This window comes from Lagenorhynchus albirostris, chromosome 2 (assembly GCF_949774975.1).
Source record: "Lagenorhynchus albirostris chromosome 2, mLagAlb1.1, whole genome shotgun sequence".
NCBI lineage: Eukaryota > Metazoa > Chordata > Mammalia > Artiodactyla > Delphinidae > Lagenorhynchus > Lagenorhynchus albirostris.
This window is the reverse complement of record NC_083096.1, coordinates 112,148,743-112,427,093: the sequence shown is the minus strand read 5'-3', so window position 1 is coordinate 112,427,093 and position 278,351 is coordinate 112,148,743. Positions and strand designations below refer to the sequence as shown.

Below are 278,351 nucleotides of genomic sequence, written 5' to 3'. Positions count from 1 at the left end.
ACCAGATAGTGTATTCAGAGAAGGACAAGGAGAGGGCCAAAGAGTGGGGATTCACTCTTGATCACACCTCACCTGGCTGGAAATGTAGTGCACAAAGAATTGTTTTGATTCCTGAGGCCCTTTTGGACACTGTGCTGCAGCACACTCCTAATAGTACCCATTATGGGAGCGAAGCCACCCTACAATGGATTCAGAAATACATAATGGGACCTAACCTACAAAGGACCATCCAGCAAAACACGCAAAATTGTATGATTTGTGCTGAAAATAACCCAAAGACTGCTCTCAGAACTCCCTAGACGGGGACCCAACACAGAGGAACCTGCCCCACCGAGGACTGGCAAACAGACTTTATTCAAATGCTTCGAGCCACAGGAAATTTCAGATATCTGCTAGTATTTGTGGACACTTTTTCAGGATGGATGGAGGCATATCCTACCAGAACAGAAAAAGCCTCCAAAGTGGTAAAAGTCCTCCTTAAGAAAATTATCCCCCAATTTGGAATGCCTAACTCCCTTCAAAGTGATAACGGGCCTGCTTTTGTCTCTAGCATAACCCAACAAGTGTCTAAAGCACTGCAAATTAATTGGAAGCTACATTCATCGTGGAGACCACAATCAATAGGAAAAACTGAGAACATGAATTATACATTTCAAAGGAGCATTGCTAAAATATGTCAAGAGACTAATTTTACTTGGGATAAGGCCTTGCCAGTTGCCCTGCTATGGATCAGAGTGGCTCCCAAAAGCAGGCTTAAATTAAGCCCCTTTGAAATATTGTATGGTAGGCCACTCCAGGTGTCTGCCCCAGCAGGAGAATCTATAAATGCTCTGAAAGATCCAGCAGTTGCCAATTACGTTAAAACTCTGGGCACAATACTAACCTCTGTTCATGAGTTTGCTTCCAGCAGGTCTGCCTATCCAGCTGAGGTAGCCTTACATCCTTTCTGGCCTGGAGACCGAGTCCTCCTTAAAATCTGAAGAGAACAAGGGCCTGAGCACCAGTTGAGTGCAAGGTGGACAGGACCACGTGTGGTATTACTCACCACACATTCATCTGTCAAGTTAGCTGGAGTAAAGCCATGGATTCATCACACTTGGGTTAACGTAGCCCCACTGTCATCAAAAAATGACTAGAGGCCTGAGAGGCCTAGAGAGCAATGGGTTTGTGAACCTTTAGAAGGGTTAAGGCTGCTCTTCAAAAATAATAAGTATTGAAATTAAAATTTCATTGTAGAAGGAATTTCATTAGGTTCAAATAGTTGTAGATAAAGAAAGAGAATTGTATTGCTTACTAAAAATTTTAAGCAATGTTCCCGACTCAAAACTGATCAATTCCATTTCACGATCACACCCTCATTGCCCCTGTTCAGTGGGAAGTAGCCAGAAAGATCATCATCCCTTTTCCCACAAGACTGTGGAATGGACATTGACAGTGGGGAATTGTAATAGGGATGGGGCAGGCATGAGCTATAGCAGCCCCATTCAGCCATTGGTCGGTGCCAAAGTGGGCCCCTCCCCAAAGCGAGCAACTGTCAATGAGCAACCGTTAGTGGTCCTGCTAAGCCATTGGTAACACAGTGGGCCCCTCCCCCTCCTCTGCATAAAAGGAGCCAGAATTTAGACTGGGACAAGATGGGGCTCTTTTTTTGAGACGCCAGTCTGCCATCTTCTCGGTCTGCTAGCTTTCCAATTAAAGTCGTTCTTCCTTGCCCCAACAACTTGTCTCCTGATTTATTGGCCTGTTGTGCAGCCAGAAGAGTGAGCTTGGGCTCAGAAACAAAAACTTGATCCAATAGTATAACGAGGAATGAATGGGAAGGAAAAAGAGAAAGACAACGTGAAGAAATTCTATTGAACTAAACATACACAATAGGTATGAGCTTACTCCCAAAAGTATTGATAAACCAAGACCTTCTAGAAAAGTTGTTTCATCCCAAGCTCAACAGAACAATCTGAAGGAGAAGAGAATTAAAATCAGAATCCATAGAATAAAGAGTATAGGAATGTGACAGAGAAAGGAAAAGAAGATACTGGTCTGCTGGAAATGCATGTAAAGATGTGTTTTGCATTGAAGGAGAGAGAGGAAGTGGCTAGACCTCCCTTGAGGAAGGAAAAAAATGCCATAATTGAACAGTCCTGGTAGTTCGAGAATATCAAATACTGACCCTGGGATGAAGGAATGTATCTTGGTGTTGGTAGTTCCCTGTGGTGGAGCTTAGAGGCAGCTACAATAAACCAAAGGACAGCTAGTATTGCTATCTTTCTCAAGCATATGCCCAGCATTGCTACCCAGTCATTCTGACTCCCGTAAAGACAATGGGGACATATCTTTAGGGTAATAACATCCTTGGAAGGAAACTGAAATATTTGAGAATATAGGGGACATTTTAATTGATTCTCGTTGGGAGAAAGAGGAAAATATGGGTGATATCAACAGATGAAATTTAAGTCCTAAACCATGATTTAAAACACTGAAATTAAAGAACCATGTCTAAGATGGGAATGTATCTTTCAAAGAAGTGTAAGACTGTGTTTGTCTATAAACTACTTAATGTAATTGTGAAAAGAAATTAGAAACAGAAATAAACCTATGGCAATAATAATTAGAGTGGAGGATGGCAGTTCTAACATGGAAACTCCAAGCCATTTTTCTGCTGTGCCTTCACGCTCCCTCCTAGAAAACCTATTTTCCCCAGTTTGTGGTATCAAGAGACCCTTTCTTCTCTAGCTCCAAATGGCAGGACTGAGTGAGTTTGTGATACCAAAGAACATAAGTCAAAGGCCGTTCCAAGGCAATTAGATAGAGAGAGTTTACAGTAGGGGTACCAAGACAGAGTTTTGGGGGTTGGACACTTGATCTGGAGGGTCATGTCCACTGGAGATAGCTTCACCATTTTGCTGCCTTGTACACACTGAAGCAGAGAATGCTGGGCTGCAGAAGCTGGAGAATGGTGCAAATGAACCTCAAAATCAAAGAGGCACAGAGCGGTATCAATTCCTAAGTGTCCAGATGTCAGCTGAGTTCCTTGTGGAGCCAGCTATTCTCCATAGTCACATATCCTATGACATACCCTTACATTCTGTCATTAACTCCCCTATTATTAGTTTAGGTTAGTCTGAATAGGTACTAATTCTTGCAAGCAAACAATTCTTATCTAAATTATGTAGAAAAAAGCATGACAGTGTGAGTGTGGTGTCAAATCATTTCAACAAAAATAATAGAGAAATGTGTCCTAAACAAGTCTCACAGTCTCATAATCTCAGGTGTTTTATATACTAACACAGAATATGGGTTATAAAGGAGAGAAATTTGATATTGTAGCATGGTATGGTAAATAGGCTTTCACAGGGAGCAATAGAAAGCACTTGATGGGATGGAATAAGAAAGAGTTATGGTCTAGCTTCAAATATTCAGACATTTACTAAGGGTCTCATCCAGCTAAAATAATTCTTGATTAACTTTCAGCTTAATACACAGACAATTACATCGCCCAAAAAGTAGAGAAATGTCTAGAGGAATTTCAACTCTGAACCTAAGACTTGCCAGAAAGAAGGAGTTTGCTGGTGAAATGAAAGTAATGGTGTCCCAGGAGAAAAACATCCCTGGGAAAGTTTTCATTTTCTTTTCATCAGGGAAAGAAAAGTTGAATATACTCCAAGGTTAGAAAGTCTGAGATTGAGGTACAGAAGAAAATATGATTCCATGGCAGAAGATTCTTAAAGGGAATATAGCTCAAGAGGTTAAGAAGTTATCAAAAGTGAAATTCTGACTATGTGATTTCTCTATGAAGAAGAAAGGGAAAAAGCAATGTAATTACACAGTCAGTTTTCTCATGAGCTTATATATAACAGTTGCATACAAAGCATAAAAGAAAAAGGCCAGGGACTTCCCTGGTGGTGCAGTGGTTGAGAGTCCGCCTGCCAATGCAGGGGACACAAGTTTAATACATGGACCGGGAAGATCCCACATGCCGCGGAGCAACTAAGCCCGTGCACCACAACTACTGAGCCTGTGCTCTAGTGCCCGCGAGCCACAACTACTGAAGCCCACGTGCCACAACTACTGAATCCTGCGCACCTAGAGCCTGTGCTCCACAACAAGAGAAGCCACTGCAGTGAGAAGCCCGCGCACTGCAATGAAGAGTAACCCCCGTTCACCGCAACTAGAGAAAGCCTGCGCAGCAATGAAAACCCAACACAGCCAAAAATAAATAAATTTATTTAAAAAGAAAAGAAAAGAAAAAGGCCAATGAACAAAGAAGAATAAAAGAATGGCACCAATCTGTATACAGAATTACATGAAACAGCAAAGGCTACTTGTTGCAAAAAATGTTAAGGTTAACAAAAAATGTTTTATAGTTATATTTGATCAGGATTACATTGGAAAAAATAGTAGTTTGTGAATGCCAAAAAAAAAACTTTGTCTCTTTTATTTCTGTCTTTTCAGTAAAGATGAGTGGTATTCAAACTGAGAAGGCAGGGAAAAAATGGTCAGGGATAACTAAATCAAGACTTCTGCAAAGCAATTTTAAGAGCACACACGGCTCCCTACAATGAGTTCATGTTTCCAGGCCCAAAGAATGATAGCGAAAACTATTGAAAGATCAGAGATCGTTGAGGAAACATGGAAGACAGACAAATAACATCTTACTTTCCAAAACTGAATGCAAGGTGTGGTCTGAAATGTAATCCCCAGAATGATCCTGTAGTGGATCTTTAAAGGGCCATATTGTAAGCACTTAGAAAATGATCAACTAGACAATCTGCAGTTGTCAGCCTGAACCAGGTTCTCTACAAGACAGGCATCTCTGACTACCTCATTTCCATTTAGACAAGAGTTACAAGACTTGTGGATCAAGAAATTGCAGTAGGTAGGGAATCCTTGAGCAGCAACAAAACAAAGGTCTCTCTTGATATCCTGTGGTCAAGATGATAACATTGGGTGAATGTAAATATAGTCCAATGAATTTATACGTTATTCAAAGAGTAGTCAAGGTGGATTTGTGTCAATTTGAAAGGAGGTTCTTGATGTCATACCAAAGAGCATGAGCACTTTTTCCAATTTAATCCATCAAACATAGTCTGTACTAGACACTGTGATGAGCAAAAGGAACAACAATGAACAAGACAGACAGTCTCTGCCCTTAAAGATCTTATACTTGAGTTCTGTCCTTAGCCCTATTCCATAAACATTTTTAGATGACTTTGATGAGTAACCACAAAATATGTTTATTAAATTTGTGTATGACAAACAGGTAAAAAAATAGCAGATCCAGCAAATGATGAAATTTATTCCCAAGGAATCTTGAAAGGCTGGTGTGATAGATTAAATAATAATAAACATGATAAAGATAAATGTAAGTCTCTTCCCTTGAATCCAAAATCGACAACAAAAACCCACAATGAGGGCTTCCCTGGTGGAGCAGCAGTGGTTGGGAGTCTGCCTGCCAATGCAGGGGACACGGGTTCGTGCCCCAGTCCGGGAAGATCTCACATGCCGCGGAGCAGCTGGCCCTGTGAGCCATGGCCGCGGAGCCTGTGCTCCGCAACGGGAGAGGCCACAACAGTGAGAGGCCCACATACCACAAAAAAAAAAAAAAAAAAAAAAAAAACCCACAATGACCATGACAGAGATACAGGTTGAAGAAAAATATAATTTAACAGCAGATGATGTAGAAAATGATTCAGAGGTTTTGGCAGAAAACTCAATATGACTAAACAGTGTGATTGGCTATAAAAAGAAAGAAAAAAGAAGATACTATAATATTGAGATGTATGGATAGAACATTGTAAAGAGTAAGGAAATAGGCATACTCTATCCTATGTTAGTGGCCCAGGTATCATTTTTACGAGGAATATAGAAAGAGTGAAGGATGCATAGAAGAAATTGGCCAGAATAAATATAGCTTCTGTGATAGAAGAGGGAACAGTAGAAAGAAATGGAAATGTCTATCCCCAAAAAGGTTCACTGGGGACAGGATACATATCTTCAAATATATAAAAGACTATTCTGTGGAGGAAGTTCTACACTTGCTCTATATGACATCTAGAGGCTGAGGTAGGATAAAGGAATAGAAAATAGAGTGAACCACATTCAGCTCAAATTAAGTACAAACCATGTTGTCTAAATATTTTGCCATAGCTAATGAGCTCTACAGGATCTACCACGGACTTCCTTTCTGGCCACTGTCCCACAGCTCTCCCATCCACTCATTACACTTCATCTACTGCTATTCTTCTTATTCCTCAAACTCACCAACGCCACCTCAAAGTCATGCAACTGCTAGTCCTGCTGACTGAAAAACTTTTCTCCCAGATGTGTACATGGTTGGCCTCTTAGCATTAAGGGCCTCTGCATTAAGGTAATTTCTTATGAGAGGCCTTTTCTGATCATGCAATCTAAGTTAGCATCTCCAGCACTTTCCAATGCAACACTCTATTTTATTTTAGCATTTATCACTATATGATATTATCTTCATGATGGTACATGGATTTTTCCATCCTGTTCACTGTCGAATCCCCAGTCCCTGTGCAATTCCTGGAACATTGAATGCTCGGTGAATATTAGTTGAATGTATGAATGAATGAATGTAAAGTTGGCAAGATCTGCCAAGATATGTGTTTGAGTGAAGAGCAAAACTCATTGGGAAAGCTGTGGTAGGGGAGATTTGCACATAGACTGAGAAGTATAACTGGATGACCTTAAAGTCATTTTCAATCCTGAAGTTCTATAATTAAACACTAATTTATGGGAGGCATTATAATTTCACTATTGGTTCAGAGAGAGATGACAAATGAAGACTGGAACAGCCAAGAAGGCTTCATTGAAGATGTAGAGATAGGTGGAATTTAGACAGTTGGAATGGGAGAAAAGATGTCTGAGGAGAAAGAAATAGCATGAGCAAAGTCTCAGAGGCAGACCTAAGTACCATATGAGGAGGAGACAACTGTTAAGAAGTTATGCTCATCCAAAGGAGAGGATGTGCTTTGGGAACTTGAGAAAAATGAGACAACAGGTAAAATAGGGCCACAATGCATGGTTGAACTTTAAAGCCAAACTATGAATTGAACTCAATAGGAAATCCCTGAGTATCCTGAGAAGATAGATGAACACCATGATAAAGGCAATGATTTAAGAGAAGGTAATCTCTGGTAGAATCTAAGCCTTGTAACTGATTTAAACTAAATTATATCCCTTAAACTATAAAACAACCTATTCTTTTCTATTCTATGCCATTTTAGGAGGCTCTGACAATAATTCTGATGTGAGATATGAAGTCCTGAACTAAGATAGTAACAAGTGAAACAGGAAAAGATAAATATGAGAGACTTAAAAAAAAATAGACAAATGAAAATGCAGAGGGCTATGTACCAGATGAAGGAACAAGATAAAGCTCCAGAAAAACAACTAAATAAAGTGGAGATAGGCAACCTTCCAGAAAAAGAATTCAGAATAATGATAGTGAAGATGATCCAGGACCTCAGAAAAAGAATGGAGGCAAAGATGGAGAAGATGCAAGAAACGTTCAACAAAGACCTAGAAGAATTAAAGAATAAACAAACAGAGATGAACAATACAATAACTGAAATGAAAAATACACTGGAAGGAACCAATAGCAGAATAACTGAGGCAGAAGAACTGATAAGTGACCTGGAAGACACAATGGTGGAATTCACATTCATGGAACAGAATAAAGAAAAAAGAATGAAGACAGCCTAAGAGACCTCTGGGACAACATTAAACGCAACAACATTTGCATTGTAGGGGTCCCAGAAGGAGAAGAGAGAGAGAAAGGACCCAAGAAAGTATTTGAAGAGATTATAGTCAAAACCTTTGCTAACATGGGAAAGGAAATAGCCACCCAAGTACAGGAAGTGCAGAGAGTCCCATACAGGAAAAACCCAAGGAGAAACACACCAAGACACATTGTAATGAAAATAGCCAAAATTAAAGACAAAGAAAAATTATTGAAAGCAGCAATGGAAGAATGACTGATAACATACAGGGAAACTCCCATAAGGTTAACAGCTGATTTTTCAGCAGAAGCTCTACAAGCCAGAAGGGAGTTTTATGACATATTTAAAGGGATGAAAGGGAAGAACCTACAACCAGCATTACTCTACCCGGCAAGGATCTCATTCAGATTCAATGGAGAAATCAAAAGCTTTACAGACAAGCAAAAGCTAAAAGAATTCAGCACCACCAAATCAGCTCTACAACAAATGCTAAAGGAACTTCTCTAAGTGGGAAACACAAGAGAAGAAAAGGACCTACAAAAACAAACATAAAACAATTAAGAAAATGGTAATAGGAGCATACATATCGATAATTACCTTAAACATGATTGAAATAAATGCTCCAACCAAAAGACACAGGCTTGCTGAATGGATACAAAAACAAGACCCATATATATGCTGTCTACAAGAGACCCACTTCAGACCTAGAGACACATACAAACTGAAAGTGAAGGGATGGATAAAGATATTCCATGCCACTGGAAATCAAAAGAAAGCTGGAGTAGCAATACTCATATCACACAAAATAGACTTTAAAATAAAGACTATTACAAGAGACAAAGAAGGACACTATATAATGATCAAAGGATCAATCCAAGAAGAAGATATAACAATTATAAATATGTATGCACTCAACATAGAAGCACGTCAATACATAAGGCAACTGCTAACACCTATAAAAGAGGAAATTGACAGTAACACAATAATAGTGGGGAATTTTAACACCTCACTTACACCAACAGACAGATCATCCAAACAGAAAATTAATAAGGAAACACAAGCTTTAAATGACACAATAGACCAGATAGATTTAATTGATATTTATAGGACATTCCAACTAAAAACAGCAGATTATACTTTCTTCTCAAGTGCACACAGAACATTCTCCAGGATAGATCATATCTTGGGTCACAAATCAAGCCTCAGTAAATTTGAGAAAATTGAAATCATATCAAGCATTATTTTCTGACCACAACGCTATGAGATTAGAAATCAATTACAGGGAAAAAACTGTAAAAAACACAAACACATGGAGGCTAAACAATACATTACTAAATAACCAAGACATCATTGAAGAAAACAAACAGGAAATCAAAAAATATCCAGAGGCAAATGACAATGAAAACACGATGATCCAAAACCTATGGGACGAAGCAAAAGCAGTTCTAAGAGGGAAGTTTATAGCTATAGAAGCCTACCTCAGAAAACAAGAAAAATCTCAAATAATCTAACCTTACACCTAAAGGGACTAGAGAAAAAAGAACAAACAAAACCCAAAGTTAGTACAAGGAAAGAAATCACAAAGATCAGAGCAGAAATAAATGAAACAGAAACAAAGAAGACAATAGCACAGACAAATAAAACTAAAAGCTGGTTGTTTGAGAGGACAAACAAAATTGATAAACCATTAGCCAGACTCATCAAGAAAAAGAGGGAGAGGACTCAATTCAATAAAACTAGAAATGAAAAAGGAGAGGTTACAACAGACACCGCAGAAATACAAAGTATCCTAAGAGACTACTACAAGCAACTCTATGCCAACAAAATGGACAACCTGGAAGAAATGGACAAATTCTTAGAAAGGTATAACCTTCCAAGACTGAGCCAGGAAGAAATAGAAAATATGAACAGACCAATCACAAGTAATGAACTTGAAACTGTGATTAAAAATCTTCCAACAAACAAAAGTCCAGGACCAGATGGCTTCACAGGTGAATTCTATCAAACATTTGGAAACAAGCCAACACCCATCCTTCTCAAACTCTTCCAAAAAGTTGCAGAGGAAGGAACACTCCCGAACTCATTCTATGAGGCCACCATCACCCTGATACCAAAACCAGACAAAGGTACTACAAGAAAAGAAAATTAGAGACCAATATCACTGATGAATATAGATGCAAAAATCCTCAACAAAATACTAGCAAACAGAATCCAACAGCACATTAAAAGGATCATACACCATGATCAAGTAGGATTTATCCCAGGGACGCAAGGATTCTTCAATATATGCAAATCAATCAATGTGATACACCATATTAACAAACTGAAGAATAAAAACCATATGATCATCTCAATAGATGCAGAAAAAGCTTTTGACAAAATTCAACACTCATTTATGATAAAAACTCTCCTGAAAGTGGGCATAGAGGGAACCTCCCTCAACATAATAAAGGCCATATAAGACAAACCCACAGCAAACATCATTCTCAATAGTGAAAAACTGAAAGCATTTCCTCTAAGATCAGGAACAAGACAAGGATGTCCAGTCTGGCCACTATTATTCAACAAAGCTTTGGAAGTCCTAGCCACGGCAATCAGAGAAGAAAAAGAAATAAAAGGAATACAGACTGGAAGAGAAGAAGTAAAACTGTCACTGTTTGTAGATGACATGATACTATACATAGAGAATCCTAAAGATGCCACCAGAAAACTACTAGAGCTAATCAATGAATTTAGTAATGTAGCAGGATACAAAATTAATGCACAGAAATCTCTTGCATTCCTATACACTAATGATGAAATAACTGAAAGAGAAATTAAGGAAACACTCCCATTTACCATTGCAAAAAAAGAATAAAATACATAGTAATAAACGTACCTAAGGAGACAAAAGTCCTGTATGCAGAAAACTATAAGACACTGATGAAAGAAATTAAAGATGATACCAACTGATGGAGAGACATACCATGTTCTTGGATTGGAAGAATCAATATTGTGAAAATGACTATACTACCCAAAGCAATCTACAGAGTCAATGCAACCCTTATCAAATTACCAATGGCATTTTTTACAGAACTAGAACAAAAAATCTTAAAATTTGTATGGAGACACAAAAGACCCCGAATAGCCAAAGCAGTCTTGAGGGGAAAAAAATGGCGCTGCAGGCATCAGACTCCCTGACTTCAGACTATACTACAAAGTTACAGTAATCAAGACAATATGGTACTGGCATAAAAACTGAAATATAGATCAACGGAACAAGATAGAAAGCCCAGAGAAAAACCCACACACCTATGGTCAACTAATCTATGCCAAAGGAGGCAAGGATATATAATGGAGAAAAGACAGTCTCTTCAATAAGTGGTGCTGGGAAAACTGGACAGCTACATGTAAAAGAATGAAATTAGAACACTCTCTGACACCACCCACAAAAATAAACTCAAAATGGATTAGAGACCTAAATGTAAGACTTGGCACTATAAAACTCTTAGAGGAAAACACAGGAAGAACACTCTTTGACATAAATCACAGCAAAATATTTTTTGATCCATCTCCTAGAGTAATGGAAATAAAAACAAAAATAAACAAATGGAACCTAATGAAACTTAAAGCTTTTGCACAGCAAAGGAAACCATAAGCAAGATGAAAAGATAACCCTCAGAATGGGAGAAAATATTTGCAAACAAATCAACAGACAAAAGATTAATTTCCAAAATATATAAACAGCTCATGCAGCTCAATATTAAAAAAAACAAACAACCCAATCCAAAAATGGGCCAAAGATCTAAATAGACATTTCTCCAAAGAAGACATACAGATGGCCAAGAGGCACATGAAAAGCTGTTCAACATCACTAATTATTAGAGAAATGGAAATCAAAACGACAATGTGTTATCACCTCACACCAGTTGGAATGGGTATCATCAGAAAATTTACAAACAACAAATGCTGGGGAGGGTGTGGCAAAAAGGGAACCCTCTTGCACTGTTGGTGGGAATGTAAATTGATACAACCACTGTGGAGAACAGTATGGAGGTTCCTTAAAAAACTAAAAATAGAATTACCATATGACCCAACAATCCCACTACTGGGCGTATACCCATAGAAAACCATAATTCAAAAAGACACATGCATCCTAATGTTCATTGCAGCACTATTTACAATAGCCAGGTCATGGAAGCAACCTAAATGCCCATCGACAGACGAATGGATAAAGAAGATGTGGTACATATATACAATGGAATATTACTCAGCCATAAAAAGAAACGAAATTGGGTCATTTGTAGAGATGTGGTTGCATCTAGAGACTGTCATACAGAGTGAAGTAAGTCAGAAAGAGAAAAACAAATATCATATATTAACGCACATATGTGGAACCTAGAAAATGGTACAGATGAACTGGTTTGCAGAGCAGAAATTGAGACACAGTAGTAGACAAAAAAATATGGACACCAAGGGGGGAAAGCGGTGGGGGGTGGGGGTGGGGGTGTGATGAATTGGGCGATTGGGCTTGACATGTATATACTGATGGGTATAAAATAAAACGGATGACTAATAAGAACCTGCTGTATAAAAAAATAAATAAAATTAAATTTTAAAAAAGCTATTCGGATTTCATGTCCAAATTAAAAATAACTGTAGTTATTTCCATAATGGGAACACAAATTATAGTAGATGCTCAGTAAATATTTGCTTTTGTACCATAAAAAGATTCTATTACTGAACATTTGCAAGATATCTAGAAGTCTTTGTGTAACAATGGCATTGAATTTGCACATATTCTCTAGCTCAGAATCCGTTGTCACCAGCATCCTGCAGGTGGCTGGGTGAGCATGGTCAGGTGAAAAAGATGTCTTCTACTGTAGACAGTCCCTATGACTTATTATATGACTATTATTATATGACACATTATTATATGACTGTGACCTTATTAGAACCATGCTCTATTCAGACCAGTTGTTATAACTTTATGTTAACAGGCCTCTGTGAGGCAGCACCATAAAGGGATTAAAATGATTTCTTATCCATCTTGCCAGTACTTATACATTCAAATGAATATAGTCCTTTCCAATTAATCACTTTAAAAGACCATCCCTTTAATCTCATTCTTCCCACCCTTTCTGACACTTCTCTTTACAAAAGAAGAAGCCACACACCAGCCAAACAATTAAAATAACTCATTACTCTATAGGCATTGGCTCATGCCATGTAACTTTCTGCCTAATATCCTTTAAAGCATCGACACAACTCCTTGCCTTAGGCAGTGCTGGTTAGAGATCAAGATCCCCGTTGTCCCTAATCCCATTTTACTCCCTCTCCCTTGTTAACAGGCCCCTCTTTTCTTCTGTTTCCATTTGACTCATTTATTTCTAATATTGCTTGAATTTTTGTTGTTTTTTCCCCCCCACATTTTTTTTGCAATGCTCTTTGAAGGAAATGTCAAATGTATTCGTGTTACGTGAATGAATCCAGTATGCCATCCTATGAGAGCCCAGCTGAATTTGGGAAGAGGCACAGGACAGTGTAACAGCTCTGGAATCACACAGCCTGCATTTGAAACCTGGCTCTGTTGATCTTGAGCAATCACCAGCTGTATGACCTTCAACAAATTATTTAACCTTTCTAAGCCACTTTCTAAACTGAAAAACAAGAATGTTAATAATAGAAATAAGATAATCTTTGTAAAACACTTGGCGCTTAGCGCATAAAAAAATTTCCCCACCTTCCATTTAAAACTATCAGAACAAAAATAAAGATTTACTATATTAATTAATCTTATTAATTCAGAGGTTGAAGGAAAAACAATTGTTCTGTCTATACCACATTCTAATAACTACTCAATCCTGTGAAGAAATCAGTCTAACAGATTGGTGTAAATAAAGTAAAGGAACTGAGAATGCCATTTATTTGAATTGTTCCCTTTCTCCATGGTGATAGCGTTTTCTCAATAACAAATAGACAAATAAATAAAAGTCAGTCATTTTTTACTTTATCTCACACTTGAGGAATCACAATGAAATGAATATAAGAAATATTCTCAGAGAAGAGGAAGGTGCAGGCATAAGCCTTACAAACATCCATGAGAATTCTTTGCAAATGCTTTCAATACAAGGTTAATAAGTAGACTAAAGGGCGCTGCTGTCATTATTTGCAGAGCAAACAGGCATGAGTCCCTTCATGAGAGCAGGGCTTTGGAGGTTTAAATTTCAGTTCTGCTGCTTTCCATGCAGCCTCAAACAATTCATTTAAGCCTTCAAAGCCTTGATTTCCTCATCTGTGAAATGGAGAAAATTAAGAAAAATAATATATGTAAAATTCTTATACAAGATAAGCATCAGTGTTTACTGTATCCCTACCCGCTTAGGGCAATGTAAGCTAAATAAAATCGTTTGTTCTGATCAAGGTTACTAGGCTGTATCACTTGAAGTATACATGGTACAAAGGAGAATTTTGTATCTGGATACTAGGCAGGCAGGTAGTCAATAAATATTTGATCTTTTTTTTTTGGTTTTAATGGAAGTACTTTGTGTACCCAATACCTAATCTTGGATCTTCTTCATAACCTTTGCAGGTAGAGAAGCCACCAGCTTCCTAGGTCTGGAGCATCCTTACCTAATCCCAAGATCCTGTCTATTTCATTCACCACTGTTTCTTCATTTCCTGTAGTCTCACAATGTTTCCAGTGGTTTGGCAGTAGAGCTATCCATGGAAGGCAATCTTTTTTACATACCTAGAGTGTGTTAAGCTTCCGCTATGTTTAATTATCATTCTATGGTTGGGAGGTATTTCAAAGAGAATTGAAGGAAAATAAGTAATTTAAATGATTGTCCCATGCAATAAATTATATCAATGTCATATATCTACAACCTTCTGAAAAAGGAGCTATCTCCCTTTTTACCATTTTGGGTGAGAAGTCTGTTAGAACCCCTAGAGGTTACTGAATCATGAAAGGGGTGGGGCAGGGTTGGGCTGAGTGACTCTGGGTCAGCTAAATGACTGGACTGTGGGTGGGTGTGTGGATGCGGGACGTCCTTTAGAGTCAGGGGGCAAAGAAGGACAATGAAAATCCTACCCTTTGGTGCATATGTTATATGGGAGAAGTATAAAAATCACTTTGGAAATAACTTTATCTCATAGATTAAGTTTTTGCATTTCTTTCCTGTTTTTTAACATAGTTTCTAAATTGTTTTTAAATTTTAAAATAGCTTTTTTTTTTCTTTATTAAAAAAAGAGATGTTCACTGAAGGATATTATACAGATAAGCAAAAGGAAGAAAATTCAAAGTCCTTCTGCAAAGAAAGCAGATCAGTGGTGGCCTGGGCCTGGAGGGTGGGGGAGGTAGAAGTGATTAAAAGGGACATAGATAAACTTTTTGCGGTGATAGTGATTACACATGCGTATACATTGTCAGAATACATCGAACTGTATACTCGACATGGGTATATTTTTTATATGCAAATTATACCTCTATAAAGCCAATTAATACTTTTCAAAGTACTTCCACCATTACCCATACAAAACTACTGTTAATATTCTTATGTACGTTTTTTCAAATGATTTTTCTATGTATCTATAAATACACACGTCTATTGGTTTACACAAAAAGGTGTCTTTTTGATCAAATGTAACTGTTTTTTATCAATTTCAATTTTTTATTCTCTTACTTGGGAGTAGATTTTACCACCGTAACAAACTGCTCCCACAAATCTTATTACATAACACCAAAGGGGAAAAAATTGCTTTGGAGCAAGAGAAGCAGGAAGCTATTTTGACTTTTACGGCCTCCAGGATCTCATTATTGATGATTCAATAATCATTGCGCACCTAATAGGTGCTATATAAGTGCTGGATAGCGACATTTGCCATTGGTAATGTCATGGCAAGTGACTGCTGAGAAACCCATTGACAGCCCCTGCGAATACCACTGACTACGTCACATCTGCCTCTGAAAATGTGAGTCCACTTGTATGTTGATGCCTGATGTACAGCTATACAACCCTCTGCTTCTAGAGATTTACTAGACATTCTAAAGGAGAGGACAACAGAAAATTCTGACCACTTCTTCCAGAGGCAAAGCTATAATTTTCCAGAAGTAACTAAGGGAAGCAAAACTTTACCCTGTTAGAGTTTCCAGCCAGGTCTAAGAATTAAACTGACATAAGACGGATTTAACAGGAGAAAATCATACAAGTTTTATTTAATATAAGTTTTACGTGACATGGGGGTCTTCATAAGGAAATGAAGACCCGAAGAAGTGGTGAAACCTAAATGCTTTTACACGAGGTTGAACAGCCAGAGGCAACTGTAGAAAAGTAACTCAAAAATGTGGGAGGTTAAGAAAGAAAAGAGTCATTTTAACATGGTCTGTTTGTACAGAATTCTCTCAGCCTCAACTCCCCACTTCAAGGTCTGTTTGTACAGAATTCTCTCAGCCTCAACTCCCCACTTCGGGTGATAAGAATGTTTCTTTCCTCCTGGTAGAGGGAGGACATCTTTCACATGGAAGCTTTATCTCCTGCTTTTAGGAAGAAAAGGGGAGGTCAGAGCACCCTTCTTGTACTTGCTGTTTTTTCAAGTGCTACTTGCTGTTTTTTCAAGTGCCTTTGGCTTAAAATAATCCTTCTGCCAAAGTGGTATATTTTGGAGTAACGTTCTGGTTTCCTTCATAACTCTGAACCCCCAGGGGCCAACTCCCTCTTATCTATGCAAGACCTTAGGAATGGGGAAGGAACCGGAAGAATTAGTCAAAACCATCCAGGCAGTTAATATGGATGTCAGTGTACAGGCCCGACTGCAGGGAAGGAGCAGCAGTTACCACCTGGTTTCTGCCTCTGCTTTTGTGGATACCTGTGTGTGTAGAGGGCCTACTCAGTCAAAGAGAGAGAGAGGTATATCTCCTACCAGGGATATTAGACAAAGATTCTAACTATCGGGTAATCTGTCTCTGGAGTAGATGTTTCCTAAAGAATAGGAAAGGAAGCTATTAAAATCCAGCCACTTTTACCAGGGCCAAAATAATTTGACCTCACTGACAGAAAAACAAAAACAAAACACTGGTCAGGTTTTGTGACTCATTTACAGCAGTACCATATGCAAATGAGGGTTTAATCAGAGCCTCCTGATGACTCAGGTGTACACACCTCCAGGAGAAGGAAGAGTGCCTGGTGACCAAGGACAGGCTGGGCCCAGCTGGAGGGCTTGCCAGTTGTGTCTCTATCCAAGAAGTCAGACTTGCTGTGCCCTCAGCTCCCAACTGAAGCTTCCTCTGGAGACCTGGAGGCAGGAAGGCCCGAGTCCCTTTGGGCCAGGACTCCGCATAAAGGCACCCGAGTGGCTGAACAAGCTGTCCCCACGTCTGTGTCTGCTCTCTGGGGATGGCCGGAGCCACTCTCGGGCCCTCACTCAGCAGGTGTGTACATAGTGAGGCAACATATGAGAAGCCCTCAGTGAGTCAGGACACACTGAGAACAGCAGAGAAGTGACAAATGACAGGGTGAGAAGACAGAAGAACTGTAAATGCACAGCTGTCTGGAGCCATTTAGCATTGGGCTAAGAGCCGTGAGGACCTCAAATGTTCCTGAGGGCACGGCAGTATTATAGCATTGGACAATGATTGATGTTCAGAGCGAGTCATCAAGCAAAGGTCAAATTATGTTCGGAACATTTTGTTTAAGAAGGCAAAGTAAAGCATTTTGGAAAATCACTCTCCAAAATAAAGTTTTAAAGGTGGCATTTAAGTTTGGGTTATATCATGTTGGCTGCTAATAGCACCTCCACTTAAAATATTATATACATTTTATATATTCCATATATAAAATATATTCCATATCATTATATTAAAAATCCCATCCAGAGAATTGATTTTTACCTATATAGTCTTATTGATATATAAGTATATACATATAGACATTATATACCTATCTTTAAACCAAATCCCATATCTTCCTATTTCTTCCGGGAACTGACGCCATTATTTACCTTCTCCCACATTTTCAGCCCCTTGCTCCCTACTAGATCTTTGTCTTCAGCATATAAGCATGTTCAAGTCTCTCCCAGCTTGAAAACAAAACAAACCAAAAAACCTGCCTAGGTCCTACAGTACCCCACGCTCTCCCAGCACTGACCTATGTATGCCTTTCCTTTCCTTCATAATCAAACTTTTAGGAATAGCCCTGAATCTTGTGGCCACTTCTCCAAGAAATTCCTTGCTATTTTCCAATGCTTTCTTTTTTTTTAAGTTTTAATCTTACTTTTTTCATATTTGCATTTGCACAGTTGACTGTGCCCCATTTCTTAAGTCATGCTTTCCTCCAGGCTCCTATGATACTTTTTGCTTTATTTTCTTGCTACCTCTGTCCTACCCGGGTCCTTTTGAAGTTTACCTTTCCCATCTGAACCCTCAAATGTCAATATTTCTTAGGGTTCTATCTCTGGCTATCATCTCATTTGAAACATTCTCCACTAATTCTTTGATGACACCTATATCTATATTTCTGACAAAGTTCTTACTTGTGTTTATTTATGTGCATGTGAGTCTGTAAACCAATGTGAGTGAACATCTCCACCTGGATGGTACTTAAAATGTCCCATATTCAAGTCTTGTTCTTCAGACCTCTTCCTCCTTGGTTTTTCCCTGTCTAGGAACCACTCATCAATAACCCAACTTTGGAGACACCATAGATTCTTCCCTTTCCTTCACTCACTCATCCAAACAACCACCATCTCTTCTTGATTCTGCTTCCTTAATATCTCTCAAATATATGCCCTCCAGCCTGCCTCCTGTGTGCTGCTTTGTTGGACAGGGTAAGTCTTCAGTCCTCATCTTCACACATCAGTTACTGATTCCTGAACTTTTTGCTTGTACTCCTTGGATCTTCTTTGGAATTTTGTATTTGGTGATCTGGATTTATTCTCACTCACAATTCAGGTCATGAGGCCCTGGTCCTGTTGTACAGTCCAAAGATCATTCTTCCCTTTATCTTACCAGCACCCTCCACGAAACGGAGAGAAATAGGATAATTTCTCTTGAGTGAGGACATTCCCCCACAAACCATAGATCAATCATAAGTGATTGTTACTCTGTATTGAAATTGTTGGTGCCTTTGTTGGCCTCCTCTTTATGCTCTTAATTATTTTATAGTTCTTGACTGCTGATTTTGATATCTAGATCATCAATGGGCCTACTTCTATTATCTGCATTTTCTCTTGATTATTAGTCACATTTTATTGCCTTATCAAATGTCCACTAATTTTATATTATATACCAGACATTAGGCATAAAAATATCATGAAGATTCCAAATGTTACCTTCTACCAAAGAGGGCCTCACCTTTCCTCTGTTAGGCAGAGAGAGTAAGGAGTTGGTCACTTTCATTATATTGAGAAATTGAGGTGCATTGAGCCTGAATTGTAGTTTTACTAAGACTTGCTTTACCTCTGATCTGCCATCCTAGCATATGGCTCTCCTGGGTTTGTGATTGTAAACCTAAGGATCTTCAACTCCTCAGCCCTGAAAGACTACAAGAGATCCAGCTCTGCCCTTCAGAAATTCCAGCCCAGCTCATCAGACTTCTGTCCTGCACAGCTTAAATATCTGGTAAATGTCTTGAGGAGATACTGGAGGCAAAGTCTTCCTCAGAGGGCCTTTGTTTCCTAAGCATTTCAAGACTAAAGGAGGTAGATATCACTCTGCCTTTTGAAGCTTTTGCCCTAGCTCTGTAGCCTCCTGTGCAGTACCAGAATTCAGCAAATATGTTATGGGGGAAATATGCCATGTGTTTGAGTCTTCTCCTTCCTATTTGTCCCATCATCCTATTATACTTGCTAAGAACTTTACTGCTTTTTCTTTGCCCCAGCAGAGGTTCTCTGCCTAAACAAACCTCTCATCCCACACTCAGAATCAGCAAACACCTTTGGGAACAAATATCACACAGAGTCAACTCACTTTAGAAAGGACTCTACTCTCTCTGAAATTTTAGTTCATCTAATCCTTATTGCTTCCATAGCAACTTGATGCCTTTAAAATATATTTTTTGTCATTTATCCAGATTACCCTAGTTGTTGTACTGGGAGGAGTGTTGGCCTGCCATGGCGTACTATATCTTACCCAGAAGAGAAAGTCTCATTCGAGACTTTTTGACCCCTATCCAAGTATTTTGTGCATAGTACACAATAACTTGCCAAATGAACTTTTAATTCATGAACAAAGAAATCATTTAACTTTTCTTAGCATCATTTCCTTCTAGTGAGATAGATTTTACATGAATTTAATGCTTAATGGTATATAAAATATTTTCAGTTCCAGAAAGAATTCATTTAATTCTTACAATATCTCTTTGATAGGAGCTATAATAATGATGAGGTGGATAAAGATGGCTATTATTTACCAAGTACTTACTCTGTGCCAAGTCTTATGCTTAGTACTTTACATATATTATCTTATTTAATCCCTTCAATAAGCTGGGAGATAGGTATTTCTCTCCCTTCTTCCATGAGAAAATTGAGAATGGAAAATGCTAAGTGACTTGTCTAAGTGCTCAAAAGTGGTAAATAGAAGAGTTGGGATTCAAATACAGTATGTCCAGTACCCAGTTCAGGATATTTTTCACTGCATTTCAGCTTTTTGTCTGAGATGATATCAGTTTTCCTAAAGGGTTCAAGTAAAATACCTGGAATTCTTCAACCTATAACCTTTCCTAAGCACTACATAAATATGAAATATAGTTGTGAATGAACTGTCCCAAAATGACACTGAAAACACTTAGAAGTAGGGTAAAGGACTTTAGTTGGTTACCTCTTATTGATGAAGATAGTTTTGCCTTATATAGATGACATCTCATTGTCTGGTCTCAGTTCTGGAGGGCAATAATTATTTGTAGCATGAATGACTAGTTAGGATTAGGAATGTGTGTGTCTGTGACCACAGTAATGCATAAACCTAAACCACATAGGAATTAAATTTATTACTTTGACTTCATTAGCACCTCACTTTGAACCACTGAGTTAACTAGTCACAGATCAAATTAGATCCAACTGAATTTAAAATGGAGGAATATATTGGTAAAAATGAAAGCTATTCCATTTGTTTCTCTAAAATACACTACTTTAAAAAGCAACAATTCTAATGTCACATATTAAATTATTTTTTGTCATTTGGAAAAAGAGAAACATTTATTGAAAAAAAATCAGCCATTTTAGAAACTAAGTGAAGGACTTCCCTGGTGGCGCAGTGGTTAAGAATCCGCCTGCCAATGCAGGGGACACAGGTTCGAGCCCTGATCCAGGAAAATTCCACATGCCGCGGGGCAACTAAGCCCGTACGCCACAACTACTGAGCCTGTGCTCTAGAGCCCACGAGCCCCAACTACTGAGCCCATGCACCACAACTGCTGAAGCCTGCGTGCCTAAAGCCCATGTTCTGCAACAAGAGAAGCCACCGCAATAAGAAGCCCACGCACCACAACAAAGAGTAGCCCCTCTCGCCCCAACTAGAGAAAGCCGGCGCAGCAACGAACACCGAACGCAGCCAAAAATATAAATAAATAAATACATTTATATTTTAAAAAAAAGAAACTAAGTGAATAAGGTGCACACTTTTCATCATACTGAACTAGATTTCTCTTTATTAGGAATCATGTATATTTTTAAATCATTTATTTCTCTCAAAATGCTTACTTACAAAAATATTTTGATGCCATGCTTCTATTCAGGGTACAAATGAGACAAGGGAAAAGTTAACTGGCAAAGTGTCTAATCACGTATATTATCAGATAAGGGTGGGTATATATTATAAGCTTTAGTTAAAGCATCATCTCTAATTTTTTCCTTATAAAATGTGCATGGGAAATAAGACATACAAACTTCTCCTCACCAAATAAGAATTTTAAGAAGCAAATGATTATCTACAGAGTCCTGGATTCTTTATTATTTCTACCTGTAAGCTATTATTATTCTGAGTGAGTGGAATGATTATTATAAACAGTACAATACTTTCAGAAAGAATTGTCCTTACCTCTTTACCTCCTATGTGTATAGATTTCATATTTGTGTATACACATATATACACAAATCTATACACATATATTTACTTGTGTATATATACATTTCATATATATACATATATATCTTATATAGATATATCTATTTAGCTATATATGTATATATATAAACAAATACATACTTATATGCACATAGGGTATATATGCACTATGTATGCACCTATAGCCTATGTGCATACACGTATATATGTGTCAAACTAGATCTCTGTGTAAATTACTACGTAGATATTTCCTGATCTTTCAAGGTATTTTCAAATATATTGTGTCATTTCCTCTTCATAAAGTGTGTGAAGTTAATAAAAGAAGAAATCATGGTACAAAGAGTTAATTTAAATGTTTTGTCCACGATCACAGAGCAGAATCCAGATGAGAGCCTGGTCTCCTGACTCTTTTTTCACAACGCTGCCACGCTTTCTTGATAGGCTTCACTCCAGCTGAGTCTGAGAAGGACACTATGTCCCCATTTCAATATCCTTGAATCAATTTGCTTAAACAAAAGGTCATTTTTAGACAGAAATCTGGTTTGACCGATTTCTTTCACTGTATTGACCAGTTTAAATAAAATGAGCGTCAGTGTCTTTGTTTCTGTGTCACATAGACACAGCCTAAATACTCACTAGGTGCTGTTACACTAGCCTCCACGACCCATTTTAAACCCTGTCTCCTGGATTAAATAAACACATCTCTCTCTAATTAGAATGTGACTGAAAGGCAGGACAGAGAAGATGAAAAGACAGCAGATGACACCTTCCTAAGCAAACACTATTGAATTACAAAGGCAGAAAAAGCTATTTTTAAAAATTGCAACCACAAGGGAGCAAATTTATCTATCATATCATTGTTTTTTTCCTCCTCGTTGCTAGGATGTGATCTATATTAAAGATAGTCGTTGCCTTGGTGAAAAGCTTCCCAGAGCAAAGCAGTAGTGCTCCCCCTGCTGACCGAGATGCCCAGGTTAGTTTTTGTTCTTTCATTTTAAAACAAAAAAAAAATAAGGCAATTGGACGTAGCTAGTAAATAGCTTTAGACATTACCTGCAAAATTGTATTCCAAGGATATTAGAAACTTATTTAAACGACACTGGAAATTTCCTTTCCTGCTGCACATGACGAGACATAAGGCAAATCCTGACTAAGTGCCAGGTTTCTCACTTCTTAGGGCCATTTCTTTGTTTTGTTTCTTCAACTCAGGTGAACCTGGTGATTGACTTTTCCCGCCTTGATAATTTAAATTCTGGGTGCAATTTGAATTTTTGAAAAGTCCCGGAGTAGGAAATTGCTTATAATATTAACTAGTAACTTTTGCTAATCACTAGTTACTTGTAATGGTGGAGAGGGAGACAGAAAGAGAATTCTACAAAGATCTTAGTTTATTTCACCATGGAAATTACTGAAAGCATCTAACATTAAAACTGAGAAGTGGTAGGGATGGGGTGATCAGATTAAGGAGGGGCAGGTAAGCTCCACTGAATTTGAAGGGCCTACAACTTATCCACTTAGCTATTATCACAAAGAGTAGAGTTTAGGAGAGGGATTTAGAAATGGAGTCACAGATTTAAAAATCACCAGCCTACATATCAGAGTTAAAATCATAGGTATGGGTGAGATCATCCAAAGAGAAAATAAAGAAAATGAAGAGAAGAGGGCTGAAAATGGAAACTTGGGGAACATCACCAAAATTTAAAGAATGGTCAGAAAAGGAACCATTAGTGGAAACTGAGACAGAATCCTCTAATATTTTGAAGGAAAACTAAAAGAAATTATTATCAGATTGACCAAAGTAGGAGAAAATTTCAAGAAGAAGTCAACAGTGTCAAAAACCAAAGAGAAGTCAAGAAGGATGATAACTTAAAGAAACCATTGGTTTTGCTATTTAGAAGATCCCTGGTGACCCCAAGGGAGTATAGTGGTGAAGGCCAAACTCAATTTTAGTGACAGTTTAAATGATAGATAAAAAAGTAAAAGTGATGAGGATAAACAACACTATTGAGAAATCTGGCATTGAAGTAGAAGAGAGAAACAGGGTGGTGCCCAGAGGAGAGAGTGAGGCAGGAGAAACTTTCCTAAGACTGGCTGACTTGAACATGTTTGAAGGTTAATGAGGAAGAACTAATGAAGAGGGAGAGACAGATGAGAGAAGAAGTGATTGGTTCAGACAGGCTCAAGAGAAGTTGGGAGGGGAAAGAATCAAGAGCACATGCTGAGTCTTAGAAAAGAGTAAAAATACATGTTCTTCTTGGACAGCTGGACAGTTAAGAAAGGAAGTACAAATGACTTTCGGATGGTGATGGGGGTGGTGTTTTCAGGAGGACAGCATTGAAATGAGGGTTTAAGGAGAACAGTAAAGGTTTTATGCTGGAGTAGTTCTGTAGGAGGAAAGGAAAGTCAAACCAACCAAAGGTTTGCAAAAGAATCCCTGGGCAGTATTGAGAGGACAGTAAGACTGGAAATATAAACTGAAGGAGATGAGTGGCGGCATGGTTGAATGCTTTTCTCCAGCAGCAACGGGTAAACCAAAGGTATGAGAAGAAAAAAAAACAAGTAATTGGGCTGATTAAGAGTGATAGATTGCCACGGCCAATGCAATGAGTAATGTCCTGGTGAGACTGTGGCAGTGAATGTTTGGCTGTGGTGTGCAGGAGGAACATGAAAGGAAATGAAGCTGGCGGAGAGAAGGGATGGGGTGGAGTGCGGAAGGCTGACAGTTTGGGAAGTTGAGATGAGATCCAGAGACCAGAGATGTCAAAGGAACTGAAAACCCCATTTAGTGGGACAGTGAACTTGGAGAGAGGTTGAAGGACAGAAGCTGGAGTATGGATGGGGCTTTGAGAATTCAGCATCTCTGGGATGCCATTGTTGGCCTATGAATTGCTGACTGAGGCAGAATGAAATTTAGAGCCAGATGTCAAAACCCTCAGAGAATTCCTCATAGAATGTGGGAAGATGAACCTAAATATCAGGTTATAATGACTATAAAGATGGGAATCTATAATGGGCTTCCATTTTTTGAAGCCCCTAGTCTGTGCCAGGCACTCTGGGGAGGTAATTTGCACATGTTATCTCATATAATTATTTGGTTGTTGCTACTCTGTGAAGAGCTACTATTACTCCCATTTCACAAAAGATGAAACTGAAGCTCAGAGACTTTAAGTGATTTGACAAAGATCGCTCAGTTAGTAAATGGCAAAGATGGAATGGGAATCCTCCCCAGGCCTTACACACCGTACTGTGTAATTTAGTGTTGTGACCCCAGGAGCTGACAACACCAAGCACATTTTAGGAGCCTAAAAGTATTGTCAAGAGAAGAAAGAGGGACTTCCCTGGTGGTGCAGCGGTTAAGAATCCACCTGCCAATGCAGGGGACACGGGTTCGATCCCTGGTCCGGGAAGATCCCACATGCCGCAGAGCAACTAAGCCCGTGCTCTAGAGACTGTGAGCCACAACTACTGAGCCCACGCGCCTAGAGCCCGTGCTCCACAACAAAAGAAGCCACCGCACACCGCAACGAAGAGTAGCCCCCACTGGCCATGCACAGCAACAAAGACCCAACACAGCCAAAAATAAATAAAATAAATAAATTAGAAAGAGAGAGAAGAAATAAAGAAGGGGGGGAGCATAGATCAATGACAAAAAAAAAAAATAATGAAGGACATGAAATCTCCTGAACTTTCCTCTATACCCCATTGCCTCCCCAGAAGGGTGTGGTCTGATATGATGGCAAAATCTAATTACCAGCAATAAAAAAGAAAGGGGCCTTCTATTTGCTCCCCTCCTCTTCCCTCAGCACTAAACATGGGGTTTTATTTCTAAATCAGAAGCCTAAACGAAATTAAGTTGCCTACGTCAAGCTTCCTGATTATCTTCTATCTGTCCCAAATTGTCCTGTAGGTCAAGTAAATAAAACAATGTGTTCTCAAACATGGACTTTTCCAAAATATGATCACCACTATCAGCCTCGTGTTAGTCCTCCCTCCACTTCCATTAAAGTAATGAAAATGGGCTTAGATTCCTCCAGGGACAGAGACTATTGATATGAATGGAAATTCAGCTGGATTTTGCTGGTCAAAAGCTGAAGTGAGAATGAGAAATGTTTTGTGTCTTTGCAAACTCACGGGGAAGTACTTTCTCATCACAGTCACTGGAAAGGAGAACATTTTCACGTCTTTATTCTTGTTAAATATTTTTAAGAGTGTAATGTTGTAATAAGAGAAAACTTAGCACTTGTATGCAGGCTCTTGGAATAGTTTCCAGGACCCTCATCCATCAAGTACAGCCTCATGACACTCCCCACCATGGCGAAGTGTTGTTAAGACTGTGACTGCCAGGGGGCTGGCACCTCACCCTCCAAGCAGGTTGGGGACAGGTAAATAACAGCCTAAAGTTTATGAGAATAGAGATCAGACCTCCAAGAGGCAGGAGGGAGTATACAAAATGAAGCTCTTGGGCAATCCTCATCTAGCAAATCAGGCGGTTTTCAGAGGTCTCTATGGGAGAGTGTTTCTACGGTGTCTCTGGGGTGCTCTGGGGATGTGGAGAGTGAGAAGCTGGTGGATGTGGGAACCCATTACTCCTCCATCTAGCGCAGTTCTACTCTTACTTGTTTTATATGCTGGATTTCCAAATAAGGTTTCTTTTAAGCAAAGATCATGATTATTAAAAAACAAACAAACAAAACCAGAAAAGTGCTAAGTTTCTTTCTAGTTCTAAAAATATGCTACGGTTATAAATCTACAGAGCAGCTACCCCAAAGGTGGAATGCTGTGATTTACTGTGGTTTGAGGAGATCCACGAGGATTTGTTTGCTTAAAAGTTTATCCTATAAAATTCTAGACAAAAGATTGAAGAAGGAAAGGCAGCTAGGAGAGGTTCAGATTGCTCTGGGGAGGAAGGAGACCTATCAAATGATCCTGAGAGGCCACCAAGAGCCTTCGGGACATCACAGGGCCCCTGAAGGCCTGCAGTAGAGAAGGGTCTTGAACAAGGCTATGAGCACCTAGTAAATTCCATGCTTTAGCAAGACTGGCCCTAAACACAGCTTAGGCAAAGAGCTTGAATTTTTTTCTGGTATCCAGGGAAACATAATTGAGGGAACAGAGGTGGTAATCCATCCTAGAATTGACAGGGAAATTCCTCAAAGGCTTGAATACTGGGTTTGTGTCAAATAAGCTTGGCTAATCAGAGGGAATCAGCAACTGTGATCAGACAAGATGAAATAAATGTTTAAGAACTTTGGGCATGGGTGGGAAGTGGAAGGATAAGGGACAATAGATCCTTCTCTATTCTAAGTCTGAGGAGAAAAGACAGTGATTCTCAAATCCAGGGTCAATACAGAATATGTAACGTTCTGTATTTGTATGTTTTATGTGATTAAGATTCATTTTCAGTTTACGAATAGTAATGCCTAAGGACAGGGTAAAGTTGTTCTTAGTAGGAAACTATAAGTTGAAGATAATGCATACATTTACAAGGCTATTACTTTTGATTCTTGAATATCTGTATCCTCCCACATCAACTTGCACATAGTAGGTGTCCAGTAAATATATGTCAAATGAACAAATAATGAAAGATTTTTGTATTAAGTCATGGGATCATTGAAGGCTTTTCTTACCTCAGACCACTGATAGAGTCTTTTAGGGGGCATGAGGTGTGTCCTTGAGAGTTGCCACATCAGTGTTAGCTGAACATCATCAACACTATTAAAGACTTTATTGCTCAAATTAATGATTCCTGAGTGGAAGCGTTATTTATATAAGGGATCTCTGCAAATCTAAAAATGTGTTAAGCCCTTACTAACAGTGTATACAGAAACCACGGTTTGCTTTCAGGGACTAGCTTTCGGGTAATAATGTTAAAGTTTTCCAAACATTAATTTTTTAAAAAGTGAATTGAGTACAATGGTGATGCAGTGCATTTAAAGTAATTCTGGGAAAAAAGAAACAGTTGCAATGTAAACAAAGACTGCTGGGAAGTAGAATTGGTGTGACGGCTGAGTGCCTGTATACAAAAGAAAAGAGAGCAAGTTTTTATTCCGTTTCTCGTCAAAAGATCTTCGTAGCTGAAATTTTTAGACTAGATTAACACGTTCAGGAAAGGGTTGCTCTTTTAGAAGATGAACTATTCCTAAGTGCCCTAAGTTTCTTCCTACATAAGGCACAATTTTATTAAATGGGGTAGGTTTCTACAAACACAGAGAATATTAATTAGAATCATATTTGCATGTCTATTCCCAAATCTAATCATTTGCTTGTTTAAACAAAAATCTCCTTGTTGATTACTGTTGAGAATTCTAAAAATTATTCCCTACTCAGTATTCAACTTTATTATATGGTAACTTGTTATTAATAACAAACCCTTGATCATGAGAAGTATCCTGTATATTACTAACGAATTATTGGTTCATGAAGGTATGCATGTTCCAGAATAAATGATGGAATGATTACAAAATCAAAATCCAGTCTTCTAACCTTCCACTCTACTTTCACTCTTACCTGTTTTCATTCTATTCTATTAAAAAATAAGTCAAAATATCTCACTCCTCTGCTCAAAACCCCACAATGGCCTAAAACCCCAAACCCTTACAAAGGCTATAAGATTCTGTCTGGTCTCATCTTCTATGACTCTACTGCTTATTCACTCAGCTCCAGCCATGCTGGCCTTCTTGTTGTCACTCAGATAAGGCAGGCACACATTCCCTTCTCAGGACCTTTGCACTTGCTGTTACCTGTGCATAGAACAGTCTTCTCCCAAATATCCTCATGGTGTGGTTTGCTCTTTCTGCTCTTCTCCTCACTTCATTCTAATATCACTTCCTCAGTAAGGCCTTCCCTGTCGCCCTAGCTAACACTGAAGGTCACTTCTCACTCTGGACCTTCACTACCCCCTTTCTCTGTTTTATTTTTTCTCCTTAGCACTTATCACCATCTAAAATAAAAGATTGTTGGCCCTTGAAAAATGAGCAGGTTAGGGACGCCAACCCTCTGTGCAGTCAAAAATCAGTGTGTAACACATAATTCCTCTGTATCCACAGATTCAACCAACCACGGATCCTGTAGTATGATAGTACTCACTACTGAAAAAAATCCGAATAAAAGTGGATCCATGCAGCTCAAACCCATGTGGTTCAAGGGTCAACTATATATTTTACTTTAGTATCTTTCTTATCTGTTCCCCCACTGGAGATAAGTTCTATGAGGGCAGGATTTTTCTGTTTTATTCTCCACAGAATCTCCAGCATCTAAAAGAGAGCCTGGTACCTAACAGATGCACATAGATATTTGTTGAATGAATTGCATGGAGCCAAATAGCACCAATCCCCTGAAACAAGAATAAGTAGGAAAAGGTGAGAAAATATATAACTTAAATGCATCAGGCTTTACTACTTTGGATCAACTGCTTTTGATAAAGTTAGAATACCTGTATAATTTGAATCTTCTAATTAGTGGATTGTTTCACTTATCCAAAGGTTTCTATCTTCTTTCCAATAAAAACTTCCAAAGATAATGTAATGAGTAGCAAAAATATTGCTTTGTATTTCATCTACTCTCTCTATTGCTTTCTACCAGTTTAAAGTCATAATGAGAGGGATTAGGAGTAAGAGCAAAAAATATAGATAATATCAAATTGGGCAAACAGTCCCTGGAAACAAGACAGTTGGTCTTATCAATGGAAATTATCAAATGTGGGTACAAAGAGATTTTCTTCAGTGAGGCACCCTATCTGGTTTGGGTTGTTTAAACATCTAAATTCAAATGGAAATACATTTTTTTAATTATATAGATTAATGGACTAGAAGGTAATTCTCATTACACAAGGAGGCAGTGTTGCTCTGAAAAACTAAAGATTCCACTTCACTAGCTAAGTCATGGCCATGAATCATCATCATACACCCAAAACCACTATGGAAAGAGCCAGAATAATTTTCCATTTGACTACTGGTCCAACTTCTCTAAAATTCATTACCTTCAAACCGAAGTTGCAAGAAACCCAACACAAATGCATTTATAAAACTCCACTGGAAGGTGCTCTGTTTGAATATTCACTCAATACAACCTTGTTTCAGATCAGGATTTTGCCTTCCATAGGAAGATTTTCTTTCAAGAGTGCTTTTAAAAAGGTAACTTTAAATGAAAAAGATAGCCATTTAAATTCTACAGCTTTTGAATTCTACAACTTGTTTCAGTTGGAATTGAAATCTTACTTCATTTAAATTAAGTCTGCAGGTATCCACGGCTTTGTTGGCAGTGCCAGTGTTGAGGATTGCGCATTTCCCTTCTCCTGCTCTATCAGTATCTTATTAATTCACTCTTAGAGATAAAGGTATTGACTCAGTATGCCATGGAGATCAGAGTCACAGCAGAACTAAATCACAAATCAACTAGAGTAATGGGTTTTGCTTGTAAAACTAACTCTCAATTATCCCCTATGTGGATTACTATTTGGTAGATTTTCCACATGGAATATTAATATCAAGAGGACTTTCTCCTGCTATTAGCATTCTCTCAAACCCACTCTGCCTATCCCCAGCTGGTGAGTGTAAAGTCCTTTTAAATGCCACTCACCTAAAGCAAATCATAGCTCGCGTGCCACAACTACTGAAACCCGCACACCTAGAGCCCATGCTCCACAACAAGAGGAGCCACTGCAATGAGAAGCCCACACGTCACAAGGAAGAGTAGCCCCTACTCGCCGCAACTAGAGAAAGCCCACGTGCAGCAACGAAGACCCAATGCAGCCAAAAATAAATAAATTTTAAAGAAGTAAAGCAAATCATAAATGGGAAATGCAATGCATCCCAAGGACAAATAAGCTACCCACTCAAAGTTTTGAATAATTAGCACCACAGTCCTGCTTCCTATAATACAGAAAAACTGGTTGCTAGTAGAACTGTACCTTTCTTGAAGACAGATGATATTTTGGAAGCATACTTCTAAAAGTCTAATCTAGGACCCTGGGTGACCCAATACTTGCATTTTCACAAGTGGATTCTGGAGAAGAACAGGGCATGTTTAGGGCCCTCACTGTATTCTGAGAAGTAAATCCAAGGAGCATTCTTCCAAGTGTTGCTTATCTTCTCCTTTTCAGTTTTCCCTCTATTCCAAACCAAAGTTGTGTAAAAGGAAAATCAAGATGGTGTTGGTATTGCTAATAGAGCTCTCTAAAATAGACCTGGGAGGCCATTGAGGAAGTGTGACTTAATGTATGTCTCAGCCCAGATGAAATCTGAACTTTGACCTCTTATTGTCAACACAGGCATCCAGAACATCTTCCCTATGTTCCAGAAACTCAAAATACTTATTGGACCCTTACCCTAAAATAACTCATGACAGCTTATCCCTTAAAGATAATATTTCCTTTCTTGTGTCATAGTCGATCATAATTCCTGCCAGACAGTTTTAACAACCTTGTGGCTTTTGCCTTTGTAAGCCCCTGACTCTTTCTCTTTCCTGGAACACTCTTTTGGTTCTACCAAATCTGTGCCTCCTGAACTGCAATCCTTGAGACCCCAAATAAAGCTCTTTGTTCTTTGCAGCCTTGATGCTGATTACTGTTGGACATTTGACACATGTCTTAACTTAATGGAAAGTAGTAAATTTTCCCAATCTCAGGATAATCTGGGCATGGCTTACTATTAAAAAGCAGGATTTTTAAAGAAATTTGAACAGTCAAGGGACTTCCCTGGTGGTCCAGTGGTTAGGACTTTGCCTTCCAATGCAGGGGGTGCGGGTTTGATCCCTGGTCAGGGAGCTAAGATCCCACATACCTCACGGCCAAAAAACCAAAACATAAAACAGAAGCAGTATTGCAACAAATTCAATAAAGACTTTAAAAATGGGCCACATCAAAAAAAATATTAAAAAATAAATAAATAAAATTTAAAAATTGAACACTCAAAATACTACAAAATCCATTGAGGCCAGATATGTATTTTTTTCTATTATGCATGAGTTAAGAGATCTTAAACATGCACTCTTGACTAACAACAAAGACAAGGATACTGGGGCAGTGGGGAGGCGAAATGAGGGGGAAGTTTACAAGGAGATCTAATGCTTTGCTTCAACATATAAATCGCTGAAATTCAAGAAATGAGCCATTGAATACAGGAATATCCTAGTGACTATTATGTGAGTTTAGGTTGAATGCTTTTGTTAGAGAATATTACTGTTGCCCTTTGTGCCATTGACCATTAATGAGTGTGTATCTGACCATAGCTGCAACATTATTTGCACTCCAGGTTCTTCCCAGAAGTATAATTTTGCAAGTGCTGCTGCCAAATTCACATTGGCAGCTCACTGACCAGAAATAATATTGAATAAGAGTTGCCCCCCAAAATATGCCGACCATTTATTTCCCTTGATTAGTGATTTTTCACTTTTTAAAGGCAAAGATCTTTCTTCAAAACAAATCTTATTTAGAATCCCAATTTTTAAATAGATAAAATAAGGCTACCCTGGTTGAAATGAGAGTGGAGGCTCAGAGCCACTTTTACACCCACCACTTCCCAGCCCTCAGACCCCAGAAGAACGTCTGTGCAACCCTAGGCTTCTGCAAGCAGTGGTTTGAATCCATTGCTCAAGATACTCTCAATTTTATTACTGGATTAAACCAATGTTCAGAGAGATACATATTCGAAAAGTGATTTGGGCCTTTGTAGAATTGTCTAAAAGTACGGAATTAAATTTATTCAAATTGCATCGTTACCTTATTGTTTAATTAAATTAGATTTACTTAAAAAGTAATCCAAGGACCAAGAGTCATATTTAGTATAGTGGCCAAAAGTGTAGACTTTGGAACTAGACTGACCAGTTTTCAAATCCAGGCACTCACATTTACTAATTGCATGATCTCATGCAAGTTACTTGACTTCCCGTTGCCTTTGCTTCCTCATCTGTAAAAAGGAGATGAGGACAATAATAGTATCCACCTCAGAAAATGCTGTATTATAATAATGCTGTATATAAATGAGGAATAAATGAATTCGAGTATGTAAAGAAATCAGAAGAATGCTATAAAGTGAAATAAAGTGAACAGCCATGGAAAATTCTTTTCTTTAGCCCTCAGTATTAAGAAAATTTAACTTTCACTGTAAGCTGTATATTTATATTATGAAAACATTGTGATTCTTATAAATGACTATGACTTCTTCTTTATTGTGGCAAAATACAAGGATGTCTCTACTTCTCCCTTCAGGGCCCATGGGAGACAAAACTAGATGACTTCTCACTGAAACCATATTAAGCCTCAGAGTATTTTACAAGTAATCCATGTAACCACTACTAAGTCAAAGCTGGCATGTAAGTAAAACCTACTACTCTCCCTGGGTTACAAGTGCTCTTTCCATTAAACTACCCTGCATTCTAGGTGGAAGGAACAGCAAGAGCAAAGAAATAAAAACAAATGGTGAAAAACTGAAACCACTAAGATCAGGAACAAGACAAGGTTGTCCACTCTCACCACTATTATTCAACATAGTTTTGGAATTGTTAGCCACACCAATCAGAGAAGAAAAAGAAAAAAAAAAGAATCCAAATCAGAAAAGAAGAAATAAAGCTGTCAGTGTTTGCAGATGACATGATACTATACATAGAGAATCCTAAAGATGCTACCAGAAAACTACTAGAGCTAATCAATGAATTTGGTAAAGTTTCAGGATACAAAATTAATGCACAGAAATCCTTGCATTCCTATACACTAATGATGAAAAATCTGAAAGTGAAATTAAGAAAACACTCCCATTTACCACTGCAACAAAAATAATAAAATATCTAGGAATAAACCTACCTAAGGAGACAAAAGACCTGTATGCAGAAAATTATAAGACACTGATGAAAGAAATCAAAGATGATACAAATAGATAGAGAGATATACCATGTTTTTGGATTGGAAGAATCAACAATAAAAACAAAAATAAACAAATGGGACCTAATGAAACTTCAAAGCTTTTGCACAGCAAAGGAAACCATAAACAAGACAAAAAGACGACCCTCAGAATGGGAGAAAATATTTGCAAATGAAGCAACTGACAAAGGATTAATCTCCAAAATTTACAAGAAGCTTATGCAGCTCAATATCAAAAAAACAAACAACCCAGTCCAAAAATGGGCAGAAGACCTAAACAGACATTTCTCCAAAGAAGATATACAGATTGCCAACAAACACATGAAACAATGCTCAACATCACTAATCATTAGAGAAATGCAAATCAAAACTACAATGAGATATCATCTCACACCAGTCAGAATGGCCATCATCAAAATATCTACAAACAATAAATGCTGGAGAGGGTGTGGAGAAAAGGGAACCCTCTTGCACTGTTGGTGGGAATGTAAATTGATACAGCCACTATGGAGAACAGTATGGAGGTTCCTTAGAAAACTAAAAATAGAACTACCATACAACCCAGCAATCCCACTACTGGGCATATACCCTGAGAAAACCATAATTCAGAAAGAGTCATGTACCACAATGTTCATTGCAGCTGTATTTACAATAGCCAGGACATGGAAGCAACCTAAGTGTCCATCATCAGATGAATGGAAAAAGAAGATGTGGCACATATATACAATGGAATATTACTCAGCCATAAAAAGAAATGAAATTGAGTTATTTGTCATAAGGTGGATGGACCTAGAGTCTGTCATACAGGGTTAAGTAAGTCAGAAAGAGAAAAACAAATATCATATGCTAACACATATATATGGAATCTAAGGGAAAAAAAACATGAAGAACCTAGGGGCAAGACGGGAATAAAGACACAGACCTATGAGAGAATGGACTTGAGGATATGGGGAGGGGGAAGGGTAAGCTGGGACAAAGTGAGAGAGTGGCATGGACATATATACACTACCAAACGTAAAATAGATAGCTAGTGGGAAGCAGCCACATAGCACAGGGAGATCAGCTCGGTGCTTTGTGACCACCTGGAGGGGTGGGATAGGGAGGGTAAGAAGGAGGGAGATGCAAGAGGGAAGAGATATGGGGATATATGTATATGTATAGCTGGTTCACTTTGTTATAAAGCAGAAACTAACACACCATTGGAAAGCAATTATATTCCAATAAAGATGTTTAAAAAATAAATAAATAAGTAAACTTATCAAAGGCAAAAAAAAAGAGAAAGGAATACAGAGCATGTTTATAAAATAGTAAATAAAAGACAGCATAGGTTTTTATTTATCAAAAATTAATATTAGGGCTTCCCTGGTGGCGCAGTGGTTGAGAGTCCGCCTGCCGATGCAGGGGACACGGGTTCGTGCCCTGGTCCGGGAAGATCTCACATGCCGCAGAGCAGCTGGGCCCATGAGCCATGGCCGCTGAGCCTGCGCATCCGGAGCCTGTGCTCCGCAACAGGAGAGGCCACAACAGTGAGAGGCCCACATACCACAAAAAAAATAAAAATAAAAATAAAAAAATAATATTAACTTGTGCACCAGTACTTGAAAATATTAACTATTAATATTAAATAATATAAACTTCATAATAACCCTTTGAGGTAGATTCTATTATCCCTATTTCACAGGTAAGGAAACTGAGGCAGAGAGAAGTTAGTAAACATGCTCAAGAGCACAGAGCTAGTAAATGGTTACTCAGGCAATCGAGCTGCAGATGAGGCCTCTCTTCGGGAGTAAGGAAGAGAGAATGTCAGGGCCGGGCTTTAAGAGGATTAATCTGCTAGCAGGAAGTAGGATGGACATGGAGGGGTAAACAGTAATAATTACTATTGTGTGTTGAATACCTCTATGCTAGGCACTCTACTGAGTATTTTATATACATTCTGTCATTTAATTTTCACAACAAATCTTTGGGGCCAATAAAATTATGATTCCCATTTTACAGATAAGGTAACTGACAGTCAGGGAGCTTAAGCAATGACACATAGGTACTAAGTGGCAGAGCTAGGACTCAAACCAGTTTCGCCTGACTCCAAACCTGTGTTCTTAACTGCTCACAAAATACGACTTTATGGGACATATATGAAAAACAGGAATGAAGAAGGAACACTGATGTAAGATATATTGCAAAGAAGGAATCCATGGAGTTTAGCAACTGCTCCAATGTATCAGAGAAGTGTGGGGAGGGAAGTCAAAGATGCCTCAAGTTTGAAGTGTGTGTAACATAGAGAATAGGGACAGTGTTCAAAGAGGGCAAAAAGTCAGGAAGAGCCGGCCTCTGACAGCATGATGAGTTCATACTTAGACAACACTGCTTCCAGAGCAGGAAAACAGTGTGTAGAGCACAGTGTTATTATTTTCACATTAGTTTATGTTACTCATCCATGAGATTTTCCAAAAACCCATGCAGAGGCAGGACTGGAACTCCTGCTTCTTGACTGAACAGATTTTTCTAACCTCCTTTACCATTTGAACAATAAGCATGATTTTAAAAGTGGTCAGAAGGAAAAGAAATTAAAGAAAGGTGTTAGTTTCTTAAGGAACAGGGTAGCCTTTTTCTCGAGGAGCCTCTAGTCTGTGTTCAATCCTAAAGCAACTAACACATGCTTCTGCACAACAGCTACCAATAGTTTGGCAAGAGATATGCAGGGAATATCAAAATGGGCAGTGCCACCTCAGCAGAAATAGAAGTTCCACTTTTTTGTGAAAACTTCTGTTTCTTCTACACCCACCAACACCACGACCACCATCACCAGCACCACCACCACAAGATAATGAGGGGAATTTTTCTGAGGAAAAAATTCATGATTGATAAAATTGTCAGGTTTCTGCTCTTAATTAGTTGTTGATCTAGGCAAGTAACTTGACTTTTCTGTGCTCACCTAGTTCCCTCCTCTATAGACTAGGTAGGTTGTCTAGATTCTATTTAGCTCAGACTTAACTTTTACTGAACTGATGCTACAGTTCTTTCCAATGCTTTATATTCCGTTATTCAAAAAAGGTAGAAAGGAGGGACCAGAGGTCTTGAGCCTAAATAGAACATTAAAGCTCAAAGTACTGCTACTGTTCATTTCATGCAATTCCCTCAGTTTATAAACCAAAAAAATGAGACACAGGGTCTTGATTCAGCTGGTCAGCAACAAAGTCCACTCTAGAAATGAGATCCTGATTCGCAATCTTGTGCTTTTCCCACTACACCACCGTGTCTTTTCTAACCGGCTGGTTTAGAAATATTTGCCTTGGATGAACTCAGAGTAAGTTACTGGGAAAAAAACAAACAACAAACAAAAAACACAAAGCCTCACTGACCAGAGAGAGATTTATGTGTAGGACTTAAAGTTCTTATAAAATGAAATCTCTTAACACTTCGACTGAGACATAAAAGTATTAGACTGTGTTATGCAAGGTTTTTTGGTGGAGTAAAATGGCAAAGGCCTCAGACAGAACTCCTGGTCTCACCGCTGCAGGCATTGCATAACCTCGGAAAAGTTGCACTGAAGTCTCAGCTCCTGTGACTACAAAAGGAAAGAGATGGTACCTCTCTACCTGGGAGTGCCCACAGCCAAATGTGCAGTTGGTTCCCACTTTGACTTTGCTGCTGGAAAAGCAAACGGAGAAAAAAAAGATGTTCTGAGCTAGGCAGACAGGAAAGAAAGTGGGTGACAGAGGGTGCCAGCCAAGTCCTCCACCAGGGCCCCATCTTCAATTCCCTCTTTCTTTACTGCTGACCCTAAGAAGCATACAGAAACAGAGGAACAGTAAATAGAAAATTCAAAAATGGAAACTCTAGTGAGAGTCAGCTGGCACTGGCTAAGGAGCTGTCTGCAGAAGTACATGCTGCCTGCCCCAAGGGCTAGCTCTGCTCACAACCTCTGTGCTGAGCTGTGAGGCTTAATACAACCATCTGGTGGACACCTTGGAATTCCTTTGAGATAGGCACTAAATGAACACAGAAAAAAACTAATAAAACTAATTCATTTTTTTTATAGATGAGAGCCTTTTTATTTTCTAAACAAGAGTGAAGATGAAATTAACTACATATCTCCTTTGAGGTAAAAACGATCTGGAACATCAAACAGCTGCCCACTCTGAACATAAAGGAATATCCCTCCTCTGGCACTTGGGTGCTTCAAGTCTTCCAAGGGGTCCTTTTCTTAATGATGGTCTTTATGCTGTTCACAATCCCAGATCCAATATACTCAGTATATCTCTTACCCTAAAATGATTTTTTTCAAAAAAAATCACACTAGTATTCATTTATTCATTCACCAACAAATATTTATGAGTGCCTCCAATGTGCCAGGCACTGTTTTGGGTGCTAGGGATATAGCAGTGAACGAAACAGACTAAAATCCTGCAGTCATGGAGCTTATATTCTGGTTGAAATCTCTCCCACTTTATTTTCAAAGTGCCCAATTTGATAGATGTTTGTTGAATAAATGAATGATAAATAGTATTGGGGATAACCTGTGAGAATTAGATGAATTACAGTATAAAGATGGGCTGTGAGCTATATAAACCTAAGATAAAATATATACATAAAAAAAGAACTAAGGAACACCAAAGCACATAACATTTGCTAGCATAAATAATGCTACCTTCATCTCATGGTAGCCTCTCCTTAGAAGGCAAACCTATAGTAAAAGGAATGAACTAGGCTTTCTTTGCCATGACTCTTGAACAAAATACCATTTATATTACTATTGGCTACATTCATATCCAAGAAAAGAGCTAAAGCCAAACAAAAGTTTTCAAATAATATCAAGGAGATGCAGGTAAAAAAAATCCTAATAAAACAAAATATAAATATGAACAAGACTAGAAAATGACTTTACGAGGTCCAGAGTACAAGCTACCTCCATCCTGAGGAGAGTAGTAAGAGGTGGGTTCAAATCCTGACTCCCTCCTTGGGTCATCCCCTCAGGCAGTCCCTCGCAAGAAGGATAACTTCACTACCAGTAATGATATAGCAGCTAGAAGCAGTTCTTGTTTAATTAGAGGATCCCAAGTACTGATGAGCAATAGACCTAATATATATATTTAAAGAACATGTACAAAACCATCATTACTTTTGTGAAAGGTTCTGTGTCCACTAAAATGTACTGTATCAGAAAGGCTTGGGGAGGGGGAGAAAGATGGGGAAGGAGGGCAAATGTAAAAGGAGGAGAGGAGGCATAAGTGACACTGGTAAAATTTTTTGTTGACGAACTCTAATCTTTTGCTTTTTAAAACTTTCGAAATATTTTAAGTATTGGTTCTCTTCTTCTTCTCTTTCAAGTTTTCTTTCTTCTCTCCAGCTTTCCTTATTGTCTTTTTTTCCTTTTGGTGCCTTTTCCTTCTACTTTGTCTCCATCTTCTACATATTGCAAAGCTCCAAGTTTCTGTGGCTAAGAAAGGAATGATATGAGAAGAGAGACTGAGAGGGTGACCAGGATTAGAGGCTGAACCATTTAGCGCCCTTGAGCCTTGCTTCTATGAGAATGTCTATATAACCTGGTAAAAAATATCACAGAATGTGGCAGAGATAGAGACTTAGGAAAGAAAGTCCACCATTATAAAGACCAGTCATGAAAAATGTTACAACACTCACAGTCATTTGTTGCACCTCCATACGTTCCACCATCTGGATTTGATATTACAGAAAAGCATACAGGAAGCTTTGAATGCCAGAAGGTGTGCATGAAGGATATGACTAAGAACAACACCTTGCCAAAAGCCAATATTTAAGATGGACAGGCTGGGCCCCATACATTCTGACAGGAAGTGTGGCTTACCAGAGCTCTTTCTGATGATTTGCAAAATGCATGAATATTGTTCATCTTGTGACACAGACATAATCATTGCTGGCAGTACAGTGACTAAAAACAGTCACTATGTACCCAGGAAAACAACCCGATACACCTAGTAATAAATCTACAATCTCCATCCATGAATAAAATATAAAATGAAGCAAAATACACAAACAGAAAAAACAATAAAGAATAATGAAGCTATCTTGAAAGGTACCATTATTTTTATTGTGAAACTACTGGAATATTTCAAAGTGTTAATTTCTTTTCTTTTCTTCCTTCCTTTTCTTTTCCTCCTTTGTGTCTTTTCATTTTTCTTTTACCTTCAACCTGCTTCCCAATTCAGGCACGTAGAAAATGATGCATTTATTGCCTCCTAGTAGCTTTGGGACAAGATGGAAAGCAGAAGAGGTCTGCAAATCTTTTTCATTATTCTTTCAGGATCTTAAGAGAGCACAATGGCTTTGTGAAGGGGATGAATGTTTCTGTGCTAAACACAGAAAACATGTCTTGGCCAGAAATAAAAAGGGAAGAAGACTGTCATAGACAGAAATTCCCTCTGTTCTAGGTTGGTGGCTGAGGGGAGAAGAGAGAGAGAGGGAGGTCTGCAGGTATTGAGAGCAAAGCAAACCTGAGCCCACGTCCTGCCAGCACACTAATGCAGCAGCGAGACCCAGAGAGAAAAGGGCTGCCTGCTGTGTCTAGGCTGGGAAGAGCACAACAACCTAAGTACAAAATTTCCAGCTAATGTCAGCAGGTAAAGGTAAAGCAGATCATCTCTGCAGGTGATGTATAAACTAAGGTTTTTAGCTTGGAAGACAACTGCACCTGGTTTGAGCAAGAAAAGAATGTATTATCTCAAAAGTGGAATTTACTGGAAGGTTATAGGGAAGTTTAAGGAACCAAAAGCAATCTGGGAAGATCTAGCTTCAGAAAGAGGAAGATTGCAGTGATTTTGATGACCTAACAGGAAGTACGGGCTTCCTTCAGGGTGCTGACACCAATTACAACAGCTACAATCTTTTCCCATCCTTGAGTCACTCCTCACAAAATTTAAATTCCTGGAGGAGTTGGAGGAAACTTACTCAGATCCCTTGCTCAACTTTCAGCTAAGGAAGGTAGAATAACTTGTCTGATAATTGCAGGCAGTGGTAGGCATTGGAAGGGTTAACCGCTGAAAGGAGAATCAAATGCTATTACAGAAAATGACAGAAAGAAAGAACGGATGCTGGGCAGGTATAAACAATATTTGCCAACTACGGACGGCCACTTTATATATATATATATAAATCCCATATACATGATTACTTTTTAAGACATTGTTCATGTGTGACAATCAGCTGGAAGAAGTTGAAGTTCAATTTGTCTGAGTACTAACTTCATCATGTCACTCCCCTGCTTACAACTATTCATTGACTCTTCATTCTCTCCAAGAAAGCTCTAAATTCCTTTATATTTCTCTAGTCCTTGCTTATCCCTCCACCTTCAATTCCTTTCCTTCAGGGCACCATACGTTCCCATAACACTGCAAGGAACTTGCAGTTCCTTGAATACATTATCTTATTCATATCCACGAGTCTTTACACGTGCCACTCCCTGTGTTTGGAAAGGCCTTCTCTATCCCTTGTCTGTCTGCAGAGCCCATTCACCCAATTTGAAAACTTTCTCTTTAGGGGTACCTTCGTCTCCCTATCATCCTTTCCCCACCACTTCTCTTCTTCATCTTGGTATCCCCAGATAACTTTATTTTACTGTTGTAATTATTTGTTTATATGTTTGACTCCCCTAAAGATACATGAGCTTTTGGCGGGGGTAGATTCTGAATAAATGGTCATTGAATGAACTAATGAACTTCCCAATCAGACACCAAAATTCACCCAGGGCCCACTCTGTTTGTAGTCATATACGGGAGGTGTAGTAGGGAGTCACACAGAATGTTTACTACCACATTAATTCTCCATTAGGGGTATGCAGACTACCAGTGGGGAAGGAAAAATGTTCTAGGTAGGACACAGGTTTTCACTAGAATCTCTGAATATTCACTCTTCCTTAATCCCCATATCCACTTGCAAGCACAATGCACCATTTTCTGCCTACTTTACTTGCTGATATTACTTCTGCAAATTTTATTTGTCTTCATTTCATTTCTGTAGTGGTAAAGTTCAGAGTTCAAATTATTTATATATTTTTAATTACTAGTGAAACATTGGTTTTATATGGTGGATCATTTTATAGCATTGTCCCTAAGAATGTGGGTACAGGAGCCAGATTGCCTGGGTGTGGATCCTGGTCCTGGTCAGGTGACTCTGGGCAAGAATATTTTAACTTCTCTGTGCCTCAGACACCTAATCTATACAAGTGAGGTCCATAATAGTACCTGACACATTGAATAGTTGAGAGGATAAATGGGTCACAGATGTAAAGTACTTAGAACACTGCTTAGCACGTAAAAAGTGCTAAATAAATGTTAGTTACCATTCTCTTTCTTTTTAACATCTTTATCGGAGTATAATTGCTTTACAATGGTGTGTTAGTTTCTGTTTTATAACAAAGTGAATCAGTTATACATATACATATGTCCCCATATCTCTTCCCTCTTGCATCTCCCTCTCACCCTCCCTATCCCACTCCTCTAGGTGGTCACAAACCACCGAGCTGATCTCCCTGTGCTATGCGATTAGCCACCATTCTTATTGCAATAAAATGTACACCCTAACATATAACCACAATTTTTTTGGCCATTAAAATAATACAGTAAATGAGAAGTATAATAAAAAGTGCATGAAAACATGAGTTTGTTTCTATGATAGTAGGATTCAGATTCTTTGGTGAAGTAATCATCAGGACATAAGAAACAACTGAAAACCACTGCAACACAGAATGACCCTTAAGGAACTGATAAACGAATGGGGGAAATAGGGTAAACACAAATCCAAATCCACCCAGGGACACTTGAACATACTTTCTCACGCAAGAGCTTAGTGACTGGGAAATAACCAAATATGAGTCCAATGAGGTTATTTAATTTGAAGTGGCTGAGAGAGGAAGGGCATTGCCTTTCAGTTTGGGAAAAAGGCAGTTTAAAAAATCTTGAACTTTGTGAAAAATAATTTTGCCCAATTTAGCATAGGGAACTAGAACTAATTAATGAATCTACTTACTTCATGAGTCAGTATTTATATTTTCAGTCAGTCTTGTTTCCTAGATCAGAGCTACAAAGTTTACTAACCTGTAGTCATGTATCAGAGAATCCCAACTCATTTACTCTGAAGCTGACTTTTGTTAAAGGAAATTTAAATAACTTATCCACTCACTGTAAGAACAGTTGAAATGAAGTTGAAAGCCATATAAAACTGGCTTTCCTGGTTTTCTAAGCATTTTGGTCACTCAGTAAAAGTTATATAATAAAATACGCTGTAACTTTGTTCAGGAGTTTCCAAATTGTCACTCTGTTTATATGGGAAGATGCTTGGAAATCCAAACTTATTTCTGTAGTTTGTGCTTATTACAAGTTGACTAAGGACATTGTATGTTTTGGTAGTTATGAAAATAAGCATTGCCCCTAAAGTCCAGGGTCAAAGCCTATTGATTTTAATGATAATCAAGACTACTGAAATCCTAAAATATTACCTTTCCTCCTCCCTAATCTCTTATGGTTTAGCTTTTGATGGGATGTGTATTAATGAGTAAAATCAGATTACTGGCTAGGGAAAAATAACTGTGCTGTTTCAGCATGTTTGGAACAATATGTGAGGATGCCTTGGCAGGTGAGAGAGATATGTTACCTTGGAAAATGTCTTAAGTCAAATGGAATTTGGAACCTAAGGGCTTCTACAGATGATGGTAAAGCAATAATAATGAATACTCTTGTTTTCAGTTTAGCTAAAATCTCCTCTTACGACCTTACTTCTACTACTCAAAAGGGTCAAAAACTCCCTCAATTTTCCCAAACTGAAGCCTACACATCTACATAAAATTATACCAATCCTTTCTTACTTTCTTTTTTCCTAAGGCCATTGCTCTTCCTGCGCTCTGGATCCCACCTGAAATGCCTTTTCTCTTGTATGTTCATTTCCTAACGCCCCTGTGTACTCGATCTTTTCCATCAGCTTTCAAATACTCAGTCTCTTTACCTCTAAAAAATCCTCCCTCAATCCCACCTCCTCTACTCTATACCACCCTATCACTGTCTTGCCCCCCACAGACTGATAAAAGATTTGTCTACTCTCTGTCTTCCTTTTGTCACTACACACTCCTTTTTAAACTTCTATGACCTAACTTCCATTTTCACTCCCCTGAAATGCCAGTCACTAAGGTCACCAATGTTCTCTAGGTTGTTAAATCCAATGGACATTTTAGTCCTCAGTGTACCTGATCTCTCAGAAGCATTCAACACGTTGATGACTCTCTCCTCTATGAAACATTCTCTTCTCTTGGATTCTATTCCACCACATAATCCTTGTTTGGTTTTTTTTTTTGGAATTTTAAATTTTATTTATTTTTTTATACAGCAGGTTCTTATTAGTCATCCATTTTATACACATCAGTGTATACATGTCAATCCCAACCTCCCAATTCATCACACCACCACCACCCCCATTGCCACTTTCCCCACTTTGTGCCCATATGTTTGTTCTCTACATCTGTCTCTCTACTTCTACCCTGCAAACCGGTTCATCTGTACCATTTTTCTAGGTTCCACATATATGCGTTAATATACGATATTTGTTTTTTTCTTTCTGACTTACTTCACTCTGTATGACAGTCTCTAGATCCATCCACGTCTCTACAAATGACCCAATATCGCTCCTTCTTATGGCTGAGTAATACTCCATTGTATATATGTACCACATCTTCTTTATCCATTCATCTGTCGATGGGCATTTAGGTTGCTTCCATGACCTGGCTATTGTAAATAGTGCTGCAATGAACATTGGGGTGCATGTGTCTTTTTGAATTATGGTTTTCTATGGGTATATACCCAGTAGTGGGATTGCTGGGTTGTATGGCAGTTCTATTTTTAGTTTTTAAAGAACCTCCATAGTGGCTGTGTCAGTTTACATTCCCACCAACAGTGCAAGAGGGTTCCCTTTTCTCCACATCCTCTCCAGCATTTGTTGTTTGTAGATTTTCTGATGATGCCCATTCTAACAGTGTGAGGTGATACCTCATTGTTGTTTTGATTTGCATTTCTCTAATAATTAGTAATGTTGAGAAGCTTTTCATGTACTTCTTGGTCATCTGTATGTCTTCTTTGGAGAAATGTCTATTTAGGTCTTCTGCCTTTTTTGGATTAGATTATTTGTTTTTTTAATATTGCACTGCATGAGCTGTTTATATATTTTGGAGATCAATCCTTTGTCCATTGATTCATCTGCAAAATTTTTTTCCCATTCTGAGGTTTGTTTTTTCGTTTTGTTTATGGTTTCCTTTGCTGTGCAAAAGCTTTTAAGTTTCATTAGGTACCATTTGTTTATTTTGTTTTTATTTCCATTACTCTAGGAGGTGGATCAAAAAAGATCTTGCTGTGATTTATGTCAAAGAGTGTTCTTCCTATGTTTTCCTCTAAGATTTTTATAGTGTCCAGTCTTACATTTAGATCTCTAATACATTTTGAGTTTATTTTTGTGTATGGTGTTAGGGAGTGTTCTAATTTCATTCTTTTACATGTAGGTGTCCAGTTTGCCCAACAGCATTTACTGAAGAGACTGTCTTTTCTCCATTGTAAATCCTTGCCTCCTTTGTCACAGACTAGTTGACCACAGGTGTGTGGGTTTATCTCTGGGCTTTATATGTTCCATTGATCTATATTTCTGTTTTTGTGCCAGTACCATATTGTCTTGATGACTGTAGCTTTGTAGTATAGTCTGAAGTCAGGGAGTCTGATTCCTCCAACTCCGCTTTTTTCCCTAAAGACTGCTTTGGCTATTTGGGGTCTTTTGTGTCTCCATACAAATTTTTTATTCTAGTTGTGTAAAAAATGCCATTAGTAACTGGACAGGGATTGCACTGAATCTGTAGATTGCTTTGGGTAGTATAGTCATTTTCACAATATTGATTCTTCCAACCCAAGAACATGGTATATCTCTCCATCTGTTTGTATCATCTTTAATTTCTTTCATCAGTGTCTTATAGTTTTCTGCTACAGGTCTTTTGTCTCCTTAGGTAGGTGTATTCCTAGGTATTTTATTTGTTTTGTTGCAATGGTAAATGGGAGTGTTTCCTTAATTTCTCTTTCAGATTTTTCATCATTAGTGTATAGGAATGCAAGAGATTTCTGTGCCTTAATTTTGTATCTTGCAAATTTACCAAATTCATTGATTAGCTCTAGTAGTTTTCTGGTGGCATTTTTAGGATTCTCTATGTATAGTATCATGTTATCTGCAAACAGTGACAGTTTTACTTCTTCTTTTCCAATCTGTATTCCTTTTATTTCTTTTTCTTCTCTGATGGCCAGTGCTGGAACTTCCAAAACTATGTTGAATAATAGTGGTGAGAGAGGACATCCTTGTCTTGTTCCTGATCTTAGAGGAAATGCTTTCAGTTTTTCACCATTGAGAATGCTGTTTGCTGTGGTTTTGTTGTATATGGCCTTTATTATGTTGAGGGAGGTTCCCTCTATGCCCACTTTCAGGAGAGTTTTTATCATAAATGGGTGTTGCATTTTGTCAAAAGCTTTTTCTGCATCTATTGAGATGATCATATCGTTTTTATCCTTCAATTAGTTAATATGGTGTATCACATTGATTGATTTGCATATATTGAAAAATCCTTGCATCCCTAGGATAAATCCCACTTGATCATTGTGTATGATCCTTTTAATATGTTGTTGGATGCTGTTTCCTAGTATTTTGTTGAGGATTTTTGCATCTATATTCATCAGTGATATTGGTCTGTAATTTTCTTTTTTTGTAGTATCTTTGTCTCATTTTGGTATCAGGGTGATGGTGGCCTCATAGAATGTGTTTAGGAGTGTTCCTTCCTCTGCAGTTTTTTGGAAGAGTTTGAGAAGGATGGGTGTCAGCTCTTCTCTAAATGTTTGATAGAATTCACGTGTGAAGCCATCTGGTCCTGCACTTTTGTTTGTTGGAAGATTTTTAATCACAGTTTCAATTTCATTACTTGTGATTGGTCTGTTCATATTTTCTATCTTACTGGTTCAGTCTTGGAAGGTTATACCTTTCTAAGAATTTGTCCATTTCTTCCAGGTTGTCCATTTTATTGGCATAGATTTGCTTGTAGTAGTCTCTTAGGATGCTTTGTATTTCTGCAGTGTCTTTTGTAACTTCTCCTTTTTCATTTCTAATTTTATTGAATTGAGTCCTCTCCCTCTTTTTCTTGATGAGTCTGGCTAATGGTTTATCAATTTTGTTTGTCCTCTCAAACAACCAGCTTTTAGTTTTATTTGTCTGTGCTATTGTCTACTTTTTTTCTATTTCATTTATTACTGCTCTGATCTTTATGATTTCTTTCCTTGTACTAACTTTGTGTTTTGTTTATTCTTTTTTCTCTAGTCCCTTTAGGTGTAAGGTTAAATTGTTCATTTGAGATCTTCCTTGTTTCTTGAAGTAGCCTTGTATAGCTGTAAACTTACCTCTCAGAATTGCTTTTGCTGCATCCCATAGGTTTTGGATCGTCATGTTTTCATTGTCATTTGTCTCTAGGTGTTTCTTGATTTCCTTTTTGATTTCTTCAGTGATCTCTTGGTTATTTAGTAATGTATTGTTCAGCCTCCATGTGTTTGTGTTTTTTACGTTTTTTTCCCTGTAATTCATTTCTAATCTCATAGCGTTGTGGTCAGAAAAGATGCTTGATATGATTTCAACTTCCTCAAATTCAACAAGGCTTGATTTGTGACCCAAGATGTGATCTACCCTGGAGAATGTTCTGTGCTCACTTGAGAAGAAAGTGTTATCTACTGTTTTGGGATGGAATGTCCTATAAATATCAATTAAACCTATCTGGTCTATTGTGTCATTTAAAGCTTTTGTTTCCTTATTAATTTTCTGTTTGGATGATCTGTCGATTGGTGCAAGTGAGGTGTTAATGTCCCCCACTATTATTGTGTTACTGTCGATTTCCTCTTTTATAGCTGTTAGCAGTTGCCTTATGTATTGAGGTGTCCTACATTGGGTGCATATATATTTATAATTGTTATATCTTCTTCTTGGATTTATCCCTTGATCATTATGTAGTGTCCTTCCTTGTCTCTTGTAACATTCTTTATTTTAAAGTCTATTTTGTATGATATGAGTATTGCTACTCCAGCGTTCTTTTGATTTCCATTTGCATGGAATATCTTTTTCCATCCCCTCACTTTCAGTCGGAATGTGTCCATAGGTCTGAAGTCGGTTTCTTGTAGACAGCATATATATGGGTCTTCTTTTTGTATCCATTCAGCAAGTCTGTGTCTTTTGGTTGGAGCATTTAATCCATTTACATTTAAGGTAATTATTGATATGTATCTTCCTATTACCATTTTCTTAATTGTTTTGTGTTTGTTTTTGTAGGTCCTTTTCTTCTCTTGTGTTTCCCACTTAGAGAAGTTCCTTTACCATTTGTTGTAGAGCTGGTTTGTTGGTGCTGAATTCTCTTAGCTTTTGCTTGTCTGGAAAGCTTTTGATTTCTCCATGAATCTGAATGAGATCCTTGCTGGGTAGAGTAATCTTGGTTGTAGGTTCTTCCCTTTCATCAGTTTAACTATATCATGCCACTCCCTTTTGGCTTGTAGAGATTCTGCTGAGAAGTCAGCTGTTAACTTTATGGGAGTTCCCTTGTATGTTATTTGCCGATTTTCCCTTGCTGCTTTCAATATTATTTATTTGTCTTTAATTTTGGCTATTTTCATTACTATGTGTCTTGGCGTGTTTCTCCTTGGGTTTATCCTGTATGGGACTCTCTGCGCTTCCTGGACTTGGGTGGCTATTTCCTTTCTCATGTTAGGAAAGTTTTTGACTATAATCTCTTCAAATATTTTCTCGGGTCCTTGCTCTCTCTCTTCTCCTTCTGGGACCCCTATAATGCGAATAGTTTTGCATTTAATGTTGTCCCAGAGATCTCTTAGGCTGTCTTCATTTCTTTTCATTCTTTTTTCTTTATTCTGTTCCATGACAGTGAATTCTACCATTCTGTCTCCCAGTCACTTATCCGTTCTTCTGCCTCAGTTATTCTGCTATTGATTCCTTCTAGTGTATTTTTCATTTCAGTTATTGTATTGTTCATCTCTGTTTGTTTGTTCTTTAATTCTTCTAGGTCTTTGTTGAACATTTCTTGCATCTTCATTTCTTGCCTCCATTCTTTTTCCGAGGTCCTGGATCATCTTCACTATCATTATTCTGAATTCTTTTTCTGGAAGGTTGCCTCTCTCCACTTTATTTAGTTGTTTTTCTGGAGTTTTATCTTGTTCCTTCATCTGGTACATAGCCCTCTGCCTTTTCATTTTGTGTATCTTTCTGTGAGTGTGGTTTTTGTTCCACAGGCTGCTGGACTGTAATTCTTCTTGCTTCTGCTGTCTGCCCTCTCGTGGATGAGGCTGTCTACGAGGCTTGTGCAAGTTTCCTGATGGGAGGGACTGGTGCTGGGTAGAGCTGGCTGTTGCTCTGGTGGGCAGAGCTCAGTAAAACTTTAATCCACTTGACTGCTGATGGGTGGGGCTGGGTTCCCTCCCTGTTGATTGTTTGGCCTGAGGCGACCCAACACTGGAGCCTAACTGGGTTCTTTGGTGGGGCTAATGGCTGACTCTGGGAGGGCTCACGCCAGGAGTACTTCCCAAAACTTCTGCTGCCAGTGTCCTTGTCCTCATGGTGAGCGAGAGCCACCCCCTGCATCTGCCGGAGACCTTCCAACACTAGCAGGTAAGTCTGGTTCAGTCTCCTATGGGGTCACCGCTCCTTCCCCTGGGTCCCGATGCGCACACTACTTTGTGTGTGCCCTCCAAGAATAGAGTCTCTGTTTCCCCCAGTCCTGTCAATATCCTGCAATCAAATCCTTCTAGCCTTCAAAGTCTGATTCTCTTGGAATTCCTCCTCCCGTTGCCTGACCCCCAGGTTGGGAAGCCTGACATGTGGCTCAGAACCTTCACTCCAGTGGGTGAACTTCTGTGGTATAAGTGTTCTCCAGTTTTTGAGTCACCCACCCAACAGTTATGGGATTTGATTTTATTGTGATTGTGCCCCTCTTACCTTCTCATTGTGGCTTCTCCTTTGTCTTTGGATGTGGGGTATCTTTTTTGGTGAGTTCCAGTGTCTTCCTGTCGATGACTGTTCAGCAGTTAGTTGTGATTCTGGTGTTCTTGCAGGAGGGAGTGAGAGCACATCTTTCTACTCCACTATCTTGAACCAATCTACAGTCGCGTACTCCTTGTTTTTCTTCTACTATTATTTCTCAGTCCCTTTTGCTAAACTTTCTTTTTTTTTTTTTGTCCTCCTCTATTCACCCTTTACTGTTGGTGTTCCTCAAAATCAATCTTAGACCTACCATTCTTCTTACGCTATAACCTCCCTATTTGTTTACATGCATATGAATGCTTTCAGTTATTATGTTTACACAAATGACTCCCAAATTTACACCTCCAGCTCAGACTTCTGAGGTCCAGGCCATATGTCTAACTGCCTACTTGAAAACTCCAGTTAGATGTTCAAAAGGCACCTCACACTTGAAATGTGCAAAATCAAACTCAGGGCCTGCCCTCTACCCTGACTACTTGGTCTTTTTTTTGCTTTAACCTTTCCCTGTCTTGCCATCCATCCATTTTCTAGGTCAGAAATGGGGAATCATCCTTGACTCTTTTCCCTCTCACTTCCCATATCCAATATTTCAGGCTGGTAAATTGTTCTCTCCCTGTGTTCTCCGAATTGCCACCAAAGCTCTAAAGCTAACAACAACAGGCTCCAAGGAACCCCTATCATCTAAAGAGTGGCTTAATGAGAAGCAGCAGAACTAGCTTTGCAAATGCAAGCATCAGTCTCCCCCACCCTCCCTTTGCATTTTATACACACACACACACTAGAGTAACATAAAGAGAGTCCCTGGGGATAAATGATGTGTCTCTTTCCCTCCCCATATGCCGAGGTAATAAAACCAATCAAATTTCTTGTAAAGACAAGAAACGTGTGGAAGAAGGAAATACAAGCATCTCCTTGCTGGGTTGGACATCTACTTAGGCAGTGGACTTGTTAATTTGCTCTCAGCACCACCCTGAGCAGCAGAAAAACAGAACTTGAGAATAAAGGAAAGTGACATCAGTTCGAGTGGCACAGTGGTTGGATTTCCCAGAAGACACTGAAGAAGAAAGCCACACTTGAAGGGAATTGCTGGTAGGTGTCCAAGAGGGCCAGAGCCCAAGTGAGGGTGCCACAACACCAAGAGGCTGTGGTGTACATTGCTAAAGTAGGGTGTCAAAAGAGGTGGCCCCTCCCACATCAGAGAACTATGCAGAGGACCTTGCATGACCCTGTGAAGAATGCCTCATCAGACAGAGGCAGCATTTGATGCCTACCAAACAGAGTATATCATCAGCAGCTCCAGTTAAGTGGGAGACATTTGTAACCTTTCCCCAGCTCTACACTCAGGCCCCATAGGCCACGGAACAGAGAAAAAGGTAAGAAAACAGACCACATGGCAACCCAACTTCCAGAGACATCTTTCAGTCCTTGGGTTATAACTGAACTGAGTGGGGGTGGGTGGAGAAAGGTTTAAATTGGGTATAAGATTGGACTATGCCAGACAGGACTTTTTAATAACAGTAAATGATCTGCAAACTATGATAATCTGCTAGAGATGTCATTAAGGAATTTGAAAGGAAATGGGATCAGCACATGTGAAGACAGTGGTTAGCAACAAAAGTAGAATCTTTTCATGTTTATATCCCACTGAATTAAGTCTCTTCAACCACCTGGTACACAATCGATCATAGAGACTCCTCTCTGCTTCCAGCACTCTTGGCCCTCTCCACACAGCAGCCACAGTGCTCTCCTAAAACACAGATCTGGTCACATAACACTCCTGGTTAAACTCTTTAGTGGCTTATCATTAACACACCTGGGATAAAGATCTAACTCCTTAACACTGCCCACAAAGCCCTGATTCCAGTCTCACCTGCCCCACCTCCCTGCTCTGTACTCCACCCACTCTGGTCTGTCCAGGCCCCAGGTACACCAAGATCAGCCTTCACATATGCTGTTCCTCTGGCCAAAACACCCTTCCCCACCCCTCCTTTCCCACTTCCCACTCGTCTAGAGTTCCATTCATACGTCACTTCCTCAGGAAACTATTCCTTAAACTAGGCAAGTATTCCCTTGTTACACACTCTCAGAGCACAGTATACATCTTCATAACACTTATTATAATAATTACATATATTTATGTATTTGTTCAATGAAAAAAGAGACTGAGTAGTTTTATTTACCTTTGTACTCCTGACACTTAGCACAATAGCTAGCAATGAGAAGGCACACAAGAAATATTTGATGAATAAATGAATGAATGAGTGAATGAATGAATGAATTTCCATGCATTTACCAATGTCATTGAGTACATCTCCAACTAGGCATCACTGAACATATTTTATCCTCAGTAATAGCAACAAATGAGATACGGTTTACCCTCAACACAAACATTGAGCAAGTCCACCTTAGCTCTTGTCCTCTCTGGGAAATCTTCCCTGATTACAATAATAGACTACTAGTAGTAATATGAGGTACTTAGTGAGAGCACACTGAGTGCCAGACAGATTGTGCTAAAAAGTTTCTTTATCAATCTTATTTAATCATCACAACAATACCACGGGCTAGGTGCTTTTATTATCCACTTTTTTTAAAAAAAGAGAAGGAAACAGAGGCTTAGAGAAGTTAAGGGACTTGCCGAAAACCACACAGCAAATGTGCATTAAGATGGGACTGGAACCCAGATATGGCTGACTCTAAGACCTATGTTCCTCAATAGTCAAGATATGGAAACAATCCAAATGCCCACCAATAGATGAATGGATAAAAAAAGATGCGGGAAGAGCTTCAAGATGGCAGAACAGCAAGGCTTGGAGATCACCTTCCACCCAACAAATACATCAGAAACACAACTACATGTGGAACAACTCCTACAGAACACCTACTGAACACTGGCAGAAGACCTCACACCTCCCAAAAGGCAAGAAACTCCCCACGTACCTGGGTAGGGCAAAAGAAAAAAGAAAAAACAGGGGCTTCCCTGGTGGCGCAGTGGTTGAGAGTCCTGCCGATTCAGGGGACACAGATTCGTGCCCCGGTCCGGGAGGATCCCACATGCCGCGGAGCAGCTGGGCCCGTGAGCCGTGGCCACTGAGCCTGCGAAGAAAAAACAGCGACAAAAGAATAGGGATGAGACCTGCACCACTGGGAGGGAGCTGTGAAGGAGAAAAGTTGTCCACACACTAGGAAGCCCCTTCGTGGGCGGAGACTGCGGATGGTGGAGGGGGGAAGCTTCGGAGCCACGGAGGAGAGCGCAGCCACAGGGGTGCTGAGGGCAAAGCGGAGAGATTCCCGCACAGAGGATTGGTGCCAACCGGCACTCACTAACCCGAGGGGCTTGTCTGCTCACCCGCTGGGGCGGGCGGGGGCTGGGAGCTGAGGCTCCGGCTTCGGCTTCGGTAGGATTCCAGGGAGAGAACTGGGCTTGGCTGTGTGAACACAGCCTGAAGGGGGCTAGTGCGCCACAGCTAGCCGGGAGGGAGTCCGGGAGAAAGTCTGGAGCTGCCGAAGATGCAAGAGACTTTTTCTTGCCCCTTTGTTTTGCGTTGCGCGAGGAGGGGTGATTAAGAGCGCCACTTAAAGGAGCTCCAGAGACGGGCACGAGCCGCGGCTAACAGCGTGGATCCCAGAGACGGACACGAGACACTAAGGCTGCTGCTGCAGCCACCAAGAGGCCTGTGTGCAAGCACAGGTCACTCTCCACACCTCCCCTCCCGGGAGCCTGTGCAGCCCGGCACTGCCAGGGTCCCAGGATCCAGGGACAACTTCCCCGGGAGAACGGGAGAACGCACGGCGCGCCTCAGGCTGCTGCAACGTCACGCCGGCCTCTGACGCCGCAGGCTCGCCCTGCATTCCGTACCCCTCCCTCCCCCAGGCCTGAGTGACCCAGAGCCCCTGAATCAGCTGCTCCTTTAACCCTGTCCTGTCTGAGCAAAGAACAGACGCCCTCAGGCGACCTACATGCAGAGGCGGGGCCAAATCTGAACCCCAGGAGCTGTGCGAACAAAGAAGAGAAAGGGAAATCTCTCCCAGCAGCCTCAGGAGCAGCGGATTAAATCTCCACAATCAACTTGATGTACCCTGCATCTGTGGAATACATGAATACACAACGAATCATCCCAAATTGAGGAGGTGGACATTGAGAGCAACGATATATATTTTTTTCCCCTTTTTGTTTTTTTGTGATTGTGTATGTGTATGTTCCTGTGTGTGATTTTGTCTGTATAGCTTTGCTTTTGCCATTTGTCCTAGGGTTCGATCTGTCCGTTTTTTTCTTTTTCTTTTTTTTTAGTATAGTTTCTAGCACTTGTTATCATTGGTGGATTTGTTTTTTGGTTTGGTTGCTCTCTTCCCTTCTTTTTTTTTATTACTTAAAAAAATTTTTTAATAATTATTATTTATTTTAAATTATTTAATTTAATTTTATTTTCTTCTATCTCTTTCTTTCTTTCTTTTTCTCTCCCTTTTATTCTGAGCCGTGTGGATGACAGGCTCTTGGTGCTCTGGCCAGGCATCAGGGCAGTGCCTCTGAGGTGGGAGAGCCAAGTTCAGGAAATTGGTCCAACAGAGATCTCCCAGCTCCACGTAATATCAAACAGCAAAAATCTCCCAAAGATATCCATCTCAATGCCAAGACCCAGCTCCACTCAGTGACTAGCAAGCTACACCCTATGCCAAACAACTGGCAAGACAGGAACACAACCCCACCCATTAGCAGAGAGGCTGCCCAAAATCATAATAAGTCTACAGACACCCCAAAACACACCACCAGACGTGGACCTGCCCACCAGAAAGACAAGATGCAGCCTCATCCACCAGAACACAGGCACCAGTCCCCTCCACCAGGAAGCCTATGCAAACCACTGAATGAACCTTAGCCACTGGGGAGAGACACCACAAACAACGGGAACTACGAACCGGCAGCCTGCAAAAAGGAGACCCCAAACACAGTAAGTTAAGCAAAATGAGAAGACAGAGAAACACACAGCAGATGAAGGAGCAAGGTAAAACCCCACCAGACCTAACAAATGAAGAGGAAATAGGCAGTCTACCTGAAAAAGATTTCAAAATAATGATACTAAAGATGATCCAAGATCTTGGAAATAGAATGGAGAACATACAAGTAACGTTTAACAAGGACCTAAAAGAACTAAAGAGCAAACAAACAATGATGAGCAACACAATAAATGAAATTAAAAATTCTCTAGAAGGGATCAATAGCAGAATAACTCAGGCAGAAAAATGGATAAGTGACCTGGAAGATAAAATAGTGGAAATAACTACTGCAAAGCAGAATAAAGAAAAAACAATGAAAAGAATTGAGGACAGTCTTGGAGACCTCTGGGACAACATTACACAGACCAACATTCGAATTATAGGGGTCCCAGAAGAAGAAGAGAAAAAAAACAAGGGACTGAGAAAATATTTGAAGAGATTATAGTTGAAAACTTCCCTAATATGGGAAAGGAAACAGTTAATCAAGTCCAGGAAGCACAGAGAATCCCATACAGGATAAATCCAAGGAGAAACACCCCAAGACACATATTAAACAAACTATCAAAAATTAAATACAAAGAAAAAATATTAAAAGCAGCAAGGCAAAAACAACACATAACATACAAGGGAATCCCCATAAGGTTAACAACTGACCTTTCAGCAGAAACTCTGCAAGCCAGAAGGGAGTGGCAGGACATATTTAAAGTGATGAAAGGGAAAAACCTACAAACAAGATTACTCTACCCAGCAAGGATCTCATTCAGATTTGACAGAGAAATTAAAACCTTTACAGACAAGCAAAATCTAAGAGAATTCAGCACCACCAAACCAGCTTTACAACAAATTCTAAAGGCAATTCTCTAGGCAGGAAACACAAGAGAAGGAAAAGACCTCTAATAACAAACCCAAAACAATTAAGAAAATGGGAATAGGAACATACATATCGATAATTACCTTAAATGTAAATGCATTAAAGACTCCAAACAAAAGACATAGACTGGCTGAATGGATACAAAAACAAGACCCATATATATGCTATCTACAAGAGACTCATTTCAGATGTAGGGACACATACAGACTGAAAGTGAGGGGATGGAAAAAGATATTCTGTGCAAATGGAAATCAAAAGAAAGCTGGGGTAGCAATTCTCATATCAGACAAAATAGACTTTAAAATAAAGAATGTTACAAAGGGACAAAGAAGGACACTACATAATGATCAAGGGATCAATCCAAGAAGAAAATATAACAATGGTAAATATTTATGCACCCAACACAGGAGCACCTACTGCGTAAGGCAAATACTAACAGCCATAAAAGGGGAAATCAACAGTAACACAATCATAGTAGGGGACTTTAACACCCCACTTTCACCAACGGACAGATCATCCAAGATGAAAATAATAAGGAAACACAAGCTTTAATTGATACATTAAACAAGATGGACTTAATTGATATTTATAGGACATTCCATCCAAAAACTACAGAATAAACTTTCTTCTCAAGTGCTCATGGAACATTCTCCAGGATAGATCATATCTTGGGTCACAAATCAAGCCTTGGAAAATTTAAGAAAATTGAAATCACTATCAAGTATCTTTTCTGGCCACAACGCTATGAGACTAGATATCAATTACAGGAAAATATCTGTAAAAAATACAAACACATGGATGCTAAACAATACAATACTTAATAACCAAGAGATCACTGAAAAATTCAAAGAGGAAATGAAAAAATACCTAGGAACAAATGATAATGAAAATACGATGACTCAAAACCTATGGGATGCAGCAAAAGCAGTTTTAAGATGGAAGTTTATAGCAATACAATCCTACCTTAAGAAACAAGAAACATCTCAAATAAACAACCTAACCTTACAGCTAAAGCAATTAGAGAAAGAAGAATAAAAAACGCCCAAGGTTAGCAGAAGGAAAGAAATCATAAAGATCATATCAGAAATAAATGAAAAAGAAATGAAGGAAATGATAGCAAAGATCAGTAAACTAAAAGCTGGTTCTTTGAGAAGATAAACAAAATTGATAAACCATTAGCCAGGCTCATCAAGGAAAAAAGGGAGAAGACTCAAATCAATAGATTTAGAACTGAAAAATGAGAAGTAACAACTGACGCTGCAGAAATACAAAGGATCATGAGAGATTACTACAAGCAACTCTATGCCAATAAAATGGACAACCTGGAAGAGATGGACAAATTCTTAGAAATGCACAACCTTCTGAAACTGAACCAGGAAGAAATAGAAAATATGAACAGACCAATCACAAGCACTGAAATTGAAACTGTGATTAAAAATCTTCCAACAGGGCTTCCCTGGTGGTGCAGTGGTTGAGAGTCTGCCTGCCGATTCAGGGGACACGGGTTCGTGCCCTGGTCCGGGAGGATCCCACATGCTGCGGAGTGGCTGGGCCCGTGAGCCATGGCTACTGAGCCTGCGCGTCTGGAGCCTGTGCTCTGCAACGGGAGAGGCCAGAACAGTGAGAGGCCTGCGTACCGCAAAAAAAAAAAAAAAAAAATCTTCCAACAAACAAAAGCCCAGGACCAGATGGCTTCACAGGCGACTTCTATCAAACATTTAGAGAAGAGCCAACATCTACCCTTCTCAAACTCTTCCAAAATATAGCAGAGGGAGGAACACTCCCAAACTCATTCTATAAGGCCACCATCACCCTGGCTACCAAACAGACAAAAATGTCACAAAGAAAGAAAGCTACAGGACTACATCACTGATGAATATAGACGCAAAAATCCTCAACAAAATACTAGCAAACAGAATCCAACAACACATTAAAAGAATCATGCACCATGATCAAGTGGGGTTTATCCCAGGATTGCAAGGATTCTTCAATATACACAAATCAATCAACGTGATACATCATATTAACAAATTGAAGGAGAAAAACCATATTATCATCTCAACAGATGCAGAGAAAGCTTTTGACAAAATTCAACACCTATTTATGATAAAAACCCGCCAGAAAGTAGGCATAGAGGGAACTTACCTCAACATAATAAAGGCCATATATGACAAACCCACAGCTATCATTGTCCTCAGTGGTGAAAAACTGAAACAATTTCCACTAAGACCAGGAACAAGACAAGGTTGTCCACTCTCCCCACTATTATTCAACATAGTTCTGGAAGTTTTAGCCACAGCCATCAAAGAAGAAAAAGAAATAAAAGGAATCCAAATTGGAAAAGAAGAAGTAAAGCTGTCACTGTTTGCAGATGACATGATACTATACATAGAGAATCCTAACGATGCTACCAGAAAACTAGTAGAACTAATCAATGAATTTGGTAAAGTAACAGGATACAAAATTAATGCACAGAAATCTCTTGCATTCCTACACACTAATGATGAAAAATCTGAAAGTGAAATTAAGGAAACACTCCCATTTACCATTGCAACAAAAAGAATAAAATACCTAGGAATAAACCGACCTAAGGAGACAAAATACCTGTATGCAGAAAATTATGAGACACTGATGAAAGAAATGATACAAATAGATGGAGAGATATACCATGTTCTTGGTTTGGAAGAATTGACATTGGGAAAATGACTCTACTACCCAAAGCAATCTACAGATTCAATGCAATCCCTATCAAACTACCACTGGCATTTTTCACAGAACTAGAACAAAAAATTTCACAATATGTATGGAAACACAAATGACCCTGAATAGCCAAAGCAATCTTGAGAAAGAAAAAATGGAGCCGGAGGAATCAGGTTCCCTAACTTCAGACTATACTACAAAGCTACGGTAATCAAGACAGTATTGTACTGGCACAAAATCAGAAATATAGATCAATGGAACAGGATAGAAAGCCCAGAGATAAACCCACGCACATATGGTCACCTTATCTTTGATAAAGGAGGCAAGAATATACAGTGGACAAAAGACAGGCTCTTCAATAAGTGGTGCTGGGAAAACCAGAAGCTACATGTTAAAGAATGAAATTAGAACACTCCCTAACACCATACACAAAAATAAACTCAAATTGGATTAAAGACCTAAATGTAAGGCCAGACACTATCAAACTCTTAGAGGTAAACATAGGCAGAGCATTCTATGACATACATCACAGCAAGATCCTTTTTGACTCACCTCCTAGAGAAATGGAAACAAAAACAAAAATAAACAAATGGGACGTAATGAAACTTAAAAGCTTTTGCACAGCAAAGCAAACCACAAACAAGATGAAAAGACGACCCTCAGAATGGGAGAAAATATTTGTAAATGAAACAACTGACAAAAGATTAATCTCCAAAATTTACAAGCATCTCATGCAGCTCAGTATCAGAAAAACAAACAACCCAATCCAAAATGGGCAGAGGAATAAATAGACATTTCTCCAAAGAAGATATACAAATTGCCAACAAACACATGAAAGAATGCTCAACATCATGAATCATTAGAGAAATGCAAATCAAAACTACAATGAGATATAATCTCACACCAGTCAGAATGGCCATCATCAAAAACTCTGTAAACAATAAGTGCTGGAGAGGGCGTGGAGAAAAGGGAACCCTCTTGCACTTTGGTGGGAATGTAAATTGATACATCCACTATGGAGAAGAGTATGGAGATTTGTTAAAAAACTAAAAATAGAACTACCATATGACCCAGCAATCCCACTACTGGGCATAAACCCTGAGAAAACCATAATTCAAAAAGAGTCATGTACCACAATGTTCATTGCAGCTGTATTTATAATAGCCAGGACATGGAAGCAACTTAAGTGTCCATCAACAGGTGAATGGATAAAGAAGATGTGGTACATATATACAATGGAATATTACTCAGCCATAAAAAGAAACGAAATTGAGTTATGTATAGTGAGGTGGATGGACCTATAGTCTGTTATACAGAGTGAAGTAAGTCAGAAAGAGAAAAACAAATACCGTATGCTAACACATATATATGGAATCTAAAAAAAAAAAAAGAAAAAAGGGTCATGAAGAACCTAGGGGCATGATGGGAATAAAGACACAGACATACTAGAGAATGAACTTGAGGATATGGGAAGGGGGAAGAGTAAGCTGGGAGAAAGTGAGAGAGTGGCATGGACATATATACACTGCCAAACGTAAAATAGATAACTAGTGGGAAGCAGCCGCATAGCACAGGGAGATCAGCTCAGTGCTTTGTGACCACCTAGAGGGGTGGGATAGGGAGGGTGGGAGGGAGGGAGATGCAAGAGGGAAGAGATATGGGGATATATGTATATGTATAGCTGATTCACTTTGTTATAAAGCAGAAACTAACACACCATTGTAAAGCAATTATACTCTAATAAAGATGTTTAAAAAATGTGGTACATATACACAATGGAATATTATTCAGCCGGGAGAAAGGAGGATATCCTCCCATTTATGACAACATGGATAGACCTTGAGCACATTATGCTAAGGGAGATAAGTCAGAAAGAAAGACAAGTACTGTATGGTACCACTTGTTTGTGGAATCTAAAAAAGTTACACCTATCAAAAACAAAGAGTAAAATGGTGGTTACCAGGGCATGGGGGGAGGAGGTGCTGTTAAGAGAGATGGTGTCCAAGGGTACAAACTTACAATGAGTAGTGAATAAGCCTCAGAGATCTAAGCACAGTAGAATGATTTTAGGTAATAATGTTGTCCAAAAAAATTTTTTTAGAAACCTATGTTCCTAACCATTATAATACATTGTTTCCAAAACACAGGGCTTTCCCCTCATTTAATATTTAAGATTGTATCTGGAGATATAATCTTCTAATCCTTACAGTACTGTTCTTTTCCAGTGCTATTTAACACCTGGATTAAGATATAAGACTTCATGTTTGTATGTTTTGATTTTTCATTAAATTTTAAGTTACTGGCAGAGAGGGGCCTTTTATTGTGTTTTGCTTCTCTGGCTTCCTCACATGGCCCATGCTTGGTTGTGAGGGCTGAGAAATATTTATATAGAATGAATGAATAAATGAGCACTGGAAGTACCTTACTTAATAGTTTATGTGGACTAAATGTGCTATGTTCATTAAACACAATTCCAAGTTTAGGGAGACATATTTTTAATAAAGATGCCTATGGATCAATGCCATGACTCCTACTTAAGTGTTTGATATGACAATATAATGTTCCTCTGGAAAAGTTAACACACCGTATTTTCTTATCTAGAACATCAAAACCTGACCACTTTGTTAGATGTTAGTTTCAAAACAATTGCCGAAATGTTTATGTTCATTTGAGATAAAATATTAAATAGAAAATACCTTTTATCAGCTATGTAAAGTATATTAGGTTCATCTTCATTTTGTATAAGGCTAGAAGGCACCATTCAGATAGTAAACCTCCATTTACCTGCTCAAATATTAAATCTCCCCATGAATGGTGTGAATGTAAAATCTTATTCAGGTATTTGAAAACTATTTTGTTACTGAGAAAGAAACCTGGAAGAGAAATCAATAATTCTCCTGGCTTCTGACCAACAGTTTTGTAATTGTGTCAACCAAATAATTTTCAATTTATTACCTCACGTCAGGAAATCATAAAGATAATTCTTTCCCACTTACTACAACTGGGAACCCCTGAGGTAAATCTCCCTAGTTAGTCATAGATATAGGAAACAATACATCAAATATATACATTTTTGCTTAAATTCATTTTGCCAAAATTGTATGAAGCTTTATCATCTCCACAATAGAAAACATGGGTTGAAATAATTAAATGAAAAACAAATACTGCTCTCACATTCACTGCTTCCAACTTCATGCATCTGCCTCTTTAAAGGATCCAAGGCTTACTTCATCAAGTGCTTTGCTCCTGAACATTCACTGCAGAGTCAAGAAAAGAAAATGAGTTATATGCAGCTATATGAGGTTGTGTTCACTTAATCATTTACTCTAAGTAATATGGACCTAAGGACATGACACATTGTAAGTTAAAACAGCAATGGCCTAAGAATTACAATTTGTAGTTTAATCTGGATGCTGTTTTAAATCTCTTTGAATTTCCGTTTTCCCACTGGAAAAATGGTGAAATTCCTGACTTGCATCTACTTATAGGAATTTTAGGAGGACCGAGATGATATATCAGAAACACTTTGAGACTATCTAAGGTTAGCTGTATCATAATTCTTGGTATTTTTAAGTAGCTTTGGCTTTATTTTACATAGATACTACTGAGGAAGACTGGAGAGATAAATGGTTCCTTCTATTACAAGCCTTTTTCAGAATTTCTCAACTCATATCAACAACCAGAGCAAAATAATATTTGTGATCCTTGATTACTTTAAAATACAATTTTTAAAAAGCACGAAAGAAGTAAGACTGGTAACTTTCTATTCAGCTCAAATTTATTTTAGAAATGTTAACTTCACCATGAACTATTCACCTTCAGTCTTAACTGTATTTCATAGGGATGATTTAAATTTCTGATATTCTGGTTTCCACTGATGAATTCTGCATTTTGACAAGTTTTGATGAAGTCTATTCACTCTAGACAATTAATACAAACCTAACTTGAATAGTTGATTTTGACTTTATCCCCTTGAGTTCCTAGAACTGCCTTGATTAAATTTTAAAATATAATTACAGGTAGCACATTGATTCAGTCAGTTAGTCAGAGAAATCTGAGCTCTGAATGCCGACTTCCTGCAGCACACTGCATTAAGTGCTCTGGAGGAGGGTGGCGGTAGATGGGAACAGTCATCATGAAATGATTTAAGGATTATTATTAACACAACATATCACCAAGTACAAAATATTCAAGTGGAAACTGTATACACAAAAGTTCAAGAAATGGAGAATAAAGGAAGCACCTTTTCTGCTTTAACTGCCTGTCCTATACATTTAGTAAATGTGTTTTGTGACTGCTAGTAGCTTTGCTGGCATCCCAAGAAAACAAATTAAACAATGTTGGTCGACTTACAAATGGGCAGCCTGGGTTGGTGCAGAGCAGTTCTTTAATTTGTTTTACCTGGTAATACTGCAACAGTTTTGTTAAGTGAAGGGTCAGGGAGAGATGTTTTTAAGAAACTTTTTGTTTTGGAATAATTTTAGATTTACAGAAATGTTGCAAAAATAATACAGGGTTCCTATATACCCTTACCCAGTTTCCCCTAATGTTAATATTTTGCATTGCCATAGTACATTTTTCAAAACTTAGAACCAACATTGGTATATTACTATTGATTAAACTTTGGAATTTATTCTAATTTCATTCATTTTCCACTAATGTCTTTTTCTGTTTCAGGATTCACTCCATATATCACATTGCATTTAGCAGGAGTGGCTAACGTCTTGTTGCTGCTATTTAAAAAATCAGTCGTTTCTGGACAATGAGGCTAATCAGTCAAAATATTAATGTGAGCAGTAATAAAAATGAATTGAGTGTCCAAGGGCCACCTGGGCACACCATAGTATCAGATTCTTAACTAACTTTGGAAAAAGTTAAATACGGTTTTGTAGGCAGTCATTAATCTTTTATTTTTTTATTTTATTTTTTTTTTTGCGGTACACGGGCCTCTCACTGTTGTGGCCTCTCCCGTTGCGGAGCAACAGGCCCCGGATGCGCAGGCTCAGTGGCCATGGCTCACGGGTGCAGCCCCTCCGCTGCATGTGGGATCTTCCCGGACCGGGGCACAAACCTGTGTTCCCTGATCGGCAGGCGGACTCTCAACCACTGCGCCACCAGGGAAGCCCAATCTCTTTTATTTACCTAAAGGTGACGATTGTATCAATACAAGCTCTATCATCATTTCTAGAGGGTTTTTTTTTGTTTGTTTTTTGATCTGGGGACTTTTTTTTTTTTTTTTTTTAGTATATCCATGAGAACATTTTGATGTGATCATTCTTTTGGTATCACCTAGTGTAGGCACCTAGATTTTCCAAACGAAGACATGGGAAGAGGCTGATTTGGTTCCCAGTTAAGGAAGCTTACCTTAGACACTAGAGAAAAAAAAAACCCTTAGATGGTCGGCTTATATGTATCAGAAGATAATTATGGATCAAGACCAGTGGGTCTCCAGTTTGGGCATGCACCAGGATCACCTAGAGGGCTTATTAAAATACAGATTTCTGAGTTCCATCCCCAGAGCCTGACTCAGAGGGTCTTGGCTAGCCCAGGCATTTGCACTTCTAACAAGTTCCCAGGTGATGTGATGCTGCTGCTCCTGGTACTAAACTTTGGGAATCACTTTTGTTGATAGTTGCATGAAAGAAAAATAAAGCTATTTTGTTCTGACAAGGTATAATCATAGGTCCCTGGATTTATCTGTTGCCTACCAGTCAGATAAGGGGTCTGTTAAATCTCATTTCATGTCTGTGCAATGACTAAGTTAGAAAAATAAAACAAATATATTAGCTTTCTGCAGTAGTTCCACCAGTCTGTCTTCCCTTCAAGCAATGTAATGATTTAAAAAATAATATTGTTTTTAACAATAATATTATAAACCAACAATAAATTTTTGGCCTGAAACAAGGCCTCTGACTGATCAGTGGAAATTAATATGGGTGGGGGATGTAACGCACATCTTCAGCAGTGTTTCTCAGACTTTAATGTGTTTACGGATCACCTGGGGATCTCTCGGTTGGCCTGGGTATGGACCCCGAGATTCTGCATTTCTGTCAAGCTTCCAGATGATGCCACTGCTGCTGGGCCATGGATCATACTTCAAGTTAGCTCTATTATGCCTTCTGAAGGTTTTAGCAAATACAAGATGTTCTAGCATCTAGTGCTCCCTGGAGAACCCTGGAACTTCCTAGCATGTCTCTGTCATAGGAATAGTGCCTTGGACTAAGGCAAATTTTGGAATATACTAATCTGCCTCTGAACTCTAGACTTTAGAATAAAGAAGGGATAATTGTAGGGAAACTAAATCAACAAAATCTTCCTGGAGGGTACTGGTACATGGTGGAAACTTTTGGAACCTGGTCACTTACTGAGGGGTCCTTTATCTCTAATCTCCACTTTTTTACCCTAGTTAATCTAGTAAGTAGGAGTGACCTAGAGAAAAAATAGAGAAGAGTATAATCCAGTTCTGCAGTTTCTGTCCACATCACTGCTGTGAATGCTGATCTCATGAACATGTCTTCAGTTCCTCAGACTGTTCTTCCATCTCCTTACCTCTCTGTCCCAGAGGTCCTACTGGCTCGTATGATGGAAATTCCAGGAAAGCTACCGACTTTTGTTATTTCCCCTAAATGAAGCTTAGCTTTCTTTCAATTTTTGTGGAGCCAAAGGCCAACATTATGTAAGACCTTATCATCCCTATTAGAGTGTAAAGGGATAAAGGATAAGGAGTCTTTTATCTCTATTTCGACTGGTTGCTATAAGAAAAAAAAAAGGAAACTTCAGAAAAATTGAAAAGGTTTGTTGATTGCCTCAAGAAGAAGAGTGGCTATGAGAATGCATTCTCTTCCATCGTGGGTTGGAAAAGAAGAAAAACCTTAGTCAGAAACAGCTAATAGTATAAACTTTGGCTCTCCCAAGATGCTGCCTAATGATCCATCATAGGGTGGGATGGTGATGTGTATCTTGCACAAATGAACAGGGTAGAAGGACCCCCACAAAGCACCCCTCAGACTATCTCTATCGGTAGACTCCCAAAATATTTTCAAGTTAATGATAAGGTGGCTCTAGCTAACTAATGGTGGCGATGGAAAAGTCAGGCAATTTTCAGGGGTCCATAGATGAAAAAGGTAACAGTGAGATGGCCTAGCCTGAGAAATAGCCATTGGAAGTATATATCAACAAGAGGCCCTCACCACTCACAAATCTCCTAATTCCCTGCTTCCATCCCCTGCATTGCATTATAGGTACTACCATCAGTGACCTGGAGCCAAAGGAAGCCCCTATTCAAGAAAATCAGAATTTCAGAAAACCTCTATCCCCCATTGTAAGCTTGGCAGCCTACTAGTACCTGAAGACTTTTCTGATGAGACTAGTAGTGATTTTAACAAACGTGATTTTTTGATATTGTAAAATATAGTGTGTCAACTTTTAGAAGAAATGCATAACTCAGTGAACCAATATTTTCCAGATGACCAGTGAATGCATGATATTACAAAATCATTCATGGGTAAAAGATCCATTAAAAATGAAAAATGGACTATTAGATTTTAATGTAACAGAGCATAAAGAGCTGATTAATATGATTTCAGATTGTACATTGCAACTAATCTTTAAAAAACTTACAACTAGTCAAATTTTAATGTAATATCAAAGACGAACCTCCATGGCTATCTGAAGAAGTTCTTAAATACTCCTCTTTTCCAACCACATACCTGTTTGAGGCCAGGTTTTTCTTTATATACTTCAACCAAAATGGTATGTCACAACAGGTTAAACACAGAAGTAGATATAAATCCAGCTACCTCCTATTAAGCCAGACATAAAAGAGATTTGCAAAGCATGTAAAATAATGGCACTCTACTCATTAGCTTTTTTGTTTGGAAAAATACAGTCATTTTCATAACGTGTGTATGTTATCACATAATGGGTTTATTGTTATTATTTTTAAGTAAAATATATTTTTTCTCAGTTTTAATTTCTACATGGTAAATATTGATAGATAGAAACCACATAAATGAAAGTTCTTTGGGGTCCCCAATAATTTTTAAGGACAAAAAGTTCTAAAACAAAAAGTTTGAAAACTGCTAGCCTAATCTAAGGACTATGCTTCATTAGCTTTCATTTTTAATATTATGTCTCTGATAATTGTATAGAATGTTTGCTATATTTTATGTTCATGAAATGATACGGTAGAGAATATTTTATTTCACATAGTAATTCTTTCTATGATTATGGAAAATTAAGACAAATATGGGGAAAATAAACAGCATCGGTTGAAAACAAATAAATGAATGAGTATCTGTGTCTCTGGTCTGAGTGATCTAATCACTACATGCAGGTTAATATCGATGGGAAATACATCCTGAGCTACCAACAAGGGACTTACAAACACACCTAATCTGGCTCTTTGAAGAAGACATGAGAAGAAACTTGGCCTTCATTATAGAACAAGGTAGTGGTTATAGAACCTCTCATACTTTTGGGATTTGCTTTCTTACTTGGGCTCTCCCCACTGGAGTTCGTTGAAGGCAGGGAGATAGGTTTGTTTGTTTTATAATTCTATAGCCAGAGGATCCGGCATAAAGTATGACTTAATAAATATTTGTTTAATGAATGAATCAAAACAACACTAGATACTTAGATATACAAAAGCCATTCCAGGCTGATATTTAAATTATATTTATGGTTGCTCCATAGTCAGAAACACCACTCAGAGGCACAGTATACCTTACAAAGAAATAAATAAAAGTTTCTTTGATGAACTCAAACAATAAGAAATCACTTTAAGAGATGATATTTTAGTGAAACTGCATTTTTTAAAAAATGTATTTTTTATTTGGTTGCACTGGGTCTTAGTTGCAGCAGGCGGGCTCCTTAGTTGTGGCATGCAAACTCTTAGCTGTGGCATGCATGTGGGATCTAGTTACCTGACCAGGGATCGACCCTGGGACCCCTGCATTGGGAGCACAGAGTCTTATCCACTGCGCCACCACGCAAGTCCCTGAAACTGCATTTTAATTGTGGTGCTGCTTTCCCTGGTCAGGTAAGGATCAGAAATATGTATCACCATTTCTGATATGGTGGACCTCTACGTGCTCTGGAAATATTAACAGGCAGAAAAAAACCCTGTTTATTCAAACATCTCACCTTATTGCTAAGGATCAAGCTACTTGGAAAATAAAGAGCACTGTCCTTGCATCCTACACCATCATGGCCAAGTTTAGAGTCTACCGAAAAAAAGTTAAAGGTCTCAAGGAAATGATCCGAAATTATTCCAAAGATACAATCTAAAGACTTATTTCTGGAGGAAAACTTTTGGTTTCCTAATATATTTTTGGTTTCTGGAAAGGCCAGGAAATGCATTGTCTATTTCACAGTGTGGAGTATATAGGGATGATAGTATTCACCACACAATTACTCTCCAGGTTTTCAGTATCTGAGAAGTCCCTGTATTTGAGTCATTCTAATTCAGTTTTAGATAGGAGAGGGTGTGGTTCTAATATCTCCTCACAAAATTGTATTCATTCTACTCGTGTGGACTTTAATTTCTTTCAAAGGAGAGCTGACATTGTGAGAGTCCTATCGACACTTGGAATCCTTGTAATAACTTCTCAACCAACTTCCTGTGTCAGTACAGTCTGGGAAACAAACCTCATTAGTCACTAAGGTAACTTAAGGTATAGAACACCGTAAACGAAAAAGAGAACTCTCAAACTTCCATTAGATAAGTAGTTTAAGTGCCCAAAACAGGTCTTGGGTACCAAGGAAACATTCACAGATGAGACGCTAGCTTTGTAATAGTTCTATTGTTCTGTCAAAAGAAAATTTGGAGAGCTTTACTTGATATAAACATTTTATCAAGCAAGAAACACTACTCACAAACAGGGCGATTTGAGCTGAAAGGTGGATAGAAGCTCAGCATTCAGCAGTTACAGCTGAATTTATAAAGCATGGATGAGGGAGTACATTTTCTTTTTTTTTGTGATTGGTTACTAGAAACTTAACGTCTTTTTATGGGAGTAGCACTGTGTACACTGACCAGAAGAAAGCTTTTGTGTTTTAGGTCAGAGGCAGTACTTTGGGGAAATCAGGATTGTTTTAGGTCAGAGTCAGTACTTTGGGGAAATCAGGATAGTTTAAGTTTTGGTTATTTAACTATGAGTGTTTGGTCAAAAAGTATATTCAAAATGTGGCCTCTGTTTTGGTTTTTCTTTTAACAATTCTGAACAACAAACTGAATGGCATAATTCAAGCTCAGAAAGCGTTAATTTATTTCTTTGTGTTTGTCCAAGGGTTATACCACATTGCACATAAAAAATCTTCCATCCCTAAAACTGATATTCCTTTTTCTCATGCAATGGATTAATATTTTGAACTTTTGGAATGGTTTCTGTGATATAAAGAGCTTAAGTCATATTGTAAAATACAGATCAAATTTTCTCAACAGAATCTTAGGTCATATATTTATTTAGATCACTGAACTCATCTGGTGTCCAAGTGTTGTATTCCATGGTCTCCCAAATGTCAGAACTAAAACAAGTAAAAGATATTTATTAAATATCAAAAATAAGTGTTTTATTTTAAAATAATGTATACTCTATTAGAAGTGGGCCCTGAAAATAATGAACAATGAAGCAGTTACTGAGAAAAAACAAATGGAAGAAATGGACCTCATATTAAGCAGCACTCTACACTGACCACTACTGAATACTTACACTAGAATTGTGTTTTATCTTCTTCTGAACTGTAAGGTACTTGAGGGCAAACATGATGTCTTTCTTTCTCAACAATGTTTAGCTTAGTCTCTAGATCTAGACATAATAAAAATAGCTAGTTAGCATTTATTGGGTGTGTGTATTTCTTTAATGTACATTATCTCAACAACCTATGTGGTAATATAATTAGCTGAGTTTACAGATGAAGAAAATGAGGCTCACAGAGATTATGTGATTTAACTGAGATTTTATAGCATCTGAGTCAAAATCTGAACACAGATCTGAATATAGAGCCCACTGTTTCCATCATACTTACTCACCCTATTCATTTATTGAGTAGCATTAAATACACATTTGCTGAATTGATCAATGCTTTTATGATTTCTTCCGGATAAGAATTTTATTCTGATCATAGAAATCGTCTTATTCAATCCACACAACTATTATTACCAGTAAGTCATGAAGGCAGTCTCTATAAGCAGCCTTTTTTTTTTTTTTTTTTTTTTTTTTTTTGCTGTACGCGGGCCTCTCACTGTTGTGGCCTCTCCTGTTGCCGAGCACAGGCTCCGGACGCGCAGGCTCAGCGGCCATGGCTCACGGGCCCAGCCGCTCCGCGGCACGTGGGATCTGACCGGGGCACGAACCCATGTCCTCTGCATTGGCAGGCGGACTCTCAACCACTGCGCCACCAGGGAAGCCCATAAACAGCTTTTGGTCTCATTTGTAGGGCACCACTGAATAAATTAAGGACAGTTATCTAGTTCAGGATTATTTTGTATTCTTATAAGGAAAGAATGTATTATATGTAGGGAGATAAAATATTAAGGCTAGAAGAGACTTCCAAAATATTTTTTTCAGTCTATGTTTTTTATATAAAGGTTGGTTTGTCTCCTCCTGCTGCCCCTTCTCCTCCTCCTCCTCCTCCTCCTCCTCCAACTCCTTGCTTTTGATCTGATTTTTCCTCTTTAAATAAACTGCATAATATTTTATAAATTATTGCAGCCAAACCTGTATGTCAGTGATTTTTTAGCTCAACACTATTTGTTCCTTTCTATTGTATTGTACAATTCAAATCCAGTTTTGGATCTAAACATGATAGGTTTGTCTTCTAATCACAATTTTGCAGTTGTGGCTTGGTAGTAAGTTTTGGTGGGACTCTTATTCTAAAAGACAGTTTTGATGTTTTTAATGTCCTGTTTAAAAGAACTTAAAAAGGTGAAAAACGCAGTATAGACACCAAAATGTTGGATTATCAAAACACCCAATGTCAATATTGAAATATATAACTTTAAATTAAGACAATTTCTGGAAAATCAAGTGCTGACTCTAAACCAAAAGGAATTCTGTTTGGAGGGCATTTTCATAAAAAATTAAAATGAGAAATACAGCAAAATTTAACCACTGGGGAAACACTTTCTTCACTTGGCTTCCATGACACTCTACTCTCTTGTTTTTCCCTTCTCATTCTCCTTTACTAGGTCCTCCTTTTCTCTACAGCTCTTCATATGGGACTGCTCCAGGATTCAGTCCTTCATCCTCTTCTATTTTTCAGTTCTTTATCTACACTCATTATAATGGTTTGAAATACTATCCGTTTGCTGATGACTCCCTGGTTCTGCTCTCTAGCCCACAGCTCTCTCTCCTGCTGCAGAATCACACATCCCAACTGACTACCTGACAACATGATGACGAGTAAGCATCTCAAGCTTAACATTCCGTTACTGAAGTCTTGATCTTACCCTTCAAACTTGCTCCACATGAAGTCTCTCCCATGTCAATTGATGGTAACTCCATCCTTCCAGTCACTCGGTTAAAAGATCTTGGAGTCATCCAAGATTCTTCTCTTTCTCTCATGCCTTTTATTCAATCGTAGGAAGAATCTGATCACTTCTTACCACCTCCACTAGAACCACCCTGGTTCATGACATTCATTTCGCCCCTCCTGTCACTTTCCCTCCCCTACAGTCCTTTCTCAAGAGAAGAGTCTGAGTGATGCTTTTAAAATGTGTCAGGTCACGCCATTCCTTTTCTCAAAATCCTCCAAGAAATCTTCACGTCACATAAAAGCCAAAGTCCTTACAAAACCCTACACAATCTGGCACCCTAACCCCCACCCCACTCCCGCCAGCACTTACTCTCCTCCTTTCTCATTTGACTCCTGGCTTCCACAGTGTTTCCTGAACAAGCTTGGCTTGCTACTGACTAGGAGCCTTGGAGCTGTAAGTTTCCTTTGCCTGGACAGCTTTTCTCAGATTATCAGATCTTCCCCCAGTTAACTGCATAGTATGCCCCATTACCGCCTTCAAATCTCTGCTCAATAATGAAGCCCACTCTGAGAATCCTATTTAAGAGTTGTAATCTGCCCCTCTATCCCCTCATCTTCTTTTATACTGTTCTATTCTTTCCACACCGTGCACTACTTAATATTAATAGCTTACCACACTAATTATTTGGGAGCTCATTTTTGTCTCTAGTAGAATGTAAACTCTCTCTCTATATAAGATTGTTTTGTTCTTAGGTTTTAGGGGGTCGGCACACGCAAAACGCTCAATAACGGATTCCACCAACTCATCATTTCATTGTTCACACGGCTGGGCAAGCTCCCTAAACTCTCCTTAAGCCTAAATTTCAGCACCTTCTTAAACCGCTAGATCTCACAAAACTATACATTTTCCTTTAAGAACTTTCCGACCCCGGAAGTAATAGCTTAAAGACGGGGGTCGGAGGAGAAAGCTACTTCCGTTTCCGTACAGACCACAAGGAGCAAAAATACCATGGCGAAGGCCGGGGAAAAGAGCGGCGGCAGCGGAAACAAAGGCTTGAAACGCAAAGCTGCTACTGAAGAACCTCAGGAGGCTGCAGTCGCTGAGGATGGGACGACGGAAAGTGGGGTCCAACCCTCGAAGGCGGCTGCCTTTCCTCCAGGCTTCAGCGTTTCGGAGATTAAGAACAAACAGCGGCGACACTTAATGTTCACGCGGTGGAAACAGCAGCAGCGGAAGGTATGAGGCGCGGAGGCGCCAGAGCGCGTGCGCGATGTCCCTTTCGCTCCCCTGGGGTGGAAGTTGGGGGATGGAGGGGATGTAGAAGGGGCATCTAACCCATTCTGGTGTGCACGTATGGGGGAAGGGTGTCCTAGAAGACTTATTGGGACTGTAATTTCTAATCCGAGATCTGATGGATTGAGGGTCTACAGGCGCTGGGGGAAAAAAAAACCCTATTTTATATTGTGTGTCAGGCATTCTGTTCAGAAGTCGACAGAAGTTACAGATTTACGGTACATCTTGCCGGTTTTTGATCATTTTAAAAGCATGTTTTGTTTATAAAATATTTGAGTAACTAGTGATGGTTTTATTGGAAACAACCTGAAAACTCCTCTCTCATTACCGTTTATTTTTAGTACTTTTCAAGACAAGCAACCAGCATAGCCACGGTTTTCTTTAGGATGCAACTTGCAAAGGAATGCAAAACAAAACAACAAAAACTATTTAACTTGTTTAGATGTACATTTTGCACTTTCACTTAATTTGAGGTTTTATAGTAAAAGATAAAGCTAGTGAAATTTTAAACATTTAAACTTGTCAATTTAGATTAGTGTTTTGAAGGAGCAGAATCTTTGAGAAATCTTATTGATTGGCTAGCTCATTTGGTTTACAATACAGCTATGAAAATCTAAGTCAGGATGTTTCTTTTAATACAGTTATAAGATTGCTCAGTTTAAATATTCATAGCATTAGTAATTTGTAACTTCAGTATGTGTTTGTGATATAACTGGTGGTTTCTCAATATTGTTCTTTTCTTTTTCAAATCCTTTAGGAAAAGTTGGCAGCTAAGAAAAAACTTAAAAAAGAGAGAGAGGCTCTTGGTGATAAGGTAAATGAAACTTTTAGTCCTCTGCTTTCTGTCTGGTATTAAGGAGTGCTCCCTGATACTTACATTGAATCATTTTCTTTTAAAATTTATTATGAAATATTTTGGATATATAAAATGATATAAAAATAAGGCAGCATACCCCTTTCTATCCTTTACTCAGCATAAGAAATTTTGCATTAGTAGATAGTGTTCAAGTTCTTGTGTACTTTTTTCTGATTGCTTTCCCCTCCAAAGAAACACTCATTGGGACTTCCCTGGTGGTCCAGTGGTTAAGAGGGTTAAGACACCGCGCTTCCACTGCAGGGGGCACCGGTTTCAAACTTAGATCCCTCTTGACATGTAGCATGGCCAAAAACAAAAAAAAGATAAGCGCTCATGAAATTGCTCTTTATTGTTCCCATGCACTTCCTTTATTACCTTTACTATGTTTGTGTCCCTAAACAGTAAACCCAGTAGTGGTGTTTTGCATGTTTTCAAAATTTCAAAATGGTGTGTCTACTTCAACTTGCTTACTTTACTTAACTTTATGTGTTTGAGAGGCAGAGACACATCTCCCTGACTGGGAATGGGGAAGATCCCCGTTTTAGGCCTGTAACTGGAGCTCTTCTGACTTGATGCACTTTGTTATGCAAGGCTGGGGAATGGCTGGGCACAGCCTCTTCTGTTGTAGGGTTGGGGCGTGTAAGAATGAGAGCTGACTCTGAGGTTAGGAACCTGTGAAGAGTGAGAATGGGGAGTGGGAGGAAGGTGAGATACCTGAGTGGATTATGGCAAAGAAGAGAGAAGAGATAATGCATCAAGAAAGGATTTGGCTATTTTTGTGATATTAACAAAAAGTGAAATCTTTCTATTGAAAAATTTTAAAAGAACTACTAAATACTTCTGCATTATTGCACAGCTAAGTTATTTTCATTTTAGTTTCATTTTATTTATAGTTAGTTCAAGGTTACAATTTATACTTGCAAAATTTAAAAAATGTTCGACTTTTCCCCCCTCCCATCTCTTAAGATGAGGGACCAAGAAATGATAAGCATTTTTGAGAAAGTGAAAAATAATAGACTATATATATGTATATATATATACACACAAACTAAACGCTTCTTCTTCATGAATTCTATTTATAGTATTAGGTTAAATCACAGGAAGTTGCCAATGTTAGACTGTTTTGACCTGCGAAATCCTATCAAGCAATGTTAGTCTTTTTTAAACTCTCAATAATCAGTCAGTTATAGCAAATTAATATGCTGATCACCATTTGAAAACATCACCTTTCTTGTTTTTGGATTGAAAGATGACTTCCTAGACCTGCCTCTTTTAAAAAAATTGCTTCAAATTTAATATTCATTTCATAGAATAATAAAAAAATCCTAGTTTGTCAGTTCATATTCATCTCTGTTAGTGTACATATATTTTGGATTAGTTTTAGTCAGTATATGGTTACAGTTCTGTGTTCTTGCTCCTTAAAATTTCATTTACACAATATTTTGGTCTAAGCAAACAATATTGTGCATGATTACTGATTCTCATGGTATTCCATTATGCTGGAAATGCTGTAGTCATTATCCTGTTGTTGGACATCTGCCCTATTTACTGTTCATTTCTACTAACCATAGCGATAATACATATTTCTTTGTATAAATTGCTCCCCCGTTTCATTCCTTACCATAAATCCCCCAAACTAGAATTACTAGTTCAGTAGATGGAAACAGATTTATAGCTTTTCTTATATATTTCTGAATAGCTTTCTGAAAGTATTGAAACAAAGCTATATATATATGTACCTTTGTAATTTTTTCCCATTTGATATTTTTCTTTTTCATGAATAATTATTTTGATTCCAGTTTCTTCTCTCTGCTACTTCTGCCTGGTTTTAAGCCATTTTATTTAGTGTCAGCAGTTCTTCCAGTATGTGCATGTGTCTGCTCAGAGAATTAAAAAGCCTCTTACTCAATATTGTTATTAGGATTGATGTAGCAGTGGGTTGAAATGAGGAACAGATTGAGTTTTTGTATTATTTGCAGATTTCTGTTATTCTTCCCCAATCATAATGCAAAATTATTAATGTAAAATGCTCCTAAGACTTAACCCTTTTTCTTTTATTTAGGCTCCACCAAAGCCTATACCGAAGACCATTGACAACCAGCGAGTGTATGATGAAACCACAGTAGACCCTAATGATGAAGAGGTAATGTTAGAAGTCTTAAATGAATTTGGATGACCACACTTGATAAATTGTCTATTCGTATGTCAATGTTTAAATTAAAGTACTAACTGGTGAAGATGTGTAATGGACTGATTCAACTGTAATGTTGGCATATTATCATTATTTATTGTAGATTATTTTATAATTGAGTTTCCCAACAATGCTGTAGAAAAAGGGAGTAATTATTTATTTTCTAGAAAGATATTGTATTTTATGCCTAGGTAAACTTATTTGTCATTTAATCTCTATAATAGTTCCAGTGTTTTTTAATGTCATTTGAAAAGCATTCCTCATACTATAGATTTTTGTAGTATTTGTTATACATTTTGACACCTAAGGATAACATTTGATGGTATTTTTGTGTCCTCATAAAACTCTTGGTTTCAAGATAACCTTCCACTTTTCACATTTTCCCTTTAAATAGTTTGCAACAGTACAGTGAGAGAATCAAGGTTTTAAAACTTTGTATATATATGTATTCTTTGATTTGTGTACGGGAAACTTGTTTTTGTTATATTTATTTGCTTTCAAACAATGCTGTTACCAACATTCTTTCACATATTTCCTGGTATAGCCATTCAGTTTGTCAGTCAGTTTTCCAGCAAATGCTTCTTGATTGCCTGCTATGTATGGAGATCTGTTTTAGGGACATGGGATTCATCAGTGCACAAAATACACATATACACACAAAATTTCTGCCCACCCAGAGCTTACTTTCTAGGAAGAGAGACAAACAATGAACATAATAAAATAAATTACCATAGGTTAGCAGATGGTAGGTTACTAAAATTAAATAGGGTAAAGGAGATTCAGGACAACTTGGTGTAGAGCGAGTTTGCAATTTTACAAAAAGGGGGGGTGCATGAGAGAGAGTATCTGTGTGTGTGTGTGTGCCTGCATTTTATTTATTGCGGCATAATTTCAGACTTAATAGAAAAGTAAGAATTCATGTATACACTTCACCTGGATTTCCTAAATGTTAAATTGTATCACACTTCATTTTCATTTATGTTCTCTCTGAAATGCTTGAGAGTAAGTGGCAGATATAAGCCCCTTTACTCATACATGCTTAGTGTGTTTTACCTATAAACTTTTTTTAATAAGCACAGTGTACAGTTTCCATAATTAGATAATTAACATTGATATACATTATTATCTGATCTGTACAGCTTACTCAGATGTCACAATGATGTCATTTTTCATAAAAGAAAAATCCCAGTTCTTGCATTTCATCCCATTACAATGACTCTAACCTCCTTTAGTTTGGAACAGTTCCGCAGAATTTGCTTTTAATGACATTGACATTTTTGAAGAGTACAGACCAGGTATACTTGTAGAATGCCACTTAATATGAGTTTGGTGTTTGCTCATGATTATATTCAGCTTATGTACTTTTGACAGGAGTACCACAGTTGTGACATTATGTTCTTTTCAGTGCTCTTAGCAGGAGTCACATATTGTTGATTTTCCCATTACTGGTTATATTAACTTTCATCACATGATTAAAGTGGTGTCTGTCAGGTTTCTCCACTATAAGTACTATTTTCCCCTTTGAATTTAATAAATATTTTGGGAGGGAGATACTTTGAGATTATATAAATAAATATATGTTACTCTTTAAACTCTCACTCAAGATTTTGCAATTACAAATAATTTTTTCCAGTCTGATAGGTGAGAAATTGTATTTCCATGTAGTTTTAATTTGCTGTTCTTTTGTTATGAATGAGGTTGGACATCGTTTCACGTTTTCTTCCTTTCTTTCTAATCAATTGTTTGTTCATGTCTCTTGCCCATTTTTCTGTTGGTTAGGGTTACAATTTTTATACAATGGTTAGGGTAGGCTTCATTGAGGAGATGACCTTTTAGCAAAGACTTGAAGGATGTGAAGAAATCAGCCATCTTTGGGCAGAAGATAATCCAGGATAAGGGGACATGGCCAGCGCAAAAGCTCTAAGGCAGGAACATGCTTAGTTTATTTTTGAGAATCAGTAAGGAAGCCAGTATGCTGAAATTAAGTGAGCAAGAGGGAGGGTGGTAGAAGAGGTGCCAGGAAAATACGGGGAAGGGAAGAGGCCAGATCAGTGACTTTGCTGGCCATTGTGAGGACTTTGGCTTTTATACTTAGTGAAATGAGGAGCCATTGGATGATTTTGAACAGGGGAATGATGTGATTGTATTTAATTTTTTTAAGTAATTGGTTGCTTTACTGAGATAGCAGTCAGAGAGGTAAACAGACTAGTTCGGAAGCTAATCCAGGAAAGAGATGATGATAATGATGGTGGTGGTGGTGATGATGATGATTGGGACCACAGTGGTTACAGTGAATGTTGAGAATCAGTCTGATTCTGAGGTTTGAGTTTTTGGCCTTGGTGTATTTTGATATTAGAGCCACTAAGAATTTCTTGATATGAGGTGTTAGAGAAAGAGGATTCAAAGATGGCATTGAGGTTTTTAGCCTGAGCAATTAGAAGTATAGAATGATGGAATTATCATTGACAAGGTATGGAACAGGCCTTGGCTGGAGATAAATTGGGGATCAAAAACATGTAATGTAAAAGTTTCCCTAAATATTTACATAGGGGAGAATTTGTTAGGTCATGGGGTGTATAAATGTTCAACTTTACATGAAAGTGCCAAAATGTTTTCCAAAGTAGTGGTTGTATCATTTTGCACTCCCATGGTGTAAGAGCAATATTCCTGGTCATCCACGTTCTGACCATTGCTTGGTATATTCAGGTTAGTGATAAAGGGCTATCTCATTGTGGCTTGAGTTTGCTCTTCCCTGATTCCTAACGTGGTTGAGCATCTTTTTGTGCATGTACTGTGGTTTTGGTAGAGATATGCCAGCTCATGTCTTTTGCCCTATTTTCTATCCTGTAGTGTATTTTACTGATTTGTAGAATTTCTCTAATTTCTACTAATCCTTTACATGTATTACAAGTATCTTCCAGTTTGTGGATTCTCTTTTTACTTTCTTCTTTGGTGTCTTCTGATGAACAAAAGTCCTTAATATAGTTGGGTTTAATTTTTTTTGTTTTTGTGGTGAATGCTGTTTTGTCATCTTTAAGAAATCTGTCTCTATCCTGTAATCATATGATATCATATTTTTTTCCCTAAAAGAACTGGAGAGCTACTTTTCATATTTATGTACTTAATTATCAGGAATGAATTTCTCTGTTTGGTGTGAGAAAGGAAACCAGCTTCTCTCTTCCACTGCTCCCTCCTTCCCCCTCATATGTAACCAGTTTCCCCAGCACCATTTTTGGAGCAGTACAACCTTTTCCCATAGTAAATTGTAATGCTGTGTCATATATTAGGTATCCGTATATGCTTAGTCTTTTTCTGGGCTGTTTTTTTGGTAGTTTGTTGCTGGATCAGTTCTTTACTTTCTTAATTATTTAGCTTCATGATAAGTTTTGATACCTGTTAGGGCAAGATGCCCCTCCCCATTACCATTCTCAAATCCCTCTGTTCAGGAGTGTTCTCTTCCTGGACCTTTGGTCTTCCATATAAAATTATAAATTGTACTAAATCAGATCAGTTTGAGGATATATATATATATTGCTTAATTAGGTCTTATTTAAATACTGAAAATGTATTTCAGTGAATTTCATTGTTTTCTTAATACAGGTTGTACACGTGAATCTTGTTAGAGCTATTCCTGGGTATCTTACATTTTTTCTTATTAGTGTAAAGCACATCTCTTTGAAAACTGTTTAAATTGCTGATTTACAAAAATGCAGTTGATTTTTTTAATACATTTTTTAAAACATCTATCTATCTATATTTGGCTCCGTTGGGTCTTCGTTGCTGCGTATGGGCTTTCTCTAGTTGCTGCGCATGGGCTTTCTCTAGTTGCTGCAAGCAGAGGCTACTCTTCGTTGTGGTGCACAGGCTTCTCATCGCGGTGGCTTCTCTTTCTGCGGAGCACAGGTTCTAGGCCTGCAGGCTTCAGTAGTTGTGGCACGCAGGCTCAGTAGTTGTGGCTTGTAGGCTCCAGAGTGCAGGCTCAGTAGTTGTGGTGCACGAGTTTAGTTGCTCCACGGCATGCGGGATCTTCCTGGACCAGGGATCGAACCTATGTCCCCTGCATTGGCAGGCGGATTCTTAACCACTGCGCCCAGGGAAGTCCCTGCAATTGATTTTTGGATCATGATCTTCTAACAAGTAGTTTACCTAAATTCATTTCTAATAATTTGTCTGAATGTTGTTTTCATTTCATGTTTAATCCTTTCTGCAAATAAGTTTTTGTTAATTACTTTCAATCCATTAACAGTTTCTTTCGTTCTTACTTAGAACCTCCAGCATGTCAAATAAATAGAAAAAGCAATATTAGCATCTGTGCCATGTTACTGATTTTAAAGAGAATACTTCGTGTATCATTATTAATGTTTGTGTCATTAATGGTAGATTCTCCTTATGAGTTATGGAAATTCCATTCTTTTTTTGCTGGATTTTTTTTTAATGAAGGAATGTAGAAAGTTAGATGCTTTTCCTGCAAATATTAAGATAATTTATGCACTTTTTCTGCAGATATTGAGATGAATGTGCAGTTTTCTCCTTTATTGCACTAATGTAGTAAACGAAATAGATTTTCTAATCTTAAACCTCTTGTATTCATGGGATAAATACAATTTAGTTAAGATGACACAGGCCTACTAGAGAATGGACTTGAGGATACGGGGAGGGGGAAGGGTAAGCTGGGACAAAGTGAGAGAGTGGCATGGACATGTATACACAACCAAACATAAAATAGATAGCTAGTGGGAAGCAGCCGCATAGCACAGGGAGATCAGCTCGGTGCTTTGTGACCACCTAGAGGAGTGGGATAGGGAGGGTGGGAGGGAGGGAGATGCAAGAGGGAAGAGATATGGGGACATATGTATATGTATAACTGATTCACTTTGTTATAAAGCAGAAACTAACACACCATTGTGAAGCAATTATACTCCAATAAAGATGTTTAAAAAAAAAAGATGTTTTATCTTAACATATTGTTTTGGTTTTTTAATACTTTGTTTAGAACATGTACATGTGTGTTCATGAGTGAGACTACAGTAATGTCCTATTTTCATTCCTAATTTTATTTATTTGGGCTTTTCACCAGAGGTGTATCTGTTTTGTTTTTCTTTTCAAACTACTGTTTTCTTTAATCTTCTCTATTGAATCTTTGTTTTCTAATTCATTTATATCTCCTCATACCTTTATTTCTTTTACACTTTGAGTTTATTGTTTTTATTTTTTTGATTAGCGTATTTTCATCTTTTTTATTATGAGCAACTAAGGTGATAAAATTCACTTTTGCTATAGCCCCCAAGTTTTAAGATGCATTTCTTTCATTATTGTTTAAATCTGAGTACCTCTTTTAATGAAAGATGATTTCTTCTTGTTTGCTATATTTTTTTATTTCATTAGTTTTCCCCGATCCTTGTTATTTCTTTCCTTCTGCTTACCTGGAAGAGCAAATGAAAGCTCTTCCATTTGCTCTTCTTTTTCTAGCTTCCTAAGATGGAAGCTTAGATTATTGATTTTATACTTTTTTCCTAGTATAAGCATATAAAGCTCTGGTTTTCCCCTAAGCACTGCTTTAGCCACATCCCATACATTTTGGTATGCTTGTTGTGTTTTCATTTTCATTCTGTTCAAGATATTTTCTAATTTCTCTTGTGATTTCTTCTTTGGCTTATGATTTTCAAAAAGTGTCCTGTTTAATTTCCAAATATTTGAGGATTTCCCAGATTCCTTTCTGCTGTTGATTTCTAATTCAATTTTATTGTGGTTTGGGACATATTTTGTTTGATTTCAGTCCTTTGCAATTAAAGAAATGTCCTAGCATTTATGTCCTAGCATAAATAAGATCTATTCTGAAGAATGATTTATCACAATCTACTTCAAATAAATACTGACACGATTCTGGTAAAATACAGCAAGTTTGCACCAGTATAGCTTCATGACCCTCCACTCTTACTCATGCTATTATTGTCAGCACACGTTGTTATATATTACATCTGTCTATGTTATAAACCCAGTGTTGTAATTACTGCTTTAAACATCCTGTTTTTTTTAAAGAAATTAAGAGCATACACACACAACACACCCACAGAGTCTTTTATGTTTACCTTCATCATTACCTATTTACAGTGCTCTTCTTTCCTGCTTGTGGATCAGTTACCATCTGGTATCATTCTCTTTCAGCTTCTAGGACTTTCTTAAGCCTTTGTTTTTATAGCAGGTCTGATAGCTAATTATCTCAGCTTTTGTTTATCTGAAAGTGTGCTTATTTTGCCTTCATTTTTGAAAGAATTTTGTGGGATATAGAATCCTTGGTTGACTTTTTTTTTCTTCTGGTACTTTGAACTTGTTCCATTGCATTTTGACCTTCATTATTTCTCTTGAGAAAGCAGCCATTAATAATCATTGTTCCCATGTATGTGATTTATTTTTTTCTTCTTTCAAAATTTTCATTTTTTGGCTTTTACCAGTTTGACACTGATGTGTTTAGGTGTTGTTCTTTCTTTTTATTCTACTTAAGGTTTTCTGAGTTTGGACCTTAAGTTAGAGTTTTTCATCCTTTATTTCTTTGAAAATTTTTTTCTGCCCTCATCTCTCCTTCGGGGACTTCCTTTTCACACACACTGTTGAAATGGTTATGAGTGTTCTAAAAGTTTCTGCAGCTTTGCTCCTTTTGCTATGATTGTGTTCTCCATTCTTCGGATTGGATACTTATTAATCTATTTTCAAGTTTATTGATTATTCTGTATCTTAGATCTGCTATTAAGCCTGTATTTTTCCTTAATTCCTTGAATATATCTGTTACAGCTGCTTTGAAATTTTCACTAAATTCAACATCTGGGCCCACTCAGTTTTTATTGACTTCTCTTTTCCTGATTATAAGTCATACTTTTCTGTTTCTTTGTATATCTAATATTTTGGTTGAAAATTGGACATTTTAGAAAACATTGCAATAACTGGATTGTTTTTGTTTTTTTAAGGGTTATTGATTCTTTTTGTTTTAGTAACTTGTCTGGACTTAAATTGGAATCTGTCTGACAGTAGCATTATGTTACTACTCAGTTTGTTATTTTTAACATGCCTCCCTAGGGACTGTCCCAGTGTTTGCGTGGATTAATGGTCAGCCAGTGATTTGGGTAGAGGTTGTGGTGCGACACCATGAACCCCTAAGACATACATACCCTCTGCCAGCTGAGCTGTGTGTGGATTGAGGAATGCATTCAGAGTTGCAGCCATTTTTCAAGTCTCCCTTGCCTTTTAGGTGCACTGGATTCTCAGGTCTCTCTCATGTGTAGTTTAGCTGTCAGTCAGGGATTTTGGGAGAGATTATGCCAGTCCCTCTATGATTTTTACTTCCAGAGCTCTCATTAAATTTTTGGCTGGCCCACATCTACCCTGAACTGGGCCTGTAACCTTGGATTGGCAAAGCTAGCGTCTTCACACCTGCCCCTCCTTGAATCTGGTCCGCCACCTCTGGATTCAGGATTGCTGGTTGTCGCCTACTATCAGTCCTGAAGTTGGTAAAGTTACTGTTTTCACCAACAAGGTTGATAGAGGAAATGGAATAGCTCTAGGCAAGATTCTTGATGTTCTTGCCCACAGATGTATCCATTTTTCAAGAATAAACGCATCTCAGTGTGTGTCTTGAAATTGTTTTTGACAGTTTTTTTTTTCCAGTTTTATATTAGTATTCTTCAGATAGAAAATTACCCAACCTCTTCACGTTGCCATTAACCTAAGTCCCTCCTGGGCCCTCTTTAAATCACCAGTCAGCTAGGTAGTCAGTGTTATAGAATCCCTACTGTAACTACTTTTAAAATGCTGGCCCAGTAGAATGTTTGATGTAAAATTATCTCTCTTTCTGTTTTCAGGTTGCTTATGATGAAGCTACGGATGAATTTGCTTCTTACTTCAACAGACAAACTTCTCCCAAGATTCTCATCACTACATCAGATAGACCTCATGGGGTAAACATATCAATTAGTATAGCTCTTGAATTCTTAATTTTCTTGCATTACTTAGATTATTTAAGAGAGCTCTGTTCAGAAGAGTTAAATTATTAGTAATTGCCTTAGATTATGCCTGTAAATAAGCTAAATAAAATGTAATGCTGATGTGATATAGGCTCACTAAGCATGATTCTTCAGGATAGGCTTTCTCAGCCTCAGCACTGTTAGTATTTTAGGCTGGATAATTTTTTTATTGTGCAGATTGTCCTGTTCATTATAGGATGTTTAGCAGCATCTCTGGCCTCTATGCACTAGATATCCGTAGCAGCCAAACCCCATACTACCACCAGTCATAACCACCAGAAATGCTTCCAGATGTTGCCAAACATCTCTTGATGGCAAAATTGTCCCTAGTTGAGAACCACTGCTTTAGGCTGATCAGCCTTTGATGGATGAAACATTGTTTAGGTTTCACTCTTTCCCTAGCCTTGCTCTCTTTTAATAACACTATCTTATAATAATTACTTCTTTGCTTATATATATGTGCTATACAGATTTGTATTCTTTTTTCACTTTTGAGGATTTTTGTTATTTTGTTTTATAGAGAACAGTACGACTCTGTGAACAGCTCTCCACAGTTATACCAAACTCACATGTTTATTACAGAAGAGGACTGGCTCTGAAAAAAATTATTCCACAGTGCATCTCAAGAGATTTCACAGACCTGATTGTTATTAATGAAGATCGTAAAATACCAAGTATCCTTTGTTTTTTTACGGAAGTTTTCCTGTCTAAACAAGAGACAGCTTCAGGGAATTCATAATCTAGTAGGAGAAAAGAAACATGTAAACAAACAAAAATATAGTGTGGATAGTACAATTAAGAGAGAAATACAGGATACAGTGCAAACTCTGGTAAAAATCTGCCCTGGGGATATCAGGGAGGAAGTACTTGATAGAAAAAAGTGCTTAAACCCCATCTAGGTGGATATGGGTGAATGAGGTAAGGAAGAGGAAGAGTACCCACTGCAGAAATAACCATTTGGAAAGATAGAGGCGTGAAGGTGCTGACGCAGTTGGGCATCTGCAACTGTCATTTGATATGACTAGATTTTATGGTGCCAGAGGTGGTTTCACAGGATTGCCTTTTTAAAGTAGGTATTTGGGCCCATATTATGTATTAACTAGTATATCAGATGCCAAGAATAATCTATCCTTTTACCATGAATCACAGATCTGAGGTGAATGTGTTCCCTAAACCCTAGGTGTTTCTTCCTGTTGTGAGGTAAGAGATCATATAAAGGATGCCTAGATTTTTTGTCATTGCTGTTGTTTTACTTACTCATCTCCTGGCGGCCTGTGAACTCAGTAACTTTAAAGATGGCCAGTTGAATGAGTCAAAATTAAGGAGTTAAACAATAGGGACAGTACTTCTCTGCTGCCAGGTTAACATTTTTTTTCTTAAATCAATGAACACTTTAAAAAATAATGGTTTACAAGCTGTTTTTTTTAATCTAAATAATTTTTATGGCTTTTATTGTTTTCAATGTAAGTTAAAGACTTTACCCACTTGTACAGGTTGCTTTTCAGAGACTTTTAAGACTAAAACTAGCTTTGTATTGTGGTATATTGTTGGTCATTTTATAATTTGGCCGGATCGGGAGTTACTGTAACAAAGTAACAAAAATCTCTTGAATACTTAACTATTCCAGAAGAGATTTGTTTTAAGGTAGTTGTTGCCTTTTTAAAACTACCCTCCCAAAATAAGGTGGCAAGGTCTGTGTTCCTCTATTTTTGGCAGTTAAAAACCCATCATCATTTCATTACTAGCAAGCCTGCTAGTAACTCTTTGCTAAGAAGCAAGCATTTATCAATTCAATAAACATTCTATCCATCTCTTGCCTTTAGAAAGCTTATATTCTCTTTACTTTATAATACTGTGTTGTCTTTTTACCCAAAATGTATTAATATTTTTCTGTTTACCATATTGGACACCCTAGAGGGTAAGTTAACCGTCAGGTAATTAAGGTACCATCAGTACACAGACCTGATTTAAGGAAATAATTAGGCTACTTAAGTAATCCAAATGTGAAACTGCTTACTCCTATTCATATAAACATATATATATATATATATATATATATATATATACAGTCTGCCCTCCCTGTCCACGGGTTCTGCATCTGCGGATTCAACCAACTGTATTGAAAGTTGGAGGGCTTACTCTACTATGCCAATTTATATAAGGGACTTGAGCATCTTTGGATCTGCCCTCCATGGTGGGTCCCAGAACCAGTCCCCCACAGATACTGAGGGAAAATTACCCAAGACTTAATTTTTGGATACAGAATCATGCAGCAGTTTCTAAAAGTCCTCATGATTGGAAGTTTTATAAGTATAATCCTGCCTGGATGTTAATTTTTATAATTTCAAAGATGTTTCATTTTCTTTTCTGATTAACATCTAGTAATGCAGCTGATGTCAGAGTATCAGTGAAAGACACTAGGAAAACAAATCTCTTGATTTGCTTGATCACATAGAATGATCTTCAGACTAATGCACGTTGGTAAGCCGGACTGGAAGTCCATCTTGGATAAGAGATTGTAAGATAAGGCAAAGAGTATCTGCAGAAACTTGTAAATGAGACTGTTGCTCTAAGGAAGATATGAGACAGGTAAATGGAGGAAGGACAGTGGCTAATCTTTGCCATGATCCCCCCCCCCAAAATGTAGAATTAAAGGGAGAATAATTTGTAAGCACCTAATAGAAATGGTGATTCCTAGAGACTTGATGTGGGCTCACAAATAACAAATCATGACTCCTAATGATGGCACTTGGAGAAAAGTTGAAAGAATTGAAGATATCTAGCCTGGAAATAAGAAAGTGGGAACATGACAGCTGTCTAAAGATATATTGACAGTAGGAAGGGCTACTGTGTGCCATATGGTGGAAATTTATAGTGGTATACATTTTTGACTTATTCTAGAAAAGAACTTTGTTATCCTACCAGTAGCCTTGTGGCTTTGGGTCAGGCAGATGTGATATCAAATTCAGAGTTCACTACTTGCTATTTTTGTGAATTTAGTCAAGTTTCTTAGTTTCCTCATATTTTAAATGTAGGAAATAATACCTATCTTTGGGGTTCCCACAAGGACCACATTAAATGTATTATGTTTCAGAGGCATAGTGCCTGGCCTGTACTAGGCATTTTATTAATTGTGGTGCAGTGGGAAGCATGAAGGCTTTTTCTGGAGAGAGACAGACTTCCTCTATTCATTATTTCTAAATGGAAATTTGAGGTAGGATAAGTCTTTCTGCTTTTGGCAGCTTATAGGGTGTTTTACATTCCTAGCCTTTGTATCAATCGTAACAAAATGCCTCTATACATTTCTAAATGGAAATTACCAGTCAAGAGTTTGGGCTCAGGTGTAACCCCACCCCAGTTGTGATCTACTGCCATGTAGCACTGAAACTTGGGTCGAATCTACCTGACCCTTCTCAGACTCTTCCTCATTGCTAAAATCAGTATGACTCCTATTTTACATGGTTTGGGTTAGAGATTAGCAATAACATAAAGCCTTTTGTACAATGCAGGTACTTAGGAATTGATACGTCTGGATTCTGTAGTTTCTTTTGACACAAACCACAATTTAGTGGGAATGTTCTGGAAAGGATTCAAGCCTTGATTTAGGTTGAAACTAATGACTTCTACCTCTCTTTACCCCCTCAAGATTTTATGATTTTTTCAATGTGCAAATGATACAGAAATACTTTTGCCTGTACCTCATGAGGTTGAACTTTTGGTGAGTCCTTGAAGGGAAGGAAAGAATTCAGACATTTACTGATAATCTGCTATGTAGTAGGCACTAGTATCTGTCAGAAATTAGTTAATAGATTTGTTGGGAAGAAAGGCATTTTACATGACTGTAACTCAAATGACAAGTGCTGTAGTAAGTTAACAGTGAGATCGAGACTATTTAGAGCTTAATTTTGACTGTAAAGAGGTGGCATTTGAAGTGGGTCTTAATGGATGAGTAAAATATTGTAGATATTTGAAATACAATGAGCAAAAATCACATGATAGGATTAATGTGTGTGGTGTGTGAGAGAGTGTGTCAGTGTCTACCAGCTTGGAAGCAATATGGGGAGACAACAGGTTAGAAAGGTAGTTTGGAGCCACAGTATGACTGCTATGACGATGTCTTAAATCTATAGATGAGTCTGTGGTGAGAGTAGTTTGAAATTAGCTACAGCTGTCAAACTCTCACAGTATCCAGTTTTTCACATAGCACACGAGGAGCTATGGTACAGATACAGTGACAAAGCCGAGTCCCATAGCTTTAGTAACTGTAGAACCAAGGCCTGAATCCAACTTGATTTATTCTATATTAGAAGATGTACTTGAAATGGTGAGAGAGGTCAAACCAAGCAAAATACTGTTTTCCTAATCTGGGTGGAAAATCTCAAGGACCTCAATTAAGACAGTAACAATTGGGGTAAAGAGGAAGCTATAGAAGTGAGGAATTTAGGAAGGTAAAAGCAGTAGATAGGATTTGATGGGAGGAGGAGGGTGATGATAATAACCACCATAGTTTTTCAGTAGATGAATGGGAGAATGTTGATGGCTTTTTTTTTTAATCTTGAATTTTTATTTTTTTATACAGCAGGTTCTTATTAGTCATCCATTTTATACACATCAGTGTATACATGTCAGTCCCAGTCTCCCAATTCATCATGTTGATGGCTTTTAAATACGGCAACATCTGTTTTATAAAACTCATATTGTGTGCAGAAAAACAGTTGAATTCTGACCTCCTTTTAAGGTTAAGTATTTGAAAGAATCAAGTTGTGCTACAAAGACTTCGGGTATGTTGTGTAGTTTAGCCGCATTCCAAACTTTTAAAGCCCTTGGGCTGCTAATCCTGCTGATTGTAGGTAGTTGTCTTATACTTCATGTGTAGTTTAGAGTGTCTAGCCTAATTCTGTTTGTGGTAGGGTAAGTGTTTAATTAATAGGTTGATTTTAAATTGTGGTACAGTAATCCCAAGAATTAAGACCATGTCTCTTGAGAACACTAATAACCTTGATTTCCAGAAGAGAGTTTGTCTCTGGTCTTGTAGGATGATATTCAAAACTGCATATCCTGACCTTAACAAATGTGTAAGACATACATATATATGTATGAGAGTGTGCCTTTTAAGGGTTATAAAGCCTCTGAACATAGAGGTAAACTTATATTCCATTTGCAATGCTACAATTATGCTAGAATCTCATCCTTTTAGAGTATTATAGTAGTGGATTTTAGCTCTTTTCACCTACTTCAGTTGAATGCTGAACATACCCTATAGCTATTTACCATACTGTGAAGAGAAAAAGTAGGACTGCTATAGGTTAGTTTATTTTTCTGAAAGATTTAGGTTGACTTCTCTGTCTTGAGTTTTGGGTATGGTAAGAAAATCTGTTAAGCCAGAGGAATACATGCACCCACCTATTTACCTAGCTACAGATTTTAGGAGGCTTTGGGCATACAAAGAACTAGTTATTTAAACAATTTAAAACTTAGATTACAGAATGTAATCTAAATGTGTTCTTAGCTTTGTGAACAGATGGATTAATTCTGAGTCACTTGCCAAATGGCCCAACTGCTCATTTTAAAATGAGCAGTGTTCGTCTGCGTAAAGAAATTAAGGTAAGTTTTATGCATTCCTTGATTGGCATTGGTCTTCTCACAGTATTTGATCAGTAAATACTATAACCTATATAGATCTAACTGATTTTAATAATGATATTTGCTCTTCTGGTTAAAGGGATACTTTTGTGTACTGACCGTTTTCTTGTGAGATTATAATTGAGTTATGGCAGACAAGCAATAGCCTTCGTTACTATGAAACATGTCACTTTTTAGTAGAACTTTCTTTTGGTGCATTCACTGCATATTAAATAATTTTAGATAAATCTTATTTCATGGGTTTGATTAAGCCATTAAGATAACTAAAATGTTTCAATGTCATGTAAATTCGAAAACCTGAAATTGCAGTGAGATCGTTATTGTGACTTTTCATCATTTTTCTAGAGAAGAGGCAAGGACCCCACAGAACACATACCTGAAATAATTTTAAACAATTTTACAACACGGCTGGGTCATTCTGTTGGACGTATGTTTGCATCTCTCTTTCCCCATAATCCTCAATTCATTGGAAGGCAGGTTGCCACATTCCACAATCAACGGGATTATATCTTCTTCAGATTTCACAGGTGAGAAACTCCTTGGACTTCAATGATGAAATACATTTTACACACAAACCTGTTTTCTAATGTATTCTGACAAGTATTGTAGATGAGAAATTATCTTTCAAACTGTCATATTAAAGAAATAACAGTTTGGGTTCATTCACACTAATTTCCTTAACTCTATTTTATCTTTGAAGATACATATTCAAGAGTGAAAAGAAAGTGGGAATTCAGGAACTTGGACCACGTTTTACCTTAAAATTAAGATCTCTTCAGAAAGGAACCTTTGATTCTAAATATGGAGAATATGAATGGGTACATAAGGTATGTGCTTACTCTATGAAAAGCCATTTAGATAATTTTAAAAGGATGGAATGAGAATAAAACGACATACTTTAAGCTTTGGGTGTTTATACCTTAAGTTAGGCTTCTGAATTTCTTCCCAGGAGCTAGCAATAATCAATCTCTGATACAGTGTTCTGGTCTAGAGATTAACTCTGGTTCATCTGAAATATCCCTAAAGATCAGTGGTTCCCAAAGTGGGACCAGTAGCATCACCTAAGAACCTGTTACGAAGGCAGACTGTTGGGCTACAGACCTGCTGAATCAGTAACTTAGGGAGTGGGCCAGCAGTCTGTTTATGAGCCTGTGTTATAATGATTCTGCAGCATGCTTGAAAATTATTTTATAAAAGTTATATAGAAGTTACATTAAAGTTAAAATTATTTTATAGAAGGTTTTATAGAGGTTTGGAGATCATTTTAAATTATAAATGAAAACTTTAATACTTTAAAACATAATTTTTCAACCTAATAAGAAATATTTCACCTAAGTATGACTAAAATTTTATATTATACACACACATATTGGAGCAGTAATTTCCAATACTTTTTATATTAGAGCTAAAGACTTAAACTGTCTCAGAGACAAACCTAGAGGTCCTTTTTTTATAGCACTGTTACAGATTGTTTACTTTTGTTGTTGTTGTTTTTTCTAATTTTCAGCCCCGGGAAATGGATACAAGTAGAAGAAAATTCCATTTATAAAGTACTGAGGGGATAGTATTGGATTGTGCTGAACAGGCCTATCTTGAATTTATGAAAGAAGAACCTTTTCAAAATGGCATTTACTGATTTCATAAGCCTTCTGTCATGTCTGGATAAAGTACCAAGTGCCATGAATTGCCACTCACTATTTATGTAGCAAATAAAAGGTCATTTTGGTAAGAGTTTATAAATTCAAGTTTCCTAAAGCTTAATTCTCTTATTTTTAGGTAATTGTTAATAGTTGAAATTGGGATCAGTAGTCAAACTAACATTCCTGTTTGTACTTTCATGGAACATGTGGGCTGGAGAGGAATACAGTGCTTGGTAAATACTGTGTAGCCCACTGTTTTCTATCAGACTGATCTTCATAGTTTTAATTCTGTTTCCCGAAAATACATATATTTGGGGGTGAGGTTTCTAGGCTGTTTTAACATTTCCTTAAGCCTTTCAAGAAGGGTAGAAATTTTTAAAGCAAAGTGTTTTGCCAAGGACTAAAAGCAAAAGTTGCAAATTATTGATGCTAATCTTTGGTTCCCTTTTCCTTGGTACTTCTTTACCTCATTACATTGTACTGTAGTGTACCTCGGGCTCTGAAATTTTTCTCTTCCATCTTGTAATGGAATTCTTATATACCTAGTCTTTACTATCCTTACTAGGAGAGCCATGTGTTATGAAGTAAATAACTTCTAGGTGTAATGGTAATACCCCACAAAGTAGTTCATTAGAAAACAAAGTTAACCCTGTAAATAACTAATCAATAGAAACTAGTAGTATTAGCAGCCTCCTCCTGACCTTAAAAGAACAAATTTGCAACTTACCTTTAATTCTCTAACAGTCTTGCAAATGTATGGCATAAAGTTATGTGAGATGAGCTGCTGGAACAAACACTAAAAATTTTAACCCCTTAAAGATGATGGGGAAATTGTCATTTTGTTCTTAGGTGTTCAAAACAAATTAATATTATACATAGTATATTTAATACCAGTAATTAATCCAAAAACTTTTATACTAAGTATTTTATTGTATGCTGCCACCAGTGTATATAAAATAATTACCCTTGTGAAACAGAAATTCATGAATATTCAGAGAGGTAGACTGACAAAAGTAGAAGTTTGTATAGTATGGCACATATTATAGAGACAGGCTTTTGTACAGGCTTCAGATTTAGCTTTCCTTTGAATATTCACCGGTTTATGAAAAGTGTTTTAAAAACCTGAAATGAAAAAACAAAAAAACCCAGTGAATTAGGGTAAAGTATCATAAGAACAATAGCTTTTTTTCTGAATAGCAGTACATCTTACATTACATTTAAGGTATTCATCTGAATGTCAGGTTATAAAATGCTTTCAATTAAACTAAGCCTGTTTAAAAAAGAAAAAAAAAAGCAAACAGACATCACAGGTTTCTAGGGAAAAAAATGAGAAACAGGATAGAAAATGCCTGTGGTGTAAAATGTAACTTTCTCTTAACCACTCTCAAGTATATATATATAACTTATGATTTATAACCACTCTCAAGTATATGTAACTTAGGGTTTAGAAATAAACAGACTTAAAGTTTGACTTGCCAATATCATTGCCAAAATACACTCTGGATCCGAATTTTTAAAGAGGTTAATATAAAAATCTCTGAAGTTGAGAAATATCTGAACACCTCTAGGAAATGAGCAATAGTATCGAGGAGAGCAAGATGCAATCCCTTCTATTTACCCACATAAACCTATATACAAAGAGAAATGTGTACATGGATATTGACTATAGTAATGGTTTAACAGCAGAGGACTGGAAGTAGCCTAAATGCAACCCAATAAGCCAATGGATAAATAAACTAAGGTTCATACACATGACAGAATACTATACAGCAATTAAAACGACAAAACAATCTATGGATTAACACAAATCTCAAAAGTAATGCAGTAATAGCTGTTCCTTAAAAATAATACCTATGTTTTAAAACTATAAAACAATAAATATATATAAAAAGTAAAAACAGGGGCGTAACAACTTCAGGTTTAGTCATCTATATGGAAAGGTAGGAAAAGTATCTTTTATTTCTTGAAAGTTGGGAACCCTGGCAGTCCAGTGGTTAGGACTTGGGGCTTTCACTGCCAAGGGCCAGGGTTCAATCCCTGATCTGGGAACTGAGATCCCACAAGCCACACAAAGCAACCAAAAAAAAAAAAAAGGTAAACCATTTAATTCAGGAGAGTAGACACCTGGTTTTTTATACTTAGTTAAAAATTTCTGTTACTTCATTACAAAAATGTTCAAGAAGCATAAACAAAATCAGTGTTGAAAAAAACAATGTGTAGCCTCAGTTAATCAATGCAAATTACAAAAATGAGATAGGCAGAAGAAAGTAGCAAAGAATCTGAGATCTGTTTGGCAAGGGCTCAGCAAAAAAGTACTCTTAAGCTCCAGGTGGAATAGCAAAGTTTAATTTGGCAGTTTTCAAGGTTATTACATTTTAAATGTCATTCCTTATTGTTACTTCTGGGAATTTATCTTAAAGAAATGGGTAAAGTATACAATGGGTACCAAGATCTTCACCTCAGTGTATCCTCAGATTTGGAAACCTCAATATTCGATGAAGTATAATTTAACTTATAGTACAACCACATTTACAAGGACTATTAAATGAGAGCACCAAATCCTAACCTCTAGACCACCAGGGAACTTACAAAGACTATTAAATGAAATAAGAAAATTCAAGTGTAGAAAAAAACTGTGCATACTATGATCACTATTTTTCAATGATTGTTTTTTTCTCTTAAAAGGAAGTATCTGTTAACAGTGGTTATTTCTAGGTATGTGGATCATGATAACTTCTATTTTAATACCTTGTACTATCTGTTGCTAAATTATCTATGCTTTTAAAAAAGTTATATAAATATATAGACTTAAATATAAGACTTAAATACAGACTCTTTGCATCCATGCCACTCAGTGTGCCTAGGACAACCAACATCAGCATAACATCCCAGACCTACTTTCAAGTTTGAGAAGAAATGCTTTTACATCCAAATATTCTTTTCCTAGCCAAAAGTGTTTCAAATCATAATATCCACAAAGCTAAGGGCTTATTATACTGCCAAAATTAACAGCCATTATTTTACTTTGAAATCTAGATTCTTATCCCAACCATATTTTAACCTTGAGCAACTCATTAAACACTTATCTGCAGACTCCTATGAAATGAAACTATTAACAGCCAATTAAGAAGCCAGGCTTAACAGTATTTTAAATGAAAATAAACACTTTGTGAAGAGAATACAAGAGGAACCGTAAAAATATGAAATTTCCCAAAACTGCCATGAAGAATTAATACTGCCAGGAGCAAACGACTTTTAACCTGTTAAATATGAAGGTGCTAGACTTAAAAAGAATTACTTCCCTTAAACTCAAAGGCGGGGTTTTTTTTTTTTCCCTGTGTTTCGAAAATCTTAACCAATTCAACCAATCATTGTATTTACTGGAAACATGTACTTATACAAACTTCCTGGACACTCCCAAGTCTACAAAGTTTAATTAGGGAGGGCACAACTGTGTAACATGGTATTTTAGGAAGCAGCTTCCTGCACTTGGAGGAGTCAGAATGTCTGTAGATGGTGTGTGCCATACAGTCTTTTTTTTTTGAAGCACTATTTAAGTTTGCTTCTCGTAGGTCAATATGAGTAAATGCTCTGACAAAAGTCCTATGGATTTATGAAGGTAGTACCCTTGGATTACATTTTCAATTATCCACATCATGTTTTCTTGTCACATCTCTTTTGGATTGATATATGTTTTTGCATACACTGACATTTGTTCTGTAAGTTACACGTTAACATATAAAAGTATGCTTTAAACCAGCCCAAAATTTAGTTTCTTAATCCTCTGAAAACCAATCCACTGTCTGCCACCATGAACATATATACTTCATTTCTCTCATTTTATCTTTACCTAACAACAATAAAATTAAAACCTGTTGTTCCCCAGTCCAAATGCCAACACCATGTCAGCTTATTCGGCTATCTCTTCAGTTTCTCTTGCATTCACAACTCCCAATTATTTGCTATGCTGTTCTATTAGATAATCATTAATCCAAATCAGTTGATAGTACTTCAAAAGCCACCACCATGAACACTGCAGATTTTTTTTTAATGTCTAATTTTTTTTTTTAAATAATGTGCTGTTATTTACTGATTTATCCTTTTTTTTTTTTGGCCGCACAGCATGTGGGATCTTAGTTTCCAGACCAGGGATCAAACCCGTGCATTGGAAGCACGGAGTCTTAACCACTGGACCAGCCAGGGTAGTCCAATGTCTAAATATTTGCTAGATACACAAAAATCAAACTAAACTAGTATTTGGGGGCACCAGAATACACCATTAGGCCAATGCTATAAAAGGTAACATGACTTGTCACAGCAGTGAAATTTTCTAGTAACTCCTATATCCTCTTTATGGTTATTAAATCCTCTACTTAATCCTTTATGGTAAAATAGAAACAATTAGTCTTTATGACTACTAAATCAGCAAATTTCATCAATCCTCACAAAACAAAGACTGGAAACTCTAAGTGCCAAACAAAAGTGTATGGGATGATTTTGCTCAACTTATAAGTGCTGCAAAGAAAGAGACCTGACTAGTTATCCCTACTGTGTGGGGCTTTGTTGTTTTAATTTAAGGAAACTTACCTTGCAAAGATTCATTTTACTACAAAAAGGAACAGACTTTCTGAGGTCTGAAGGGATTTGTACTTGAAGATACTCCAGTCAGCAGGGGGTCATGTTGAGCATTCTGCAGACAGAATTGTTTCAAATCTGCAGCTGCCTGCGAAACCTGTATATAACAAAGGGTGGGGGAAGTGGGTGGAAGGTGTTGACAATGTTTTAATGAAGTTTTTCTCAAATCTCCAAAAATACCTGCCAATAAACACTTCTCTTAACTCAAAAAAGAAATATACTAATTGAAGCTCAACAGTCATATACTGAGCTTTTATACTTAAAACACTGCATGTAAATAAGTACGAACAGTACAATTCTGTTTATTTGTAAAGCACAGCACATCCTGCTAGTTTATTAATAAATAGGTTGTTCTAGTGTAACCTTGAGGGTACTCAACATCTTGTCTTTTATTAAAAGCAGTACACAGGATATTATAGGTTAAAAAGTGTTAAAATGCTAGTAAACTATCACTCTGTCTTGAAAGCAGTATGGGAAATGGGAAAATGCTACTCTGAGTGAAGATCATGTTCAAAATCTGAACCATTCAGTTTATTGTTTTGGTATATGTACCATCAGCTGTTTAATGCTACAAAACTGGACAGTGACAGTTTCTGCTCAGGGTCATGTGACTGAAAGGCTGATTAGCAAACTTCAGTTTATTTTAACAACTTTACCAAGCAGCCTGCCTTTATGAAACTGTGTATGCCTTAAATGTGATTTAATAATTTTCATATATGTATGCAAAGCCATTTAAACAGGACTTAGGAACTTCTGTGGCTTCATAGTTAAAATAACTTTATATCATGTATCACTTAAACATCTACTATTTGTATATATTCTGGTAAGGTGTGATACAGGACACCAAAACAATAAACTGAATAGTTCAGATATATAACATGAATGACTAAAGGATGCCTCAAATACATACAATATCCTAACTCTTGAATTGAGGTTTAAGAAGATGGAGAAGATAATCATTTATTTTATTGTTTTAACTTCCCTTAAGGAGGGTGAGAACAGGTGTCCAGTCTGGCTGGGTAATATTTAGCCTTTGAAAGGGAGCTTAGGGCATCACAAATGCTCTCTACAAAGAACTTCTGCACATGACAGCTGTACCCCAGACATTAACCTGATAAAAGGATCCATCATCATGAGATGAATCTAAACTCTTCTTGGAATCTAATTTATATGTTTGGCTTATATACCAATCCAGGGTAATGAGTTCCATGAATTTATTTAGCAACTGTGTGAGTAAACAGTTTATAAATTCCTGGTACCAAGTACTATAACAAATGGGTACCCTGCTCCCCTAAAAGGTGTAGCTACAGTGGGGGAATGGTGGTATAATTTTTCACTGTTGTATAACATGGTTTCATTCATTCACATTAACCAGCAGTAAAGAATGTGTTAATTATCTGCCTAAAGTGTAGGTAGGCGCCAGCTTAACTCCCTTTCACAAACTTCTCATCACCTCTATGTGCCAAATATAATTTTAGGGACTGAGAATATGTAAGAACAGCCAGATCCCTGCTGTTATGGAGCTAACAGTTCAGATGAAAAGAGGCAAGGTGCTCTGCAGAAAAACAAGTGTTTTTTTAGATCAGGACCTAAGAGAAAGTGTCTGTGAGGAGGTGACATTTAAATTGAGATCTCAGTGACAAGAGATCAGCCAAGTGACCATCAGTGAGAAAATGATCAGTGACAATTCCAATCAGTGGGAAAATGGACACAAAGGCTTAAAACTCTAACAAGCTTCTAGCCCCTATGGCACTGTAATAATCACCATCCAGGAGGCTGAAACCCTATAATCCTGGCATAATAATCAGTGCCCTCTTTCAAAAGTGCCCTGGGTTAAGTGTATGGTAACCCAACAGTGGGAGAGTCTGTCAAGCATTTGTGATAGTTTCTATCAACTACTCAAACATAAAGGTTTAAAAAGTAAAGCTGTGGTAATTCGAAAGTAAAATATCACTACAAAAGCATCTAGCATAGAGTCATGGGTAAAACAGAAGCAAAAATGAAATTGAACTAACCACATTTTGCAACATGTCTAATGAAAAGCTCATTTAAAGTCCCATGGTGTAATGCCTCCTCTCCTTGCTACACACAGCCCTGGCATCAGACAAACAGATTTCTAAATAAAACCAAATCACTTGTGGTGCCTTTAATGATTCCGACGAAAACCCTCCTAAGAATAGGAGGAAGGCATCATGCTGGGGAGTTATTGGAGGGGCTAGAGTTTTCATGGTAAAGCGTGAGCCTGAGGACTTCAACTCATTTTCTTTGGAGATTAGGGCTAAATACCCCTACTTAACACTTTCTGCTTTCAACCAGCATTTTTCCCCTCCCCCCATTTTTTTCTTTCCCGGGCCACTCCAATCTATGATAAAGACACGCCTGAAATAAGATAGTGATTTCAAAGTTAAATCCAGCCAAGACTAACCATAAATCACTGGAATGAGTTAAGTATCTGGAGATTAGAGAAATGGATTCGAGACAGCAATGGAGTTTACAACACTTAAAGGACAGGAAGAGAGGAGAATCCCACCCCAAGACTGATGGGAATTTCCCTTCCCTCCCGAGATGACCACAACTGAGTAAACTAGGTCCCTGACATTTCTACTTAAGGAAATGGGTAAATAGGAGACCATCTTACTCCACAAAACATTTCAGGGGGAAGTAAAAACTAGCCTAATGAGTACAGAATCAGATCATCTTGGAAACTGGCTTTTTCTTTCAACAGAGTGCATGCTTTATACTCTTCTGTTTCTTTTTTAATTACAACTGTTTCACACGTAAACTGACCCGCACCAGAAAGAAGCCAATCCACGCAGGATTTAAAAAATCAGGAAACTCGAAATAGCACTTGAACATCAGGTTGTCATATCACCAGACACAAAAGGCTTTTTCCCCAAAGTAAATACCCCAGGACAAGATCAATGCTAAACAGATGCCAAAATAAATAAAACTGGTCCACCCTAATTACTTTTTCGGGTACGCGCGGACCAGTAGATATACCCAAAGTCACAACACAGCAAACGGTGCCAAACAGATACGAAATGCACGCTTTGTACGAGGCTGTACAGGGCACCAGTGGTAACCTTAGACATTGCGAACGTTTCCAAAACAGGCTTCTTTAAAGTTACGCAAGAATTCGTTTTCAAGTGTGTGTTCGGTGAATGAGAGGAGGTGGAAGTAAGACTCTACTACTAAAGGGAGTGGATTTGGGAAAGTTCTGAAATGCAAAGAAAAAATACTTCTAAATCAAAAGTCGGATAAAACCCCGTCGGGTGACAAAAAACAGAGGAGCTGGTCGAGAGGGCCGGGAAGGGTGCGGACTGCGCGCGGAGGAACAGCTGTTGGCGAGCACGGCCGCGGAGTCACTACGGAGGGAGGGAGACGGAGAGGAGGGCCGGAATGCGGAAAGCCGCTGTTCAAGCCAGGGCCAGCTCGCCTTGGAAAGTCTTGGGGCGGAAGGGCACACTAACCTGCCCCCCAAACCACAGCGCCGACCCGCGCCGCTACTTTTCTAAAGCTGGCCGCCGAGATCGCCGCCGCCGAGAGCGCGTCCTCCCTAGGGGTGGCGAGAGCCGGACGCGAGCCTCGCCCGCCGCGCCAGCTCGCCTGCCGGATTCCCCCCGCCCTCCCCTCCCCCTCAGCCGCCCGCCCCCGCTCACCTTCACGCGGTTGAGCCCGGCCTCCAGCCGGAGTTGTTGAACCACTTTCTTCATAGCGGCGACGCTGGAGGAACCAGACATGGCGCACGCGATAGCTGGGCAGATCGGCAATCCGTCGGTGGATCGGTGATGGGTCCGCAGGGCCAGACGGCGGGACGGCGGGGCGGCGGGTCTGCTGAGCGGGGGGCGGGGCTCGGAACTTTGTCTCTAAGTTTCCGGTTCTTTGCCCCGTGGCTCCACCCGCGGCACGCATGCGCGCCCTTCTCCGCCTTCTGTTTCGGCTCCTCACTCGGACGGGAGCCCGAGCCTCAGGGGGGTGAGGGGAGAGCTGGGAGCGAGAAGGGGCGGAGCGGATGGTGGGCGCGGCAGCTGCGGGATGCTAACGCGACCAGACACCCATCCTCTCCGCTCTCCCTCTCTGGAGAGGATGATTTGGGAGAGGTAAGGAAAGAGCTTGTCGTTATCCTCCAAGACCCGAGGGGACCGGTGAGAGAAGTCAGATATTGAGGGACTTTGTAAAAGGCCTGGTGGCGGGACGACGAGGCGGTTCCTGTTTTCCTGACGGAGTTGGCGGCAGAGGTTGAGGGAAGGGAAGGGGAGAGCCTTACCGAGGCGTAAGAGCTAGAAATACGGGCTTGAGTCACTGGCACCCTGTCCCCTTAGAGACGCATCCCTGAGTGACCCAAGTTTGTCCAACGGGCGGCCCATCCGCAGCCCGCTTCCCCATCGTCGGACCCCAATAGGAGTAGATGCAAGGTTAGGGACCTCAACAGAAAAAAAAAAAAATGACTCTTCTCTTTAGTGCTTAGCTATAAACATGAATTACCTATGTATCTCCTCAGCCGGCATCTCACTACTGGTTCAATCAGTCATTCTCTCTAGTCTTTATCTCTTTTTCTGTTGTGGTTTACAAATAATTACAGCTTTCTCATGACATGGGCTTGCTTCATGGATATGATACTACTTCATGACTTCCCTTTATACATTCATTTTGCTTCAGTATCTACTAACTACATACTTGAATCTTGAGTTCTTCTCCCAATTTTAATTCCTAAGGGCTCATCTATACATGCCAGGCCACTTTGTCTCTGGCCAGCCAGGATTTGGTCTTTAGTATTGATACAGTCAGTAATAACAAAGGGAATTGTAGCTCAAAACACGGCTTGTTTGCTGTTCCTTTAGAAGGAATACTATAGGGGGGCAGTTTAATTTAGGATAATAGTAAAGCAGGTCTTGATTGCTCTATCTTGAGTTCACTTAATGAAAAATTTGTTCTGAGTTAGAATATTAAGTTTTTAATGCATCCAGAAAAATTGAAAGTTGCAGTCTCCCAGTTGGCATACTAGTTAATGAATGCCAGTATGCTGTATTTAATATAAATTATTACCATTAATTCTTATCTAATAAAGAAGTTGAGTTGTGCTTTGTTAGGTTCATAATTGAGACTAATAGTAGTACAATGTCAGAAAGAGCCTTTGGATAGATACAGAAATAGAAATATTTAATGTTTCCTTAAAGTACTAATGTATTTAAAATAGCGTTTGAGATGGTTAAAATGACAAATCACATTTTGTTTTAATTGTTGTAAAAAATTTATATAGGAAGTAATATGTGGAAATAATTTGATTTGAAAGATTGTGTGTCCCAGAATATAACTTTTAATTTTGATACCATTAGAACAATTAGTGGAGTCTGATAGGATTTCATAGAGACGTAATCAGTACTAGATCACAGGAATTTTAAGTTCTGTCAGATTTAAATCACTATCTTAACATAAAGCAAAGCTTTGGAATTTTTTTTTTTTTTTTAAGAGAAAGAAGCACACTCCATAGACAGTGTGGGCCATCTCAGAAGGTGAAAGGCACCAGGGTATGGGGGTTGTCAGTTTTTATAGGGGTGGGTAATTTCGTAGGCTAATGAGTGGGAGGAGTATTCTAGCTGTTTTGGGGGAGGGGTGAGGATTTCCAGGAATTGAGCCATGGCCCACTTTTTTTTTTTTTTTTTTGCGGTACGCGGGCCTCTCACTGTTGTGGCCTCTCCCATTGTGGAGCACAGGCTCCGGATGCACAGGCTCAGTGGCCATGGCGCACGGGCCCAGCCACTCCGCGGCATGTGGGATCTTCCCGGACTGGGGCACGAACCCGTGTCCCCTGCATCGGCAGGCGGACTCTCAACCACTGCACCACCAGGGAAGCCCTGGCCCACTTTTTGACCTTTATGGTCAGCCTAGGAACTGTCATGGCGCCTGTGGGTGTGTCATTTAGCTTCCTGATGTGTTACAGTGGAAGTCAACTCATCCACCATCTTGGAGCTATTTGGTTCTAATGAGTTTATGTTGTATCCTCCAGCTATGTCATTCTTTTTAAACGTTGTGCCCTGCCCCCTTCCTGTCTCATTCCCCGCTCAGAGATTTCACTCCCATAATCTTATGGGAAGCAGAGGGGTGATGGTCTTTCTGTAACTGCTTCAGGGCTGAGTAGAGGTGTCAACCCTGCCTGTCAGGGAGTAAAAATCTCTGGATGCCTGATCTAGAGACCCCAGGGGGCAGGACAGCTTCTTGTTTTGAGTTGGTGTGGACTGGAATCCTTGCATAGTCATCTTATGTGGGACTATTGTAACTACTTCTGTAGCCTTCCTGTGAATTTTCTTTTGTTTTTGAATTGTATTTTATTTTTTCATACAGCAGGTTCTTATTAGTCATCCATTTTATACACATCAGTGTATATATGTCAATCCCAATCTCCCAATTCATCACACCCCCGCACCCTCTGCCGCTTTCCCCCTTTGGTGTCCATACGTTTGTTCTCTACATCTGTGTTTCAATTTCTGCCCTGCAAACCAGTTCCTCTGTACCGTTTTTCTAGGTTCCACATATATGCGTTAATACACAGTATTTGTTTTTCTCTTTCTGACTTACTTCACTCTGTATGACAGTCTCTAGATTCATCCACGTCTCTACAAATGACCCAATCTTCTTCTTTTTTTTTTTTTTTCTTTTTTTTTTGCGGTACGCGGGCCTCTCACTGTTGTGGCCTCTCCCGTTGCGGAGCACAGGCTCTGGACATGCAAGCTCAGCGGCCATGGCTCATGGGCCCAGCCGCTCCGCAGCATGTGGGATCTTCCCGGACCGGGGCGCAAACCTGTGTCCCCTGCATTGGCAGGTGGACTCTCAACCACTGCGCCACCAGGGAAGCCCGACCCAATCTTCTTGAAGAGGAAGCACTTTTGTAACAGCATCAGAGTACAAGGATAACTGTCTATAAATGACAAGACTTAAAAGGCATGGTTAAACATCTTATTACAGTGTAATCCATAAAGAAGTGACAGACAACATTTTAAGATGACAGCTAGAACTATAGCATTAGACCAGGACATATCCAAATTCCAGAAACTATATAATTTTTAGAATGTCTGTGTTAATATCATTCATCTATACAGTATATCTTAAGTAGGTTAATCACTCGTGTGATAATGCTCTCTATGTAATTTAACATACCAAATAATACTGGTTAAATATTTCTCTCTGAGATGCCTCAGGGGCCCTCCAAAACATCCCAAAGTTAGCTGAAAGTCAAAAGAACTTTGATTAAAATTTGGGAAGTTTCTCAAAAAGTTTCAACACTTGATCAAATAAGGTCATTGGTCACTGTGAGACAATACTTATTTGTTAACCAAACTTACAAGAGATCTCAAAAGCAAATACAGATCACTTAAAGGCAAAGAAACTCACATAATATGTTATCAGAAACGGCATTCCAGGGACTTCCCTGGTGGCACAGTGGTTAAGAATCCGTCTGCCAATGCAGGGGACACGAATTTGAGCCCTGGTCTGGGAAGATCCCACATGCCGCGGAGCAACTAAGCTCATGCACCACAACTACTGAGCCTGTGCTCTAGAGCCCACGAGCCACAACTACTGAGTCCACACACCACAACTACTAAAGCCCACGTGCCCAGAGCCCGTGCTCCGCAACAAGAGAAGCCACCGCAATGAGAAGCCCGCGCACCGCAACAAAGACTAGACCCTGCTCGCTGCAACTAGAGAAAGCCCGCAGGCAGCAACGAAGACCTGATGCAGCCGAAAATAAGTACATAAAATAAATAAGTTTATTAAAAGAAACAGTATTCCAAGAAAACCTTGTTCTTGGGACTTCCCTGGTGGCTCAGTGGTTGAGAATCCTCCTGCCAACGCAGGGGACATGGGTCTAATTCCCTGGTCTGGGAAGATCCCATGTGCCACGGAGCAACTAAGCCACAACTACTGAGCCTGTGTACCTAGAGCCCATGCTCTGCAGCAAGCGAAGCCTGTGCACCACAACAAAAAGTAGCCGCGGCTCAATGCAACTAGAGAAAGCCCACGTGCAGCAATGAAGACCCAATGCAACCCAAAATAAATAAATAAATAACTTTTTTTTTTTAAAAAAAAGGAAAACCTTGTTCTCTTAACGGAAAGAGAAACCAAATCCAAGACTTAGCTTACTCCCAACAAAATCCATTTACCCACCTAAATTCAATCCAATCTTAGAAAATCCTGATCATGCGTAACTCTTCAGTATTTTTTCATCCTCACGCCTTCTTTTTTTTTTTAATTTATTTTATTTATTTTTGCTGTGTTGGGTCTTCGTTTCTGTGCGAGGGCTTTCTCTAGTTGTGGCAAGCGGGGGCCACTCTTCACCGCGGTGTGCGGGCCTCTCACTATCGCGGCCTCTCTTGTTGCGGAGCACAGGCTCCAGACGCGCAGGCTCATTAGTTGTGGCTCTCGGGCCTAGTTGCTCTGCGGCATGTGGGATCCTCCCAGACCAGGGCTCGAACCCGTGTCCCCTGCATTAGCAGGCAGATTCTCAACCACTGTGCCACCAGGGAAGCCCCCTCACGCCTTCTTTTACTGAAGACACATATCTAACTTTGCTTAAAAATCTTTCCACATTGGGTTACTTTTCTTACTGACAAATTTGCAATAGATATAATAAAGTCTAGTAAACCTAAGTACAACAGAAATATTGTACAATATTATACTTAACATTGATGACTCTAAAGAGGTGTCTATATTAATGAAGCCAACAAGCTTAAGCCACCTTCAATACCAGATATCAGTTTAGTACTGAATATTTTCCAGTACTACTGGGGCTACTCTTTGTTGCAGTGCGTGGGCTTCTCATTGCGGTGGCTTTTCTTGTTGCAGAGCATGGGCTTTAGGCACGCGGGCTTCAGTAGTTGAGGCACGCGGGCTTCAGTAGTTGAGGCGCACGGGCTTAGTTGCTCCTCGGCATGTAGGATCTTCACAGACCAGGGCTCAAACTTGTGTTCCCTGCATTGGCTGACGGATTCATAACCACTGCGCCACCAGGTAAAATTCATTCTGGCCAGATTATTTTCTATTTCTGCGCTAATTTCCTTTAAGTCAGTGAAATGGAGCTCTTTTACTAATTACTTTTTGGCAATACCATACATCTAAGACACACATAGATACGTACGAACACACAAGCACAGAGACCTCATTGTTGCCATTCCAGAATTTCAGCCATGAGCCAGGTACAGCAATGTAAAACCCATCAGTCTGCAAAAGAGGTTGGATTAAAATTGGGTTTCTGGCAGATGTAATAAATCAAGCTCACTTGTCTAGATGGCTAAACCCTTGTTAATAATATTTGTGGAAAAGATGCTTAAGATTTTTATTTGTCCTTGACAAGTTCCAATTTACCCCCTTTTTCAAAATCTGCATTTTAAAAAGATGGCAGAGATTAGGGTTCCTGGAGAAAACCAGGTCAGATATTTGCATCTCAAAGGCACAGGCAAGTTCCTCCTAGGATGACTGTTTCCCCTTTAATACTTACAAGTCTCTTAAGATAAATAGGGAAGCTTTTGGGAGTGATAAAAGGATTGGTGGGCTTTGGATTATTTTTGGAGCCATACCTCTGATTCTGTAGAGACCAGATTTGTAAAACAAGGATAGTTTTGTGTTTTTTTTTTCTTTTTTTAAATAATTGGGTGGCTACCTCAATGATACTGAAAGACCGATATACCTATTAACCTATGTTGGAATGTTTTACTTTCCTCATTTAGCTTAGGGGAGAACGCCTCCCCCAAAATTTCTGTGAGGTACGGTTAGCTTAGACCAGTGGCTTCCCATTTTGGTACGCTAGTTACAACACTTTTGGGAATCCTCCCTAGGTTTAAGAATTTTTTTAATTATAGCCCTCAGTCAGGCCTTTGATCGGAGGAGGCTTGCCTACAGCCTCATGTGATCTCATATTTAAAGGTAGCCACACAATTTTCTTTTTTTTCTCCATTCCATTCCTATCCTGCAGCCACCCTCAGCTTGAATTTTAAGTTTTGTCAGATTTAAATCACTATCTTAATATAAAGCAAAGCTTTGGAATCTTGAAAAAACTTCTCCACTATTGGTATTATAGTATATCCCTAAGGATTGTCCCACTTTGATAATTCTTTTTTAGAGTAATAATTCTGCTACCTTATTTTTTAACTTTTATTATATATTTATATACTTTAAATTTTGTTGTGTATTCTTGTAAACTGTCATACATTTTCTGAGGGAAAACACAAGAAATAATACACAAACATAGGTACACAAACCTGATATACTTAAAGACTGATATTTTCATCTGGAATAATTGTTCGCATTTATTATTATTGAGGTATCCAAGGCCAGGAAGAAATGTAAAGGGTAAAACAATTTTCATCATTTTACAGCATTTGTATAAGTTTAATCTTTCTACTTCCAAAAGTATATTTCTACTTTGTGTAAAACACTATATGTATTTAACCTTAATTTTTGACCAAGAGAAAATGAATTGTTTAGAATAGTAAAAAATGTTCTAGTCACAAGTCTATTATAATTTACCACTTTACTTAGTTGTACGGGATATATGTTCATTTCATTGCAGTTACCAGCCCTACTTACTAGTAGTATATCTTTTTGAATTATTATAATAAGATTGTATACTTATCAAGTTTTCATTTTGAGTCTAAAGCCTTTTGTGTTTTTCTGTTTATTTTTTGAATGAATCAGAGACAGAAATGAGTGGAATGCTATCTTAAACAAGCCAAAAATCTGTTATAACCTTTATTAAATACTACTTCAATGAAGAAAGATTAAAAAAACCCTACAAAATTCCAACTGATAATTACCCCATTCAGACGTTGGTGAATATGTCCCTCAGTCCAAGTCGACCTTCCTCATCAGAGGTAAGAAAATCTTTTTTACACTAAAATATAAGAAAAACCTGCTTATCATTGGTTTTGAAAAGTTTTGATAAAGCAAAAATATGGATTATATAAAGTATTAGATACCAACACCACTGTGAACCCAACTTTGTGTATCCCAGTACTTGATTACAGTTCTTGTATCTCTAAGGACCCCAATTATACTGGGACCTCCAATGCATTGATCCTATCACCTTTTTTTGTTTGTTTGTTTATTCCTCTTCTCAGGATGCCTTCCATGGCTGGCTTAAATATCACGGAGCACTCTTTTGGGGTTTTTTTGGAATTTTTGAATTTTATTTTATTTTTTTATACAGCAGGTTCTTATTAGTTATCTATTTTATACATATTAGTGTATACATGTCAATCCCAATCTCCCAGTTCATCCCACCCCCACCTCCACCCCCTGCCACTTTCCCCCTTTGGTGTCCATACGTTTGTTCTCTACATCTTTGTCTCTATTTCTGCCCTGCAAATTCATGGAGCATTCTTGATCACTCTCTTGCACATACTTTTGACTCCTTGCCCTCTCTCATTTCACTGTAGTTCTTGACAAAACAAAAACCCTGCTTAATCTTCTTCACCTATTCTTCATATATACCTACAGTGGAACATGGCTGGAGGAAAATATACCAGCATAGGACTATTCTCATTTTAAATTAATGACCATGAATCTCAAGTGGAACTTTTTGCTAGTAGGCAATAAGACTATCTCCCACTCACTCATTCACTCTTCCACTATTCTAGATAACTATTTCATACCTTCTCAAACCCCCAATACCTTCTTCTCATTTTCACTTTAAATCAACTCCAGTCAAGCTTTCACTCTACTATTCCACCAAAACTGCTGTTAAATTCACCTTTACATTACTAAATCTATTGCTTAATTCTTATTCCATATATGCTTGATCTGTGTGTGCACAGTAGTTGACACTGTTGATCACTCTGTCTTCCTTGACATAATTCCTTCACTTAGCTTTTAGCATACACATTATCTTGGTTTTTCTTCTACATTCCTTGTTATTCATTTTCAGTCTTCTTTTTTGTGTCTTTATCTTCTTCCTGTTCTCTTGATATTGGGGAATTTCAGGGGTCAGCTCTTTGCTCTCTTCTCTGTTTGCACTCATTGTGATCTCATCCAGTCTAGTAGCTTTTTTTTTGGGGGGGGGATTATTTCACTTTATTGTACCTTTAGTTCTTTTTTTTTTTTCATTTTAACATCTTTATTGGAGTATAATTGCTTTACAATGGTATGTTAGTTTCAGCTTCACAACAAAATGAGTCAGTTATATATATACATATGTTCCCATATCTCTTCCCACTTGCGTCTCCCTCCCTCCCACCCTCCCTATCCCACCCCTCCGGGCGGTCACAAAGCACCGAGCTGATCTCCCTGTGCTATGCGGCTGCTTCCCACTAGCTATCTACCTTACATTTGGTAGTGTATATATGTCCATGCCTCTCTCTCGCTTTGTCACAGTTTACTCTACCCCCTCCCCATATCCTCAAGTCCATTCTCTAGAAGGTCTGTGTCTTTATTCCTGTTTCACCCCTAGGTTCTTCATGACATTTTTTTTCTTAAATTCCATATATATGTGTTAGCATACGGTATTTGTCTCTCTCTTTCTGACTTACTTCACTCTGTATGACAGACTCAAGGTCTATCCACCTCATTACAAATAGCTCAATTTCGTTTCTTTTTATGGCTGAGTAATATTCCATTGTATATATGTGCCACATCTTCTTTATCTGTTCATCCGATGATGGACACTCAGGTTGTTTCCATCTCCGGGCTATTGTAAATAGAGCTGCAATGAACATTTTGGTACATGACTCTTTTTGAATTATGGTTTTCTCAGGGTATAGGGCCAGTAGTGGGATTGCTGGGTCATATGGTAGTTCTATTTGTAGTTTTTTAAGGAACCTCCATACTCTTCTCCACAGTGGCTGTATCAATTTACATTCCCATCAACAGTGTAAGAGGGTTCCCTTTTCTCCACACCCTCTCCAGCATTTATTGTTTGTAGATTTTTTGATGATGGCCATTCTGACTGGTGTGAGATGATATCTCATTGTAGTTTTGATTTGCATTTCTCTAATGATTCATGATGTTGAGCATTCTTTCATGTGTTTGTTGGCAGTCTGTATATCTTCTTTGGAGAAATGGCTATTTAGGTCTTCTGCCCATTTTTGGATTGGGTTGTTTGTTTTTTTGTTATTAAGCTGCATGAGCTGCTTATAAATTTTGGAGATTAATCCTTTGTCAGTTGCTTCATTTGCAAATATTTTCTCCCATTCTGAGGGTTGTCTTTTGGTCTTGTTTATGGTTTCCTTTTCTGCGCAAAAGCTTTGAAATTTCATTAGGTCCCATTTGTTTATTTTTGTTTTTATTTCCATTTCTCTAGGAGGTGGGTCAAAAAGGACTTTGCTGTGATTTATGTCATAGAGTGTCCTGCCTATGTTTTCCTCTAAGAGTTTGATAGTTTCTGGCCTTACATTTAGGTCTTTAATCCACCTTGAGCTTATCTTTGTGCATGGTGTTAGGGAGTGATCCAATCTCATACTTCTACATGTAGCTGTCCAGTTTTCCCAGCACCACTTATTGAAGAAGCTGTCCTTTCTCCACTGTACATTCCTGCCTCCTTTATCAAAGATAAGGGGACCATGTGTGTGTGGGTTTATCTCTGGGCTTTCTATCCTGTTCCATTGAGCTATATTTCTGTTTTTGTGCCAGTACCATACTGTCTTGATTACTGTAGCTTTGTAGTATAGTCTGAAGTCAGGAAGCCTGATTCCTCCAGCTCTGTTTTTCGTTCTCAAGATTGCTTTGGCTATTCGGGGTCTTTTGTGTTTCCATACAAATGTGAAATTTTTTGTTCTAGTTCTGTGAAAAATGCCAGTGGTAGTTTGATAGGGATTGCATTGAATCTGTAGATTGCTTTGGGTAGTAGAGTCATTTTCACAATGTTGATCCTTCCAATCCAAGAACATGGTATATCTCTCCATCTATTTGTATCATCTTTAATTTCTTTCATCTGTGTCTTATAATTTTCTGCATACAGGTCTTTTGTCTCTTTAGGTAGGTTTATTCCTAGATATTTTTTTCTTTTTGTTGCAATGATAAATGGGACTGTTTTCTTGATTTCACTTTCAGATTTTTCATCCTTAGTGTATCAGAATGCCAGATATTTCTGTGCATTAATTTTGTATCCTGCTACTTTACCAAATTCATTGATTAGCTCTAGTAGTTTTCTGGTAGCATCTTTAGGATTCTCTATGTATAGTATCATGTCATCTGCAAATAGTGACAGCTTTACTTTGTCTTTTCTGATTTGGATTCCTTTTATTTCCTTTTCTTCTCTGATTGCTGTGGCTAAAACTTCCAAAACTATGTTGAATAAGAGTGGTGAGAGTGGGCAACCTTGTCTTGTTCCTGATCTTAGAGGAAATGCTTTCAGTTTTTCACCATTGAGGACGATGTTGGCTGTGGGTTTGTCATATATGGCCTTTATTATGTTGAGGAAAGTTCCCTCTATGCCTACTTTCTGCAGGGTTTTTATCATAAATGGGTGTTGAATTTTGTCGAAAGCTTTCTCTGCATCTATTGAGATGATCATATGGTGTATCTCCTTCAATTTGTTAATATGGTGATTGATTTGCGTATTTTGAAGAATCCTTGCATTCCTGGAATAAACCCCACTTGATCATGGTGTATGATCCGTTTAATGTGCTGTTGGATTCTGTTTGCTAGTATTTTGTTGAGGACTTTTGCATCTATGTTCATCAGTGATATTGGCCTGTAGTTTTCTTTCTTTGTGACATCCTTGTCTGGTTTTGGTATCAGGGTGATGGTGGCCTCGTAGAATGAGTTGGGGAGTGTTCCTCCCTCTGCTATATTTTGGAAGAGTTTGAGAAGGATAGGTCATAGCTCTTCTCTAAATGTTTGACAGAATTCGCCTGTGAAGACATCTGGTCCTGGGCTTTTGTTTGTTGGAAGATTTTTAATCACAGTTTCAATTTCAGTGCGATTGGTCTGTTCATATTTTCTATTTCTTCCTGTTTCAGTCTTGGCAGGTTGTGCCTTTCTAAGAATTTGTCCATTTCTTCCAGGTTGTCCATTTTATTGGCATAGAGTTGCTTGTAGTAATCTCTCATGATCTTTTGTATTTCTGCAGTGTCAGTTGTTACTTCTCCTTTTTCATTTCTAATTCTATTGATTTCAGTCATCTCCCTTTTTTTCTTGATGAGTCTGGCTAATGGTTTATCAATTTTGTTTATCCTTTCAAAATACCAGCTTTTAGTTTTATTGATCTTTGCTATCGTTTCCTTCACTTCTTTTTCATTTATTTCTGATCTGATTTTTATGATTTCTTTCCTTCTGCTCACTTTGGGGTTTTTTTGTTCTTCTTTCTCTAATTGCTTTAGGTGCAAGGTTAGGTTGCTTATTAGAGATGTTTCCTGTTTCTTAAGGTAGGATTGTATTGCTATAAACTTCCCTCTTAGAACTGCTTTTGCTGCATCCCATAGATTTTGAGTTGTCGTGTCTCCATTGTCATTTGTTTCTAGGTATTTTTTGATTTCCTCTTTGCTTTCTTCAGTGATCACTTCGTTATTAAGTAGTGTATTGTTTAGCCTCCATGTGTTTGTATTTTTTACAGATCTTTTCCTGTAATTGATATCTAGTCTCATGGCGTTGTGGTCAGAAAAGATACTTGATACAATTTCAGTTTTCTTAAATTTACCAAGGCTTGATTTGTGACCCAAGATATGACCTATACTGGAGAATGTTCCATGAGCACTTGAGAAAAATGTGTATTCTGTTGTTTTTGGATAGAATGTCCTATAAATATTAATTAAGTCCATCTTGTTTAATGTATCATTTAAAGCTTGTGTTTCCCTATTTATTTTCATTTTGGATGATCTGTCCATTGGTGAAAGTGGGGTGTTAAAGTACCCTACTATGAATGTGTTACTGTCGATTTCCCCTTTTATGGCTGTTAGTATTTGCCTTATGTATTGAGGTGCTCCTATGTTGGGTGCATAAATATTTACAATTGTTATATCTTCTTGGATCGATCCCTTGATCATTATGTAGTGTCCTTCTTTGTCTCTTCTAATAGTCTTTATTTTCAAGTCTATTTTGTCTGATACGAGAATTACTACTCCAGCTTTCTTTTGGCTTCCATTTGCATGAAATACCTTTTTCCATCCCCTTACTTTCAGTCTGTATGTGTCTCTAGGTCTGAAGTGGGTCTCTTGTAGACAGCAAATATATGCATCTTGTTTTTGTATCCATTCAGCCAATCTGTGTCTTTTGGTTGGAGCATTTAGTCCATTTACATTTAAGGTAATTATCGATATGTATGTTCCCATTCCCATTTTCTTAATTGTTTTGGGTTCGTTATTGTAGGTCTTTTCCTTCTCTTGTGTTTCTTGCCTAGAGAAGTTCCTTTAGCATTTGTTGTAGAGCTGGTTGGTGGTGCTGAACTCTCTCAGCTTTTGCTTGTCTGTAAAGGTTTTAATTTCTCCATCAAATCTGAATGAGATCCTTGCTGGGTAGAGTAATCTTGGTTGCAGGTTTTTCTCCTTCATCACTTTCAATATGTCCTGCCACTCCCTTCTGGCTTGCAGAGTTTCTGCTGAAAGATCAGCTGTTAACCTTATGGGGATTCCCTTGTGTGTTATTTGTTGTTTTTCCCTTGCTGCTTTTAATATGTTTTCTTTGTATTTAATTTTTGACAGTTTGATTAATATGTGTCTTGGCGTATTTCTCTTTGGATTTATCCTGTATGGCACTCTCTGTGCTTCCTGGACTTGATTAACTATTTCCTTTCCCATATTAGGGAAGTTTTCAACTATAATCTCTTCAAATATTTTCTCAGTCCCTTTCTTTTTCTCTTCTTCTTCTGGAACCCCTATAATTCGAATGTTGGTGCATTTAATGTTGTCCCAGAGGTCTCTGAGACTGTCCTCAGTTCTTTTCATTCTTTTTTCTTTATTCTGCTCTGCAGTAGTTATTTCCACTATTTTATCTTCCAGGACACTTATCTGTTCTTCTGCCTCAGTTATTCTGCTATTGATCCCATCTAGAGTATTTTTAATTTCATTTATTGTGTTGTTCATCATTGTTTGTTTCACCTTTAGTTCTTCTAGTTCCTTGTTAAATGTTTCTTGCATTTTGTCTATTCTATTTCCAAGATTTTGGATCATCTTTACTATCATTATTCTGAATTCTTTTTCAGGTAGACTGGGTATTTCCTCTTCATTTGTTAGGCTGGTGGGTTTTTATCTTGCTCCTTCATCTGCTGTGTGTTTTTCTGTCTTTTCATTTTGCTTATCTTACTGTGTTTGGGGTCTCCTTTTTGCGGGCTGAAGGTTCGTAGTTCCTGTTGTTTTTGGTGTCTGTCCCCATTGCCTCTGGTTGGTTCAGTGGGTTGTGCAGGCTTCCTGGTGGAGGGGACTAGTGCCTGTGTTCTGGTGGATGAGGCTGGATCTTGTCTTTCTGGTGGGCAGGTCCACGTCTGGTGGTGTGTTTTGGGGTGTCTGTAGACTTATTATGATTTTGGGCAGCCTCTCTGCTAATGGGTGGGGTTGTGTTCCTGTCTTGCTAGTTGTTTGGCATAGGATGTCCAGCACTGTAGCTTGCTGGTCGTTGAGTGAAGCTGGGTGCTAGCGTTGAGATGGAGACCTCTGGGAGATTTTCGCCATTTGATATTATGTGCAGCTGGGAGGCCTCTTGTGGACCAGTGTCCTGAAGTTGGCTCTCCCACCTCAGAGGCACTGCACTAACTCCTGGCTGCAGCACCAAGAGCCTTTCATCCACACGGCTCAGAAGAAAAAGTAGAAAGAAAGAATTAGTAGAAGTAGAAAGAAAGAAAGAAAGGAGGGAGCAAGAAGGAAGGAGGGAAAGAAGGAAAACAAGAAAGAAGACAAAGTAAAATAAAATAAAGTAAGATAAAATATAACGAAGTTATTAAAATAAAAAAATAATTATTAAGAGGAAAAAAAACCAAAAACAACGGATGCATAGAACCCAGAACAAATGGTGGAAGCAAAGCTATACAGACAAAATCTCACACAGAAGCATAAACATACACACAAAAAAAGGAAAAGGGGAAAGAATAATAAATCTTGCTCTCAAAGACCACCTCCTTAATTTGGGATTATTCGTTGCCTATTCATGTATTCCACAGATGCAGGGTACATCAAGTTGATTGTGGAGCTTTAATCCGCTGTGGGGAGGGAGGGGCACGGAGTGCGGGGCGGGCCTGCGGCGGCAGAGGCCAGCATGACGTTGCGCCAGCCCGAGGCACGCCTTGCGTTTTCCCGGGGGAGTTGTCCCTGGATTCCGGGACCCTGGCAGTGGCGGGCTGCACAGGCTCCCCGGAAGGGGGCGTGGATAGTGACCTGTGTTCACACACAGGCTTCTTGGTGGTGGTAGCAGCGGCCTTAGCGTCTCATGTCTGTCTCTGGGGTCCGCACTTTTAGGTGCGGCTCGCACCCGTCTCTGGAGCTCCTTCAAGCAGTGTTCTTAATCCCCTCTCGTCGCGCACCAGGAAATAAAGAGGGAAGAAAAAGTCTCTTGCCTCTTCGGCAGGTCCAGACTTTTCCCCGGCAGGTCCAGACTTTTCCCCAGACTCCTTCCCGGCTAGCCGCAGCGCACTAACGCCCTGCAGGCTGTGTTCAGGCTGCCAACCCCAGTCCTCCCCCGGTGCTCCGACTGAAGCCCGAGCCTCAGCTCCGCCCCGGCAGGTGAGCAGACAAGCCTCTCGGCTGGTGAGTGCCGGTCGGCCCTGATCCTCTGTGTTGGAATCTCTCCGCTTTGCCTGCTGCACCCCTGTTGCTGTGCTCTCCTCCGCGGCCCCGAAGCTACCCCGCTCCGCCACCCGCAGTCTCCGCCCGCGAAGGGGCTTCCTAGTGTGTGGTAACGTTTCCTCCTTCACAGCTCCCTCCCACTGGTGCAGGACCCGTCCCTATCCTTCCGTCTCTGTTTATTCTTTTTTCTTTTGCCCTACCCAGTTACGTGGGGGGTTTCTTGCCTTTTGGGAGGTCTGAGGTCTTCTGCCAGCGTTCAGTAGGTGTTCTGTAGGAGTTGTTCCACGTGTAGATGTATTTCTGGTGTATCTGTGGGGAGGAAGGTGATCTCCGCGTCTTCGTACCTTTAGTTCTAGTTTCTCTCACTAGAATAGAGAACTACTCTTCTATTCCCCGAGTGTTATCCTCTCTAATCTCCAGTCTAGTAGCTTTAAATACCAACTTTATGCTAAGTATTCTCAAATTTATATCCCATCCCAGCCCTCTTTCCCAAACTCCAGATTGATATTTTCAGCTGCCTACTTGAAATCTGCGCTTGGATAACCAATAGACAGCTGAAACTCAGTATGTCTGAAACTGAACTACAGTTCTCCCCCCAGCCCAAACCTGTACTAACCATGACCTTACCCATCTCAGTTGATGGCAAATCCATCCTTTCGATATCTGAAGCCAAACACCTTGGAGTCATACATCACACCTTACTCAAACTTCACTTCTTGGACTCTAGCTTCAAATTATATACAAAATCTGACCACTTCCCATCACCTATATTGCTAGCATGTTAGTCTGAGCCACTATCACCTCACACTTTAATTATTGAAATAACTCTATAACAGGTTCCATTTTCTTGTCCCTTATAGTCTGTTCTATTATCCCTTTAATAATTATTAAATATACAAATATTTGGGAGTAGAGCATTATGTATGCCCAAATGTGAAGTAATATGTAATACAGGGTATTATGAAGTGTTCTTACCCCAGTTGATTAACACATGTCAATTGAGGGCTATAAAGTCAACTGTTTACAGGAGAGAGAAGGATTGGAGAAATAAGTTAAATGACACCTTAGGAGTTAATAAGGTAAATTCAGAATGCAGAACAGCCTGTTAAACAATTGGTCCAGTCTCTTTAAAAAGTGCCATGAAGAGAAAAAAAAAAAGCAGGTCTGGAAAACTCTTCCAAATTAAGCTTTTTAAAAGTTGTGACAAAGGGGAGAAGGAGAGAGGGAAGGACAAATTAGGAGTACGGGATTAATAGATACACACTAGTATACATAAGATAAATAAGCAACAAGGATTACTGTATAGCACAGGGAATTATATTCAATGTCTTATAATAAACTATAATGGAATATAATCTGAAAGAAAATAACTGAATCATTTTGCTGTATACCTGAAACTAACAAATTGTAAATCAACTATACTTCAATTAAAAAAAAGAAAAGACGTAACAACCAAATGCAATATGTTATCCTTGATTGAATTCTAGATTGAAAAAACATTCTGAGGACAGTTGGACAGTTGGCGAAATTTGTATATGGACTAGATATTAGTTGACATTAAGCAATTGTTAATTTTCTTAGATTTGTATCTGGACTATTCTATTTAAAACTGAAAACTACTCCCTCTTTTATCTTCCCAATTTCCTTGCCCTGCTCTACTTATTCTCTTTTCCCAGTACTGCCCACTTTCTGATTTGCTATATCACTTACCAGTGTTTTATATTTAATGTTTATTGTCTATGTCCCTCACAGGACTGAGACTAGTCTGAGGAAAATGAGTCACTTGCCTTTGGTGCAAAACTTAAGCAGGCATCAAAAAATTAAGTAATTAAGATAAATATTTTAATAAAAGATTTTTAAAATGAAAAACTAATGCAAAAACCTGTGACAAACAAGATATCAACATTTTAAGTAGAAACAGGATCTAATAATGCTATGCCTAGCCATTTTGGAGCCTGAGGCAAAAGGCAAAATATGTGCCCATCTGTATACCTTTTAAGGTATTTTTATTATTTATTGTAAAATAGTTATTTTTATTTTTACTTATTTAAAAAAATTTTTTTAATCAAAGCATAGTTAATTTAAAATATCATGTAAGTTTCAGGTATACAGCACAGCAATTCAGATATATATATATATGAATATATATATATATTCTTTTTCAGATTCTTTTCTCTTATAGGTTATTGCATAATATTGACTATAGTTCCCTGTCCTATTTAATGTATTTTTAAAATAATAGTTTTAATAAGTATATTATTGATGGATTTACTTCCATTAAAGCCAGGATAAAGTTGGGTTTTGATATAAATAGAATGTTTAACCTTAAAATGATGTTGTGAGTTTTAATACAGGCTTTCAAAATTTTCAGTATTTTTTCAACTATGTTGTTCTGGAAAAAGTTAACCATTAAGAAATGTATTTTTTAAAAAAACATGTATATAGCAGTTCATATTTTTCCTTTCTACTCAGGCTCTAATAGTACCATTCTGTCTTTAAATTTATGATATTTTATTCATCATGAATTTTTTGCATTGAATAGATTTATTTATTTATTTTATTTTTGGCTGTGTTGGGTCTTCGTTGCTGCGCATGGGCCCTCCCCAGTTGCGGTGAGCAGGAGCTACTCTGCTACTCTCCTTTGTGGTGTGCGGGCTTCTTATTGCACTGGCCCCTCCCTCTGTGGAGCACAGGCTCCAGGCATGCGGGCTTCAGCAGTCGCAGCTCACGAGCTCAGTAGTTGTGGCTTGCGGGCTCCAGAGCGCAGACTTAGTAGTCGTGGCACGCGGGCCCATCTGCTCCATGGCATGTGGGATCTTCCCGGGCCAGGACTCGAACCCGTGTCCCCAGTGTTAGCAGGCAGATTCCCAGCTGCTGTGCCACCAGGGAAGTCCCTGAATAGATTTTTTAAAATATTATTTATCTTGATTACTGAGGTTTTGGTACCCCTTTAAATTTTGTACCTGAGGTGAGTGCTTCACTTCCCTCACCCTTCTTCTTGTCCTGATACCTCATTAGAATCTCAGCTGCATGCAGGCAAGGATCTTTGTTTTATTCACTACATATTTATAGTACCTAGAACAGTGCTGGCACATAGTAGGCATATTTGTTGAATGAATGAATAAATCCAAATTCCCAATAAATTAATTTACTTCACAAAATGTTTCAAAGGTCAGGAAATGTTTTGTCAACTATATTTTCTTTGTATTGCTTCCTCTTTCAATTATAGAATGAAAGTCTATATACTTTGAATTATAATTCATGAATTGTTATAAAATATATAGAAGTAATTACTTCATCTATGAAAGCAGAGTAAAACGTTTAGTTAAAGAAATATTTTTTTCTCCTGTAAAATATTAATACATTTATATAATGGGCAAGGCCATATTTACTTCAGATTTCTGAAGGTTTTATAAATATTTAATAGTATAGCTTTAATATTTAATATTATAGTATTAATATATAGTATAGCTTTAGCTGTTAATAGGATGGTATAGTTAGAGAATAATCTTTTAAATGCCCTGATATTCAAAATACAGCATATAGGAAACTTCACTATTCCATCTATCTATTCAAACATCTTAAACTGTTGGTTAATATTCTGACATCAGAACTGTACAAGTAATCTGCTTGGTCTATAAAAACAACTCGAGCAAAATACTCAGTTCAAGAGCCATTGTCGGGCTTCTCTGGTGGGGCAGTGGTTGAGAGTCCGCCTGCCGATGCAGTGGACACGGGTTCGTGCCCCAGTCTGGGAAGATCCCACGTGCCGCGGAGCGGCTGGGCTCGTGAGCCATGGCCGCTGAGCCTGCGCGTCCAAAGCCTGTGCTCCACAACGGGAGAGACCACAACAGTGAGAGGTCCACGTACTGCAAAAAAATAAATAAATAAATAAAAAGATGTTAAGAGCCATTTTCATTTCCTATAAAAATTACTAATATTAATATAAGGTCATATTTACTTAAAATTTAAAAAATGTTTCTCACTTAATATCATAGAGTATAATCATTTCAATGCTTTGACTTTTAATATACATGAATAGCAAACTTTCATTAGACTAAAAGATAAGCCTTTATTTGCTGTAATTGTTCTGTTGTAGTAATCTAAATATTCTTCCCCATAGATAAATTTAATTGAGGTAATAAAACACTAATAGGAAAAAAGATAGTACATATAAGCACAGACAAGCTAAGCTTACAGACATGCCCTATGTGAAAACAACCATTCCTTTCCCCATCACTGGTCAGGAATATGTTCTTCCTTGAATTCTGGGAAACAGAGATATTCCCCAAGCCCTAGTATTCACACTTTAGCAGGTGCTGAGAACTAGCACTCATCACAGCTGTGTTAGGGAGACAATATGTAAAGGATAAGGATTCTACAAGGTAACACCAATGAAACTGTGTAGGTGGAGGTCAGGGAAGGTGGAAAGGTTGGTTATAAGAAAACTGATCTTGGCAGTCTGGTATCCTTACTGCAAGCCACAAAACAAGCATTGTATGTCGGTATGTTAAGGAACTCTAGGACCACAGCTCTGACATTGTTTCCAAGGGAAAATGTGCTCCAAGTGCCAAGTAGCCAACCTAACAAATTTTTGGCTCTTCATTTTGTTTTTTTGTGTTTGTTCAGAGGATACATGTATTCCATGTTTATTTCAATTATGTTTTTTAAACTTAAAATTCTAGAGGACATCAGTTGATTTTTTTCACTTTAAAAATATTTTAACTGATTTTATTCTCAATTTATTCACTTGGTGGAACTTCATGTTTTTTATGTCCCTGAAGGATCTTGGAACTATCAGTTAAATACCATTTCAATAGAAGTTGTTAACAAATTAATTTTAGCTGGATTTATAAGGCAAGTATTTTGTAGTCATGTTACAATGTGCCTGAAAAAGCAATCTTTTTTTTTTCTGCAGAGAAAAATGCTTTCTGGAAATTCAAAAATTCTAAGTGAAAAATATTTTATTCATGTGATGGATCCAGTCCCTGACTTAATGAATACTATCAATAGGTAGTGCTATATAACAGTTAAAAAGTACTATAGGAACAGATGTCACTTAGCCATAGTACTGCCACCTAGAAAACAGAGTATAACCTGTGTATTACTATGGCTATACCCAAAGAGAATTAAAAGAGAAATTATCTGAAATTAGAAACCTGTTGAAGAGCTGTGAATAGCGATTAAACCAGTATATCTACAATTACTTTTTAAAAATAGAAACTATTTAAAAATAGAAACAGAATACACACACACACACACACACACACACACACACACGTGTATATATACACATATATGCTCACTTCTGGTTTCTCGTATTTATATAAGGTTTCTTTCTTTAATCAAGATTTTTCATATTTAAACCCTTTAAAATGCAGTATATTCCTATTCTATGCTAATTAACGTATCATTATTATGTATTTGCTTATGCGATTATTTGTTTAACATAACTGCCATTAGACTGTAGCTCCCTGTGAGCAGGGACTTATTCACTACTGTATTTACAACCAGTGCCTAACAAGGTGTTTAGCACTTAGAGGCATTTAAATGTTTATTGAAAAAATTAAATAATGAATGATAATGGGAAAAAAAAATTTTCCCCTGAAGTAAAACTATAAAGAAATTTTCTATGTGGAATTCTTGGGCTCAGTAGGTAGATTTAAAGTTTTTGTCATTAGAGTTCTGTTTAGTATAGCAGAATATTAATTTACTGATCATTAAGTTAGTTTTCCTTAATCAGGGAAGGAAAGGAACAACCCTCATAACTTTTTGTTCTTTTTCATGATAAGTAAAATTGCAAAATACCAATCACAGAATTCTAGATTGGAAGGAACCTAATGGCAATTTAAGCCAACTTCTAAAATGCTTCTAATATCAATATTTTATTATAATATTTTCAACAAATATTTATTGATGTTTTTCTGTATACAAAATGAGAAAAAAGAATTGACTATGGATCCTGCTCTTAAAGAATATTCAGTGTAGTGGTGAAGATAAAATACATAAGTAATTAAAATAGCATATTCTGTATATTTAGAAGAAAAGGAGACTGCTTCCAGCAGGACAAGAGGGGAGATGAAGAACTTTAAGGAAAAAGTGATCATCAGTTTAGATTTTGACAGAAAAATATTTGATCTTGCAAAGATGTTGAGTGGGAGAAGCTTTCTGAGCAGAGAAAATAGAAAGAGCACAGAAGTGGCAAAGGAGGCAACTCTAGGGAAAAGTGAGTGGTTTGGTTTTTACTAGAGCATTGACTGTGTGAAAGGGAATAGTAGACAACAAGTTGTAAAAGTTGTTTATTGAAGGTCTTGAATGCCAGATTAATGAATTTGGATTTTTTTTTTTCCTGAAGCTTTGGAGTTTTTGAGCAAAAGATGATATGATGAGAGCCTTAAGAAACTAGAGACAGGAATTGTAACCAGGAGACTTTTGCAGTGGTTAGGCAAGAGATAAGGAGAGTCTCAGGAACAGGCTGCCTCTCAGATTTGATCTACTACTATTTTCTCCTTAGTTCTACACTTTAGCCACAAAAATCTTCCTTTGGTCCTCACATACAGCAAACTCATTTCTATTTTATCATCTTTGTACTTGCCTGGAAATCACTTCCCCCGATTTTCAAATAGCTTGCTTCTTGTTTTCATAATTCAGTTCTCAGCTCAATTATTATCTTTCAAAAATGGCCTTCTCTGACCACCTAGTTTTCAGATATTCTTTCTCTGAATTCCTCTCTATTACATCACTCTGTTTTATTTTCATAAATCACATATCACTATCTTAAATCACATTTATTTAACATCTGCTCTCCCAAGTGGAATATAAGCTACATGAGGGCAGGGACTTTGCATTGTTTACAGTTGTATCCCCACCACGTAGAACACTACCTAACACATAGTATACCTCAATATTTGTTGAGAGAATGAACGAATAACAAATTAACTCTATGGGATGAATATTTAGGAAATAAAGTTTACAAAGTTGGATTCTAGAACCAGATTACCTGGTTTTGAATCCCAACTTGAAAACTTCCTATTTATAAAATCTTGGACAAGATGCTTAACCTCTCTTTGCCTCATTCTTGTCTGTGAACTACAGACAATATGTGTGCCTATCACATGGAATTGTGAGGATTAACTGAGCTTTATATGTAAAGCATTTAGAATAATGCCTGGCACATAGTAAGTCCATGCAAGTGATAGCCATAATTATTATTATTAAATGACATAGAATTTCTATCATGTTTAGTCCAGTGAATAGAAATAAGATTATATTCTACGTTTTCTAGAATATAGCCTTAGTTACTAGCTTTCTGATTTGATTTTTATGTCACAGAAATATGCCGTCTGCAAAAAAGTGAGGGTAAAAGTAATTGAAAAACGTTACAGAAGCTTTAATTATTTCCTCATTTATTTCCAGGTGAAGGCAAAGCAAGAATCAGAACTGAAACTCAAATCATTTGCTCCTCCATATGTATGTAATGTGACACTTTAAACTTAAACTAATTTTTTAACTTATTTTTTAAAGTGTAAACTAATTTTTTTTAATTTCCTCTATGTTTTAGGCTCTTCAATCAGAATTATATTTGCTTCCTATAATGTATCATTTAGGAAATATTTATTCAGCATCATCAGCAGTTTCTTTAGATGTGCAGCAGACTAATAATGGTGTTGCTGAGGCTGACGGAATAATACACAGACCACTTAGTGTAACTTTGTCAAAGGAAGAACCTGGAACAGATCCCAGTTGTTTAGAAAACACTTTGAAAAAGCTTCTTAACAAGAATCAGGAAGAAGGTGATTTCAACTGGAATGGGAAAGACAAAGAGGTTGTTATAGTACATTTTAACAGTCAGGTCTGGGCAAATTCTGGGCAAATCTAGCCTTACGAATATAGGCAGTATAAAAGGAAAGCTACAATTCAATATGGGAATTTTAAAAACTAGTTTCACCAGTTGGGAGGAAAAAAAGACAATTTAAGTACTGTTCGAAAATAAAAATAAAATCAGGGCTTCCCTGGTGGCACAGTGGTTAAGAATCTGCTTGCCAATGCAGGGGACATGGGTTCAAGCCCTGTTCTGGGAAGATCCCACATGCCGCGGAGCAACTAAGCCCATGTGCCACAACTACTGACCCTGTGCTCTAGAGCCTGCAAAAAAAAATAAATAAAATTTAAAAATCAAATAAAGTCAAAATACTTACAGCACTTACGTAAAGTCTACCACCTTTTATAATAGTTTCAGATAAAGTTAAGGCTAAAGGAGAAAAGAAGTTATTGTTTCATAAAATCTTGATATTATTATTATAGTTCAGAAATATCTTAGCCAGGAAAACAGTATCAAACCAAAGCAAAACAACTTTAATGTTGGGAGACATTTGTATTTCAAAGACTTTAAAATTTTTTATATGGTTACACCCACCAATTTACTGATAATTCAGTTCTTAAAAAGTGGTAGGTAATTAAAGAAATCAAAATTAAACTTATAAACATATAAATAAAGCTGGAACTACACTCTAAGAATCGATTGAAAAAAAGTCAGTTGAATTTTTTTACTTACTGCATACAGCAAATAAATTGTGATGGAAAAGCAAATATACTAAACATTTATGAATTAAATGAATTCTCCCCCAAAATAAGACACTCCTTTTTCTGTGAATCTATAACATTTTATATGTACATCTACTCTAGCTCTCAAAACACTATATTTTTTCAAAAGTAAATAGACCTGCTTTCTTATTAAGTTGCATAGGTATTGAATGGTGCATTGCATCATTCTCTAAACAGTTATTAGGAATAAGAGATACATGTCATATATTCCTATCAAAATGTCACTCAGAATCTACTGAGTTTTCCATTGTTGTTTGTTTTGGGGGGCAGGTGGGGGGGAGTGGTATTTTACTATCAGTTTTAAACAGCTGATATATCTATTTTTTGTTCCTTTGCCTTGAATATATCTTTTTAGAAAATCCCTATTTGTTTTCTTTAAATGACTAAGTCCAGTGCCAGATAGGAAATAAGTGGTAGCAACCTGACTAAAACTAAACCAATATGGGCTTCAGGTTGCAAAATACTGTGGCAACTCTTGTAAAATGACTTTTCAAACACTAATATGACTCCAATTTTTTCTAAATTAAAAAAAATTGATTTCCCCAAGGGAAAAAAATCTGTATTAACACTACCAGGTTCACAGATCTCTTGTTCATGTAGATCATGTGGAACATTAGTGCTAATGTTTTAAAGACATTGTGTGGTTTTCTTATATGGAGAAATTCTGTTAAAATGAAGAGAGATTTTATAAATGAAAATATATGTGAAATAACAAATGGCATTATATGCTCTGTATTTATACCCAGCACTTTCCAGAGAAGGATCCTCAGAATACTCTTTTAAAAGATGCTTTTGGCAAAAGCTTTTTGAAGACAGCAAAGTTTGAATAAAACCCAACTTACCCCCTCTTGCAGATTCATATTGTACATAAAAACAGAGAAATCCTGCCATAGGGGTGTGTGGGGGGGGTGGATTTGTGTTCTCTTAGGATTGCTTAATCCAATTTTTCCCAAACTGAATTTACCAAAGAATTCTCCTTTTGCATAAACTAAAGTTTCATGAAATTCAGTTTGGGAGAGTAAAGTTCATAGAGATTCTGAAACATGGGACAAGAGTATATAGTATGTACATAAAAAACCAAAATTTTATTTTAGTATTTTCTTAATATTATGAACTTTCTTTGCTATGAATGGGCATCATCATCAGCTGGGGGAAAAGCCACTCCAAATGAAAATCAGAATGGAAATAATCAAATTGGAAATTCTGAATTGCCAGGATCACAGGAAGATTCAGATAATGATTATTTTAGCGGCAAAAAGAGGTAATTAATATGGATGTTGATTCTATATGTCATAATCTAGACTATAAGAAAAAGAGTGAGATATCCAGGGTACTGGTATAAAGACTTCTAATTAGAACAAAGATATGAGTGAAGTTAGTGACATTTTTAATTAAAATTACCTTGATTCTGATGTTTACTGTTAGATACTAATATTCCCTTCCAACATAATGAGGGATAATTTATTGCTTAAATTTATTCTGTTGTAATCCTTTTGTCATCAGGGGCAACCTAATGACAGAAAAATTTCTGTCTTCATTTGCCTTTCTTAGAATTAATTTTTCTGCCTCTTTTATATTCCTGGTTTTGAGTAAACTAATCATGTTTGAGTTTCACATTGGTATCATTTCATTCAAAATTATAGTACTTAGACAACAGTTTTGCATATAGTCTTCTGAAATTAAGATAAGGAATTTTATAAACAATTATTCACAAAAGAACTATAAGCAAAGTATGTTTACAAAATTTCCAGTTATTTTACCTTGCTATAGACATTGGACTATGATTTGAATTTAGCTATAATATAATGAAATATTATTGTATAACTCATGCTAAATGTAGTTTATATTGATAATTAATGAGTTTGAAAGATAATATAATGGTTTCAAGCAGACTTTAAAATTTTTTAATGTTATATTTGTGTTTATAGAATATTAAATAAAAAACATGAAAAGTTAATATTCATGGAATCATTTTTTAATATGACTTACAAATCTGTCATTCCCCTTTAAGTCAGTTTCTTTGGAAAAATGAAGATGATAGAACTAATATCTTTAGAAGAGAGGACAATCAGGTATGATTTTTAAATTTAAAAAAAATTTATTTATTTTTTTATACAGCAGGTTCTTATTAGTTAGCTATTTTATACATATTAGTGTATATATGTCAATCCCAATCTCCCAATTCATCCCACCACCACCACTACCCCCCGCCACTTTCCCCCCTTTGTGTCCATACATTTGTTCTCTACATCTGTGTCTCTATTTCTGCCTTACAAACCAGTTCATCTGTACCATTTTTCTAGATTCCACATATATGCATTAATATACGATATTTGTTTTTCTCTTTCTGACTTACTTCGCTTTGTATGACAGTATCTAGCTCCATCCACATCTCTACAAATGACCCAATTTTCATTCCTTTTTATGGCTGAGTAATATTCCATTGTATACATGTACCACATCTTCTTTATCCATTCCTGTGTTGATGGGCATTTAGGTTGCTTCCATGACCTGGCTATTGTAAATAGTGCTGCATTTTTTTAGATGTGGTATTGCACCATAATATTTATACTGAAATTGAAATGGAACTGCAGATTAAAATGTCTTATATTTTCTAACCTTAAATGTTAGAGAAGGGGAGATAAACCTCAAAATTCAGGAGCCTGCCAATTCAGTGAAATTTCTGGGAGTTTCATGATCTGGGACATGTTGATGTATGCCCTTTAAAGTAAAAACCAGGTTTTTGTATCTTGCCCCAGCTACCATGAAGAATGAGTCACTTGATGGACCTGTTTGGAATTTGGAGATATACTGCATTCGGATGCATGGCTCCAATCTTTTTCTTTTTTTTTTTTAATCAAGTAATCTAAAAGACTGCCAACTTTGAGTGGGCCCAGAGCAAGAGAAGGCTCACAAGGTGATCCAAGAGGCACAGCAAGCAGTGCTGCCAGTTGTGTGCTAATATCCATCTGGTCCAGTGATGCTTGATATGTTAGAATACATATGTTGGTTGTTGGTTGTTGGTTATATATGATATGTTGGTTGGAATGCTGAATGGAGTCTGAGACAAGTCCTGAGAGGAGAATCACAGCTCAGAGCCTTTGGGTTTTGGAGCAGAGGCATGCCATATTCAGCAAATAATTGTTTTATTGTTGCTAGATATTAATAAAATATGCTGTCTTCACACTTTAAAATTTTTCCAGCTGGTGGGTGCTTAATGCTATTTCACTGTGGTTTGAATTTTCATTTCCCAGATTACCCATACAGTTGATCATATTTTTATATTTTATAGACTCCATTTTGATAACTTTTTTGGAGAACTACCTTTTCAAGTATTTCTATTGTGTTGTCTGCCATATATTTCTGATTAGTAGGAATTTTTAATATACTTTGGAGGGTAGTCCTTTGATGCTTATGTGCATTGCAAATATCTTCCCCTACTCTGTGCCTTGTCTATAATCTACATTGTTTAATATGTTGTTTAAGTGTTCCATATCCTTTTTTTTTCCTACATTTTTCTTTCTATGTCTTGGACTGAGAATAGATATATTAGAATCTTCTGTTATTAGTATTTTACTGTTTATCCTTACATCTCCTGTGGTTTTTGATTTATTTAGATTTCTATGTATTATTTGGCACAAAGTTGTTCTCATGCAAATAGTAATATCATCACTTTTGCGTTATGAAGTGCCCTTCTTTGACTCATTAAATGCTTTTTTGACCTGAATTCTCCCTTACTGCATATCAAGATACTAACCTCTCCTTTCTTTTTGTTTACATTTATTTGGTATACCCCTATATTCCTCCCCTACTTTTTTCCCCAACTTTTCTGAATTTTTAGGTATGTTTTAGGTATGTCTTTAACAGACACGCTAGAGTTGGGTTTCCCTTTGTAAGCCAGTCTGAAAGTCATTTTCATTTAGTAGATGAGTTATGTCCATTTATGTTTTTGATAGGACTGATATATTTGACCTCAGATTTCTCATTTTACTTTATGTTATAGTTACTATGTGTTACTATGTGGTTTATTTGCACTCCCCCCCACTCCTGGTATTTAGGAAATCTGAATCTCATTCTAGTGTTTACCTTTATACTGATACAAATTTGTGCTAGTATTCCTAACCCTCCTTTTTCCTTTTCTTAAAATTTATGCTTCTGATTTTGATTTGTTACCTCTAAAATTATCCTCTGACTCCTATCTTTAAATTCAAGGCAATTAAAAAGTCATCTTTCCCCCTCCTTTCTCCTCTCATGTACTTTTAGTTGTGTTATTTCTACTTTGTAAAAGAACAGAACATTTATGGGCTGTGCTTCTTGTCTTATCCTCCTCACCTTTGTTTTAGTCTTAGAGCTGTAATTAAATGTGTTCAACACTTACTGCCAGTTCTTTTACACAAGATTTTTCAATCATTTCTTCATTGGGTAAAGCTCTACTTATTAAAAAAAAAACTCCCAGGTACGATATTCCCTTACTTCTTACATATTTAAAATTTTGTCTAGAGGAGGAATAGGCAGACAAGGCCCACAGCTTGTTTTGTGAAGCATGGGACCTAAAAATGTTTTTTACATTTTTAAAAAGTTGAAAAAAATAAGAATTTTGACAAATACCATATGTGGCCCACAAAACCTAAATTATTTACTCTGAGGCCTTTTACAGAAGAAGTTTGCTCGTCCCTGCTTTAGAGCCTTGGTACTTGAAGGATAGCTTGATTGGCTGTAACATCCTTGGCTTACACAATTTTTCCTTGAGTTTATTAAAATGTTGCTCTACTGATGTTTTATATGTTACTGTTAAGAAGTATGATGCCAAACTGATTTTCTTTTCTTTGTAAATTGGCTTGGTTATTTTTGTCTGGAAGGCCAGAGGATCCCTTCAATGTGTAGTAGTTTTATCAGGCTATATTTCAGTTGAGAGTTCTAGGTCTGGTTTTTATGGGTACCCAGTGGGCCCTTTCAGTATGAAAATCAGGACTTCTTTTATTTCAAGAAATTATAACTCTAGAAAACAATATAAATAGCAGATCCATTCCATGGTTTTTTGGGTTTTTTTGTTTTTTTTTTCAGAGACCTCAGTTGGTCTTATCCTAGTTCTTCTTTACCTTTTATCTCTACTACTTTCTCTATGATCTAGTTTACTATTTTCTTTATGTTTAATTTTCTTTATTCCTTTTATTTCTGTTCTCTATTATGCTTACTGTATTTTTGGTCATATCTGTTCCTTTTTGGATACCTGTTATTCATTTCTGAGACAGTTTTGTTTTTTCTTTAATTTCTTTCTTCAGTTTGGTCAATTTCCATTTTACATCTTCCTGTTATTTTTCCATTTTTATTCTGAGTTTCTAAATATGTGATTTGTGGTGTTCATTAATACCTAAAATGATTTGATTTAATTTAATTTAATCTATGTTGGGAATATTGTTAATTTTTTCTCTGCTTCCTGGCTGCTGGTTTTGTTTTGTTTTAGTTCTCAGTTTTGAGGGTTTTCAAAAAGTAACTTTGTATGGATGCTATATTATGTTGTAGATTTTGTCTATGTTTATTTGTGTTGGATTTTTCTGAATCAGTAACAGGTGTTCTTATAGAGAAACAGGTGTTCTGGTGGTTTATTTTAGCTTGTATCAATAGATTAGGAAAGCTCTCTCCTGTTGTTTTAGTGAAATGCAGTTATTTATTTATTTATGTATTTTTAAATAAATGGGGCCTTAAGGGAAGTGGTCTTTTTTCTTTGTATTCTTTCCTGCTAATTTAATTCAGCAGAACTCTTAACTTGACTACCTTCTTTTCTCTTACCACCTAGCCCTGATGAACATCTCTTGCTTCCAAAGAATTTTCCTCTCACCCAGTAGCTGTGTTTTCCCATAATTACCACCTCTGGCCACATACATTTTAAAAGCCCCTTTCTTTTAGATTCCTCATAGAAAGAGCTTTGATTTACCATTTGGTACCCTTACTCAGTATTCTTCCACCACATGCAGGACCTTCTCCTTTAAGACTAAATTGTGGTTGATGTTTACTGTGTTATCTGTGTATTGTGCTCTTTAATGCATAGTTCCCATCAGACTCTGCTCAGGTGTGAGCTCCTAAGCACACTCTGCTGGTCTAGGGTGTTTATTTCCCCACTTACATGTAAATTAAAGTATATGTAAATTAGAGGATTCTGTGTCCTAGTTATTCTACAGTTATAAATTATGGGTGATTGTATTTGCTTTCTTTTTATAGTAGTTGAGAGCATGCGTGGAGAGATTTTAGTGGCTGCCATTATCCTGTGGGAACCTGACCGTGTAAGTTAAGGTCAATGCAATAAAATAGAAAAAGAATAATAAAACAAACAAAGTAGGGGTAAGGGATTAATGAAGATAAAAGTAGAAGCTAATAAGTTACAAAAGTTAAAAGCCTGGCAGAATTGAAAACAACTCAAGGTCTATAAAGTGGTAGTGGCAGAAACATTAACATTGGTAAGGCTTGAGGTAGTTTATCAAAAAAAGAGTAGAAACACAAAAATTAGGTGAGATGAAGGCAATATAACACAAATACAGAGGTGATAAAATTTATGAGAATAAAATGTATGCTAAAATTTGAAAATGTGCTAGGATCTCGAATTTTCTAAGCAAATATACATGATCAAAATTGGCTCAAAATGAAAAAAATTCAATAGCCATCTTAGAAACATTTAAAAGTTGCCATAACAAGTAACTGAAATCAGAACTCTTGGAAGGAAATCATGTTTAGAAAGGAATATGTATTCTTTTTTTTTCTTCTTTTTGAATTTTAAGTTTGAAGCTCCTGTGGTATAATGTCCAAGTAATGTCCTGTTGAATGGAGAAGCTAGAGCACAAGAGAGGGTCTATAGTTATAAAGACAGATTTGGGAGTTCATCACCATACAAGTAAAAAAATGCATTACTGTTGTGCATTACCAGATGTTTACAAATAGGTGAAAAACAATGTGTAACCCTACCAGATCTTACTGATTATCATGTTTGCTTACAGCTAGGTAAAAAAGAGTGCATCAGCCTACCAGATTTTCCTTCAGTTCCTTGTCAACCTGCTCTTTCTCCAGGAATAACTGATATATCATTATTACAGATTGAGAGTAAGTATGATGATACCATAAGTACAGATGTAAGTACAGATGATTCTGTGAGGTAAAGTTAAATAATGTTAATGAGGAGTTAATTGTTTAATGCATACACAGTTTCAGTTTGAGAAGATAAAGTTTTGGTGATAAAGGGGTGGTGGTTGTTGTGGAACATTATGAATGCATGCAGTGCCATTGAACTGTACATTTAAATATGGTTAAAATGGTCAATTATATATGTTTTACTACAAGAAGTTAAAGTATTTTAAAGTCTGTGACTTATGTTGACTACTGCATAGGTGTGTCACTAATATTATTTCTGCTTTTTAAATATGTACTTTAAAATATACATTTTTCCATGTAAGATTTAAGTACAATAACTTCGGTCCCAGGATAAATTTACTTAAAGAATTAAAACAAGAGGTATAACTACATGAGTTTTGCCTAGTTTCCATACATGTATATAAATGCAGAAGAGACATACTGTATTATTTATATATATATAAATCCCCTATAGATACTGAAATGACTCCTCAGTGTTTTCCATCGTGGCACATGCTGTACTGCAGCCAGAAAACCAGAGTTTGGGGTAAAATTCATACTTGCTGTTGTAAGCATTTTTTAGTTTTATACTCTATATTTTAGGATATGAGCCGTCTTTTAGCTTTTGGACATTGATGAGTATGGGTTATAATCTTCTAGGAGAGAATATTATCGAAAGAAATGAAACAAGTAAAGGAAGAAAGAAGATATCTGGAAAGAATTAAAGAAGAACTAATAAAAAAAAGTTGAAAGGCTATTGGAACAAGGCAAATTAAAGCAATATCATGGTAAAGTTTATTACATATCTTTTATCACTATAAAGGAAACTCAAGTTTTACAGAATTTATGCCTTTGGAATAAATGATAAAATGATAATATTTACTATTTTACTGTTGTAGTTTAGGTGGTACGCTAATATAAATTCACTATAGGAAAGATGAAATCATTGTTCAACTCTATATAATAAATGCAACATGCCTTTTATTAAAATTCAATTATTTTTTAAAATGGACATTTGTTTATTCATTTCAGCATTCATTTATTAAATAAGTATTTATTAAGGGCCTACTGAACTTAGTCACTGTTCCAGGGGCTGAGGTGATACTAATAGGCCAACATAATCTTGTCCCTGCCTTCAAAATGCTTATGGTGCAGTGGGGAAATGATGATCAAGTTAAGTAGTAGTGATACATACTGATGACTGCTATGATAAAGAAATTACAAATTCTATGCATAGGAGTACAGAGGAAGAACACCTAAATTAGATGGAAGAGGTCAAGAAAGGCTTGCAGGAAAAGTGGTAGATGTACTAGAATTTGAAGTGTGCCTCCTCTTGGCTGTAGGCCTTCAGGCATTCTTTCCCCTCTGCCACCTAAATCTTCTTTTCCTATCTTCTCCTTCTACCCACTTCTTCCCAGTTCCTGGTTATTTCCTACCAGTCATTCAATCTCAGCTAAGATACCACTCTCGAAGCCTTCTTTGAGTCCCTTAGTGTCCCCTAGGTGCTCAATTTTGTTGGTATGTGTGTGTGTCTGCTTTGCTAAACTGACTGGATGAGTGAATAAATGAGAGAAATGAGGTAGGAAAAATAGTTTCCTTGCAATAGAATTAGAAACAATGTTGTTAGAACTGGTAGAAATGGAAAAATGAGCCAGGGTGGAGAAAGTATAGGATAATGGTTTGAGAGATGTTAAATAATTTGAGAGGCCTGCATTTTGCGTTGTATTTGAGGATAAAAAGGGTAAAAGGTATATATGGAATTAACTGCCTTTAGGATTCTCAATTTACAGCAAAATTATTGCTTCAGTACTAGATCTGACTAGAGGTTATAGACAATGTCAGGAGGTATTTCTTAATGTTCTACCTCATAATATTAAAGTGTGTCCCAGAAGTGCTGGCAGTGATTTGGCCTTGTTGTGCTGTTAAAAGAGCAATTTTATCAGACAGTATTGAGCAATGGATTAGAAATCACAGGACAGTGATTCTAATACTAGAATAATCTTATACTTAGGCAAGTTATTTCTGCTCTTTGTGCCACACTCCTTCTATTTATAAAATGAGAATCATTGGTCACTTTCTATTTCAACAGGAATGTTTCAAGATAAAAGGTATGTATCAGCCATCAAATATTTATTGAGCCTACTATATACCTCAGTTCTCAGCATTGTTTTAAATGCTGAGGATACAGCAGTAAACAAGACAAACATAGCCCTGCCATTAAGGAGCTTGCCTCTAATGGGAAGAGACCGACAATAAATAAGTAAGACAATGTCAGCTACTGATTAGAGCTGAAAAGTCAATTAAAAGAGTGCAGTAAAGAATGGTGGGGCAGGAGAGATGATTTAGCTAGGGCTTTCAAGGAAGGCTTCTTTGAGCAGATATAACTAAGATTTGATTAATAAAATGGTAAGCATGTGAAGAGACAGGGTAAAAAGAGTCCAAACAGGAGGAACACTAAAAATCAAGGTACAGAGATAGAAATAAGCTTGCAGAATTAAGGACCTGAACTAAGACCAGTACAGCTGGAGTGTGATAAATAAGGAGAAATGTAGAGGGAGAAAATCAAAAGATCAGCAAGGAACAGATAGGCCAATTCAAGGAGTTTGGATTTTATTATCAATACAAGTAATATGAGAAGACATAAGAGGATTTTTAAGCTAAGGATTTATGTGATTTTTAAAATATCTTAAAAAGATCAGGATGACTGTGGTATGGAATAGCCTGTAGAGGGGCAAGTATGGAAGCAGAGAGACTGTTAGAAAAATAATACAGCTTTCAAAAGATGATAGTGGATTGCCTAGGAATGTAGCATTGAAGAAGGGATAACGTGCCAGATGCTCGAAGTATTTTGGCAGTGGTACCAGTAAAACTTGCAGAGGGATTGGATATAGGGCTGAGGAAAATAGTTAAAATCTTGAGTTAAAAGTTCCATATAGTTATATATATATATATATATATTTATTTATTTATATTTGCGATACGAGGGCCTCTCACTGTTGTGGCCTCTCCCGTTGTGGAGCACAGGCTCCGGACGCGCAGGCTCAGCGGCCATGGCTCACGGGCCCAGCTGCTCCATGGCATGTGGGATCTTCCCGGACTGGGGCACGAACCTGTGTCCCCTGCCTCAGCAGGCAGACTCTCAACCACTGCGCCACCAGGGAAGCCCCATAGTTTTATATTTTTAATTAAATCAATTTATAATATAGAATTTTTAAATTTGGTGTTTTCGTTTCTTTGATAATCTGAAAAACAGAAACATAAGCATTTTCTGGTATACTAGCATGCAGTTTGTGTTCCAATTAAGTTTATATTTAGAATCTCATTGGTGTCAAAGTGATTCCCTAAACTGGCAGAGTTTAATTTCTAATTTTCTAAACCAGAAGTCTCAGGTTTAAGAAATTCTGCCCTACAGAAGTTTGGGGATATACCTGGAATAATGTTGATAAATGATGAATCAGAATCAGCTGATTACACAAAACAAGTCATTTTGGGGCTGAAAAATAAGGAAAATCTGAAAAAATATATTTTGCCTTTTCTTTCATAGCTTTAATTATATAAATAGTGAATTCAAATCAGATTATAGATAAAAGTAATTGAAATAAAAAGTATACACTTCTTGCGCTTCCCTGGTGGCTCAGTGGTTGAGAGTCTACCTGCCGATGCAGGGGACATGGGTTTGTGCCCCGGTCTGGGAAGATCCCACATGCCGCAGAGCGGCTGGGCCCGTGAGCCATGGCCACTGAGCCTGCGCGTCCGGAGCCTGTGTTCCCAAATGGGAGAGGCCACAACAGTAAGAGTCCTGTGTACCGCAAAAAAATAAAAATAAAAAAGTATACACTTCTTGCTATAGGTAGTATTTTGAAGAAAGATTTTCTAAACAAATTACAAGCTTAAAGAAGAACTTGATTTTGGTTCCTGGATTTATCAGTATTTTACTATATTTATAAGCAAGTCCTTTTATTATCCAATAAACATTTTACTCTTAACTCTAATTTCCTCAGAATATAAGAGAGGAAGGAGAGGAGAGAGGAATGGTTTAAATTAACTTTGCAGGTTGAAAAGTTTAAACAAACTATAGCCTTTGCTTTTTTTTTTTTTTAAATAGCCTATGATGTTTGGAAGAAAAAGTACTTTGAAACAAAGAAAGTTACAGCATCATTGGAGGAGATTTTAACAAAACTTCGAGAAGATTTGGAACTTTACTATAAAAAATTGCTCATTCAGCTTGAAGCCAGGGTGATCAAGATGAGACCAAAGAATCTGGCAACCATCACAGACTCTAAGGTACTAGTAAATATGTTCACATTCTGTTAGAGAAGTTCTATTTAAAATACATGCTTTGAGGGCTTCCCTGGTGGCGCAGTGGTTGAGGGTCCGCCTGCCAATGCAGGGGATGCGGGTTCGTGCCCCGGTCCAGGAGGATCCCACATGCCGCAGAGCGGCTGGGCCCGTGAGCCATGGCCTCTGAGCCTGCGCGTTCGGAAAAATTAAAAAAAAAAAATACATGCTTTGTAATGTATTTAATGTATTTAATGTACATACTAGCAATGTAATGTGCTAGTATGATCATATCTAGGATGTTTTGGGCTACAGGTAACAAAACCTTGGCTTAAACTGGCTTAGACAATAAGTAAATTCATGATCTCGTGTAATGCGTGCTGAGGAGATAAAATCAGCTGCTTAATGATGTCTTTAAGGGCCTAGGTACTTCTGATATTTCCTCCCTATTATTTTTGGTGTTGGCTTCATTCTAAGACTGCTTTTCCTCAGGGTAGCAACAGAGTTACCAATGGCAAGTAGAGATATATGCCTCCTAAACAAGAGACAACCTCTTCTAGACGCATGGACTATATAAAACTTTCCCTTTGGCCTGACTGGGGATCAAGCAAGCCTACCCTGGATTGATCATAGTTACCAGCGAATGCTATATCCTGACTTAGCCTAATTAGGATCTACCTCTGTACCGGGGAAAGGGTCAAGATTCTATGGGTAAGAGAGAAATACCTAATGAAGTATGGCAAGGGAGTAATAGTGAGTTATACATTTCTTTTCTTTCAGTTGGGGGTGGGAAGCACAGTTTGATAACCACAGAATCTATAGGTAGTGATATTCTAAATAAATTATAAATTATATTAAATTTTGATCAATTCATTTTCTTGAGATAGTCTTCAATCTTGACAGATGAGAGACATGAAGTTTATTTTTTAGTTGAGTAATTCTACCATATAATTAAACAACAAATTCCAGAGGCCATTTATCAGTTTAATTTTTGTTTGTTGATACCACTTATCCAAAAAAGATTTTATAATATGTTAATTATGATTGAGTATAGATTTAATTTTAGACATGATGAAATATTAAGTTTACTTTTTTCCCAGTTTTATTGAGATATAGTTGATATATAACATTGTATTAGTTTAAAGTAGAAACATAATGTTAAGACATATGTTTATGTTGTAAAATGGAAACCACAATAAGTTTAGTTAACATCCATCACCTCACATAGTTATTTTTGTGTGTGATCAGAACTTTTAAGATCTACTCTCTTAGCAACTTTCAAATATACAGTACAGCATTGTTAACTATAATTGCCATGCTGTATATTATATCCCTAGAACTTACTTATCTTGTATCTACAAGTTTATGCATTTGACCACCATCACCCATTTCCCCTAATCCCCACCTCCTGCTTCTGCCAGAGCCACCAACCTCTTCTGTTTCTATGAGTAAAAGTTTACTATTTTAGATCTATTTAATATAAAATCCAAATAAGTTCAAGTAAAAGTTTCTTCTTATTAGCTGATACTTTTTTTAAGCATTATTGAAACTTTTTATCTTACTGTTTTCTCAAGTTCAATATATGATAATTTTTTTCACAAAAGCAGCTTAAATAATTTCTTTGTTGACTATTACAGCTCATAAACTTTTCTGAACAAAAGTACCCAAAAGGCTTCTAGAATAGGTTTTCTCACATTAAACAGATTTTCTTATAAAATACAGTATTTCATTATTAAATATTTTTAAGTAATTCTAATATGATTCCACTGATAAACCATTATGCCAATTTCTAAAGCCTTGCTAAGTATCTTAATCTAATGTATTCCTCTTATAGTAATAGTTGTTGGTTTTCATGGTGCTAATTTAATGGTAACTTTTACAAATACGTATTTATTTTTATAATACATGAAAATGGTAGTAAAACAGAAAGGAAAGTGGTCCCTAAAACATAAGAAATCAACAGTTCAATAGTAATTTACTCCAAAGCAAAAAGTTTATTTTATGGAATGGGTTATTTTCATATTTTCCTTTATTGATATTTGATCACACTTTGTAGTTTGTATTGGCAGGCAATTAAAATTAAAAATGAATAGATGTTATACTAAACAAAGATGTCTTTATATATCTCATACAGAATTACCTTATTATTCAGATCACTGAAGTACAGCATGCTATTGACCAACTTAGAAAATTGGATACTGACAAAATGAAACGGATAACAGAAATTAAGGTATTTTGCATTTCCCCTAATCAGATTATAACATTTATCTTGAAATAAAATATTTTGGTGTTTTAACTTTGGCTGTCAGTAGCATAAGGGTAGTAAGGACTGACTGTCTTAAAATTGTTACCTTAACAAAAACAAGAGCATGAATGGAAGATGGGTTCAAGATGGTGGAGTAGAAGGACGTACTCTCATTCCCCTTTGCAAGAGCATGAGAATCACAACTAACTGCTGAACAGTCATTGACAGGAAGACACTGTAACTCACCAAAAAAGATACCTCACATCCAGAGACAAAGGAGAAGCCACAATGAGAAGGTAGGAGGGGCGCAATCATAATAAAATCAAATCCCATAACTGCTGGGTGCATGACTCACAAACTGGAGAACACTTATACCACAGAAGTCCACCCACTGGAGTGAAGGTTCTGAGCCCCACGTCAGGCTTCCCAACTTGGGGTTCCGGCAACAGGAGGAGGAATTCCTAGAGAAACAGACTTTGAAGGCTAGAGGGATTTCATTGCAGGATTTCAACAGGACTGGGAGAAACAGAAACTGCACTCTTGGAGGGCACACACAAAGAGGTGTGCACATCAGGACCCAGGGGAAGGAGCGGTGACCCCATAGGAGACTGAACCAGACCTATCTGCTAGTGTCTGTGTCTCACCATGAGGACAAGGACACTGGAAGCAGAAGTTCTGGGAAGTACTCCTTGGCGTGAGCCCTTCCAGAGTCCGCCATTAACCCCGCCACAGAACCTGGGTAAGCTCCAGTGTTGGGTCCCCTCAGGCCATACAACCAACAGGGAAGGAACCCAGCCCCACCCATCAGCAGACAAGTAGATTAAAGTTTTACTGAGCTCTGCCCACCAGAGCAACAGCCAGCTCTACCCACCACCAGTCCCTCCCATCAGGAAACTTGCACAAGCCTCTTAGATAACCTTATCCACCAGAGGGCAGAAAGCAGAAGGAAGAAGAACTACAGTCCTGCAGCCTGTGGAACAAAAACCACATCCGTAGAAAGATAGACAAGATGAAAAGGCAAAGAGCTATGTACCAGATGAAGGAACAAGATAAAACCCCAGAAAAACAACTAAATGAAGTGGAGATAGGCAACCTTCCAGAAAAAGAATTCAGAATAATGATAGTGAAGATGATCCAGGACCTCAGAAAAAGAATGGAGGCAAAGATCAAGAGGATGCAAGAAATGTTTAACAGAGACGTAGAAGAATTAAAGAACAAACAAACAGAGATGAACAATACAATAACTGAAATGAAAAATACACTAGAAGGAATCAATAGCAGAATAACTGAGGCAGAAGAACGGATAAGTGACCTGGAAGATAGAATGGTGGAATTCACTGTCATAAAACAGAATAAAGAAAAAAGAATGTAAAGAAATGAAGACAGCCTAAGAGACCTCTGGGACAACATTAAATGTATTAACATTCGCATTACAGGGGTCCCGGAAGGAGAAGAGAGACAGCAAGGACCCAAGAAAATATTTGAGTAGATTATAGTTGAAAACTTCCCTAGCATGGGAAAGGAAATAGCCACCCAAGTCCAGAAAGCACAGAGAGTCCTATGCAGGATAAATCCAAGGAGAAACATGCCGAGACACCTAGTAATCAAATTGGCAAAAATTAAAGACAAAGAAAAAATATTGAAAGCAGCAAGGGAAAAACGACAAATAACATACAAGGGAATTCCCATAAGGTTAACAGCTGATTTCTCAGCAGAAACTCTACAAGCCAGAAGTGAGTGGCATGACATATTTAAAGTGATGAAAGGGAAGAAACTACAACCAAGATTACTCTAGCCGGCAAGGATCTCATTCAGATTCAATGGAGAAATCAAAAGCTTTCCAGACAAGCAAAAGCTAAGAGAATTCAGCACCACCGAACCAGCTCTACAACAAATGCTAAAGGAACTTCTCTAAGTGGGAAACACAAGAGAAGAAAAGGACCTACAAAAACAAACACAAAACAATTAAGAAAATGGTAATAGGAGCATACATATGGATAATTACCTTAAACGTGAATGGAATAAATGCTCCAACCAAAAGACACAGGCTTGCTGAATGGATACAAAAACAACCCATATATATGCTGTCTACAAGAGACCCACTTCAGACCTAGGGACACATACAGACTGAAAGTGAGGGGATGGATAAAGATATTCCATGTAACTGGAAATCAAAAGAAAGCTGGAGTAGCAATACTCATATCACACAAAACAGACTTCAAAATAAAGACTATTACAAGAGACAAAGAAGGACACTATATAATGATCAAAGGATCAATCCAAGAAGAAGATATAACAATTATAAATATGTATGCACCCAACATAGAAGCACATCAATACATAAGACAACTGCTAACACCTGTAAAAGAGGAAATCGACAGTAACACAATAATAGTGGGGAATTTTAACACCTCACTTACACCAACAGACAGATCATCCAAACAGAAAATTAATAAGGAAACACAAGCTTTAAATGACACAATAGACCAGATAGATTTAATTGATATTTATAGGACATTCCAACCAAAAACAGCAGATTATACTTTCTTCTCAAGTGCACACGGAACATTCTCCAGGATAGATCATATCTTGAGTCACAAATCTAGCCTCAGTAAATTTGAGAAAATTGAAATGATATCAAGCATTTTTTCTGACCACAACGCTATGAGATTAGAAATCAATTACAGGGAAAAAATTGTAAAAAACACAAACACATGGAGGCTAAACAATACATTATTAAATAACCAAGACATCACTGAAGAAAACAAAGAGGAAATAAAAAAATATCTAGAGACAAATGACAATGAAAACACGATGATCCAAAACCTATGGGATGAAGCAAAAGCAGTTCTAAGAGGGAAGTTTATAGCTATACAAGTCTACCTCAGGAAACAAGAAAAATCTCAAATAAACAATCTAATCTTACACCTAAGGGAACTTAGAGAAAGAAGAACAAACAAAACCCAAAGTTAGTACAAGGAAAGAAATCATAAAGATCAGAACAGAAATAAATGAAATAGAAACAAAGAAAACAATGGCAAAGACCAATAAAACTAAAAGCTGGTTGTTTGAGAGGACAAAGAAAATTGATAAACCATTAGCCAGACTCATCAAGGAAAAGAGGGAGAGGACTCAATTCAATAAAACTAGAAATGAAAAAGGAGAAGTTACAACAGACACCGCAGAAATACAAAGCATCCTAAGAGACTACTACAAGCAACTGTATGCCAACAAAATGGACAACCTGGAAGAAATGGACAAATTCCTGGAAAGGTATAACTTTCCAAGACTGAACCAGGAAGAAATAGAAAATATGAACAGACCAATCACAAGTAATGAACTTGAAACTGTGATTAAAAATCTTCCAACAGGCAAAAGTCCAGGACCAGATGGCTTCACAGGTGAATTCTATTAAACATTTGGAGACAAGCCAACACCCATCCTTCTCAAACTCTTCCAAAAAGTTGCAGAGGAAGGAACACTCCCGAACTCATTCTATGAGGCCACCATCACCCTGATACCAAAACCAGACAAAGGTACTACAAAAAAAGAAAATTACAGACCAATATCACTGATGAATATAGATGCAAAAATCCTCAACAAAGTACTAGCAAACAGAATCCAACAGCACATTAAAAGGATCATACACCATGATCAAGTAGGATTTATCCCAGGGACGCAAGGATTCTTCAATATACGCAAATCAATCAATGTGATACACCATATTAACAAATTGAAGAAGAAAAAATATATGATCCTCTCAGTAGATGCAGAAAAAGCTTTTGACAAAATTCAGCACCCAATTTTGATTAAAAAGCACTCCAGAAAGTGGGCACAGAGGGAACCTTCCTCAACATAATAAAGGCCATATATGACAAACACACAGCAAACATCATCCTCAATGGTGAAAAACTGAGTGCATTTCCTCTAAGATCAGGAAGAAGACAAGGATGTCCAGTCTGGCCACTATTATTCAACATAGTTTTGGAAGTCCTACCACGGCAATCAAAGAAGAAAAAGAAATAAAAGGAATACAGACTGGAAGAGAAGAAGTAAAACTGTCACTGTTTGTAGATGACATGATACTATACATAGAGAATCCTAAAGATGCCACCAGAAAACTACTAGAGCTAATCAATGAATTTGGTAAATCTGCAGCATACAAAATTAATGCACAGAAATTTCTTGCATTCCTCTACACTAATGATGAAAAATCTGAAAGAGAAATTAAGGAAACACTCCCATTTACTATTGCAACGAAAAGAATAAAATACCTAGGAATAAACCTACCCAGGGAGACAAAAGACCTTTATGCAGAAAACTATAAGACAGTAATGAAAGAAATTAAAAATGATACAAACAGGTGGAGAGATATACCATGTTCTTGGATTGGAAGAATCAATATTGTAAAAATGACTATACTACCCAAAGCAATCTACAGATTCAGTGCAATCCCAATCAAGTCACCAATGGCATTTTTTACAGAACTAGAACAAAAAAATCTTAAAATTTGTATGGAGACACAAAAGACCCCAAATAGCCAAAGCATTTTTGAGGGATAAAAAACGGAGCTGGAGGAATCAGACTCCCTGACTTCAGACTATACTACGAAGCTACAGTAATCAAGACAATATGGTACTGGCACAAAAACAGAAATATAGATCAATGGAATAGGATAGAAAGCCCAGAGGGAAACCTACGCACCTGTGGTCACCTTATTTTTGACAAAGGAGGCAAGAATATACAATAGAGAAAAGACAGCCTCTTCAATAAGTGGTGCTGGGATAACTGGACAGCTACATGTAAAAGAATGAAATTAGAATACTCCCCAACAGCATATACAAAAATAAACTCAAAATGGATTAAAGGGCTTGATGTAATGCCAGACACTATAAAACTCTTAGAGGAAAAGATAAGTAGAACACTCTATGACATAAATCACAGCAAGATCCTGTTTGACCCACCTCCTAGGGAAATGGAAATAAAAATAAATAAATGGGACCTAATGAAACTTCAAAGTTTTGCTCAGCAAAGGAAACCATAAGCAAGACGAAAAGACAACCCTCAGAATGGGAGAAAATATTTGGAAATGAAGCAACTGACAAAGGATTAATCTCCAAAATTTACAAGCAGCTCAATATCGAAAAAACAAAGAACCCAATCCAGAAATGGGCAGAAGACCTAAATAGACATTTCTCCAAAGAAGACATACAGAAGGCCAAGAAGCACATGAAAAGCAGCTCAACATCACTAATTATTAGAGAAATGCAAATCAAAACTACAATGAGGTATCACCTCACACCAGTTAGAATGGGCATCATCAGAAAACCTACAAACAGCAAATGCTGCAGAGGGTGTGGAGAAAAGGGAACCCTCTTGCACTGTTGGTGGGAATGTAAATTGATACAGCCACTATGGAGAACAGTATGGAGGTTCCTTAAAAAACTAAAAATAGAATTACCATATGACCCAGCAATCCCACTACTGGACAAATACCCAGAGAAAACCATAATTCAGAAAGACACATGCACCCCAATGTTCATTGCAGCCCTATTTACAATAGTCAGGACATGGAAGCAACCTAAATGCCATCGAGAGATGAATGGGTAAAGAAGATGTGGTACATGTATACAATTGAATATTACTCAGCCATGAAAAGGAATAAAATTGGGTCATTTGTAGAGACGTTGGTGGATCTAGAGACTGTCTTACAGAGTGAGGTAAGTCAGAAAGAGAAAAACAGATATCGTATATGAACGCATATATGTGCAACCTAGAAAAATGGTACAGATGAACTGGTTTGCAGCGCAGAAATTGAGACACAGGTGTAGAGAACAAACGTATGGACATCAAGGGGGAAGTGGTGGTGGGGGTTGGTGGGATGAATTGGGAGATTGGTATTGTCATATATATACTAATATGTATAAAATGGATAACTAATAAGAACCTGCTCTATAAAAATTTTTTAATAAAATTCAAAAAAAATAAAAATTAAAAAATAGAAAGCATGAATGAAAAAAATACAATAATAAATTCTGTGAAAAGATTCCTAACAAGGCCAAAGTAAAATTGAATAAAATTTCACTAAGAAATAAAGTAAGAGAACCTTGTGAATCAGTATAGAGTCTCCGTAAAATATTTTGAAAGAAGTAATATTCCTACATTAGAGTTGTTCATAAATAAGTCTGACAAACCACTGAGCTCTCTGAGCTTCCATTTAATTTTATTTTTTTGTTCTCTCTTGGGTAATTATCTCATTCTCTCTGGTTATTTTCATATATATATATATATATATAAAATGTTATATGAATGCTCTCGATTCACCTCTTTATCAGAAGTAGCTTTATGACCCAGAATAATGACCCCTATGTAGAATTAGCACTGTCCAATACAACTCTCTGTGATGGTGGAAATGTTTCATACCTGCACTGTCTGATAAGGTAGCCACTAGCCACATAAGGATGTAGATTGTTGTGTGCCTGAGGAATTTAATTTTAGATTTAATTTTAGTTAATTTCAATTTAAATAGTTACATGTGGCAAGTTGATACTCTACTGGACAGCGCACTTCTAGATTATTTTCACTAGCCTCATACTCAAGGCTAAATCCTGGCTCAGCGCTGAGAAGCTTAAAACTTAAACTACAGAAAAGGAAAAAGGCCAAGGACAATTTTAAACCAAAAAAAGGAGTTATTTAAAATTCTTATACAGTCTGCACTCAAAAAAATAGTTCGTTCAGTGAATTAAAACTCCTGTGCATTCAAAAAAAAGGAGAGAAATCAAATGTGGAAACTTGTCCCCTTAAGGATAGTTGGATGGGTAGAAGGGAGTAATAAAAATACCTCCAGTGCCTTCATTCATGACTCTCTCAATGCTCTTTTCTTCTGGAAAGCATACAAATTAGTTCTTACCATTTTTGTATATTTTAATTTTATAAATATTACATATAAATGTTTTGAACCCAAATTAGAATTATTAGTGAAAAAACAGGAAACACAAATGGAAAAAAAGAAATCCAAGTTTTCAGCTTATGCACTGGGGGAAAAAAATCCTACATTTAACCATAGTGCCTAATTGTCACATAGTAAACATTGTAAGAATTTTTTATTGATTTCCGAATGATTTACCCCAAACTACCCATAAGATACAGAACTAAGGGGCAGAAAACCTAGCTTGACTGTTGCAACCATGTTCAAGATAATATAGCACTATCAGTGCTTCTCAAAGTTCAATGTAATGTCACCTGGGGATCCTGTTAAAATTAGCAGGATCTGACTCAGTAGGTCTGAGGGGAGGCCTGAAAGTCTTCAGTACTAACAAACTCCCAGGTGATGCTTATGCTGCTGGTCCACAGACAATACTTGGAATAGCCAAGAGCTCTGGTACCAGATGGTTTAAGTTTGAATCCTGGCTGTGCCACTTACTAGTTTTATGCCTTGAGCAAGTTACTTAACTTCTAGGCATCTCAATTTCCTCAACTGTAAAATGGGGAGAAATAACAGTATCTGCTTCAATTAAAAATTTGAAAGTATCATAGTACACTTAGAAGAGCACTTGCCACACTTATATTTCTTAAGTACTTATTCAGTTTCTAAGGGGCTGGGAATTAAGGTTTTTGGGAATTTTTTTTAGGAGGCAGAGGTTTTTTGTTTTTACTACTTTCTTTGCACAATGAGAACAGATTTTGAAATAAGCAAAAGATAAAATTCTTTCTCACTCTAGTTTTTTAGAACCGTTTAATTTTATCATGCCTATATACTAATAAATGAAATTATTTGGTAGCATATCTAGCATGCGTATTCAAAGGGACTTATGAACTACACATTTACCATAGTAATCCAGTGCAAGTGAAGGCATTGAAGGCAAATGAGAGAAGACATGAAAGCTGTCATAAAAACCCTTATTTAGGGCTTCCCTGGTGGCGCAGTGGTTGAGAGTCCGCCTGCCGATGCAGGGGACACGGGTTTGTGCCCCGGTCCGGGAGGATCCCACATGCCGCGGAGCGGCTGGGCCCATGAGCCATGGCCGCTGAGCCTGCGCGTCCGGAGCCTGTGCTCCGCAACGGGAGAGGCCGCAACAGTGAGAGGCCCGCGTACCAAAAAAAAAAAAAAAAAAAAAACCCTTATTTATATGACGATTATATAATTTTAGAAAGGTAAGATGAAAGTTCATTTTTGAAAGTCAATTGTTCTTTTATAGATGAGAAAACAAGCAGTTTCAGAATTACGCACGTTGAAAGCTGAACTGGCACAGAAGAAATTTATTACATCTTTTCAATCTCAATAAGGTATGTTAACTTAAAATTTTTGTTTGTTAAAAAACTTACTTGAACAGATTTGTTTAACAGTTGTTCTCCTTGTTTTCATATAAATTATAAGTTTTACATCTTTTCCTTTTTCATGTGCTTATTATACAGTGTTTCAGGAAATATTAGATGTAAAAAAGCAAAATGGTGTCTGTTTGACTGTTTTTGAAGGTTTCAGATGTGTAACATATTATTTTACAGTACTATATTTCATTATTTTCCTTTTTTAATAGTCTTAAAATGTAATACCTAGAATGACTGTAATATGAAAAATCATATATTTTAATAAATATGAATCTGACTTGCATCTACAGCTATGTAGAGATTAGTACTAAGAATTTAAATTTTTTAAATTTATTTTAAAAATACAGAGACAGCAGTAATTCAGCAAGTACTATGGAAAATGGTTGGTTTTACTTTGCCGTAAATAATTGTGCAAGTAGGAAATGAAATATTCTCATAACAGATGACTGAATTGTCATTTATTCAAATTTGGAGAGGGAAAAATGTACAGGGAAGGCAGGATTTATGTAAATCCAGAGTTTAAGGATGCAGATTTCTAATCTAAGTATTTATAGGAACTAATATAAGTTCTACACAATATTCTTCTTAATTGCCTTGAGAAAGGAAACTGAGACCTCTGTACATTTCTTTGCACAAAATGTCTCTTTTAGAAAGAAAAAAACAGTTGAGAAACCAATGTCTTTAGATAATTAAAAGTAAAATGCAGATATAGAAAATGAAAAAAATTTAACCATGGAAACAAAACTAACCAAGAAATATATTATAGATGTCCATAAATGAAGGAATATTAATAATTGGAAGGGTAAATGCCAATGAATAGAATCGGGTTCAACACCAGGTTTTTCATAAACATTTCAGATATAACCTCAAAAAAATAATTTAGTTGGAAAATATTAGGTGGCTCTAACCTACTAATTCAAAATATTAGTACTAAGTTATCTTCTTGTATTTTCTAAGTATTTTGATCCTTTATATTCATTATTCCCCGCCCTCTGGAGGCATAAGTGAGTTTAATTCAGGTGACTCAGAGAACATGAGTGCTGTATGGAATCAGGAAGGAGAAAAATGATTTGCATCAAATGAACCTAAAGACACAAAATTGCAGGTTTTAAATTTAGATTTATTGAATAAAAAATATAGAGCAAACTGATTCCCAAAGACTAAATTTTTAAAAATATATTTCTAAGCAAAAAATTTCTACTTCAAATTATACATATTTTAGAAATTAGCATTGATTGGTAAGCATATATTTTAATATGGAGGAAATTTTAGCATAATAAAATTGTGAAAGCAGTTGTTCCCAACTATAATATTAAACATCATACAGAGGAATATTTGATATGGTAGGTTGACTTGTATCTTACCTTTATGTTGTTGTACACTGAAGATATAAATAGGTATGTATTTTTCAAATTCAAACAATCAAAGCATTTCTTTATTCTTTATCTGTTTTTGAGTACACTAATAACTAAAATATGTAGCAATCTGAAAAAAGGTATATATTTTTTAATCTCTTCAAGAAACTAGATCTGTTTAAACAGATCATTTTTCTAAACCTTAATAGTTTTTACAAAAGATGTTCATCTCTGTCACAGCTTTGGTTTTAAAGCTTTCCACGTTTCTTCAGTTTGCTGTTTGTCTATAGCATCTCCAGAGTAGTCAAGACAGTTTGCATGCCACATGCCAATGCCGAGTAAGCCACGGTTTTGTACATATGCTGCCTTTAGAGACATGCTCTGAGGGTCATCATACCACACTTGATGAAAATGGCCAGCCTGATCCTATACAAATAAATTAAAATGTAACTTTAAAGTATTCAGTGCAATAAGAGGGAAAGGTGTTTCTTAAATCCAATGATTCAAGAAGGAGTCAATGAAATAATAAAAATTTTAGGGCATACATAATACTTTCCATGGTTCTATATGTAATACTTTCTAGATATCATTGCTTATGGCACTTTTACAACAATAGAGATTACACAAATGAGCCTCCCAGTATATCCTATTTAAAATCCTTCTCATGCCCTAAGACTCTTTCCTTGCTCTGATCTGATGATTATCAACCAAGATGTACTGTACACATTTGAATCACTTGTGAGGGCTTTTAAAAACAGATTCTTGGGACCCACACCACATGAAACGTATTGAATCAAAATCTTCCAGGGCTAGTGCTATAACATATATTTATTTGTTTCTTTATGTTATGTTTTAATGTTCCATTAGGTGATTCTGATATGTAGCCAAGGTTAAGGAGAATCACTGCTTTTGTCCTCTAAAACCAGCTTATATACTTTTTGGGATTTCCTTACAGTTCCTGGAAATGTGCCTAGTTAGGAGCTCAACAGGTGATTTTGTTTATGATGAATGTCAGTGGACAAAGAAAACATCTCCTTTTCTAGGTCTTACAGAATTGAGTCTAAGAGCCTGTTGGGTCTGGACCCCATGGGTGACTTAGGCACCCACCTAAGAACCACAAACTAGAAACTAGTCTTATGCTCACCTTCCACCCTGTAAAGTCCTTCTCCCCAGCATCACTTGCCTCTATCTAGTGCTAAACACAGTCTCTTTTAGAAGGTATGTAAGCTATGGATAACGGATAAAAGAAAGAGGAAAGGAGAGAATTAGGCAAAAGGGTAAAGGAAGAGAAAAAGATAGGAAGTAAAAATAGAATGATCTGTGATTTAAAATAATTTACTGATTTTTATATACATCTGGGGAACTCTTTAAAGACAGTTCTCAATGAATACCAGTAATATTTCTATTTATGGTAGCACCACGAGAATTATAATCATCTCCTAAGATGACTGCTTTAAAGGACAATAGTCACTTGGTAAATGAATAAGCTATGGCATATTTAAGTATAGTAGATTCATTACATACAAGCATATCTCATACTATATCTTATATTCCGTTCTTTAAAATCTTTAGAACTAGAAAAAGCTATACATGCTCTAGTTCCAATTGTGATTCAATATTAAAAGGCAACTTGCAAAACCTGTACCTAAATATAGAAAGATTTATTTTTGTAGAGTCAGGGGCAACCCCAAAGACATGCACCTTTGAATTTTGCCATCATTCTAGCTAGTACTTTGAGCCTTTTTGATATGTTAAGAAATTTCAAATGCCTCAAATAGTGAAGGATCAAAGGATAAAAAACTGAGTATATGTAAGTTTGACAGATGTCTGTTTAAGGAATGTATGCCTCCAGGAATATTGAGTGCAAGATGAAGCTGCTATTGCTGAGACAGCATAAGAAAGCAGAATGATTCTCTTCAGTTAAAACAAAAACTTGATTTGGGTTGCTGTGGAATTTTACAATGAATGAAGAAGAACAAATTGGTTATAAATAGATGGTTGTCTGAAGTGCCATTAAATGAATGGTTTTCAAGGCTCATCAAAATGTTTTCTGAGTTCTAAAATCTTAAAGAATGTGTCTTCTTATGCATTAAGGAAAAAATAAGTCAAGAATTACAAAAAACAGTACATCATACGGTAAAGTATTTATTCTAAATTACATATTTCCAAACTATGTATAGTTGGTTAAACAAACCCTTTACCAAACTGATATCCATGAAACACTGTTCCCCTGCATGTTTCTAAGAGTGCTAGAAAACAGGGTTCTATGTTAAACAATTAAATGGCTTTATGTACTGTAGTACATCTTAAATCCTTGAATATAATGTTATATATTGTAAATCTCCAAGAGAGACTTACAATTTGTAGTGTTTTCCAAATATATTTGGCCATGGCACATGCATGCGTATTTGTGTGTGTTTGTGTTTTTTTAGTATATTCTTTTTATGTTTAATCTTTAAAATGAAAAAAATATATACAATTTTAAAGGTTACTTTCCATTTACAGTTATTACAAAATGCTGGCTATATTCCTTGTGTTGTACAATACATCCTTGAGCCTATCTTAAACCCAACAGTTTGTACCTCCCCCTCCCCCACCCCTGTCTTGCCCATCGCCCCTACTCTTCCCACTGGTAACCACTAGTGTGTGTGGGTGTGTGTGTGTCTATGTGTTATTAACAGTTCCCAGAACAGAGTTCTATAAATACTTTTTGGTAAAGACAGGATCACAGTGTACCCTAGTTTAATGTTTATACTTAAGATTCTAAAGTTTAAAAAGCTCTACACTAAAGCCTTCTACATAATTGATATACAGGCATGTACATGTATATCAATTATAATTTATTAAATTTGTATATTTGCAGTCATCCTTTTGTAAATGAGTACCAGACCATTAGAAAGAAATATAAATTGTTGCTGGAATTAATGTTCATCATATCATTTTAGGGTTCCTTTTGTAGTAACATAATTCAAGGTAAATTAAAGATGGTTTGTACTTAGATTTTTGAGGTGTGAAAAAGTTTTTATTATGCTAAAGGTAAACTATGGAAAAGATAACTTTTCTTTGTCCCTTTGGTATGGCAATTCCTATTTATCAAACACTACCTGAGAGAATTGCTAGTCATTTACTCTGTTTCTTCAAGTTTCTGTTTGTAATATTTTTCTGTCTCTAATTTTTAATTTTGTTGAATATCACATAGTTTGAATTGTGGAATAAATTTGAAATGATACCATTTTCCATTGTGAAGTCCCTGATGACACATCTCCTGTTCTCAGCCTCATTCCTCCCTATATAAGAGCCTCATCAGAATTTTGAGGCTACTTTGAAATAGAGGTTTTCAGAGCAAGTAACCCATTTTGGCCCAAAGCTCTTTCAAAAGCCACAGACATCATTTATAATTGACAACTCTTAAGGAAATCCTGTTTGTGACACACATGTTTTTATTATATCATCTAAAATGACAAGTGGCCCATGCAGAGCAGTTCCACTCTTAGCATAACTTGAATTGCTCACAAGGGAAGTAAAGTTCCTGATTACACAGATTCAAAGACAAGTCTACTCATGTAAACAGCAGTCTGTATGTTGTACCCTATAAGAAAACTGATAGAAAATCTTACTTTCAAATATGTAATTATGAAAATACACAATTATGAAAACTAAAGATTGATAACTTGTGAAAAGTCTTACTTGATAGTGATAATAAGGAGACTGCTGAATTTTATCCCACAGTCTTCCAGAAGTAGAACTATTTACTTGCTTCATGATCATTTGATAGGCCACCTGACGGTATACAGCATCTTTACAAGGGTATTTTGCAGTGGTACAAACATGATTCTAGAAATGCAAAAATGTTCATGTTATAGATTATCAATTAAGCAAATCTTAAGCAATTAAGCAAATCCAAAAATATAATAAAATTATTTATTAGACATAAAATATATACTGTAGATAGATAACCTGACTATATGGAATAAAAGTTAAATTTCATTACTAAATAGAAATATAATATTCAGAAACTTGTATGGGATTTAATTATTTAAAATAAACTGTCTACATTTTAGTATCAAACTATATTAAATAAATTCTCAATAAAGTGTATATATTCTATATAGAGAGAAATTTCTAAATTATAAATAAAATGAAGTTTATATAGAGGAAACAAAACAGACTCTAAAAAATATAATAGAAAGAGAAAAAAATTACATAAGAAATGATCTGTTCTTACCACTGATAGATTTTGGCAGGTATAATCATAACCATACCAGGGAATACCCATTACAGGTTTCTTAGGGTTAATGCCTATCTTGATGTAGTCATCATATCCTAACCAAATAGGAACAGAAAAAGCATATTTTTTTCTCTTCATATGTCTACTAATGTGTTCATACAAGCTATGCAACCACTCAGAATCCAAGTTTGTAACAACAGGTACATTTATGTAAAATATTAATATGGTGTTTCTCGAATATATTATAAAAGTCATCTCTTAAGAACTATAAATTTGGTATCACTTTCTAAACAATTTCTTTTTGAATAATAGAAAATATTCAAAACAATTTAGATCAAATTGAAGCAAAAAATTCACAAAATTTAATTTTAGGAACAATGACACATTTTAGTAACAATGACACATTTTAGGAAAGCATGCTAATTGTGTCTATTAACTGCTAAGGCATGGATTTGATATTCTAGATTCTAAAGCTTTAAAAAAAGTTCTATAAGTCTTAAACTTTCTGGCAGGTGTGGTCTCACAATTACTTACAGAACACACAAGTGTTCCTCATTTTATCAATATCCTATAAGCATGGATTACAGCTTGGGATAAGGAATGACCCCATCTTACTCTGTAGCAGATAATCTGTAGTTATAGGAAACAAAGAGAAAAATGAACAAATTCCTGGTACTATCAATCCCTTTCTTGCCCATGCTGCAAATTATGTTTTCCCACCAAGATATGTTCCAAGATTAACTAGAATGTTGAGTAAATTTGCTGTTTTTCAGAGGCTTTAAAGTTATTGTGTACTGTTAAATATCCAAGAGAGGGGTGGAGTATGCATCATTTCCCAAACATATTTGACAATGAACCTTTTATTGATATACATAATTATCATCTCTTTCATAAACACAGTTGGCAAACATTGGGTTAAATAATTATTTTGTATTATAACACAAATTATTTTTCAAATTTTAAATAGTATATGCTTATGATCAGACTATTCTATCCAGACAATTAGGATGTGATAAAATGAGGCCAGGGTCTATGATTTTACCTATATATGAAAAATAAAATAATTTTTATTTATTACTCAACACTTAAATCTATGCTAACTATCCCAGAAAATCTCACTTAAGTCCAAAAGATAGCAAGCAATCTTTAATTCAATTGGTTGATGGGATATAAACCAATCCAAACTTTGGAAAGGATAATGCAAAGGCCACATCATATGAATGACAGATCAGAAGTACTCTTTTTTTTTTTTCTTGCGGTACGCGGGCCTCTCACTGTTGTGGCCTCTCCCGTTGCGGAGCACAGGCTCCGGACGCGCAGACTCAGCGGCCATGGCCCACGGGCCCAGCCGCTCCGCGGTATGTGGGATCTTCCCGGACCGGGGCACGAACCCGTGTGCCCTGCATCGGCAGGTGGGCTCTCAACCACTGCGCCACCAGGGAAGCCCCAGAAGTACTCTTAATTCTGGTAGGAATATAATTTTTAATGTAGCATGGGTACTAATAGTAAATGCCAAATAAGATAAAGCCAGTCCTATCAATCATGTATAATAGGTACTCACATTATAGGTACCTTTGCTATTAAATTATTTAACATTGGTTATTTCAACAAAAATATTCTATCAAATTCTAAGTAAGCAAATATCTTCTTCGTGTAACTTTCTGACAAGAGTGTTGACTTGAAGTTAGAACACCTGCTTGAGTTCCAACCATATAATACTTAATAGCTGTGCAATCATGAGAACTTAACACCCTTCATCTTATCTATAATAGAGGGTTAATATAATACACCTACCTCCCAAGACTTTTTAGAGGTAATTGAAAACTTCAGAACTTTAAAACTTTTTGTAAACTTTAAAGCTCTCAAATTAAGAGGTTTTTATATGTTTCAAGAAAGCGTTACAAATGGAAAAGGTATACAAATGACTTAGAAATACTAAAATATATCTTAATGTTTGAGGTTATAGAATTAATATCACTGATAAATGATTGTTTTGTGAATTCTTATCAGTTAATGTCTTAGTATAGGGAGAATTGGCTCCTGCAATACATTGTGACCAGACCAGACTTCATTCACCATAAGACATCACAAAGAGAAAGTCACAAGCATCTGCAATTCCAGTATAATTATAGCACCTCCTACCTAAGCAGTTTGGAGACCAAGATACATCAAATGTTACCTGTGGGAAAACCATTTTATGTAACATGATCAAATATGCATATTATGGCAGATGTTTTGTTGATTATATATTCTCTTGCCTCATATTACTCCCCCCCTCAAAAAGAACCACTTACGTGTCTGACTTAAGGTTTGACATGTATGGAACTAGAACAATTCTAAGAAATATATTTTTTGCCTACACGGACTGACCCAGACATATATTTTGGACAATGTTTTGGACATATATTTAGATAATGGACATATATTTGGACACAGGCATATTTGGACATATACAATGACCAGGAGCAGGCACTGTGTAGAAGAGGAGTTTAAAGTCACATGCCTCCAGAGGACAGACTAGCAACTCGACTGACTGAAGGAAACTGGTGTAATCACAGTAGGGTGTGGTAGGGCCCATAAGCAACTAGAGAGTAAAAGCACACTAAAAGAATTCAAATACGAAAGTTCTTAAAAATATCATGCAAGCTAAATAGGTCATCTCTTGGCACAAGCTTACTGGACTGTGTTGGCAGCTTGAGCCCTTGATTTACAATTACTTTACATGGTAAGTTTAGTCCAACATTATAGTTAAAGAATAGTGGTGTTTTATGGCTACAAGTATAAATTAATCAACTCAAAATGTTAAACAAATCACTTAAATGATCTTATGGAAATATTCAAATAAAACTTGAGTGTTAAATTATCTTTCATTTTTGAATAATGAGCCAGTCCTCAATAAGGATGAATCTCTTTCAAAGATTTATTGCCGGGATTCCCTGGTGGCGCAGTGGTTAAGAGTCCGCCTGCCGATGCAGGGGACATGGGTTCGTGCCGCGGTCCGGGAAGATCCCACGTGCCGCGGAGCGGCTGGGCCCGTGAGCCATGGCCGCTGGGCCTGCGCATCCGAAGCCTATGCTTCGCAACGGGAGAGGCCGCAACAGTGAGAGGCCTGCGTACCACAAAAAAAAAAAAAAAAAAGATTTATTGCCTTAAGATGTTGGTCAAAGGGTCAAACTTTCAGTTATAAAATAAATAAGTTCTGAGACCTAATGTAAAAAAAAAAAGATTTATTGCCTTAACTGAATATTAGCTTTATTTTATTAATATAGGTCTGCAAACATTCTAAAGCTTCATTAAAAGTTTTCTTTTTAATTAGGCTCTCAATAAATGTATTGATTAATATTACAAAAAATTGAGGTATTTTAGTTAAATTTTTACACTTTAGCTAATTTATTCTACTATAACTCTTTTTAGGACTTTCTCAAAATTCTCTCTGTAATTCTTTCATTATTAACACTAAAGGAAGCTCTGCTTTGTAAGTCTAGGCTTTCCCCAAAGCTCTCCAGCAAAATAGGTTATAAAGTAAAATTTTTACATATTGGACTTCATTTTATCACTGTCCCCTCTTACAAAATGGAAGTATAATAAGGTAATAGAGAAAGTGATTGCCTCTAAGCAGGTAAATTTCAAATCCATTTTGTAAGTCCTTACCTCTCTCCTGAGCAGTGAGAATATTTTCACCTGGGTTTCCTCCTGAGCAGTGAGAATATTTTCACCTGGGTTTCCTGTCATGGATAATCTCATATTTTTGAGAAGGCAGCATTATTAGAAAAGAAATTAGAAAAGAAATCAAAAGACTTTGGTTCTTTTCTTGGCTCTCTTATAACTAGGTTATTTCATTTTAAATATCTGATCTGTTTTCCCACATGTAACAATGAAGGTGTAGAAAGAATTCTTCAAGAGCACTTCTAGCTCTTTAATTCTGTGATCACAAATTCTATAATCCTAAATTATCATCTTTTCCCAAAAACTCATTTCTCCTTGCTGGGGCTCTATATTAGTCATTTTTTTCTGGTCACCAGTTTAAGAACCTTTGGGCCATTTTGTGACTCTTCTTCCCTCACACCCCATAACTAATCTCACATTTTCCTTTGAGTGGCCTCTCACAGTTTTTCTGCCCATTCCTTTCCATTAATTAATTAATTCAATGAATATTGAACACTTGCTGAGTGTTAGGGTTATGCCATCATCCCAGTTCAAACCATAAATTCCAAGTTATTGGATTACTGGGTTAGTCCTTACAGGTCTCTCTTTCTCCTCTAGACTTTTTTACGTACTACCATAAATAATTTTCCCCAAATACTTTCTATACACATTACCCATTACATACAGAATAAAATGCATACTCTTCAGTGTCACATCCTGGATCTTCCACAATCTGGTTCATCTTGGCAACTCTACTTCCCACTAACTTAACTAACATGAACTTGACATAGCAGCCCAAATTGCTCTACTTGCCCCTCAAACATGGAAATAGACATTCCTACTGCAAAATCTTTGCTCAGTCTCTTCCCCCTTGCTCTTTCACTATCGCTTAATCAGGACTAGCAAATAAGTTCCCATATATTAATTCTACCCTATTAACAACAGCAATCTAGAGAATGAGGGAAAAGTTTCTGAGACCAAAATGTGTGAGGAGAGGAGTACGGTGGCTTGCATACCAGGTATTTGCTATTCTTGATCTAAATTGTACTCATCTGAAAAGCTGAATTCCACACTGACAAACCTTCCGTACTTGTATAAAGCCACAGAGTTGTTGATTGTTACATCATTTATTATTTTTCCAGTGACTCTCAAATTCATGTTGACCAACTACACCAGAATCACCTATCACACTTGGTAAAAATACAGTTCCTAGAATCTATGCCAGAATCAACTTCTGGGCATATTTTTAACAAGCACTCCCAGGTGATTCTGAGATAGATTTAGAGTTATTAGTTTATACTATATATATCCTACTTAACTAGACTTAAAATTTTGAAAGGCAGGTATCATTCATATATTCAATAAGTATTTTTTAAACATTGTGTTAGACATCAAGGAACTGGTCCCTGCCTTCAAAAAACTCACTGTCTAGCCTAGCAGTTTTTTCTCAGCTTTACTAAGGTATAATAGACAAGTAAAATTGTAATATATTTTAAGTGTACAATATGATGATATGCATATATATGCAAAAGTATTCCCATCAAGTTAATTAACATAGCCATCACCTTATTTATTTTGGTGATAACACTAAAATTCTACTCTCAGCAAATTTCAAATTATACAATACAGTACAATCAACTATAGTCATCATGTTATGCACTAAATCCTCAGACCATATTCATCTTACAACAAAGTTTATACCTTTTACCAGCCTAACTGTATCTAACTACAGTTTCCTTATTGACGTTTCCCTATTGATTATCTGTCTGAATAAGCTGTCCATTGCTGAAAGTGGAGTACTAAAGTCCTCTACTATTATATTGCTGTCTGTTTCTCCCTTCAGATATCTTAGTGTTTATTTAATACATTTGGGTGCTCTGATGTGGAGCACCCACAATAAATATTTGAAATTGTTATATCTTCTTGATGAACTGACCCTTTTATAATTATATAATGAACTTTGTCTCTTGTTACCATTTTTGGCTTAAAATCTATTTTGTCTGATATAAATATAGCTACCCCTGCTCACTTTTGGTTTCCATTTGCCTGGAACTAGTTTTTCAATCCTTTCATTTTTAGTCTATGTGTGTCCTTAAAGCTGAAGTGAGTCTCTTATAGGCGGCATATAGTTGGATCTTGTTTTTTTTAATCCATTCAGCCACTCTGTGTCTTTTGATTCAAGAATTTAGTCCATTTCCATTTAAAGTAATTACTGATAGGTTTCTACGTAATATTGCCATTTTGTTAATTGTTTTCTGGCTCTTTTCTAATTCCTTTTTTCCTTTCTTCTTTTCTTGCTCTCTTTCTTTGTGATTTGTGATTCCCTGTAGTGGCATGCTTGATTCCTTTCTGATTTTCTTTTGTATATCTAATGTAGGTTTTTGCTTTGTGGTTATCATGTGGCTTATATTAAAAAAAATTTTGTAACTATGTATGGTGATGGAAGTTAACTAGACTTATTGTGGTGATCATTTTGCAATATATACAAATATCAAATCATTATGTTGTACACCTGAAAAAATAATTTTTTAAAACATCTTATAGTTACAACAGTCTATTTTAAACTGTTAACAACTTAGAACACATACAAAAGCTCTACATTTTTAGGGCTTCCCTGGTGGCACGGTGGTTGAGAATCTGCCTGCTAATGCAGGGGACACGGGTTCGAGCCCTGGTCTGGGAGGATCCCATATGCTGCGGAGCAACTGGGCCCGTGAGCCACAACTGCTGAGCCTGCGTGTCTGGAGCCTGTGCTCCGCAACGGGAGAGGCCGCTGTAGTGAGAGGCCCGCGCACCGCGATGAAGAGTGGCCCCCGCCTGCCACAACTAGAGAAAGCCTTCGCACAGAAACGAAGACCCAATGCAGCAAAAATAAATAAATTAATTAATAAACTCCTACCCCCAACATCTAAAAAAAAAAAAAAAACTATATAAAAAAAAAGCTCTACATTTTTATACTCCACCACCCGACATTTTATGTTTTGGATGTCAAAATTTACATCATTTTTTATGTGTCCACTAACAAATTATTGTATAGTTTTTTTTAAGAAGGAAACATCCTAATGTGTTCCTTTATAATTTCTGTAATATACTTTTTTATTGACGTATAGTTAATTTAAAGTGTTGTGTTAGTTTTAGGTGTATAGCGAAGTAATTCAGTTGTACATATATATATACCTATTCTTTTTCAGATTCTTTTCCATTATAGGTTATTACAAGATATTGAATATAGTTCCCTGTGCTATACAGTAGGTCCTTTTTGTTTATCTGTTTTGTATATAGTAGTGTGTATATGTTAATCCCAAACTACTAATTTATTTCCCCCCTACCGCCCCCCCGCCACTATCCCCTTTGGTAATCATAAGTTTGTTTTCTTTGTCTGTGAGTCTATTTCTGTTTTATAAATAAGTTTATTTGTATCACTTTTTAGATTCCACATATAAGTGATAACATACGATATTTGTCTCTGTCTGACTTCATTTAATATGATTATCTCTAGGTCCATCCATGTTGCTGCAAATGGCACTATTTCATTTTTTATGGCTGAGTAATATTCCATTGTGTATATATATACCACATCTTCTTTATCCAGTCACCTGTCAGCAGACATTTAGGTTGCTTCCATGTGTTGGCTATTGTAAATAGTGCTACTATGAACACTGAGGTGAATATATCTTTTCGAATTATAGTTTTGTCTGGGTATATGCCCAGGAGTGGGACTGCAGGATCATATGGCAACTCTATTTTTAGTTTTTTAAGGAATCTCCATACTGTTCTCCATAGTGACTGCACCAATTTACATTCCCATCAACAGTGTAGGAGGGTTCCTTTTTCTCCACTCCCTCTCCAGCATTTATTATTTGTAGACTTTTTTTTTTTAAAAGAAGATGTTGGGGGTAGGAGTTTATTAATTATTTATTTATTTTTGCTGTGTTGGGTCTTCGTTTCTGTGCGAGGGCTTTTTCTAGTTGTGGCAAGCGGGGGCCACTCTTCATCGCGGTGCTCAGGCCTCTCAATATCACGGCCTCTCTTGTTGCGGAGCACAGGCTCCAGACGCACAGGCTCAGTAGTTGTGGCTCACGGGCCTAGTTGCTCTGCGGCGTGTGGGATCCTCCCAGACCAGGGCTCGAACCCGTGTCCCCTGCGTTAGCAAGCAGATTCTCAACCACTGTGCCACCAGGGAAGCCCTGTAGAGTTTTTAATGATGGCCATTCTGACTGGTGTGAGGTGATACCTCATTGTAGTTTTGGTTTGCATTTCTCTGAATAAGAATCTCTGGGAGTTGGACCCAGTGTACGTGTGTGTGTTTAATTTTTTTAAGATTCCTGGTTATCTTGGTGTATGACCAGTTTTGAGAATCACTGATCTGGGGCCACACTGTCCTTCTGTTACTCACACATTGCCTGGCAAGAGTCCTTATGTTGTGATCTTCTCTCTGATCATGCTCATTATGGTAGTAGGGAAATACTGCCTTTCGTCACAGCACTGACAAGCTCTATGGAATTAGGCTTTGAGCCTTACTGGGCCTTGGGTGCTTTGCAAAGTAATTCAGAGTCTATGGAGCAAGTGAGACACTTCCCCAGAACTACCTCTACTCTTAGGCAAGAGCTGTTTCTGTCCTGCACTGATGAAAGCAGAGCGTGGGCAGCTAAATCCTTCCTGATTCCCATTGCCTATCTAATATTTCTAACTCTGCTGCAAGGCAGGTAGGTGGGGCAATTCCAGTATTGTATCCTGATGTGAATAAAGAACAGATTTGGCACCTTAAAATTTTATAAAACTTATCTAGTTAAGAACTCAAAAGTTCCAGAAAATTTTTTAGGATGTACTGAAACTCTTCCTACTCAATAAAACTGAGATTCTATTTGCCATACCTTCATGAACACATTTTGATAGGAAAGATAAGGGGTTTCCAAAAAACACCAAATGAATTTTTACCTGTGATCCCTCAATTTCATGATGGAAAGAGTCTGCAGTTTCTTTGACTAAAGCAGTTAACGCATAATATTCATGTGATGAACGAGCAACTTCTTGTCTAGATTAATTCCATCCATATATTGTGTTTTGGCCAGCTTAACTTGTTGAGCTAACCAGGATGCTCTTAAAGTAGCATTAATGATATCCCTTATGGATACATCTCCTATGGAAGAAATATACATCTTTTGTACATATATGCTTTTCACAGTTTAATAAAATTTACTTCACAAACTCATTCCAAAGAGATCCAAATGTCTTTAAAACACCTCATAATTTTGGAATACTAAGCCCCAAATTTAAGTTTTCCAAATGAAGAAATAATATATCAAGATCACAGAAAATCATTAGTCATTAATCTTCGAAATAACCATTATGAATAAATAGTAATATTATCAAATTAAAAGAAGAAATCATGGACTATGGCTAGCTAAGGGTCATCATGCACCCAAAGTAACAATTAAACATTGATCATATGCCAGGCACTGAGAGTACAACAGTGAATAAGACATAGGGGTCCCAATTAATTGGTGGCAGAGGAAATTAGTGGGGCCTGGAAAGTAGGAGACGGTAGGCTAGGAAGAAATAGGGGCAAGTGTCAAGGCCTGGAGGCAGGGTATGGAGGTTTGCTGATGCCTAAAATTTGGAGGGCGACAACAGTGAAGAACCTGAGGGTGGTAGGCAGGGTTAAATCATGAAAGACCTTGAAGCCCTCTTGAGAAATTATCCCAAGGGAAAGGGTTTTAAAAAGAGAATATACATATTTTAGGTATGCATTTTAGAAAAATCCCTTCAGCTGAAGTGGAAACTGGTTTAAAGAGGCAAAACTGGAGGCAGAATATCTAATAGGAAAGCTTTGGAAGAATGCAGGCCAGAGATGATGGTGACCTCAACTAAAGTTGTGGAGCAGTGGAGACTATGAGATAAATGAATAAATCTGGAAGATCCTAAGAAGGCAGAATTAACAGGACTCTGATCCACTGAATGAGTAAGGTAAGAGAAAGGGAGGAGGTTGAAAATACTCAAGTTTCTGGCCACTGCAGATGGACTCATAGATACTGCATTTACTATGAATGATTTCTGGTGAACCTTACTTCTTAGACTAGTACTCAAGTTAAATACTAAGATGGTTGATGTTATGTTTCTCCTGTATTTTTTTCTCCACAGATAATATTAGAAGCACTGATCATTTTTACTTTATCCCAAATAATGTGTTAATTCATTGATTTAGCAAATATTTATTGAATTCCCAGTAAGGTATAGGCAGGGTATATTGTTAGGCATTAGTGACACAGACCAGGTCCATTGGTTATTTAATGCAGTAGATTTAAGGGCTACATGGAAATGCAGGGTGCCATGACAGCATATAAAGGGGACCTGCGACCCTGGTAGGGCAGGAAAACTTCCCTGAGGACTACACTCTTTAGGGGAGGCCAGAAATCTGGGCAATGACCTAGACAGGGGACAGAGGAGGGGTACCAATGCACAAAAAAGAGCATTCTCAGAAGAGTGAACAAAAAAGGGCAAAGGTCTCATTACCTCAGGAGAATTCTGAATTTCTGGAGCCAAAAGAAGGTCAGTGAGGCTGGAGCACAGAACTCCTGAAAGTACATGGAAACAGATGAAACTGATGAAACTACTGAGGTAGGTAGTAGCAGGATCAAGTAGGGCTTTGTAGACCACTGAGGAGTTGCTATTTTCTCCTGAGATGAATGGGAAGCATTAAAGTATTTTAAGCAGAGGATCATAAGATTTGCATTAAAAAATGAGGGAGACAGACACACAGGGAGAGGGGGAGAGAGAAAGGGAGAGCGATATCTATGATCACTGGGCCACTGTGAGGAGAATGGATGGGTGAGGGTGGGGAGAGCTAGCTATAAAAATTAAACCAGGCTTTTCCTAATTTTCTGTCTCCTTTTTGGTTTTTTGTTTATTTTTCAGAATTAACTGTGCATAACCCATTTTTCTACTAGGCAGTTACCCACTGAAATAATAAAAATTACAAAATGTGAAACTGAACAGCCCATTGTTTTTAGACTCTTAGAATCATATTTATGTCACAAACCTTACCCCTATTTCAATTCTGATAACTAAGATTGAATATGTTAAAAATATACAGAGAGCTTGTGATATAATAGAAATACTAAAAAATAGCTTGATGAACCAATTGAATATATAAGGGAAAAAGTAATGCAGTCTAGTCTTTGTCTTTGAAAAATATAGGTCAGTAGAGAGAAAAGACCATTAACCACCAGCATACAAATGAACAAAATTCGGCTTCTTTGCATAATTGGTTTTCTAAATGCCCACAGATGCCGCCTAACCGACTAAGAGGTATTGGGTGCTACAGAAAGTCTTTCAGATGTTAGGCTTACACACTAGGCATGTTCTCCATAAACACTTCCACCGTTTTTACTTCTTCTAAGCAATTATATTACTTTTTTTAACTGACATTTAAATGTCCCTGCCTCAAATGTAATCTGCTAGATTAAGAACTGGCAATTGTCGCTATGTTTACACAAGAATTGCTCTTTTGGACTGAACTTTTCCACCTGCCTGATGTGTCCAGTTCCTGGTGCAGTCATCAAACTCTAGGCAGACAAGTGGTCTTCACATTACCTCCGAAAGGGTGTTTGCTTAAAGCTGCCCAAGGCCTTATAAATTCTTAGGTGGGTAGATGGAATTTTTACTTAAAGACCTATTTTTATCCCCCTTCTTGTGTGGCAGGTATAGAAAAGCAAAGTAAGCAGAACTTTCATTCTTCCACTGGACCGTGGGAGTGCTGAGATTCTTTCAAACTGATCCTCAATTCTCTTGGAAACCAATGGGTGTTGCTACTTAGGAAGTATCTCCTTACCATCTTGCTTATCTGGCCAGACTGCCTGGGGAGAGGCACAGCAGGGCAATGCAAGGAACTTGCACTTAGAGTCAGATCTGGGTTGGAATACTTACTGTGAGACCTGGGAGGAGTTACTCAACCTCTCTGAGCCAAAATTTCCTAATCTTTAAGGCTGAAGGAAATCTGTGGACAGAAAGGCCCCTCTGCGAGCGGTCAAAGCTGGTTTTGCGCCCCCAACACCTCTTTCTCAGGCTCGGTTATTCTACTGTAACTCCTCTTAGGGCCTTGAGGACCAGATCTGGAGCGTCAGGGGAGAGAGGCCACTGACCTCGAAGTCGGGGCGATGAACGATGGGTGATGGGACGGCACAGCGCTGGGGCCTGGCACTGGCAGTCGGCCCCGAGCCCGACACGCAGCGCCAGGAGCAGTGGCAGCAGCAGAGGAGCCAGCCCCAGGGTCCCGTGCAGCGAGGGAACGAGGCGCCAGCACCGGAGCTGCGGCCAGGCCATGCCAACGGCTCACCAGTCAGCAGAGCTGTCCCGGATTCCCTGGCGGCGCCTGCTTTATGGATGGGAGGGGAGGGGCCGGGCCGAGCTCCCCGGCTGGGCAGGGGAGGAGCTGGGCGGTCGCCAAGTCCGGGGGATCTGGGGCTGCGGGAGAGAAGGACAGAGGCCGAGGCTGCGGTGCCCCTAGCACGTTGAGCCCAGGGAGCCGGGACCTCGGTGCCCGGCAGACAGTTGACTCAAGTGTATATTGCCTACCATCTATGTGCCTCTCTTTGGCTCTGTGTCATAGTTGTTTGTGTCTTCCTTGTGGAGTCTGAAACTGGAGGGAGTCCTCAAAATGGAGAGAAGTAGGATGCCTTGGAAGGGATGACTGTGCTACATGGTTGGAATGGCCCAAAGGTTTTGAAGTTACAGATATCTGTTGAATTAAGACAGCAGTTCGAATACGGCCTCTAATTTCGCCTCCTCCCATGCTTAAACTCCAGTGAAAACCTCAACCCACAAGGGAAGGGAGATGACAGCAACATTTTGGAAGCTTGAAAGCACAAGTATGAGGGGTAAGTGTCCCAGGCCCCAACAGTGCGGAAACTTGAGAAACAACGCAATTTAAACCAGAATCTTCAAAAGGTTCCGGAACTACAAGAGATGCCTCAGGAATTAGGGGTGAAGGGGAGATGGAGGTTAGAATGTCCGAAAATAAAGGGGAATAGGTGAAAGCTGCTTGAGGAGCAGTGAAATCTCTAGATCCTTTCTCCAACCTTATGTCTCTGGGCAGCTGCCCCTCTCCCACCCAGGTTGAAGTTTGGAGGTTTAATGCTCTGGGGAGGGTGAATTCTCTGGTACTTGCTCGGGTACCATACCTAAAATAGGATATAACTGACTTTGTGCCTGACCACAGATATTGACAACATGCCCGCAGATCATCCTGTAGCAAAATTTAAAGTCAGAAATACCAGGCACCCACTCAGAGCTCCCTCTTTACTTTTTATCTCTTACTTTTAATCATGGACAACAAACAAGGCAATTGAATAATATAAAAGGAACAACAGAAAAAGGAATATGGAGGAAACAAACATTGTAGGGAGGACATTAAAAAAAAAAAAACTCTCAGTAATATCCCCAGAAAGGCAAGAGAAGATGAAGCCACAACAGGATGAAATTTTTTTAAAAAGCAGGGTGGGACTAGAAAGAGTTCTTGGAAATTAGAAAGAAGATCACAGAAATGAGGGAAAAATCACAGAAGATTTGAGCAAAGTAACACAGAAATACTCTTCAAAAAGAAAGAAAATTGGAAGAGCAGTCCAGATGGGAAGAAATCATCAATTAAGTAATTCAAGAAAAATTCCAGGAATGAAGGACAGGAGTTTTCAGAAGGAAAGAGCAAAGAATAGATCCTAAGAGCTTCCAGAGAGAAAAAAAATCACCAAGTATCAAGAATCAGAATGTCATCAGATTTCTCAACAGCAACATCTAAAGCTCAAAGACAATGAAACAATGTGTTTGAAATTCTGAAAGAATATGCTTTCCACATAAAATTCTGCAGAATTATCAATCAAATGGGAAAGTCATGTAAAATTTCAAAATATTGACCTATCATATACTCCAAATGGAGTGTCTAGGCCCTTCCCCCAGAGATTCTGGTTCACTAAGTCTAGATGGGGGCTGTGAATGTGAATTTGAAACAAGAGCCCCCAATGACTGTGATGCAGGTGGTTGTGGTATATAATCTGAGAGTCACTGCCATAATTAGTGATTTTATAATCTCTCCAAAGTACAGCTTTTCAATTTTACATCTCACCACTATTTCAGAAGCCTTCCCCATTTAGTAGGGCAGTATTTCTTATTATGGGAGCTCACAGTTTTGTTTTGTTTTGTTTTTGAGGACCTGTGAATAGCTATGAACTCTCTCTCCAGAAAACAGCATATACATATTCATACAAATTTTGTGAACCAGTTTTTAGTTTATCTGTGGACCACTAGGGTGCTCTTAGGTATAAGGCTAAGAAGTGATGTTTTACATTTACATTCCTGGAGTGGCATTCACATTTCTTTTACTGCCACAATTCACTCATGCCCCATTTTTCAAAACCTCCTCAGTTCAGCTCCTTCCCATTCTCCTTACCTACTGCTATCTTATCACTCCTGCTGCTAACTCTGCATATAAAAGTATCGAATTTTCCTGAACCAAATCAGGATGACACTTGATACGAATGACAGAAAACTCGAGCAAAGAATAGTGGGAATTTATTACCTTAAGGAACTGAACTTTCATGGGTAGATCTTCAGGACCCGGAGACGTTAATCATATCACTAGTTCTCAGTCTCATTCTCCATTTCTTGGCTCTGCTTTTGTCTGAGTTGGCTCTGTTATCGGGTAGATTTTCTCCTTATGGTGCAAAGATGGTTTCCAACATCACAGGCTTCCTGACATCTCCAGAGCCTCCCCTAACATTTGCAGGCCCCAGGGCAAGGGCACAAATGGAAGTCCACACACCTGAAGTTAAATTTTTTTTTTTTCCTAGAGATTTTATTTTTCAACAGGAAGCCAAAGTGAAATGAGTGCAAAACTGAGACTATAAGTCTCGATATAGTTTTCCACTGATTAGTATCTCATTTTCTGCCTACAAATCGGTTTAAGGACACTAAGTTTTAACTCACGAAGTTGCTGGGAGGATACAGTCTGACAGTTAATATCAACATCTTTTCGTAGTGTTTGTAAATGCTTGGCATTCTCGTTATTAGTAATGCAATGTTTTTGCATTCTTGTCAGTAACATGTTTGCCATAGAATATTGTAGAGTTAACATTCTGAGAAGATCAAACAATATTCAAATTTTTATTATGTGCTGGTGAAAAATTAAAGAACACATTGCTTAGTGTTACACATAATTTTTGAAAGGGGGCCTATGCTTTCAACTAATTAACAACTTCCATATCACGTCAGGTTATTTGGGTACACAGAAGTGATTTTTTTTTTAACCCACAGCAATTGCGGTAAATTGGCTCCCAAACTGATCACGAGAGACTTCATTTATTCTTGTGTTGTCATGAGGTGAAGATGTATTAGGCCCCAAGTTTGTATGTTAGGATTATTGCAGTTTTGAATTGTATGAAATGACTAAATTTCTCAGTTATTTAGCTTGAAAAAATACAATTCAAATATTGTAAAAATGAGACTCCACAGTGAATCCCCACAGTAAGGAGAATGGTCCACTTATTTCTACATGGAAATCCCCAGCTGTCACACTACATCAATGATCTGACATATAATCTGACTTCCACTGAGCTGGAATGTGCTTTAAAGATCAGGTCTCTGGACAAAGAATTTTAGCTTAAGTGGGTTATGCAGCAAAAATGCCCAAACCCAGAGCACTGTTTTAGTGTTGACAGAAATAGCTTCTCTTGAAATAGCAGACAGGAAGAAGAAAAATGGAAGATTTTAAGCCCAAAGTCTTTTGCCTAAGCACATTTTCTAATGTTTCTGCCCGCATTTCATTTAAAGCTGGATAAAGGAATAGGGGTGGGGATAGAACCACATCATCTACTTTCATAGAAGGTGCATACTGGAGTCCCACAGGCAAATTTATTTGGCCTACACTTTAGAAATTTGGGAAATGCTGTATTATAAAAAAAATCCAGATTTCTGGCTTCTCTCAAGAAATGGAACCTTTGGCCACAGTGGGCCTGTATTCATATGGGGGAAAAGCAGGCTGGATTTGAGAATCAGCTACTCTCTACACACGCTCTATGATTTTCCGTTCCTTACCACCCTGAACGTCTTACACCACATTTACTCTACCTGCCTCAACCCTCAGGCATTGCGATTCCTGCAGTTTATGAAATGGATGAACGGGTCTTTTCCTTTTTCCTTTAATGATGGGCACATCTCTTTGTTAAAGGAAGAGGGTCGGGGGATGGGGAACTAGTGGCCGGTTTTACTTCCGAACAGTCCTAAATCTGCCATTTTCAGCAATCTTACCCTAACCTACTTTTTCCGAATGGCCCAAAGTATAAAACTAAGTATCAAAGGATGGCCCTTGTAGTTGCAGCTCTATCACAAGTCAGCCATGTGACCTTGGGCAAGTCCATTAAGCCCTCTTGGCCAAAGGTGATGGAAGGTCTCTAAACAGACTTAATACCTGTTCTGAATACTTCACAGGGCTGTTGCACAGCACACACGAGATTTTGAAAGCACTCGTAAGTCATTTATAAACCACCAAACACTCCCTAGTACAAGTGTCTGCGACACCAGGGCTTTAGAAGCTGGGTTACTGGAACCCACTTTGGTTCCACTGGGCTCCCACCTCCCACGCGAGCAGAAGAAGATCCTCAGGGGAGAAGCTCTAGAAAAGCAGCTTAGAAATGCAGTGAGAAGTCCCTTAGCAGGGGTAAAGTTGTTGGTGGCATTTTCAAGCCCCCAGAGTGGCATACCAACTCCTAGCCTAGTCCCTGGGCCACCTTCCTTCTGGAAAACCCGGACCCCAGAAACCAGGCCTGAACGCTCCTAACCAGGACCCTAGACCAGGGATCCCGGACTTCACCCTCCTCCAAGTCTAAATATTTCAGTTATAGCCAAGCCAACAAACTCTTCTCTATCTTGAAAAATATACTTCATAGTGACTAAATAGATAAATTTATCTGTGTGTCTGTGTGTGTGTGTGTGTGTGTGTGTGTGTGTGTGTAAGGCTATAGTTTTGAGTTTTTTTAATTTACTTATTTATTTATTTTGGCTGCGTTGGGTCTTCATTGCTGAGTGTGGCTTTCTCCCGTTGCAGCGAGAGGGGTCTACTCTTTGTTGCAGTGCTCCAGGTTCTCATTGCAGTGGCTTCTCTTGTTGCGGAGCACGGGCTCTAGGCGCACAGGCTCAGCAGTTGTGGCACACAGGCCCAGCTGCTCTGCAGCGAGATCTTCCCAGACCAGGTCCCCTACATTGGCAACCAGGGAAGTCCGAGGCTATACTTTTTATAACTGAATATCAATGAACTATTAAGATGATTACACTTATTATTACAAAGATGTTAATTATTTGTTTGGATTTTTTGTGTTTTTTATTATTCCATTAAATTTGTTTATCTTGTCTCTATTTCAGCAAAGTCATGCTGTTATAATCAAGATTTTCACATAACTTCTGGTCTGTTGAGAGTAATGATCTTAAAGATTCAACATAAGTGTAGTAAGTTGTATTCAGAACACATGAAATTTTAATATATATATTTAAAAAGTAGATTAAAGTCAATGTTAAACAAAAATTTAAATTATTTTATGCTTCTAAAAACTTATTTTTGTTCTAAAATAGTCAATATTTTATATTAAAATATAAAAGCAAAATACAAAATACTTAATGAACATAACATTTTTAGACTACTTTTATGTTTGCAGAAAAATTGAGCAGAAAATGCAGAGTTCCATATACCACCTGTCCCTACACAAAACTACTAGAGCTAATCAACGAATCTGAGAAAGTTTCAGGATACAAAATTAATGCACAGGAATCTCCTGCATTCCTATACACTAATGATGAAAAATCTGAAAGAGAAATTAAGGAAACACTCCCATTTACCATTGCAACAAAAAGAATAAAATATCTAGGAATAAACCTACCTAAGGAGACAAAAGACCTATATGCAGAAAATTATAAGACACTGATGAAAGAAATTAAAGATGATATAAATAGATGGAAAGATATACCATGTTCTTGGATTGGAAGAATCAATATTGTGAAAATGACTCTACTACCCAAAGCAATCTACAGATTCAATGCAATCCCTATCAAACTACCACTGGCATTTTTCACAGAACTAGAACAAAAAATTTCACAATTTGTATGGAAACACAAGAGACCCCGAATAGCCAAAGCAATCTTGAGGAAGAAAAACGGAGCTGGAGGAATCAGGCTTCCTGACTTCAGACTATACTACAAAGCTACAGTAATCAAGACAGTATGGTACTGGCACAAAAACAGAAATATAGATCAATGGAACAGGATAGAAAGCCCAGAGATAAACCCACGCACATATGGTCCCCTTATCTTTGATAAAGGAGGCAGGAATGTACAGTGGAGAAAGGACAGCCTCTTCAATAAGTGGTGCTGGGAAAACTGGACAGGTACATGTAAAAGTATGAGATTAGATCACTTCCTAACACCATACACAAAAATAAGCTCAAAATGGATTAAAGACCTAAATATAAGGCCAGACACTATAAAACTTTTAGAGGAAAACATAGACAGAACACTGTATGACATACATCACAGCAAGATCCTTTTTGACCCACCTCCTAGAGAAATGAAAATAAAAATAAAAATAAACAAATGGGACCTAATGAAACTTAAAATCTTTTGCACAGCAAAGGAAACCATAAAAAAGTTGAAAAGACAACCCTCAGAATGGAAGAAAATATTTGCAAATGAAGCAACTGACAAAGGATTAATCTCCAAAATTCATAAGCAGCTCAAGCAGCTCAATAACAAAAGAACAAGTAACCCAATCCAAAAATGGGCAGAAGACCTAAATAGACATTTTTCCAAAGAAGATATACAGACTGCCAACAAACACATGAAAGAATGCTCAACATCATGAATCATTAGAGAAATGCAAATCAAAACTACAATGAGATATCATCTCATACCAGTCAGAATGGCCATCATCAAAAAATCTACAAACAATAAATGCTGGAGAGGGTGTGGAGAAAAGGGAACCCTCTTGCACTGTTGGTGGGAATGTAAATTGATACAGCCACTGTGAAGAACAGTATGGAGGTTCCTTAAAAAACTAAAAATAGAATTACCATATGACCCAGCAATCCCACTACTGGACATATACCCTGAGAAAACCATAATTCAAAAAGAGTCATGTACCAAAATGTTCATTGCAGCTCTATTTACAATAGCCCAGAGATGGAAACAACCTAAGTGTCCATCATCGGATGAATGGATAAAGAAGATGTGGTACATATATACAATGGAATATTACTCAGCCATAAAGAGAAACGAAATTGAGCTATTTGTGATGAGGTGGATAGACCTAGAATCTGTCATACAGAGTGAAGTAAGTCAGGAAGAGAAAGACAAATACTGTATGCTAACACATATATATGGAATTTAAGGAAAAAAATATCATGAAGAACCTAGAGGTAAGACAGGAATAAAGACACAGACCTTCTAGAGAATGGACTTGAGGATATGGGGAGGGGGAAGGGTAAGCTGTGACAAAGCACGAGAGAGGCATGGACATATATACACTATCAAACGTAAGGTAGATAGCTAGTGGGAAGCAGCCGCATAGCACAGGGAGATCAGCTCGGTGCTTTGTGATCACCTGGAGGGGTGAGATAGGGAGGGTGGGAAGGAGGGAGACACAAGAGGGAAGAGATACGGGAACATATGTATATGTATAACTGATTCACTTTGCTATAAAGCAGAAACTAACACACCATTGTAAAGCAATTATACTCCAATAAAGATGTAAAAAAAAGAAAAGAAAAAGAAAATCTACAAACAACAGATGCTGGAGAGGGTGTGGAGATAGGGGAACCCTCTTGCACTGTTTGTGGGAATGTAAATTGATACAGCCACTATAGAGAACAGTATGGAAGTTCCTTAAAAAACTAAAAATAGAATTACCATATGATCCAGCAATCTCACTACTGGGCATATACCCAGAGAAAACCATAATTCAAAAAGACACATGCACCCCAATGTTCATTGCAGCACCGTTTGCAGTAGCCAGGACGTGGTAGCACCTAAATGCCCATCGACAGAAGAATGGATAAAGAAGGTGTGGTACATTTATACAATGGAATGTTACTCAGCCATAAAAGGGAACGAACTTGGGTCTTTTGTTGAGACGTGGATGGATCTAGAGACTGTCATACAGAGTGAAGTAAGTCAGAAAGAGAAAAACAAATATATTAACGCATGTATATGCAACCTAGAAAAATGGTACAGATGAACTGCAGAAATTGAGACACAGATGTAGAGAACATATGTATGGATACCAAGTGGTGCGGGGTGAGAGTGGGGGTGTGATGAATTGAGAGATTGGGATTGACATGTATACAGTGATGTGTATAAAATTGATGACTAATAATAAAAAAAAGAAATCTGTTTTAAAGGTCATATAGACTATAATCATGGTGACGTTAATGGTTATGGTGACCATGGTGGGGATGGTAATGGTGGTGACAATTTTGCTAAGAACAATTGCATTTCAGTACTGTGCATGAAATAGTATAATGGTGGCCCCAAAATCTGTCATGCTTCAACATGCTCCACATGTTTCTTCAGTGGAAACATGTATTCCCATAAGTCAGGGCCAGATAAACAATGCTTCGTTTTGTAGGGAGCTAATGTGTCCTTCTGACTACAATTCTGGTCCTTAGCATATTGAACCTGATCATCACTATGATGCCATTGGTGTCAGTGCTGGCCATCTTTACCAGTTATGTAGCCCTAGAGGCTTCACTTATCTTCACTGGTTAGTGGAAGGTGGACAAAGAGAAAGAAAGTGGCATTTTAGATTATGCCTCAGTCATCCCTGGATTTGGTTTGCAGGGGTCAATCCCTTTGAAGCTGTTAACTTGGGGTAACTGAGGAAGCCAAGCTGAGGCATCAGCAAGGCCAAGGCCAGGTCTGGGGCAGTAGCCACTCGCCTGCCCCCTCTGCCTCTGCCCGAGAAGAAGCAGGACGTCCTTGCTGATACTGACCCCAAGTCTCCAGGGAGATTTTTAAAGATCACAAGAGTTGAGGCAGCCTACTCTACCCATCTCACCACAAGGATGTTTACTCTCTCTCTCAGTGTGTGTTTTCTGTAAACTGGTGGTGCCCCTTTTTCAACTGAATTATGCTGGAGACATCCTATCAGCATGTGAGACAAGTTGCATGAGTTCATAGTGATAAACTAGTAAAGGACCCTTTTATTAGCTAAACTAATGTTACTCAAGAAAGTTAATTTGCTCTTAGTATAAAAGTAGATTTGGGGAATATTGGCAACTCAAGGGTGAGGAAAGAGGTACATTTCCCTTCGTACCTGAATTACAGAACTACTTGCTAACATTCATGACTGAGCAGAGCTCCCTGCATCCTTAGCTATTGGCCTTTTGGAATGTGATTTTCTTTTCAGAATCAGAGTTTCCACAAACCATGGATTTTTTTCCAGTAATCCAAAAAGAAAGTTGGATCTTTGTTTTTAATAAAGGACAACAGGAAAGAATATGATTCTGTATTTTTAATAAGCAATTGCAATAATGATAAGATTTAATCATAATGGTAATGGTAATAGACTTGGCATGTTTTTCCACAATGAAAAAGCTCAATGACATAATCATGGGCTTTTAGTGTGAGACCATTTTTCACAGGCTCAACCAGTACATTAGGCTCTATAATGAAGAAGAAAAATAGTTCAAGTAGAAAATTTGGATTGTAATATTCCCTATTATGTCTTTATTATGTTAAGAAATATTAGATAGTAAAAAATGCTTTCAGTGCTTTTGAAGTCTGTAGGGCAACTGGGCATCCTGTTAACATTGACAAACCACCTTTTACTTTTAAAGTACATTTGACATGTTACATTTTATAAATTTAATGTGTGACCATGTTATTTTGATACATATATATTATAATATGATTGCCATTGAAGCAGTATTTATATTACATCGTAACAGTACAATATTGTTGTCTGTATTCATTATCCTCTCCATTAGATCTCTATGACTTATTTACTACTTGTTACAAGTTTGTACCCTTATGTTGGTGGGAATGTAAATTTGACAAACCACCTTTTTAACTCTTGGTTTTGTTCGGTGGTCTTTTACTCAAATGCTACCTCCCTACCTTTGTTGGACAAAGCTACAGCCTGAGCTCCCCACTACTTTGCTGCCCCTGAAGAATTAACTTTCACTGTTGCTGAGGCTTGGCTGCTACTGTGGTGGGCTCCTGTGTCTGACTGCAGGAGAGGGATGTTGATGGCATGGCCACTGCTGCTCCTGTCAGAGCTTGAGGCATCCCTGTGGCTACTGATGCTTTAGCTCCTGTTGCAACTACTGCTTTTGCCACTCTCTTTGCTTTCCAGAGCTTTAATTTTTGAATACTGAAGCAACCAGAATAAATTTCAAGAAGAAAATAGGACACAAAATCTTTTCATAGAATTTACAGAAGTGCCTCTAATGATCTGCAAATATGTCTCTGATGCAGTTTATGTGTACATGTGGGGGAGGTGGTTGCTTATAAAGTTTTGAGTGTGTTTTCCCTTATTTTGAATGAAGGCATGCTCCTTGAAAATAATTGGGCTTTTACCTGATGTAAGATCCAACCTTAAGAAAACACCTTATAATTTATGGTTGGCCTTTACTAGGTGATAAAAATATTTTATAATGTTATATCATACTGATTTTGCTAAAGTTATTTTTAGTACTTGAAAATTGGGAATAAAATAATTTACCCAGGGGAAGACTTCAAGAAGGCAGAAGAGTAAGACATGGAGATCACCTTCCTCCCCACAAATACATCAGAAACACATCTACATGTGGAACAGCTCCTACAGAACACCTACTGAACGCTAACAGAAGACCTCAGACCTCCCAAAAGGCAAGAAACTCCCCACGTACCTGGGTAGGGCAAAAGAAAAAAGTAAAAACAGAGACAAAAGAATAGGGACCGGACCTGCACCAGTGAGAGGGAGCTGTGAAGGAGGAAAGGTTTCCACACACTAGGAAGCCCCTTCACAGGTGGAGACTGTGGGTGGCGGAGGAGGGGAGTTTTGAAGCCATGGAGGAGAGCGCAGCAACAGGGGTGCAGAGGGCAAAGCGGAGAGATTCCCGCACAGAGGATTGGTGCCGACCAGCACTCACCAGCCCTAGAGGCTTGTCTGCTCCCCCGCTGGGGTGGGTGGGGGCTGGGAGCTGAGGCTCGGGCTTCGGAGGTCGGATCCCAGGGAGAGGACAGGCGGCATGAACAAGGCTGAAGGGGGCTAGTGCACCACAGCTAGCCAGAAGGGAGTCCAGGAGAAAGTCTGGAGCTGCCGAAGAGGCAAGAGACTTTTCCTTGTCTCTTTGTTTCCTGGTGCGTGAGGAGAGGGGATTAAGAGCGCCGCTTAAAGGAGCTCCAGAGACAGGTGTGAGCCACGGCTATGAGCATAGACCCCAGAGACGGGCATGAGATGCTAAGGCTGCTGCTGCAGCCACCAAGCCTGTGTGCAAGCACAGGTCACTCTCCACACCTCCCCTCCCGGAAGCCTGTGCAGCTCGGCACTGCCAGGGTCCCGTGATCCAGGGACAACTTCCCCGGGAGAATGCACGGCACACCTCAGGCTGTTGCAACGTCACGCCGGCCTCTGCTGCCTCAGGCTCGCCCTGCATCCATGCCCCTCCCTCCCCCGGGCCTGAGTGAGCCAGAGCCCCCGAATCAGCTGCTCCTTTAACCCCGCCCTGTCTGAGCGAAGAACAGATGCCCTCAGGTGACCTACCCACAGAGGCGGGGCCAAATCCAAAGCTAAACCCCAGGAGCTGTGCGAACAAAGAAGAGAAAGGGAAATTTCTCCCAGCAGCTTCAGGAGCAGTGGACTAAACCTCCACAATCAACTTGATGTACCCTGCATCTGTGGAATACATGAATAGACAACGAGTCATCCCAAATTGAAGAGGTGGACTTTGGGAGCAATGATATATATACATTTTTCCCTTTTTCTCTTTCTGTGAGTGTGTATGTGTATGCTTCCGTGTGTGATTTTGCCTGTATAGCTTTGCTTTTATCATTTGCCTCAGGGTTCTGTCTGTCCATTTATTTTTGTTTGTTTGTTTGTTTTTAGTATAGTTTTTAGCACTTGTTAACATTGGTGGATTTGTTTTTTGGTGTGGTTGCTCTCTTCTTTCTTTTTAAAAAAAATTTAATTTTTTTTAATAATTATTTTTTATTTTAATAACTTTATTTCATTTTATTTTATCTTTTTCTTTCTTTCTTTCTTTCTCCCTTTTATTCTGAGCCGTGTGGATGACAGGCTCTTGGTACTCCAGCCAGGGGTCAGGCATGTGCCTCTGAGGTGGGAGAGCCAAGTTCAACACATTGGTCCACCAGAGACCTCCCAGCTCCACATAATATCAAGCAGTGAAAATTTCCCAGAGATCTCTATCTCAACACCAAGACCCAGCTCCACTCAACAACCAGCACGCTACAGTGCTGGACACCCTATGCCAAACAACTAGCAACACAGGAACACAACCCCACCCTTTAGCAGAAAGGTTGCCTAAAATTATAATAAGGTCACAGACACCCTAAAACACACCAACAGACGTGGACCTGCCCACCAGAAAGACAAGATCCAGCCTCATGCACCAGAACACAAGCACTAGTCCCCTCCACCAGGAAGCCTACACCACCCATGGAACCAACCTTAGCCACTGGGGTTTGACACCAAAAACAACGGGAACTATGAACCTGCAGCCTCTGAAAAGGAGACCCCCAAACACAGTAAGTTAAGCAAAATGAGAAGACAGAGAAACACACAGCAGATGAAGGAGCAAGGTAAAAACCCACCAGACCTAACAAATGAAGAGGAAATAGGCAGTCTACCTGAAAAAGAATTCAAAATAATGATAGTAAGCATGATCCAAAATCTTGGAACTAGAATGGAGAAAATACAAGAAACGTTTAACAAGGACCTAGGACTAAAGAGCAAACAAACAATGATGAAAAACACAATAATTGAAATTAAAAATTCTCTAGAAGGGATCAATAGCAGAATAACTGAGGCAGAAGAATGGATAAGTAACCTGGAAGATAAAATAGTGGAAATAACTACTGCAGAGCAGAATAAAGAAAAAAGAATGAAAAGAATTTAGGACAGTCTCGGAGACCTCTGGGACAACATTAAATGCACCAAAATTCGAATTATAGGGGTCCCAGAAGAAGAAGAGAAAGAGAAAGGAACTGAGAAAATATTTGAAGAGATTATAGTTGAAAACTTCCCTAATATGGGAAAGGAAATAGTTAATCAAGTCCAGGAAGCACAGAGAGTCCCATACAGGATAAATCCAAGGAGAAACACACCAAGACATATATTAAACTATCAAAAATTAAATACAAAGAAAAAATATTAAAAGCAGCAAGGGAAAAACAACAAATAACATACAAGGGAATCCCCATAAGGTTAACAACTGATCTTTCAGCAGAAACTCTGCAAGCCGGAAGGGAGTGGCAGGACATATTTAAAGTGATGAAAGGGAAAAACCTACAACCAAGATTACTCTACTCAGCAAGGATCTCATTCAGATTTGATGGAGAAATTAAAACCTTTGCAGACAAGCAAAAGCTGAGAATTCAGCACCACCAAACCACCTTTACAACAAATGCTAAAGGAACTTCTGTCAGCAGGAAACACAAGAGAAGGAAAAGACCTACAATAACAAACCGAAAACAATTAAGAAAATGGTATTAGGAACAAACATACCGATAATTACCTTAAATGTAACTGGATTAAATGCTCCAACCAAAAGACATAGACTAGCTGAATGGATACAAAAACAAGATCCGTATATATGCTGTATATAAGAGACCCACTTCAGACCTAGGGACACATACAGACTAAAAGTGAGGGGATGGAAAAACATATTCCATTCAAATGGAAATCAAAAGAAAGCTGGAGTAGCAATTCTCATATCAGACAAAATAGACTTTAAAACAAAGACTATTACAAGAGAAAAAGAAGGACACTACATAATGATCAAGGGCTCAATCCAACAAGAAGATGTAACAATTGTAAATATTTATGCACCCAACACAGGAGCACCTCAATACATAAGGCAAATACTAACAGCCATAAAAGGGGAAATCAACAGTAACACAATCATAATAGGAGACTTTAATACCCCACTTTCACCAATGGGGAGATCATCCAAAATGAAAATAAATAAGGAAACACAAGCTTTAAATGATATATTAAACAAGATGGACTTAATTGATATTTATAGGACATTCCATCCAAAAACAACAGAATACACTTTCTTCTCAAGTACTCATGGAATATTCCCCAGGATAGATCATATCTTGGGTCACAAATCAAGCCTTGGTAAATTTAAGACAATTGAAATTGTATCAAATATCTTTTCTGACCACAATGCTATGAGACTAGATATCAAATACAGGAAAAAATCTGTAAAAACTACAAACACATGGAGGCTAAACAATATACACTACTTAATAACTAAGAGAATACTGAAGAAATCAAAGAGGAAATAAAAAGTTACCTAGAAACAAATTACAATGAAAACATGAAAACCCAAAACCTGTGGGATGAATCAAAAGCAGTTCTAAGAGGGAAATTTATCGCAATACAATCCTACCTTAAGAAACAAGAAACATCTCAAATAAACAACCTAACCTTACACCTAAAGTAATTAGAGAAAGAACAAAAAACCCCCAAAGTTAGAAGAAGGAAAGAAATCATAAAGATCAGATCAGAAATAAATGAAAACGAAATGAAGGAAACGCTAGCAAAAATCAATAAAACTAAAAGCTTGTTCTTTGAGAAGATAAACAAAATTGATTAGCCAGACTCATCAAGAAAAAAAGGGGGGAAGACTCAAATCAATAGAATTAGAAATGAAAAAGGAGAAGTAACAACTGACACTGCAGAAATACAAAGAATCATGAGAGATTACTACAAGCAAATCTATGCCAATAAAATGGACAACCTGGAAGAAATGGACAAATTCTTACAAATGCCCAACCTTCCGAGACTGAGCCAGAAAGAAATAGAAAATATGAACAGACCAATCACAAGTAATGAAATTGAAACTGTGATTTAAAATCTTCCAATAAACCAAAGCCCAGGACCAGATGGCTTCACAGGCGAATTAAACATTTAGAGAAGAGCTAACACCTATCCTTTTCAAACTCTTCCAGTATATAGCACAGGGAGGAACACTCCCAAACTCATTCTATGAGGCCACCATCACCCTGTTACCAAAACCAGACAAAGCTGTTACAAAGAAAGAAAACTACAGGCCAATATCACTGATGAAAATAGATGCAAAAATCCTGAACAAAATACTAGCATACAGAATCCAACAACACATTAAAAGGATCATACACCATGATCAACTGCAGTTTATCCCAGGATTGCAAGGATTCCTCAGTACACGCAAATCAATCAATCTGATACACCATATTAACAAATTGAATGAGAGAAACCATATGATCATCTCAATAGATGCAGAGAAACCTTTTGCTAAAATTCAACACCGATTTATGATAAAAACACTCCAGAAACTAGGCATAGATGGAACTTAACTCAACATAATAAAGGCCATATATGACAAACCCACAGCCAACATCATCCTCAATGGTGAAAAACTGAAACATTTTCCACTAAGACCAGGAACAAGACAAAGTTGCCCAGTCTCACCACTATTATTCAACATAGTTTTGGAAGTTTTAGCTACAGCAATCAGAGAAAAAAAAGAAATAAAAGGAATCCAAATCAGAAAAGAAGAAGTAAAGCTGTCATTGTTTGCAGATGACATGATACTATACATAGAGAATGCTAAAAAGCTACCAGAAAACTACTAGAGCTAATCAATAAATTTGGTAAAGTTTCAGGATACAAAATTAATGCCCAGAAATCTCTTGCATTCCTATACACTAATGAAAAATCCCAAAGTGAAATTAATTATATTCCCATTTACCATTGCAACAAAAAGAATAAAATGCCTAGGAATAAACCTACCTAAGGAGACAAAAGACCTGTATGCAGAAAATTATAAGACACTGATAAAAGAAATTAAAGATGATACAAATAGATGGAGAGATATACCATGTTCTTGGATGGGAAGAATCAACATTGTGAAAATGACTATTTTACCCAAAGCAATCTATGGATTTAGTGCAATCCCTATTAAACTACCACTGGCATTTTTCAGAGAACTAGAACAAAAAATTTCACAACTGGTATGGAAACACAAAAGACCCCAAATAGCCAAAGCAATCTTGAAGAAAAACAGAGCTGGAGGAATCACAGTCCCTGACTTCAGACTATACTACAAAGCTACAGTAATCAAGACAATATGGTACTGGCACAGAAACAGAAATATAGATCAATGGAACAGGATAGAAAGCCCAGAGGTAAACCCACACACATATGGTAAACTTATCTTTGATAAAGGGAGTAAGAATATACAATGGAGAAAAGACAGCCTCTTCAATAAGTGGTGCTGGGAAAACTGGACAGCTACATGTAAAACAATGAAATTAGAACACTCCTTAACACCATACAAAAAAATAAACTCAAAATGGATTAAAGACCTAAATGTAAGGCCAGACACTATAAAACTCTTAAAGGAAAACATAGGCAGAACACTCTCTGACATACATCACAGCAAGGTCCTTTTTGACCCACCTCCTAGAGAAATGAAAATAAAAATAAACAAATGGGACCTAATGAAACTTAAAAGCTTTTGCACAGCAAAGGAAACCATAAAAAAGATGAAAAGACAATCCTCAGAATGGGAGAAAATATTTGCAAATGAAGCAACTGACAAAGGGCTAATCTCCAAAATTTACAAGCAACTCATGCAGCTCAATATCAGAAAAACAAACAACCCAATCCAAAAATGGGCAGAAGACCTAAATAGACATTTCTCCAAAGAAGATATACAGATTGCCAATAAACACATGAAAGAATACTCAACATTGTTAATCATCAGAGAAATGCAAATCAAAACTACAATGAGATATCATCTCACACCAGTCAGAATGGCCATCATCAAAAAATCTACAAACAATAAATGCTGGAGAGGGTGTTGGTGGGAATGTAAATTGGTACAGCCACTTTGGAGAACAGTATGGAGTTTCCTTAAAAAAGTAAAAATAGAACTACCATATGACCCAGCAATCCCACTACTCGGCATATACCCTGAGAAAACCACAATTCAAAAAGAGTCATGTACCACAATGTTCATTGCAGCTGTATTTACAATAGCCAGGACATGGAAGCAACCCAAGTGTCCATCAACAGAGGAATGGATAAAGAAGATGTGGCATATATATACAATGAAGTATTACTCAGCCATAAAAAGCAATGATTTTGAGTTATTTGTAGTGAGGTGGATGGACCTAGAGTCTGTCAGAGTGAAGTAAGTCAGAAAGAGAAAAACAAATACTGTATGCTAACACATATATATGTAAAAAAAAAAAATGGTCATGAAGAACCTAGGGGCAACATGGGAATAAAGATGCAGACCTACTAGAGAATGGACTTGAGGACATGGGGAGGGGGAAGGGTAAGCTGGGACAAAATGAGAGTGGCATGGACACATATACACTACCAAATGTAAAATAGATAGCTAGTGGGAAGCAGCCGCATAGCACAGGGAGATCAGCTTGGTGCTTTGTGACCACCTAGAGGGGTGGGATATGGAGGGTGGGAGGGAGGGAGCCGCAGGAGGGAAGAGATGTGGAGATATATGTATATGTGTAACTGATTCACTTTGTTATAAAGCAGAAAGTAACAAACCATTGGAAAGCAATTATACTCCAATAAAGATGTTAAAAATTTAAAAAATGTAATTTATCCAATCCTGGCTTATAGCTTGGTTTTTTTCTCCCTCATGTTCCTTTCCAGTGCAAGAAAAAAATTACCATAAGTTGTTCTGGCATGAACAAGAACTAGACAGCAATAGCATTAGTTTACTTTCCTTAAATCCCATCTCTATTGCCTAGGTGATCCTAGCCAGAGCTTGCTTTCTTCATCAATGAAAGATGTGTTCCTTTCAGAATTAGAATTTACTGGAGGAATAAGACCTGTCTTATATTTGGGGGACAATATGAATTTAAATTGGTAGGTTTCTGGTAGAATCTTTAAACTGAGACAAATAAACTAATAAGTATGATATCTTTGCATAAAATAGAACTCTACACTGCTGTAATTTTAAGTGGGGAAGCAGAGCCCAAGACATCACAAATCAAGTAAAATTTTAAAATAGTCTCCAGTTGATAAGTGAAGCTTCATTAAATGCCATCTAACGAAAACTAAAATAGGATGTAAAGGGAAGCAATTAAAATGATCATTTGAAGAATTCTGAAAGCAGGCAGACTCAATTTGAAAAGCATTGGAATGGGGGAAAAAAAGCAATGGAATCATATACAGAATGGTTAGCCTAATTTAGCCCAGATTTATTTGATAAAGTTCCATTGGTCATCTTCATAAGGTTTACCTTACCAAATGGTGATTATTAACAAAAGTATAGGGTAGGAAACAGGTCCCATTTAAATTACCTAGAAAGTGAATAATAGCCAAATGACCAAAAGGCTCTTAGTATGGATTTTTTTAAATGACACTTTTAATTATTAATAACATTATTTGTGATCATGTTGATATTAATGATATAACCATTAATAGCAACAATATAAATAATTATTTTTAATTGCATATTCTTGTTTACAAAACACTTTAATATAAATAGATTATATGTACTATATTTATAATATATTTGTATATTATCTCATTAAAACATGTCCAGTGAATAATTACAGAATCAGATCATAGTATCTATCTAGTATATTCCAAATAGATTTTGGAAGCCCAGTCCTTAAACCTGGTGGCATGATTACTACCAACTGTAATCCCTTTCCTTTGCAAAGATGCCAAAGAATTCCCTTTTTCCCCCTCACTCTCACTGCTGCCAACGATGGTTTTGCTTAATTGGCTCTGTGCTTAGTGCTGCTGAGGCTGTATTTGCCCCCTTGAGTGCATCGCTGCTGTTGCTGCTCTTACTTCCACCTACCGCTCATTTTGCCCAAAATAATTTCTTCATTGGGCTTTGCTTTCTTTCTGTTTAATTCCAAGAGTGTTTTTCGTCTTGCTGCAGCCGAGGAGATGCTGAGGCTGCCACGGCTGTGACTTTGCTACTGAGGGTCTTCTTGTGGGAAAGCTGAACCCTGGTCCTCACTGGGGCACTGCCTATGCTGCCCCTGTGCTGTGTTTGCTCTTTGTTTGGAGGTCCATGTCCCAGTTTTTGTCTTGCTCTTTCCAGAATATGTCACAGAAAATGTTAACATTTTCGATAGAGACTTGGATGGGATTTTCCTCCAACCTCAGTTGAATTTCAGTCATTGTCATGTTTTCCTTTGGAGATGCATGCTTATGTCGGCCAAGCTTGGTTTTAGTTTTATGCTGTAAGTAAAACTGAAATTTATGATGATGATGATGTTGATTAATAAACAGGCCGCAGAGCAGAGTAAGAGCTCAAGTTCTGTAATAATAGACAGCTGAGTTCAAATCTCAGTTCTGCCCAGTTCTAATCATTTGACCATGAGATTCTTAATTAACTCTCTGAATTTTTTTTTCTCCTCTATGAAACAGACAACAGTAGCATTATTCTCCTAGGGCACTATGAGAATCCCATGAAAGAAAGGAAGTGCATATAAAACACTTTGTTTACTATTTGACACATAGTAATAGTAATTTTCATTACTGGAGTATTATATTCTACACACAACTAATAGTGTGTTTTTGTACATACAAATATTACATAAGTTTTGGTTTCATTATTAAATGAATAAATTAATATTATTAACATGGTACCTCTAAAATCTTGTTGAATGAAATTGTAAGATTTAAAATTTGCATATCCTTTTTTTAAAGAACAAAATATTATTAGTTGATAAAACTCTGGAAGATTGATGCCATCAGAGCTAATAGGAAAGATTTCTGGCCTAGAAAAAATTTCCTCTGATAGATCTTAAAATGAAGCAAATGCAATTGTCCCTCTGGGTGGAAAAATCAAACACAAATAATGATTTGTACGTAAGAACTTAAAGAGAAATAAAAATAAAATTCATCAATATTCATTTATTGATTCATTTGTATATACTATTTAGTAAATATATATAGAATATTACAATTGTCCTAAGCTTATTCTATATTAATCTAATTAATCTAATTATTTTCTGGTTATTGAAATGGCTGCATTGGGCTGAGGCCTGGAAAAGGGCTGTGGGACTTGGGGGTCAGAAGAAGCCCATCCTAGGGCTTCCCTGGTGGCGCAGTGGTTGAGAATCTGCCTGCCAATGCAGGGGGCACGGGTTTGAGCCCTGGTCTGGGAAGATCCCACATGCCGTAGAGCAACTAGGCCCGTGAGCCACAACTACTGAGCCTGCACGTCTGGAGCCTGTGCTCCGCAACAAGAGAGGCTGCGATAGTGAGAGGCCTGCGCACAGCAATGAAGAGTGGCCCCCGCTTGCCACAACTAGAAAAAGCCCTCGCACAGAAACATAGACCCAACACAGCCATTAATTAATTAATTATTTTTTTTTTTTAAAAGAAAAGCCCATCCTAGGGCTCAGCATCTGCTCATAGGATGCCTGGGACTGCAGTCAAATGCAGAAGTGGCTACTTGTTTTGGGCCTTCTTGGCTGGACCCCCTCATCTTCCTGACCTCTAGATGCTGCAGTGTCCCAGGGCTCAATCTTTGACTTCTTTTCCTCTCAATCCACACTTGCTTTCTGAGTGATTTTATCCAGTCCCATGACATTGAATACAATCTATATGCTTATGATTCCTAACTTTATATCTTCACCCTCATAACTCACCTGAGCACATTTAATTTGCACATTTAATGGCCTACTCTGTATTTCCATCTGGGGGTTCAAGAGGTATCTCAAGCTCACCCTGTTGAAATAGAGCCCCTGATTTCCATCCCATACCTGGTCCTGTTCCAGTGTTCCCCATCTTAGTAAGTAATCCCTTATCCAATCACCAAATTACTCAGGCCAAAGACCTCTCTGTCTCTCCCTGTCTCTCCCTCTCTCTCTCTCTCTCTCTCTCTCTCTCTCTCTCTCTCACATACCATATCTAACCCATCATCTATAAACTCTCCTCCCAATCATTTCTCACCTTCTCCACCAATACCTTAGTCCAAATAACTATCATCTTTTTGTGTATCCACTACAGTAGCCCCCATTTGAATATCTACTTCTAGAGGCCCTAGGTCTCTGCCTTCTGCCTGTCACTGAGCTTCAGTCTTCGCTTGCTAACTCAGTGGCCTTCTTTCTAGTCTTTATCTCAACCTTGTTCTTGCTTCAGGGTCCCTGCATTTGCTATTTCCTCTTCTTGGAACACTCTTATGCAAGCTTCTTGTGGCTTTTTCCATCACTTGTTTCAGGTCTCTGCTCATCTGTCACCTCCTCATCTATCCATTCCATAGTTGTGGAATGGATAAATGACGTCTCTACTTCCCTCCCACCTGGGGAACATGGTATCATGGACAGGTTGAAGATCGGATCCTTGACTTTTTGACAATATTTACTGAGCTCTTACATTCAAGGCACAAAGCTGGAAGGTTTTTTTCTTTATGTTCTTTATCATATTTAATCTATAAACCCTACAAAGTAGGTATTCTTATTGTCATTATTATTATCTCCTATTTTACAGATGAGGAAACTGAACTCAGCAAGGTTTAATAATTCAACCGATACAGCTAGCAAGAGATAGATAGTGTTGGGAAGGGTAGTTATGCAGTTTGTTGATGCTTGCACAGCTGCCAAAGTGTGCCTTGGGCCTAGAACATTTCCTTACATGGAGGTGAGGAGCCCTCACAGCCTGTCGGGTGTATCACATTGTTTGGGAATATAATGTTCCTGTTCTGAGTTTAAAGTGTACTTCTTTGTTCTGCTTCAAGTGTATGCATCACACGGGACCTGGCTAAACACATTGCTCTATCTGTTTGGTCTTGGTGAGGAGGAAACAGGGTCCTTCACTGGCAACACAGAGGGGTGCTGGCAGACCATCTTCCAGCATCAGCTACACAGCAAGACCCACTGGCCTTGGGGAACTGACACTATTGAAGCAAAGCATTGCTCCATCCAGTGTCTGTGTGAGTCATGTCTTTCGTGGTGACCCCAACACCTGCAAACGGTGCAGTGGGTGGACATCTTGGGACAGCTGCTCCTGGTGGGAGGCATTGTCATCTCTTTGCTATCTTCCATGCAGGGCCCTCCTCCCTGGTGGTGGTAACAGGTGTTATTTGCTCTACTCTCAGTAACTCTAAGCTAATTATCTCCAATTTCAAAGTGCTACTCTTTTTTTAAAAATTTATTTTATTCAAGTATAGTTGATTTACAATGTTGTGTTAATTTCTGCTGTACAGCAAAGTGGCTCAGTTACATATACACACACATATGTATTATTTTTCATATTTTTCTCCATTATGGTTTATCACAGGATACTGAATACAGTTCCCTGTGCTATACAGTAGCACCTTGTTGTTTTATCCATTCTCTATATAATAGCTTGTATCTGCTAATCCTAAACTCCCAATACATCCATCCCCCAACCCCTTCTTCCCCTTGGCAACCACAAGTCTGTTCTGATGTCTGGGTGTCTGTTTCATAGATAAGTTCATTTGTGTCATATTTTAGATTCCACATATAGGTGATATCATATGGTATTTGTCTTTCTCTTTCTGACTTACTTCACTAAGTATGATAATCTCTAGTTGCATCCATGTCACTGCAAATGACATTATTTCATTCTTTTTTTATGGCTGAGTAATATCATTGTTTATATGTACCTCAAAGTGCTGCTCTTAAGCATTATTCCATGTTCTCTCCCCACCCTTCTTCTAAGTGCAGTTGCTTCTCCTTATTTGTGGTAGTTGTTTTATAAAGTCACCACAAACACTGAATTAGCAAATAGTAAATCATTGCTCTTAGAGGAAATATAGGGTTAAGTTCCTGCAAGCCTCTGGTCACAACATTTTCTTCAATAAATCAATATATAACCTGTTTTATGTGTGTTTCTGTTTAGACTCCTTTTTTAATATACAGTTGATTTGTTAACATTAAAATAATAGCCAATATCATTATACCTCAGGCCAGAATGAAGTTTATCTACACACATATTTTCTCTGTAAGGCAGTTCACAGCCTTCTTGTGTTCAGGAACATTAGATGACACTTCAGCACTATGATTTGGTCCATTTTGAATAGCAAAATCAACAACATACAGCACAAAAGTGCAAAAAAAGTGGTACTAAATAGACCATGGAAAAGATACAGTGTGAGAAATGATACAGGATAGGAGAGCATCACCTTGTTTGACCTCAGCTGGGAATGTGCACATCAGGCAACTCAAATTTTTCACACATGTTTGTGAATGACTGTGAAAGCACTGGGTGTGCTGATTTTGGTGTAACAAACACATTTTAGTGTGTATGTGAATTCACAAATACAAAATTCGCAAGTAGTAAGGATCAAGTGACTGTAAATGCTTCTTAACCACTTCAGGCTTACAGATTTCTTTAAGAATTTGATAAAAGTTTCTAACCAGAAAAATGCACTGTTCACATATACACACAAATCTTACATGAAATTCACTTGTGAATTCCAAAGAACCCCAGGTTAAAACTCCTGTCCTCATGCATTTTGTCTGATTCATCTTCATGGAATTTCTTTGAAGTTGGTAGGGACAGAACAGAGAGTGATGAGCTCACTTGCCCCGGTTACGTCATTGACAGCAATTACATAATTGCCCAGGATTACATAAATAGCATCCCCAGGCAGCCAGAGAGACTGTTACTGAACCAAATTGGTCTGCTCACCCAACACACAGCAAAGCCAATCTACTGACATCAGGTTGTGGTGAAGGAAAATACAGTGTTTATTACAGGGCACCTAGTGAAGAATACAGGTAGCTAATGCCCAAAAGACCCGAACTCCCTGATGACTTTTAGGAATAGGTTTTTAAAGACAAAGTGAGGGGAGTGACGTTTGTGGGGAACATAATCAGCTCATGCACAATTTTCTGATTATTGGGTGGTGAGGTAACCAGGTGAGACCACAGGGGTTAACATTATCAATCTTCAGGCTCCAGCTCATCTGGGGGGTATATGTTCTCAGGGTCACGATTCTTCATCTGGTTAGGATATGGTTTCTGCAAAACAACTGAGGAATGTGTATTAGACTTTACCTTTACCTGAGACAGAACTGGGAGTGCTTGGGGGATGACTTGTTTAAGCTACGGTTATTTCCCTGCCTGGCTGTGCTATCTTTGTCTCTGTACTACTTACCTGCACCAGGAAGGCCTCCACATAGGTCTCCTCTGTTTCAAGACCACTCCTGGAAATTGAAGTGCTATTTTCGGGGAACTTGCCTTTATTATGAGGTGGTCTCTTAAACATCTCTACTTTGGGACTCATCATCATCATTCTTGTGTGCAGTTGTCCCACCCTTGCAAGTGGACAACTGCATAAGTTTTAAAGTGGCCTGATATCCAACTTTTATGTCAGATTCGGTCTTTTCAATTTTGTAATCTGTAAGAACTGCACACCCAATGCAGGCTTTAGCAAATAATCACTCTCTGAACTTTCTTATGTTTCTGCTGATGGAGGGTGGGGTGATGCAGAGGAGACTAACAAAAAAAAAATTTACTCTATTTTTGAGGTCCATTTTATCTTTTTTATTTTTTGTGGGTTTTTTTTTTGTTTGCATTTGTTTGCAGTCCATTTTAAAAGCTGGTTTCCTTTCCTAATTTTTTCTTGCCCATGTGAATAGTTTGATGGATTTCTATTCCCTGGAAATAAACCATGCCAGTGGAACCAAGTCATCTCATCCCTAAAACAAGGGACTAAGTTTAGAGTTTCCAGTGTCTCTTTTGTTCTAACATCCCATGGTTGTCTGATTCTATCTCAGAAGGGTTCTGGAAGGCAGAAAGAGGCCAACCAACCAGGATTAAACATGTTCTTCAGAATGTTTGCACTTTAGCAATTAAATATGAAAACATTCTCAATCTCCTACCAAGTTTCACAAGAACAGTGAGAGAATTAATTTCCAAAAATGTTGTAGAAAAGTAGAGATTTAAGAAATGAAATACTAAGGTTTTATATAATGATGCATATTTCATGCAAAAAATGAAATATTTTGAAACAAAATATCCATGTGAATGACTTTCTAAGAGCAAAATGAAAAATAACCTCTTTGCCAGAATCAGAACCTTTGGGGGGCATCACTACAGCAGACACACATTGCTGCATTGAATATATTTTGGAGATGACAATGTTATAAGCATCTTGAGAGATAACAAGTGTGACTTTTTAAAAACAGTAGCAATATCAATGAGTACAATATACGATCAAGCTTCTTTTCTCTAGAATTTAATTCTACTGATTAGAAAGGATCATACAGAATATAATTTTGAATGCTGTCAGGAACAATAGAAGTTTTCTATAAATCCAATTTCTGAAGACAGCATATACTGTACAACTGTGTATTCAGGGAGGAGGGGGAGAATCTCATTCACTCACATAGTACCGGATATTTTTGTTAATTCTATGTTCTACGACTTGATTCTATGTCACTTTGTAGCAGTAAACAAATCATACTTAAGAATGGTAAAATCTTAAAAATGGGATAATGAAGTCAGCTGGAGCCTTGGCTGAACAGCATGCAAGATTTCATTAGAGCTGTTTTAGAGATAACCTCCCTCAACTGGCACCATCCCTCTCCTACCAGTGTAAGATAAGGATCTTGAAAAAATAAGGAGAAGAGTTTGAGAAGGATAGGTGTTAGCTCTTTGGAAGACCTAAATAGACATTTCTCCAAAGAAGATATACAGACTGCCAACAAACACATGAAAGGATGCTCAACATTACTAATCATTAGAGAAATGCAAATCAGAACTACAATGAGGTATCACCTCACACCGGTCAGAATGGCCATCATCAAAAAATCTACAAACAATAAATGCTGGAGAGGGTTTGGAGAAAAGGGAACCCTCTTGCACTGTTGGTGGGAATGTAAATTGATAACAGCCACTAGGAGAACAGTATGGAGGTTCCTTAAAAAAGTAAAAATAGAACTACCATACTACCCAGCAATCCCACTACTGGGCATATACCCTGAGAAAACCATAATTCAAAAAGAGTCATGTACCACATGTTCATTGCAGCTCTATTTACAATAGCCAGAACATGGAAGCAACCCAAGTGTCCATCGACAGATGAATGGATAAAGATGTGGCACATATATACAATGGAATATTACTCAGCCATAAAAAGAAATGAAATTAAGTTATTTGTAGTGAGGTGGATGGACCTAGAGTCTGTCATACAGAGTGAAGTAAATCAGAAAGAGAAAAACAAATACCATATGCTAACACATATATATGGAATCTTAAAAAGTTCTGATGAACCTAGGGGCAGGACAGGAATAAAGACTCAGACATAAACAGTGGACTTGAGGACATGGGGAGAGGGGGAAGTGTAAGCTGGGACGAAGTGAGAGAGTAGCATTGACATACATACACTACCAAATGTAAAATAGATAGCTAGTGGGAAGCAGCTGCATAGCACAGGGAGATCAGCTTGGTGCTTTGTGACCACCTAGAGGGGTGGGATAGGGAGGGTGGGAGGGAGGCACAAGAGGGAGGGTATATGGGGATATATGTATATGTATAGCTGATTCACTTTGTTACACAGCAGAAACTAACACACCCTTGTAAAACAATTATACTCCAATAAAGATGTTAAAAATAATAATAATAAATAAAATAAAATAAAAATAGGGAGAGAGCCCCTGAGATTGCAAGGTTCTTGTAATGCTGGATAAAGTCACCAGTTGGCACAGTGTAGAAGTCCCCACACCCACATGATAATGGGATTGTCTATGGAAACATCGGAAGACCCTAACTGAAACTTTCTCCACTTTGGTTAGTCCAAACAAAGAACACCCTTTCTGTCAGAACAAATAAGAGTCTAGACATCCTCAGAAAATATAGTTTCTTTAGCTATCACCAAATCTTCCCCTCTACCTGTTTCTTATAACCATTTCTTGACATCCACATGGACCTTCTTAATTCCTCATTCAAGTTGGTAGTACGTAACAGATTCAATGATCTATCAGGTTATTATTTAACAAATATATATTGAGTGTCTTCTACTTTCCAGGCACTCTGCTAGGCAGGAATGTAACAGTAAACAAAGCCAGTCCATCTATTATGGAGGTTGATCCAACAAGGGCTGGAAAGGGAGCCAGTACAACAGAGTCAGGGAGACACCACAGGAGAAGCACAGCAGGCTGGACACACAGAAGAACACCTAATTCAGTCTTAGGTGGTCAGTGAAGGAAAAGAATATTAATAAACATCTCTTAAATAGTGTTCACTGTATGCCAGACATCATTCCAAGTGCTTTATACCACTGTTTAATTCATTTAAGGATTTCAATGATGCTAAGTGAAGAGCCAACTTGCAAAGTGAGGAGAGAGGTCACTGGAGCATTCCAGGCAAAAAGAACAGCAGGTGCAAAGGCCCAGAGGTAAGAGAGCATGAAAGAGAAATAGATACAGTGGTGCCCCGGAAGCAGCTCATGCCAGCTCACCAGATCTAACTGTTAAGTATTCAGGAATTTTGTAAGCTAGTAACTGTTGGTAGCTCAAAATTGGCCACAACAGAAGTATTTATATTATGGAAGATCGCAAATCAATCAGCATTGTTTTCATGTTTTGTTTTATGTATTTTGAGAACCATTTATCAGTGCATCACTGATCCTGAGGTACAGGAAATAATAACCTGAAATTCTTTGTTTGCATGTTTATCTTGGCATCAAATTCTATGCGCAAAGTTATTTGCATTTTTTAATGGAGTTCAAGGTCATTTTGCTGACAGACATGATTACAATGGTGTGCCAACGTCATCTTCAAAAGAGAAAAAAGATGGCATGTTAAAATATCATATGAACATCATTTACATTTCACTGGCATTTTGACCCAATTTAAACTGAACAACGAGATCCCTACATTGTATCTCAAATATACATAACATCTTCTATCTCAGTAGCTTAAGCTAATCTAGCCCTCTCAAATTATAAAACCCCTCTTGTTGTCATGATGCATAGATAATAGCAATTTTTACATCCAGATGAGATGTAGAGTCTATGCATAAAGCACAATGATCTTAAAACTCTTAGGAAATCATTTAGGGCAAGGAGGAAAATGCCCCCAATTCTCCTCACCATGAAGTAACATTAAAATGCACATCCAAGGCAGATGGAAGCAGCCTTGAGAGGAAGAAGTTTTTGCTGATCAAGAACAATGTTTTAAGTTTAACTGAGGAAAAAAAACACTGTCTAAAAGTGGCAACATTCAGTAGCAAAGAAATGCTGTGTTTCTCGTGAATATCTCTGTTCACGCATTGCTGAGACCTAGAATATGAGGGGGTGTAAGCTTTGCTGCAGGGGAAACCCTGAAACGTAGAAATCATATCGTCAAGCATGAAGAATGGCTGGGTCCAGAGCAAGCAGAAGCTTCTACCGAGAAGGGAGATCACTTTTTTCTGCTTTTCTGTGGCTTCCATGCTTTTCCCTGGGTCTGCAGCGAGTTCATACACCAGGTTATTTATGTGTTCATATATTTATTCAGACTTTTAAAAATTGCTGTGCAAATCCTCCACTCAAAGTTCCCAGAAATACATTTATAGATTTTAAAAACAACTCACTGAAAGACAACTTTTTTTGGCCGTATAGTTGATTTACAACATTATATTAGTTTTAGGTATACAACATAGTAATTCAGCATTTTTATAGATTATACTTCATTTATAATTATTATAAAATATTGGCTGTATTTCCTGTGCTATACATTATCCTTGTAGTTTATTTATTTTATACATATTAGCTGTACCTCTTAACCCTCTACCCCTATCTTGCCCCTCCCCCTTGCCTCTTCTCACTAGTAACCACTAGTGAGTTACTAGTTATAAGTCTGTCTGACTTATTTCACTTAGCATAATACCTTCCAGGTCCATCCATGTTGTTACAATGGCAAAATTTCATTCTTTTATATGGCTGAGTAGTATTCCATTGTGTGTGTGTGTGTGTGTGTGTGTGTGTGTGTGTGTGTGTGTGTGTGTGTGTGTATACCATGTCTTCTTTATCCATTCATCTGTTGATGGACACTTGGGTTGCTTCCCTATTTTGGCTATTGTAAATAGTGCTGCTGTGAACATTGGGGTGCCTATACCTTTTGGAATTAGTGTTTTTGTTTTCTCCAGATATATACCCAAGAGTGGAATTGCTGGATCATATGGTAGGTCTATATTTAGTTGTTTGAGGAACCTCCATACTGTTTTCCATAGTGGCTGTACCAATTTACATTCCCTCCAACAATGTACAAGGGTTCACTTTTCTTTACCTCCTTGCCAACATTTGTTATTTGTGGTCTTTTTGATGATGGCCATTCTGACATGTGTGAGGCGATATCATCATTTTGATTTGCATTTCTCTGATGATTAGTGATGTTCAGTATCTTTTCACATGCCTGTTGGCCATCTGTATGCTGAAAGACAACTTTTGTCTTGTCTACCATCTTTCCCATTCAGAGCTCACTGTTTTTTTTTTAACAGGATCATTCTGGGCAGTCTTCCTGATGCCATCACAGCCTCTGCCTGAACCCCAACAGGAAGGTCCAAAGCAGCAGGTGCAAACCCAGACGGGGAAAACTGGTGGATTACTCTGTGTCCAGAAAAATGGAGCTCAAGGCCACAAACAGATACACCATCCCAGGGAACCTTGCTGTCTTCCCCTATCTGACCATGGGGCTGCTAGCTATTGGCTGGTTCTTCACTCGCTGGTACTTTGTTTATGAAGCCACCTCCACCAAGCACGCTCATGATATGTACAAAAAGCTTCTCATCTCCTTGGTGGCCTTGCTATTCATTGACTTTGGAGTTCTCTTCCTGTTACTCTGGGTTGGCATCTACATATGAGCTCCTAAGGGATCCAACCAGGTAGATTCATTGAATCTTGGTTTTTGTAAATTATTTTTTTTAACTGTTGCTGGAAGTGTCCCACCTGCTGCTCACAGTAAAGGCAGATGTGGAAAGAGAAGAAAGAAAGAAAGAAAGAAAGAAAGAAAGAAAGAAAGAAAGAAAGAAAGAAAGAAAGAAAGAAAGAAAGAAAGAAAGAAAGAAAGAAAGAAAGAAAGAAAGAAAGAAAGAAAGAAAGAAAGAAAGAAGAAAGGAAGAAGAAGAAGAGAAAGAGAAAGAAAGAAAGAGAGAGAGAGAAGAAAGAAAGAAAGAAAGAAGAAAGGAAGAAGAAGAAGAAGAAGAGAAAGAAAGAAAGCAAGAAAGAAAGAGAGAGAGAGAGAAAGAAAGAAGAAAGAAAGAGGAGGAAGGGACGGAGGGAAGGAGGAAAGAAGGAAGGAAGGAATTAGGAAGGAAAGAAAGAAATCCTGAATAGGAACTTCAGAATAAGTTTGATGCTGGTAAGCTGCCCAGCATTGCCCCTGACCTTCAGAACTAGGACCACGTCATCCTCATAGCATTTACTCAGGGCCACAGCTGCAAAGTCATGGAAACCTGCAAAGCAAGCCCATCATCAGACAATAAAAATCATAATAGCACTTATGATGTGCCAGGCACTGTTGATTTAGTCATTAAAAAAACCCAAAAAAGCAAAACTACCTTTTGTGGTAATGCTATTATTATCCCCCATTAGAATTCTCTAAAAAGGCCCCCCAAATACCCATAAGTAATACATGAATCAGAGTTTATCCAAAATAAATGTCATAAGCTTCCGGCTAGCCCTAATCTGCACTCCATTAAATATGGCTTTGCCTGTGCTGATGACACTAGTTGTTAGTTAATTCTAAGGGAAGGAAACCAAGTCAGTGTTTAGGGTGTGGACTGACAGATGGGTTAGCAATTCAAATCTTTCTCAAGTCAGGGGTTTTTATTTTATCTCCACAGCTACAGCCTATGTACAGCACCCCACCTCTCAGTCCCCCATTTCTAGAGCTCTTCTGTGGCTTAATTTTGAATGACTTGTCTTGGGTCATCTGTCTTGAGTAGTATTTGTATAGTATCAGCATCTACCAGCAGGTGTCTCTAGGTCACTGAAGGAGCTTCATTAGATTTTGGAGAAGGAAAGAATAAAAAAGGTATTTGGGACACAACGAGGCATGAAGCAAATACCAAGTGATGCCCTACTCCAGGACCAACCCCAAACCTCCAGGTGGCAATTATAAGTGAGTGAGTGAGTGTGTGTGTGTGTGTGTGTGTGTTTGTGTGTGTGTGTGTATGTACACACACATATCCACCCTTCCCCTTCAATGCACATATAAGGAAAAAATATAACTTGAAACATTAGGAAACATTTAGAGCAGCCATAGAACAAATTGCAGAAATATGGATAATGCAATACAAGTCATCTTAAAGCCTTCAAATGCCCTGCTTTTGTCTGATGTCTGTAGAAATTTGCATTTATAAACAAGAGCGTCTTTGAATGAGTATGTTAGGCTAAACCCTGCTTTCTCTGATCTTCTTGGCATGGACAGCTAAAGATAGACTCCAAAATTAGTTAGACATCAGGGACTGTGCCTTGGCTACACTGGGTGAGCACTGTACAGATTTGGTAGGACAGAGATCATTCTGTGAGCTTCCAGTTTCTGGAAACTCAGAGTAAAGACCCTGGAGATGAAGCAAGTTCTGGACTCTACATCTGGATTTCCAAAGACTCACAACCACTTTTAAAAATCTATGATTGCCATCTCAATGATACCAATCACCCAAAGAACAGTGTTAGGACAGGATGAAGTCACCTTACAATACTTGAACATAGAGGATCCATATCCTACAAGAGCCAGTGTGTGAAATGGAGTCTTTCCAAATGAGTGGGGTAGTCACCAGTTCCCACCAAAGAGAGAGTGGGGTGGTTGAAAGAAGGGCCTTGAGTGGCTCACTCATGGTCACTCTTAACTAGATAACACAGATAATTTGATTGAAACACTAGCTTTTCTGACCAATACTTAACAATGATGGCTATGAACTGATACTATTTTATTGTTGCATGGTAGTTAGCAATGTACAGTCAGAACCAGAAGAACTCGGTTGAATTGCAGATGGCTCATTTGGTAAAGCACGAATGACAAGAAGGTGGGTCTTAGAAGACAACTGAATGGACGTGTTTCTAAGGAAATTCACTGGTACATCCATCAGGAAGGCTTCACACCAAACTTCAGGTGGAGGGAAAGAAAGCTGGACAAGCAGGTACAGTGGAGGAAGTGATATGACAGAGGTCAAGGGCCAAACAATTGCCCCAGGTTTCTGAACAGAGACAGTGTCGTGTAAAGGCTCACCTTATAGGATCCAGCACCAGATTGCCTGGGTTCAAATATTTGCTTTACTTATTATTGATACCTGTGTGCCTTTGGGCAAGTTTTATATACTATGTGCTTCATACACTATGTGACTCATCTATAAAATGGGGACAATAATAGTACCTAGTTCACAGGGTTAAATATGTTAATAGTGTATTAAGCTTTTAGAACAGTACTCGGCTTATATTAAGAACTCAATATGCGCTAAGCTATTGTTAGTGATCTTATGTAAAGGATGACGAACCACTGTTGGTGAGCTTTTAAGAAATCACGGGAGCATAAGCTGTGCCAGAGGCAGCAAATATCACAAATATTTTTCAATAATAAAAGATAGAGTTTGGGAGATGAAAAATTAATCAACAGTCAATCTAAAAAACAAATGGAAAATTTTATTCACGTCAACCTGAGGATTATAACTAAGGAGACAATCTTTCAGAAAGCTCTGAGGACTGTTCCAAAGACGTAAAGGGGGAGGCCAGTATATATGCGATATCAGAGAAGGGGTATGTACGATCAAGCACGCGTCTTGGTAGAAGGTTACTGCTATTCGCAAGGAACAGATATCTTCTTTAAAGGTTTTAGTGCTTTTCTAAGTATGGGAAGATGCAAGAAACTGGGTTCATAAAATTTTCTCCTGAATATATCTATGTGAGGACCAGTTCTTCCGTTTTTCCCAGAACACAAATTACCTCATCCTGATCTTTGCTCTGAACTATTTCAGGGTGTACTGTAGGTCAGTGACTGCAGTGGCTAATGACTTGATTCTTGTAGAACTGGATGGTGGGCAATAGTCTTTATGTTACAGTTTCTTCCTTTTCGGTCTTAATTTCAATCAAGGTTTGGGAAACATTTTATGACAGGTTTGTCCCACGGTGCTAAGAATGCTTATTCCCAGGTCAGGCGAGGATTTTGTTGATAGGTCATTCAATGTACTGTTACTGGACTCGGCTCTATTAACAGTAACTAAAAGCCCCTGGACAGCCTGTTTTCCTAGCCTGTTTTGGTCCAGGAAATGTTTCCCTCTTGTTGCTTCTTCCCATAACTAGAGGTACACTGTTAAAATCATTGCTCTTATAGAACTCTATATTTGGTCAATTGTTTCAAGTCCTGTAGTCATTTTTTTTTTATCGGTGGTTCAGTCACACAGCTGATAATGCAAGGAGCAATAATCTTGCAAAATAGGCAGAATACAAGTAATGTAGCTAGTGACATCAATAAGGTCATAAGTAAGTATTTAAGCTAAAACCATCCAAAAGATGTGGCCCCGTGTCTCCCCAGGACATCTGACCCATCTGTTCTGCACCAATCACTATCTTTAAGGGAAGTGAGATGTTGGCATTGTACATAAAGTTCACCAAAGAGTCTGCACGCACAAGGTGAGTGGTGGGTCATCGTGACCCCTTACAGGATTAAGAAAGGAATGTTATCTTCTAAGGAGTTACATGGCTGGAGAAAGGAGAAAATTGATCTTTGTGGCAGAGCAGGTATTTCTGCCATTGGGGTAGTCTGGTTAATGAATAATGCAGATGAACAGTGCACACTGTAGGGAAGAGAGGAGGCCCAAATGGGCTGAGAAAAAATTTTCTGTTGAGATTTCTCTTGTCTTGTTTTAAAATATGAATTTTATTTCATCAAGCACAACATCCATCCCTCACTAAAAATCTGGGGTAGATTTTGAAGCTGATGGTTTCAGAGCATTTCAGAGTTAATCACTCAAAACCAGCAAGGGTCCACTGGCTGCAGTTGGTCTGAACATCTCTATAGCTGTCCCTTCTCCCTAGTTCTTCGTAAAATTTTTCAAACAATAATCTTCTCCCAACGTTGCAACCTCAATACCTCCAAAATTCAAAACACAGCATAACTTATCCTCATAAAGATGTAGTGTCCTTCGGAATAGAGCACGATTTTAAAGAGTTAGCTAGAAAACATATTTTGATCACTTGGCTTTGAACTCTCATTTAAAAACCATTTCAAAGCTAAAGGAACTATTAGTTTCCCTGTTAGTCTATACTTTTTTGAAAAGGTGCCTAATTAGGATTTATCCACTGTGGCCACGTGTAGCAGTTGATCATCAGCCTTGACAAGATCATAGGTCATGGAGAAGAGCAAACTTGTTTCCATGTTGTTAAGTTCACCACCATGTAGTTTAACTTTCAAAGCTTTGAATGCGTCCCAAATTCCTGCTAGTAGCTGTGCACTCGGCTGTCAATGCCTCCACATCTGTAGAATTCTGTTAATTTATCTCATCATGGTCCATTACAAGAATCCCTGATCAAATGATATAACCCTAATCTAGTTTTACCTATATTGAATCTTATCCCCAAATTGCTTCTAAATATTATCTAAGGTCTCCCAGGTAGATCTGTGAGTGAGAAGTACCAATTCTAGGTAATTATGTACAACATCTTTATGGATTCCATGGTGGTTATTCTCATCTAAATGCTGTAAGGTTTCTACCATCTATTTTTTTAAATGAAGAAAAGTAATTAAATTGCTTTATTGCTGTGGTATCACATGATAACTTTCCATCATCAAAGTAATCACTCAAAGCTCTTATGTATCCCAAACTTGTACAGTATTTCAGTATATTTATTAGTTACATTGGCATCTGGCCAAGTTCTGTATGGACAGAAATATGAAGGCTAGGCCTCCTACCCTGTTTATGGAAATCATATGTGATTGGTCCATCAATTATTTCCATCAGATTAAGTGATTTCCTTGCAGGAAAAGAGGGTCAAAGAGAATAAGGTCGGGGCTTCCCTGGTGGCGCAGTGGTTGAGAGTCCGCCTGCCGATGCAAGGGACACGGGTTCATGCCCCGGTCCGGGAGGATCCCGCGTGCCACGGAGTGGCTGGGCCCGTGAGCCATGGCCGCTGGGCCTGCGCATCCGGAGCCTGTGCTCCGCAACGGGAGAGGCCACAACAGTGAGAGGCCTGCATACCACAAAAAAAAAAAAAAAAAAAAAGAGAGAATAAGGTCTACTGTTTACATGAAGGGGAAGAGAATAAAGTGAATATTCGTTGATCCTACTATGTGATAAACAATTTACCCATCTTCTTTCATGATATCTTCACCATACACTGCAAAAAACGTGGATTTAGGCTCATTTTACAGTTGAGGGCAAGTAACTTGTGCAGGATCACACATCATTCATTTAGTCATTTATCCATTCAACAACATGCATTGAGTGCTTACTATAAGCTAGGTGTTTGGTAAACAACAGGTGTTGATTTGGGTAAACAACAGCAGAAAGACATGGGTGACTTCAGGTTCTTTTCAGTTTTCCTACAGTGAGTCACAGGAATGGAAACTCAGTCCCAAATGTTTCAATTTGGAAATGAAGTTCAGAGAAGGCAGTGCCTCTTCAATTGAATGAGCATGTGTTAAGTGCCCATAGGAAGCAGAGTCCCATGTTAGAACCATTAGAACCCTAATCTTTGGCCTCGTGAGCTATCGTTGTTGTTTGAAGAATGGAGCATTACTTTCCCATAAAAGAGCAGAAACCTAACATACAAAATCAATTAAAAAACAAAAAGTGGGGCTGTTCAATTTAGAAGAGGGAATGCTTGAATTTTTGCTCACACACCATCCCTCACCATGGTTCCTGGGCAGAACATCTCAGATTGTGTAGGACAGAGTTTGAAAACCACTGATCAAATCAGTACAACATTGATTAAGGAGAGTGGGCGCTGAGTGCCATGCCCCCTGGGGTGCTGGTCCAGGGAAGGTGCTGGGAAGCTCTCGTCCTGGGACCCCCGGAGTGTAGACTGAGCAGCCATTCATGTTCCAGTCCCACTGGTCTTCACAACCTTCTGTTGGCAAGGGCTGAGGTCCTGTCATCTGATCATCTCCATCTCACAGCTGGGAGGGAGGTCGGCAAGTACAGGGAAGCACTCACACCCACCTCTGCAGTTCATAGACTGTTTTCTTGGTGGTCACAAGCAGCAGGTAGAGAGCCTTGAGAATATTATAGTGTTCGACGTATTTTCAGGGGCATAAATATTTCCAACCTTCCCACTGGTGTGCTCGAAGTTAACAGGGGCAGAGAGATGGGATGCCATCATAGCAGTCAGATTTGATGGTATGAAGGCGTATGAAGCTTTAATGGTATGAAGGGGTCTTTGGGCCAGTAACCATCATGTTCATGAACTTGGGGAGATTGAATCTGGAAACAAGATGGGGGAAATGGCTAAGACATTCTTCAAATCAAAACATTTGAAAGAAAATATAAGAACATCCCTAGTATTTATGTTTAGTTCATTCTAGCAGTGTGTCTATTCATTCATCCTGTAAGTATTTATCCAGTATCTGTCTGGTACCAGGCCCTAATGTGCTAACCTTGGGACAGCTCTCAGAGAGCTGGAGAACATTTCCATGTTATACCTGAGGACATTCAGGTCGTTTTAGATCTTCACTTACCATAGTTTCCTCCCCAATTCCCTACCACTGCAGTTCTGAAAAACTATGAGCTTCAGGAACCACCAGGCCCTGGGCAGCAGCCTAATTGCTTTTTGGGATCATCCCCATGTCCCCGTGGTCACCCTTGCTTTCAGCCAGCCTCCCGACCTGGACTCGGAGGACAGATCTGGTGCGGACATGGGGAAGGGTTTTATCTTCTGTAGGCAGAAGTCTGACGGAGTTCCTCCCAGATGAGAAAGAGAGAACTGAGAAAGCCAGTTTCAAGTTGGCAGGAACCAGTGTTAAGGAGAAAATATTCCAGTGGCTTTTAAATGACCACTAAAGATTTTGCACTTGAGAAAGCAATGAAACCGGTAAGGTAAAGGCCTGGATTTCACTGAATTGCCTCAAGTGTAAAAATAACGCAGCCAATTTTCTCTTTTGGCTTGGGGATGATCGCTGGAGTTGGGGGCACAGAGAGGCCTCCTCCTCTCCTTTTCCTGCCCCTCCCCCAGCTCCATCTCAATGGGCATCTTGGGCTCCTTCAGGAATGTGGCACAGGCTGGGCTCTACCTGCACACTGGGGGTTAGTCTCCGGGGGGTCCAGGAGAAGGGGAGCGTGGGAGCTAAGATCACAGGCTTTCTGCTCTGTGCCCCTAATCAAATCAAGTAAATGGACCTGGAACTATGTTTAAAAGAAGAAGTTGTTTGCCTTAAAAATAGAGAAGCCCTTAACCTCAGAAGATTCTGATAATCATGGAAGAATTGGTGGTGTTCCCACTGATTAGAAAAATAAGTTAGTTTCGCTCTCAGGGAAGCTGAGAAAGCTATGTATTTTTGCAAAGTCGCAGCAGGAATAAAGTGGAGAAAAAACTTTTAAAAAGGAGCAAACTTATTGATAGGCAATGGGCCTCTGTTTGTTTCTAGAATTTCCTAGCTCTTCTGACTATTGACATTATAAAAGGCATTCTGCCTGAGTTAGAAATTGATTTTGGAGATATTTCAATTCCCTCACTGTTGGAAGGTACCTGTGAAAAGACTATTTGACATCAAGGATTTGCAGCAGATATATAAATGGTCCAGAAGAGAGGGAAAAGTTCACACAGAAGTGTGAGATCTCTGGCTCTAAGCAACACTCAGAAAACTTCCTGTTCAGGAAGTAAAACAATCCCTGTTGTACATCCAAGGGCTTGAACTGGGTTCAATGGCTGTTCCATATTTGTTTACAACATTTGAATAAAGAACCTTTAAGAATAGGCTTTGCTCATGCTCCCAATACCCAACAGGCCCCATTTTTATCTCAAACCTTTATTATGTTTTCTTTCTTTCTTTCTTTCTTTTTTTTGGCCATACGCTGGCATGGAACCCATGCCCCCTGCAGTGGAAGTGCAGAGTCCTAACCCCTGGATGTCCAGGGAATTCCCCTATCTCAAGCCTTTAAAAAATTTAAAATGTAGAAACAAGTGATGGATAATTCATAGACACTTCTTACAGTAATTAATACAAAGGTGGATAAATCCTGTTTCTAAGGAACATAGCTCTAGACAGACCAGGAAATCTTAAGACATATGTCTCTATGGAATTATACTTTACATAAGTCTCAAATTTTTTTTGACTCCATCAGTTTAGACAAATTGGATTATGTTGTTCCTAACAGGAAAATAATAATATATTCTGTCACATGGATTTCCTAGAAGCAAGGCTGATGCAAGTAAAGCAAACCAGAAAAACAAGTTGCTATCTCACTGCTTAGGCTGGTGCAGAATGAGACTCAGAGGGTAGGTACCGGGTGTGAGGAAATGGGGCAGGTGATGACCATTCATTGAGATGTTTTTGGCTTAAAAAAATGTATTAATAGTAGCAGCCAAAAGGAGCTGGGTAGTGTGATTCCTGGAGTGCTATATGGTTGAAGGTTTGGCTTAAACTATGCCCATCAGGAAGGGGTGTGCAGAAAAAAAGGCTGAAGCTATCTGGAAGAGGATGAGTCCAGAGGAGACGGTGATGGCATGGAAGGCAGGAGCAGAAGCCCTAACCCTGGAGATGAGAGAAGCACCTCTTCCTCTGTGTTCAGGGGAAAGGAGCAGCCCAGGGAGAGAGGCTCGGGCTGAGCGGCTGGGGACTGGGCTCTGTGCCAAGCTACTCACAGACTACCCACAGCCCACCTGGATTCTATTCCGCACGAGTCTTCCCTTCTGAAGTCGTAGGCCCTTAACGTCCACTCGGGCCACATAGATCTGATTGTGTACTCTTCTCTTTAAGTATTGTTGTCATTGTTTATAGAATCTAAACACCTGAGCTAGCTTGTGAAGCCCAGCTCTCCTTTTCACTATTCCCTGCTCCCCAGTCCCCCATCATGCTCTGGCCCCTCAGTGCTCTCAGAGCGTGGTCCTGGACCAGCAACGCGAATACCGCCTGGGAACTTGTTAGACATGCAAGACCTCAGGCCCAACCCCAGATTTAGTGAAGCAGAAACTCTGGGAGAGGAGCCCAGCAATCTGCACATTATCCAGGCTTCCTGGGGATTCCGATGGAAGCTCAAGTGTGGGAACCATTGGTCTAGTTTTACTGGTAGTCCTCTAAGCCACACTGTGTGTTGGACATCTCCCTGCCTTTACACACGCTATTCTCTCTGCCCAGAAGTCTCCTCTTCCTCCCACGCCTCTTTTGAAAGCCATTGCAAGAATCACCACCCCCCTCTGTAAATCATTTGTCCTCCCCCCACCCCGACCCCCTATCCACAGCGGTGACTGCCTCTCTCCCCTGCACTTCCATGGAAACTGGTGAAAAACTCCCATCATTCAAGTGCCATGCTTTGCTGGGGCTCATGGTTTGTGTCTGCCTCCCTGAAAGCCAGCAAGCTCCCCAAGGCTGTGTTTGTCCTGGCACGGTGCCGGGGCTCGGAAAATGTTCGTTGTGTCGAAATGTTACTGATAAGCAAAGTACAGAGAGAGGAGAAAAGAAGGGAAAGTGAAGAGCACGCAAGAGAGCGACACCCACAAAATGATACTAGCTGATGTTTGAGTTCCATGTGTGTGCTGGGTGCTGTACCACATGCTTCACAGGTGCCGTCGTTTAATCCTCCCAACAACCCTGTGGGTGTTATTGAACTCATGTCACAGAGAAGGAAGCTAACGCACAGAGATGTCACATAGTATTCCCGGGATGCCCCAGCTGGGACCCAGCAGAGCCGAGATTCACACACAGCTGGTTCTACTCTGGAGTCCACTTTTTTTTTTTTTAACGTTTTATTTTATATTGGAGTATAGCTGATTAACAATGCTGTGATAGTTTCAGGTGCACAGCAAAACGACTCAGCCGTACATATACATGTTCTGGAATCTACTCTGAACCCTGCAGTCTGAGGGAGGAGGTAGCTTAGTTTGGAGCCATTGTCAATGTTCACTAGTTCAACAAACATTTCCTCAGTGCCTCTGCCAGACTGGGATAGAAGTAGGAGGCAGAAGAGGGCACAGATGGAACAGTCGCTTTTCATTCGGTCCTTGAGAAGCTCACCTTTTAGTGGAGAAGAGGGATCTGTGAGCCAATAATATATTTCACTTAAGGACAGTAACTGGATTATTCCAAGCGCTGCACAGATCCCACAGCAGGTAGGATGGATTGGCTCCGCCAGGGGTTGAGAGATAAGCATAAACTCACCGGGGCAGAGGAATGAGGGAGGGGGAAAGGCAAGATTCAAGGCAGAAGGAATTGCAGAAATGATGTAAAGAAGGCAAGCACATCCTGGCAAGTCTGCTGAAGAAGAGCTGTCGTGCCGGGCTGGATTGAGGAGCACGTGCAGAATGAACAGTCTGGACTGATGCACTCCACATGCCTTCCCAGGGTGCTGCCTGCTCTGCAGAACTGGAAATAAAGCCATATTTCCAGAATGCCTTGAAGGTATGGTTCTGGATGTGATTCTGCCAATCAGGCGCACTTGCAAAACCTACCAGTGTGCGGTATGCAGCGGCGGAGCAGTTACACAAATTATCCCTGTGCTCACCTGGGGAAAAAAGTATCTATGAAACCAGAATGTTGGAAGGCCAAGTGGCTATGGTAATAAGAGAGTGAAGAATTTAAACACTGGGGGGTTGGCTGGCTCCTTGAGTCCCTCTGGAGCATAAAGAAAGAAAAAGATAAGTGTGGGGTTACCTGCAGCATCCCCTATCCGGTACCAAATTCTAGATCAGCTATGATTAGGTTCAGCAGCAAGGGACAGAGACTCAAAATGACAATGGCTTAACCACGTTAGAAGTTTATTTCTGGCAGAAAGTTCCAGAGCTTGGTAGTCAGGGCTCTGGCAGTCCTGCTCCATGGCACCATCCAGCTTGCTGCTTTTCCTCCCCTGGGGTGTGTCCCTTATCTTCATGGTCCAAGATGGAATCCATCACATCTGAGTTCCGGGCTGGAGGGTGGAGAGGGAGCAAAAGAAATGGAGCAAAAGATGCTCACCAGCGCCCCCTGGAAAGGTTTTCGGAAATTCTCTCATGATACTTCTGCTAACATTCCACTATGCAGAACTTGTCACTCGGCCACATCAAACCTCACAAAAGACTTGCAAATATAATTAAGAATTATTATTTTAATCAGGAAGGAGGGGAGAATGTAAATCAGCAGATTATCTATAGTCTCTCCCGCAGGATGCCTGGTAGAGAAGGTCCCAGGAGGACACTAGGGTGGATGGGAGTCAGGTGGGAAGGACCTGATCTGACAAGGCAAGTATTAACACTTTGGACTTTATCCAACTGACAATGAGGAACTACCAGGTAGGTTTAAGCAGGAGAGAGATGGAAACAGAACTGTGTTTTACAGAGATCTTCCTGACATCTATGTGGACAGGTTCTGGTGGGGTGATACTGTGACCCAGAAACCAGTTAGAAAGCAGTTTCCCCGGTCCAGGTGAGAGGGGCTGAGGGCCTGGACAGGGGAATGGAGCAAAGAGGATGGAAGAGCGAGGCACGGTAGCGTAGGAGAGGACAGACCTCGGTGACCATGGGGAGACTGCAGTGAAGGAATAAGATGGAGTTTAGGGTGACGCTGAGGTTTTGGCTCGAGCAGTTTGGTAAATGACAGTGCAGCTGCCCAAAGTAAACCAAGTGAGGGAGGGTGCTGCTGGGGGGGGGAGAATGTGGTCCATTTGATTGGGGATCTGCTGAGTTTAAGATGCCTGTTGGATGGGAGACAACAGGCATGGAGCTCTGGAGAGAAGTCAGGGGCTGTAGTGTGTGTGTCTGAGTGACAGTTGCAGACACAAATCTGGGATAACTTGACCAGAAAAGAATGGGGGAACCAAGTCAAGGATAAAGCCTGGGGAAGTGCCAAGGTTGTATGAATTCTCTGCAATGTCCATTCTGATGGAAGGTTCTTTGGGAATTGCAGCTCAAGAAATTCGAGGCTGCAAATGAATCCCTTTCCCAGACATCCAGGACCTGGGTCAAATCTCTGGGTCTCAAGACAAGATAAAACCGCTAAAGGCTTTTCATTTCCCTGGCTGACATACTTTAACTTTTCAGTTTGAAAAAAAAAAGTCATATTCAAGTTTGAGGTTTCCATTACTACTCTGTAATACAGTACAGCCTGTGCCCCGAAAACCTCCTGCCCCCTCATTATCCAGGGAGCTGCCTTGTAGTTATTCCACCAGGCCTGGGGCTGGACAATGTCAGCAGGTTGAGATATATGTCGTAAACACTGACAGATCAGGGAATCCTCTCTGACACACCGCTTCCAACTTCTGGGTGATTTAATGCCTTTCTGATTGCTTTCAAGAAATAGGAGGTTGATTCTTGGTCCCAGGATCTGCTGCAATTCTAGGAAATGTTAAAAAAATCTGTTTGTATACAGCACCCTTTTCATCTCAGTTGATTTTTGTTGTCCTTCCCCTTCTCCTCTGCCTCCATCCCTTTTTTCTTTTCTTGCCCTCCCCATCTCCCTGCCTCCCATCGTCTCCTCCTCCCCCATTTCATTTTAAGGCGTTGGCTAGTATAACCCATCGTTGCAGCACTGGTTTCTTGAAATTCAACAATTGTAATTTGGAAAATACTTTAGGCCAAAGAATATGATATCAAAGCACTCAGTTCTTTGGGTGGTCACTAGCAGAGAGTCTTCAACTGACAAGAATCCAAGTAAAAAGACCTTCAATTATCTAGGAAGTATATAAATCCAAACTCAACACAAAAAACAAAAGCAATCTACAATTAAAATAAATGGTGGTATGCTTACCCATATTGGAAAGTTTGGGTGCGGGATTAGAATAGGATCCTATGATTAGTATAAATTCAGGATTAGTGTAAATTCGGCCAAATAGCTAATATTTCTCACCTCAATGTACTATATTGTTCAGTAATAGTCATCATGGTGGCCCTAAAACAGTGTAAGAATAACCCCCATCAAACAAAGATTAAATTACAGTCCTTGTGCTCTTGGAACTAAGACAGGAAAATGGGCAAAAAATGAAAAGTTAAGGAAAATATGGTAAAATATTTTATTATGCAAAATTAATTTTTAAAACACATTCCTCTATTCTGAGATCATGTCTTTTGTTGTCAATGTGTCCTTTCTTTTATAAAAAACAGTAGTGCCAGTAGACGACAGGTTCTTTTTCAATGACCTTACTTGGCAAAATTAAAAGTTGGCATACTTCACCATCCCTAAATTTATTTTGGAATTTTGTCTGTGCGATGTAAAAGTCTAGGAATCCCTGGACTAATGCATTTCCCACAAGCTTGGAAACACACTGGGATTTCTGTCAATTCCCTGAGGGTTGGGTGGGTCTGCTTTCCTATCCTCTCTTTCCCTGCCCAGATCATACTGGCTGGTGGTGAAGCAGGTGCTTATTCAATCAGGCTCCCGACGCGCAGGCTCAGTGGCCATGGCTCACGGGCCCAGCCGCTTCGCGGCATGTGGGATCTTCCGGGACTGGGGCATGAACCCGTGTCCCTTGCATCGGCAGGCGGACTCTCAACCACTGCGCCACCAGGGAAGCCCTAAAACTGTGATTTTTAATACATGTATTTTTAATAAATCTATTACACAGGCAAAAGTCAAACTACCCCTGCGTGGCAACGTTGCAGGGGACCCTCTCAGGCTTTGTACGTCTGCCCCTCACAAACATCCCAGAAATGGATGTTGGGTGCCATGTGTTCAGGTTAGAGCACCAAACCCCTTTCTGCTTTTCAAACACTGGGAAGGAAAGGAGGAACCTTGTAATGGCTAAGCTACATAACTCCCAAAGACAATAAAGATTCAGGATTGGTTAGAACAAGCTTTTAAATAAGAACTTGGGTTCTCTGGCCTCCAAAACTCAAAGAAAATTTTCAAAATCACTTTTCAAGAATCACAAAAAAAAACATACCTCTTCGTATAAGTTCTTAATCCACAGATAACACTATCATCGTGATTCTATTACTATTTCCCAGAAGCCAGCAGCGAACGTTTTCCGATTAATCTGCTCTTGAAACTGGTAAAATCGTAGGCAGTAGCCAAGTCCATCATAGTCATTAATCACCGAGACACAAACCTTCAGGTCTGTTACCAGGAGACCAGAGCGCTGCTTGGTGAAGCTGGGAGATGGTGATGACGATGATCTCTCCAGTAAGATGGGGAGACTCAGAGATGCCCCTGAGGGTTAGTTCATTTATTGTAGAGGTGAGGACAGCCTTAAGAGAGGAAATAGATTTAAAAATAGTAACAGCTCCCCCTGCACCCATATTTTCACTGTAGAACATTCAGGAAATAAGAATCGTTTTAATTCTACCACCTAAAAATTACCACCGTTAATGTTTTGATTAATATTGTTCCATGGGTGGATAGATGCATGCATTAAAGTATGGATGGATGGACTGATGGTTGGATGGGCAAACACACTAATATCCACGACGGTATACTTATTATATGTATATGAATGCATTTAAGAACCTATCGCTAGTAACTGTTTACGGAGAAGGGAGTTGGTAAGACGGTGGTGAAAGGAGACTGATTTTTTAAAATACACGGGTTATTTGGATTTTTCACAACCACATATTACTATGTGTGTATTACTTCCCTCTTTGTTAAAGTTTGTTTTTGTTTTAGTGTGAAAAGCAATGCAATCACTCTTGGGGGAAGTAGCATCTTGTCATGCACTCCCCTGGGTGTGCCCTGGTGCGCAGAGGTGACCCAGAGTGGCCTCTGGGCGAGGCTGGAGCGCCCGGGAGGGGAATCGGGCGAAGGAGCCTGGCGGGGACGGGTAGGAGGAAACCTGGGCCGGGATCTGCCTCGAGGGCCACCCGCAGCTGTGGGCATCGCACCCAGGCCTGGCGAGGCTGCCCGCTGCGCTCTCTGCAGGGAGATGGCGGGGCCGTGCGCGCGCCGGACTGGACGGTGTAGAGCCACGGTGCTCGGCGGGTGAGGCGCGGGTGCGCTGTGCTGCATCCAGATCCCGCGTCACTGTGCACAGGCGCTTCCTGTTCGCCCGCGGCCCGGGAGCGCTCTCTCCTCACCCAGCGGAGAAGCACCCAGAGAAACGCGAAGGGCGAGGACGCGGCGGGCCGGCCCCAGGGCGCCCTCTGGCGGGGCCGAGGGGAGGGGCGCGCGGGTGCGGGGCGAGGCGGCCGAGAGGCCTCAGACTCCGCAAGCCGGGATGCAGGTGGAGCGAGTCTGAGTGGGCCCGCCCTGGTTTTCCGAGACCAGTTTTTGGTTTGGGTTTTGATTTTCATTTCCCACCTTCTTGCCTCTCCATCCATATTTCCCTCCACTTGTGTTGTTTTGTTTTTTGTTTTTTGTGTTTTGCAATACCACTTATTTTTTTCTCCTCTCCAAAGTCATGCTTATTCATTGTAAAAAACTTTGGAAAACACTTAAATATCGTAAAGATGAAAATAAATAAAACATCTTTAATCCCATCATTTTAGAAATAAGCACATGATTAAAGTACTTCTTTTCTTCTAGTGTCTTTTGCTATACACGATATTATGTATAAGATAAGCCAAGAGGCAGCCAGGCCTTGTTTCTAAGGGCTGGAGGCCCTCACTCTGCCGTTTGGCCTTTCTGTCTTCTCTTTCACGAGCCCGTTTCCACATCAGGGCTGACTCCTCAAATAGCATTACCCAGTTTGCTGAAATTACCTGACCTCAGTTCGTTCAGCTCCGGTAGGGAAGAGTAATATTTGCTTGGAGCTTAGGCTTCCGTGACTGCTATGAGACTCAAATGAATCTCGAAGCTGCATTTGCAAATTTTCTAACCTTGGAAATGCTATACCTCCTTATGATCCTCCTCCATCGTTGTCGAAGCCTCCCCTCCTAGCAGGATGGGGAGAGTCATGGGGGACATGACTCGGCATTGAACTAGTGTGTGGCTGACCAGTTTGTCAGCTCCGTCGCAGGACCCCAGTCTTGCCCCCTCCCTGAGCACTAAACTTTAGCCTAGTCACAAGAATTGTGCCCAAGCTAGGTGAGTTCACTATCACCTTTTACCCTCACCTTCATCTGATATGAAAACTGGAAGAATGCCTTTTGCTAACACAGATGGTTAATGGTCATGAGACTCCCGGGGGGAGGAAAAATCCCCAGTTCCAGTCAGCGCCAACTGTGCTTCTCACTGGGTAGTCAGATTCAATTTTTAGCTTTGGCTCCTTTAAATCCTGCTGTACCCCCCTGGTGGTTCGGAGTGCAACTGCTAATATGTCTGCATCATCCGTCCGCCCCATCCTTCCTGCCTGTGTGTAAGTTACCCATAATAAGCTTCATATTGCACTTTATGGAGTTGCCCGCTTCGTTTTTTCCATCTCAAAATTCCTTCTCAGTTCAGAGGATATTATTCAATATCTTTGCCTCCCAACAACTAGACAATCCCTCCACCATGTAGTGGTAGAGGCTTGGAGAGACCAAACAACTGGCGCAAAGGCACACAGCTTGACCGTGACAGGACTGGACTGTAGCCCATAAGCTTCTAACCCACCTGTCCATGCATCATCTCCAATAGAAGAAGATAGGGAAGAAGCGTCTCCTTGGAATTGTTCCAGGGCGTGCCTCTCCCCATGCAGGGGACAAGGAGAAAGGGATAGAGGTTCTCAGACTCTGCGCTAAATGTTCAGGAGTGGGAGAATGAGCCCCTTATTCTTCATGCATTTAGAATCTTTTTCTTTTCTTTCTTTTTTTTTTTTTTTGTGGTATGCGGGCCTCTCACTGTTGTGGCCTCTCCCGTTGTGGAGCACAGGCTCCAGACGCGCAGGCTCAGCGGCCATGGCTCACGGGCCCAGCCACTCCATGGCATGTGGGATCTTCCCGGACGGGGGCCCGAACCCGTGTCCCCTGCATCGGCAGGCGGACTCTCAACCACTGAGCCACCAGGGAAGCCCTAGAATCGTTTTCTTTTTAATAATGTTCTTCATGTTCCATAACAGAGCTGAACATACATCCTAAATGGCTTCTAAAGCCCTTTGAAAATTTTATATACTGGAATTTCAAAATAGACAACTTAATAGTTTGCTTCGATGTTAAATGAGTCACTCAAAATTAACATTCTATTTTTCAGAACTGGTGGGATGATTATCTCTGTCAGGGAGTGTTTGTGGAGATGCTCTGACCTGAGCCATCATAAATATTGAATGGCCAGTTTGACGCTAAATACTTTCCAGTCTACAGACTGCAGCTTTCTTGATCAGTTTCAGGGACTAAGCCCTGAGGTGGGTTAGGACATGGAAGCAATCTGTAAGACCTGAATATTTATACTTGATCCCACAGAAGAGATCATCTAATTTTGACCTGCCTGAGCAACCAGTAAGAATTTTTCTATTAAGCCACATAATTTATGTCTTGCCTTATTCTTATTTATGTACATCGTGGCTGTTCCTACAGTACACACTCAAACATACGGGAATCCCACCCCTCCTGTTAGCATGATTGATCGTGTTATCCTAAAGGGCAGTCTGACTGGACCACCAGGGCACCTGTAATCTGCCACCTTCCCCCACACCCACGTTTCTCCTGGGGTGCACATGGGCAGGGGGGAGACAGGCCTTCCAAACCTGAAAACAAGAACAGGAAACGTTTCGAGATGACCGTTGGGGAACAGAATAAGGTGAAAATGCAATGCCCTGGGAGCAAAAATAGACATAAGAGTTCTTTTGTAATCCTGTTGGGGATTTTATTTTTGCCTGTTTATTTCATTAACTCACCTCAAGTGAGAGTTTTCACCTTAGGAGTCTTGTCTGTGAAACAGAAAATGTAAGTTCGTTCCCAGGTGCAGGGGAGGATAAACGGCTTTCTTATTCCCCTGTCAAGGGCTCCATTGTGTTCAGGGGTGCATCGTGTGGGCTGTGGCTCCTGTCCCGGTGACCACAGGTTCAAGGACCAGTTGGGATACCCAGCCACTGGAAATGGAGCTCAAGCCACCCTGCAAGGTCCCTGGGGGCAGCCCTTCCGCTGCTGGCTTCTGGGAGCAGCCCCTCTCCTGAGCTCCTTCTCTAGCTGTGGTCGGTGACAGTTGGGAGGGAGAACTCTGCCCGCACAAAGACATCACAGAGCACACGACCCATCAAACTGAGCCAATACTACTTCCCCCTATTTCCCCAGATATTAAATGGAGCCAATTACATAACACAATAATTCATCTTCTGAAAATTCACTTAGCTTTGGGGAGGTGGAGATATGATTTCTGCACAGGAGGTTGAGGAGACAGCCCTCCTGTCCCCTCTGCACGTAGGCAGAGCAAAAGGTAGAGTTTGAAGGCAGAAGTGCCAAGGCTGCCTCTGTCACTCTTGGCATCAGTATTATCGCCCCCATTCTTGTCACTTTACTTTGCCACAGTGCATTAGGAAAGGTCTACCGGGAGGGCGACACGCACAGGCAGCTTCCAGGAAGTAAATCCCAGTATATCCTGGCTTTGGGGACCTCATTTCTGACCCCTTTTCAGGGTCAGGCAGCAATGGATCAGGCAGAACATTTTCTGAGGAACTCTAGGAGGAAATGCAGGCAGAAGAAGAGCTTTGGATAGCTCCTCCCAAACCTCAATGGAAAGAATATTTTGTAACCTAGAGGCAGAAGAGATAAACTTCAACCTGTCCACTGAGAACCATCGAATTCTGGAGCAAACCTGACCAATACCGGCAGCCCATTGGTAGCCTGAGATCAAGGGCTTTTGGGGGTTAGAGTTTCTTGCATCTCTGTCACCACAGTCTCTGCAGCGGTGGGCTCCGGGCTCCCATGGGATGGATTACCACAGTGGGTCTCCTCTTGAAAGCCATCTTGCTGCCCAGCAGGAATGGTGACATCCACATACACAGCACACACCCTTTGTGTTAGCAGTTAGCCTACACCCTTCTATTGCTCTCAAGAAACCTAAGGAAATGCAAGTATGTGGGAATGATAGTAAAGATAAGCTTAAATTTGCTCCAAATAACATTTTTAAAAGGAATTCATTTGCAAGCATTTATACTCTATTGTCACTAATTTCTTGCCACATAGATGTGGATGAGAACCACTGACCTGTCCCTGGGATTGGGTTTCTGCTCAGATGCCTTGGGAACTGGAGTCTGCCCATAGGTCTGGGGTCCTGACCACATCCATAGGGCTTGCCAACTCCTTCTCCCTGTTGGGTGGACCCCTTGCTCTGTATTTCCAACTACAGGCTGGCATCTTGTTCTGTTGGGGCACATTGCTAACACTTTTTCAACGCTTACATGAGTTGCCAAATTGTTTTGCCTAAGTCACTTCCAGCTGGGTTTCCATCATTTATAGACAGGATCAGACATGACTTTGCCATGATGGAATTGCTGGTTACACCCCTTGAGGACCAGTCTAGCAGCTGGGATGGTGACCCCAAACCTGGTCAAGCCCACTACTGTCTCCCTGAAAAGAATATTTTGAGGCATGTAATAATTAAATGAAATTCAATTTCAGTGACCATAACCTAAGTTTTATACTAACACCACCATTTTTATTCATTTATGCCCCATTATGACTGCTTCCATGTTAACATGGCAGAGTCAAGGAGATGTGATGGGCCGTGTGTGATGCCCTCGTCTCTTTGCATGGCTGCTCAGTCATAACTGGGCACAGCAGACTGCAGTCACACCTTGTCCACATTTCAAGTGGCACAGGTTACACCATACAGTGACATTTAAAAATTCCTTTTATTACCTGTGTATACTCATCACGACAAATTGAGACAAGAGGAGTGAACTTTGAATGTTGTATTCTTGATAGAATTTTGCTATCAAATTAGATATCAAAGCATGGTTTTAGGCTCGTAGACATAGAAAACAGACTTGTGGTTGCCAAGGGGGAGGGGGGATGGAGGATGGAAGGATTGGGAGCTTGGGATTAGCAGAGGCAAACTGTTATATATAGAATGGATAAAAAACAAGGTCCTACTGTATAGCACAGGGAACTATATTCAATATCCTGTGATAAACCATAATGGAAAAGAATATAAAAAATAATGCATATATGTGTATTACTGAGTCACTTAGCTGTACAGCAGAAATTAACACAACACTGTAAATCAACTATACTTCAATTTAAAAAAATATTTTTTAAAAAAGCATGGTTTTATTATGTAAGGATATGATCTGTGCTGAAGGAATACAATGTATGTTAACATTATTAGATAAATGTTCATCACAGGAAAGCAGTGGTCAGAAAATTTTTTAAGTTTAAAATGGAATCCTTATTATAGCAGAATTTCTTCACAAAAATAAAAAGTGAAAACGAGTCTGCAAGCAAACTAAGTTTCCAAGGAGTTCATTTGTTATCCAAGCAAGAAGTGTTTACCAATGATGAGTTAATCAGATAGTATTTGATTACTGCCGCTGAAGACATGTGTTTTTCGGTTTTGGCAAGGAGTTACTTAAAGAACTGAGGACATTATAAGAAACATCGACAGTAAATTTTAAAAACCAAGGCAAGTGATTTTCCTTGGCACTTGATGAGTCAACAGATGTTACAAATACTGCCCAGCTGTTATTTGAGGGGTCAACAGCAGGTTTGAAGTGATGGAAGAATTAGCCTCTGAATAGTTGGCCTGGAACAATTACAGGTGAGGACATTTTCAAAGACATTGAGAAAACACGAATTCAGTACAATTCGAAGTGGAATCTGCTAAGACAAGTGATGGTAATGTGTGAAGAAGCAGGTACTTTGCAGAAAGATGTAAATCTATTTGAATTTATTACACAATGACACAAGAGCTGTTTGTTATAGAACCAGTGGTCCCAGTGGTGAATGTCCTTCATTCACATGGACTTAAACGTGGTCAGTTCTGTGAATTTTTGTCGGCAATAGGAACTGACTATCCCAACTTTCTTGGCCACACAGCAGTCTGGTGGCTTAGCAGGGATAAGTTTCATTGTGATTATCTGAGCACAGGACCAAGACTGAAAATTGTCCAAGCCGGAGGAACCACCTTCATCCACTGTTGTTGAATACTGAATGGCTTTGTAAATTCACTTTTGCTGAAGACTTGATGTTTCTCAATGAATTCAACCTCTTTGCCTGAACTTCCTTAAAATTCTCTCCTTCCTAGGGACGGTCGATAACCAGACTCCTAGGTCTTCTGCTTACACACAGGCCTTTTAGATGCCAGTGATATCCAAGTCTCTACCTTCTGCCTTTCATTCTTTCTCCTTTTGGACCTCATCTGTGCCTACATGTTTTCTCAGAACTCAGTATCTAGCCCAGACCTCTTTGTTGATTTCCAAACCCGTATTTCCAGTTGCCTACTGGACACGTGAACTTGGATGCTTCAGACACCTTACATTCAGCATGCCCAGAACAATTCATTATCCCTGCATCAGGGATCCCCAAGACCACTCCTAGGCTTGATGATTCACTAGGACTCGCAAGTTGAGAAAAGCTGTTACACTCATGGTTATGATGTATTACAGCAAGAGGATACAGATTAAGATCAGCAGAGGGAAAAGGCACATGGGAAAGCTCCAAAGGCCCAGGAGAAGTCAAGCACGAGCTTCCAGGTATCCTCTCCCAGTGGAGTCACACTGATGTGTGACAACACCTGTGAAGTGTTGCCGACCAGGGAAGCTCACCCAGGCCTTGGCATCCAGGGGTTTTATTGGGAGTCAGTCACATAGGTGTGGAGCACCCATGTGAATGACCTCAGCTACTCAGATGCCAGCCCCATGGGGCAAAAGCAGGCATTCACCATGAGTCACATTGTGAGAGTGAACTTATGTGGTCACACCGTACAGCACGGCCCAAGGCTTCAGGCGTATAAAATCATTCTTACTGGGCAGAATATTCCAAGGCCTCAGAGGTTATTTCCCAGGAGCCAGCCAAGGGCCAATCCTAAAGACAGAACTTTCTTGGGAGTAATGTACAGGTAGCCCAAGGGTACTGAGTTAACTCTTTCCCACATGACCTCCCAAGGCTGTCCTTTACACTCTATCATCTGCCATTACCTGAGCGGGAAATCAGCGTAGAGTGCTTTGTTTAACTCCATCATCCAATCAGATCTACCTGTAAATCCACCCCCTATCTCAGTCACTTCTCGCTTGGGTTACTGCAAACTGGCTTCATCTCCACTTTGCTTTCCTTCCAGCAATTCTCCATATTGCTTCCATCTGGAAATTAGGATCGTGATAAATCCTACGATGGAGGTATGCACAATCAAGGCATTTGTAATAAATGCTATAATAGAGGAACGCTCATGGCGCTGTGACAAGGAGAGAGGAGGAACAGTCTGCTTGTGTCACGTTCCTGCTTGATTTATTCAATAGCATCACCAAGCCTTTAGGATAAATTCAGAATCCCTTATATCCAAGACCCTCTTAACCTGGTCCCTGCCTACTCTCCCACTGGTCTCCTTTACTCTGTGCAAACAGAACCACTTGTAGTTTCAATAAAGGTTCTGTGGTTTCACACCCTTGACCTTAACTGTTCTGTTTCCTTTACCTGGAATGTCTACTCTTCAATATTTAGCTCAAACATCCTCTCTGATCTCCTACCTCCCAGTCAAAGCTGCTGCCCCCCTTCTCTGACTTTCTGAGCGCTCTGACACCTCTATTGTAGGGCTTGTCCCACTGCCTTCAATAGTTCACTCGCTTGCTTCCCCTGGTAGATTGTTAGTTTCTGACAATGACCAAGTCACCTTCAATGTTACAGCCCCAGCACCTAGCACTGCAATCCTACTAGGAACTCAATAAACATTTGCTGAGAGAATAAAAGAAAGTTCAATTCTGAAAGCAGAGAGGTGACTGCCTGCTTATAGAAGCTTATAGGGAAAGCTTTATAGGCATAACATTTAAGTTACTATTAAAGGAAAATAGATGTTATCAGATTGAGAGAAAATGCTATAAAATAATTTTAATATGATTCCTATGCTCAACTGTAGCTCCACCATATATTAGCTGTGTGGCAATGGGCAAATTGCTCTCTCCTTGCTTCAGTTTCCTCATCTGTTGAGTGGGTATAACTATAGCTCCTACCTATAAAGTTGCTGGGAGAAATAAAAGAAATTGCTTATTATGGCTTTAGTGTGGTGTCTGAAACACAGCAAGGGCTGTTTAAAATGTAGTAAGTGTCTACCCACAAAAAGCAGTTTGATTGTGTCACAGATGTGTAGATTGAGGGAAGTTGGCATGGAATTTTGAGAGGCTCTCCAGCAGTCTGAGTTATAAATGAGTCGACAGAAGGCTGCTCTTTTCTATCAGCTCTGCTCTCACACAACAAATGCACTCCTAAGACCACCATGTGCAAAATCGCACAGTAAATAGCACAGGGGGTTTGGAGAAAATAGGATTATGGGCACAACACTCAAAAACTTCATCAGTGACTCAAAAAAAAAATCCTAATAAAACCAGCAGCAGAGTTTTATACATGTTAAATGGTTAAGAAACACATAAATACCACAACAAATATGGCACCTAACCTTGGAAAAGACTGGAAGTTTGCTTATGGAAGGGGTGTTGGTAGGTTGTAGCTTGTGAGTTATTGTAAAGTGGCGGCAGGAAGTTGCCTGAAATGGAAGGGGAAGTTGTAATGCCAGATAGGGGTGGGTGTTGCTTGTAACACACGTCGTAAACTGAAGCTGCTGGTGGATATTTGAGGTGTCTATGTGTTTTATGTGTCTCTACCCAGCTCAGTTCAGCTGGGGGTAGTTTTCCGTATCCATCTGGTGTTTCTCACAGACAGAATCACGCATTAGCAAATGCAAATTTTGCACTATGCTTAAACCGTCCCCTAATGTATCAATCACCCTGGGACAAATTTGATTTTTTGTGTTGCACTTCTAAACCAAGTGTTTTAGGAGAACTGACTGTACATTAAGATAGACAACAACTTGACTCCATCTTTTATTGATAGAAACCGTACCTGAGGCATGAATTAAAGGGAGTAGTTTTGAAGGGATTAGGGTTCAACAGTCGAAACTCAAGTCAGAGTTCTGGTTACTTGGAGGAGCCTTCAGCCACAAGTAAGGTGACCGTTCATCCCACTTTACACCTCTGGTATGGGCCTCATTATGAACAGCTCCCCTTTCACTACTGAAAACTTCTCAGTTTGGACAATAATTTATAGATTTTAAATTAAAAGCATGAACTGAATTTGTCATTTCCTCAAATCTTTGCCTTTGATAAAAATGAGCAATCCTGTGTCAGAAATAAAGGATCAAAGCTGAATTTTCTAATTCCAGTTAAAATTTCCCATGGTTTCTTTAAGATCAAAATAGCTTCTTAGAACTAACATATGACATTGTTTTGTATGGCTAGTTGTTGACGGATTTCTCTTTTTCTTTAGGGCATTAAGCCTAGAAGAAACAACTGTTTGGGAAAGTTTGATTTCACTAAATTCAAATAATCTATAGAGATTTTCACTATTTAATTCCTTTTGCTTAAAAAGGGATGAAACTATCAAAAATAATCTATCAATTAGTTACTTTTCAAGGTAAAAGCGACTGATAAAGAAAAAGGCTAAAAGAGTTTAGTTGATCCTCCATAAAAGCATTGCACTCCTGGGCAACTCTTTCAGAACTGTTTCATTGAAACTTTTCACTGATATAAAATCAGGAAAAAAGGTTATCCTGAAAGAGTTAGAGCCACAGGTATTCGGGGTAAGTTAATTATGATGTTGTAATCAAGTAATGACCACACGTAAGGGCTGGAGAGGACTAGCTGCCGACATGTGTTAGGGTTGAGAACCAGCAGTGTTTGACCCCATCCCTAGCTGGACAGCTTCCGCCTCAGCTTAGACACCAGGTATATTAGAGAATTGGGTCCAGAGAACTGGAATGGAGGGCAGGTTCTGGGGTCTCAGTCTGAGGGCTTTAGGGAACGTGCAAAAGTCTGCTTTTTTCTAATGAGTACACTGGGCTGGGGCGTGGTTTGCTTTAATGGAGCACTGTAACCAGGAAACTGTCTTGACAAACCAGAAACAAGAAAACGAAATATCTAAATGCAGACACAGCAGGGAAACTAGAAAATCTCCAGCTGCCCTGCAAGCAGCTGTTCTTTCTAAATTGAGTAAAAATATTCATACACGTTACTTAATTCTACTACTTTAACATTCATTTTTCATGGTGATATCTGCAAAAGATTACTGGACCATTGGACAAAACAATGTTTTTGGTCACTGTGACTGTAGTCACAGAGGGACGTGGTGCACACACTACGAGAGAACAAAAGACACGGCAGAAAAAGCAGGCTGTCTAGGTATATCTTGGCATTACTCAGTGACCTTTTGTTAGAGTATTATTTGCTATTAAATTGGCTATCTCAATTAGATCCTTAATGCCCTAAACTTGAAAAGGTAGAGATTCAGTTCTGAATAGGACTGCCATGGTCACCATTAACAAAAACAAGGGTGAGCTTCGTATGTGGATCAAACAATCAATACCTTTGGAGATGACAGGGTGACAGATTATGGGTTAAGAACTGAACAATTTCACTCAGAAAGCCATACCAAAAGGCACTACAGCAGTCTGGAATAAGTTGAAATTTAGGGATGATAAGATCTGGGTTTTTCAGTTCTGATTTTGTCACTTATAATTATGTGAGCTTGCATTTGTCCCTTGATATCTGAGTCTGTTACCAACTCTCTAAAAATAGGAAGGTTAATATTCTATTTTGCAGGGTTGTTGAATCAAAAGAAAATGTATTCAGTATACTATATCTTAGTAAACGTGTAAAATTACCACTTAAACATTAAAAAACGTTGTATTATGAAAAGGTTAGAGAAGGCAAGAGAAGGCTTAAAATACATTCCTTCCAAAAATTAAGACGATTTGAAGCTTTAATAAATAGTCAGTAAAAAATCCCTTGCAGAGTAATATGTTTTGCTGGTTATTTTTTTTTTAAAGTAAGTAACACATCAAGCACATTATGTAGCAGAGCTATCAGTGCTCACCAAACAGCCTCATTTTCTGCATCTCCCAGTCGTTTGTTGTTAGGTTGAGGCTGTACGTCTAGGTTGTGGACAAAGCAATGTGCGTGTCTCTTTCAGATCTGGCTCTTAATATCCACCATCACCTGCCAGTCTGCTCTTTCCCCGATTTGACAACATTGCGGGCCATCGAGCAGACCGCCCAATCCACGCTGGTCATTTCATGAGCAAGAATTCAATTTTTGTATTGAACCACACAAGTTTGGTGTTTTTCACTGTAGAATGGCCTACTCTATTCCAATTCTCTGTGCGAGGAACCAAGCTAGATAGGGCTGGAAATCAACCAAAACAAAAGGCTCCTAGCCCTCCTGAGAAAGAAGAGTTTCAGGATTTTGACCTGAAATTTAGTCCATTCATGCCAATGAAGTAATGTGCTACTTGTTTCATTAGTATTTCATCTCTCTCATTAATAAATATTGTGTGCTCACTATGGGTTAAGCGTCATATGAGGTATAAGTATTTCTGAATCTAAAATAAAAGAGGGTCTCTACCAGGATCTTTATGTATCACTGGCATTACAGTACCTCCTAAGACCTCTGAAATCAGGTATTTGTAAATGTTAAAAAAACAAAACCAAAACCAAAAAAACCAACCAGTCAAGTGAAGTATTTTTATATAAATCAAATAATTTAATCAGTCCATTCCACTTTAATCTACATCCAACCTGATAAAAACATATTTAGAGAAATGACTAGAATAACCTATCTTATTATCCTTATCTACATGGCCCAAATCTTTGTAAATTCTTTTTCTATTAGATAATAATACATGTTCTTGTGGGCAGAAATTCTTAATGCTGCTTTGCAGGTTATTTTGATTGTAGAAAACAAAAACAAAACCCAACACCCAACAAAAACAAAACAGTAATATATTAATTACATAGTTCTTCCCATAGGAAATAATGCAAAGACTCTTTAACTAGAAGCTTGCCACGTCACTGTTAGGAGACGGATACATGATCCTGGAGCAGAACAACGAGTCCAAGTTTTATCACCAGACCGAATGTCTGAACAGCATCTCCCATTGTTTATGACAATTTAGGTTTATACAGCTGGTCTTCCACTCAACCCAGAGATTCTCAGTGGCAGGGAGCATGCTTAGTTGTCTTTCCCTCCCCAGTAACTAGAAGGTAGTAATAAGCCCTGACACACAGCAGCTACTTTTATATGCTTATGAAAAGAATGAAAAAAATTAAGGACAAACATAGGGAGAAGTATATTTACTAGACTTCCAAGACCCATACTTAATTTAAATCCAATCTAGAAATAAGAACATGATTTACATCAGGCAACAGGTGTTCAAGACTTTTACAACAGGGCAATCACATAAGGGGTTTGCTAGCTCACAGCGTTCCGTGCGTACACACTGCAAAACCTCTCCTGGCATTCCGGGCGTTTTCAAATGCTCCACCAGGGCAGGTCAAAACTGGATTCTAGGGCGCTCTCCTTCTCACCATGTACTATGGAATATGTTTCCCCCAAAAAAGTGTTACCATAGGCCTATGAACAAGTCTGGTCAGCAAAAGTACAAAAATGCAATTCTAAGTAACGACAGTATTTTAATTATACCATGAGGAAAACAATTTGCCATGGATTGCTCCGTGAATCTACACATTTAATACATTGCTTCTACAAGAAAGTACCTATTTATTAAGTTTAATCTTAATTTTCTGGTAGGATTGTTCTTCTATTAAGTTTCTCATCATAAATTGAAGATATACAAATTTAAGAGTAGGAAATAAAATCTCTTAAATTTTCTTTGCCACTTTTATGCTTTGAAAATTCAAAATGGATAAAAACAAATAAGGCACAGAATGTTTCAGATCTGCATCCTGATAAAGAAGAAGACACTGAAAATGGTCAGGAAGACTTTCAAGCAAAAGTGAACATGGTTCTCTCTCACCTCATCTTGGCTAAATGCAAGACTGCAGCACGGCTGTATTACTAGTAAACGGCAAACACCTAGAGAGGGAAGGCAAATAAAATCTAGGAGTTTTATGTGTGGAGTCAGGAGTTATCCAGCATGGAAACCGTTTCAACATTCTAGGAAGTTTAGCGTGACTAGGAATCATCATTGGAGCCGGAATGTAAAGCAAACTCTACGCTGTTAAGTAAAACATACAACTACTGGCAGATCTTTTATCAAAAGCACAATGATCCTGGCTTTCATTTTACTGTTTCTTTCATACCTTAGATTTCAAAGTAAGTCTCAAGGGAATTTCTCTCTCCAATATGAGAATTCAACCAACTTTAAAATGAAAAAAACAAAAAACTGATGCTGCTTTGTAGAAATTCATCATTGTGGAATGCAATATTCCTAAAAGAGATTACTCTAAAAATTAGAACACTGTTTCTAGCCAAGTATATCATGGACAGCCCTGAAAAGAAAACCCCAATTCTTGACAAATGTATCACTGACTATTTAGAAAATTTGATTGCTTTTCTTTGATCACGTTATTGCTCAATAGCAAAAGAACGATATCACGGCTGTTTCTTCCTTTGGAGTATGGTACTACTTCTGAAATTCTGCATCATTTCTAATATTTTTAAATGGTAAAAAAGGGGCATGCACCAAGCTGAATGTGGTGACTAATTGGCTTTTGCTCAAGAGCCAGCTTTTTGAGACTATAAATGTGGTACTTTCTCATGAGCACTTTCACTAATGTCTTACAAGATACTCAATAATATGCTATTAACCCTGAAAAAATGGCTGCTGCTACGCAACTCCAAAGAGTTATATATATAGTGAGTGAGTGGATGACAAAAGTACTTTTTTTTTTTTTTTCCCTAGTACATGGGCCTCTCACTGTTGTGGCCTCTCCCGCTGTGGAGCACAGGCTCCGGATGCGCAGGCTCAGCGGCCATGGCTCACGGGTCCAGCCGTGCCGCGGCATGTGGGATCTTCCCAGACCGGGGCACGAACCTGTGTCCCCTGCATCGGCAGGCAGACTCTCAACCACTGCGCCACCAGGGAAGCCCGACAAAAGTACTTTTTTAACATGACAAATTTAAACTGAACAGCCACAACCAGGTGAGTGAATACAAATGGTTAAACTGCTAGAAAATGGGAAGGCAGATGGGCCTAAACTACAAGACCTACAGCAAGGACTGGATATGTGTAGGCTTCTACATGCAGAGACAAATAGAGTTAGGTACTTAAAGCTTTCTGATGAAAATTCTAGGAAAGTGCTTGGGCCCACACTTACATTATTCTTACTATCAATAATAATAACAATAACAACCATGAAGAATCATGCAATCAGTCCTGAAAGTGAAATGACAAGTTTGTCCAGAGTATCATATCTGGACTATAAAATCTGATGCTTTTATGTTATCAGATTTCCTTATCAGTAAATATCTCATTGAAAAATTATTAAAGAATTACTGGCAACTATACAAAGCCTTTGCTGGTACAGGTGTTACGGTATGGGTACCCATCTGGTAGAGAAAATATCACCATCCAAACATCTTAAATATCTTAATATCTTCTATCATCCAAATATCCTAAGCCAATATTCTTAAATTGTTTCATCCAAAGGTACTCTTGTCTTACCTCTATTATGCTAAAATCAATAATCCTTTGAAAAATTGTAGTATCCTGCATATTAAAAGAACCTAATGCTATAGAAATCTCCAAAATGTAACATTAGTAATGTTAATGATCTAAAGAACTTGGCTTCATGGAATACCTTTTCAGTATTTATTGCTCAGATGGGTTCAAAAAATTCTTAAACATAAGGTGGCAATGGCTCTAATACATCTGTAAACAGAATATCACTAATAAAAATTTTATTGGCATGAAATACTATAATTATGGATGTGTAAAATCTTTAAATCTTAAAGCCTCTTAACATAATCATGTATATCTATGTACAAAACATACATAAATTTCACTTTATTTAAAACATATGAAAGAGGGTATTTCAAATCACACTAAACATAATAAATATATAACTTGCTTTGTTAAAAAGCTACAGTATACATTCAAGGAAAGGCTAAACTTCCAATGCCAACTATATATGAGACAAAATTAAACATTTACAATAATCAGTTTCCTAAAAGTGCTATTTTTAATACCTATAAGAGGAAACTCATTCTAGTGCTTTGTTTGCATCCAAACGTTTATACATTCCTTTATTCACAGAACCAGGTGCTTCTGTTACTAAAAATACATATCCAAAGCTTTTATATCCTTTTAAATAGATTTAACATTTTAGCTCTTTGGGGGAGGAACAGGGAAGTCCAAACAAACAACACAGACCACTTTAAATTATTAGAGATGATTGACTTTATAACACACCCTGTTTCAACTCAGATGTGAAATTTGATGAACATGTTAATGAAAAAAAAAAAATCCCAGTTCACATGTCTAAGGTAAGTCATCCTTCTCTATGTGGGCGTCTGCGTGGGTCGAGGAGCATCCACTACAGCAACCTTCCTGTGAATCAGGCCTTGATGCCATGCTCCACTTCTGATTTGTACATTCTCTTCCAACCTGATTTGGCTTAGATTCTTCAGGGGTTGTATTTAGTACACTGATAGAACTGTTGGGGAAAGAAAAGGGAGATCTTAATCATCATCTCCTCCTCCTTTCACACCTTAGATATGCCTGAATGTCTAAAATCTGATGACTCCCTTGTCTCATGCTAAGTAAATTTTGAGGACACACTGGTCAAAAACACACTGGTTTCAACATGGTCACTTTTATCTATCCATCTATTTATTTTATTTATCTGTTCAGTCTACTGTGAAGGATGCTACCCAACTAGAGCCTAAGGTAGATAGAGAACATGTGAGTTTTGAAAGCTAATGTTCCCCATACCCCTGTCTTTCTGTCACTAGTTTCTAATCTCTTTATAGTTTCCTTCTTCACTCATCCATTTGTTCATGCATGCTTTCATCCTCCATCCATTCACTCATGCAGATATTTAATGAGTGCCACAAAGTGGTTAGGAGTCCAGACCCTGAACAGATGGTTTATGTTCATATGCCAGCTGGACCACTTACTATGTCACTTCTGGCAAGTTAACTCTCCCTGTTCTTCAGCTTCCTCAGCTGTAAAATGGAAATAATAATAGAACCTACACCTCACAGGGTTGGGGTGGGAACCAAATGAGTTAACACACACTAAGCACTTAATGATGATGCTCAATTAACTTTAAGTGTCGGACAATAACAATCTAAGTGTCTGAACACAGACACAGTCCCTAGCTTCAGAGATACAGTCTGAGGTATACTCTGCAACCAGCCTCAAAACAAAGGAAATTTAGTTAAATGATTACTTGCAAATCATGGGATTGAACCAATGACCAATACATTTTTATCAACTGAATATCTTACGTAATTTTTTTTCACAAAACTTCTTTTGCCTAAATGTTCATTTTTTGGTGTGACTTTGGTTAACTAACTCAACCTCATAATGTGGCAATCCTAAAAAAAATTAAGTTGCTTTAATTCTAAAACGCTAAACCAAAAACATAATTGACAATTTTACTTACACTTACTTGTTTAAAAAAAAAAAAAGGAACTTGCTTATAATTCAGATTCAGAATCCCTGCCGTCTCAGATGAGATGAGATCAATGATGAACTAAGTTCTCTACGTAACTTAGTACAAGAGGTACTTTGCACGGAATCCAGGCACAGCCTGTATGTAACATTCCACTCTACAGTGAAGGAGCAATGAGGTTGTTGCTGTAGAAATTAGCTATAAACATTCCTAATTGTTTTGTCATAATCTTATTATGAACCCAGATCCAAGGTGCTTTAGGAGCAGGAATCCAAATATACCAAATAATTAAAAATTTCAAGGATGATGTCAAGCTGCACAGCTTCTCTCCTGATAACCAGTTACATGAATCTTTTGTTTTACCCTCAGTGGCCAGTATCTGTGAATAGCTTAATGAAATTTCATTAAGCTCCAAAATTCTGTTTCTATGCCACTGACATTGCTCAGTGTAGCTCTTGAACACAAGAAACAGAAAAGCATTTTTATAATCCACTTATGTTTACATATATTTTTATTTTTATAGCCTGTTACTGAATGTTTACAATGGACCAAGTACTGTTTTAAGTGCTTTACATATATTGGTACTGAATCTCACAGTACCCTATGATGTAGGTACTAAATGTTGGACTTTTTATTAAACACAAAACAAAGTCTTCAAGGAATATTTACGTTAAATACTTTATAACTAAAAATAATTATGTAAAAAAGTAAAAATTTTAAATACATAAAAATAATTGAGGCAACTAATCTATGTTCTCTTTTAGGTACAGAATGCATTACAAGCATACTTCATTTTATGGCATTTCAACTTATTGCACTTTGCAGATACTGAATTTTTTTTACAAACAGAGGATTATGGCAACCCTGGGTTGTCAGACTAACTAGCATTTTTTAGTGATAAAGTATTTTTAAATTAAGGTACGTACATTGTTTTTTCAGACATAATGCTATTGCACACTTCATAGATTACAGTACAGTGCACACATAACTTTTATATGCACTGGGAAACCAACAAGTTTGAGTATCTCGCTTTATTGCGATACTCGCTTTATTGCAGTGGTCTAGAACTGAATCTGCAACATCTCCGAGGGCTGCCTGTATTTGTAAATGGTGAGCAGAATGTCTGTCTAAATCTATACACAGAGTTCTGATTGGTCAAATTTGGGGGCTTCAATAACATTCTATGTAAGAACATACCCTCTTATATTATCTTTTGATTGTAAATTAAACAAACTTTAACTTCCCATATTTCACACATCAACCTATTGGCTCTAACTGCAAAACACAGCCTAAATCCAAGCACAGTTCAGTCTTCATGTAATGACCGTAGGGTGCAAATTACCACATCTCTCACCTCAACTCCACTAATGTTTCTTAACTGGCTCTCCTGGCTTGTGCTCCTACAATCTGTTTCTCATATAATAAAATGAAGTAATCTTTTTGTTTGTTTTTGCTTTTTTTTGCGGTACGCGGGCCTCTCACTGCCGTGGCCTCTCCTGCTGCGGAGCACAGGCTCCGGACGCGCAGGCTCAGCGGCCATGGCTCACAGGCCCAGCCGCTCCGCGGCATGTGGGATCCTCCCGGACCAGGGCACGAACCCGCGTCCCCTGCATCGGTAAGCGGACTCTCAACCACTACGCCACCAGGGAAGCCCAAAATGAAGTAATCTTTTTAAATCTTGGATTTTTAAAAAAATCATTATCTCACTTAAAAGGTCTCCAATGCTTCTCCATTGCCCTTAGAACAATATCCGACTTACAAGTACAGACTAACATAGTTGACAAATGAAATCTCAAGTGCGTGGTGGGAGCACAAGCAGAGTGGGGCTGTATATAAACAATATTAGTTGTGAGTTGGTAACTGCTGAACCTGGGTGATGGGTACACAGGGTCCCTGACCTCATTCCCTCTACCTGTGTATACATCTGAACTTTTACATAATGTTACCTCCCACCCTCACACCTCCTGGTCGCGCTCACTAACTACACTCGCCATCCACAAACACACCCGTGTCCAGCCTCAGGGTTTCTACACTTGCCTGGAGGACTCTTCCCCCAGCTCCTTTTTTGCCCCCCAGTGTTTACTTAGAGTCCTAATCCTTTTAAAGGCCAACTACAAATGAGAGTGCCTTGTCCTTTTTTAAAACTTCATATTTTTGTTTAAAAATTTATCTATTTCGGGCTTCCCTGGTGGCGCAGTGGTTGAGGGTCTGCCTGCCGATGCAGAGGACACAGGTTCGTGCCCCGGTCTGGGAAGATCCCACATGCCGCAGAGCGCCTGGGCCGGTGAGCCATGGCCGCTGAGCCTGCGCGTCCGGAGTCTCTGCTCCGCAACGGGAGAGGCCACAACACTGAGAGGCCTGCGTACCGCAAAAAAAAAAAAAAATAATCTATTTCACAATTCTTGGTCCAAAGGCTAGCTGGTGTCTTCAGCACTTAGCTCCACACCAGTCTCTCTCTCACTACAACAGGCCAACTGTGCTGCAGCCCTGGCTCCTGCTTTCTAAGGCGCCTGGGAAGGCCCTCGTGCCACTGTCTCCTACGTTAGTGAAGAGGAGAGCGATCATCACCACACTCTGCGACATGTCCCTTTGCTCTTTGCTACTCCTCTCTATTTCCCAAGGAAGGTGCTATCTGCTTAGTTCAAAATCAATCCTGGAATAGGCTCTGAGGTAGAGTACTGATATTATACCTTAGAAAATGATGTAACAACTTCAGACAGAGGAAAATACCACAACGCATCAGTTAAAAGCAGTATCTGGCTCTCCTGGGGGTGGGGAGCAACTCTGTCTACGCTGTCATCCTTGGGCACAGATCCTCTTCACCAGTCAAGGGGAGGGGGCTTTTCTCGGGTCTTTGTCCTTCCACACCAATAAAATGAGCACACCACAAGAAACTCTAAGATAGGTACTCTACAGAAACTATCAAAACAATATCCTTCTATTCAATACAATTAAATTATTAAGTAACTCCTGAAATAAGATTGTAGTTTAAATTGTATTTTACATGTGAAATAAAAAGAATCACATTATATGACTTAACTCCCAGAAGACAGGGACCAGAGCTACCTCGTTCACTGCTGTATTCCCAGCACCTAACAGGTGTCTACACATAATGGATAGCCAATAAATATTTGTACAATGAATGAGTCAGTCTACTCAATTCCTCTCCAGAGTCTCTACTGTTGCTCCTCCTAGACACGCCAACTTTTCCTTTGCAACGCAACTCTAGCACTTTAACAAGTATGTAAGAAGATCACCTATAGACCAGTACCTATATTCAGATACACAGGAACGCGTCTGGCAAAAGTCTGAAGTCGAAGGAGAAGCAGGAAGAGATTTAGTAAGTTTAGACGTGCAAACTGGAGACCCACTAGGCGCACCGTGAGGCTTCTTTTGCCGTGGCCTCGAGTGTACTGTAGGGTTGTCCCGATCAGAACCTGTTTAAAAAAGAAAAAAAGAAAAAAAAAAGGAAGGAAAAAGGGCACTACATATGGAAAAGCATTAAATATAGTGAAGGTAATTAACTAGGGTCCTAGACTAGATTCATCTGCAGTTCTAAGTGAGGTGTGAGAGAACAAATTAATGTAAATATCCACTGTAGCCCTTTGAGTCTAGTCCAGGTAATCCGGTGATCTTTGTTATGCACAGTCCACAAACATTTAGAAGGATCGAGTTTAAAAACTATTTCTAGACTGTGAATTTTCAAAACTTGACATTATTACATTCACAACAAAAGTTGCTCTGGGTATGCAAAGTCCTCCTGTCATTTCTATTTTGACTCCAGTAAATAAAATATCAAAGTTAATTTTTAGTTCCAATTAGAGAGTTCTTACTGGTGACTGCTAAAGTTATATATTAATACTAATCTACAGTACTTTATTTACATGCATTTTCAGATTAAAGAGTTTATGAAGTACTCACTTCCTGAGAAGGCACTGAAAAGTTTCACATTTTCTGAGTTCTGGTGGTCAAAGGTAGTCATATTTAGAAACTGTTGCTTTAACCAACTGGCTCTTTCTTCTTCAAATGCCTTTCTCTACCATCACAAGCAAACCAAAGAAATACCGATCAATACTTCAACGTTCACGCAATTGCCATTTCACACAATTTCTCTATTTGTGTCTGCTCTCTGATTATCTCTATATATTTAGTCAAAGGAATTAACCCTAAAAAACTAAGAAAAATTTCAGTTAAGAAAATTATGTTTAAAAAATAAAAATTCACCTGTGTCTCCTGACAAGCCAACTACTATTTTCACATCAATTCTGAATAAATTCAAGTGTATAACACAAAATGATAAGCATGTTAGCATAACTTTAAACATATGGAATATGAGCATAACTTTTGAACACACAAAACATGGTAAATATAAGATTACAAATGACAGAAAAATTGACATTTACCCCACTGTAAACTAATCACTTGAAAAACAAAAAGAGATACGACTTCATCAAGTACCGATCTCATCCTCCAACCATCTCCCAGTACTAGCAGCTTTCGGGCCTATGTCAAACCTCCTCCTCCTGAATAGCTAATTAGCAATCCTGAATTCTCCCTCTCCCCTCGGGTCTCTCATACTTCCTTCCCATCCTTCACTGGCCCCACTGTCCTCAGTGACCAGAGGCAGACAGAGTCTCAGGCGGAGAATGGGGAGTGGTATGCAAAGCAGCAAGAGTATCTCTTGGAGTAGCATCAGGGGTGGTGGGGGGATATGGGCTCAGAAACACAGGTGAGCCCATAAGACAGGAGGAAATGCTGGTGCAAACTGTTTTTGCCTCCTGAGGGAGATAGCTATTGATGACACAGGCTTTTGTAATTACAGAGGAAGGTCATGTCAGCTACTTAAGATAACGTATAGTCTTTCATTCATAAATATTAATACAAAATCATGGATCACCAGACATCTGAAGAAAACTAACAGTATAAAAGAAACACGGCCAGGATAAATAAAGAGAACTGGCCAAGGGAAACAGTTCAAGATAAACTTTTTTTTCAAATAACAAAAATTATCAGACAGATTTATGAATATCTGTAAAATATAATGGTATACCAAAAAAAAGCAGAAAATAAGGACACTAGAAAACTTAAAAGATAAATTCTGAAATAAAAACTCAGTGGATGAAGTGAATAATAAAACTGACCTTTGCTGAATACCAGGTTGGTGATGCCCAAGATAAGAGTGAGAAAATATTCCTGAATTCAGGACATAAAGTCAATCTATAGATGTAGTCAGAAGGCAAAACATTTGTCTAACAGAAGTTCCAGAATGCAAGAGAAGAAGGAAAAAATACAGAATTGAAGAAAATATCCCTAAGCTGAAGAAATATAGTGTCTTCAGGCTGAAAGGAGCTACCCAGACTTTTCCCGGTAAAATTGCAGAACTCTTAAGAACACAAAATTCCAAAAGCTTCCAGAGAGGGGGAAAAACAAAACACAGGTATCTACAAAGTAATACAGGTTATATAACAGCCAGGCTTCTCGTGAGCAAAACAAAACACTGGAAGAAATGGAATAACTCAAAAGTTGTGAGCGGAAAAGTTGGAAAACTAAATTCTATATCCAGCCAAACCAATCAAGTAAGAATGTGTTTTTCGGATATTCCAGAATTCAGAATATTTTTCACTCACACACTACTTATGAGAAAATGACTCAAGAAAGTAATACAGCAAATTGGAAAAGGAACCAAAGAAAGAGACTATAACATGAGATATAAGTTGAATCTGATTCAGGAAATCATAAAGGAAGCTACAAAGAAAGTCAAAGTATTTACTACATAGTGATACATGGAAGATTTTCCTCCATGTGGCAAAATCTTAATAACAGAATATTTTTTATGTGTCCAAAAAAATTACTTGGCTATAGAATGAATAACATTTACATAATCACTACGTTACCAACGTTCTGTCTGGTTTTTAATTCTTAAGTCTCCATCTTAGACAAAGTACTTACACCTGAATTGTATTAAAAGACAGAATATAAACGTGATAATCCTTGACAATGAAAACTAATATCACAGACAAAACATGGGGAGCCGAAGGGTAAGAGCAGTGCAACAAGGGATAAACCTGTACTGTCTGAAGTTGAGCAAACCTGAAATGGAAGCATTAAACAAATTTACTTAAAGCAAGAAAGTCAACCAGGAGAAATAATTCTTTAAAAAGTAGCTTCAAAAAGTAAAAATATTATGAAGAAATCATATGTAAATGAGAAAGTGTAGATGGGAGGTATGATAAAGACACTAAACTCCTTATCTTTCATAGTGGGGGATCGATAGGCTTATATCGATCAAAATAGTACTTCTGGGAAGGTTGAACTTTATTTCAAGTTAAAATAGTACTTCCCAGAAGAATCACAAACTTTTAACAGTGGTTACTTCTGAGGAATGAAACTGGCAATAAGAATGGAGGATACGTCTTACCTTGTAGCTTTTTGTATGGATTGAATTTCTTTTTTTAAACCATTTTCAGACATTACTTCTCTAATTTTTGAAAAGGAAATATGTAGGTAATACACTGCTAAATAAAAAAGCGACCTGTCGAAGTGTATACACACACAGTTCAAACTGTTAACTGTTAATGCATTCATCCCTGGGTAAGGGGATGGAGAGAGAGAGAACTTTATTTTTACTGTATTCTACCCCAACCCCCTTTTTTAAAAACAAAAGACATGTTCTTGGTTGCACTCTCTTCTGACTCTATACCTACTGACAGTGGAGACATGACAGATGCCCAAAAGAAACCTCTTGTGTGAAGCTAAACCCTTAACAGTAGAAAGCCACCCAACGGACTTTCCTGGCAGCGCAGCGGTTAAGAATCTGCCTGCCAATGCAGGGGACACGGGTTCGATCCCTGGTCCAGAAGGATCCCACACGCCGCAGAGCAACTCAGCCCGTACATCACAACTACTGAGCCTGTGCTCTAGAGCCCATGAGCCACAACTACTGAGCCCACACACCTCAACTACTAAAGCCTGTGCCCCCAGAGTCCATGCTCTGCAACAAGAGAAGCCACTGCAATGAGAAGCCCATGCACTGCAATGAAGAGTAGCCCCTGCTTGCCGCAATTAGAGAAAGCCTGCGTGCAGCAACGTGGACCCAATGCAGCCAAAAAAAAACATAAAACAAAATAAAACAAAATAAAATAAAGCCACCCAAAAAGGATGATAAATGCTTATAGTTTTTTCAATAAAAAAATTTTTTTTCAATTCCCAAATCTGGTAAAGGCAAAATGATATCCTTCTGTTATAGCTTCCATTTCAAGCTATTTGTGAAATCACTAGTAAAATACTTGAGAAAAAAAATGGATAGTAAAGAAACAAGAAAAAGCAGAACTTAGATGCATTCTACTGACCTCTCCAGGACCTTCAAACGCTCTACAAGGAAAGCCAATTGCTTAAAATACCTCCAATCCTAGGCGAATAGCTGCTTCTGTAAAGCTTCGTCTTTCTTTCTCGAAATTCTTCTTTTGCTCCTTAAATAGGGACCATTCTTCTTTGAGGCGTTCCTTTTCTTCCAACAAGTAACAGTCTCGGAGCAGTGAAGTGGTGTCATCATCACACGCAGTAGCGAGCTGCTGCTATTAAATTTTAAACCATAGTAAGTTCCAGAGGGTCCCTGCAACACTCCAACAAGTTGAAATGAACACAAGGGAAAAGCAGGTCAAACTTTAGGGGAAGGAGAGAAATGATAAAGAATCAGAAAGTCAACCGAAACGAGGAGTCTCATTTCCCAAATGCTTCTAACTGGCAAAGCCCCTACTAAGGGGTGCTACGTGGTCTATCTCCGGGCAAGTACAGAACTTAGTTTAGACTGAAAAATGTCAAATACTACAGATCTTATGAAATAAAGGGGTAAAAATATAGTAAGATTAAGTAAAATTCTGACCCTTCACAGGGGAGACCAGCTTTAAAAGGTGCCTCGCATTTACCTGTAAAAGTTGCTGCTGAGTTTTAATCATTTCTTTACACTGTTGAATTTCTAACTCAAGTTTTTCAGTTTCTTGTTCATGGTCTTGACGTGAGATTACATCTTCATCATTAAAACCTTCTAGGTGTACCTTTGAAACTAACACAAAACCAGTAATTTGACATAAACCTTACAGTCATCATTTTAGTTTATGGTGTTTGGACACATATGTTTAAAAATCAAGGCTCACAGAACTTTTCCCTTTCTGGAATCTTGTAGGTTTCCTAAAAGGTAGGTATTTCCTTTGCCCTTTAAAAATTCTATAAGCTGTAATAAAATAAAACAAAATGTATATTATTTTAACACTAAAAAATTTTAAAAAGCACAAAGCAGCTCTAAGGAGTTCATGGCAACTATAAATTCGTGCTATTTCTGGACTAAATGATATCCTTACTTACAGAGCTCTATTGTCAACATTTAATCTGTAATTCATATTTATTCACGATTATGTCCTAATTAAAAATGTACAACCTATATTCACAGAAAAATTAACATTCATAAACTATGTTCTTCTGACACTTCCTCAAAGATCAGTGCAGTGCTACAAATCTTGCTGTTATTAAATTCAACAAATATGAAGTCCGAAAATACTTGCTATTTACTAATAGACAATGATGACTGAAATCAATAAAATCTCATGTAAAGTAATTTTGATACTATAATTTTGCTGATTGCTCTTTATTTTTGGAGACAATTAGCACTGAGTTTGTCATTTTTGACCATTTAGAATAAATTTTCTTTAAATAGCTTTCATTTACTTAGCAGAAATCTTAATTTTCTTGATTTAAAAGCATGCAAATCTTAACAAATATAAAATAAGGATATATTCATCTACATATATCTATTTATACTATCTATAATGACAAGAAGTGGTATCTAAAATAATAGACTGTTAAGTGAAAAAAACACAGTGTAGGAAAAAATCATGTAATATTCAATTTTTGGTTTGTATACACTTAAATATTTTGCGAGCACAGAGATAAAGGTCTAGAAAGGTATGCACCAAACGATTAGGTGTTACACATAGGGAATAGAGACCTGAATATTCTACTTTATATATTGGGTTGGCCAAAAAGTTCGTTCGGTTTTTAAGTAAAAATAAAAGACTTTTTTCATTTCCACCAAGAACAATATATTTACTAACCGAACGAACTTTCTGGCCAACCCAATACCTAATTGATATTTTGCATCAAATGTCTATTGTTTTGTTTTTTTTAAAGAATTTTCTTTTTTTTTTAATTAGTTATCTATTTTATACATATCAGTGTATACAGTCAATCCCAATCTCCCAATTCATTCCACCACCATTGTCCGCCCCCTGCTTTCCCCGCTTGGTGTCCATATGTTTGTTCTCTACATCTGTGTCTCTATGTTTCTGCCTTGCAAACCAGTTCATCTGTACCATTTTTCTAGATTCCACATATATGAGTTAATATACAATATTTTTCTCTTTCTGACTTACTTCACTCTGTATGACAGTCTCTAGGTCCATCCACATGTCTACATGTGACCCAAGAACTTTACTGAACAAGGTATTCGTTAACCGAACGAACTTTTTGGCCAAACCAACACTTCCTAATTGATACTTTGCAACAAGTGTCTATTATTTTGAAAATAATTTAGAAATGAATTATTAGCAACCTAGGAATAGGCAAGTATCTAGGAATAATAAGCAAAAGGTTCATATTTATACTATATTACGATTAATTTTTTCCTGATTTCCATGATACAGTAAGAGACCCAGTTCACTTTATTCAATTGTCTTCTGCACTCAGAGCAGATGGACATATGATGTCCTTTTTTCAGAGACATTCACTCTGAGAGCAAAGCATTTTTTCTCAGTGAGGTTCAAACCGCATGTCTGGAAGTAGGCAGAGTCTTGCTTTTCAAACCACCAGACTGAGCTAAGGACTTCAGTCTGAGACCGTAACTTGCCTTTCTAGGTGACTGACTGAAGTCAGCTTACTGAGTGTCACAGCTCAATCTACCTGTAGTCAGGCAGTACTTACCTTGGTTATCAAGTTTTTCTACGTGACTTTTCAAAATTCTCCACTGTTTTCTGATGCTGTTGGTAAGCTGCTCTCTCACAGTTTCACAGGAAAGGTCCCACGTACTCTCTCTACTCAGTTCCCCAGCATCTTCTTCAATATCAGAGATAACCTGCAAGTGGCCAGAGATGAGAGGGAAAGACCAGAATCTTAAAATGGCTTTAGACACTCAGGCAGTAGTCATCAGACTGGGTCAGAGACACATATCAAAATCATTTCTGTGCTGTATCTGAAGCATAAATGACCCAGTCCTTAACATAAATGTCTTGAGAAAAAGCAATTAATACTGAAGATAGAAATTCCCCAACTCAGGTCTCTTCAAAGCTGAATTTGAAGCCCAACATAGTTAGTGTCAGAAGTCATGGAACTGTGTAAGGAAGAGGAACCTGCCTCAGGCTATTAGGTGCTTTCACATGTTAATTAGTCCTCAAATCATGTTACCACGTGGGGAAACTGAAGCTTAGAGAAGCAGACTAACTTTCCTGATGTCACACAGCTCCAGTCCAACTTGCCTCCAATTTTTGGTTGCTTTGACAAATAAACCTGTGAAATAATCTCCAAAGTAAAAGCAACTGTTAATCCTATTTTTCTCATATAATTTTTTTTTATAAAACTGGAGATATTTTTCTCTGTACTCTATTTACATGCATTTTCAGATTAAATCACAGGAAAATGTAGCAACCTTTACTGATATGATCAAATAAAGTCAAAAGCAGGATAAAGAACATAGGGAAGCAATACAAAATGTATTCATAATACATTTAGTCATAATAACCTGCATCTACATAAAATGGTCCTAATTTGTGATTAACATCCAGGATAGTAGATACATATACTTAACTAATTTGAACAATATATCTTGCTGGGGAAAAAAAAAAAAGAAGAGACGATGAAAAGAAAGAAGGGCTGATTAGACTGTTCCCACATGTACTGATAGATGCAGCAGGAGTGAGGGAGTGACTGAGTCTGAAGAATTGTATCAATAGTCTGAGGTCAGCAATGGGTTGGTAGAGGTCTAGGTCTCCCAGGGGGCGTAGGTGGGGAAAAACCCAGGGTGTGGCTCATTGTGACTCTGGTTCTTGCCAATCAACACTCTGGCGCTACCTGCCAGTAATTCTTCCAAGGAGCTACACCTTCTCTGCTATACGTTTCAAGGCATACCAGAATACTACAAATTCATTATTAAAATTAACTGCTGCACATTAATAATTGCCAGATTGAGTGAAACTCTAAAACCACAAAAAAAATTAAAAATGCATTTAACGTGAATTCTGGGTATATATTTTGGCTACAATTAAGCAAAATAATAAATGAAAATTTGGATGCTACCTAGGCATTCCAAGGTTATGTCTTACCCTTCTTGCTATAATGGGCCCAAATCTTTCCTTACAAGTAAGGAATGGGTGAATTACTTAAATTTTAAGAGATAATGTATCTAGAAAAAAAGAAACTTTTAAAAAACAGAAAATACACTTAAGATATTATTGTTTCTCCAAACTTCAACACTTGAATTATGAGAAATTAAACAGGATACTATCATCTGAAAAAGATCTCCTTGATTTACTACCTACTTTTGCTGACTAAACACTGGTAATGAGACATTAGTAAAGGTTGGGTCCAAAACTGAAGAAACCACAGGAGTTACAGAAACTATGCTAACCCTGGCAAGGTATTAGTGAGTGTTAAGAACTGACCCAAAGTGATAGACTTTGAGAGAAAAGGTTAGTTAACTGAATATAAGATATGTCAAGCAGATCCCAAATTGGAGAGTCTAAAAAGAACATTCAGGTTCTTTTTTTAAAGCAGAAAAAAAAAGGAGATGAGCTTATCAGTTGGACTGATTTGTGAAACCACAAAATAATCCTCAAATATAGGTTAATAAAACATGTTTGGTGACTTACTGGTAATTACTACTCTTCATTAACATTGTTATTTTCAGGTTTTAGTTACTAATGTGAACTTGCTTGAGTCCAGAATTTAAATTTATATGTAAAGAACTAAGTTTAAAAACATTTTCACCATTATGTGACTTTTTTTTCTGACCTCTACATGTTATGCCCTCATCAAATGATTTCCCCAGGTTTTCTACCTCAAAAAACACCTACTAAGGGCCAATTCAAATGTGACTTCCCCTGTGATGCCTTTCTTGATTGCCATAATTGTTTTATTTTACACACTGTACCACCCGATTATAGCTGTTAATGTGTATAATAATTACTTCTCTATATGCCTGTCTCTCTCAAAAAAGGCTCCTGTGGGATGCAATGGTCTGAATGTTTGTGTTCTCTCAAAATTCTTATGTTGAAATCCTAACCTCCAATGTGATGGCATTCGGAGGTGGGTGATCTTAGGGAAGTGATTAGGTCATGAGGGTGAAGCCCTCATAAATGGGGCCCCAGTGAGCTCTCTCACCTTTTCCCACCATATGAGGATGAAAGAAGTCAGCAATCCAACCATGAAAAGGGCCCTCACAGACACCAACCCTGCTGGCATCCTGATTGCCTCCAGAATTGCGAGAAATAAATTTTTGTTTGTTTATAAGCCAACCAGTCTATGGTACTTTGCTTTAGCAGCCTGAACTAAGGCAAAGGAAACAGTCAAAATCTTCTCAGCTTTTTCTCTCCAGGGACTAGAACACATAATGAACATTCAATAAATTTATGGACTAAGTGATTCTTTGGTTCCCAAAGTTAATAAAAGTTTCACTCTCTGAAAAGTAGAGCCTGCTAAAATTACTCAACATTTAAGCTACTTAAAGGATATTTGGCACAGTGGTTAAAAGCATGAGCTCTGGAGTGAGACAGACTTGGATTCAAATCCTAGTTCTGTCATGCGTGATACTGAGATAGCTTTTGTGCCTCAATTTCCTCACCTATAAAATAGGGATAATCATAGTACCCAAAGCATCAATTATTATAAGACTAAAATGAGACAATGCTTATAAAGTGCTTTTCATGGTGCTTGGCACAGATTAAGTCCCCAGAAAATCACCTCCATCATTTCCTAGGGCATGTCTGGAAACTTACAGGGACATTTTTTTGGTTGTCAAAGTGACTGGGGGTAGCACAGCAGTGAGTGTCCTGCGCAAAATATCAACAGCATCCCCACTGAGAATCCCTATCTACTGTTTTAATTTTTCTAATCAGCGATCTGAAGACTGTATTAGAGAGGAAAGAGCCACTTACAGTTCCTGTACTATCATCTGCTCTTTCTCTAGGTTTCTGCTTTTGGGGAGAAAGAAGAGAAATCATTTCCTTTTTCATTTGCTGAAGAACCTTCTTAAGTTCAGCATTTTCCATTAGGATTTGTTTCTGACGATATTCATAATCATTCAAGAGAATTTTATACATTTCATCTTCGTTCCTGAGAAAGAAACTGTCAGTATGAAAATGCAGTATAGAAAGGGAAGTCTGATTAAATGTGTCAGTTTCATTCGTGCCTCACCTGGCTTCAGTTTTACCCGTCCTCCAGGAGCCTCTTTTTCCATCAGCTCTCCCCACGTAATTTAAAACTTCCATAGCTACAATCATGAACACACAGAACAAAACCAATTCTTACCATACAAGTTTAAGTGTTTAAAACCCTAATGGTCTACATGTATTAGGGACGTAAGTCAACTGGTATACAACTTAGGATTTAGGCTCAAACAGCCCAGATTTTAAGTTCCAGTTCCATCACTCATAAGCCTGAGATCTTGGCAAGTTACTTAAATGCTAAGCCTGTTTCTTCATCAATTGGGTGGGAATAATGAAAGTATCTATCAAAGAGTTGTGAAGAGTGAAAGAAATGTTAAAGTACTTAACACAGTAAGCACTTAGTAAGTGTTCATTTAATTATCATTATTAATTTTATCATCGCGGTTAGTAAACTATGGCCTGTGGGCAGCTGCCTGATTTTGTAAATAAAGTTTTATTAGAACATAGCCACACCATTTGTTCATCTCTTTTCTATAGCTACTTTTGCACTACAGTGGCAGAGTGACAAAAGACCACAGAACCCACAAACCTCAAAATATTTACTATTTGGATCACTACCGAAAAAGTTTGCCATGCCCTGTATCATGACCACCTGAGGATCATCCTCATCATCAAAGGAGACAAGGCTCCTGACAGTATTAATGTCTCTTCTGCCCCAGGTAGAGATGAAAGCAGTTGGCATAAGAAGGAAAAAAGATGAGAATAAGTTATTAAAATTTTAGAGCTGATAAAAATCATTACAGAACTGTCACTTCCAGTTGGGTCTGGACCAGGAAAAGAGCCAGACGACCATAATATAAGGGCTCTGCTATAGGGTTAAGTATTTAATAAACTTCTCTAACTGTTACATTTTATACTTCTAGCATTTCATCCTGCTCTTTAATTTTGCTATTCCCTTTATGAATGAACACAAGGTTAACCAATCTTAAAAACCAATGTGTCCAAGTTTAAGATTTATAATCTCAGAATACTTAGATTTCTAATCTTGTCTTAACTGCTACTTATCACATTTAAATTTTTCAATAATTTTAAAATAAAATGTTCAAAAAACTGCAACAGCGCTGCTGTACAGAATGACAGTGACACAGTGAACACTGAACTGCTTGCTGGTAACAGGCTTAGCCCACCATGTGACAGCTTGAAACATCTGCTCATCAGCTGTTGTATGCAAGTCCAAGTTCAGAATAATGTATAATGTAGGTTAGATGACAGCCTGTAGCCCACTTGGAAACCACTCTTCAATAAATCAATGCACATATTTCCTGTTCCCTGAATCTTGGCAGGCCAGCAACACTTTATCTGTGCAGCTCTACTTTTGTGTGTGTGTAGTTCTATTTTTTTTTATTGAATTACAGTTAATTTACAGTGTTGTGCTAGTTTCTACTGTACAGCTAAATGACTCAGTTATTACACATATATACATTCTTTATTTATATTCTTTCCCACTATGGTTTATCCCAGGAGATTGGATATAGTTCCCTTTGCCATACAGTAGGATCTTGTTGTTTATCCATTCTAAATGTAATAGTTTGCATCTATTAACCCCAAACTCCCAGTCCACCCCTCCTCCTTCCTCCCCTCCCCCATGGCAACCATAAGTCTGTTCTCTATGTCTGTGAGTCTGTTTCTGTTTTGTAGATAGGTTCATTTGTGCCATATTTTAGATTCCACATATAAGTGATATCATATGGTATTTGTATTTCTCCTTTGACTTACTTCACTTAGTATGATAATCTCTAGTTGCATTCATGTTGCTGCAAATGGCATTATTTCGTTCTTTTCTATGGCTGAATAAGTGTAGTTCTACTTTTTAATCTATACTATTTACTTGGAATTATGCACAAACTTGAATGAAATAAGTTGTAAATTAAGTTTCAAAAGAATAATAGAAAAAAAGTATACTTTAACAAACAAAACTTTCCCAGTCGGCTGTACTTCAAAAATGCACAGCTAGGGCTTCCCTGGTGGCGCAGTGGTTGAGAGTCCGCCTGCCGATGCAGGGGACACGGGTTCATGCCCTGGTCCAGGAAGATCCCACATGCCGCAGAGCAGCTGGGCCCGTGAGCCATGGCCGCTGAGCCTGCACGTCCGGAGCCTGTGCTCCGCAATGGGAGAGGCCCACAACAGTGAGAGGCCCGCGTACCGCAAAAAAAAAAAAAAAAATGCACAGCTAAACTAATTTAAAAGAACTCAAACTGACATGAATGATTTGGCCTGATGAACCATTTTATGAAGTTAACTCAAAAATCACACTTTTGGTACTCAGAAACTGATCCTGATTTTTAATATAATCAGTTCTTTGCTATGAAAGGTTAGAGTGTCCTCTGGATTAGCTTTTCTCTGTGGATTAATCCTACATCTGTCATGTTAACAAATATATATGCAATTCTTATATGCAACTAATGGAGCAAAGCAAAATTACTATTTTTCAACTAACCAGTTGTCTCAATTTCTAGTTTACATGGATATATACCATTTAAAATCAACTGTATAAAGCATGAAAAGGACACTTCATGAATTATTGAGCTCAATCCCTCTACATTTGTTTCTTAGTGTAATACTAGCTTATTTGTTCCCTTTGCTTTATCTTAGCCAGCTGCTCCTTACCTATTTTTTTATCCTTCTTGTTCATAACAAGTTGATGTAGACGTTCCTTTAGTTTATTATATTCACGCTCTTTTCTCTTCATATCATGATTATATTGAGTAGCTCGACTTGCAATAATGTTTTGTAATTTCTGCACCTAAAAAAAGCATTTTCTATTAAGTGAGTCCCTTTAGGACTAGTAAACCCCGTTAAAATTTACAAATTCAGTAGAGAAAAGAAGCCTAGAATTCAGCTCCTCATATAATAGTTTAAGAATTCTAGGATTATTCCTCCTTCTCTGTAACCACTGGAAATCACTCTTTAAAATATCATTAAATGAAGCACATAAAGTTTTTATGTTTTAACTATGAAATTTCCAGAGCTGCTCTCTAAATTATCGTCTACACCTTTCACGCTACATACAGATTCTGATCATTTAGAAACCACAAACTCTTATGGAAGTATTAATGTGATTAAAGCTTCATTTGAAGCAAGCAGATTTCATCTGATCATTTGTAATGACTTCCTTTTACTAATGACTTGAATCACTTTATCCTTTATCAATCTGTGACAAGGCCAATTAGTCATGACACTTGGCAGCAGATAAACAGGTTCATTTTTCTCTGATCAAAAACAGTTCTCAAATTAGAGTGAGACAAACAGCAGAGAGAATCCAGTTCAGACATTTGCTGAGTACATATTATATGCCAAGCACTTCTGGTCAATGTTTATATCTACTAAGATTTCTCATGCAGCCCTGGAAAGGAAGTAAGTTCTATACCGACATTCTTTATCTCTGCTAGAGATGATCATGTTCAACTTAATCCTCACTGAGGAAGAACTATAGTCAAAACATTTCAAGTATAATCAACAGATTAAGTCAAAATTTTCTGTGAAATAACTCAAGGAAAAGTATAAGTAACCTTGTGGTTTAGTTAAGATACTTCTTACCCACTTACTAAATATACTACTAAATAATCAAATACGGTAAAACAAATCTGTCTAAATCACTACAAGGTCCTTAAAGAAATACTCTCCCTTAGAAGTCTTTAATTATAGTGAGCAACATATACAACACTGAAAATGTTATGGTTTTATAGTTATCACGTGGTCAGAAATCAAACTGCAGAGCAATAAAAACATAATGATTTCTTCTTACATAAATTGAAAGATAATTTCAAATGCATTAACTCTATAGGTCCAAATACTAAGTAATCAATAAAGCAAAAATGAGATTAGAATTATGATGTCTTCAGCCTAAAAATGAGATTTTTAAACTGAATTGCTTTTTTTAAACAGTAACTTGAGTGTCCATTTAGTCAAGTAATTGCCTGACTGGATGAACAATGTTGACATTTAAGACACTGCAAGAAGAGGCGTTCCAGATATAAGTAAAGGTATAGCAGAGAATAAAAGATCTGCATTTAAAGCGCCCTTGTGTCTGACAAAAAGTTAACAGTGCTTGTGAGTCCACGACAGATGGTATAGGACACTGGGATGTCACGAGCTCTGGACTAACCTACTAGGGCAAATGGATGCGCCTGGGGGAGAGGGTGGTGGGGAGGGCTCCTGGCCTCTCAGTTAAATGTGATATGACACTATACACACAGTTCCTCCAGGCCAGTGTGACACAGGGTGAACAAATGGTTCTTTCTTGTTTTAAAGTCGTGACCATTATGGTCACCTCAAATTCCAAAAGAAAAAAAAAAATTCACTTAAACTCTATCTGCAATAACTGACAACTCACCTCATCTTTCTCATTTTTCAGTAGCTGATGCAAATTCCTGTTCTTGCATTGTAACTGTCTGTCTCTTTCCTGAAGACCAATCATTTCTCTCCTGGAGGTTTCCAGCTGCTCCTAAAACATTCATATGCAATTTTGACTAAAATTAACATAGGATTCAGAGCAACTGAATCCTTAAAAGATTAGTAAAAACAAGTTACATAAACTAGGGTTTGTTACCTAAAATTGAAGTTTAGCACCACACAAAATGTTTATTTAAAACAATTACTATAAAGCTTGATACTATAGTGTTACAAAATTTACCTAAATTTGAATATTAAATTTTATTTAATTTAAATACCGATTTTTAATGTGTATACAAAAGACCTTCAAAGCGGATCCCTTGAAAGACTCTTTACCTATTCCAGTGATGTTGCCACTGAACATTTTCATAATTTCTGTTTTAATACTTTTTAACACTTCTACGGCACACTCTGAGAAAGAGCCAAAAATGATTTGGAGCTAAGTATGAAGAAGACAGGTGACCAAGCAAAGTAGAACACTTCAGGTCAAAAAGGGTGGGACTACGGCATGACGCCAGTTCTGCCTTGCAAGCGGTAAACTCAAGATTTTTCCTAGAGGGCACAGATGCTCTCAAGAATATTCTTGAAATTTGATGCAATCAAATCGATGCAATCTCTCACAATAAGACTATTTTAAGTTAAGCATCTACTTTATTAAGCAAGACTGGATAGGGTGGGAGAATCCTTATTTTATTTTCCTCAGATATTAAGTACTTCCTAATCTAACTTTCTACAGTTTCAGCAAGACACTAAACAGTTCATAAAATCATCGCCTTCAATATAGATAGTATTAGGAAGCAGCACAACTGATTTGTACAAATTACATTCAGTTTTACTCTCCAGTTTAAAAAAATCCTAAAACTTAAAAAAAAAAAAACCCTAAAATGTGTTTGCTAAATAAATCCAATGAAAATTTATAGTTTCAAACTACATAACAATGGCATTGAAATACAGATTGAGATGTAATTTCTACCTTAAGTTTTGCATAGCAGTTCTGCAGATGGTCCATATCGCTTCCCAGTTTCAGATTCTGTGTTTCCACATTTTCCTGAGCTAGAAGGTTCTTCCGCTGAAGTACAAGTAGCTCATTCATACAATTTAAAACAGCAACTATATTTAATTCTCTCTTTGTCTCTTTACCTTTGGATTCTTCATATAATGAAGGAAAACCGAAAGTAGTCAATTCCTAGTAGGAGAAAATGTTTTCCTAAAAGTTGGTTACCGGACAACTTAATAAATAAACAAAAGACAGAAATCTTTTCTGAGAAAGAAAACTATCCTGAGAATAGTTAAGAAAGTAGCACCTATGCCAAAGGACAAAGAACTAAGAGAACTGCGCTCTTTTAGCTTCTGCTCTACGATCGCCTGTGATCTGGAGAAGGCACTTAGGTTTCTGCATCAGTAAAATAAGGGTAAGACTCCCTGTGGAGGAGCCCCTGGGGTGATGGGGGATCCAACCTGATCCAGACAGACAAAAAAGTTTACCTCGTGTATCTAGACTAGATGGTCACTAAGGTTCTCTGCAAATCTAATATGAGTCCCGGGCCAATATGTAACATACTTGTGCTTGACAAGTTTTTCTCATACCTTTGATATGTTCTATTATATAACATGACTTATGTTATTTATTGCTTCTTACAAAAACAAAACATGTTACCTGATCAAGATATGAAATACTTTGTTCAATATTCTCTTCTGTGCAGAAGGCACTAAAAAAACTGTGCACATTTTTTGATAAAGGTATTGAAGAGCATAGCACTTGCTGTGAGTATAAACTTGATGGAGACATCTTTGTTTCTGAGGTATATTGAGAGATATATTTGCTTTCTGAAAGAATCAGTAAAAGGCATTTATGTAAATAATTTGTAAAAATGCATGCAAAGCTAACAACATAATCTCCATTACCAAAGATTTTGAATTATAGAAATATTTTTAAGTTTTTTCAAATTAGGACAAAGCTGGTTTTTGTATGAAAACTATATAATTTTTTCCAAAAAGATACAACTAATAAAGTGGTGCTCCTAGAAAAGGCATGTTAAGCTACAATATACTATCTTAATTTACAATACTTTAGATTTATAAAACTGATAGATAAAACCCACTTGTCTATGCACTCAAAGTTTATGTGATTAAAGGAATAAATCAGAGAAATGTACTGGAGTAGCCAATGAATTTATTTCAAATGCAGAAAAGTCTCCTCCTCAAGTAATCAACTAGTCAGCCAAAGCACTTAACCCCACTGATTAGGCACAATACTTAGCTCTCCGTGATAATTTTACTGAAGATGAAAATTATATATTTTACAACTATTTATGTCTCTCTCTAGTTACATCTTCAATATTTTTGGTAATTACAGTGTCATTGAAAATTAACCTTTATAATTACTGCCTTTGCTTACAACTATTCTAAACTCAGTTACCTGAAGACAGACCTGGATCTGTAACAGTCATCCAATCTCCCATAGCAATCGCCAGAGCCAGGATACCTGAGGAACCAGTTCAGCAGTGAAACATTCAGCCCAGCTGCTGTCACTCTTCTATGTAGGCATCTCCTTAGGAAACAAATCACAGAATAACAGCATCTAATTAAAAATATGAAAGCAAATATAAAGCCAATATGTAAGAATTAGTTGTATGTACTTCAAAACAGATGGATTCTGCATTATTTACTCTCCTGTACTCTCATACAGAACATGGTAGAGCTTAATAATAATAATCGTGTGTGTGTGTGCAAGAATCGAGGTAAATGGCTTCTCGAGTTATACTAAGGTATTCGCATTACTTCATACACAAAGTACACGGTACATGATCTGACTCACAATATAAGGTACAGAATTGTACTAACTAATAAATCTTTGCAAACTATACCCTTTAAAGTACAATTCCTACTTACGTAGATGAAAAGATGAAAAATTTCTTGGCCAGCATTCCCATTTTTTGTTGTTTTTACTAACTATAGGTTCATCACATTACTTGAACCAAAGCACAATTAACTGTTAACTGTTTTCCTTTCTTCTTCTGTGATGAACCTATAGTGCTAACTATACTAACAAAACTTTTAATTACAATCCTAGTGTTGGCATAGACGTAGTGAAATGAATACTAGGAAAAATCTTGAGTTTACCGCTTTTCTAGGCATAGGAGAAGCCCTGCTCTCAGGGCTTCTTAAACCCTACTTAAGCCCTGCTCTCAGGAAGTCCACATTCAGGTAGGGAAGAAACAGGTAAGAAGTAAGCAATAAGTTACAGTAACATCACACTCAGAGTGATGACAATAAAGAAAATACAACACAGTAACGAGAGTATTAGGGTGGGGGGGTATCTAGATCCGTCAAGGAAGGCTGCGTAGACATACTGATATTTGAACTGAGAACTAAATGATACGGAATCAACTAAAAGATGGTCAATGACCAGAGGAGTCCAGGTGGAGGAAACAGCATGTATAAAAACCCAAGATGGAAAGAACTTGGTACATATTAAAAATATACAAGTGGCCAGGATGCCTGAAGCACAGTAAGCAAGAATAGATGTATAAAGCTGGATTTTCTCTAAATTGCAATGAAAAGCTCTTAAAGCAGTTTAGGCAGGAAAGCAACGTGATCTCTTTTTAGGCTTTAAAAAAGATCATTACAGCCACTCTATCTACCCTGTGAGATTATGGGTGGGCAATAGTGGGCGCTGACGAAATCAGGCAACTGCAACTTCTTGTTCGGGCAAGAAGACCAGTGTTGCACTACGTCTCCGACAGTGGAAGCAGAGACACATAGATAAATTAGGGATGTGTCCTGGAGATAGAACCTTCAGGACTTGCAGATGGATTGAAACAAGGACAAAAGAGAGATGACAAATAATTCCTAGATTACATAGCAACATAAAATATATACTCGTGCAAATGATTGTGTGTGTCATATAATACATTATGATGTCACACACACATACACACAGAAGGTTATCTAGTTTGGCACTGATCTTTTGCTATTTTGCTACTCATGTGCCTTGAGAAGAGCACCTTGAACTCTTTGGCACTTCCCAGTGACCTTAAATGGGTACCTTCAGCAACAGGAAGAGCAGGATGAAGGTTGAATCTGCATCCAGAAAGACAAATGATCTTACTTTTGGTTTTCAGAGATACTAGCTATAAGCAAAACAGGACCCAAGGGACAATAAATCCAACTATTCTAACCCGGCTCTGCTTTGGGTAAGTTACTTAACCTCTCCAAGCCCTCGCTTCCTCACTGGTAAATTGCCATTATCCCCTAAAGATTAAGTGAGATAATGCACATAAAGTATTTAGCACACTGCCTGGCATATGGGACACATGTAATTAATATCAGTTGTTATCATCATCACTTAGACACAGATCTGACGGTTTGGTATAAATGACAGGATTCTAAAACCTGTAACAAAATGCATTGTTGCTCTTAATAAGGATTGAACATAAATCCTTAGAAGACCTGAGACAGACATCACTAGAAAATACAACAGTGTGCCTAAGTGCCTTTTCTCCTCATACAGAAAGATTATTAAACACAATATGTGTCTACTACATATCCATACTTTAAAACTGTAATTTAAGCCAGTTACTCTCAGTCTGTGAATTTAGTTCTCCAGCATCTCCAGGTTTCACCAGTAAGTTGTTCCCTGTCCTGTAAAAAACAAAAACAAAAACACCTTGCAAAATATTCAGGTCTAGTTAAATGCTCAAAGTGAAAACCAAAACTCCATTCTGAAGTGCTATGAAACAAAACTTAGGAAGAGTATATAATTTCACACCATTTAAAAAGTTTCTATGTATCCTCCTCTGTTCAATGAGGCACCGAATTACACACAATGAGGCTTGTGATAAAAGAAAAGTTACCCAACCAGTCTTTCTAAGAACAGAGACTTAAGACTCATCAATATGCATCCCAAAACCAAGAGACCAATTTAAGCAAAGTATTCTATTCTAGCTCGATCATAGCTAAAATTTCATTGATGAAGGTTACAAACTATTATGTTATATTAAAATAAGTCAATATTAATTTCAAAAGCAAAATAAGAAAGATAACAGAAGTATCTCTGCTTTGCATAAATCTAATACCATCCCAAGTCCCTTTCAACTTGAAAGCTTTAAAAGCAGCCATGGAGGACTCCATTAAAGCTTGGTGCTGGAACACGGAATTAAGTTCCATATTTTATATAAAAATTATTATTATTACATATTAATCAGGTCATAGCAAACCATTATATAGTGGACATGATTATCCACGACAAGTCATGTAAAAAACAAGGTTGGTTATGCTAGCACTGTTACTATAGGTTTGTCACAGAAGAAGAAAGGAAAACAGTTAACAGTTAATTGTGCTTTGGTTCAAGTAATCTGTAACCCCCAGTTCTCTCTATATACCATTAATTAGAGTAGCTGCCCAAATTCCCAAAACAATGAGTGAACTTTATGAGCAAAACCTGAAGATTAAAGCATTTAAACAACTTGTAAAAGTCATTTCATTCATCCAAGGTTGAAGGGGAACAATCTTGAAATAAATTAAAGAAAAAAAATCTATAAAGTAATCCATAAGTAAGAATTTTATCTCCTATTCGACATATCAGAAAGACACAGTTTTGTTCCTTCCTGGTGGAAAACATGTATATAAGCATATAATAAACTTCCCTGTTCCAAGTATTTCTCTCAAGTACATTCCAGTAAATCTTCATAACAGAAAATCGTACCAATTTCAGTAAAATTGCAATTACTTCAGTAAAAATGTTATCTCACTATTTCTGAAGAACTACTTTGGCATGCCTCTATGTTGCTATAGGCCCCAAGTACAACGTCACATACTTGAGTGTAAAATAAGCAAGGGTACTCTCGTCTTTTCTGAGTAAAATGATTATGCTGAACTTAAGAATTACCGAGTAGCATTTTCTAGGTTAGGATCCTGACAGAAAATTGGGAAGCAGTGTGACATTTAAACATAATTATACTGTTTCTGAAAGAAAATGAAGATTTTAGTAAGTTTCAAAAAAAAATCTATCACTCTTCATGTCAAAGTATTTTCTTTCATATGTATTTATATTACAGACAGTAAACTTGAGCTCAGGGAAGTCAACAGGATTGCCTGAGGTCACACTTCTAATTGGTTGTGAAGCCTGGACCCAAATCGCAGTCTTCAAAACTGTGCTTCCTTTCTCTCTACCATTCAACCTTTCAACACCATACACACAATCAATTAATCTAGCTATGTTAAAAGTAGAATATAATAAAAGATTTCCATCAAGGTTCTTTAAAAGACTGAGTTCCCATAATTCATTCTAAATGATTCCACTAAGAACACACAATTCTTAAAGGACCTTACCTACTACTTAAATTGAGGTACACTTGTAAACTTCTCTGCTATGCCACAAACAATAGCTTTTTTCTCATTTATGATTACTTTGCTTTAAAAAGGCATAAAAACAACTCCCAGAAATGAGATCACTTCCACAGAAAGTTTAATGAGGGTGGAATTAACTCATTTTACCATTTATTCCTAGAATAAATATTAAGACAACATCAAAACTAAGCTTACAGATCTTTAGCAAGAACATTTGTGATTCAGGTTAATTATACATGTTTCTTTTTCCAACAGAAAAGTTCCTTGCCTGGTTCTTCTTCTTCCTTCTACCCCAAAGATTCAGGGTTGCTCAATATATATTAACTGCTTATAGAATTTTGGGGCAGGCAGCCTTTAGGATGGCCCCCAGTTATTCCTGCACACACCTTTAGGTTATTCTGCTCCTTGAGTGTGGGCTGCATTTCGTGACTAGCTTCTAACAAACAGAATAAAGCTTCTAACAAACAGAATAACCTAATTTGGATTTCACTTCCAAATTAGGTTATAAAAAGGGCATGCCTTCCATTTGGGGTCATTTCTCACTCGCTGTATCTTAGATCCCTCTTTCCAGGGAAAGCAAGCTGTCACAGCTGTCATGTTGTGAGCAGCCCCATGAAAGGCTGATGTGGCAAGGAACCAATGTCTCCAGCCAGCAGCCAGTGAGGACCTGAGGCCGGCCAGGAGCGAGGTGAGTGAGTCTGGAAGTAGATCCTCCCCAGTCAAGCCTTGAGATGCCTGCAGTCTTGGTCAACACCTACAGGCAGTCTAGTGAGAGACCCTGAGCCACAGGCACCCAGCTAAGTGGCACCCAGATTCCCAATGGACAAAAATTGGGAGATAAAGGCCAGTTGTTTTAAGCTGCTAAACTCTGGAGTAATTTGTTATGCAGCAATAGATAACATAAGTTTTTATATATATTTACATATATATATTACATTTCTGAGTCCCTTCCATAATTACATGTTTCTTGCTGAAACATAACTAAATGATACCATGCACTACAAAAGCAACCCATCAGGTATATGACAATGATATCATGCAGTATTACAACAACTCCCTCCATATTATTATAGCTGGATGTCTCCCAAACTAGTTTATGAACTTCTACAGGGTGGGGAATGTATTCATCTTTGTATTCAACAGTTCCTGAAACACAGCAAGCGTTCAGCAGATGTTTATAAAATGAACTGAGTCCCACATACGGCACACTCACTCCAGCCTGTGTGCTCCACAGGTGCTTTCTTCTTTCACCTGCCCCTGAACTAACGCTTCTTCAAAGCACAGCTCACCCACCATCATCCCCTCCACACAGGCCATTAAACTCTATTCTCTAGGTCCTCCTTAGTTTATTTCATCTTTCCTAGTTAGACTCTTTAGTCACATTCTCCATTTCTATACCCGCCACGCATCTTAATAGAATAATCAACAAATACCCAAGTAAATAACTGATGATAAATTAGCATATTCATTCCAGCAAGCAAAAGTGGATAAATGAAACAGCAATGGAAGAGATGCACAAGATGTGAGTCCTTTAGAGAAAAGTACTACTCTTCATCATCCCCCAAATCTCTCCTAACACTCCTACCCACGGAAAGAGAGCTTGGCAGAAACGTAAGTGATGTCTTGATTACAAAATTTCCCTCATACAGTACACTATTTTAAGTGTTCTTTTCAAGTTCACTTGAGGTTCAAACTTGAGAAGGCACAACTGCTTATCTAATCAGAATTCTAAAACAAACTTCAATCAAGTATCAGAAAATAATAGTTTTTTCATTATACAGGAAGGTAGTAACATGATACCATCTGGACTTCTAAATATTACACAGGATTTTTCACAAATAACCAACTGAAGTCTTTGCTAAACTCTCACAAAGTTAGAGTTACCCAACTGTTGGGTTAAGAAAATAAAATTGTTAAAACTTGGTCTTTAAACATTAGTCCTTACAAATTCAGTCATAAAACTTAAGAATTTAGTTCGCTGCATACTTTAATAGATGTTATTATTCTCAAAAACCAAATACATTATGATTACTTAAAAAATTACCACCTTCTACTATAATTTTGTTCCGAAGGAGACTACAGCTTTCAATTCCATTACAAATACCTCTGCCATCTAATACAAAACCATTCGTCTATGCATATCAGGACAGATAAATACTAAATTCAACCTCTTAGAACCTACTTTTTACAAATTTAAAATCCAAATGATTTCATCTGAGTGGCATAATAGTACAGATTTTTTTCCACAGAAATAAATTCTTCTTCATAAATTAAATTTTAATCTATATCTGAATGGCTGAAACTGAAAATCTGGTATCCCTTTAATCATCTGCCCCCTTGCTGAGTTTGTGGCTCTGAGGAGGATTTACAGTTTGGGGAGCACAGTGCAAACCACGTGAGCCTCACAGGCCTGGGTCGGACAGGTTGTATCCTAACCGAGCTGGTCATATCCTCTCCGAGCTGGTTTCCTCACCTGGAAAACAGGGTGATACTATCTACTCTGTAGGGTAGTTATAGGTATTTAATGGGGTAAGGGGTGAAAAACTAAGTACAGAATACCTAGGGGGCTGATCTAACAAACACGTGCCAGGTGCTGTTCTAAATGCTTTACATACTTCATGAAGGCAACCTTCACAACAACCCTACATGTTATCACATCATTTCCTTTGCAGAGATAAGGTAACTGAGGCACAGAAAGGTTAGATAATTTGCCCCAGGTCACGTAGCTGGCAAGTGGCAGAGCCAGGGGATATTCCCCATCCCACACTCCAGAGTCCATTCTCTTAACTATCATGTGTTGCTGCTTCATGGATGAGAGGCCCAGGAACAGTATCTCCTACCACCACTCATGAGATCGTATCTCCCAGTTGGGCAAAGACTGCACAAAATAGTGTGAAGACGCAAATTGCGGCAAAATATTTCATGCGTTTCCCTTTGGGCTGAGGGATACAATCTCAGTGAAGCAGACCTGCACATATAGCATGAAAAAAAATGTGATGAAAAACAAGAATAGTTTGATCACCACCTTTTGCTAAATCAAACTATCTAAATATGTTTAGGAGAAAGGTGTGGAAAGGTTACAAACTGTTCCCAAGGACGTTACTGGGGAATGGGATGTTCGGGCGTAGTGAGAGGCGGGCCAGCGTTTTCACTTCTTCTACAGCACACCTTTATACCGCTGGAATGTTCTAGGGCACTTATTATTTTGTAAAACTTCTAGAGGCAGTGGATTCAGGCACAGTTACTAAGACAATGTGTTTGGATGCACTGCCACCTCCATCCCAGACAGTAGCACCCCTGCCCTCTAAAAGTGGAAATAGCAGTGTAGACAAATAATAAACGCGCCCCCCATCGATCAATCACACTTCTAGCACCTAGCCCGCCCCCGCCCTGTGTTCACACATACGAGTGGGCAAGGGTGCTGCAGCCTTCACACTGACCCTGGCCATGTCAGAGCATGTCTGTGGGGAGTCAGCCCATCAGGGAGGCTTCCCCCCCACTGATGCAAAGAGTGAAGATACAAGAGTACTGGCTGGCCTGGCAAAGGCGGACTCTTCCTCCAGCTCAGTTACAACCTAAACACAGTGGGAAGAAAGAAGAGGGAAGCTGACTTTGATTTATAACTATTAACATTCTTTTCAAAAAAGAATGCTCTCAATCTAGCAACTTCTGTGACTCAAGCAGCTACTAAAGTGTGTTTCTCTGCTTCAGGAGCGCAGCTGGTGAAGTGAGACATTATGTTCTTAGAGCCTACGCCACACCATCCGGCATTTCATTACACAATGACTTCTTCCTGCTCATGTTTTCATCTGTTTTGGTCTTGGCTCTCCGATTAAACTCATTTTTTCAGGGCACTGCCACCTCAGGGAAGCTGCACGAGGCTCTGAAAGAGCCCCAGACAAGAGCCAGGGACCACGGTTCCCACAGCCACTTCCATCATACACTGAGCAACCTTGAGCAGGCCATGATTTCTTTGGTTTTCAGTTTCCACATCTGTAAAATCAGGAGGTCGAGCTACATGATCTTTAAAGAATCTTCAGTTCTATTAATTACGATTTTTACATTTCTCATGGGACCTAATATGAGAATTGAATACAGCTATTTATATTAAAATTTTCTTCACATTTTTATAGCAGAATGTACACACACTGTCTTCACAACCACGTTTATCAAATGAGATTCTACCTAATTTTAAGAATAATTAAGCATAAACGATTTACTTGAAACAAGTAAATTTAAAGCATTTTACACGTATTAACTGATTCAATATCACAATAACTCAAATCATTTCGCCCCACTACAGATGAGGAAACTGAGGTCCAGAGAGCTTTTTTGCCCAAGGTCACATAGCTAGAATATGACAAAGTCAAGAATCAAACCACAAGAGTCCAGCACATTTAACTACACATCCTACTATCTTTATTGTAGGAGAGGAAGGAATACACAATACGTGAGCTGCTTTTTCAAACCCAACACACACACAGGTTCTTGCCTCTCTACCACCTCGCCTTGAGACTAAAGTATAACTCAATAGTATTATTCCAATTGAGTAACTGGAATGTGAACTGTATAAAAGCAGACAAAATATTAAATGTTACAGAAATTCAAAAAATTTTTTGAAAAACCTAGTCAATATATAGAGCCCAAATTGCCAGGCTTTCCCCAAACTGCCATCCCTTCTCTTTGTGCTTCCAGAACACTTTGCATTAACTCTGTAGTACAGATCTAACTGTAATGAAACTTCTCTCCCACCACCTAAGCTGCATTCCTGGTCAGCAAGCCTGTCAGCATATTGTCTGTACCCTGCTTTGGTGTGAGGTATCATAACTGACCCACTGTCAGTATGGAATCCAATAATGTTTGCTGAATGAATGTCAACTAAGTTCAATGATGTATTAGTGTGAGGTATTCTACTGTAATATTATGACAGACAAGAATCAACACTTTAGCCATGCTGTGACTTAGAAGGGCTTTCAAATGAGTCTTGAGTGATGCCAGCTTAGAGAAGCAGGAAGGCAATTAGATGTATCAATCAAGAGCATGATAATTTAGAGACAGTGTACCAGCTTCAAATTCTTCCAGGGCAGAGGTAGGAATTGCAGCAATCATTCTTAAAAGAGGATTAAGGAAAAAAAAAAAAAAAAAGCCCATTAAGCTAACTTTGTAAAGTTGAAAGTCAGCTAAGAAGTCCAAACAAAATTTAAAAAACAATTGTCATTTATTGGTATTTCATTCTCAAAATTAGGTAAAAGGTAATGACATTTACTAAAGGCAATGGAAATAACAAAGAAACTAAACATAATTCATGAATCTGTTCTGTGATAATGTAATCATGTATCTGTAACAGTTTTTTCAATGATTTAGCCCAAATTCAATCACTGGTTATAGGCCTCAACAATAGCACCTGAGTACTTGTTAAAAATGCAAATTTTCAAGTCCCATGAAATCACACACACACACACACACACACACACACACACACACACACACACACACACACACACACACACACACACACACACACACACACACACACACACACACACACACACACACACACACACACACACACACACACACACACACACACACACACACACCCTTAAATATTTCAAGAAATTCTAAATTCTACCCAGTCTGGCTATGAGGCATCAAGAGCCCTGGGGTTCTAGGCCTGACTACAGCCAACCCAGAGGTTAAGTTGTTTTGGGTCACAGAATTCAAAGCCTCTGAGCCTCCCACTTAAAAGTACAAAAACAGGCAGTTTTGGCCACAGTTTCAGAGGATCCGTGAAGCCATCCACAGATTTGCCAAGGATCAAGGACAGGGAATTAAGAACTTCTGTTCTAGCTAATTATGTGAAGCTGGTAGGAGAGAAGAACTGCTGCTCTGAGCCTTTACTACCTGCCAGACGTATTCACCAGCCACGTCACTCACCCTTACAACAGCCCTAGGAAGGAGTAAATATAACACTACTTTACTGATGGAAAAACATGAAGCTCAGGAAGGTTAGATACCTTACCCAGTTGCAAACCTGGAAGATAGAAAGGAAAACCCAGCTGTTTTCCCTGCAAGGTAAGAATAAAGATTAGGTACAGCCATACCTTGGAGATACTGTGGTTTGGTTCCAGATCACCACAATAGAGCAAGTCACACAAATTTTTTGGTTTCCCACTGCATATAAAAGTTATGTTTACATTACACTGTAGTTTATTACATATACAATAACATTATGCCTGAAAAAAACAATGTACATGCCTTACTTAAAAAATACTTCACTGCTAAACCATGTTAACCATCATCTGACAACACAGGGTTGCCCAAAACCTTCTATTTATAAAAAACAGAATAAAGTGAAGCATAATAAAAAGAGGTATGTCTGTATTTGATTCCAAAGCCTAAAAAACCCCGGCTTCCTCTTGATACTCAAAAAGTGCCTGGAGGGACTTCCCTGGTGGCACAGTGGTTAAGAATCCGCCTGCCAATGCAGGGGACACGGGTTGATCCCTGGTCCAGGAAGATCCCACGTGCCATGGAGCAACTAAGCCCGTGTGCCACAACTGCTGAGCCCGCGCTCTAGAGCGCCCAAACCACAACTACTGAGCCTGCGAGCCACAACTACTGAGCCCACATGCCACAACTACTGAAGCCCGTGTGCCTAGAGCTTGAGCTCCGCAACAAGAGAAGCCACCACAATTAGAAGCCCGCTCACCACAATAGAGAGTAGCCCCCGCTCGCCGCAACTAGAGAAACTAGAGAAAGCCCATGTGCAGCAATGAAGACCCGATGCAGCCAGAAATAAATAAATAAATTTTTTTAAGTGCCTGGAGCAAATGATATAAATTCTCTGAGCCCATCTCCTCATCATAAAATAACACAGCTGATGATAGACTGTATTTATTGATGATTTCTAAAAAGCCTTCTTGCTTTTACATGCTAGATCCTACATAGGAGGAGATTTCTAAAACTTGGATACAGAATACAAGCATACCACATTTTACTGTACTTTGCTTTACTGTGCTTTGCAGATATTGTGTTTACAAACTGAAGGTTTGTGGCAACTCTGCAACAAAAAAGTCTATCTGCACCATTTTTCACAACAGTATTTGCTCACTTCATGTCTCTGTCCACATTTTGGTAATTCCTGCAATATGTCAAACTTTTTCATTATTATTGTACTTGTATGGTGAACTGCAGTCAGTGATCCTCGATGTTACTACTGCAAAAGGTTAGGATTCACTGAAGACTCAGATAATAGTTAGCATTTTTTAGCAATAAACTATTTTTTAATTAAGGTATGTACATTGTTTTTTAGCCATAATGCTACTGCATACTTAACAGACTATAATACAGTGTAAACATAACTTTTATATGCACTGGGAAACCAAAAAATTCATGTGACTCACTTTATTGCAATATTCACAAAACTGTAGTGGTCTGGAACCAAGCCCACTATTTCTCCGAGGGCACCTGTAGAAAGAATCATGCTGAAGGTACCATCTTTTAGATAGGAAGCACAAACAACCAGATTAAAATCAACTGGCAAAAGACTGACAAACTCAAGACTGTGTCCTCTATAACCTAAACTACTTTATAACGTAAACAATACGAACTCTCTGGTAAAAAGTACAGTCATCCCTCAGTTTCCAAAACGGATTGGTTTCAGGAGCCCCCGTGAATACCAACATCTGAGGCGGCTCAAGTCTCTTATATAAAATGACAGTACAGTACAATGAATACAGTCAGCCCTCCTTATCCACAGGTTTCACAGCCAAGGGTTCAACCAATCTGGGTTCAATTCAAATGACTGAATTCAATCCACGGTTGGTTGAATCTGTGGATGTGGAGGGCCGAGTGTATATGCAATGGCGGGTTACAAATATCTACTAGCCACTCATTAAACTCAATTCTTTTAGAACAATATTATTCTAGAAATCTCCTCCCACATTATGTTTCCAAAATAGGTCCCATTTTCAGCAGGTCTGGCCCAAAAATATTATGGCACAGAGCAATTAATGGTCAGGGGTTGGCTGGCTAACTTAGCCAGTGACAATGAGGACAATGAAGGATGGATATGAAATACTTCAGAAGTTGGGCCGACAAACATGGTGACAAGTATACAAAAGGGAAGCATTTATTCTCTCATGTAAAAATCTGTCTTTGGTACTAGACAGCTAACAGTGTCACATAGGTAAAAAGAACAGAGGACTGAGGTTACCAGTGGGTTTGGTTAAGTGAGTGGAGCTATAGAGCTCCATGTAGAACTCACTGGGCTTATATATGCCCTTATGAGACATTCAAATGGAGATAAACTCTAGGGCCTGGAGACCAAGACATCAGGGCAGATTTGGGAGTCATCAGCATACATGTGATAGCTGAATCTATACAGAAAAAGAGGGGCAGCAGAAAGAACCCTAAAGAACATCAACATGTAACAGGTGAGTGCAGGTGACCTAGATGTAGGAGATAAAAATCCAGGGGTGGGGGGAGTTTTAGGAAAGCCAAGGAAAATAGTTTTAAAGAGGAGGAAGTGATGAACAGCAACAAATGCCATAAAAAGGGCAAGAGTTAAATAGAACATTACATTGGATTTGGTAATTAGTGACTGTATGACAAAGCTGAGGGGTAAAAATGGAAATCGGATTTCAGAAAAGTGATCAGCAAATAAGAAAAGGAGATAATAAACAAAGGTCACTTGTTCGAGAAGCAGAGTTTAACAGAATATATTTAGCTTTTCTGAATGTAGAGGCTTTGCCTGATACTCAGGGATAGATCCATGTGTGACTCTTAAAAAAAAAAAAATCCTGTCTTATTCAATTACAGCATTTTTATGTCAAATAGAAATATTAAGTGCTCAAAAGATGTAAAGTGTTTTTCCATGCACCGTTCTGGATATTAACATGTTTTCTTATTCAATCCTTGCAAACCTATGAAGTAGGTATTACTATTCCTAATTTACAAATGAGACAACTAAGGCACAGAGAAGATACGGTACTTGCTGAGGTCTCATAGCTAGCAATATGGTAGTCAAGCCCAAAATTTCACACAAAAGAGTAAGAGGGAGGGTGGGCAATGTGTGAAGTGAGGGTTAATAGATGAGAACTGTAAATGTTATAGTTAAGACTGTACTGACTGTTTAACCGGCCAAAGTTTAATATCTATTCAAGAACTTATTTTCAATTTGAAAGAATTTGTGTCTTCTCTCATCTCAGAATCATACATTGCTAAGACCTGACATTTTTATGTCTCTTATGACACTCAGATTCAGCACTGCATTACAACTGTGTCATTTCTCCTACTGAACTGCAAGTTACTTGAAAATGGAAGTGTATCTTGTCTTTGTATCTCTATTCTCTCAATCTTAAAAGTAGAAGATACTAGACTTACTGCAGTAACCATTTCGCAGTATACACAAATATCAAATTATGTTGTACACCTGAAACTAATACACCGTTACATGTCAACTATACCACAATTATAAAAAGAAAGATTCTCAGTAAAGGTTGGTTGTATGAATAATCATTTTTACTTTTCTGAAGTTTCTGGGGGCTTCAATAACATATTATTAAAGTTTTTAATCGCTGTGTAGGACTGTTCTGCCTCAGATATTACTTGGATCGTCTATGGACCACGCAATTTACTGATTTTGGTGGAAATACCCTTCTGAAGTAAAAATCAAATATAATTCCCCTGGATAAAACCTTTTAAAGATTCCCTATCACCTACTAGTCAAAGGTCATAGCCCTGCTCTCCAACCTTAACCTTAACCCACTCTACCTGGTCCCAACTACCAAACCACCTATACTTCTTCAATGGTCCATTGCAACATATGTGTTCATCGTCTCCTCCTCCATCAAGACAACTGAAATTCTTTTTTTTAATCATCATTACTTTAAAAAAAAAATTTATTTATTTATTTTGGCTGTGTCGGGTCTTCATTGCTGCACGCGGGTTTTCTCTAGGTGCAGTTAGCAGGGGCTACTCTTTGTTGCAGTGTGCGGGCTTCTCATTGCGGTGGCTTCTCTTGTTGTGGAGCACGGACTCTAGGCGCACGGGCTTCACTAGCTGTGGCACAAGGGCTCAGTAGTTGTGGCGCACGGGCTTAGTTGCTCCACGGCATGTGGGATCCTCCCGGACCAGGGCTCAAACCCGTGTCCCCTGCATTGGCATGCGGATTCTTAACCACTGCGCCACCAGGGAAGTCCTGAAATTCTTTTTTAAAGCCTTCTCATATTTGCAATTTTCATTTTTGCTCTCTCCCTTACTATACTGTACATTTCCTAAAAACAAACTCCACAAGGCAACACTGATATTTTTCATCCTCAGATCTGGCAAGTAGAGGCTCAGTAAGTGTTTAATAAATGTTTATTAAAAGAGTAAATCATTGAAGCATAATTCAGTAAATCTGCAGGAACAATATAATACTGATCATAATACTGATCAATTATCAAAAGTAAAGATTTTAGGTAGCTTTCCACTACTGATAATGAATGGTGCACTTTTCTATTCTGTCTCATCCCCAAAACTCGTGAATTCAAGATAACTTGTACTTCATCACCAGCTAATCATGAGCACCATCACCAAACACACAAAAGAGACCCAAAGACTACCAAAACCTCTTTATGACCCAGTCAAACCAATAAGGCATGTTTACAACTATTGGTAAAAGATATGAAAAAACATCACTTAAAAGGCTTTGTAAGTGCTCCAATTAAAGTGTGTGAAATGAATTAAAATGACACAATTCTGGGGCAGCATCTTTTTCATCTTTTTATCTCTAGGTGCATACCACATTGAAGGCACTCAAATATTTACCTTTATAAAACCTGAGTCACAGCTAGCTTGGTCAAAGAGAAGCTATGTCAGGTTTCCAGACAGCCCAAGAATATAATGTGTCAGCCTTGAGGCCTTAGGCAAATCATCTGAACTGTTAACATTTTCTTTTTCTCATACACTGCCTCAGCACGTCTGGAACGCAATGTGCTTTAACAAGTCCTGTCACAAGGCGCAATGTGTTAGGAGGAGATCTTCACATTTCATCCTAGAATAACTAACTCTTCACAGTTATCTTCAAGCTGCTTCACCCATGTTACTTAATCCTGGGCCTTTATTATCTTCATTGTACAGATGGGGGAAGGAAGGATATAAAATGACTTGGCTGAAGAGGTCCAGCAAGCCACCAAAAGAGCCTTCATTTTAACTATCAGTTCCTCATCCTCTCTTCACAGAACCATTTTGTTTGAGAAACTTTCACTGACAGCAGGCAGAAGAGAGCATCAAACTAGTTACTAGCTTTTACTTGTTTAATTTGAATGAATAACCAAAGCTCCCTAGACCTGTAGGTTATGATAGCTCTAGGACAGGAGATTTGATGGATTAAGTTTTGCTGACTGAATCCAAATTCATAAATCTACCTCAAACTCCTAAATTTCGAGATAGCTTGACCTAAACTTTAAAGGCATTTTTTTTTTCTCTGTCCAGATCTCTAATTTTTTCAAATTTTGCTCAGTCCCCTAAATGTGTCAAGTCATACCTACCTTTTCAGTTCAGGATCAAGGCTACCAGAATTTTCTCCTACTTAAACAGTAAACCAATCCCTCCTGAGTCATGAAGGATTCCAAGGCTCCCATCAATCACAGCCAACTCTAGATCTAGACTCTAATCTGAACTGTTAGGGGAGCCCAGCAATTTCGAATTCCAGGCAGCCCCTCTTACACCGAACCACCCTTGGGAGGAGTGCCTCTTCTAATCGTCACCCCATTATGGGGTCCAGAAAAGGGATATGTCAATAGTCTCAGATTCAACAAAAACTATTATCCCCGTTGCAAGTAATGGTAACTTGGCAATCACAACTACGGACCTTGAAATGGGGTAATAACTTAAAGATCCCCACATTATATAAACGTGCTGAGAACAAATTATTTAGCAGATTCCATTTCCTGGACCCAAGTGACTTGCATAACTGGGCGATCAGCATAGGCTCGAAAGAGAGCGGGGAGCTCACAATTCAGTTTACTGTACTTTACCACAAAATTCTACACCAAAATATTCTCACACATGCCTGCCTGTAGATGATGTAAATTCTTCCCCAGGTCTTTTAACTAGACCGCTGGCGGGGTTCTCTTCCTCTGCAGTGGCCACGGGCCACCAGCAACTCATTCTAACGGTTGTCCCCTGCGGCTCGAGCTAACAATCCCCCAAGCCCGCGAGTCCCGCAGCCTCTGCTAAGCGGACACCTCAGCCCCAAACTGGCCATCCCCTCCTCCCCCACGTCCCCGCGTCGCTCGTCATCCCACGCCAAGCGCCACCCTCTCTCCATCCCCGATAGGATTTGGGGCTTAGCGCTGCGACCGCCAGCGGGAGCTGTCCCCGAGCTGGCACCTACCTCCCACCTCCTCCTCCAGGCGCGGCCGGGGGTCACCGCTCGCCTTCCTCCTCCAACGGCCCCAACGGCCGCGCCGAGCCTCCCGCAGAGAAGCGGGGCGCCGCGCCAGGTGCCGGTGCTCACCTCCGCGCCCTCCCGCCCGCCCCCCGCCGGCGCCCACCCCCCGCCCGCCTGCCCCAGGACCCAGGCCCCAGTCCCCGCCGGCGCCGTCGCCCCTCCCCGGGCGAGCGCGTCACAATCCCTAGCGCGGGGCGAGGCTCTCACCGTCACGGCCCCCGGGTGCGGCGGAGACGCACCGATCAGCGTCCTAGACCTGCTCGCGCAGCCCCGAGGGCCCGCACAGGCGCCGCGGCACGCAGCGCCCGGGCCGGCGGCCCCGCCTCCACCTCCAGCTCCCGCCTTCCCCGCCTCCGGCCGGGCTCCGCCTCTCCCCTCGCTGCAGCCTCCCGGGCTCTGCAGGTTTGCAAGGTTCCCACCCCGCCCCCGCGTCTTCGGCGCCGCAGGCCAGCCTCCTCCCATTGGCTCCGCCAGTTGCTAGGCGATGAACAACCGCGGCCTGCATTGGTCCGGTGGGGGCCCCTGAGTCTCCTACCCACCTCCAAAAAAACCCGGAGAAAAAGAAAACCTTATCCCTAGAGCCCAAGCGGGATGCTGGCGCAGCTGCAGCTGCGGCACCTGTTACGCCCTGTGGTTCACCCTGCCGGGCCCTGCTCCCCACCCCCTCCTCACTCCCGCGGAGCTCGGGGCCCAAAGCTTCGTGGGGCTGGGGGCGGGGTGGGGAAGTCGTGTCTGTTTTAAAGCACGTGTTCCGAGCCCCAGTGAACCCCAGCACCCACCCTAGGATCAAAGGTGAAGCGCCCAGAAAAGCCACGTGCGCTTGCAAAAGTGGGGAAATAAACCAAACAACAGCCGGCACCCAGAATTAGGTCAGGCCTAGGGGAAGGGAGGTTCAAGCGCCGGGAGACGAGAATGCCAAGGAGAAAGTTCATGTAAAATTAGGGCAAGAAATGGACCTAGGCGGAAGACAGCGGAAAGACTAAGAAAAGGCACTTGTGAACTAGACGTTTATGCAAAAAAGTCCCACACTCACTGATCAAAATATGCGCAAAGAAAATGTATGCCTGCTACACCCATAGCCGGGGTCATGCAGGCTCCTCCCCTGTTCCACTGCCGGCTAAAATTCTCCAGGGAAGATGAGAGGCCAGAGAAAGGAAAGAGATCAGATGGAGAAATCGCAGGCATATGAGTTGAGTTATAAACACAAGATGTACTTGGATAGATTTTTTTTAAGTGAAGCCAAGAAATTTACTCAAGAAAGGAAAAACAGGTTTGGTATTTTAAGGAGGTTCCTGAGAGCACTTTGAAACCAAAATAGTATGAGAGAAGGACAAGAAATATTAACACTGAAGAACAAGGGAGAGAGGAGTGCCCCCTTCCAATTTACACACACATATCCCCATTCCTGAATGAAAGATCAAGGCGAGAAAATGAACATGCCATGGCGACAACTTCAGAAACCAAGGTAATTCTCCTGTTTGCCTTTGGCCTAAGCGATCAGGAGGCCTGGATTGATGCTGTTAAGCATAAGTGAATGACAGCCGAATCGCCAGTTAGGGCCCTCATTGTAAGGACGCTATTAGCGCAGCCTGGTAGGGAGGAAAGCCAGTTATTACCAATAATTACCTTAATCGTTAACCCAGACAACTGATGGGAGTAAAGGGGGTTACACCTGCTCCCGAGAGGGGTTTTGAAATTTCAACTGTCCATCCCCCAAAATCCCACACCCCTTCCCATCTTAAGAAGCAGTTTGAAGTAACACTTCCAGGTTCATTTTGACCATTTTAACCTCCTCACAGTCAAAAAGCGAGAGCTCACTCTCCGATTAGCTAGAAGCTTTGAGATCGGTTGATTCGATACGCAGCGTCTGGCACTCCCTGTTGTGACCTAACCACTTACATTGCAGGATTTTAAGAAGGCTTGGCTCAGGCAGAGGTGAGCTCCGGGAAGTTCGGCTCCGCCCCCAGCCGCAAGGATGAATCAGAGCTGTCTGATTAAACTAGTGCTTTAGAATCTTTTGCTCTACTCCTAAAAATTTTTGAGGGCCCCAAAGAGCTTTTGTTTATGTGGGTTATATCTATTGATATTTACTATGCTAGAAATTAAAACTGAGAAATTTAAAAATATTTATTTTAAAATAATAATAATTACATCTTATCATAAATAGCAAATTTTTATGGAAAATAACTGTATTTCCCCCTAACATAGTAAAAAGAATCATAGTACTTTAAAAATTTGCAAATATCTTTTAGTGTCTGGCTTAATGGAAGGCAATTGGATCTTCAAATCTGCTGCATTTAATCTATTGCACTATTTCAGGTAGCCTTTGGAAAACTCCACTGTACACTCAGAATGGGAGAAAAAAAAGGCAAATAACATTTTAGTATTATAACAATAGTTTTGACCTTGCAAACTCCCTGAAAGTGTCTTGGGGATCACCTCCTAAAATCCCTGTGCCCCCCCCACCCTTTCTCCAATTAATACTTTGAGAGCCACTGATCTAGATGGGTCTTGATACTTCATCCGCCTTTATCAATGACTGGTTTAGGAGCTAAGCATGTGACCTAATTCTGGTGAGTACATAATGGGAAGTGGGGGGAAGGGGACTTCAGGGGAAGGGTTTTATCCCTGAGAGCCCCTAAGAAGTCTTTTCTTTACTTCTTGCTTTGGCCATCCTCCAGTGAGCAAGACATGTTTGGAGCTGTGGTGGCACATCCCGCAACAATGAGCAAGAAAAATACAGGAAAGGTAACCCAGAACCTAGAAGTCACTAAGTGGCTAAGTTAACCTACCCTGGCTCTGCAAACCTCCAGACTGCTCACATATGAGATAGCAAGTGGCCTATCACCTAAGCCATTTGGGGTCAGGTATTTGGTTACTTGCAGCCAAGAAGATCCTGACTAATGTACAGGACAAGATAAAGAGTTTGGCTACAGCCTGAAAATAGTCCAAGGACGCTTTTTGGCCCAGAGGTAAAGGAATTGGACTTAATAGAACTTTGCTATGGTAAAGGAAATTAAGGGGAAAGACACAATCTAGAATGTTTTTTAATGCTTAACTGTGCCTACTTTCCCCCCCTTCTAGCAAAATTAAGGGGATGTGACTATCAAGTGTTGCTGTTTTCCAAAACACATCAAAACTTCCACCTTGCTCCTCTGTAGTCTATATCACAGTGGTCAGAGTAATTCTTTAAAAATATAATTCATATCATGACGACTTTCTGTTTTGGTTCCCCCCAGCCAGTGTTAAAGCCAAATTTCTTTCCGTGGCTACAAGTTTCTTATGACCTGCCCTCCGTCTCCTTACCTATCTGACCTCATATCCTACAACTCTCTCCATTAGCCACTGTTTTTCGTTCTTGCCAGGCACTTTCCTGCCTCAGGACCTTTGCACTATTCCCTCTGTTTGAATGCTCTTCCTCTTAAAATCTATATTACTTATCTCTCCCCTTTCAAATCTAACCAAAGTCACCCTCTTGTGAGGCCCAACCTAACAACATTATTTAAAACTGGAACCCCCTCCAGCTTCCTAAATATCTCTTACCTTGCTCTTATGTAATCTTCAACCATAGTACAGAGCTTACTTTTTTTTCATTTGTTATTTGTTTAGTCCATTTCCCTTTACTAGAATGTAAGCCCAACAGGGACAGAGATTTTGTCTGATTGTTCACTGATGTATGCCCAGTGCCTAAAACAGTGCCTGGCACTTAGTGATTGGTGCTCAATAATTATTTGTGAATAAATGAATATAACTTCAAATGGATGTTTTTCATTCCAAATAAATCACTTTGGCAGGCTCTATACATGTTCCAATGATGCTGCTCACAAGTATCACATTAGGAGACACTGAATTTTTGAAAGGAATTCTCTCTTTGAGAAAAAATCTGATTTTTGGAACGATCCAAAAGTTATTCAGAGCCAAATCTGATGAACACATTCTGGAGTCATGTTCAAATGCCAAAACCTGTGTTTTCCAACTAAGTTACTGCATTTGGGTGGATAGGGAAAGGTCAAAAAACAAGATGTGTTTGATTTTCTAAGACAGTAAAGTGACTGTGAACATAATTTCAAAGAGGAATTCTAAAAATACACCCTAATAACAAGTTGAAGGAAAAGTATACATGTATTTTAAACTCTCTATGTTTGTGTGTATGTGTGAATGAATCTCTTCCAACCTGTCTGCGGTCTTCCATTCTTGCCCCTACGTTTTTTTCAAAAATGAAGATCAGATCCTCTCTGCTGCCCTCCACCCCCCATCTTCAATTAAGAATCTTTCATGGCCTCTCATTGTATTTAGCATGAAATTGAACTTCCTACCCAGTCATGCATGCATGATCTGGCCCCTATACCCCTCTTAGAACTCTTACTTTGGTTATGCAAAGTGCTAGCCGTAGTGGCCCCCTTTTTTCTCCTCTGGTCCTTTGAACCTGCCATTCACTCTGCTGCAAGGCTCTTCCAAGAAGGTTTCAAGACTCGGATTCTTTTTCGTCATTCAGATCCCACTTCCATATGTAAAGCAACCTCCCCATGTCTGGTTTGTCTACTTGTTTGCTTACTTATGGCCTGTCTCCTCCCACTAGAATGTAAGCCCCCTGAAGGCAGGGACCTTGTTAGTCATGTTTGCCTCTGTAGTCCCAGCCCCTTCATGCCTTCCCTGGAGGGTTGCTAACCATACTGTTAATAGTAAGATTGCTTTACATTTTATTAACTTCAGTGACTTATGAATTTTTATAAGTATGTATTATTATAATTTTAAAATATTTTAATTTTGCTGAAATAAATAGGCTCTGATTTTAATACATGTAGTAAGTTAATAATCCACCCCCTATTTACTCATATGTGTTCCTCAGAAACCAGTGTTTCAAATACCCCAGCAAACATTCAGGTCACACTGCTTCTAATACCATGTATATTCAAATCTGGATAATAATGGGCCAACTTAGAAAGGCTTTCTGCCGTAATTCATACCATCTGGATTATTTCAATAGCAGCAACAATTTCTGGATCTAGTGAAGACCATTGCTTTTCAGGGCCTGTATGCTCTAACAGAGGAGAAGAGGGGCTGGCTCACCTCTCTTAATGGCCTCATCTTCATTAATTCTGTGTTCTGGCCAGGATTGTCTTTCCAGGAGTGGCAGGGTGGAGAAACAAAGTCTTGCTGGATTCTGTACGAGGAACTTTCATATCCGTAGCCTCATTTTATTCACAAGATCAGCCTGTTTATAATTAACTACAAAATGGTATAGGACAAATTCCAAGGGCCCTGAGACTTTAGAATCCTCGCTGAGGGCTGGAGTGGTCAGGGAGTACTCAATGGAGGAGAGGGAACTGGAGTAGGGCCTTGGGGCAATCCTGACTCTGCACGCCTAGCAGTAAGCAGAGACCAGACCACTAGGTCTGCTTCCGGGTCTAAAAGGTGGCCTTACACTTAGCTGGGCTTGGCTCCTCTAGCTATCTGAGTGAACCTCTGCATCATGCTGCATTTCCAAAGATGATTTCATTTCTGGCCAGTCCCTTTGGATTTGGGCCAGTAGTGGTTCAGCTTGAAATGACAGTCCTGTGCCATTTATAAAGTGTTGGCTGAGTCTGCAGAAAAAGCAGACCACTGTGGTTCCCCCTTCCTCCCACCTCCACCGAGGTGAAGATTCTCAGAAAACGAATCCTCCTCATTACCCGCCCTGCCTCCCTGCCCTACCCCACCTCCCATGCCCCACCACCATACACAAACACACAGAACAGCGGCCAAAATGCTTGATCATCTTCTGGGTGGTTCGCTCTTAGTGCTTTAGATTTTGTCTGGTCTGCTGAATGTTTTGCTCTACGATTTCTTTAGAAAGTGTTTTTTGTTTGTTTGGTTGATTGTTTTGGGGGTTTTGTTTTTGTTTTTTCTGAACCTGATGACTTTTACCAAGCTAACTCTTCGGTTTCCAACTCTCCATTTGTCCCAAAATTGATTTATTGATTTAAAAATATTTCATATAAAACTTGATTATGCATAAGTCACTCCAACAGTTAATAAGGTGCTATCACAGAAAAGTGATGAGGTACCAACCAGAGTAGTTCTCAAACCCTGTATTTCCAAAAGAGAAGCATACCTCCTTTAGGAAATGCAATGAACATTCATGCAAACATACACACATGCACACACACAGAAACGCTGCACAAAGCTTACCTTGCTGACTACAGTGGCCTCTAAACCTTTCTCATACGGAACAATTTGGTTCAGTCTACTCTTCTAAGCTGGCAGATTTAAACCCCAAGCATTGAGCGGACAGCAAAAGACCCTCCAAGGAAGTAGGGGGACTATAAATGACTCAAAATGTTTTTTTAGTTATACTGAAATCTATGTAAAAACTACAGAGCACAAAGATCCAGCATTAACTTGAAGAGCTGTGATATAATTCTGCACCAAAGCACCCTTTTATTTCACATAATCTTAGTTTCCCTGCTCTTATTTGAAAATTTCCTTAACAGTTTAATGAATATTTATTGAATGATTACTGTGTGAGACATTGAGAGGTTTTAGACCGCTGCTCATAACAGGAACTCAGAGTTTCCCAGAAACACAGAAGAATCCATTGACACTTGAGTCTGACTGCCTGGGCTGAAATACTGGCTGGGCCACCTGGGTCCATGCTGACATCACTGAACTCCCAAACCCACCTTTCCTCCTCTGGGCATTCTGTTTAGTAAACAATAGATGCTTCATGGTCTAAGTGACTTCTAGTTAGGTTGTTTGATAATTGCAGCCAAAAGCATCCTGATAATACATTGAAAAAAGAACTTTCATGAAGTGAGCTGATGGTGTGATATTTCATTTTATTGGCACAAATATACTCAAGTGCCACATGTGGAAACAGTCAAGTGAGCAAAAAAGTCAGTGAAAAATGAAGTATGGGAGTTATTTACAGAGGACTGAATGGAATAATTAAATGAGAAGCAGGGAAAATGCGGGACTGTGTCTATGCTTTGAATTATAAATATGTATCTTAGATATTAACATTTTTCTAAATTATATTTTCTTTCTTTACTAATTTAACTAGGCCAGAAAAATTAAAACACATTGATAAATATAACTTTGCACAAAATGATTTGCTTTTTTGAAAATTTCAGACCACAGCACTATGTTTTCTGGCTAGTACTTGCTTTATGTTATAGGTATATTATAGGTATATGTTTCCCTGCTCTATATATTATAAGTATATAGGTAACCTATATATAGGTTATGTTATAGGTATATTCCAGCAAAAGTCATGTGTAAATAATGCATTTAGAAATCAAGTCATAGGGCTTCCCTGGTGGCACAGTGGTTGAGAGTCCGCCTGCCAATGCAGGGGACACGGGTTCGTGCCCCGGTCCGGGAGGATCCCACATGCCGCGGAGCGGCTGGGCCGGTGAGCCGTGGCCGCTGAGCCTGCGTGTCCGGGGCCTGTGCTCCGTGGCGGGAGAGGCCACAGCAGTGAGAGGCCCACGTACCGCAAAAAAAAAAAAAGAAATCAAGTCATAATCTGAATGTACTAGTGAAACTAGATGTTTAAAATTATGATAAATCTATTTGCATGATGAATGACGCCTTCGTAGAACAAATAATCTCATTATTTGTTCATTCTATAAGATTATATTTTAATATGTTGGATTTTCTTAAAAGAGTTTCACCTTTCCTTGTTTAAAACCCAGACTTTTGGGTAACTATTTTAATGAAGAGTTTTCTGTAATATGAATCTCAGTAGAGATGGCTGAGGTGTTGCAATCAACAAAACAGTTCTTATCTTTTTATTCTGCAACTGGCAATTCAATTTTATCTTAGTGATAAATTTCCATGTGATTTCATTATTTCTATTTCACTAGGCAAAGTTTCTCTTTCTGCATTCTCAGGGAAGAAGAAATCTGAAGGCTTGATTTCTGGTGGATTTTATTTCCTGCTTTGTAAACCTCTATCAGTGATGTCATCAAATAATTGTTCAACTTGAAATACAGTGGAATACAATCCTCTATATACTGGGTAAAACACCCACATAAAAGTTCAGAGTTGAAAAACTTAGATATCAATTAAAATACGGCATTGATTTAAAGTAACTGCTTAAGACTTAACAGTCGTGTGTGAGTCTGCCTGTCCCTTTAAAAAGAAAAGCAATCGCGTCCTGGTTGCTGGGCTTTCTTGGATTTATTTTATCTTAGCAGCTGTTCCTAAAGTCGATGTTATTCAAATGAGGGTTTTCAAGCTCTTTGTTGTGTTTTTCACAACTTATGGTATATGCTATCAAACGTAAAACTCAAATTTAGAATGGGGTAGGGGTAGGGACAATTAGAAATACTGGAGAAATAAAATAATATTGAAGATAACCTCTAATTTTCATTTAACAAAGATAGGACTGTTGAACATGATCTGCCTGAAGCCCCAGACAGTAGCAAGGCAAAACCCCTGAACCTCTAAGCACCAAAAGTGGTTGATATATTTAGTAATTAGTTTACGTGTAGGGGGAGGGAATGTCTTAAATGGAAATCATGGCACTTTCTGTGATTATAGAAGATGAGGAAAGAACACATCAAACATTTTTCTTGCCTCTCCAAAGTAAGCATATTATAAATTTTGCCTAACATAGGCTACCCTTTGACCTAGAAAGAATAACTACAACTCCTACACCTTCTGTTCCATTTATTTTTGTTGCTTTTTGCTTTTTGCTTTTTTTTTTTTCAAGAGGCAGCATAGCTTGATCATTAAGCATGCAAACTGGGAAAGGATCTTGGCTCTGCCCCATTCTTGCTGTGGGTACTTATATTTTTCATTTAATTTACAAATTAAATGGGTTAGCTTTGCTAACAGCAAAGTATATATGGAATGTTAACTTATTTAGGAGTTGGTCATATATAACATTTTTAGTCATATGTAATCATTTCCTAGTATTAATGTTAATGATTTATTGAGTGATTATTATTTGTCCACCAGTGTTCTAAGTGCTTTACATATTAATTCATTTAATCCTCACAACAACGCTATGAGGTAGGTATCATTATTGCTTTTCTTTCTAGACTAGGAATTAAGAAGGCAGAGGTTATTTTGCCCAAAAATACCCAGCTAGTAAATTTCAGAGTTAGGGTTTACAGAGTTCTTCTCTTAACCACCATGTCATTCCCAGTCTATTTAGGACTGCCTTAATCTTTCTTGCTCTCCAATCATTTTTGTTCAAATGCCTGCCGATTAGTGAACAGAAATCTTCAGACTGGGATAACCACGTTCTGCCCATGTACATGAAGACTCTGTAGTGCTACACAGCATGGATAGCTTTAAGGGGATCAATTCCACATTCTCAACTTTCATTTCTACACTTTCCTAAAACTTATCTGCCTGAGACCATGCTTGCAGCCTCTTTTCCATCCCTTTTTTACAATCGCCATTTTTCCACTTAAAAAAAGAGTGTCATTCCTCTCACAAAGTTCCACATCATAGCATGGTGCATTCAACCCACACAAAACATGGAAAATTAGAAGCCGGTGTTAGTGTTGAGAAAGGGAATGACTATGATGACTGGGGAACAAAAGTGTCACCTGCTAGCGCCCTAAAAAATTTTTAAATGGCTTTCCTTCAGATTCGGCTTGAAGGAGGCCAAGGTGCAATTTTCTTTGGTCCTCTGAAATCCGGGTTTATCTGACACCAGCCACCTCACCATGTTGCCTAAGTTTGAGCCCAAGGAGATCAAATTTGTATACCTGAAGTGCACCAGTGGGGAAGTCTGTGCCACATCTCCCCTGGCCCCCAAGATTGGCCGCCTAGGTCTGTCTCCAAAAACGGTTGGTGATAACATTTCAAAGGCAACTGGGGATTGGAAGGGTCTGAGGACTACAGTGAAACTGACCATTCAGAATACACAGGCCCAGACTGAGGTGGTACCTTGTGGCTCAGTCCTGATCATCGAAGCCTTCAAGGAACAACCAAAAGACAGAAAGAAGCAGAGAAACATTAAGCACAGTGGAACATCACTTTTGATGAGATCGTCAACATTGCCCAGCAGATGAGACACCAATCTTTAGCTAGAGAATACTCTGGAACCATTAATAGATCCTGGGGACTGCCAGGTCTGTGGTCTCTGATGTGGATTGCCGTCATCCTCATGACATCATAGATGAATGACAACAACAGTGGTGCGGTGGAATGCCCAGCTAGTTAAGAACTGCAAAGGAACATAATTCAATAAAGGGTCATTTGACAAACAATGGGAAGAAAAAAGAGTTTAAATGAGAGGTTATCACATGGTTTTTGGCATATAATTGAAAGGAGTTAAAGGAGTTGAGTAACACGACTACAGCAAAAACCTTACATTCCCATCTACTTATTTTGTGAACAAAATGCTTCAGCATTTGTAAGAACCTTGTCAAATGCATGAATAGAGTTGGGGTGGAACTCAATCTCACTCTATAATATTCATCCGCAAATCGACTGGAAAAGAAAAAGTCCCCTCCATTTTGTTAACAGATGCATTTTCAATAAAATCTTATTTTTATGTTTAAAAGTGGTTGTCAATTTGTAATATAGCCACTGATCAATAGTGTACTACTAATAATTTTAGTAATAACTCCATCCAGAGACATAACTCCTAGGACCTTAGAGTTACCGGAAAGTAAAATTAGGTAAGTATGTAGTTGAAAAGAATGATGTAATGATCAATACAAAGTTTTCAAGCATGAAAATATGCAATAAGATAGCATTCTGTGGGAGAAATGGAAATATGGAAATGAAACGGAAATGAAAATATGAGTTCAAGAAGAAGGAACAATGTAAATTTTCTGGCTGTTAAAGAAGAGGTAGGTTACATATAATTAAAATTAATAATGTTGGGCTTCCCTGCTGGTGCAGTGGTTGAGAGTCTGCCTGCCAATGCAGGGGACATGGGCTCGTGCCCTGGTCCGGGAGGATCCCACATTCCGCAGAGCGGCTGGGCCCATGAGCCATGGCCGCTGAACCTGAGCGTCCGGAGCCTGTGCTCCACAACGGGAGAGGCCACAACAGTGAGAGTCCTGCGTACCGCAAAAGAAAAAAAAAAAAAAAAAAAAAAAAAAAAAAAAAAAATTAATAATGTTGGGTAAAAAAGTACCGTGGGATTTAGATTCCTTCGGGTAACTTTTAAAAAGTGAGCTAACAGCTTTATTTTAAAATATCATGAATTGCATGTAATACCCTGGAAATGATACTCTTTGCAAACTTATGTTGAAAAATTATAGGTGGCAACATAAAAATATAGGAAGGATGCAAGTTTTTCAGAATTCTTTTAGGGAGTTATGTGAGCAAAAATTTGAAGACCACTGATCTTGAAGCCCACAGCAGACCTCCCCAGGGTACTTAAAATCTGGCTCAAGTAATCGTTAACGCTACCACCTTACACATTAAAAACATGGCTGCTGTGTAAAATAAAACGCCCTTGGTCACTGCCCTGGATATTCAGCAAATGCTAACAAATGAGAACTGAATACATCACTTTGAGTTGACCCAGGCACTTTTCCCTGTGCTATTCTAGCATCTCTACAGAGAGCTACTGTGTGTAGCTATGTCCGCCGCACTGCGTGTGTTTCAGGAAAACAATAAAACAAAACACAGCTTTTAAGATAAACAAATGTGCCACAAGATTTTCCTGTGATTTCTCTGCAATATAAGCCTAGTCTATTAGGTCCTTAGAATACATGTTTTCCAAACCCAAATTTAGGACCCATGATCTGATATGTGAAATTATCCTTTGGAGGTTAACTGGGCAGCTTTCTGGAAATCAGAAATTTCTTGAAAATCCAGAGACTCAGGTCAAAATAAGTAAGTATAATCCACATCACATCTGCTGTCCCAACATGAAAGTTTTATAACTTATTCTAATGCCAAACTTGGACTCTAGAAAGCTTGGATTCTCATTTTATTCTGCTACCAATCCTTAATAAATCACCTCTCTGGGCCTCATTTTCTTCATCTGTAAAAGAAGCGGAATTGCTAACCTATCTTTTCTTTCCCTTCTGTGCAGAGATTTTTTTTCATTCATTAATTCAACAAGCCTTTACTGAGCACCTACCATGTACTAGATTCAAAGGTGAATGAGACAAAGTAAGTCCCTTCCCTCACGGTGCTTCCAGGCTATGAGAACATTAAGACTGTTAACTTGTTTACAGATAAGTACAATGTAGACTGATAAATGCTGTAATAGAGTAATGTGGAAGGCATGATGATGCCTCAGTGGATGGAAGCATCAAGTTAGTGAAGACTTCATGGAGGATGAAACACTGAAATGTATCTCTGTTTTTGGTCCATTTGATGCTTTAAAAATTTTTAACTTTTCATTACTTTTAAAGATGTGGCAATACATCCATATAATATAAAATTCAAAATGTATAAGAGGGCATGCTCTGAAAAGTTTCCGTTTATGCTCCTCTCTCCAGGCCCGATTTTCTTCTCAGAACAATCAGGACTACCAATTTCTTGTATATTCTTCCAAAGATTTGAATTATAGCTTAAAAGAATGAGTGCAAGATAATCAAGTGAAAAAGAGATGGAACCCTGAGACAAAGGGCACAGCAAGAGCTTGTGGTGGAGTTGGGGCCCTTGAGGCTGATGGGCAGGACAGGGCAGCTCTTTGAGGGCCCTTCCCATGCTAAGGAGTTTGGACTTGATCAGAACTGATGAGAAACTAAGGCAGGACAGAATCAGTAAGGATTGGAAAGAAGACCAACACAAGTTACTAAGGAAAAAGGATGAACAGCATTATTGGATCAGTTGAATTCCAATGGATTTAATTCCTGTTCTCACCTAAGAATTGCCTGAGTCAAGTTCTAAGAATAATTAGAATTAATTATTCCCTCTACTGAAGCAGCCACCAGGGAACCCCATCTTGTCTTAGATGTTTAGCTCAGTGACCTCAAGATATCTGTGCTTCCCAGGTCAAATTTCATCACTCAAATCCTTATCCCCATACTGGTTTGTCATCAGAAAAATCCCCTGTAACCACACTCTTCTCTGAACAGTGTCTTCACTTTCTAGTTCTGAGAGAAACCTGGCTTCCGCCTGAGGACACTGAATTCCCTGCAGCCCTCATGAGTGGTGGCCAGTTCTCTCTCACCTATCATGCACCACTGGGTCAGAAGGTAATCCAGGTGCTTGTCTCACTCCTCGTGGCCACTTCCAAGCCACTGTCTCTTTCTTGCCCTCCCACATCAGCTGCTTTGAAGCTCATGCTGTCAGACCGCACCTCCAGACCTTCTTGCTGTGTCTCCTCCTGTCTTCCCTGTCATTCCCACACATTCCTTGGAGATTTCAACACCAGGTTTACTGTGTTTCTCTCCTCCAGTCTCCTGTCATTATTCTTGGTGATTTCAATATCTACATGGCTGGTCCATCCAATCTCACGGCCTCTCTATTCCTCAATCCCTTTGCTTCCAGTGATCTTTTCTTCTGCCACTTCAGCCACCAACCCCCACTGTTATCCTTAGTTCTCGTCATTTATAATAACTGCATCCCCTCAATTATCTCAGTGTCAAGCATTTTACTTCTACATCCAGCTCATGCCCGAAGCTCAAAAAACTCTTCTACTCCACCAGGCACTTTGTTCATCTGACCCTACTGCCTTTCACTGTTTATTTCCATCCCCCAGGCCCTCATTCCCTCCTTACCTAACTTAGATTCCATGGTCCTGCATTATAATTACTCCTTTAAATCTGCTCTTACCTCTTTTGACCCTTTATTGCTTCCATTATATTATCCTAAAAAAAAAATCCCAACTCTGTGAATAGTCCTGTCCCTACCTGCTCTGTTCCTGCCCTTAAGAATCTAAACAGGAAGTCTGCGTCTTTATTCCTGCCTTACCCCTAGGTTCTTCATGACATTTTTTTTTCTTAAATTCCATATATATGTGTTAGCATACGGTATTTGTCTTTTTCTTTCTGACTTACTTCACTGTGTATGACAGACTCTAGTTCTATCCACCTCATTACAAATAGCTCAATTTCGTTTCTTTTTATGGCTGAGTAATATTCCATTGTATATATGTGCCACATCTTCTTTATCCATTCATCCGATGATGGGCACTTAGGTTGTTTCCATCTCCGGGCTATTGTAAATAGAGCTGCAATGAACATTTTGGTACATGACTCTTTTTGAATTTCGGTTTTCTCAGGGTATATGCCCAGTAGTGGGATTGCTGGGTCATATGGTAGTTCTGTTTGTAGTTTTTTAAGGAACCTCCATACTGTTCTCCATAGTGGCTGAACCAATTCACATTCCCACCAGCAGTGCAAGAGGGTTCCCTTTTCTCCACACCCTCTCCAGCATTTATTGTTTCTAGATTTTTTGATGATGGCCATTCTGACTGGTGTGAGACGATATCTCATTGTAGTTTTGATTTGCATTTCTCTAATGATTAATGATGTTGAGCATTCATGAAGAACCTAGGGGTAAGGCAGGAATAAAGACGCAGACTTCCTAGAGAACGGACTTGAGGTTATGGGGAGGGGGAGGGGTGAGCTGTGACGGGGCGAGAGAGAGTCATGGACATATACACACTAACAAACGTAGTAAGGTAGATAGCTAGTGGGAAGCAGCCGCATGGCACAGGGATATTGGCTCGGTGCTTTGTGACAGCCTGGAGGGGTGGGATAGGGAGGGTGGGAGGGAGGGAGACGCAAGAGGGAAGAGATATGGGAACATATGTATATGTATAACTGATTCACTTTGTTATAAAGCAGAAACTAACACACCATTGTAAAGCAATTATACCCCAATAAAGATGTTAAAAAAAATATTAGGAGAAAGTGGAATAATTGGTGGAAAATTAAAGTAACTCTTATTAAAACTTAAAAAAAAAAAAAGAATCTAAATATCCCTCAAGAAAAAAAATGATCATGCTGACATCAGACCTTAAGTTGTCCCTTACTGCTGACTGACGATTCTTCTGCATATTCCTGGTCAATTTAGTTGACTTTCCCAGGGCTATTTCATTCCTCAAAACTCCATCACCTTCCTCCTATTTCATCGACCATTCCTTGCAGACAAATGTAAGCAGCAGCAGAAACTCTCACCATCAAATCCTCCTGCTTCCTTCATCTGTCCCTTTATACCCTCTTTTCCTTCTGTTGCAATGGATGAGCGGCTCAGCCTCCTGCCTACCATCCCCTTCACTGGTGCACTGGATTCCAATCCCTCCTACTCCCATGGTTCCCTCCCTGCTTTCCTAAATGTTCAAATTTTTTTCTCTCTATTGAGTCATTCTCATTAATGAACAAACAACACTTTCCAAAAAAATCCTCTCCTTGACTTCATATCTCCTCCAACTACCACCTCATTCTTCTGCTTCCCTTTACAGAAAAATTCCTTAAAAGAATTGTCTGTGCTCAGTGTCTCCACATCTTTATCTCCCTTTCCTTTTTGAATTGGCTTCTAATCAGGCTTACATTCAATCACTGAAATCTTTGCCAAGGTCACATTACCAAATCAGATAGTCATTTGTTCATCCTCATCTCCTCATCTTTCTCAGCCTCTGGACAGCATATAACACAGTTGAAACAATTTCTTCACTTGATTTCCATACTCCAACAATCTCCTTTTTCCCCCTCTTTCCTCTTCTCACTTGCCATTCTTCTTGGTTTGCCTTGCTTATCCTTCTTTTTCTGACCTTTAAATCATGGAGTATATAGTAGACACACTCTAAGATGACCCCCACAGTAAGTCACGCCTTATATAACACACTCCCCTTGGGTGTGGGTGGAACCTGTGTCTAGTTTTTAGCCAGTAAAATATGCAACAGTGGTAACACTTTGTAGACATAATTAAGGTCCCAAATCAGTTGATTTTGAGTTGTCTAAAAGGGAGATTATCCTGACTGGGGCCTGGTTTAATCAGATGGAGGCCCTTAGAAGGTCAGAGATTCTCTTTCCTTCTGACCTTCAGAAAGCAAGTCACCATGAGCTCACAGAAATAAATTCTGCCAACAAGTTTAGGAAACACGAAAGACCTTTCCCCAGGTGAGCCTCTAATGAGAACACGGCCCAGCTGACACCCAGATTGCAGCCTGTGGCCCTATTTAGCCACGCCTGGACTCCTGACCCATAGGAAGTATGAGTTAGTAAACGTGTGTCGTTGTAAGTCTCTAAGTTTGAGGTAATTTGTTATTGTAGCAGTATAAAATTAATACAGTGTGTTTCAGGACTGAGTCCCCAGGCACTCTTCTTTTGAACTTGATATTGACAAATGGTTTCCATCTTCTCTACCTACCTCATTCTAGTGAGGGTCCTGACTGCAGAGAACTAAAGAAAACACATTACCCAAACCTCTCTTGCAGGTAAACCTTGGATGCAAATTAAAATTCACTAATTAGATATACTAGTGTGAGATTTGAAAGGAGAAATGAGGCACAGGTAATTCTTGCTACTGCTTTGACTATTTGCAAACATGGTTTGAGGATGACAGTGTTGAGTCTCTAGTTTGTGGATATTGTGAGGTAGTTGCAGTTGTAGCACTGACTGGACTCAGCTTTCCAATATCTAAGCACCAGCTTCCAGTTGTTTTTAAGAGGAAGTTATGGTGACTGCAGAGACCAGAATCCACATCCCACTGTCTAGCCAATTGTGCAGTGATGGCAGCAACTCCTGATCCCAGTTTCCTGGTCCTTAACCTGCAGCTATGACTGTGTATTTTTCATCCATTCAACAAATACTATTGAGTTCCTACTAATGTGCCAGGTACTAATCTAGATGCTGAGAACACATCAGTAAACAAACGGACCAAATCACTTCCTTGATAGAGCTTACATTCTAGTGACTTCAGTAGTTTCAATGGAAGCTTCCTGATTCTCCACTTTCTTAACTGTGATAAGTTCAGGTCTTTGGGTGACTAGCAACCCACTGCTGATTTCTGGACTTGAGCTGCATGCAGGGATCCCTGTGTCATCTGTTGCCCATCCAAGTTTCAACCAGTGATGCTTTCAGGCTACAGCACTTAGCTGTGGGGTAGTGGTGGCAGGCATTCTTTACCCTGTGTGCCTGCACCACTGGCACCCAGGGCAGTCACCCCATCTCCTTTTCAGGTTCCATACCATATGTCATGCAGGGCTCTGGGGGTGGCCATGTCTCTCATCTGAGGGCTTTGAGATCGTTGCTCTGCAAAGCCACTGGAGGCTTTTGCTCATGTCCTGTCTTATTTCAATTGATATGGTGATGTTGTGCTCTTCTAAGTCAATCTTAAGCCATGCTACACAAGGGACATACACTCTTTGTGAAGATGGGATCACTATTACCTTCTCTCCCATGGGCCCACTGTCTATCCCTCAGTGGATGGAGGTATGTGGATGTAGGGATATGGTCAATATGGAAAGAGATCACATGCTTTGAATGGATTGATTGTGAGGGATTGTGGCCTACAGAATTAAATAAATGATGTGGTTGGAAGATATACTGTTCTATATAGCATTATAGTTATAATGCTATAACATTATAAATGGTAACTTTAATCGGAACAGAAAACAAATGATCCATCACTACACACTCTGGATAAGGCTTGCATTGTGGTCATCACCAGTGAAACACAGTAACCACCTCTAAGAGAATCATTGGAAGCCAGTATTCATGAATGGCACCATGGATGGTGCATCCTCATGAGTAATGGTGAAACCAGCATTAAATAAATGATATTACAGAATTTTCAAGAATATCTGTATTCTTTCAATATAAATGAGATTCTAAAGAGCCATGGCAGTATGAGCAATAAGAATATTGCTACATTTTTACAAATGTTTATGATATTAGTGAGGAACAGTGCATTTGACAATAAAGTTGAAGAGGAGATTCTTGAACAGAAGAGATGGTGTCTGGATACTACAAAGACTCTTCATATAAACTGGTTGGACAAAAAAACAAATACGAAAGTGCCTCTTCCTATCCAGTATTCTATTTGATTTTTTTTTAAGTTTTATTGAAGTATAGTTGATTTACAACATTGTGTTAATTTCTTCTGTACATCAAAGTGACTCAGTTATACATATATGTGTATATGTCTATATTCTTTTTCATATTCTTTTCCATTATGGTTTGTCGCAAGATACCGAATATAGTTCCCTGTGCTATACTATAGGACATTGTTGCTTATCCATCCTATATATAATAGTTTGCCTCTGCTAATCCCAAACTCCCAATCCTTCCCTCCCCTACCCCCCCCACCCCTTGGCAACCACAAGTCTGTTCTCTATATCTGTGAGTCTCTTTTTGTTTCATAGATATGTTGATTTGTGTCGTAGTCTAGATTTCACATATAAGTGATATCATATGGTATTTATCTTTTTCTTACTTTGCTTAGTACGATAATCTCTAGGTCCATCCATGTTGCTGCAAATGGCATTATTCTATTCTTTTTGATGGGGAGTAATATTCCATTGTATATATGTACCACATCTTCTTTATCCGTTCATTTGTCAATGAACATTTAAGTTGTTTC

General features: G+C 38.5%; 6 protein-coding genes and 1 pseudogene across 15 annotated transcripts; 4 read left to right on the top strand and 3 right to left on the bottom strand.

Annotated features, from left to right (window-relative positions):
• The first annotated feature begins 71,723 nt into the window (after positions 1 to 71,723).
• RPF1 (ribosome production factor 1 homolog) lies at positions 71,724 to 90,478 on the top strand. The gene is made up of 9 exons (XM_060139653.1): positions 71,724 to 71,976; positions 72,791 to 72,847; positions 74,952 to 75,032; positions 82,934 to 83,029; positions 83,616 to 83,769; positions 88,617 to 88,699; positions 89,084 to 89,265; positions 89,439 to 89,565; positions 90,246 to 90,478. The coding sequence occupies exons 1-9, from the start codon at positions 71,749 to 71,751 to the stop codon at positions 90,285 to 90,287; spliced, it is 1,050 nt and encodes a 349-aa protein (XP_059995636.1). The 5' UTR covers positions 71,724 to 71,748; the 3' UTR covers positions 90,288 to 90,478.
• Positions 90,479 to 91,288: 810 nt separating this feature from the next.
• On the bottom strand, positions 91,289 to 98,886 carry GNG5 (G protein subunit gamma 5). The gene is made up of 3 exons (XM_060139659.1): positions 98,673 to 98,886; positions 94,966 to 95,110; positions 91,289 to 91,500 (listed from the first exon to the last, which is right to left on the bottom strand). Exons 1-2 carry the CDS (start codon positions 98,751 to 98,753, stop codon positions 94,985 to 94,987), a joined length of 207 nt encoding a protein of 68 aa, XP_059995642.1. The 5' UTR covers positions 98,754 to 98,886; the 3' UTR covers positions 91,289 to 91,500; positions 94,966 to 94,984.
• Positions 98,887 to 98,949: 63 nt separating this feature from the next.
• On the top strand, positions 98,950 to 133,681 carry SPATA1 (spermatogenesis associated 1). 2 transcript variants are annotated; one of them, XM_060139654.1, is made up of 9 exons: positions 98,950 to 99,113; positions 105,703 to 105,878; positions 121,128 to 121,181; positions 121,273 to 121,504; positions 123,462 to 123,576; positions 124,327 to 124,387; positions 129,305 to 129,407; positions 130,095 to 130,222; positions 133,540 to 133,681. In XM_060139654.1, the coding sequence occupies exons 2-8, from the start codon at positions 105,843 to 105,845 to the stop codon at positions 130,157 to 130,159; spliced, it is 666 nt and encodes a 221-aa protein (XP_059995637.1). In that variant the 5' UTR covers positions 98,950 to 99,113; positions 105,703 to 105,842; the 3' UTR covers positions 130,160 to 130,222; positions 133,540 to 133,681. The 2 variants fall into 2 exon arrangements, with proteins under 2 accessions (XP_059995637.1, XP_059995639.1); XM_060139656.1 differs by lacking the exon at positions 98,950 to 99,113 and adding an exon at positions 103,890 to 104,019.
• A 537-nt stretch (positions 133,682 to 134,218) lies between these two features.
• Positions 134,219 to 192,604, top strand: LOC132514666 (transmembrane protein 258-like). Of its 3 annotated transcripts, XR_009538893.1 has the most exons (5): positions 134,219 to 134,423; positions 135,847 to 135,942; positions 144,156 to 144,243; positions 191,212 to 191,683; positions 191,857 to 192,604. XR_009538893.1 is itself a non-coding variant. In XM_060139657.1 (4 exons), exon 4 carries the CDS (start codon positions 191,335 to 191,337, stop codon positions 191,572 to 191,574), a length of 240 nt encoding a protein of 79 aa, XP_059995640.1. In that variant the 5' UTR covers positions 134,220 to 134,423; positions 135,847 to 135,942; positions 144,156 to 144,243; positions 191,212 to 191,334; the 3' UTR covers positions 191,575 to 191,732. The 3 variants fall into 3 exon arrangements, 2 of the variants coding, with proteins under 2 accessions (XP_059995640.1, XP_059995641.1); XM_060139657.1 differs by lacking the exon at positions 191,857 to 192,604 and having other exon boundaries at positions 134,220 to 134,423; positions 191,212 to 191,732; XM_060139658.1 differs by lacking the exons at positions 134,219 to 134,423; positions 135,847 to 135,942; positions 144,156 to 144,243; positions 191,857 to 192,604 and adding exons at positions 162,372 to 162,389; positions 189,029 to 189,127 and having other exon boundaries at positions 191,212 to 191,732.
• Positions 145,875 to 161,835, bottom strand: CTBS (chitobiase). The gene is given in 7 exon segments (XM_060141919.1): positions 145,875 to 146,066; positions 149,328 to 149,474; positions 149,866 to 149,965; positions 151,878 to 152,047; positions 158,452 to 158,546; positions 158,549 to 158,653; positions 161,655 to 161,835. Coding segments are annotated over 7 exon segments (990 nt in total).
• Positions 192,605 to 221,989: 29,385 nt separating the features above from the next.
• SSX2IP (SSX family member 2 interacting protein) lies at positions 221,990 to 260,234 on the bottom strand. Of its 7 annotated transcripts, none has more exons than XM_060139650.1 (15): positions 260,112 to 260,130; positions 245,694 to 245,755; positions 243,531 to 243,662; positions 242,769 to 242,938; positions 242,085 to 242,297; positions 241,053 to 241,163; positions 239,327 to 239,462; positions 236,688 to 236,763; positions 236,429 to 236,606; positions 233,205 to 233,355; positions 231,158 to 231,294; positions 230,633 to 230,803; positions 227,154 to 227,268; positions 226,504 to 226,669; positions 221,990 to 222,272 (listed from the first exon to the last, which is right to left on the bottom strand). In XM_060139650.1, exons 3-15 carry the CDS (start codon positions 243,571 to 243,573, stop codon positions 222,095 to 222,097), a joined length of 1,845 nt encoding a protein of 614 aa, XP_059995633.1. In that variant the 5' UTR covers positions 243,574 to 243,662; positions 245,694 to 245,755; positions 260,112 to 260,130; the 3' UTR covers positions 221,990 to 222,094. The 7 variants fall into 7 exon arrangements, with proteins under 7 accessions (XP_059995633.1, XP_059995634.1, XP_059995630.1 ...); XM_060139651.1 differs by having other exon boundaries at positions 230,633 to 230,806; positions 243,543 to 243,662; XM_060139647.1 differs by having other exon boundaries at positions 230,633 to 230,806; positions 260,112 to 260,129.
• Positions 260,235 to 269,554: 9,320 nt separating this feature from the next.
• On the top strand, positions 269,555 to 270,069 carry LOC132516103 (large ribosomal subunit protein uL11-like; annotated as a pseudogene).
• Positions 270,070 to 278,351: the final 8,282 nt, after the last annotated feature.

Coding starts and splice junctions, on each gene's coding strand:
- RPF1 (XM_060139653.1), top strand. CDS start 71,749: ATGGCGAAGGCCGGGGAAAAGAGCGGCGGCAGCGGAAACAAAGGCTTG. Junction 83,770..88,616: donor TGAAGATCGTAAAATACCAA/GTATCCTTTGTT, acceptor CTTTGTGAACAG/ATGGATTAATTCTGAGTCAC. Junction 88,700..89,083: donor GTCTGCGTAAAGAAATTAAG/GTAAGTTTTATG, acceptor TCATTTTTCTAG/AGAAGAGGCAAGGACCCCAC.
- GNG5 (XM_060139659.1), bottom strand. CDS start 98,753: ATGTCTGGTTCCTCCAGCGTCGCCGCTATGAAGAAAGTGGTTCAACAA. Junction 95,111..98,672: donor CCGGGCTCAACCGCGTGAAG/GTGAGCGGGGGC, acceptor TGTTATATACAG/GTTTCGCAGGCAGCTGCAGA.
- SPATA1 (XM_060139654.1), top strand. CDS start 105,843: ATGTCCCTCAGTCCAAGTCGACCTTCCTCATCAGAG. Junction 121,505..123,461: donor TAACAAGAATCAGGAAGAAG/GTGATTTCAACT, acceptor CATCATCATCAG/CTGGGGGAAAAGCCACTCCA. Junction 129,408..130,094: donor ATCATTATTACAGATTGAGA/GTAAGTATGATG, acceptor ATAATCTTCTAG/GAGAGAATATTATCGAAAGA.
- LOC132514666 (XM_060139657.1), top strand. CDS start 191,335: ATGGAGCTCAAGGCCACAAACAGATACACCATCCCAGGGAACCTTGCT.
- SSX2IP (XM_060139646.1), bottom strand. CDS start 243,573: ATGGGAGATTGGATGACTGTTACAGATCCAGGTCTGTCTTCAG. Junction 231,295..233,204: donor AGAAAAACTTGATAACCAAG/GTAAGTACTGCC, acceptor GTTTTGTGTTAG/TTTCAAAGGTACACCTAGAA. Junction 230,807..231,157: donor CTCAGCAGCAACTTTTACAG/GTAAATGCGAGG, acceptor AAAATTTAATAG/CAGCAGCTCGCTACTGCGTG.